Genomic DNA, 244,688 nt, shown 5'->3' with positions numbered 1-244,688 from the left:
TTTTATGAAAAGGCGTGTCCTTCAAACATTTGCAAGAAAGCTATCTTCTCGTAAAGCTTTCCGTTTATATACCAGTTCTTTGTACTGTTTTTTGTAACCAACAATATTTTAATTACTCCAAGATACAGCACAATGGCATCTACAGGGATTTCCCACCCTAGCTTTCCCTTAGTGTTAGACAGGTAATGTCCCAGTATATTTGAATTTTATTGCCTACCCAAAGACTTTGTGAGTGAATGGCATTCATGTGACCACACTGTTTCCTCCTGTTGTCACCCACAATCCTTGCTTTTAAGGTCAAAGAAACACACAAATTCAATTTTTTCCAAGTAAATTCTCTTCAATTCTTTGAGCTTCTGTGTCACCCACATAGATGATCAATCCTCCTTTGCTATTTAGTTCTTTTTCCCCATTCTGTTTTAATGTAGGTATTATTGCCTTTGTGCTTCTGGAGGCCTTGATATAATTTTCCCATTATTCTGATTATACGCTTAAATAAAAAAAAAAAAAATTATATATCTATATATATATATATATATATATATATATATATATATATATATATATATATATTTTATGTTGCTATATAGACAAATGAAGACAAAAGAAAAAAGGAGAGGAGGAGACATAGCTCCTCCTCCTGATACTTATATTAAATGGCTCCTCCAGCACCTTTTCTCCAAAATCACTTCGTACTTCACACTGACAACATGCTGGTGACTCTCTGTGCTCTCATCACTGCTCTAACATGTAAACACTTTGACTTATATTGCACACATATATACTGATGTCAGTGTGTTTCTCTTGACTCCGTGTCTTCTTGTTGTTTGCAGGTGTGAGTGGTGTGACGGTGGTGACACAGAAACCTCCTGTTTTATCAGTGAGGAAAGGAGAAACAGCCACCATGGACTGTAACCTGGGGACTGTTACTGGCAGTGCTGCTGTGTGGTATAAACAGATTCCAGGAGGAGTTCCTCAGTTTGTGCTGTTGTTTCGTTATGACTACAGTTCTCCAAGCTATGGCTCTGGGCTCTCCTCTCGAAAATTCACATCCGCTCATCAGTCAACAAAAGATTATCGTTTGATCATCAGCAATGTGGAGGAGGGAGACTCTGCAGTCTATTACTGTCAGACATGGGATGGCTCTGTTAATGAGTACGTATCACAGTGATTTACACTGTGACAAAAACTTTCTCACTATTACTTCTACTGTTTGTGCAAACTCGGTGCACCAAAGGCAAACAATTAGTTCTTAAACATTGCTCTCTTAACTTTATTCACTGTATTCTTTTCAGTTGCACTTTCAATTTAAATAAACAAAGCACCAAAATATTCACACATTATTCACACATAAAACCTCACACCATCAGCTTTCAATATTATTGTACTGTAAAACATGTTTGATTAAAAAAAATTCCAACATGTTAATTCTGAATCAGATTTCAAGCTACAGCCGCTAATTGCAGAGAATTTTTATTTTGAATCAGCTTTAGTTCATCAGAAGCATGTTCATGAGGCAGAAAGAGAATGTAAACATATACAGATCGGTGACTTTCTGTGTTTATTTATTTCTATTTTTTTTTCTTATGGGTTTTTTTGTTATTTTTTTAGATAATCAATTTATCTAATTTGTTGTTATGAAAGAGGAATATAAACCATATACTGTCATGTTACGACTGTGACAGGTAGGATTAGGACCCAAATGCAGGACTCAAACAAAAGGTTGAACTGAAAAAGGCAGCTTTATTTGCTGTGACAAAAGCCTGGAATATTACAATTGAGAAAAACAAAACTGGAAACTAGAAAAACACAGAGCTAGAAGTTATCAGGAGCCACAGAAAAAACATATAGCACTGAGAGAGTATGATGGTACAACATAACAACAGACGGAGGAAAACAGATGGCCTAAATACACAGGGAGTAACGTGGAAATCAGACACAGGAGGAGAGCACATCTGGGAGCAATCACACATAACCAGACGTAAAGGAAGGAAAACTGGAAACATTAAGAAAGGACACGAGACTATCAAAGTAAAACAGGAAGGAGGAGAAGGCACGGAGATATAGACTTGACACAAAAATCCAACTGACAGCGGAGACAGAACGAATATGGAGCACAGAGACAAGAGTAACTAACAGTGACAAGGCAATCCTACTGACTGGGGAGACAATGGAGATGAACGAACACAGAGACAAGGGTGACTCGACAGGAAACGAGTCATCCTTGCAAAAAGAAAACAGGCAGAGACTAAACACAGGTTGAGATAAACACTAAGGGAGGGAGAACTAAGATCACTGAGAATTTGAAAGGAAACCAAAATCATGAACAACAGTAATCAAAGAATGTAAATCCAAAACCTGAAACACAAATACTGAGTCGCAGACCCAGTACCCTGACATATACACTGATTAAGTCATTTATATTTGTTTTTGAAGAGCAAATACAAAGAAGATTATATGAAATCATTGAGATTGAAACAATAATGCTCATACAAAGGCAATTTTCACTGTATGAAATTATGAATTATTGATATCAGTAATTTAAGTCTTTTATAAAAGAAGCCTGTTTTGCTGAAACTCCTCTTTCAGTTCTGCTCTCCTCTGTGTTTTTATAAGCTTCATTGATTACCACTTCATAATTATCATAACAGGGAGAGACAGGAGACTCTGCAGTGTATTACTGACACACATGATGGCATGATAATAATGAGTAAGTGTCACAGTGATCCGGTTTTGAGACTGGTTCATGTTAAAATAAAAGAGCTATTAAGAAAGATCAGTGTAAACAACCACCTTAAACCTTTTCCACATTTGTCAAAACATGAATAGTCAGTCAGTCACCTCTCTGATGAATGAATACAAAGCTTTGACCAACCCTGAAGATCAAGTTATCAAAATATTCAGTTTGAAGTAATTTGATTGAAAACATTAATTCAGTCATGGGCTATTCAGGAAACTTATCACTACAGAGTTGTGACTGACAAAAGTACAAAGAGTTTTGATGAGATTTTAGCCAATGCGAGAAAAACTGAAATAAACACTGAATTACTTTTGTGTGACTCGTTTTAACATTTATCACTGAGAGTATAAATAAGCAAGGAATTTCAATAATATGCACATTCATCTACAGCAACACAAATGATCATACACACAATGCTTACAAACACAAAAATGTGTATGCTGCTGTATGTGATTTGTTTTAATAATATACATTTGATGTATACTAGCCTATAGTGGTAAAACTCTGATAACTGTTACATTCCAGCTGAAGCACATAAGGCAATAATCAAACTAGCAAAACAGTTACATGTAAATGAAGAACTGTCAGCTGTCAAGACAAACTTTTTATATTTAAGTTTTAAATGCAGCTAAATTAAAGATTAGTTGGTAATCAATCATAAACACGTGTCGGTAGAAAGAAAATGTAACGTGTGAGCATGAGGACATCAGTGATAAACATATTTTATGACAAATGAGTGTAAATGATGAATATGAATCAGAAACGTGAAATGTGAAACTGCTCATAAATCATTTGATCTATGAATGAAAGTAATTTTGTTGAATCTCCTCCTCCTTTAGTTTCCTCTGTGTCTTTATAAGCTCCAGTGTCTCTTCTCACAATCCCACTCACATCTCAGCTGAACAGTAAAGATCATTTACACCTCACACTGACAACATGCTGTGGACCCTGTGCACTCTCATCACTGCTCTAAAATGTAAGATCTTCTCCTCATTCCTTTTTTTAATTCGTATATTTAGAGCTCAACTTTTACCTTCAGTTTTTTCTGTGTTTCCTGGCAGATGCTGATGCAGTGATAGTGTTGACCCAGACACCTGCTGTCCACACAGTTTCTCCAGGTCAACAAGCTGTTCTCAACTGCAACATAGAGAGAGATGATGGGAATTATGTTAGATGGTATAAACAAGTTCCTGGAGAGGCTCCTCAGTATGTTCTAAGATTTCTTCATTCTAGCAGCTCACTTGAATTTGGAACAGGATTCTCCTCAGACAGATTCAACTCTAAATCCTCATCAAACATTGATTACCAGTTCATTATCAAGCGAGCAGAGACAGGAGACTCTGCAGTGTATTACTGTCAGACATGGGATGACTCTGCCAATGCAGCTGTATCACAGTGATTTAGACATTGACAAAAACCTCCTCATTAGTACTTCTGCTTTTTGAGAAACTTTCACTTACAGATTATAGATCCATCAAGAAAATTCTAAAGAAAACGCACCACCTTCAGATAATATTTTTTTTAAATACTGGATTTCTAATTTTTTGTTCTTTAATTAAAAATATAAAAAGGAAAACAATAAAACAAATTCACAAATTATCAGATAAACCAAATTACACATTCTCTCAATCAATTTGGTGCAATTCTCACAGCAGAAAAGCCCAATGTGCATGCTCGTCTCAGAACAGTTAGGACACTTTTTATAACACAGACTCATGTGTGGAAAAGACACTTCAACAATGAAACTGTTTCACATTTGTCAAAACATCAATAGTCAGTCAATTATTTAAAATCTGTGATGAATGAATGTAAAACTTTGACTACACTACAGAGTCATCAAAATGTTTAGTTTTTGTTTTTTTTCCTCAAAATATTACTGACCTTTCAAAGAGTTCTGCAGGGTGTAAGCCTAATGCAGAGCAAAAAAAAATAATTCAGAAACAAAAATGAAATGTGAAGAATGTCTTTGAAACTTGACATAACTGATGAAATGCAGAAGAGCAAAATAATACTCGTCAAACTCTATGCATGAGAAAACAGACAAAGAAAACACATAACAGTATAGTCCAGTAAAGTCACACTACATACATTCAGCAACCACTTTATTAATATTGCCTCTTCCACTGTTCGCCACAGTCATCCAAATATCTAACCAGCATTTCACATCAGCAGCAACTCAAAGCATTTAGGCATGCAGGCATAAGACTGCTGAAGTTCAAACCGAGCATCTTTGAAAGCACAGCACATCTGACCTTGGAGCAGATGGGCTACAGCAACAGCAAGACATTTTAACAGACATTTTATAGACACTATTCACAGATCTGTTACATTCCAACTGCAGTTTAACTGAAGTGTCGATAACATGCAGTTAAACAAAAATACAAAGCTATACTTACGTTAGTTTAGAACTTTGAGACCATCTTCATTTACATTTAGTTTGTAGTGATCACAAACATATTTATGAGGCAGAAGGAAAATGTAGAAGGGTGAGGATAAGGACACTAGTAAATGTTTGATACTTTTACAACCACTTTTCAAGAACATTATTTTTGTCAGACATGGTGATTAAACATGACTTTGGTAATCCTGATGGTGTCATTGATTGTAGTTATTGTATTATTATTGTATGTATTTTTCTATCATTTGTACAAAATCATGATTAATATTGTCGTAAATAATTAATATAGATAGCTGTGCAGTCAAAAGGGGTTTTATTTACAACACCGGGTAAGTTATTTACATATATACAGTGATAATGAGAAGAGGGTTCCAGGGATTCCAAGGGAAGGTCCAGGATCGGGTAAAACTCACTCACGCTCCTCTTCGTGCAGTCCCTGACAAGAAACACAATCAATCCAATTCCACACCATGACTCACTCTCACTCACGCTCATCCATGTCAGGTCCAAGGGAAACAGGCAAGGGTCCAGGAAGATCTATACATGGAGACCAAGAAAGGTGTTAGAAGTACCAGGGAACACAGGAAAGTACACTAGAGAGAGCCGGGCTACACTAACAGAGGTAAGTACAATGATCCAGGGAGGAACGGCACTCCAACAAGGCCTTCAGAACTGCCTGAATCGATCAGCACTGATGAGGATCAGATGAGTAGCACATGGGTGTAGAAGCCAAGAGGACACAGGAGACCCAACACCGCCCTGGCAGAAAAGGTGAAGACAGCACCCTGGAGCAGCAAAAGGAGCTCCATGACACTTGAATTAATTTTAAGTATTTCACATGGTTAAAAGATTAGTACAAGTGCCCATAAACTGCCAAGAGATGATCTGTGAATGTGCTTGAAAATAACTGTTGTGTATTGTATACAGTCATGTTAAAAAGACATTTCTTGTATTTTCCTGCTCTATTAGCTGGTCCAAAGGCTATCTGCAAATAGAAATTATGAAAACTAAAACTTATTTTATTTGCAAAAGCAAACAGAAGTAGTATTGTCATGGGACCGAGTGGTCTGTACCAAAACTGGACTCCGGCGCAGAAACCCAGAACAGAGACAGCAGGTGGTTTAACAATATTTTATTGGTTAGGCTTAGACTTTGGAAATGTGGCAAGGACAAAAGCAATAAAACTTAGAGCTTGACGTGGCGTGGCCTGGGTAACGTGGCTAAGGGAACGCAGAACTACAGAGAGAGAAAACGGGGCCTAAGATGCAGACTGGAGCTGGGCAGTAAGCAGTCACACTGAGGAGAGAGGACAACTGAGTTAGGGAAGTAGTGGAGGGAGCCCTGAAGTGGTAAGCAATTTGTATTGCTATTCTTACTTGCAGGAGGAGAAACAGAGCGATGAGAGGAGGGCGATGGGGATCTGGGGTGAGCAGATGGAGTGTGATGGCAGGAGGGCAGGCAGGTGAGGCACACAGAGTGATTTCCAGAGTGGTGGCTTGGTATCTTAAGTCTGACAGTAGAGTGTGACCCAAAGGTTTGAGCCAAGGTGAATCCAGAAACTGCAGCACAAGAAAGTTTAGTTAACAAGGTAAATCACAGAGAGGGTTTTCTCATGGGTAGATGACAAATTGGCAGTGAATGAATGTCAGCGTGAGGCTTAAATCACTCTGGCTTGATTGCCTGCAATCGGCTCCAGGTGTGCAGGAACTGGAGGAGGTGGCCCTGCCCAGGGGCGGATCCCAGGTAGGTTCAGGAGCCTCATGGAAATTCCAGCCACCCACCGCGGACCATGATAAGTACATTCCCCTAACAAAACATACTTTGTTATTGATGACTGATAAATAAAAAGAAAGAAAAGAATACAATACAGTTCTAGAATTGTGTTGAATGGGATTATTTTACAACAAACTAATGCCAAAAAATTATATTGTCATGGCGGGGTATGCCGGTGTATTTGTTGAACGGACCCAAGAGCAGACACAAAGGGACATGGAACTCAGGGGTAAACAAAAGGCGAGCATTTATTGTGGCTGATAACATGAATAACAAACTTAAACGAAGGCAGACAGGGGCGAGAGCTAAATGAAAACCTAAACTGGGAGAACTAAAATACCGAGGAACTATGAATCGACTATGATAACTATGATAACTGTGAATACCTGCAGGGAGGTAACACAGATGATCCAACGAAGACTGAAACGACACACACAGACTAAATATACAAAAGGGAGATTAGGGGAAGTGGAAACACATGAGGAAACAGATGACACAATAGACCAGGGGCGTCGAACTCCAGGCCTCGAGGGCCGGTGTCCTGCAGGTTTTAGATCTCACCCTGGGTCAACACACCTGAATCAAATGATTAGTTCATTACCAGCCCTCTGGAGAACTACAAGACATGTTGAGGAGGTCATTTAGCAATTTAAATCAGCTGTGTTGGATAAAGGACACATCTAAAACCTGCAGGACACCGGCCCTCAAGGCCTGGAGTTCGACACCTTTGCAATAGACCATAATTAGGTAAGAGTAAAATAAGCACACAGAACATAGAAACAAGACTTTCAAAATAAACAGGAAACATGATGGGATGCAGACATGATACCAACCTGACAACATGAACCAACAAGGGAGAGTAAAACACAAGGGGTGATGACACGAAAGGACCTAAAAACAAAGGACTAAAACAGCCACGTAGAGAAATTAAGTAGATAAGCTAAAAATGAAACTAGATCACGAATAAATAACAAAATACAATGAAACTTAAAACACCGAGTCACATGACCCAGGACCATGACATTAATAACAAAAGCACTAATTTGAAATTAATAAGATTTTGACATGAATAAAGATTTTTTGAGTACTTGGGTTTTCTCTTATTTCAATAGCAGTTAACAGTGTTACTAAAGTTAAAAATTAATTTTAAGTGATGAGAAACTGGCTCAACAGTTTTCTTTGAAATGAAAGAAAATGATTCACAGTAGCTGACATGTTATGCAGAAACCTGTAGAATTAAATCTTAGTCATATTTTATTTTGGAAAATTTTAAAAACAAATTCAATGTTGGATTATTATTTCAATATATTTTTGCAGACTGTTTTTCATTACAAATATTATGTTTATTCCATATTGACTCCTGTTGATTGATTTCTTTTGTTTTCATTGCTTAATTTCTAATTATTTTCTCTCTTTTGATTTTTCTTTTCTTTTTTTAAAATGTCCTTGATTTTCAGGCTCCAGCCTCCCTCCTCCTGTCCTGACAGTCTTCCCTCCGTCCAGTCCTGAGCTCCAGTCCAACACAGCTTCTCTGGTCTGTCTGTCCAGTCAGTCTGTGCCTTTTGCAGATGTGAGCTGGTTGGCTGCTGGGAGTCCAGTGAGCAGTGGGATCTCTACCAGCACTGCTGTTCAGAGACCAGACCAGACTTACCAAATCAGCAGCTCTCTGACCATCCAGCCATCAGACTGGAACATGGATAAGGTTTATACATGTAAAGTGTCTTTGGGCTCACAGACTTTACACAAAACTATCAAGATGTCAGAATGTCCCACTGAATAGTCGAGAATCAGAATGTGCATTTACAATATGCCTCTTTATGCTTCTGCTGTTTGCTAAGTCTGCATGTTCTGTCTACCTTATATACCACGTAAAGATCTAGAGAAACTTATTCATGTATTCATCACTTCAAGAATAGATTATTGTAACTCCTTACTTGGGGCTCCAATTTTCCCTCCTTCAGCGATTGCAATTGCTAAAAAATGCCACAGCACGTCTCTTAACCGGCACTAGAAGGTATGATTCCATCACCCCTGTTCTAGCCAACTTACACTGGCTTCCTATTAAATATCGATTTGATTTTAAGATCTTATTGTTTACTTATAAAATTCTAAGTAATAGGGCGCCTAATTACTTAGCTGATCTCCTCTGTCAGTATAGTAGGCAAGAATACAGTTTCAAAGTAGCCACTAACATAAATTCAGAATGATTAAACTGAAATTGTTGCATTTTAGTAAGGTGAAGATATGAGAACATAATCAACGTGTTACCACATTTAACTGTTTTACTCTAAAGAAATGCTCTGAAAATAAATGTTTTTCCATATTTGTAGACTGGAGATTATCATTACACAGTTCTGCTTGAAAACTCAAAGGGAAAGGTGACACTGGTTTAAAACGTCGGTTATAAATTTGTAAATAAATCTTCACAGTCAGTTAATGAAGCATCACATCTCCTCCTCCCTCTCTTCCTGTCCAGGATACATCTGCAGGTCTCAGTATCTTTATAACTTCATGCAAATGAAGTTATGTCAGCTCTCTGTAACATTAGATGAGACTTTCCTGGACTATAAAATGTGATTTATATTATTATATTTTCAGGCTGCATTTCACTATAATTTGGTAAATTTCAGGCAGTTTACCTCTTTGGTTTGGTCTTTGAACTTCTCATAATAAAATAAACTAAATGGAGTCCAGCTCCATAACTAATCTACTGCAGCTCTACTCTCAAATCTACTCTTATACAGTTCACTTGGTCTTCAGGAAGTTCCTGTATGCTCTCTTCTCATGAGTATTGTCGTGCACCAGTAGGAACCCGGAATCCACTGGACCAGAGACACACACTCCTCCGCCGTACTGGAGGAGTTGGAGTCCAGGTTTTTCTTCATGCTACCAGCTAAGACACTGACCATAGCCAAATACAAAACTAGTGAAGAAACACTCAGAAAAAGTAATAGGGGAAGATGTCAGTGACTTCCATGTGTAAAATCATTTGTTTTGATTGTTCTTTCATCATTGCCTGTGTTGTGCACCTGTTGTTGATTGCATTAAGACAAAAGCAGCTGAAATTGATTAACAATCTAACAAACCTCTGCTACTTGACTGATCAGACCAGAAGTTTAACTTGATGCGATACACTTAAAAAGTGTTTCTTTAATTTTTTTGGAACAGCATATATTTTCTGTACTTCCCTTTCACTGGATGTTCTTAATGGTTTTTCATAGTTTGGAACATTTAAGCTGAAAACTTAATGTTGCTGCAAATAATGCTAATACCATTAGTGTCATTTTCTATACTTTCAGACTTTTATGGAATTTGCAGTTGCTGAACACTGTGTATTTTCAGGCTGCAGCCTCTGTGCTCCTGTGCTGATTAACAACCCCCTCTGCTACTTAACTGCAGCTGGGGCTGATCAGCTAATCAGGCTCTCCCTCTATCAGGAGGTGACCTGGACTGGAGCAGAGAGCTGTGCTGGGAGAAAAGCTTCAAAAGCAGTCTGATCAAGTTAGTGTGAAAGTAGTCACTAACGTAACGTTTAGTGAGGTAGATATACAAGAACCTCAGTATCATTAAAAATATCTAACAGTGTTCTCTCGACAGTGATGAATTTAAATTTAGCAAAATTCACATCAGGGCGTATTTTTGAAATAAAGCACAAGTTTAAGTAAAATATAACCAACTATAATCCTGCCTCATTTTAGATGTGGAGATAGTAACCATTGTAAAAATCAAAACAACAATCAAATAAACAAACAAAAAAGAAATGAATAAAGGGAAAAAGAAGAAGAAAACAACAAGACATTACCAACATCAGTGTTTATGAAAATAATGTTACTAATGCAGGTTAGAGAAAGGGGGGAAAAATCCAGTGCTCCTCCTCCTGTCAGTCTCTCTGAGTTTCAGTGACATATTTAATGGTTCGCACCTCCTCTACTACTACAGAAGGAGTCAAATCTATTTCCAAGTTACAAGTGTATTCTCAACACACACTGACAACATGCTGGTGACTCTCTGTGCTCTCATCACTGCTCTAACATGTAAAGAGTCTGAAATATACTGAAGAAAAGATCTCGTGTTAGATTTAAATGTGTTTCTCTTGACTCCATGTCTTCTTCTTGTTTGCAGGTGTGAGTGGTGTGACGGTGCTGACACAGAAACCTGTTCTATCAGTGAGGAAAGGAGAGACGGCCACCATGGACTGTAACCTGGGGACTGTTACTAACTATGCTGCTGCCTGGCATAAACAGATTCCAGGAGGAAGTCCTCAGTTTGTGCTGTATTTTTATCATAGCGATAGTTCTCCAGGCTATGGCTCTGGGTTCTCCTCTCCGAAATTCACATCCACTCATCAGTCAACAACAGATTATCGTTTGATCATCAAGAATGTGGAGGAGGGAGACTCTGCAGTCTATTACTGTCAGACATGGGACGGCTCTGCTAACAGTGGGGTATCACGGTGATTTACACTGTGACAAAAACCTCCTCACAGATACTTCTGCTTTTTTATGCTCTTTGGCATCCTGATAAAAGACTCCTCCAAGAAACACACTGAAACCCCACCACGTTCAAATACTGTGTTATTTGTCTTGTTTTTCATTTTAATATTAATCATGAAAATCATGAAAAAAGCCAAGAGGGGACTATTCAGTCAAAACTACTTAAATAATGATATACAAAACAGGAGACCAATACTGTATGCTGTTATCTATAAGTAATATAACTTTAAAAGACATCAGACTCAAGTCTTTGTTTTTTCTTTTTTGTATATCCTGTCTGACACTGTAGCAATCAGAATTATTGCCCAAGGAAAATGTCCAACAGATTTATTTTTTGCAAGCTGATCGTTACGGCTTTTGCTATAATGGTCCACTTGATTTTCACAGTTTGTTGGATATTTATTATTTATGTATTGATTTCTCTTTTTTACTTTTAAGTTATTACAATCGAAATGGCCAGAACCAGGGGATAGGAAAGACAAAGAAAAGAGAAGTTGGGAAGAGGCTCAAGAGAAGGAGAGGGAAAGAAAAACAGAGAGAGAGAAAGAAAAGACACTAAAAATCTGTTTGATCACCTGCTGGGAAAAAACAAACAAGCAAAAAGAGAACAACACAGTATGGAAACCACAGCAACAACCAACATAAGCATAAATAAGAGTAAATAATAAATATTGAATGTTACTGAGCAGCACACAAGACCGACAAATCACGATATGTTTAGAGGCAGCAGCCAACCAGTGGTGAGTACCCGTTTGTACACACCTGTGTGCAAACAGATATTCACCACCAGCATTATGCACCAGGATTTGTACAGGTGCATCTTGAGTGTTAGTAACATGTGGTGCTCAGTTCCATCAGTTTGCAATCATATGTGTCACAGTAATAATCCGATTGTTTAACTCTCAAGATGTAGATGAGAGAAACTGGTATTTGTTTTTGTGAATCGTTTGTATCACAGTGATCTGTATTTGAACAATTTGTTCAGTTGTTCAATATTCATTAATAGCGTAACATTTTACGCTTCTCCTAACCCTAACCACTCCAGTTTCATGTGACATTACACAAAAGGTTATGCATTTTTTTTGTTGACTAATTATAACAATATGAAAACTGGTAATGGTTAAAGCACCAATAATAAATCTGAAGGGCATAGAAATATAACACCACAATTTTAAGGGAGAGGACGGAGACATCACTATCTCCAATAATTATTAATATAAAAACAGAATTACCCTCTGCTAAAGATAAGTTACCCAAAACATCACAAACTATGCAGGTTTAGCTCCTCCTCCTGTCAGTCTCTCTGAATTTCTGTCACATATTTAATGGCTCACACCTCCTCTCCTCCTACAGAAGCAATGCTATCTCTTTCCAAGTTCCAAGTCTCAACACACAGTGAAATCATGCTGGTGACTCTCTGTGCTCTCATCACTGCTCTAACATGTATGGAACCTCATTTATACTTCAGATTAGTAGTTATTTGTTGGATTCATATGTGCTTGTGCTTCTCTTGACCAAGGTTATTATCGTTAACGAAAACTAACGAAATAACGAATAAAAAACAGTTTCGTTAACGGAAATAAAAATAAAAACGAGACTTTGCAATAAAAGGAAAACTAACTAAAACTGAAATGACCGTTCACAAAACTAACTAAAATTAACTGAATTTATAGAGAAAATGTGTTTAGTTTTCGTTGATGTGTATGTGTCATACGTTAGTCAAGGGTGAGAATGAAGTGTATTTTCCAGGTTATGTTCTTGCTGTGCCTTATTATGCCTGCAGGTGGCAAGTACCTCAGTCGGGTCGTCTGTGTTGCTGCTCCGTCCACGCGTAGCATCATGTCAACAAAAGTCGGGAGAAAGCGTCAGAGTCCAATTTGGGATTACTTTGAATATGACTGTGTTTTGGACAGGGGCGATTTTAGCCCATTTTGGGGGGTGCTGAAGCACCCCCCAAAATGAATCAAAGTACCCCCAAAGATTTCTTACTTTTTTGACAATATTTGCTGTTTTTGTGACGCACTACTAAAAATATAAAAAGCATACAGTACTTGGTTGAGACGTAACATTTCAACAACAAAATAATAGATTCCCCCCCCTCCCAAAATGGTTTGTTCCAGCTCGCCTCTCCCCTACTCTGAGATGCAGCGGAGCGGAGGTGTAAGTGCCTGGCTGAAAACAGGACATATTAGCTACATTTAACCTGCAGTTACTCTTTATATAGTTAGGTAGGAGTCAGACCATGTTTCTTTTTAGCCGAAAAACATTACACCCAGGTAACCTGCAGTGTTGAAAACTTTGTTTTCCAGCGATGTTTGCTACCCTACAATCCGTCCTGCTCTGTAGTAAAATCAGCGACATTTGACCGCCCTGTTGCTCCCTTTGAAATGTATACAGCCTATTTAAAATCTAAAACTTAAAATTGTCCGTAGCCTAAAGTTGTTACCACTGTCCTGTTTGAAATGGATACTAACTAGCTAACTGACTGAATGCCCATTAACCTTATAACTCCTGTTGTGTGTGTGTGTGTGTGTGTGTGTGTGTGTGTTTGTGTACAGAGAGACAGCCAGGTTCATAATGGATATAAGGAAGTTTTTTTCAAAAAAAAGGTGCAACATTCAGGTAAAAGTGTAAGATCAAATGATCCGTCAATAAAGGATAATGTTGGATCAGTGTTTCAATATTTATATCTTTTATTAGATGTTCATGTGGTTTGGTTATTTGCCTTTTGGTTGAAAGTACACTGAGAGAGGACTTTTCATTAGTGATCTTAATAGTATTTTTTTCATATTAATGTAATTTTTTCATCTAATTGAATACAATCTATTTGTGTATGATTGTCATTCCAAAGAGGGAAAGAGGGGAACGTGAGGAGAAAGTACAAGGTCAGGAAGAACCAGGTAAGAAAATAGACTGGGAATAGTGACAGGCACAACAGAAACTGTTAAACTGACAAAGAGAAAAAACCTGATTTTACTCATACAATCAGGAAGTTGCGTTCCAACATAACATTATCATTGATTGGGGAGATTAAAATTAATGATATATTTTTATGTGGTTCAGCCACAACTCTACTAAAACCTCAGCCAGCAATAGGTAGGCCAACTTTTGGACCGTCCAGTTGTCTGTATGACTGCCGCAGTACGTACATCACATTTGCACACTATCAGAAAGTGCCAAACAGCCCTGGTGGAGTGAGGAGCTGTAACGAGAAGCAGAGTGCTCTGTTTATATTCTAAAAATGGTTTAAGCTAGCTTGTTTCAAAGCTTCTGTACTGCAGCTTTAAATGTCTTCCAAAAGCACACATAAATTACCTTATCAGTGTTTCTCAAACTTTTTACAGTGTGTACCATTGGGAAAATGTCAAGCTCTCCCAAGTACCACTATGAAAGCATGAAACTCATAAATCTTACAACACAAAATTAGTATTATTAAATTAGTCAAATTAGTATCTGCAGTAAAGATTTTTACATACATTGTATACATTCTACCACAGGCAAAGTTGCCTCCATTTTTATATTTTTTTATTAATATTTTGTAATAATTTATTCGTAATAACTTATTCTGTTTTGGGAGTGTTTTTTATGTATCTGTATTATATTATACATACTCATTAAAAGTGAATCTCTGTCCAAAAAATGCACTCAGTTTACTTTTTACTCACCATGAGCATCATTCATTATTCTCCCCCAGTAATTAAGGTTAGGATATGTTTTTTTTAATTCCAATTCATTCTTCTTTTGCAGCATTTAAATAAACTTTATCAGAGTTTATGATTTTGTTACAGACTTTTCAAAAAAGTGTTTTGTTTTTCTTTCACAAATGTGGGGATTAAATTGTGTTAAAATGTACAAAACAGTAATGTCATGTTTTGTGACGAGGACCCAGGCACAGAGAGACTTAATGAATTTAAAAATCATATGATTTAATAAAGAAATTTGCAGACTTGCACAGAGATGGTAAAATTATGATGACTGATAACAGAGACGAAGACAACAGACGATGAGAACAGGGAGGAACAGGGGTTTAAATGCACCAAGGAGACAGTCATAGAAAACTCGGGACAACTGGAGACATTTAAGGATGCAGGGACTAACAGAGACAGGGAAGAAGTCTCATCGTGACGTGTAAAAGTTTATTTTGCCTGGCTGGGCAGCTCTCTGGGTGCTCAGCACCCCCAAAGCTCTGATCCTAGAATCGCCCCTGGTTTTGGATAAAGCAAGTGTCTTGTAGTGGAAAGAGACAAATTATGAGGGACATTTCTAAAGGGAAAGAAATCCCACAAACCTTAAAGTGCACTTGAAAAGCTCACACAAGAAGGCTAACCTAGCTTACCTGGAGAAGGTAAGGGAGCACGCCCAACCCTCATCCCCAGAAACAGAAGCTAACACCAGGCAAGGCAGCGTGATGCATCCCGAGACAACAGGACTGGGATATCTACATAACTGTGTGAGTCAATTGCCTTCAAAAAGTTTATCAATTCACTTGGACCAAAATTACAAACACCCGGTGCTGCAAGAGTTAATAGTCTCATTGGGGCCAAGATATACATTTTATAGTTGCCTGGTATCAATGGTTGTTCATCTGCCTTCATTTATTTATTTAAAGAACCCATAGGTGGGAATGTGAGTTGTCTGTCTCTGCGTGTTAGCCCTGCGACAGACAGGCGACCTGTGCAGGGTGCAGGGTATGGTAGCTGGAATAGCAACATACCCAAGGATAAGCAGAAGAGAATGACTGATATGATGAAACTGGGATTTTGTTACACTTTATTGCAAACACAACTAAAACTATAACTGAAACTAATCAAAACTAAACTGAAACTAAGGATTTTCAAAAAAATAAAAACTAAACTAAACTAGCAAACAATTGGTAAAAACTAATTAAAACTAATATAAAATTGAAAATCTGAAGTCAAAACGAAATAAAAATAAAAAATAATGAAAATTGCGAAACTATTAAAACCCTGCTCTTGACTCCATGTCTTCATGTTGTTTGCAGGTGTGAGTGGTGTGACGGTGCTGACACAGAAACCTCCTGTTTTATCAGTGAGGAAAGGAGAGACAGCCACCATGGACTGTAACCTGGGGACTGTTAGTTAGTATACCTTTTGGTATAAACAGATTCCAGGAGGAGTTCCTCAGTTTGTGCTGTTTTTTCGTTATGACTCTAGTTCTCCAACCTATGGCTCTGGGTTCTCCTCTTCAAAATTCACATCCACTCATCAGTCAACATCAGATTATCGTTTGATCATTAGAAATGTGGAGGAGGGAGACTCTGCAGTTTATTACTGTCAGACATGGGACGACTCTAACTCTGCTCTATCACAGTGATTTACACTGTGACAAAAACCTCCCCACTGATACTTCTGCTTTTTGATGCTCTTTTTTTCACATGCTGACAAAAGACCCATTCAACAAACTCAGTGGAAACTCACCACCTTCAAATAGTGTGTTTATTGTTTCGAGAGTGTTTTATTTATTTTAATGTTCATCAGTGAAAACCCACCAACTTTCGAGAGTGTTTTTATAAACACTGAATTACTCTTTTTGATATATTTTAACAATCATCACTGAAAGTATATAATATCGAGGAATATGACGACCACCAACAACACAAGTTGTCACATATATGTACACAATGATATACATGTTTTTAAATAACAGCAATGTGATAAATGATTGTCTAAAATTCTGATAACTGTCACATTCTAGCTGCAGTAAATCACATTAATCAACCTAAATAGATACTGTTAAAGTTCAAAAATGTTTCATATGAAGTGAAAATGCAGCTAAATTAAATTTTATCTGTTGCTTCTCTTCTCACTACAATTCTTTTCTCATCTCAGCTGAATAGTAAAGGATGTTTACACCTCACACTGACAACATGCTGGGGACTGTCTGCTCTCTCATCACTTCTCTAAAGTGTAAGATGTTGTTCTCATCTGTTTCATAGCCCATCTTTTTGGAGAAAGACATTTCACACATGTTCTTTCTGTGTGTTGGCAGATGCTAATGCAGTGTTAGTGTTAATTCAGATACCTGCTGTCCACTCTAGCTAAAGAAGGTGTTCTCAACTGCAACACAGAGAAATGGTTGAATTATGTTAGATGGTCTAAACATTAGTTTCTATTTTTTATTCACATAGCAAATTTAACTACAACAGCAACTGACCAAAGTGCTGTATAAAAATACAAAATAACTAGTACCAAATAACTTATAATATTAGTATCAAACACCAAATACCAAATAAATATCAAAGAACTCTCTTACTGTATTAAAAGCCAATGAATGCAAAAGTGTTTTAAGATGAGATTTAAAAAGATTGACAGCAGGAGCCTGTCTGATGTGTAAGGGTAGATCAGTGGTAGGCAACTCCAGGCCTCGAGTGTCAGTGTCCTGCAGGTTTTAGATGTGTCTATGATCCAATACAGCTGATTCAAATTGCTAAATGACCTCCTCAACATGTGTTGAAGTTCTCCAGAGGCCTGGTAATGAACTAATCATTTGATTCAGGTTTGTTGACCCAGGGTGATATCTAAAATCTGCAGGACACTGGCCCTCGAGGCCTGCAGTTGCCTACCACTGATGTAGATTATATCACAGTTTAGGCGTTACAACCCCAAACGCTTGATCGCCTCTGTGAACCAGCCTCGACCTTGTTATGGCTAAAAGCAAAAGATCATTTGATCGACGAGATCTAGAGGGCACACAAGGCTGTAAGAGGTCAGACAAATATCCAATTCAGGGCTTTGTAAGTCAACAATAAAATTTTAAAATCAATTCTGAAGTGAACAGCAAGCCAGTGAAGATAGGCAAGCACCGGGGAAATATGTTCATGTCTATTGGTTCGTGTCAGAAGAAGAGCTGCAGCATTTGTCAAAGTCATTATGGCAGCTTACTTGGCTTTGGAACCTCTATCCCCAGAGGTGGGAAGAACCAAGTATAAATACTTTGTTACTGTACTTTTTAACACAAATATATCTACTTTCTACTCCTTACATTTTCAAAACAGAATCATTGCTTTTTGTTCATTTATAGCATTTATGCTCGAGAGTCAAAGTAGGCTGGAAGGAGTGCAGATGTCTTCAGGTACTTCAGAATCTAGCTAGCTCTACAGAAGAGGATGAGGAATTAAGAAAGTGACTGGCAGATGTTGATGCAGTGATAGCGTTGACTCAGACGGCTGCTGTCCACACAGTTTCTTCAGGTCAAGAAGCTGTTGTCAACTGCAACACTGAGAGAGATGATAGGAATTCTGTTAGCTGGTATAAACAAGTTCCTGGAGGGGTTCCTCGGTATGCTCTAAGATTTCACTATGTTGGCAGCTCACACAGCTTTGAAACAAGATTCAGACAGATTCAACTCTACATCCTCATCAAATATTGATTATCACTTAAATATCAAGCGGACAGAAACAGGAGCAGTGCATTACTGTCAGACATGGGATGACTCTGCTGATGATTCCATATCACAGTTATTTACATTGTGGGAAAAAACCTCTTCAGCATTATTTCTGCTTTCTATGAATCTTTCCCATATGGAAAAGATATATCTAAATCTTATAAAGTTTGTATCTGTCTTGTGTGAACCTTGTATGAAAAGCATACAAGAGTGAGAACAGATATAAGATCCCTTGAAAAATATATATAAATGAAACTTGTATGTTTTGGATACTTCCTAAAACAATATATGAAAGTAATGAGAAAGTGGCCACTTTCATGAGTAAATCATATAAGCCTTATATGATTGTATGAAGCAAGCTAAAGCTGATGTAAGTCTTTTATAAGTTTTTCCTATTTCTTTTTCATATGGTTTCACTTGAAGATAGTCCCATCAAGAAAACTCAAGGTAATATATAACCTTCAAATAACCCGTTATTAAACAACGGCTATCTAATTTTTTAAAAATTATTTTTAACCTTCATTATTAAAACTAGCTAGAGTAAATGTAATAGTATTTAGATTACACAAATTTGATCACTGTTACACTTTGTTTAACACTTAATACTTATTAAGAACGTTAATAAGATGCAGCTATTAAAATTAAAGCTACACTAAAGTCTCATTAGATCTTCTAGATTGAGAAAATTTAAAGAAACTTAATTTAGATTAATCAAAACCACATTTATAAAAATGGAAATGAAGAAATGTTAGGACAAGGCCAACATTTGATTTCTTTGTAAGACATAGTAATCAAACACTATGTGACAATTTACACTGTTTTATCTGCTCTAACATGTAAGAGATCCTTCTGCTTCATTTTATAATCTGTTTTTATTTTCTGAGAGGTGGGGATTCAGCAAAAGTGTTGACCCAAGTAACCAACCTCCTAACAATTTCTTCCAGACAAGAGGTTCTGCTCAAATGCTGAAAACTGAAAGCTTTTATGTCAGCTGGTACAAACAGGTTCCTGGTTCTTCTCCTCAGTTGTGAGATTTTGTCGTTCTTCCAGCTCACCTGCCTTTTCAGCAGGATTCTCCTCAGACAAATGCAATTCTAAATCCTGACCAAACACTGATTTGCAGTCTATTATCAATCATGCAGAGACAGGAGACTCTGCAGTGAGTTTCTGTCAGACATGGGAAGACTCTCCCAAGAAAGCTGCATCATAGTGAAGCAGACTGTGACTAAAATCTTATTGAGAGACATTACAGCCTTGATTAATTCCGACCAATAATGAGGACTTTATTAAATATTGCACAAAACAAGTGACATGAAGGAATAAGCATGACTACACACAGAGAAACATAGTTAAAAAATACAAACAGATTGATTAAGTGAATGAGATGTTGACAGTGAAAGTTGGTCTCTACAGGATGTTTCAGTTCCTCTCCCCTCATCAGTGACAGTCAGGAGGTTTTTGTACAGCCATGTATACAAACTGAATCACTGTGGTATTCGGACAAGGCACCAAGCTGATTGTGACAAGTAAGTACTTTTTAACTGATCATAAAACAAGACAGATTTTGCACAAATCTACTGATGACTACTTAATTCAATATATTTCTTGTTCTGCATCATTTTTATGATTTTGTACAACATGAAATTTGGTTGACTTATGTGCAGGAGACATGAATTCATTATATTTAAACAATGTGAAATGTGTCAAACCAAATTTATATATTTTTATATAAATGTTGTTCACTGGATAATATGTGAAATATGTTGTTGTTCACTCTTATTGTTTCCATAATGTTTTAATTTATATTTAGGTTGGCAATTAAATAAAAATACATAGGCCTGTTTTCTCTTTCTTGAATAGTAGTTAACAGTGTTATTGAAGTTAAAAAATTAATTTTAAGTGATTAGAACCTGGCCCAACAGGTTTTTTTTAAAAATGAAAGAAAATTACTCACCAAAGCTGACATGTTATGCCAAAAATAACTTCCAGAAATAAATTCAAGATGTCTTACATGAAAAGTTAAACAGTAACTAGTCATATTTTATTTCGGAAACATTTTGAAGAAATTCAAATGATATGTTGGATTATTATTTCTATATATTTTTGCAGATGTTAAATTGTTTTTCACATTAGTGTTGCTTCTTTTCAAATTGTATAGCAATTATTACGCGTATTGATATCTTGATTTCTTCTGTTTTTATTAGTTCTTTTATCATTGTCTCCTGTCCTTTGATTGTTCTTTGTTTTGTTACATGAACATTCTTCATGTATTTTCAGGCTCCAGCCTCCCTCCTCCTGTCCTGACAGTCTTCCCTCCATCCAGTGCTGAGCTCCAGTCCAACACAGCTTCTCTGGTCTGTCTGTCCAGTCAGTCTGTGCCTTTTGCAGATGTGAGCTGGTTGGCTGGTGGGAGTCCAGTGAGCAGTGGGATCTCTACCAGCACTGCTGTTCAGAGACCAGACCAGACTTACCAAATCAGCAGCTCTCTGACCATCCAGACATCAGACTGGAACATGGATAAGGTTTATACATGTAAAGTGTCTTTGGGCTCACAGACTTCAGAGAAAACCATCAAGAAGTCAGAATGTCCCACTGAATAGTGGAGGACCAGAATGTGCATTTAAAATCTGCTTCTTTACTGCTTGTGCTGTTTGCTCATTACAGTCTTTACATGTTAGAAATCAGATTAAAGCAAAAGGTTTAAGTCATGTATTCATTTGCTGGTTTTAACAAGTATTTTCAGGAATTCATATTTTGCATTAAATTAATAAAAGCATTGTGTTAAAAAAAAACGTGTTTTCTTGTGAGTAAATCGGAAATTGTGTCACTGTTTCACACTAACATAAATTTAAAGTGATTGAAATGAACTGTTACATTTTAGAGAGGGGCACACAGTGCAAAAAAACACACTCATAAGCACACAATTTTTAATTGTGTTGCTCCCATAGTTAAAACACAAGTATATTCTGACATACAGACTAAGTAATATTTGAACACTAGAGAGCATCATTTAATAATTCTTCCTGAGTAAGAGAGAAGGCAACTGTCACTGGTTTAAAATGTTGGTTGTAAACTTGCAAATGAATCTTCAGTCTCAGTTAGTGAAGCATCACCTCTCTGTGCTTCCGTTTCTTTATGTCCAGGATGCACCTGCAGGTCTTAGTAACTCAAGTAAATGGCAAATAAGCTCGCTATAAAATAAAATGGACCTGCTGTTTACTGGAAATATTTCAATTCATATTGTTTGAACATTCAGAGACAGTTAGCACAATACTGTTTGATGTTTGTCTAAACATAACTTATTTACTCTTAAAGAACACTAAATGGAGTCCAGTTATGAAACAAAACCTTTCTGCATCGTTCTGCTGTCATTTGCTGTTTTGCATTGAACATTAAGACCATTATATATAACCAACAGTGTTAGGTGTAACACGTTACTGCGTTACTGTAATTGAATTACTTTTCCACTGAAAAAGTAGAGTAACTGATTACTGTTCATTTTTAGGTATTTGAATTACAGTTACTTACAATGTACTTACGTTAAATTGTAAAATAATTAAACTCGCCGAATATCATTATTTAATTTCATTAATTTAAAGGTAAAATTAAACTCTGAGAGGGAAGGTAGTCAGAACTGAGGGGATCGAACTACCAGAAGGAAACATTGCAGACATAGAGCACAGTTACAAGTATCTGGGGATCCCACAGGCAAATGGGAATCATGAAGAGGTTAGACGATAGAAAAGCTGCAACAACCAAGTACCTGCAGAGGGTCAGGCAAGTCCTGAGGAGTCAGCTGAACGGTAAGAACAAGATCCGGGCTACCAACACCTACGCCCTGCCCATGATCAGGTACCCAGCTGGGATAATAAGCTGGCCAAAGGAGGAGATAGAAGCCACTGACATCAAGACAAGAAAGCTCCTGACCATGCACAGAGGGTTTCACCCCAAGTCCAGCAACCTGACGCTGTACGCTAAGTGGAAGGAAGGAGGCCGGGGACTGGTGAGTGTCAGCACCACAGTCCAGGATGAGACAACGAACATCCACGAATACATCACGAAGATGGCCCCAACCGACCGTGTGCTCAGGGAATACCTCAGGCAGCAGAAACCCAAGAAAGAGGAGGAAGGCGAGGAACCATCATAGAAGGACAAGCCCCTGCACAGTATGTACCACCGGCAGATAGCGGAGGTGGCTGATATCCAGAAATCCTACCAGTGGCTGGACAAAGCTGGACTGAAAGACAGCACAGAGGCACTAATCATGGCAGCACAAGAACAAGCTCTGAGTACAAGATCCATAGAGCCTGGGGTCTATCACACCAGGCAAGACCCCAGGTGCAGGCTGTGTAAAGATGCCCCTGAGGCAATCCAGCACATAACAGCAGGGTGCAAAATGCTAGCAGGTAAGGCATACATGGAACGCCATAACCAAGTGGCCAGCATAGCATACAGAAACATCTGTGCCGAGTATGGCCTGAAAGTTCCGAGGTCAAAATGGGAGACGCCCTGAAGGGTGGTGGAGAATGACCAAGCTAAGATCCTGTGGGACTTCCAGATACAGACGGACAAAATGGTGGTGGCTAACCAACCGGATATAGTGGTGGTAGACAAACAGAAGAAGACGGCCGTAGTCATCGATGTAGCGGTTCCCAATGACAGCAACATCAGAAAGAAGGAACACAAGAAGCTAAAGAAATACCAAGGGCTCAGAGAAGAGGTCGAGAAAATGTGGGGGGTGAAGGTAACAATGGTCCCAGTGGTAATCAGAGCACTAGGTGCGGTGACTCCCAAACTAGGCGAGTGGCTCCAGCAGATCCCAGGAACAACATCAGAGATCTCTGTCCAGAAGAGCGCAGTCCTAGGAACAGCTAAGATACTGCGCAGGACCCTCAAGCTCCCAGGCCTCTGGTAGAGGATCCGAGCTTGAACGATTGACTGCTCGCAGGGGATTTTTTTTTTTATACATATATAATACAAATTGCTAAATTTTGGCCTTACCCTAAAATACATTTTTGTTTTATTTATCATGCTCTTATGTGACATGTCTGATGTATTTCTGTCTCATAGGCGATCAAGGTGCGCTTTTCCTCAATGATGGACAATAAAGAAGCTCTCCTGGGTGCAGTCACTTTGCCTAAATTTAAGTTACGCTGGATCAGAGAAGAAGAGAAAAAAGACATGGTTAGGGCAATGCTTACTACAGAGTGCCGTGCGTGGTCTCTTGAAGACCAACAACATGCTCAAGATCACAAGAACCCTGCTGACTCCACTGATGACTTTTTTTCATTTGAGGAGGACGGCTGTACCTACTCTGCTGAAACAGAGGTGATGGAATATTTAAAATCTGCGGGGTCTGAGCTCGGTGTTCTTAGCCAGTTTCCCAGGATTTAGGGGCCATTTCACTGAGGTACAACACAGCCACACCATCAAGCGCACCAGTCGAAAGGCTTTTTAGGCTGGGCAATCTTGTTCTTACGCCCAGAAGGAACAGACTGTCAAGTGAACGCTTTGAGCGACTTACATTAATGAGATACAACAACTTTTTCAAAAACAAGGCAGCTAAGTAGTACAAAAAGGTTTTTGGAAAACATATGAGTGCATACAGTATGCATGAAAAATTGTGCTCATTGGTTTGAGGAGGTTTCAGAGGAATTCTGTTTGTTAACTAAAGGTCACAGTTAACTTCACTTTGTTGAAACACATGACATGATTACATAAATTATGTATGAATATGGTGCTCATCGCTTTGAAAGTAAGTTTCATGTTTACAGCTTGATACATGTCATGTTTAACATTTCTTAAGTTAAGCTTTTTGTTATTCAGATATGTTGCAGAATAATATTTTTGTTATTCAGGAATTGTGTTCCTCTCCGTGAATCGCTACCTTATCGTGGTGGAGGGGTTTGTGTGTCCCAGGGATCCCAGGGGGTATGTTGTCTGGGGGCTTTTGCCCCCTGGTAGGGTCTCCCATGGCAAATTGGTCTTGGGTGAGGGACCAGACAAAGAGCGATTCAGAAGACCCTTATGAAGAGAATATCGAGGGAACAGTTTACCCTGCCCGGGATAGGGTTACCGGGGCCCCGCCCTGGAGCCAGGCCCGGGGAGGGTGCCCGAGGGCGAGCGTCTGGTGGCCGGGCCTTAGTCCATGGGGCCCGGCCGGGCACAGCCCGAAGAGGAGACATTGGCCCATCCTCCCGCAGGCCCACCACCCGCAGGAGGCGCCATAGGGGTCGGGTGCATTGTGTGCTGGGCGGCGGCCAGGAGCGGAGGCCCTGGCGGAGGCCCTGGCGGACTGATCCCCGGCTGCCAAGACTGGCAATAGGGACATGGAATGTCACCTCTCTGGTGGGGAAGGAGCCTGAGTTAGTGCGTCAGATTGAGAGGTACCGGCTAGATATAGTCGGGCTCACCTCTACGCATGGCTTGGGCTCTGGAACCAGTCTCCTGGAGAGGGGCTGGACTCTGTCTCAGTCTGGAGTTGCCCCTGGTGAGAGGCGGCGGGCTGGGGTGGGTATTCTAATATCCCTCGGCTTGCTGCCGGTACGTTGGGGTTTTTCCCGGTGGATGAGAGGGTTTGTTCCCTGCACCTTAGGGTCGGGGAACGGGTCCTGACTGTCATCTGCGCTTATGCGCCGAGTGGCAGTTCAGAGTACCCAGCCTTCTTAGAGTCTGTTGGGATTTAGAGATTCTTTTATTGCAGCCATATAATCTGCCTTATGATAAATGCATTAATAACATGTTCTACAGTATTATTTTATCAGTAATATTGTTTACAGGGTTCATATTGCATTGAATATGTTTGTCATCACATTCATTTTATTCACAGGTTGAGTTTATTTTATACACAATGCATAACTGTGCTTGTTTAGAGTTGATGTTCTATCCAAGAGGGTTTTAAGCTTCACTGGTGAGAGTGTCCAGGTGATACATGTTGAGGGAAGATGAGAACATAGCAGGTTAATTGCATGCATGCTTACAATACACATAAATCTAGTAGCAGGCCTGAGCGAAGGCCCAAGTGTCTTCTGCTTCTTATTTGAGACCTGCGCCAATTCAGTCTACTTAGTGATTGAGGACGAGGGTCCATTATTAGCCCTTAGAGGCCCTGAAGCTTGAAGTTATTACCTTAAAAGGAAGGTGTTATCAAAAAGAGAAGTTATATGTCTGTTTATAGTTATTAAGATGTACAAGATGTACCCTTGTCTGTAAACAATGACTGGACATAATGTATTTTTGACCTGTATTGACGTGTATGTGGGGGTGTGATCCTCTATGCTATAAAACCAGAACTAAGTGTATTTCTGTCAGAGCAAATAAGCCATATGCTGACGGTTGTTCTCCGTTGTCAATAAACTCATCGTTTGATTGCACTTTTCTGGGCCTCCGTCGTTTGTTGTCTGGTCTACAGTTGATCGATCTCGCTTCAAGTCCCTGGGGGGGGGGGGTTGCTGGAAGGTGCCCCATCTGGAGACTCTGTTGTCCTGCTGGGAGACTTCAATGCTCACGTGGGTAACAACAGCGAGACCTGGAGGGGCGTGATTGGGAGGAACGGCCTCCCTGATCTGAATCCGAGCGGTGTTTTGTTATTGGACTTCTGTGCAAATCACAGTTTGGCCATAACGAACACCTTGTTCGAACATAAGAGTGTCCATAAGTGCACGTGGCACCAGGACGCTCTAGGCCGCAGGTCGATGATCGATTTTGTAATCGTATCACCAGACCTGCGACCATATGTTCTGGACACTCGGGTAAAGAGAGGGGCTGAGCTGTCAACTGATCACCACCTGGTGGTGAGTTGGATCAGGTGGCGGGGGAGGACGCTGGACAGACCCGGTGCACCTAAACGCGTAGTGAGGGTGTGCTGGGAACGTCTAGCAGAGGCCCCAGTCCGCGAGATCTTCAACGCACACCTCCGGCAGAGCTTCAACAGCATTCCGAGGGAGACTGGGGACATTGAGTCCGAGTGGACCATGTTCAGCGTCTCCATCGCCGAAGCTGCTGCATTGAGCTGCGGCCGCAAGGTGGTTGGTGCCTGCCGTGGTGGTAATCCCCGAACCAAATGGTGGACACCAGAGGTGAAGGGAGCCACCAGGCTGAAGAAGGAGTCCTATCGGGCTTGGTTAGCCTGTGGGACTCCGGGGGCAGCTGACAGGTATCGACAGGCCAAGCGGAATGCGGCTCGGGCAGTGGCTGAAGCAAAAACTCGGGTGTGGGAGGAGTTCGGAGAGGCCATGGAAAAAGACTTTCGGACTGCCTCGAAGAGATTCTGGCAAACCGTCAGACGTCTCAGGAGGGGAAAGCGGTGCTCTACCTGCACTGTGTATAGTGCTGGCGGAGCGCTGCTGACGTCGACTGAGAAAATTGTCAGGCGGTGGAAGGAATACTTCGAGGACCTCCTTAATCCCACTGACACGTCTTCCGAGGAGGAAGCAGAGTCTGGGGATGAGGGGAATGACCCGCCAATTTCCGGGGGCGAGGTCACTGAGGTAGTTAAACAACTCCTTGGTGGCAGAGCCCCTGGTGTTGATGAGGTCTGCCCCGAGTTCCTGAAGGCTCTGGACATTGTAGGGCTGTCCTGGTTGACACGCCTCTACAATGTTGCGTGGAGATCAGGGGCAGTACCCCTGGATTGGCAGACCGGGGTGGTGGTCCCCATCTTTAAGAAGGGAGACCGGAGGGTGTGTTCCAACTACAGGGGGATCACACTCCTCAGCCTCCCTGGGAAAGTCTATGCCAGGGTGCTGGAAAGGAGAGTTCGTCCGCTAGTCGAACCTCAGATACAGGAGGAACAATGCGGTTTTCGTCCTGGTCGCGGAACACTGGACCAGCTCTTTATCCTCTCAAGGATACTTGAGGGTGCATGGGAGTTTGCCCAACCAGTCTACATGTGTTTTGTGGACTTGGAGAAGGCATTCGACCGTGTCCCTCGGGGTGTCCTGTGGGAGGTGTTGCGGGAGTATGGGGTGTCTGGCCCATTGCTACGGGCCATTCGATCCCTATACAACCGTTGCAAGAGTTTGGTTCGCATTGCCGGCAATAAGTCGGACTCGTTCCCGGTGGGTGATGGGCTCCGCCAGGGCTGCCCTTTGTCACCGGTTCTGTTCATAATTTTTATGGACAGGATTTCTAGGCGCAGCCAAGTGGCGGAGGGCTTTCGCTTCGGTGTCCTCAGAATCTCATCTCTGCTTTTTGCGGATGATGTGGTTCTGTTGGCTTCATCAGGTGAAGGCCTCCAGCTCGCACTGGAACGGTTCGCAGCCGAGTGTGAAGCAGCGGGAATGAGGATCAGCACCTCCAAATCTGAGGCCATGGTTCTCAGCCGGAAAAGGGTGGAGTGCCCACTCCGGGTCGGGGATGAGTTCCTGCCCCAAGTGGAGGAGTTCAAGTATCTCGGGGTCTTGTTCGCGAGTGATGGGAGAAGGGAGCCGGAGATCGACAGACGGATTGGTGCTGCGGCTGCAGTGATGCGGACGCTGCACCGGTCCGTCGTGGTGAAGAGGGAGCTGAGTGTAAAAGCGAAGCTCTCAATTTACCGGTCGATCTACGTCCCTACCCTCACCTATGGCCACGAGCTGTGGGTAGTGACCGAAAGAACGAGATCGAGGATACAAGCGGCAGAAATGAGCTTCCTCCGAAGGGTGGCTGGCCTCTCCCTTAGAGATAGGGTGAGAAGTTCGGCCATCCGGGAGGGGCTCAGAGTAGAGCCGCTGCTCCTCCACATCGAAAGGAGCCAGTTGAGGTGGTTCAGGCATCTGACAAGGATGCCTCCTGGGTGAGGTGTTCCGGGCATGTCCCACCGGGAGGAGGCCCCGGGGCAGACCCAGGACACGCTGGAGAGATTATATCTCTCGGCTGGCCTGGGAACGCCTTGGTGTTCCCCCGGATAAGCTGGAGGAGGTGGCTGGGGAGAGGGAGGTCTGGGCTTCTCTGCTTAGGTTGCTGCCCCCGCGACCCGGCCTCGGATAAAGCGGATGAAGATGGATGGATGGATGGATGGAATTGTGTTTCTTACCTAAAGAAAGTTACATTTCTTACTAAAAAATGTAATTATTATAGAATGTTTTTTATAGAATGTAATAACGATGATTCAAAAAGCTAAAAGGCTAAAGTTAAGTATTTAGTTAAATTACTTATTGAGTAATTAAGTTACTTTTCAGACACAGTAATTAGGTAAGTATTTTAAATACAACATTGATTAAGTAATTATTAATTATTAATTGATTACTTTTTAAGTATTTTACTCAACACTGATAACCAGTAGGTAAGTCTGTCTCATTCAGCATGTAACTTTTTTTTACAAACAGTATTTTTATTTTTTAGTTATCTATAAACTATGTTCTTCATTTTCTGGTATTTATTTAGTTGACTGGATGACTCCACTGTCACGGCATCATTAACTTGAATAAAGAAACATTAATATAAGATGTGATCTATAGATATCTAACAAGAACGGAACTTAAATGAAAAACACAAAACACTGGGCAGAACACCCTGATGCACAAAGGCAATCCATTTCTTCCACTTCTGCGAAAAGGCGTCTCCTTTAGACCTTTGGACTAAAGTCATCTTCTCATAAAGATTTCTCTTTATATAAAAGTTCTTTAATTACTCTGAGATACAGCACAGATTATCATTTGATCATTAAAAATGTGGAGGAGGGAGACTCTGCAGTCTATTACTGTAAGACATGGGACAGTTTCACAGCCCAACTTCTTTCTTAGAGTTAGACATGTATTGTCCCAGTATAATTGAATTTCATGGCATATCCAAAGATTTTGTGAATGGCATTTATATGACCACGCTGTTTCCTGCTGTTGTCATCCACACTGCTTGCTTTTATGGTCTATGAAACACACACAATCATTTTGTTCAAATAAATTCTCTCAAGTTTTTTGAGCTTGTGGGTCACCCACATAGAAGATCAATCGTCCGTTGCTATTTTTTATTTCTAGTTCTTTTTCGAATGTTGTTTTAACAAAGGTATTATTCCCTTTGTGCTTCTGTAGGCCTTGGTATAATTTTCCCATTTTTCTAAATATACGCTTCAATCAAAAATATATACATTATGATGCTAATAAAGAAACAAATGAAGAAAAAAGAAAAAAAAATACTATGATGATGTAATAGGGTGAAAGGAGGAGGCACAGCTCCTCCTCTTGTTAGTTGTATTAAATGGCTCCTCCAGCGACTTTTCTCGAAATCAGTTCTTAGTTCACATCGACATCATGCTGGTGACTCTCTGTGCTCTCATCACTGCTCTAACATGTAAACACTTTGACTTATATTTAACACATTTATTATAACTAACTAATCTCAGTATGTTTCTCTTGACTCCATGTCTTCTTGTTGTTTGCAGGTGTGAGTGGTGTGACCGTGGTGACACAGAAACCTGTTTTATCAGTGAGGAAAGGAGAGACAGCCACCATGGACTGTAACCTGGGGACTGTTACTGATGCTGCCTATTGGTATAAACAGATTCCAGGTGGAGTTCCTCAGTTTGTGCTGAAGATGTATCATAGCTATAGTTCTCCAAGCTATGGCTCTGGGTTCTCCTCTCCAAAATTCACATCTACTCATCAGTCAACAACAGATTATCGTTTGATCATTAAAAATGTGGAGGAGGGAGACTCTGCAGTCTATTACTGTCAGACATGGGACAGCAATGCTGCTGTATCACAGTGATTCACACTGTGACAAAAACCTCCTCACTGTTACTTCTGCTTTTTGTGCACAAACTCAGTGCACCATACAAACAATTAGTTCTTAAACATTGCTCTGTTAAATGTATTCATTGTATTTTTTTCACTTGCACTTTCATTTTAAATAAACAAAGCACCAAAATATACACACATTATTCACACATAAAACCTCACATCTTCAGTTTTTAACATTATTGTACTGAAAAACATTCTCAACATGTTAACTGGTTAATCTGATTTCAAGCCACAGTAAGAATAAAAACTGAGACCACACAAATCACCTTTATATTACAGTTCATTAATTTTACTAATTCATGCTTCACTAAAATTCAGTCAAAATAAAATAAGAATAAGATGTTAATGAGGTAGAAAGAGAATGTAAATATGCAGATCAGTGAATTTCTCTGTGTTTATTTATTTCTATTGTGTGTTTATTTATTTCTCTGCCTCTCTGCAGAGGCAGAGACTAAACACAGGCTGAGATAAACACTAAGGGAGGGAGAACTAAGATCACTAAAAACTTAAAAGAAAACCAAAATCAGCAACAGTAATCAAAGAATATAAATCCAAAACCTGAAAGACAAATACTGAGTCGCATGACATATACACTGATTAAGTCATTTATATTAGTTTTTCTAGAGCAAATACAAAGAAGATTATATGATATCATTGAGTTTGAAACAATAATGCTCATATAATGGCAATGTTCACTATATGAAATTATGAATTATTAATATCATGTCACGGCTAGACGGTCCTCACCGGTCGCCTTGCCAATTTTTGTTGTGTTTGTGTGTACTTTGTGGTGTTCTCCTCTCCATCCTGTGCTGTGTGTCTGTATGCTGGAACACGGACTTCCGGAAGCCGTGGCACGGAACGGCAGCTGACCCGGGGGGAGAATCCTGAGCTGGAATCACCGCACCTGTGCTTTATCATTTCGCCGGCTGCTACTAATCTGAAGCAAACCTATTTAATGGTGCGGTCGGGTCACAACCAACGCTGGAACGTTGAGCTAAACCGGGTAGCGTAGTCGCGATTAGCATACCTAGTTTGTGAAGGAGTGAGAACGTTTTCGTGACCGTGTGTGTGTTTTTCTCATCTGCCTCCAGGATCCAGGGATCGGAGGAGGAGCGGGCACAAAAGGAGTTGTTTTGGATTATCACTGCACTGTCACCACGGGGAGAGGTCACCGTATCACTGCACCGCTCTTTTGGATTACAGACTCGAACTGTTGCCTTATTTTTCACTGTGAATAAAATTCACTGCCACGCTGCAAGGAGTCTCGCACCTGAGTCCTTTAACTCAATTCTCCATGACATATCAGTAATTTAGTTTCAGTCTTTTATAAACAAAAGCTGTTTTGCTGAATCTCCTCCTCTTTCAGTTCTGCTCCTCTGTGTCTTTAAAAGCTTCACTATCTCTTCTCTTCTCACTACAGCCCCTCTCATCTTTCAGGTGGACAGCTTTACCACCTACTATCATCATGCTGGGGACCCTCTGTGCTCTCATCACTGCTCTAACGTGTAAGATGTTTTTCTTATTGATTTTAAAATCTGTATATTTTGAGGTAAATCTTTCACTCATTTTTTTTCTCTGTTTCTTGGCAGATGTTGACACAGTGATAGAGTTGACCCAAGCACCTGCTGTCCACACAGTTTCTCCAGGTCAACAAGCTGTTCTCAACTGCAACATAGAGAGATATGATGGAATTATGTTAACTGGTATAAACAGGATTCCTCAGAAAGTTTTCACTATTCTGGCAGCTCACTTGAATTTGGAAAAGGATTCTCCTCTGACGGATTCAACTCTAAATCCTCATCAAACATTGACTACCAGTTCATAATTAAACAGGCAGAGACAGGAGACTCTGCAGTGTATTACTGTCAGACACGGGACAGCGCTAACAGTGGGGTATCACCAGTGTTGGGCAAGTTACTTTGAAAAAGTAATTCAATTATAGTTACTAGTTACTTCTTCAAAAAAGTAACTGAGTTAGTAACTGAGTTACAATATTCTAAAAGTAATTAATTACTTGAAAAGTAACTATGGCGTTACTTTAAAGAAAACGTTTAACCCTCTGGGGTCCAGGGTATAATTGGCCAGTTTTTACTACTTTTGATTTTCCCTCCCTTTAAAAACTATTTACTTTGCCTTGTTTGGTATCATCCTTTTTAGCACAACCTCACGTGCCTGAATTTACAGTTGTTTTCATTTTGACATACTGTATTAACACAATTGATCTAAAATCAGACAAAAAACATAAAATCACAGTAGAAAAAGTTATATTTTTACTGTAACAACCATAAACATGTTTAATGAATCATATTTCACAACTTTAAATGCAAATATTAATTGTCAATTTTAAAATCCTATACACAAGTTTTGCAAACAACAAAGTTATTTGCATCCATTTACCTTTTACCCTTTTTTAAAATAACAATTTCAAACTATTTACAGAACAATCAGCTGTTCTGCATTCAATAAGATGCCACACAAATTATTTGTGCCACTCCAAAAAAATCATTTCTGTCCACTATAAAGGAGAACATCACAGCCTGATACCTGCAGGTCTGACAGCAGCTGGTGTATCACTCCTGTTTCTACCTGGAGACAGCAGTCGCCTCATTGTTCTGACACACAACACAAAACTATCCACAACACTACACACTAACTACACAAGACAACACATTAACTACACACTCCAAACACGCTAAACATCACAAATCTCACATCTCAAAACTCTCTTTCTTTCTCTCTCTCGCCGTCAGTCTTAAAACTTCCCCTGTTTTGTTTTGTTTTGTTTTTTTGCTCATAAGCAGAGAGTGCTTGCGAGCGCTAACGTGGCGAAACTATTGAGGAAAAAATGCCGCGTATATATTGTTTATCATGACTCTGGTTTTACGTGGCCTATCAACACAATTTAAAAACTGGTATATATCACCTTGTTGCTTTGTCTTTAAGTGGTGATGTGATTGACTTACCACGACTACTTTATTCTTCCTCAGTCAAACAGCAGCACTCATGCCATTGTTTTGCCCCCTGAGCTCCAGGTGTTGTGCTAGACAGTGATCGTGATTACTGTCTGCGGGAACGCGCAGCTGCTTAAAGCCGTAGCGTCCAGATTACAGCTGCTTCGGTGCAGCTGATATAAGATGCGGTAAGCTGAACACAGCTTCAACCGTCTGTTTGTTGAAAAATAGTAACAGACCGCGTTTCCTTGTTAGTAACTGTAACGCCGTTGTAACGATAGGAATAGTAATTAGTTAGATTACTTGTTACTGAAAAAAGTAACGCCGTTTGTAACGCCGTTATTCCCATCACTGGGTATCACAGGGATTCACACTCTGACAAAAAAACCTCCACATAGATCCTTCTTCTTTTTGATGCAACCTGATAAAAGGCACCTCTAGCAAACACACCTTCAAATAGTGTGTTATTTGTTTGTTTGTTTTTTCTTTTAATATTCATAATTGAAATCATGAACAAAGCAAACAGGGGAAAATCCACATGTTATTCAGCCACAACTACTCATATACACAACCATATACAAAAAAGCAGACCTACATTGTATGCATGTACGTATAAGTAATATAAATTTAGACACCAGACTCAACTCTTAAATAGTTATAAACATACATCCAGCATCATTAAATGTAAGAAAAGAAGAAAATGTGTGATGTGTGACGATAAGGACATTTGCATTTAAACTAAAACTGTTCAAGGAACTGCCTGTAATGATTCAAGTCTCTGATGGAGCTACTCAGCATGTAGAGAGTTTTCAATGAGGATAATTCACTTTACTTTGTAACAGGATCCTCATCAGACTGACTAAATTTGACATCATAATTAGACGTAGATTAAGAGTTAAAAGGAGGAGACTAAGCATTGTACTGCACTGAAACATAGACTCTATTAAGTAAAACATAACACAATCATGAATACTGAGACAAAAAACAAACAAAACAAAACCGAGTGACACTACAGCTTTTATGAATCCTGAATAGTTAACACTTCCAACCATTAACTGTAGAACAAAACACATAAATACAAAAATGAATATGAGTGTCTAAAACTAAAATGTTTTAGTAAATGCAAATTAGTCAGTCCTCTAATTGTTGTGTTTAACTCTCAAGATGTAGATAAAATACGCCTGTATTTGTTTTTGTGAATCAGGGGAACTATATCAAAACGCCTGAATCACAGTGATTTCATTTGTGAGAAATATCACAAAACTCATGTGGCTCAAGTTTGCAAACAAAAATGGAGCCCACACAGTCCTAGTACTAAAATTATCCTCTTTATTCGAACTCTTTGTTCAGTTGTTCAATATTCATAAATGGCGCAACATTTTATGAAATGTTCTCCTAATCCTAAACACTCTGGTTTCATGTGACTTTACAGAGAAGTTCATACATTTCAAGGTTGTTGGTTATGTAATTATAACAGTTAACTGTAAGGGTTAGCGGGATTCTGCTTTTTTTTTTTTGTCCAAACATAAAAAATGGTAATGATAAAAGCATCAGTAATAAACCTGAAGGACATAGCAACCATCCTTCCATACATCTTCTTCCACTTATCCGGGGCTGGGTCGCGGGGGCAGCAGCCTAAGCAGAAGACCCCACACCTCCCTCTCCCCAGCCACCTCCTCCAGCTTCTCTGGGGGAGCATCAAGGTTTTCTGAGGCAAGCCGAGAGATATGCATGTCCTGGGTCTGCCCCTGGGAATCCTCCCAGTCAGACATGCCTGGAACACCCCACCCAGGAGACATAGCAAACAATTTTTCATAATAAAATGCAGTAGCAGAATTTTAAGGGAGAGGAGGGAGACATCACAATTACCAATATGAATTAATACAAACAGAATTACCCTCCACTCAACAGAAATTACCCAAACATCACAAACTATGCAGGTTTAGCTCCTCCTCCTGTCAGTCTCTCTGAGTTTCTGTCACATATTTAATGGTTCACACCTCCTCTCCTCCTACAGAAGCAGTGCTATCTCTTTCTAAGTCACAGGTCTCAACACACACTGACAACATGCTGCTGACTCTCTGTGCTCTTATCACTGCTCTAACATGTATGGTACCTCATTTATACTTCAGATTAGTAGTTATTTGTTGGATTCATATGTGCTTGTATTTCTCTTGACTCCATGTCTTCTTGTTTGCAGGTGTGAGTGGTGTGACGGTGGTGACACAGAAACCTCCTGTTGTATCAGTGAGGAAAGGAGAGACAGCCACCATGGACTGTAACCTGGGGACTGTTGATACCTTTGTCTTTTGGTATAAACAGATTCCAGGAGGAGTTCCTCAGTATGTGATGTGTTTTCATTATGGCAGTACTCGTCCATGCTATGGCTCTGGGTTCTCCTCTCCCAAATTCACTTCTACTCATCAGTCAACAACAGATTATCGTTTGATCATCAAAAATGTGGAGGAGGGAGACTCTGCAGTCTATTACTGTCAGATATTGGACACCTCTGCTAACAGTGTGGTATCACAGTGATTTACACTGTGACAAAAACCTCCTCACTGGTACTTCTGCTTTTTGATGCTATCTTTTTCACATCCTCACAAAAGACCCATTCGACAAACTCAGTGTGAACCCATCACCTTCAAATAGTGTGTTTATTGTTATTTTTTTTAAATTTAATGTTCATCAATGAAAACTCAACATTTTCAGACACTCTGCTAATAAATACTGAATTACTTTTTTTGATATATTTTTACATTCATCACTGAAAGTATAAAATATCGAGGAATATGATGACACCAACAACACAAATTGCCATATATATGTACACAATTATGCGCATTTTAAATTATGTGCATCTAACTTAATAAAACCAATTATGTGTGTGTTTTTAAATGAGCAATTTAACAAACAGTTTCCTAAAACTCTGATAACTGTCACATTCTAGCTGCAGTAAATGACATTAATCAACCTAAATGGATACTGATAAAGTTGCATAATGAAGTTAAAAATGTTTCACATGAAATAAAAATGCAGCTAAATTGCATTTTATCTGTTGCTTCTCTTCTCACTACAATCGTTTTCACATCTCAGCTGAATATTAAAGGATGTTTACACCTCACACTGACAACATGCTGGGGACTGTCTGCTCTCTCATCACTTCTCTAAAGTGTAAAACGTTCTTCTCATCTGTTTCATAGCCCATCTTTTTGGAGAAAGACATTTCACTCATGTTCTTTCTGTGTTTGTTGGCACATGTTAATGCAGCGGAAGTGTTTATCCAGATACCTGCTGTCCACAAGGTTTCTCCAGGTCAAGAAGGTGTTCTCAGCTTCATCATGGTTCAGTTATGTTAGATGGTCTAAACATGTTCCTGGATGGGGTTCCTCAGTTTTGTCATTCTGGCAGCTCACTTGGCTTCCCAGAGGTGGGATTTAACCAAGTACAAATACTTACTGTACTTAAGTACAAAGTTTTCAACTAGCTGTTCTCAACTGCAACATTGAGAGAGATGATAGGAATTCTGTTGGCTGTATAAACAAGTTCCTGGAGAAAATCATCTGTATGTTCTAAGATTTCTCCATTCTGACAGCTCACCCAGCTTTAAAATAATATTATCCTCAGAAAGATTCAACTATACGTCCTCATCAAACATTAATTACCATTAAACTATCAAGCTTGCAGAAATAGAAGACACTGTACATATCACAGTTGTTCACAATGTGTCAGAAACCTCTTGAGCAGGACATATGCTTTCTTAGATTCATTCACTTGAGTATAGTCCAATCAAGAAAATGCAGAGTAACGTACAACTTTCAGATAATGTCTTATTTAACACTGGATTGCTCATTTTTTAAATTCTTTTTAAACCTTTAACCTGCTCAAATACAACATTAAAAAAGCTGAAAGCTTTTATGTCAGCTGGTACAAACAGGTTCCTGGTTCTTCTCCTCAGTTCTGAGATTTGATCATTCTCACAGGTCAACTGTCTTTTCAGCGGGATTCTCCTCAGACAGATTAATATCTAAATCCTGACCAAACACTGATTTCAAGTCTATTATCAATCATGCAGAGACAGGAGACTCTGGAGTGAGTTCCTGTCAGACATGGGAAGACTCTCCCAACAAAGCTGCATCATAGTGAAGCAGACTGTGGCCAAAATCTTACTGAGAGACATTACAGCTCTGATTAATACTGGCCAATAATGAGGACTTTATTAAATCTTGCATAAAACAAGTGACATGAAGGAATAAACATGACTACACACAGAGAGAGACAGTAATTAAAACACTTTCACATTGTTGTAAAATACAAACAGATTAATGAAGGCAATGAGATGTTGACAGTGAAAGTTGGTCTCTACAGGATGTTTCAGTTCCTCTCCCCTCATCAGTGACAGTCAGGAGGTTTTTGTACAGTCATGTATACAAAATGAATCACTGTGGTATTCGGACAAGGCACCAAGCTGATTGTGACAAGTAAGTACTTTTAAACTGATCATAAAACAAGAGAGATTTTGCAAAAATCTGCTGATGACTACTTAATTCAGTACGTTTCTTGTTCTGCATCATTTTTTATGAATTTGTACAATCTGAAATAGTTTCAGGTTGTCGTATGTACAGGAGACATGAATTACTTATATTTCAAAATTCTGAAAATGTGTCAAACCAAATTTTGAATATTTTATATAAATGTTGTTCACTGAAAATTATGTGAAATATGTTGTTGTTCACTCTTATTATTATCATAATATTTTAATTGACTTTTAGGTTACCATTTTAGGTCTTTTTTCTTTTTCTTCAATAGTAGTTAACAGTGTTAAAGTTAAAAAATAACTTTAAGTCATTAGGAACTGGCCTAACAGTTTTCTTTGACATGACATTCTATATATTTATGCAAATCACATTGTTATCTTCTAATTTCATAATAAATGTTATGTTTATTCCATATTGACTGTTCGTGATTTCTTCTTCTTTCACTTCATCAGACTTCATCTCTAATTTCCTTCTATCCTGTCATTTATCTTTTGTTGTTTTCTGATCATCCTTCATGTATTTTCAGGCTCCAGCCTCCCTCCTCCTGTCCTGACAGTCTTCCCTCCGTCCAGTGCTGAGCTCCAGGCCAACACAGCTTCTCTGGTCTGTCTGTCCAGTCAGTCTGTGCCTTTTGCAGATGTGAGCTGGTTGGCTGGTGGGAGTCCAGTGAGCAGTGGGATCTCTACCAGCACTGCTGTTCAGAGACCAGACCAGACTTACCAAATCAGCAGCTCTCTGACCATCCAGACATCAGACTGGAACATGGATAAGGTTTATACATGTAAAGTGTCTTTGGGCTCACAGACTTCAGAGAAAACCATCAAGAAGTCAGAATGTCCCACTGAATAGTGGAGGACCAGAATGTGCATTTAAAATCTGCTTCTTTACTGCTTGTGCTGTTTGCTCATTACAAAAGAATCCGCTCATAAGCACATTACTTTTAAAATGTAGTTTTTCCATAGTAAAACATAAGTAAGTAAGTAAATTCTGAAATACACGCTATGAACATTAGAGAGCATCATTAAGTAAGAGAAGTCAAGTGTCACTGGTTTAAAATGTTGTTTGTAAGCTTCAGTAATATCCTCACACTTATTGAAGCATCACCTTTAAACTCCTCCCTCTCTTCCTGCCCAGCATGCACCTGCAGGTCTTAGTTCTCAAGTCTCATTCATAACCTCATGTTATAAATAAACTGCCCCCCCCCCCAAAAAAAAAAAAAAAAAAATCTTCTGGCTGTTGTGGCATGTCACCAAATGTTTTCACAGAAAAAAGTCAGAAAAAAAAAATCTGTCCAAAAATGGTGAAATACAGAGAGCTGAAGCTGAAATTTTGCACTTAATATCACTTGTTGAGGAACTTTGTGTTAGGGTACCTGGGTCATCGACCCAGAGTTTTGAGTTTTGCATTACTATTGAGCTTTGATTTTGATATTGTTTATCATTTCTAGTCTTTTGGTTTCTTTGTTGGAGTTCTCTGCCTTATGGTTTATGTCTCTGTGTTCCATAGTTGCTCTGTCTCCCCTGTCAGCTGTATCCCCTTGTCAAGTCCGCGTGTCTGTGTTATGTTTCCTGTTTTACTTTGAAAGTCCATGTCTCATGTTAATGTATCTGGTTTTGCTTCCCTTGTCTTGTTAGCCCTGATTTGTCCCAGCTGTGTTTCCCTCCTGTCTCCCATTCCCTGACGGCTCCATCTATGTATTAAGTCCTGTGTTTTCTTTGGTCTGTGTCGCAATCTCCATTCTCCCATGCTGTCCGTCCGCCTGCCCGCCGGCCGTATTTCCAGTTTAGCCAGCCTTCAGTTTTTGTCACTCAGTAATAAATCTTTGCTTTAAGTCTGCACTTTTGGGTCCATCATTCCTCCTATCCTGCCTGCACACAGCCTAAACATGACACTTTGGAATATAATTTAAAATAGCCAAATTTAAATATAACCAATCAGATTTTTCTTGTATTTTTTACTTTTTATTTAGCAACTTTTAATTTTGATTAAACTGTTTGTTCGTAACAATGAAGGAGACAGCATCTCCGTCAGCTGTCATGATGCAACTGCTGTGACAAATTTTGACATAATTATATCATTTTTATTTTCCTGCTGAATCTTAATGGTTTATCACAGGCTGGGAATTTCAAGCTGCAAACTGTTTCTGTTTTTAAAAAACTGTTTTTATACATCACATTTGTAAACAGGCCCATTTTGTTTACAGATATTTAGTTATTTAATTAGATGATCCCACTGTTGTGCAAAGTCACCACAAAGTTTGACGTGTGAGAGAATAACTTGCTGTGAAAATGATTTTTTTACAGAGCTAAAGCTGAAATTGTAAACTTTATGTTGCGTCAGAATATGCTAATCTAATTATAGTTTTTAAATACAATACAAGTTAAAAGTATAAAATATAACCAACCATGGAGAAAGAATGGCTATTAACCATTCCAAAATAATAAGAAAAACGATATATACAAGACATATTATTATTGTTATTAATATTAATAACACAGGCAAGCGAAATAAAAAAAAAACTCCAATGCTCCTCCTCCTGTTAGTTGTATTAAATAGCTCCTCCACCATCATCTCTCCACTCAGTTCTTAGACCACTCAGACAACATGCTGGTGACTCTCTGTGCTCTCATCACTGCTCTAACATGTAAAGAGTCTAAAATATACTGTAGAAAAGACTGTTAGATTTAAATGTCAGCGTGTTTCTCTTGACTCCATGTCTTCTTGTTGTTTGCAGGTGTGAGTGGGGTGACGGTGGTGACACAGAAACCTCCTGTTTTAACAGTGAGGAAAGGAGAGACAGCCACCATGGACTGTAACCTGGGGACTGTTACTAACTATGTTGCTGCCTGGCATAAACAGATTCCAGGAGGAGTTCCTCAGCATGTGCTGTATTTTTATCATAGCTATAGTTCTCCATACTATGGCTCTGGGTTCTCCTCTTCAAAATTCACATCCACTCATCAGTCAACATCAGATTATCGTTTGATCATCAACAATGTGGAGGATGGAGACTCTGCAGTCTATTACTGTCAAACATGGGACGGCTCTGCTAGCAGTGGGGTATCACAGTGATTCACACTGTGACAAAAACCTCCTCACTGATACTTCTGCTTTTTGATGCTCTTTCACATGCTGAAAACAAGACACATCCGAGAAACACACTGAAATCCCACCACCTCCAAATACTGTGTTATTCTTTTTTTTAATTAATTTTAATATTCATCATTGAAAATATGAATAAAGCAAGCAGAGGAATATAGAGATATTATTCAGCCAAAACAAGTCAGAAGTGAACTAATACTGCATATAACTAAAAGTTATCTATAAGTAATAGAAATTTAGTAAACACCAGTCTCAGCTCTTAAATAGTGATGACTATACATCCAGCAGAAATAAATATAAGAAAGGAAGAAAACGTGTGATGTGTGCGGATAAGGACATTTGCATTTAAACTACAACTGTTCTGAATTTGTTGAGACTTGTTCTACCTCATGTTCTTATAAACTTTACTGTTTATTCTTTTCACATAAGTCCTGCTCACATTTCAGCTAGAAAGAGATTGGTGTTAACACTTAAAACTGTCAATAATCAGTTATATAATATTTATTCCCTTTACAACAGTATTTTCATGAGCAATATGTCATGACAGCCATAAGTGTGTCGGTTGAACATGAGCCAGAAACATTTAATTGATGTTATTTGCATTAGAAATTATTTTTTAATCTATGAATGAAAATCATTTTGTTGAATCTCCTCCTCCTTTGGTTTGCCTCTCTTCTGTGTCTTTATAAGTGTCAGTATCGCTTCACTTCTCACTATAATCCTACTCACATCTCAGCTGAACAGTAAAGATCATTTACACATTACACTGACAACATGCTGGGGACCCTGTGCACTCTCATCACCAGTGTTGGGCAAGTTAATTTGAAATAGTAATTCAATTATAGTTACTAGTTACTTCTGCAAAAAAGTAACTGAGTTAGTAACTGAGTTACAATATTCTAAAAGTAATTAATTACTTGGAAAAGTAACTATTGCGTTACTTAAAAAAAAACAAAGAACGTTTAACCCTCTGGGGTCCAGGGTATAATTGGACATTTTTTTTACTACTCTTGATTTTCTCTCCACATTTTACCTTTAAAAACTATTTACTTTGCCTTGTTTGGTATCATTCTTTTTAGCGCAACCTCACATGTCTGAATTTAAAGTTATGTTCTCATTTTGTCATACTGTATAACCAGAATTGATCTAAAATCAGACAAAAAACATAAAATCACAGTAGAAAAAGTTATATTTTTACTGTAACAACCATAAACATGTTTAATGAATCATATTTCATAACTTCAAATGCAAATATTAATTGTCAATTTTAAAATCCTATGCACAAGTTTTGCAAACAACAAAGTTATTTGCATCCATTTACTTTTTACCCCTTTTTAAAATAACCATTTCAAACTATTTACAGAACAATCAGCTGTTCTTCAATAAGATGCCACACAAATTATTTGTGCCACTCCAAAAAAATCATTTCTGTCCACTATAAAGGAGAACATGACAGCCTGATACCTGCAGGTCTGACAGCAGCAGGTGTATCACTCCTGTTTCTACCTGGAGACAGCAGTCGCCTCATTGTTCTGACACACAACACAAAACTATCCACAACACTACACACTAACTACACAAGACAACAGATTAACTACACACCCCAAACACGCTAAACATCACAAATCTCACATCTCAAAACTCGCTCTCTCTCTTTTCCTGCTCTCTCTCTTTTTCTCTCTCCCTCTCTCTCTCTCTCTCTCCCTCTCTCTTTCTCTCGCCATCACTCCTAAAACTTTTTTTTGTTTTGTTTTTTTGCTCATAAGCAGAGAGTGCTTGCGAGCGCTAACGTGGCGAAACTATTGAGGAAAAAACGTCGCGTATATATTGTTGATCATGACTCTGGTTTTACATGGCCTATCAACACAATTTAAAAACTGGCACCTTGTTGCTTTGTCTTTAAGTGGTCATGTGATTGACTTACCACGACTACTTTATTCTTCCTCAGTCAAACAGCAGCACTCATGCGATTGTTTTGCCTCCTTAGCTCCAGGTGTTGTACTAGAATTACTGAGCCTTTTTTCCCTGGTGCAAGTCCCTACTACTAGATTTACTAGCCTGCGCAAATTTGCGTAAATTCCCCCCGACCTTAACACCTCTTGGCACCCCACTGAGATTTTCACAGGTCTTCAGCTCCATTGTTGTCCTGCTTTTGTTGTGCAAACACACCCTCCCCCAACCCCTAACCATGAGAGATTCAGGTCTTTCCTTCCCTGCAAGGCTACTTTCCTTCCTTACCTGCAGCGTACTATACACCATGGTAGTTCTTGTCAATCCTTGTCACTACATTGGATGCCTGGCCATAAACATATATACACAGAGTTGTACATATATTTATATATTTATATAGCCACACCTTATATAATATGCATAAAGTCTAGTTATACGCACAGACACATCTATATCATTCATAGATAGACAGATAGATAGATGTGTGTGTGTGTATATACATACACCAATATTTTTGAATACTCGTGTCCATATATATGTTTCCAGATTGTTTGTATAGTGCACTTTCTATACCGTGCTCTGTCCACTTTTTTGCAATGACAATGCAGATTTTCCACTTGTGGGACAAATAAATGCAGATTTGCTGTGTGTGTGTGTGTGTGTGTTTGTGTGTGTGTGTGTTTGTGCAACATTGGCATTTGTTTACTCAGATCCAAGGCAAGACAAACCTCTGTGTTACAACCTACATACAAAAGACAGACATTCACAATATATGGGTACACAAGTCTGTTTTATTTCAAAGTGTTTCAAACTTTACAGCGTTTGCAGACCCAGTGTCCATCATCCCTGCATTTGGCACAGGTGAATTTCTGACATGTTGCACAGGTAAACCTGCTGCGATTCCTGTTGCAGCTCTCTTGCACCTGGCACTGCGTTGTCTTTACAGTCCCTGGCACAGCAGCTGCAGTAGCCTGCCTCTGTGCTAATATTTCCTTGTGCTGCATGAATCGGCAACGAAGTTGCTGAGCTAGAAGACTCAGAAACAATCTTCTTTTGCCTGTCCACCCTGTACATGCCTTGTACAAAATGTAGGCATTCACTGCCGCCAGGTCCAGCATATTGTAGAAAACCGCTACTGGCCACCTGCGTGTTGCTGATCTTACGGAATACATCCGTGCCATTTGGTCCAACACGTCTACACCACACTGTAAAAGCAGAGAGAGAGAGTCATGAGTATATGTTTTTTTCTATAGGCCTGTATAGCACACATCAGAAAACATTGTAGCACTGGTGTAAAATTGTACACACATTCACATACCTTCATGTGGTTATAGTCTGTTATCGTGTTGGGTTTCCTCTTTCTGTCGTCACCGATCGTCACGTCTTGGTGCATGGAACTTAGAACACACACAGTCTTGTTGTTTTTAGGTGCATAAATTGTCAAGGAGACACTGCCACTTCTAAGCACTGAAGTGGAGAATACCTCTCGCTTTGCAGTATCTTTTGCAAGTTGAGGAAGTTCACGCTGGACTTTATTCACCGTGCCCAGTAACGTTGTTTTGCGCTGCAGCAGTCTGTGCAACAGTGACAGTGAAGTAAAGAAATTGTCCGTTGTGACATTGTGTATGAATGTGAGAGTGAATGAATAATGGCATTGTAAAGCGCTTTGGGTGCCTTGAAAAGCACTATATAAATCCATTCCATTATTATTATTATTTCTCCCGTCATCCAAAAACAGCTCCATCAGTTTCATGACCACGTTCTCTGCCAGCCTCTCTCCCTTCTGACGACTGGGGTCTTTTCCCAAGTAAGGAGATGCACTGCAGACATATTTGGTGTCCAAATCCGTGGCCATCCAGAACTTGATCCCAAATTTGTCTGGCTTGGTTGCGATATACTGTGTGAATGGACAACGAACCTTGGTAGGGAACAGCTGTTCCCTACCAAGCGTTTCTTGCAGCTGGCAACAACGGTCGTGCATTCAGTATAGCTGTGACTTCCGCAAGAAATGTGGTCAAAATCTCATGAGTAAGTTGAAGCATTTCTACCAGGCATTTCTGAAAGTTGTAACACAGAGGTTTGGCCTGCCTTGGATCTGAGCAACTCTGAGTGAGCAAATGCAAATGTGCCAGGCCTCAAGGATAATGGGTGGTTTGCACAACAAAAGCTGGAGGAGAAACAAGCTGACGACCTGTGAAAATCTCAGCAGGGGTGCTTAACACCTCGGGACTTGCACCAGAAAATAAAAAAGCCAGTAATTCTAGGGGGTGTTGGGTTTAGGGAAGTTACGCAAATTTGCGCAGGATAGTAAACCTAGTGCTAGACAGTGATCGTGATTACCGTCCGCGGGAGCGCGCAGCTGCTTAAAGCTGTAGCGTCCAGATTACTTACAGCTACTTCCGTGCAGCTGATATAAGATGCGGTAAGCTGAACACAGCTTCAACCGTCTGTTTGTTGAAAAATAGTAACGGACCGCGTTTCCTTGTTAGTAACTGTAACGCCGTTGTAACGATAGGAATAGTAATTAGTTAGATTACTCGTTACTGAAAAAAGTAACGCCGTTAGTAACGCCGTTACTTGTAATGCCGTTATTCCCATCACTGCTCATCACTGCTCTAACATGTAAGATCTTCTGTTTTAGGGTGTATATTTTTGGAGGTAAGCTTTTCATTCATGGGTTTTTTGTGTGTGTGTGTTTCCTGGCAGATGTTGATGCGGTGATCGTGTTGACCCAAACACCTGCTGTCCACACAGTTTCTCCAGGTCAACAAGCTGTTCTCAACTGCAACATAGAGAGATATGATAGGAATTCTGTTAGGTGGTATAAACAAGTTCCTGGTGAGGCTCCTCAATATGTTCTAAGATTTCATCATTCTGACAGCTCACTCAGCTTTGGAACAGGATTCTCCTCAGACAGGTTCAACTCTAAATCCTCATCAAATATTGATTACCAGTTCATTATCAAGCAAGCAGAAACAGGAGACTCTGCAGTGTATTACTGTCAGACATATGATGACTCTGCTTCTGCGCACGTATCACAGTGATTCAGGCTGACAAAAACCTCCTCAGTATTACTTCTGCTTTTAGAAACGCTTTCATATGCAGATAATATATATATCCAATGAACTAAGTGTAACCCACTATCTTTAGACTGTGTTTTTAAACACTGGAATGTTGTTGGTGTTTTTTTTTTTTTATTCACTTTAACCTTGATTATTAAAAGTATAAAAAGAAAAGTACTGAAAAATACATCTCATTCACTAACATTGGCCCAAATTATAATATGTAAAAAGACATAAACCAAACTATCCAACATACGGTATTTTATGTTTTTGCAAGTTATTTTTAAATAATAAAAATTTTATAGACTACTCTCAGCTCTTTCATGGTTATAATTGTTTAATTGTTACATTCCAGCTGCAGTAAATTTGACAGTAACCAGATTGCACAAATCTGTCAGACAGAAAGAATCAATAGAAATATACACTGGATTCATCAAAGACACATTTTTAAATAGAGAAGCAAATTCTCATTTCATTTGCTATATAGAGATGTGTTTATGATGTTTGTCTTAATTGTACACACATTTATATTTATACATTACATGTGTACATTTACATGTGTACATGTTCTGATTTTGACATGGTTACATATATAAATGTCGATGTTTTTGCTTTTGAAACTGTAATAACATATATTTTTTTTAACCTTTCTAGTTGGTTTTCCCTCATTTACTGAAGGCTAGGACTTCCTAGCTTCTGATTAGTGAGTGAAATCATGTGGGGAGTCCAAACAAGAAACTTAAGTTGTTGAAGTGTGCCAAGAACAAAGGTGCTGCTAAGAAAGATATCCATCTCCATCTGGGTGTTTATAATAGTTCAGACAGATTTAGTACCATATAATGAACCTTCATGTTAGATGTTTATAAGCCAGAAAGAAAATCTAGAAATCTGAAGACAAGAACACTAGAGATTTCATTCTTTTACAACCTTTTTTCAATAACATTATTTATGCAAGTCAGGTCTTTAAAATATGACCGTGAACTAGTAACACTGAAGGTGTGATTTACTACACTAAGTGTAAATATAGTTGAGATTGAAATGACTCTGTTATAGATACAGAGAGACTTCACTAAAACACAATTAGGTCACACATTATTATAATTACACATTATTAAGCATTAGTAAGCTACTAGTAAATACTTATTAGTCATTTATATATATACACAACCAGTCAAAAAGTTTTAGAACACCCCAATTTTTCCAGTTATTAATTGCAATTTAGGTCATTCAAGCCTAACCTCTAGCAGTTCACCACTTACCTTTCTACCATTTCAAGGTAAGTGGTGAACTGCTAGAGGTTAAATAAAAGGTAAGGTTACCCAAAACTGAAAAATAATGTACATTTCAGAACTATACAAAAAGGCACAGGCACTGGAAACACAGCAATGGATCAATGGAGGTTGATCAAGCCTTGAAAGCTTGTGCTACTAATTCCTACAGGTGTTCCAACCTTTCTGGATTACTTACAACCAGTGTTGGGAAGGTTACTTTTAAAATGTATTCCACTACAGATTACAGAATACATGGCCCAAAATGTATTTTGTAACATATTCTGTTAAGTTACTCAATGAGATTAACGTATTCTGAATACTTTGGATTACATTATATTATCATGCTGTTTACAACTACATGAATGTACTATTGCTGTGTGATTTATTACTATTACTGAAGGTTACTCGCCATTTTTGCAGCGATCTCGTATAGAAAACTATTCTGCGCTTATATAAAACAGGTCCGCAGGACCTCTGGCTAATACGTCAGGTTCCGTGTCGGGCTCGTAGCTGAAAACTAGCTTTACTTTGTTGTCTCGGGTCAACTTTGCTAGCAAGAGACAGAGAGAGGCGTTGAAAGGCTGCTCCAATGGAACTTACTGTTTCTTAGAAAAACACGAACATGGTGTACAGTCTTAATAGCTTACTTACAACTGGGCTCGTCAGGCACTCTTTTTGGCTGCAGTGGTTATTATTGTATTTTCATGCTTCCATCTCCCATCTATGGAAGGCTGTTTCCATCACCAAAAAGAAAAGTATCCATAAGTCAAAATTTTGGGTTATCGTTCTCGAAATTTCCACTTATGAACTCGAAATTTTGATTTATTAGCTCAAAATTCAGAATCAGAATTAGAAAGACTTTATTTATCCCCAAAGGGCAATTAACATAAAACAGAGCAGCATAATGTTGAAGATAAGGACAATAAGAACAGGCAATAAGAGTGAGATAATAAATACACAGAATATACAGAATATACAGTTTTAAAATTACACAGTTTTAAAATTAAAGTGACTGAAAGGTGAATAAATAACTGTAAGTGACTAAAAGTGAATAAAGTGTCGGTAGTATAAAAAGAGTGTAGAGTAGTATATGTTTCTTGTGTGGGAAATGGTCTTATCTGCTGGAGTTAAAAAGCAGAGTGGCTTTCGGGACAAAGGTGGCTCTCCTCCTCTCAGTCCTGCAGGAAATGCAGTGGCGGCAGCGCCCAGAGGGGAGCCATTGAAAATACTTTGAGAAAAGTAGCTTGAAATTTCAAGTTAGCTCTGCCAATCAGTAATCTACGTGTCATGGTTCTGGGTCATATTACCCAGCTTTTTTTAGTTATATATTTAGTCTTATATTTTGGTATTTTTCTGTATTATGATTTATGTTCTGATTCTTTAAGTTGTTCTGTTTCGATTATTATTCTAGGTTTAGTTCAGTGTCAAGTTTGCGTCTTTGTGATTTGTTTCTTGTTTCCTGTTTTATTTTGATAGTCCCAGTCCTATGTCAGTGTATTCAGTTTTACTTCCCCCTGTCCCTTTAGCCCTAATTTCTCCCAGCTGTGTCTCCCTCCTGTTTCCTATTCCCTGATTACTCCACTGTGTATATAAGCCCTGTGTTTTCCGTTGCTCTCTGTTGTGTCATTAATGTCTGTTACCCTGTATGTGCTGTGTGTTTGTCGTGTTCCAGCTCCTCTGTTCTGAGTTTTGTTTTACTTTTGTGAGTTTTATTTTATGACAAGGTTTTTCCAGCAATAAAAGCTACGTTATTGTCATTGAGAGTCGTGCATTTTGGGTCCTTTTTCCCTGCCTGCACACAACCTATCATGACACTACGTGACTGACGTAATTTTCTTATTACCCGGAAGGATATGGCGCAGAGGAACACGCACTCAAAACCGGATCGCAACAAATTGGCGCTTTCGAGAGTACGTTTGCTGATAGTAAGGCCATGTGATTCAGCTAATAACACACAAACTTCTGCAACAGTTTTGGGAAGAACTTTCTGAAGAATATTTGATTTGTATTGCAGAAATAATGTCACGAGTGTGTTCAGCTATTATATCTGCCAAAGGTGGCTGCTTTGATGAGTCAAAAGTTTAGAATACATTTTAGTCTATAAATTGATTCCATGAGTTCTTTTTTTTTTTTTTTTAACTCCAAATGCTTATTTGTACTAAGCTTTTATTTTAGAGTGCAATGAGACATTAAACTGCATAATTGTCAATATAAAACTGGAAAATGGAGAAGTTCTAAAACTTTTGACTGGTAGTTTTTGTATATGCATTTGTTATCCTTTGAAATTCCTTATTAATAAACCTTTTAAAATAGTGAGTTGTCAGCCTCCTGCATTGGAGTCCTTAAATTATTGTTGCTGCAATTGACTGTTACAGTTTCTATAGTCTTGCATGAAGTATCAAGACATAATTTGGGAACCATTAATGGCTGAAGGTATCATTAAGGAATTTTTAATTATTAAAAAGTATATTGGAAAACATATCATTGTTATGAAATATAAGCAGACTGATGAGGTGCATGATATGTTGACAGTGAAAGTTGGCCTCAACAGGATGTTTCAGTTCCTCTCCCCTCATCAGTGACAGTCAGGAGGTTTTTGTACAGCCATGTATACAAACTGAATCACTGTGGTATTCGGACAAGGCACCAAGCTGATTGTGACAAGTAAGTGCTGTTTAAATTCATCCTGAAACATTAGAAAAATTCCGATAGTTTACTGAAAAGTTCTTAATTTAATATTTTTATTGTTCATAATCTTTTTTTTATATATTTATAGTATCTGATGCAGAGCCAACTTGTATTTTATACGTTAGACATGATTATGAGTTATATTAAAATCGAGAAATGTTTTCAATCAATTTAAAAAAATGTTGTTTACTGAAAAAGTGAAAAATTTTGTCATTCAATCTTGTTATTTTCAAAGCATTTTAATTTTTAAAAAATACATAAGTCTATTTTGTCTTTTCTCATTAAGAGTTTTACCTAATTTAAAATATTAATTTAAAGTACAAAATTTACTTTAAACCTGTCAACTTTGAAATTGAAGGGAATGACTTACATTGTATAACATATTGCTTGACATATACTCGAGAATTAAAAACAATAAATTCTCTTGAATATAAAATTAGGGCTTAATTTAGTTTTGTTTTATTTTTTAACATTTTTTAAAATCAGTTGAAAATGTGTGATTACCTGTTTATTTATTTGTTTTTACAGATAAACTGTTTATTTTGTTTGATTTTTATGGAACTTATTATGTTTATTCTGTATTAAATCTTGTTGATTTTTTTCATCACTTCTATTTTTATTACTTTAGTTCTATTTTTCCTGAACATTCTTCATGTATTTTCAGGCTCCAGCCTCCCTCCTCCTGTCCTGACAGTCTTCCCTCCGTCCAGTGCTGAGCTCCAGTCCAACACAGCTTCTCTGGTCTGTCTGTCCAGTCAGTCTGTGCCTTTTGCAGATGTGAGCTGGTTGGCTGGTGGGAGTCCAGTGAGCAGTGGGATCTCTACCAGCACTGCTGTTCAGAGACCAGACCAGACTTACCAAATCAGCAGCTCTCTGACCATCCAGACATCAGACTGGAACATGGATAAGGTTTATACATGTAAAGTGTCTTTGGGCTCACAGACTTCAGAGAAAACCATCAAGAAGTCAGAATGTCCCACTGAATAGTCGAGGACCAGAGCGTGCATTTAAAATCTGCTTCTTTACTGCTTGTGCTGTTTGCTCATTACAGTCTTTACATGTTAGAAATCAGAATAAAGCAAAACGTTTAAGTCATGTATTCATTTGCTGGTTTTTAACAAGTATTTTCAGGAATTCATGTTTTGCAATAAATTAATAAAAGCATTGGTTTAAAAAATGTGTTTTCTTTTTATTAAATAAGAAATTGTGTCACTGTTTTGTTAGTAACATAAATTTAAGATGACTGGAATGAACTGTTACATTTCACATAGAGGGAAAAAAACACTCATAAGCACACCATTTTTTAAATGTCTTCTTCCCATAGTTAAAACATAAATATATTCTGAAATACACGCTATGTAATATTTGAACACTAGAGAGCATCATTTAATAATTCTTCCTGAGTAACAGAGAGGGCAAGTGTCAAAGGTTTAAAATGTTGTTTACAGATTTGCAAATGAATCTTCACACTCAGTTAGTGAAGCATAACCTGTCTGCTCTTCTGTTTCTTCCAGGATGCACCTGCAGGTCTTAGTAACTCATTTATAACCTCAAGTAAATGAAGTATCAGCTCTCTGTAAAATAAAATGGAACTGCTGTTTACTGGCAAAGTTTCAATTCATATCATTATTTTATTCAGAGACAGTTAGCTGAATACTGTTTGATTTTTGCCTAAACATAACTTACTTATTGTAAAGCAGCACTAAGTAGAGTTCAGTTATGAAACTAAACCTTTCTGCATCTTTCTACTGTCATTTGCTGTTTTGCTTTAAACATTTAAACCATTATATATAACCAGTAGGTAAGTCTGTCTCATTCCCGATATAGCTTTTTTACAAACAGTATTTTTATTTTTTATTTATCTTTAAACTGTATTATTCATTTTCTGGTATTTATTTAGTTAGTTGTTTAGATGTTCCCACTGTCATGGCATCATTAACTTTAATAGCTGCACCGTGGCTCAGAGGAAAGCAATCCAAGGGATCTTTAACACCGCTCAAAAGATCATTGGCTGCCCTCTCCCCACACTGGAAGATCTACACAACACCCGCTGTCTTAAAAAAGCCCAAAACATCATAAAAGATACCTCACATCCTGGCTACTCCCTGTTTGAACTGCTGCCCTCAGGCAGACGGTACAGAGCAATCAGTGTGAGGACTAATAGACTCAAACACAGCTTTAATCCAACTGCAATAACACATCTGAATACTGCTACAAAAAAAATGTCCATCACGCCACTCTTGTATTAATCTATGCACTGACTGAAGCATGTATGTGGGAATGTATGTGAATGTTTGCTGATACTTCTTATTAGCACTTTAAGTATTCTATTTATTTTATTTATTGAATTTTATTGTTTTATTTATAATTAATTTGATATTGTTAGGGATGATGCACTGATCGGGGACCATTTTTAATTTTGTTGTACCTGTGACAGTGACAATAAAGATTCTGATCTGATCTGAATAATGACACATTAATATAAGATATTATCTATAGATATCTAACAAGAACATAATTGAATGAAAACAAAACACTGGGCACAAGACCCAGGACCATGACACATGAAGGCAATCCATTTCTTTTACTTTTGTGAAAAGACATCTACTTTAGACCTTTGCAAGAAAGTCATCCTCTCAGAAAGATTTCCCTTTATATTTCAGTTCTTTGTTTTATTTTTTATTTTATTTTTGTAACCAAACAATGAGCAATATTTAGCATGAATACAGTATTGATCTTTTTTTAATCACAACATCCTCTTTAATTACTCCAAAATACAGCACCATGGCATCTACAGGGATTACACCGCCTAGCTTCTTTCTTTGAGTTAGAATTGTATTGTTCCAAAATATTGTGATTTTATTACATTTCCAGAGGTTTTGTGAGTGGGTGGCATTTATGTGACCAGACTGTCTCTTGATTTTGTAACTTATACATTCCTTTTAAGGTGTAACAAAAACACAAATTTGATTTTTTCCAAGTAAATTCTCTTCAGTTCTTTGACCTTGTGTGTCACCCACATAACAGATTAATCCTCCTTTGCTATTTGTATATCTAGTTCTTTTTCCCATTTTGTTTTAATGTCAGTATTATTCCCTTTGTGCTTCTGGAGGCCTTGGTATACTTTTCCCATTTTTCTTTTTTAATGCTTCAACTGAAATATATACATCATGTTGTTAATAAAAAATAAATGTAGAAAAAAGAAAATAAATATCATGATGATGTAATAGGGTGAAAGGAGGAGACACAGCTCCTCCTCCTGTTAGTTGTATTAAATGGCTCCTCCAGCACCTTTTCTTCAGTTCTTAGTTCACATCGACATCATGCTGGTGACTCTCTGTGCTCTCATCACTGCTCTAACATGTAAACACTTTGACTTAAATTGCACACATATATACTAATGTCGGTGTGTTTCTTTTGACTCTGTGTCTTCATGTTGTTTGCAGGTGTGAGTGGTGTGACGGTGGTGACACAGAAACCTGTTCTATCAGTGAGGAAAGGAGAGACAGCCACCATGGACTGTAACCTGGGGACTGTTACTGGCAGTGCTGCTCGTTGGTATAAACAGATTCCAGGAGGAGTTCCTCAGTATGTGCTGAGTTTTCGTCATGACTGGAGTTCTCCAGACTATGGCTCTGGATTCTGAATCAGAATCAGAATCAGAATACTTTATTGATCCCCAGTGGAAATTATGTTGGTTACAGTGCTCTAGTACAAACAGTAGCAAAAACAAACAATACAAGAAGTAAGAAATAGCACAATATATAAAATATATACATATATATGTCACTTACTAATAAATATCTGAATAAGAAAGAAGAGCATGTCCAAAAAGGGTGTAGCTACTGCAGTATACAGTGTGTTAGGTGGATGAGTTGTACAGGGAGATGGCCACAGGCAGGAATGATTTCCTGTGTTGTTCAGTGGTGCTTTTTGGTAATCTCAGTCTCTCACTGAACGTGCTCCTGTGGCTAGCCAGCATGTCATGGAGTGGGTGGGAGGAATTATTCAACATTGTCTCTATCTTGGACAACATTTGTCTCTCCATCACCACCCTAAGAGAGTCCAGCTCCATCCCCACAACACTGCTGGCCTTGCAGATCAGTTTATTGAGTCTGTTATCATCAGCAACCCTCAACCTGCTGCCCCAGCATGCAACAGTGTAGAGGATCGCACTGGCCACAACAGACTCGTAGAAAATCCTGAGCATTGTCCGACAGATGTTGAAGGACCTCAGGCGCCTCAGAAAAGTCCACTCTGGCCCTTCCTGTAAAGTGCTGTGGTGTTTTTAGCCCAGTCCAGTTTATTGTCAATGTATACTCCGAGGTATTTATAGTCATCCACAATGTCAACACTGACCCCCTGGATTGAAACAGGGGTCAAGTGTTTCCTGGTCTTCCTCAAGTCCACAACCAATTCCTTGGTCTTTGCCACGTTGAGCTGCAGATGATTCTGCTCACACCATGTAACAAAGGAGTCAACCACAGCCCAGTACTCTGACCCATCATCCCTGCTGATACATCCAACCACCGCGGAGTCATCAGAAAACTTCTGAAGATGGCAGGTCTCTGTGCAGTGGCTGAAGTCTGTGGTGTAGAGGGTGAAGAGGAAGGGGGAGAGGACAGTCCCTTGTGGTGCCCCTGTGTTGCTGATTACCTTGTCAGACACACACTGTGGGAGACACACATATTGTGGTCTTTCTGTCAGGTAATCAATAATCCAGGACACCAGAGAAGCATCCACCTGCATCGCTGTCAGCTTATATCCCAGGAGGGTTGGCCTGATGGTGTTGAAAGCACTGGAAAAGTCAAAAAACATGACCCTCATAGTACTCGCCGGCTGGTGCAGGTGGGTGTAGACACGATTGAGCAGACAGATGATGGCGTCCTCAGTTCCGAGACGGGGCTGGTAAGTAAATTGAAGGGGGTCCTCTTCTCCTCTCCAAAATTCACATCCACTCATGTCAACATCGGATTATCATGTGATCATCAGCAATGTAGAGGAGGGAGACTCTGCAGTCTATTGCTGTCACACATGGGACGGCTCTGCTAAAGAGGAGGTATCACAGTGATTTACACTGTGACAAAAACTTCCTCACTATTACTTCTGCTTTTTGTGCACAAACTTAGTGAACCAAAGGCACATAATTCATTTTCAAACATGCTTTGTCATTTTTAATCTTTTTTTTTTAATTTCCACTTTTACTTTAAACAAAGCACAAGAATATACACATATATACATATGCATATACACATGCATGTGTTTGATCAAAAACATTCTCAACATACTAATTCTGAATCAGATTTCAAGAAAGAGTAAGACAAAAATGAGACTACAAAAATCCTCTTGATATTGCAGTTCGGTCATTTGGCTAATTTGTTTAACAAAGGTTTTTTAGACTCTTTCACATTCAGATTACAGATTAATCAGGACAACTCAGTGTAACCCACCACCTACAGATAGTGTATTATTAAATACTGGATTGCTCCTTTTTTATTGTTTAACTCAAACTATATACAATCTGAGAATATAGCACCACCTACTTTATAGTCGAGTAAAGTGCATACATTCAGCAACCACTTTATTAGCTACGCCTGTTCTACTGCTTGTCACTCTAATCCAAATAACCAGCATTTCACATCGGTAGCATCTCAAAGCATTTAGCCACGCAGGCATTATCAAGACAGCCTGCTGGAGTTCAAACCGAGGATCAGAATAAGGAAGAATGATGATTGAACGTGGCATGATTATTGTGTGTGTGGGTGTGTGTGTGTGTGTGTGTGTGTGTGTGTGTGTGGTGGGGGGGGTGACAGGCACAACACATAAAAAAAACTCCAATGCTCCTCCTCCTGTTAGTTGTATTAAATAGCTCTTCCACCATTGTCTCGCCACTCAGTTCTTAGCCCACACTGACAACATGCTGGTGACTTTCTGTGCTCTCATCACTGCTCTAACATGTAAAGACTCTAAAATATACTGAAGAATAGACCTCATGTTACATTTAAATGTCAGTGTGTTTCTCTTGACTCCATGTCTTCTTGTTGTTTGCAGGTGTGAGTGGTGTGACGGTGCTGACACAGAAACCTCCTGTTTTATCAGTGAGGAAAGGAGAGACGGCCACCATGGACTGTAACCTGGGGACTGTTACTAACTATGTTGCTGCCTGGCATAAACAGATTCCAGGAGGAAGTCCTCAGTTTGTGCTGAGAATGCATCATAGCTGGAGTTCTCCAACCTATGGCTCTGGGTTCTCTGCTCCAAAATTCACATCCACTCATCAGTCAACAACAGATTATCGTTTGATTATCAAGAATGTGGAGGAGGGAGACTCTGCAGTCTATTACTGTCAGACATGGGACGGCTCTGCTAACAGTGGGGTATCACAGTGATTTACACTGTGACAAAAACCTCCTCACAGATACTTCTGCTTTTTGATGCTCTTTGGCATCCTGATAAAAGACTCCTCCAACAAAGACACACTGAAACCCCACCACTTTCAAATACTGTGTTATTTGTTCTTTTAACTGAAAAAAAAAAACGTCTTAAAAATATGAATCATCTTATTCTTACTGTATATAACTAAAAATTGTCTCTAAGTAACAGAAATTTGACAGACACCAGTCTCAGCTCTGAGATAATGATAAACATACATCCAGCAGCAATAAATATAAGAAATGTGTGATGTTTGAGGACAAGGACATTTGCATTTATTTATTTATTTATTTATTTTTGCCTGTCCCGTTTGGATCTTTAGCCATCAGAATTGTGGTCTGAAGGCCAAGAAAGATGCCAAGCGGATTTACTTTACCAAGTGGATCATCATGGCCTTGCCATATTGGTCCATTTGATTGACCTTTATTATAATTATGTATTTATTTGATTTGATTTTCGGTTGTTACAGACGGGACAGACAGGACAGGGAAAAAGAATGAAAGAAAGAGAGGGAGAGAAATAAAAATAGAGGGGTGAAGAGATGGTGAGGAAGGGAGGAGGGAAAAAAAGAAAAACAAACAAAACACCTGGATCACCTGTATGGAGATAAAAAAAAAAAACAGAAGAGAAAACAAACAAAAAAGAGCAACACCATCACAATAAACTACACGTTCTCACTCCCAAAACGTAACATTTTACGCTAGGTGACAAATCCTCAACATATTACGTTTTCGGGCACCCAACACTTTCCTAAATGACAACATCGGAAAAATGAGGAAATATGAGAACAGTTTGGACCCAATCTACACACGTTTGCCTCTTTTCCTTCAAATCGCTTGGGAAAACACTACTAAATGCCATTAAAGTGCTGGTTAAGGCTAGGAATAAGGTTATGGTTAGGCTTAGGGATAAGGTTAGGTTTAGGGCTGGACTATAGGGCTGGAATGTCTTTTACCACGGGAGCGTCATTCCACTGGATTTCATCCATAACCCGGCGCGTACCACAAGAAAGCGGAAGGTTCGCCTTTGGCGTTCCTCAGGAATGCTGCGGGACGTGACAAAACGTCGGGATGTTACGCCTCGGGAATGACAACGGTCTGCAATAAACTAGCTAACATTAGATAACTGTAGATACTAAATATTGAATGTTATTGTGCAGCACGCAAGATCAACAGCATACAATGTGCTTTGAGGTAGCAGCCAAGAAAGATGTAGTTTGTGTCTGTGAACACCCGTGTGTACACCTGTGTGGATCAGCACGCTTGTATTCAAAAGGTTTCTCCATGTAACGATCTGCTAAGGAGTGTGGGGAGCCATAGACCCGTCCCCCAGGGCATTAAGCAGGTATGGAGGAGATCCAGGCCCCAGACATCCAGAGGCCCCAGAGTATGAGGACCCAAGGAGGACCACCAAAGCGGCAACCTTGCCACCCTCCTGGGAAGAGCTGAGGAGAGCCCGAAATGAGAGGTCATCCAGCAGCCATGGAGCAGAGGCCAGAGGGGTTGCAGTGACGTGCCCGCAGGCTCTGCCAGCAGCCAGCTGTGCCAGAGAGGACCGAGCCTCAAGCTCAGAGGCCTGAGGGCACCCCACCTCCTGGAAGGGGCCCAGCCACCAATCGGCCACCAGGAGAGAGTCGGTACATACATGAGCACCCTGCCCCAGACACCAAGAACCACCAACACACCAACGTCTGAGGACATCAGCCACCTGCAGGGAGTGTGGTGAGGGGAGAAAGCTCTCCATTCCTCGGAGAGCCTGAGATGTTCCCAGAGAGGTGGATTTTAAGACCCAACCTGACATATAGACACAGACGAACAGGCGCACGCAGACACAAACGTGCATTCCCACCCTCATATACACAAACAAATACTCGGCACTCACCCGGCGTGGAGACAGACACAAATAGACACTGCACACACATTCACACTCCCCAAACATACTCTATATCCCAGGTCCAGGTACCCCTGCCCCCAGAGGGGCAAACCGTACCTAGACCCAGGAGATGTAACCCTTCTCTATGGGGTGGAGGCAAGCAGACTGCCTCCTTGTCTGCAGTAGCAGGGAGGCCCCGCATCCCAGACCCCAATCTGACGGCCAGCACCTCCTCCCAGCCCCCCAGCCCCGACATTAACAGAATGGGGGTGAGTGAAGACCCCAAACACATTTGCATTTAAACGTAAACTGTTCTAATGAATTTGCTGAGACTTGTTCTACCTCATGTTGTCATAAATTTCAGTATCTCTTCGCTTCTCAATCAAGTCCTGTTCACATTTCAGCTAGAAAGAGATGGGTGTTAACATCTCAAATTGACAATATTTTTGTTCCCCAGATCGAAAAGCGTTTTGTACCGAGTTTTTGTCATGACTGGAGTTCTCCAGACTATGGCTCTGGATTCTCCTCAGTCAGTATGTAGAGAATCTTTCCATGAGAACAATTCACTTTACTTTGGAACAGGATTCTCCTCAGACCAATTCAACATTACATCATCAGACACTGATTAACAGTTACAAGCAGGAGACTCAGCAGTGTACTCTGAAACACTGAGTGACATATTTATTAACAGATTTACTCACCGGCAACAATTGTTGTGTTGGGATTAAATGGGAGGACTGTAACAAAACAAACAAACAAACAAAAAACTTGAATGAGTGAGACTACAGCTTTTGTGAAATCTTAAGATTTTATATTTTCAGTCATTCAGTGTGACACAAAACGTTGAAATACAAAAATGAGTACAGTTGTCTACACCTAAAATGTTTTAGCTAACATAACTCAGTCAGTCCTAGAATTATAGCTGAAAACTATTCACCTATTCACCTATAAATATCTTTTTTCACCCAGCTAAACTCAAGGGGACCATGGGGAGAGCTGTCCTTTTTGTGGTGCTTGTAAAACAGTGATACATGTTTTCTTGCAATGTTCCAGACTGAGGAGTGTATCAGAACTTCTGTGTTCTAAGTTTCTATGTGATGAGCTTGGGGAGGTTTTTTCCATTGAGACCTTTATCCTGAGGCCAGTGTACATAAGACAAAGGAAGACACTTTTCTTTTTGGTCAGGCCAAGTTGGCCATCTAGCTAGCCAGGAAAAATAACCTGAAGGGTGGTGTCCAGGTGGATTTTGTTTCTATGTTTAAAGGGGTGGTGTGTGCTCGTCTGAGGGTGAAGTATACACATCATGATTTTAGGAATAATGTGGAGGCCTTTTGAAATAAATGGGGTTTAAGATGATTGTTTCTCTCTGGACAAAAACTGCTCTGTTTTTGTCCAAACATACTAACATACCACATCTATAAATAATCTTTATAGCACCAATACTGCATCTGAAGGACTGGACAAGGAAGAAATTTATTACAATAAATGTCAGGACCATAATTTTAAGGGAGAGGAGGGAGACATAACTATCACTAATAATTATAAAAACAAAAACTACCCTCTACTGAAGATAATTTACCTAAAAGTATCACAAACTATGCAGGAGGAGGAGCACAAACTAAAGCTCCTCCTCCTATCAGCCTCTTCGAGATTCAGTGTTATATTAAATGGTTTACACCTCCTCTCCTCATCCTAAAGAAGCGTTGAATCTCTTTCCAAGTTCCAAGTCCATTCTCAGCGCACACTGACAACATGCTGGTGACTCTCTGTGCTCTCATCACTGTTCTAGCAAGTATGGAATCTTATTTATGCTTCAGATTAGTGGTTATTTGTTGGATTCATATGTCAGTGTGTTTGTCTTGACTCCATGTCTTCTTGTTGTTTGCAGGTGTGAGTGGTGTGACGGTGCTGACACAGAAACCTGTTTTATCAGTGAGGAAAGGAGAGACAGCCACCATGGACTGTAACCTGGGGACTGTTACTAACAGTGGTGTTCGTTGGTATAAACAGATTTCAGGATTTCCCCAGTTTGTGCTGTATTTCATTCATAGCAGTAGTGTTCCAACCTATGGCTCTGGGTTCTCCTCGCCAAAATTCACATCCACTCATCAGTCAAGATCAGATTATCGTTTGATCATCAACAATGTGGAGGAGGGAGACTCTGCAGTCTATTACTGTCAGACGTGGGACAGCTCTGTTAATGAGCACGTATCACAGTGATTTACACTGTGACAAAAACTCCGTCACTGTTACTTCTGCTTTTTGAGTCTCTTCACATACTGATAACAGAGCTGTCAAACAAACTCATTGTAAACCCACCAATAACATATAATGTGTGAATAAACACCAAATTCCTCTTTTTAAAGCATTTTACCATTTACCATTGAAACCATAAATAAATTTAAAAAATAAAAAAGAATTTGTGGAATATGCACATTTATCTATAATAACACAAATGATCATACACACTAAGTTAACAAACATAAAAATTCCTATTTTACTGCACGTTATTTTGAAATAATCAAAATTTGATAGACCCTAGTTTATAATCCTAAAATTCTGATAACTGTTATTTTCCAGCTGCAGTATATAAGTCAATAATTAGACTACACAGATATTGTTTACTGTTACACAATGGGATTAAATAAAAGTTATTCATTTGAAGTGATACGGCTGTTAAATTAAAGTTTGAAGTGTGTAAGCAATGATAAACATTTATTTCCTTTAATATTTTCATGAACATGTGTAGGTTGACATGAACCAGAAACATTTAATGTGTTTTACACTATGAATGAAAATCATTTTGTTTGGCTCTCCTCTGTGTCTTTATAAGGATCAGTATCTCTTCACTTCTCACTACAATCCCACTCACATCTCACCTCATCAGTAAAGATCATTTACACCTCACACTGACATCATGCTGTGGACCCTGTGCACTCTCATCACTGCTCTAATATGTAAGATCTTCTGCTTTAGGGTGTATATTTTTGGAGGTAAACTTTTCACTCATGTTCTTTGTGTTTCCTGGCAGATGTTGATGCGGTGATCGTGTTGACCCAAACACCTGCTGTCCACACAGTTTCTCCAGGTCAACAAGCTGTTCTCAGCTGCAACATAGAGAGATATGATGGAAATTATGTTAGCTGATACAAGCAAGTTCCTAGTGAGGCTCCTCAGTATGTTTTAAGATTTCATCATTCTGGTAGCTCGCTTAGCTTTGGAACAGGATTCTCCTCGGACAGATTAAACTCTAAATCATCATGAAATATTAATTACCAGTTCATAATTAAACAGGCAGAAACAGGAGACTTTGCTCAGTATTTCTGCCAGACATATGATGACTCTACTTCTGCGTACATGTCACAGTGATTTACACTGTGACAAAAACCTCCTCACTATTACTTCTGCTTTTCAATACTCTTTAAAAAAGTGATTTTTAAAGTGATTTTTAAAAACCTCATTTAAAAGCGATTTTTGAATTCCAATTTAATAAACTGATTTTCAAAATGTTTTTTAAAAAGGCGATTCCACTTCTCATTTCAAATTCAATTTCCCTTTCCTGTTCGCTCACAGATTAGCTCAGGAATTAATATGGCTGCCTGGATTTTTCTATGCTGCTGTTTGTGCTCATAGCTTTGCCCTGCTAAGAAGCGTGTGTGCTTGTACAAAGACCGTTCAGCCTTGGGATTTACACTCTGCCAGACACGGATATGTGAAGAATGATGGGACCCTGCAGTGAATCGATTAAAATGAGGGGTGGAATCGCCATTTTTTAAAAACATTTTGAAAATCACTTTTTTAAATTGGAATTTAAAAATTTATAAATGCAGGATTAATGTGTGAATCGCCACCTTATAGCAGAAGAGGGGTTTGTGTTCTTCGGTTTCAAAAAGAAAAAAAATCAGCATATAAAACATCACAAAGAAAACCAAAGAACAAAACAATATAAGCGTCCTCATTTCCACCAAACAATAAAACAGTAAAATGTGTATTATTAAATATTAGGTCTCTCTCTTCTAATTCCCTATTAGTATATTATTTAATTATTGATCGATATTTTTGATTTGCTATGACTGGTTACAACAGGATGATTCTGTTTGTTTAAATGAACCAACACCCATGAGTCACACTAACCATCAGAATCCTCAAAACACAAGCTGATGAAGACTGGCAGCAATCTTCTTCCCCATCTTATTGATCAACCAAAGACCCAGACAGTTTTAATTCATTTTGAAACCTGAAGCTTATTGGAAAACTTAAAAAAAGAAACGTTTTATTTGCTATCATTTATTGTCCCCCTGGCCCTTACTCAGTTTCATTCTGAATACTCAGACTTTTTACTGATTTATTGCTTAGCTCAGATAAAATGATTATTCTGGGTGATTTTAACATCCATGTAGATACTAAAAATGACAGCCTCCACTATGTATTTAATCTATAATTAGACTAAACCGGATTGTATCAAAATGTTATAAGAGCTGATCCAGCACTGGAATCACACTGTGGATCTTGTTGCGACATATGACATAGAAACTAAACATTTAAACAGATTTTTCTCTGATCATGTCTCAGACGTTTAACTTTACAATAATGGATTACACAACAGTGGTGAACGTATTTCATTACAGTAGGTGTCTTTCTGAAAGTGCTGTGACTAAATTTAAGGATACAATTCCACTGTTATTATCTTCACTGTGTTTCTTCTTCCAATACAGTGCAAACAAGCTAAAACCTAAAAATGCCATTTGTACTCAATGAACAGTGACATACTGACTGTACCTTGTTGCTCGGGTGATTCTAGCAGTGCAGCCAGGACCTAAAGTTGGGCGACAGAGGAGGAAGTCCTGCAGCCAGTCTGCCAAGACAAAGCTCAGCGGTCAGACTGGAGCATCAGGAGTTATTTAGCAAAAAAAATTTAAAAGCACATTTAGTGTAAACGTAATAAAGATTTTAAAGTAGCACAAAATGCCCCTCTTCTGGGGACAAAATTCAAGCGTGAAAATGATGAACCGTTTATTGTAAAAGCTTAACATTAGTCACATTTAATTTAATTAGTCACTGTTAATTTATGCTGTAACTTACGTTAGGTCAGTCTGTCTTGTCTCTGCTAACCGGCTAACTAGGCCTCTTAGTTGGCTAGTTTAAGTTTAAATTTATGTTGCATGTAGCACCTTGATCCTGGAGGAACGTTGTTTCGTTTCACTGTAAACTAATTGTATATGGTTGAAGTGACAATAAAGCCAACTTGAACTTGAACTTGAACATACAGTGATTTGGAAATGCTGTCAGACTCCAATCAATGAATACATGGTAACACAAAAGCGGTTAATGACGTACTAATGAAGTAGTAATGTATTTAACGTATGCTCTAACATTTGTTGATATAGTCAGAATAAATTAGCAAAACTATGGTTAACTTTTTCCAGAAGGTTTGAGTTAGTGTTGTCTTTTTACTATGAGGGGCCGTACAAGCCAAAATTCATTCTTTCACTCTCACACACATACATTCTTCTTTCACACACATATATTTTCACTCTCACACACATATATTTTCACTCTCACATACATATATTTTCATTCTTTCACTCTCACACACATACATTCTTCTTTCACACACATATATTTTCACTCTCACATACATATATTTTCACTCTCACATACATACATTTTCACTCTCACATACATATATTTTCATTCTTTCACTCTCACACACATACATTCTTCTTTCACACACATATATATTTTCACTCTCACATACATATATTTTCACTCTCACATACATATATTTTCACTCTCACATACATACATTTTCATTTATGCATTCCTACATTTTGCTCTCATTTACATGCATTCAATATGCATTTAATCTCACAAATAATATATGTATGTAAGAAGAGAATGCATACATGTCAGAAGAAAATAGATGTATGTGAATGAAAGAGTATAGTGGAAACGGAAGGAGTTTAATGGAAACGGAAGGCTGGGTGTCTGTACCGCTGTGATTGGCTGAGAAGCACGCGCGGGTCACTTTCAAGTGTCTGACAGCATGGAGGGGGGAGAAGAAACTCGAGTTCTTCAGCAAGCTATCGGGGTGTTAAGAAATATTTTATCATCTCCTGAAACGGTCACATCGTTGTCCTCGTCACTTGATCGAGATGGGATGGGCTCAACTTTTTTTTTTTACGTGCGCTCAGAATAGTGGCACAAAAATAACGCCACAGTAACCCAGAAAGAGTAATATTTCAAACTCCGCCACTCTGTGCTTCTCTGCCACTGCCTCGTTTGAGTTTTGGACGAAATGGATTCTGAGATATTGCATTTCGTCATTTCGAGCTGATTGGAGACCAAAACAGCCAATCAGATATTTTTGCATCCAAGTCTGTGATTGGCTGGTTTTGTGGCACAAAAATAACGCCATAGGTCACAAAATAAACTTTTAAGATATTTTCATGCGAGAATGGTGCTGTGTAAACTTCAAATATCTGCTTGATTCATCAAGACATCACATATTTCCATAAGTGCTCTAACATTTTCGGAGATGCCTGTTACCTATGGCCTTATTTTTGTCCCACTATTCTGAGCGCACGTAAAAAAAAATTGAGCGCACGTAAAAAAAAAAGTTGAGCCCGTCCCATCTCGATCAAGTGACGAGGACAACGATGTGACCGTTTCAGGAGATGATAAAATATTTCTTAACACCCCGATAGCTTGCTGAAGAACTCGAGTTTCTTCTCCCCCCTCCATGCTGTCAGACACTTGAAAGTGACCCGCGCGTGCTTCTCAGCCAATCACAGCGGTACAGACACCCAGCCTTCCGTTTCCATTAAACTCCTTCCGTTTCCACTATACTCTTTCATTCACATACATATATTTTCTTCTGACATGTATGCATTCTCTTCTTACATACATATATTATTTGTGAGATTAAATGCATATTGAATGCATGTAAATGAGAGCAAAATGTAGGAATGCATAAATGAAAATGTATGTATGTGAGAGTGAAAATATATGTATGTGAGAGTGAAAATATATGTATGTGAGAGTGAAAATATATATGTGTGTGAAAGAAGAATGTATGTGTGTGAGAGTGAAAATATATGTATGTGAGAGTGAAAATATATGTATGTGAGAGTGAAAATATATATGTGTGTGAAAGAAGAATGTATGTGTGTGAGAGTGAAAATATATGTGTGTGAGAGTGAAAATATATGTATGTGAGAGTGAAAATATATGTATGTGAGAGTGAAAATATATGTGTGTGAAAGAAGAATGTATGTGTGTGAGAGTGAAAGAATGAATTTTGGCTTGTACGGCCCCTCATATTTTACCCTTCTGTATTCTACAGACTTGTAATCACAGCATCATGTTTCAGTTGGTGGAAAAAATAATAGCTGAAACCATTTAATATGAGTCTGATAAAAAGCTCATTTTATACCTCGAAAGAGTCCACAGTACAAAGTATGGCAGTTAACTGACCACAGGTTTAAATCAATATTACCTTTCAACACTTTGTTTAGCTTAATGATTCACCCACAATTGTTTACCACCATAAGAGAAGCAACCAGCTTGAATGGATATGTAAGGACACTTAGGCCAGTCTAATGAAGCACAAAATGCACACTGCATAATTACTGAATTATGACATGTACGAGAAACCTTTCATATAATGGTCTGAAGAGAACCCTTACGCCCATCACAGATTTAGTGTATCTCCTTAGTGCAGAGGCCTGTAAAGAAAGGGGTGAAATGTTATTTAATGGATTTAACATGTCTTCAAAAACTAAAACAAATGCACTTGAAAGTTCAATAGTTACAATCATTTGTAAAATAAACAACAAATTACTATGCATATGCAAATGTATTTGAAACACCTACATGAAATGATGAGTTTTCTTTCACTCATTGTTTTTGGTGTGTGAATTGCCACCTTATAGCAGAAGACGGGTTTGTGTTCTCCTGTAATCCCAAAATCTATGTTGACAAGGGCAATTTTCTAATGGTAGGGTCTCCGAAATCAAATTGGTCCTGGGTGAGGAGCCTATGCAGTATAATAAATCAATGGTGTAATGTACCTTGCTTGGGGACAGGGTTACCGGGGATCCTACCCTGCCACCAGGCCCAGGACAGAGGCTTAAGGGTGAACGTCTGCTGGTCAAGCCTTAGCTCATGGGGCCTGGCTAGGATCAGCCTGAAAAATCTAAGTGGGTTTATTCTCCCGTGGGACCACCACTCACAGGAGGGTAGGGGCTGTAGAGGAATGGAATTTTGATAATGGCACACGAACATGTGCATGGTACCCAGGCACTGTAGATCACTGGTTGATGACTTTGTTTTATAATTGTGTTGTAAAAGGAACTTCTTCTTCCTTTTACAACACATAGTGGTGTTTTATGTAGCTTATCTGTGTAGCCTGCTTAATTAAAAACCTTTAGATAATGACGTATCTTCATAGTGTAATCTTCAAATGCTTCACCCAACGTGCAAACTCTGCTGAATCACTGACATGTTTAGCTGCATGTTGTGCTTAAATTAATGACTGTGAGTGGTGTCCAAAAAATTATGTGGGCTTTATATATAATTGAGAAACATTCCGGGGAAAACCTGATCTGCCCCTAAATTGCATCACCACAGAGCCTGTATCTACCAGACCAACCCCCAAAAAAATGAATGCAAAAAAAAAAGATAGCATATAAAACATCTCAAAGAAAAACAAACCCCCCCCCAAAAAAAATATAAGTGTCCTTAGTTCCACCTAGGGCTGGGCCATATCATACCATTCACGGTAATACCGGTATAATGTTGGGCAACGATAAGAAAATGCTGTAAGACATGGGACAGCAATGATGCTGTATCACAGTGATTTACACTGTGACAAAAACCTCCCCACTGATACTTCTGCTTTTTGATGCTCTTTTTTTCACATGCTGACAAAAGACCCATTCGACAAACTCGGTGTAAACCCACCACCTTCAAATAGTGTGTTTATTGTTATTTTTTATTTATTTAAATGTTCATCAATGCAAACCCACCAACTTTCGAGAGTGTTTTTTATAAACATGGAATTACTCTTTTTGATACATTTTAGCAATCATCACTTAAAGTATATAAAATATCAAGGAATATGATGACCACCAACAACACAAGTTGTCACATATATGTACACAATAATGTAAATGTTTTTAAATAAGAGCAATTTGATAAATGATTGTCTAAAATTCTGATAACTGTAACATTCTAGCTGCAGTAAATCACATTAATCAACCTAAATAGATACTGTTAAAGTTCAAAAATGTTTCCTATGAAGTGAAAATGCAGCAAAATTAAATTTTATCTGTTACTTGCTTCTCACTACAATTCTTTTCAAATCTCAGCTGAATATTAAAGGATGTTTACACCTCACACTGACAACATGCTGGGGACTGTCTGCTCTCTCATCACTTCTCTAAAATGTAAGATGTTCTTCTCATCTGTTTCATAGCCCATCTTTTTGGAGAAAGACATTTCACACATGTTCTTTCTCTGTTTGTTGGCAGATGCTAATGCAGTGTTAGTGTTAATTCAGATACCTGCTGTCCACTGTAGGTAAAGAAGGTGTTCTCAGCTGCAACACAGAGAAATGGTTGAATTATGTTAGATGGTCTAAACATTAGTTGCTTTTTTTATTCATATAACACATTTAATTACAACAGCAACTGACCAAAGTGCTGTATAAAAATACAAAATAACTAGTACCCAATAATTTATAATATTAGTACCAAACACCAAATAAATATCAAAGAACTCTCTTACAAAAGCCAATGAATACAAAAGTGTTTTAAGATGAGATTTAAAAAGACTGACAGTAGGAGCCTGTCTGATGTGTAAGGGTAGATCAGGGGTAGGCAACTCCAGGCCTCGAGTGTCAGTGTCCTGCAGGTTTTAGATGTGTCCATGATCCAATACGGCTGATTCAAGTTGCTAAATGACCTCCTCAACATGTCTTGAAGTTCTCCAGAGGCCTGGTAATGAAATAATCATTTGATTCAAGTGTGTTGACCCAGGGTGATATCTAAAACCTGCAGGACACTGGCCCTTGAGACCTGCAGTTGCCTACCCCTGGTGTAGATTATATCACAGTTTAGGCGTTACAACCCCAAACTCTAGATCACCTCTGTGAACCAGCCTCGACCTTGGTATGGCTAAAAGCAAAAGATCATTTGATCGACAAGATCTAGAGGGGACACAAGGCTGTAAGACGTCAGACAAATATCCAATTCAGGGCTTTGTAAGTCAACAATAAAATTTTAAAATCAATTCTGAAGTGAACAGCAAGCCAGTGAAGACAGGCAAGCACCTGGGAAATATGTTCACGCCTATTGGTTCGTGTCAGAAGATGAGCTGCAGTATTTGTCAAAGTCATTATGGCAGCTTACTTGGCTTTGGAACCTCTTTCCCCAGAGGTGGGAAGAACCAAGTATAAATACTTTGTTACTGTACTTTTTAACACAAATATATCTACTTCTTACATTTTCAAAACAGAATCATTGCTTTTGGTTCATTTATAGCGTTTATGCTCGAGAGTCAAAGTAGGCTGGAAGGAGTGCAGGTGTCTTCAGTTACTTCAGATTCTAGCTAGCTCTACAGAAGAGGATGAGGAATTAAGAAAGTGACTGGCAGATGTTGATGCAGTGATAGCGTTGACCCAGACGGCTGCTGTCCACACAGTTTCTCCAGCTCAAGAAGCTGTTGTCAACTGCAACATTGAGAGAGATGATAGGAATTCTGTTAGCTGGTATAAACAAGTTCCTGGAGGGGTTCCTCAGTATGCTCTAAGATTTCACTATGTTGGCAGCTCACACAGCTTTGAAACAAGATTCAGACAGATTCAACTCTGCATCCTCATCAATTATTGATTATCACTTAAATATCAAGCGGACAGAAACAGGAGCAGTGCATTACTGTCAGACATGGGATGACTCTGCTGATGATTCCATATCAGAGTTATTTACATTGTGGGAAAAAATTTCCTCAGCATTATTTCTGCTTTCTTTGAATCTTTCACTTGAAGATAGTCCCATCAAGAAAACTCTAGGTAACATATAACCTTCAAATAACCCGTTATTAAACAACGGCTATCTAATTTTAAAAAAATTATTTTTAACCTTCATTATTAAAAATAGCTGGAGTAAACGTAATAGTATTTAGATTACACAAATTTGATCACTTTTACACTGTGTTTAACACTTAATACTTAATAAGAACGTTAATAAGATGCAGCTATTAAAATTAAAGGTACACTAACTCTGATTAGATCTTCTAGATTGAGAAAATTTAAAGAAACTTAATTTAGATTAATCAAAACCACATTTATAAAAATGGAAATGAAGAAATGTTAGGACAACCTTTGATTTCTTTGTAAGACATGGTTGTCAAACACTATGCGACCATTTGCACTCTTTTATCTGCTCTAACATGTTGGAGATCCTACATGTTAGAGCATGTCTACTTCATTTTATAGCCTCTACAAGACAAAAAACATTAAATTTATTTAATCTGTTTTTATTTTCTGAGAGGTGGGGATTCAGCAAAAGTGTTGACCCAAGTAACCACCCTGCTAACAATTTCTTCCAGACAAGAGTTTCTGCTCAAATGCTGAAAGCTGAAAGCTTTTATGTCAGCTGGTACAAACAGGTTCCTGGTTCTTCTCCTCAGTTCTGAGATTTCATCATTCTTACAGCTCAACTGCAATTTCAGCAGGATTCTCCTCAGACAGACTAATATCTAAATCCTGACCAAACACTGATTTCAAGTCTATTATCAATCATGCAGAGACAGGAGACTCTGCAGTGAGTTCCTGTCAGACATGGGAAGACTCTCCCAATAAAGCTGGTTCATAGTGAAGCAGACTGTGGCCAAAATCTTACTGAGAGACATTACAGCTCTGATCAATTCTGACCAATAATGAGGACTTTATTAAATCTTGCACAAAACAAGTGACATAAAGGAACAAACATGACTACACAGAGAGAGAGACACAGTTATAAAATACAAACAGATGAAGTGAATTAGATGTTGACAGTGAAAGTTAGTCTCAACAGGATGTTTCAGTTCCTCTCCCCTCATCAGTGACAGTCAGGAGGTTTTTGTACAGCCATGTATACAAACTGAATCACTGTGGTATTCGGACAAGGCACCAAGCTGATTGTGACAGGTAAGTACTCTTTCTTGTTCAGCATCATTTTTTATGATTTTGTACAATCTGAAATAGTTTCATGTTGTCTCATATACAGGAGACATGAATTACTTATGTTTAAAAAATGTGAAATGGTGTCAAACTACTTCTCTGAAAATGGTGTGAAATATGTTGTTTTTTCATTCTTATTGCTTTTAATTTATGTTTAGGTTGGAATTTCAAAAACATACATAGGCATGTTTTCTCTTTCTTCAATAGTAGTTAACAGTTTTACTAAAGTTCAAAATTACTTTGAAGTGATTAGAACCCGGCCGTACACTTTACTTTGACGTGAAAGAAAATTACCCACATTAGCTGACATGTTATGCAGAAACCTGCAGAATTAAATCAAAGACATCTTACATGGAAAGTTAAACAGTAACTAATCATATTTTATTTGGTAAAAATATAAAAAGAAATTCAAACAATATGTTGGATCCATATATTTTAGCATTGTACATTAGTTTTGTTTTCTTCTAACTTCATAACAAATGTTATGTTTATTCCATATTGACTCTTCTTGATTCCTTCTGGTTTTATGACTTCATTTCCAATTTCCTTCTTTCCTTTCATTTATCTTTTTTTGTTTTCTGAATGTTCTTCATGTATTTTCAGGCTCCAGCCTCCCTCCTCCTGTCCTGACAGTCTTCCCTCTGTCCAGTGCTGAGCTCCAGTCCAACACAGCTTCTCTGGTCTGTCTGTCCAGTCAGTCTGTGAAATTTGTAGATGTGAGCTGGTTGGCTGGTGGGAGTCCAGTGAGCAGTGGGATCTCTACCAGCACTGCTGTTCAGAGACCAGACCAGACTTACCAAATTAGCAGCTCTCTGACCATCCAGACATCAGACTGGAACATGGATAAGGTTTATACATGTAAAGTGTCTTTGGGCTCACAGACTTTATACAAAACTATCAAGATGTCAGAATGTCACACTGAATAGTCGAGGATCAGAATGTGCATTTACAATATGCCTCTTTATGCTTGTGCTGTTTGCTAAGTCTGCATGTTCTGTCTACCTTATTTACCACGTAAAGATCTAGAGAAACTTATTCATGTATTCATCACTTCAAGACTAGATTATTGTAACTTTCTTTACTTGGGACTCCAATTTTCCCTCCTTCAGCGATTGCAATTGCTACAAAATGCCGCAGCACGTCTCTTAACCGGCACTAGAAGGTATGATTCCATCACCCCTGTTCTAGCCAACTTACACTGGCTTCCTATTAAATATCGATTTCATTTTAAGATCTTATTGTTTACTTATAAAATTCAAAATAATAGGGCGCCTAATTGCTTAGCTGATCTCTTCTGTCAGTATAGCCCTAAGAGAGCACTAAGATCACCGGGTCAACTGTTCTTAGTGCAACCTAGGTCTCGGCTGAAGACTAGAGGAGACCGTGCCTTTGCTGTGGCCGCACCCAAATTATGGAATAATCTTCCTCTTGACATTCGCGCATGTGATTCCATTCAATCTTTTAAATCACATCTAAAACCTTACTTGTTTAACCTAGCATCTGAGGCTAATTAGAGTGATTTTCATCCGGCTCTGCATTTGCATTATGTAATTATTTTATATCTGTAATTTATATTTTTTATATTGTGATTTTATCTGTTATTTGGTATTAGTGGAAAGCACTTTGGTGTACTTTGGTCTTTAAATGTCCTATACACATAAATTTTATATAATTTGATATGATACATGTTAGAAATCAGAGTAAAACAAAATGTTTAAGTCATGTGTTTATTTGCAGATATTCAGAGAAACTGCTATTTTTCATATATCAGCATTGGCAATAAAAGCATTGGCTATACAACATTTGTTTTACTTTTTTAGTGAGCAAGAATATACTTTCAAAGTAGCCACTAACATAAATTCAGAATGACTAACCTGAAATTGTTTTATTTTAGTAAGGTGAAGATATGAGAACATAATTAACATGTAACCACATTTAACTGTTTTACTCTTTTTTTCTTTTTTTTTTTTAACCTGTCCCGTTTGGCTCTTTTGCCATCAGAATTATTGTCTAAAGGTGAAGAAAGATGCCCAACGGATTTACTTTACCAAATGGACCATCCCAGCCTTGCTGTAATGGTCTATTTGATTCACCTTTTATTGTTTATTATTTAATTTTTTATTTTCACTTGCTAGATACGGGACAGACTTGAATGAGGAAAAGAAAAGGGAGAAAGAAAGAGGGAAAGAAAAAACCAAAAAACCAAAAAAAAAAAACAGCGGAGAAGAGGGACGGGGATAAAGGGCAAAAAACAAAAACCAACAAAATAAGCAGACAAAAAATACATATATCAATCACCTGGATCACCTGTTGAGAAAGAAAAAAGAAAACAAGCAGAAGAAGATGAGAGCAATAGAATAAACAACATCATGATGATCAATGGGAATATAACAGTAAATACTAAATGTTAAACATTATTGTGCAGCACGTAAGATCGACAGCGCACAGTGTGCTTTAAGGTAGGAGCCAAAAAGGGTGTAGTTTGTGTGTGTGAGCACCCGTGTGTACACCTGTGAGCATGGACGCGCTTGTTTTTAAAAGGTTCCTACATGTAATGATCTGTTAGAGGGTGTGGGGGGCCACAGCCCCGTCCACCAGGGCATGAAGCAGGTATGGAGGAGATCAAAACTCCAGACATCCAGAGGCCCTCAGAACACAAGAGACCAAGGAAGACCAACAGAGGGGCAGCCGCGCCACTATCCCAGAAAGAGCTGAGGAGAGTCCCAGATGAGGGGTCACCCAGCAGCCGCGGAGCATAAGCCAGGGGGGGTTGCAGTGACGTGCCCGGGAGCTCTGCCGGCAGCCAGCTGCGCCAGAGTGACTGAGCTCCAGGCCGAGAAGCCGAGGGGACCCCACCCCCGAAGTGGCCCGAGCAAGCCCCAGGTTCCAGGCCCCGATAAGCAGCCACCAAGGAGTGAGCCGGTGTGTACATGGACGCCCACCCCCGGACACAAAGAACCACCAACGCACCGATGTCTGAGGGCGTCTGCCAATGGCAGGGGAAGTGGTGGGGGGAGATAGGCCTCCATACATTGGAGGGCCTGAGATGTCCCCAGAGAGGTGGTGTCTGATACCCAACCTGACATATGGACACAGACATACAGGCACACACAGATACAAACATCCATTCCCACCCTCATGCTCGACATGCAATTACTCAACCCTCACCCAACGTGGAGACAGACATAAAGAGACACTGTACACACAATCACACTCCCCAAGCGTACTCTAAGCCCCGGGTCTAGGTACCCTTGCCCCTTGAGGGGGAAACTGCACCCAGACCCAGGTAACTGTTTTACTCTAAAGAAATGCTCTGAAAATACCTGTTTTTCCATATTTGTAAACTGGAGACTATCATTACACAATTCTGCTCGAAAACTCAAAGGGAAAGGTGCCACTGGTTTAAAATGTCGGTTGTAAATTTGTAAATAAATCTTCACACTCAGCTAATGAAGCATCACATCTCCTCCTCCGTTTCTTCCTGTCCAGGATCCATCTGCAGGTCTCGGTATCTTTTATAACTTCATGCAAATGAAGTCGTGTCAGTTCTCTGTAACATTAGATGAGACTTTCCTGGAGTATAAAATGTGATTTATATTATTATATTTTCAGGCTGCATTTCACTATAATTTGGTAAATTAAAGGCAGTTTACCTCTTTGGTTTGGTCTATGAACTTCTCATAATAAACTAAACTAAATGGAGTCCAGCTCTGCAACTAATCTTTACTACAGCTCTACTCTTATACAGTTCACCTGGTCTTCAGGAAGTCCCTGTATGCTCTCTCCTCATGAGTATTGTTGTGCACCAGTAGGAACCCAGAATCCACTGGACCAGAGACACACACTCCTTTGCCGTACTGGAGGAGTTGGAGTCCAGGTTTTTCTTCATTCTACCAGCTAAGACACTGACCATAGCCAAATACAAAACTAGTGAAGAAACACTTCACTAGTTTTAAAAAGTAAAAGGGGAAAATGTCAGTGACTTCCACATGTAAAATCATTTGTTTTGATTGTTCTTTCATCATTGCCTGTGTTGTGCACCTGTTGTTGATTACATTAAGACTAAAGCAGCTGAAATTGATTAACAATCTAACAAACCTCTGCTACTTGACTGATCAGACCAGAAGTTTAACTTACTTGATGCAATACTCTTAAAAAGTGTTTCTTTAATTTTTTTGGAACAGCATATACTTCCCTTTCACTGGATGTTTTTAATGGTTTTTCATAGTTTGGAACTTTTAAGCTGAAAACTTAATGTTGCTGCAAATAATGCTAATATCATTACTGTCATTTTCTAGACTTTCAGACTTTTATGGAATTTGTAGTTGCTGAACACTGTGTATTTTCAGGCTGCAGCCTCTGTGCTCCTGTGCTGGTTAACAACCCCCTCTGCTACTTAACTGCAGCTGGTGCTGATCAGCTAATCAGGCTCTCCCTCTATCAGGAGGTGACTTGGACTGGAGGAGAGAGCTGTGCTGGGAGAAAAGCTGCAAAAGCAGTCTGATCAAGTTAGTGTGAAAGTAGTCACTAACGTAACGTTTAGTGAGGTAAATATACAAGAACCTCAGCATCATTAACAGTATCTAACAGTGTTCTCTAGATGGTGATAAATTCAAATTTAGCAAAAGTTACATCAAGGCTTATTTTTTGAATAAAGCACAAGTTTAAGTAAAATATAACCAACTATAATCCTGTCTCATTTTAGATGTGGAGATAGTAACCATTGTAAAATTCAAAGCAACAATCAAATAAACAAAAAAGAAATGGATAAAGGGAAAAGAAGAAGAAAACAACAAGACATTACCAACATCAGTGTTTATGAAAATAATGTTAATAATACAGGTTAGAGAAAGGGGGGAAATCCATTGCTCCTCCTCCTGTCAGTCTGTCTGTCTGAGTTTCAGTGACATATTTAATGGTTCACACCTCCTCTCCTCCTACAGAAGGAGTCAAATCTCTTTCCAAATTACAAATCCATTCTCAACACACACTGACAACATGCTGGTGACTCTCTGTGCTCTTGTCACTGCTCTAACATGTAAAGAGTCTGAAATATACTGAAGAATAGATCTCATGTTACATTTAAATGTCAGTGTGTTTCTCTTGACTCCATGTCTTCTTGTTGTTTGCAGGTGTGAGTGGTGTGACGGTGCTGACACAGAAACCTCCTGTTTTATCCGTGAGGAAAGGAGAGACAGCCACCATGGACTGTAACCTGGGGACTGGTACTAACTATGTCTATTGGTATAAACAGATTCCAGGAGGAGTTCCTCAGTTTGTGCTGTATTTTTATCATAGCTCTAGTTCTCCAGGCTATGGCTCTGGGTTCTCCTCTCCAAAATTCACATCCACTCATCAGTCAACATCAGATTATCGTTTGATCATCAACAATGTGGAGGAGGGAGACTCTGCAGTCTATTACTGTCACACATGGGACAGCAATGCTGTTGTATCACAGTGATTTACACTGTGACAAAAACCTCCCCACTGATACTTCTGCTTTTTGGTGCTCTTTTTTTCACATGAGTAGAACATAAGACAATCATGAATACTGAGACAAAAAACAAACAAAACACAACTGAATGACACTACAGCTTTTATCAATTCTGAATAGTTAACATTTCCAACCATTAATTGTAGAACAAAACACGTAAATACAAAAATGAATATGAGTGTCTAAGACCAAAATGTTTTAGTAAATGCAAATTAGTCAGTCCTCTAATTGTTGTGTTCAACTCTCAAGATGTAGATGAGCGACACTGGTATTTATTTTTGTGAATCGGGGGAACTATATCAAAACACCTGTATCACAGTGATTTCTAGTACTAAAAATATTCTCTTTATTTGAACTCTTTGTTCAGTTGTTCAGTATTTATACAGGGAGTGCAGAATTATTAGGCAAATGAGTATTTTGTCCACATCATCCTCTTCATGCATGTTGTCTCACTCCAAGCTGTATAGGCTCGAAAGCCTACTACCAATTAAGCATATTAGGTGATGTGCATCTCTGTAATGAGAAGGGGTGTGGTCTAATGACATCAACACCCTATATCAGGTGTGCATAATTATTAGGCAACTTCCTTTCCTTTGGCAAAATGGGTCAAAAGAAGGACTTGACAGGCTCAGAAAAGTCAAAAATAGTGAGATATCTTGCAGAGGGATGCAGCAGTCTTAAAATTGCAAAGCTTCTGAAGCGTGATCATCGAACAATCAAGCGTTTCATTCAAAATAGTCAACAGGGTCGCAAGAAGCGTGTGGAAAAACAAGGCGCAAAATAACTGCCCATGAACTGAGAAAAGTCAAGCGTGCAGCTGCCAAGATGCCACTTGCCACCAGTTTGGCCATATTTCAGAGCTGCAACATCACTGGAGTGCCCAAAAGCACAAGGTGTGCAATACTCAGAGACATGGCCAAGGTAAGAAAGGCTGAAAGACGACCACCACTGAACAAGACACACAAGCTGAAACGTCAAGACTGGGCCAAGAAATATCTCAAGACTGATTTTTTCTAAGGTTTTATGGACTGCTGAAATGAGAGTGAGTCTTGATGGGCCAGATGGATGGGCCCGTGGCTGGATTGGTAAAGGGCAGAGAGCTCCGGTCCGACTCAGACGCCAGCAAGGTGGAGGTGGAGTACTGGTTTGGGCTGGTATCATCAAAGATGAGCTTGTGGGGCCTTTTCGGGTTGAGGATGGAGTCAAGCTCAACTCCCAGTCCTACTGCCAGTTTCTGGAAGACACCTTCTTCAAGCAGTGGTACAGGAAGAAGTCTGCATCCTTCAAGAAAAACATGATTTTCATGCAGGACAAAGCTCCATCACACGCATCCAAGTACTCCACAGCGTGGCTGGCAAGAAAGGGTATAAAAGAAGAAAAACTAATGACATGGCCTCCTTGTTCACCTGATCTGAACCCCATTGAGAACCTGTGGTCCATCATCAAATGTGAGATTTACAAGGAGGGAAAACAGTACACCTCTCTGAACAGTGTCTGGGAGGCTGTGGTTGCTGCTCCACGCAATGTTGATGGTGAACAGATCAAAACACTGACAGAATCCATGGATGGCAGGCTTTTGAGTGTCCTTGCAAAGAAAGGTGGCTATATTGGTCGCTGATTTGTTTTTGTTTTGTTTTTGAATGTCAGAAATGTATATTTGTGAATGTGGAGATGTTATATTGGTTTCACTGGTAAAAATAAAGAATTGAAATGGGTATATATTTGTTTTTTGTTAAGTTGCCTAATAATTATGCACAGTAATAGTCACCTGCACACACAGATATCCCCCTAAAATGGCTAAAACTAAAAACTACTTCCAAAAACATTCAGCTTTGATATTAATGAGTTTTTTGGGTTCATTGAGAACATGGTTGTTGTTCAATAATAAAATTATTCCTCAAAAATACAACTTGCCTAATAATTCTGCACTCCCTGTAAATGGCGTAACATTTTATGAAATGTTGAAATATCCTAACCCTAAACACTCCGGTCTCATGTGAGTTTACAGAGAAGATTTCCGGGGTGTTGATTATGTAATTATAACAGGTAACTGTAAGGGTTAGCGAGATTCTGCTCTCTTTTTTTGTCCAAACATAAAACCTGATAATGGTAAAAGCATCAGTAATAAACCTGAAGAACACAGCACCCATCCATACATACATACATCTTCTTCCACTCATCCGGGGCCGAGTCACCTCCTCCAGCTTCTCTGGGGGAACACCAAGGTGTTCTGAGGCCAGCCGAGAGATACACATGTCCTGGGTCTGCCTCGGGGAATCCTCCCGGTGAGACAAGAAGGAACACCTCCCCAGGAGACATAGCTAACAATTTATCATAATAAAATGCAGCAGCACATTTTTAAGGGAGAAGAGTGAGACATCACAATTACCAATACTTATTAATACAAAAACAGAATTGCCCTCCACTGAACATAAATTACCCAAAACATCACAAACTATGCAGGTTTAGCTCCTCCTCCTGTCAGTCTCTCTGACTTTCTGTCACATATTTAATGGTTCACACCTCCTCTCCTCCTACAGAAGCAGTGCAATCTCATTCTAAGTCACAGCTCTCAACACACAGTGACAACATGCTGGTGACTCTCTGTGCTCTCGTCACTGCTCTAACATGTATGGAACCTCATTTATACTTCAGATTAGTACTTATGTGTTGGATTCATATGTAGTGTGTTTCTCTTGACTCCATGTCTTCTTGTTGTTTGCAGGTGTGAGTGGTGTGACGGTGCTGACACAGAAACCTCCTGTTTTATCAGTGAGGAAAGGAGAGACAGCCACCATGGACTGTAACCTGGGGACTGTTACTGGCAGTGCTGCTCGTTGGTATAAACAGATTCCAGGAGGAGTTCCTCAGTTTGTGCTGTATTTTTATCATAGCTCTAGTTCTCCAGGCTATGGCTCTGGGTTCTCCTCTCCAAAATTCACATCCACTCATCAGTCAACATCAGATTATCGTTTGATCATCAACAATGTGGAGGAGGGAGACTCTGCAGTCTATTACTGTCAGACATGGGACAGCAATGCTGTTGTATCACAGTGATTTACACTGTGACAAAAACCTCCCCACTGTTACTTCTGCTTTTTGATGCTCTTTTTTTTTCACATGCTGACAAAAGACCCATTCAACAAACTCAGTGTAAACCCACCACCTTCAAATAGTGTGTTTATTGTTATTTTTAATTTATTTTAATGTTCATCATTGAAAACTCAACAACTTCAGACAGTCTATTAATAAACACTGAATTACTCTTTTTGATACATTTTAACTATCATCACTTAAAGTATATAATATCGAGGAATTTGATGACCACCAAAAACACAAATTGCCATATATATATGAACACAATTATGTGCGTGTTTTTAAATAACAGCAATTTCACAAACGGTTGTCTAAAACTCTGATAACTGTCACATTCTAGCTGCAGTAAATGACAATAATCAGCCTAAACAGATACTGTTAATGTTACACAGTGAGGTTTAAAAATGTTTCATATGAAGTAAAAATGTACCTAAATTGAATTTTATCTGTTGCTTCTCTTCTCTCTACAATCGTTTTCACATCTCAGCTGAATAGTAAAGGATGTTTACACCTCACACTAACAACATGCTGGGGACTGTCTGCTCTCTCATCACTTCTCTAAAGTGTAAGACGTTCTTCTCATCTGTTTCATAGCCCATCTTTTTGGAGAAAGACATTTCACTCATGTTTTTCTGTGTTTGTTGGCAGATGTTAATGCAGCGGTAGTGTTTATCCAGACACCTGCTGTCCACAAGGTTTCTCCAGGCCAAGAAGTTGTTTTCAGGTGGTTGAATTATGTTAGATGGTCTAAACATGTTCCTGGAGGGGTTCCTCAGTTTTGTCATTCTGGCAGCTCACTTGGCTTTGGAACAGGTTCTCTGTCCCCAGAGGTGGGAAGTAACCAAGTACAAATAAGTTTTCAACTAGCTGTTCTCAACTGCAACATTGAGAGAGATGATAGGAATTCTGTTAGCTGGTATAAACAAGTTCCTGGAGAAGATCATCTGTATGTTCTAAGATTTCTCCATTCTGACAGCTCACCCAGCTTTGAAACAAGATTCTCCTCAGAAAGATTTAACTCTACATCCTCATCATCATCTTATTAAACATTGTATTGCTCATTTTTTAAATTCTCTCTTTTTTTTTCTTTTTTTTACCTTTAACCTGCTCAAAAAGCTGAAAGCTTTTATGTCAGCTGGTACAAACAGCTTCCTGGTTCTTCTCCTCAGTTCTGAGATTTCATCATTCTCACAGCTCACCTGCCTTTTCAGCAGGATTCTCCTCAGACAGATTAATATCTAAATCCTGACCAAACACCGATTTCAAGTCTATTATCAATCATGCAGAGACAGGAGACTCTGCAGTGAGTTCCTGTTAGACATTGGAAGACTCTCCCAATAAAGCTGGTTCATAGTGAAGCAGACTGTGGCCAAAATCTTATTGAGAGACATTACAGCTCTGATTAATGCTGGCCAATAATGAGGACTTTATTAAATCTTGCACAAAACAAGTGACATAAAGGAACAAACGTGACTACACAGAGAGAGACACAGTTATAAAATACAAACAGATGAAGTGAATGAGATGTTGACAGTGAAAGTTGGTCTCTACAGGATGTTTCAGTTCCTCTCCCCTCATCAGTGACAGTCAGGAGGTTTTTGTACAGCCATGTATACAAACTGAATCACTGTGGTATTCGGACAAGGCACCAAGCTGATTGTGACAGGTAAGTACTGTTTAACTGATCATAAAACAACAGAGATTTTGCAAAAATCTGCTGATGACTACTTAATTCAATATGTTTCTTGTTCAGCATAATTGTTTATGATTCTGTACAATCTGAAATAGTTTCATGTTGTCTCATATACAGGAGACATGAATTACTTATGTTTAAAAAATGTGAAATGGTGTCAAACTACTTCTCTGAAAATGGTGTGAAATATGCTGTTTTTTCATTCTTATTGCTTTTAATTTATGTTTAGGTTGGCATTTCAAAAACATACATAGGCATGTTTTCTCTTTCTTCAATAGTAGTTAACAGTTTTACTAAAGTTCAAAATTACTTTGAAGTGATTAGAACCTGGCCGTACACTTTTCTTGAAAGAAAATTACCCACATTAGCTGACATGTTATGCAGAAACCTGCAGAATTAAATCAAAGACATCTTACATGTAAAGTTAAACAGTAACTAATCATATTTTATTTGGTAAAAATATAAAAAGAAATTCAAACAATATGTTGGATCCATATATTTTAGTATTGTACATTAGTTTTGTTTTCTTCTAACTTCATAACAAATGTTATGTTTATTCCATATTGACTCTTCTTGATTCCTTCTGGTTTTATGACTTCATTTCCAATTTCCTTCTTTCCTTTCATTTATTTATTTATTTTTTTGTTGTTTTCTGAACATCCTTCATGTATTTTCAGGCTCCAGCCTCCCTCCTCCTGTCCTGACAGTCTTCCCTCCGTCCAGTGCTGAGCTCCAGTCCAACACAGCTTCTCTGGTCTGTCTGTCCAGTCAGTCTGTGCCTTTTGCAGATGTGAGCTGGTTGGCTGGTGGGAGTCCAGTGAGCAGTGGGATCTCTACCAGCACTGCTGTTCAGAGACCAGACCAGACTTACCAAATCAGCAGCTCTCTGACCATCCAGCCATCAGACTGGAACATGGATAAGGTTTATACATGTAAAGTGTCTTTGGGCTCACAGACTTCAGAGAAAACCATCAAGAAGTCAGAATGTCCCACTGAATAGTCGAGGACCAGAATGTGCATTTAAAATCTGCTTCTTTACTGTTTGTGCTGTTTGCTCATTACAGTCTTTACATGTTAGAAATCAGAGTAAAGCAAAAGGTTTAAGTCATGTATTCATTTGCTGGTTTTAACAAGTATTTTCAGGAATTCATATTTTGCATTAAATTAATAAAAGCATTGGTTTAAAAATGTGTTTTCTTGTGAGTAAATGGGAAATTGCGCAACTGTTTTGCACTAACATAAATTGAAGGTGATTGAAACGAACTGTTACATTTTAGAGAGGGGCACACAGAGGGAAAAAAACACTCATAAGCACAAAATTTTCAATTGTGTTGCTCCCATAGTTTAAACATACGTATATTCTGACATACAGACTAAGTAATATTTGAACACTAGAGAGCATCATTTAATATTTCTTCATGAGTAACAGAGAGGGCAGTTGTCACTGGTTTAAATTATTAGCTGTAGATTTGCAAATGAATCTTCACTCTCGGTTAGTGGAGCATCACCTCTCTGTGTTTCTGTTTCTTCTTGCCCAGGATGCACCTGCAGGTCTTAGTAACTCAAGTAAATGGCAAATAAGCTCCCTGTAAAATAAAATGGATCTGCTGTTTTTAATGGAAATGTTTCAGTTCATATCATTTGATCATTCAGAGACAGTTAGCTGAATACAGTTCGATGTTTGCCTAAACCTAACTTATTTACTGTTAAGGAACATTAAATGAAGTCCAGTTATGAAACTAAACCTTTCTGCATATTTCTGGTGTCATTTGTTGTTTTGCATTGAACATTAAAACCATTACATATAACCAGTGGGTAATATCTAACAAGAACAGAAGTTGAATGAAAAACACAAAACACTGGGCAGAAGACTCAGGACCATGACACATGAAGGCAATCAACTTCTTCCACTTCTGTGAAAAGGCGTCTCCTTTAGACCTTTGCCAAAAACTAATCGTCTAATAAAGATTTCATTTATATACCCATTCTTTGAGCTATTTTTTTTTTTGTAACCAACAATGAGCCTTTTTTTTTTAACCAAAACATCCTCTTTAATTACTCCAAGATACAGCACCATGAGATCTACAGGGATTTTGCCACCTATCCCAAAATATTTCAACTGTATTTCATGTCCAAAGATTTTGTGAGTGGGTGTCATTCATGTGACCACATTGCTTCCTGCTGCTCTGACTCACGTTGCTTTTAAGGTGTAACAAAGACACAAATTCTATTTTTTCTAACCAAATTCTCTCCAGTCTTTTGAGCTTGTGTCACACACATAGAAGATAAATTCTCCTTTGTTATTTGTATGTCTAGTTGTTTTTTGTTTTAATGTAGGTATTATTCCTTTGTGCTTCTGGAGGCCTTGGTATATTTTTCCAATTATTCTGTTTATATGTTTCAGTCTTAATATATACACTATGATGCTAATAAAGAAATAAATGAAGAAAAAAGAAAAACAATATTACGATGATGTAATAGGGAGAACGGAGGAGACACAGCTCCTCCTCCTGATACTTGTATTAAATGGCTCCTCCAGCGACTTTTCTCGAAATCAGTTCTTAGTTCACGTCGACATCATGCTGGTGACTCTCTGTGCTCTCATCACTGCTCTAACATGTAAACACTTTGACTTATATTGCACACATATATACTAATCTTAGTGTGTTTGTCTTGACTCCATGTCTTCTTGATGTTTGCAGGTGTGAGTGGTGTGACGGTGGTAACACAGAAACCTCCTGTTGTGTCAGTGAGGAAAGGAGAGACAGCCACCATGGACTGTAACCTGGGGACTGTTACTAATGATGCTGCCTTTTGGTATAAACAGATTCCAGGAGGAGTTCCTCAGCATGTAGTGAGGTTTCATCATAGCTGGGGTTCTCCAAGATATGGTTCTGGATTCTCTTCCTCAAAATTCACATGTACTCATCAGTCAACATCAGATTATCGTTTGATCATTAAAAATGTGGAGGAGGGAGACTCTGCAGTCTATTACTGTAAGACATGGGACAACTCTGTTAGTGAATACGTATCACAGTGATTTACACTGTGACAAAAACTTCCTCACTATTACTTCTGCTTTTTTTGCACAAACTCAATGCACCAAAGGCACACAATTAGTTCTTAAACATTGCTCTGTTAAATTTATTCATTGTATTTTTTTCATTTGCACTTTAATTTTAAATAAACAAAGCACCAAAATATACACACATTATTCACTCATAAAACCTCACATCATCAGCTTTTAATATTATTGTGGTGTAAAATATGTTTGATCAAAAACAATCTCAACATGTTAATTCTAATCAGATTCCAAGTTGTAGCCTCTAGTTTCAGAGAGAAGCATGTTAATGAGGTAGAAAGAGAATGTAAACATATACAGATAAGTGAATTTCTCTGTGTTTGTGTATTTCTATTTTTTTTTTTTTTTTAGAAAATTAACGTATCCATGTATCAATGTATCTAATTTGTTGTTATAAAAGAGGAATATATTGCTTCACCGAGTGAATTAAATGCAGAGAGGAATTTCCCCACGGGTATGAATAAAGTATACATAATAATAATAATAATAATAATAATAATAATAATAATAATAATTATTATTATTATTATTATTATTATTATTATTATTATTATAATAAACCATATACTGTCATGTTACGGCTGTGACTGGCAGGATTGAGACCCAAATGCAGGACTCAAACAAAAGGTTCAACTGAAAAAGGCTGTGACAAAAACCTGGAATATTACAACGGAGAAAAACAAAAATGGAAATTAGAAAAACACAGAGCTAGAAGTTATCAGGGGCCTGTTCTTCGTACCTCGCTTACTACATCCAAGATCAAATGACACATCCAAGATCAAATCATCGCGCTAACTTTGAGCTCGCTAATCCGGTTCTCCGAACACACCTGTTGTTGACGATTAGTATAGCTGGATGAAGTAATCTGAGATCACTGGGTGGCTTAAAAGGGGCTACGCATCGATAGTAGAAACATTGATAGGCAACCCTGTGATTGGTCGGCGAAGATGTCGAAGGAGCGCGCACAGTATTTCACGGCAGCAGACCAAGAACTCTTGATTGAGGGATATCAGGAGTTTCAGAGTTTAATTAAAACGCAGGGGAACACTGCAAAGGCTGCAAAAGCAAGGAGAGAGGGTTGGCAGAAAGTTGCTGACAAATTAAACTCGTAAGTGATCCATGATATTACATTATATCATGTGATATTATTTTATTCCACATTATATTATATTACATCATATCCTCTTTCACATTAGAGCCACAACAGGACCCACTAGAACATGGGAAAAAGTAAAAGTGAAATATAAAAATATTCCACAGAATGGTAATATTTATCACTTATATTGCTTTTAGTCTATGACAAGAGACCCTGAAATAATCTGTTTGTTTGTTTATAACAGCAACCAAGAAAAGGGCAGAGCAAATAAAGACAGGTGGTGGTCCTGCACCCCCTCATCACACCCCTTTTTGTACTGTGACATTTATTGACATTGTGGGGTTTTTTGTGTGTAGTTTGACATAACACTCCATCACTTTTACCTGTTCCCATGCAAGGGGTGACTGAAGCATGCACAGTAAGTCGGGAGTAAGTATATACAGTACAGTAAGTATATATATATATATATATATATATATATATATATATATATATATATATATATATATATAGAGAGAGAGAGAGAGAGAGAGAGAGAGAGAGAGAGAGAGAGAGAGAGAGTAAATAATACCCTCACGGGAGAATCGATATCTCTCTATGAGCACACCGTCGCGCCGAGCTAAAGGATCCCGTCTATCCCGCAATATACGCTAAATTCTGTAAACTCTCCTTATCAATCTTGCACCTTCCTTGCTCGCGTACAAACGGACAGGACATGGCTGCGACAGACTTCCCAAATCCACCTTCGCTTTTTTAGCCGTGGTCTGTCATCTTGATTGCACGTAGTAATTTACTATTACTACTCTAAAATATGAATTACATCTGACATGATCTACTACATGTAATAGAATGATTAATAGTACATTTCCCTTTTTTTCGGAAATGACCTGTATGTATCTGTATGAAATCAATAAAAGAATCAAATACATTATCTTTAGTTACATTGCTAATATTTATTTATGGTAAAACAGTGGCGAAATATCGCTCTTGCTTTCATATAACTGCAGGACATTGAACCATAACCTATTTACATAAAGTAAACCTGCTCCCGAGCAGGTTTACGCTTACGGATCTGTTGCTATGACAGCAAGTCCCAGATGAGCTTCGGAGAACCGAACGATCCAAGATCACGCGAAATCGTCAACATTCAAATCCGGCTTACTTACTTAGCGAGGTACGAAGAACAGGCCCCAGGAGCCAGAGAGAAAACACATAGCAATGAGGGAGTATGATGGTACAACATAACAAAAGACAGAGGAAAACACAGGGCTTAAATACACAGGGAGTAACGAGGGAATCAGACACAGGAGGAGAGCACATCTGGGGGCAATCACACATGACCAGACGTGAAGGAAGGAAAACTGGAAACATTGAGAAAGGACACGAGACTATCAAAGTAAAACAGGAAGCAGGAGAAGGCACGGAGATGCAGACTTGACACAAAAATCTGAGTGACAGCGGAGACAGAACGAACATGGGTCACATTGATAAGAAACAAGGAATGGCAGAAAAAAAACACACGGAGAAAGACACTAAACACAGGCTGAGATAAATACTAAGGGAGGGAGAACTAAGATCACTGACAACTTGAAAGGAACCCAAAATCATGAACAACAGTAATCAAAGAATATAAATCCAAAACCTGAAACACAAATACTGAGTCACAGACCCAGTACCCTGACATATACAGTGATTAAGTCATTTATATTTGTTTTTGAAGAGCAAATACAAAAGAGATTATATGAAATAATTGAGATTGCCTATATATGAGCATTATTGTTTCAATGTCGGTAATTTTTGTCTTTTATAAAAGAATGCTGTTTTGCTGAAACTCCTCCTCTTTCAGTTCTGCTCTACTCTGTGTCTGTTTAATCATCATTGATTACCAATTCATAATTAAACAGGCAGAGACAGAAGACTCTGCAGTGTATTACTGATACACATGATGACATGACAATAATGAATAAGTATCACAGTGATCTGGCTGGGACAAAATGTCCTCAGTATTACTTGTGCTTTTTGAGACTGGTCCATGTTAAAATAAAAGAGCTATTAAGAAAGATCAGTGTAAAAAACACAGAAAAGGTGTAAACCTTGAAACCTTTTCCACATTTGTCAAAAGATGAATGGTCAGTCACCTCAACTCTGTGATGAATGAATCCAACTTTTCACCATCCCTGAAGTCATCAAAATATTCAGTTTGAAGTAATTTGATTGAAAACATTAATTCAGTGATGGACTATTCTGGAAAGTGATCAATCTAAAGTTGTGACTGACAAAAGTACAAAGAGATTTGATGAATTTTGAGCCAATGCAAGAAAAAAACTGAAATACACACTGAATTAATTTTTTGTGACTCATTTTAACATTTATCACTGAACGTATAAATAAGCAAGGAATTTCAGTAATACGCACATTCATCTACAACAGCACAAATGATCATACACACAATGCTAACAAACTCAAAAAATGTTTATGCTGCTGTATGTGATTTGTTTTAATAATATAAATTTGATGTATACTAGTCTATAGTGGTAAAACTCTGATAACTGTTACATTCCAGCTGCAGCACATGTGGCAATAATCAGATTAAAGGATAATGTTTGTTACACAATGAAGTTGTGTAAAATAGATACATTTAAATGAAGAACTGTCAACTGTCAAGACAACGTTCCATATTTAGAGCTAAACTTTTACCTTCAGTTTTTTCTGTGTTTCCTGGCAGATGTTGATGCGGTGATCGTGTTGACCCAGACACCTGCTGTCCACACAGTTTCTCCAGGTCAACAAGCTGTTCTCAACTGCAACATAGAGAGAGATGATGTGAATTATGTTAGATGGTATAAACAAGTTCATGAAGAGGCTCCTCAGTATGTTCTAAGATTTTCATTCTAGCAGCTCACTTGAATTTGGAACAGGATTCTCCTCAGACAGATTCAACTCTAAATCCTCATCAAATATTAATTACCAGTTCATTATCAAGCGAGCAGAGACAGGAGACTGCAGTGTATTACTGTCAGACATATGATGACTCTGCTTCTGCGCCCGTATCACAGTGATTCAGGCTGTGACAAAAACCTCCTCATTAGTACTTCTGCTTTTTGACACTCTTTCACTTACAGATTATAGATACATCAAGAAAATTCTAAAGAAAACACACCACCTTCAGATAATGTGTATTTAAATACTGGATTTCTAGTTTGTTGTTCTTTAATTAAAAATATAAAAAAGGAAAACAATGAAACAAATTCACAAATTATCAGATAAACCAAATTACAAATTCTATCAATCAATTTGGTGCAACTATCACAGCAGAAAAACCCACTGTGCATGCTTGTCTCAGAACAGTTAGGACACTTTTAATAACACACACTCATCTGTGCAAAAGACACTTCAACAATGAAACTGTTTCACATTTGTCAAAACATCAATAGTCAGTCAATTATTTAAACTCTGTGATGAATGAATGTAAAACTTTGACTACACTACAGAGTCATCAGAATGCTTAGTTTTTGTTTTTTTTCCTCAAAATATTACTGACCTTTCAAAGAGTTCTGCAGGGTGTAAGCCTAATGTAGAGCAAAGAAAATAAAAAAAACATAAAAAATAAAAAAAATAAATGTGAAGAATGTCTTTGAAACTTTACATAACCGATGAAATGGAGAAGAGCAAAATAATACTCATCAAACTCTATGCATGAGAAAACAGACAAAGCAAACACATAACAGTATAGTCCAGTAAAGTCACACTACATACATTCAGCAACCACTTTATTAATTATGCCTCTTCCACTGTTCGCCACTGTCATCCAAATATCTAACCAGCATTTCACATCAGCAGCAACTCAAAGCATTTAGGCATGCAGGCATAAGACTGCTGAAGTTCAAACTGAGCATCTTTGAAAGCACAGCACATCTGACCTTGAAGCAGATGGGCTACAGCAACAGCAAGACATTTTAACAGACATTTTATAGACACTACTCACAGGTCTAACTGTTACATTCAAACTGCAGTTTAACTGAAGTGTCGTTAACATGCAGTTAAACAAAAATACAAAGCTATACTTACGTTAGTTTAGAACTTTGAGACCATCTTCATTTACATTTAGTTTGTATTGATCACAAACATATTTATGAGGCAGAAGGAAAATGTAGAAGGGTGAGGATAAGGACACTAGTAAATGTTTGATACTTTTACAACCACTTTTCAAGAACATTATTTTTGTCAGACATGGTGATTAAACATGACTTTGATAATCCTGATGGTGTCATTGATTGTAGTTATTGTATTATTATTATTGTATATATTTTTCTATCATTTGTACAAAATCATGATTAATATTGTAGTAAATAATTAATATAGATAGCTGTGCAGTCCAAAGGGGTTTTATTTACAACACCGGGTGAGTTATTTCCATATATACAGTGATAATGAGAAGAGGGTTCCAGGGATTCCAAGGGAAGGTCCGGGATCGGGAAAAACTCACTCACACTCCTCTTCGTTTCAGTCCCTGACAAGAAACACAATCAATCCAATTCCACACTGTGACTCACTCTCACTCACGCTCATCCATGTCGCATCCAAGGGAAACAGGCAAGGGTCCAGGAAGATCTAAACATGGAGAGCGAGAAAGGTGTTAGAAAAAGTACCAGGGAACACAGGAAAGTACACTAGAGAGAGCCGGGCTACACTAACAGAGGTAAGTACAATGATCCAGGGAGGAACAGCACTCCAACAAGGCCTTCAGAACTGCCTGGATCGATCAGCAGTGATAGGGATCAGATGAGTAGCACGTGGGTGTAGAAGCCAAGGGGACACAGGAGACCCGACACAGTCCTGGCAGAAAAGGTGAAGACAGCACCTTGGAGCAGCAAAAGGAGCTCCATGACACTTGAATTAATTTTAAGTATTTCACATGGTTAAAAGATTAGTACAAGTGCCCATAAACCGCCAAGAGATGATCTGTGAATGTGCTTGAAACTAACTGCTGTGTATTGAATACAGTCATGTTAAAAAGACAGTTCTTGTATTTTCCTGCTCTATTAGCTGGTCCAAAGGCTATCTGCAAATAGAAATTACGAAAACTAAAACTTATTTTATTTGCAAAAGCAAACAGAAATAGTACTGTCATGGGACCGAGTGGTCGGTACCAAAACTGGACTCTGGCACAGAAACCCAGAACAGAGACAGCAGGTGGTTTAACAATATTTTATTAGTTAGGCTTAGACTTTGGAAATGTGGCAAGGACAAAAGCAATGAAACTTAAAGCTTGACGTGGCGTGGCCTGGGTAATGTGGCTAAGGGAACGCAGAACTAGAGAGAGAGAACGGGGCCTAAGATGCAGACTGGAGCTGGGCAGTAAGCAGTCACACTGAGGAGAGAGAACAACAAAGTCAGGGAAGTAGTGGAGGGAGCCCTGAAATGGTAAGCAATTTGTATTGCTATTCTTACTTGCAGGAGGAGAAACAGAGCAATGAGAGGAGGGCGATGGGGATCTGGGGTGAGCAGATGGAGTGTGATGGCAGGAGGGCAGGCAGGTGAGACACAGAGTGATTTCCAGAGTGGTGGCTTGGTATCTTAAGTCTGAGAGTAGAGTGTGACCCAAAGGTTTGAGCCAAGGTGAATCCAGGAACTGCAGCACAAGAAAGTTTAGTTAACAAGGTAAATCACAGAGAGGGTTTTGTCATGGGTTGATGACAAATTGGCAGTGAATGACTGTCAGCATGAGGCTTAAATCACTCTGGCTTGATTGCCTGCAATCGGCACCAGGTGTGCAGGAACTGGAGGAGGTGGCCCTGCCAAGGGCGGATCCCAGGTAGGTTCAGGAGCCTCATGGAAATTCCAGCCACCCACCGCGGACCATGACAGGTACATTCCCCTAACAAAACATATTTTGTTATTGATGACTGATGAATAAAAAGAAAAAAAAAGAATACAATATAGCTCTATAATTGTGTTGAATGGGATTATTTTACAACAAACTAATGCCAATAAATTTAATTGTCATGGTGGGGTACGCCGGTGTGTTTGTTGAACGGACCCAAGAGCAGACACAAAGGGACATGGAACTCAGGGGTAAACAAAAGGCGATCATTTATTGTGGCTGATAACATGAATAACAAACTCAAACGAAGGCAAACAGGGATGAGAGCTAAATGGAAACCTAAACTGGAAGAACTGAAATAACTGAGAAAGAGATGAGACCGAGGAACTATGAATCAACTAAGACTATGATAACTGTGAATACCTGCAGGGAGGTAACACAGATGATCCGACAAAGACTGAAAGGACACACACAGACTAAATATACAGAAGGGAGATTAGGGGAAGTGGAAACACATGAGGAAACAGCTGACACAATAGACCAGGGGACGCCGGCCCTCAAGACCTGGAGTTCGACACCTGTGCAATAGACCATAATGACGCCACAGGGTAAGAGTAAAATAAGCACACAGAACATAGAAACAGGACTTTCAAAATAAACAGGAAACATGATGGGATGCAGACATGATACCAACCTGACAACATGAACACACAAGGGAGAGTAAAACATAAGGGGTGATCAAAGAAAAGGACCTAAAAAACAAAGGACTAAAACAGCCACGTAGGCCTGAGAGAAATTAAGTAGATAAGTGAAAAATGAAACTAGATCACGAATAAATAACAAAATACAATGAAACTCAAAACACTGGGTCACATGACCCAGGCCCATGACATTAATAACAAAAGCACTAATTTGAAATTAATAAGATTTTGACATGAATAAAGATTGAGTACTTGGGTTTTCTCTTATTTCAATAGCAGTTAACAGTCTTACTAAAGTTAAAAATTAATTTTAAGAAACTGGCCCAACAGTTTTCTTTGAAATGAGAGAAAATGATTCACAGTAGCTGACATGTTATGCAGAAACCTGTAGAATTAACTCCTAGTCATATTTTAGTTTGGAAAATTTTAAAAGAAAATTCAGTGTTGGATTATTATTTCTATATATTTTTGCAGACTGTTTTTCATTACAAATATTATGTTTATTCCATATTGACTCCTGTTGACTGATTTCTTTTGTTTTCATTGCTTAATTTCTAATTTCTCATTATCTCCTTTCCTTTGATTTTTCTTTTCTTTTTTTTTTAAAATGTCCTTCATGTATTTTCAGGCTCCAGCCTCCCTCCTCCTGTCCTGACAGTCTTCCCTCCGTCCAGTGCTGAGCTCCAGTCCAACACAGCTTCTCTGGTCTGTCTGTCCAGTCAGTCTGTGAAATTTGCAGATGTGAGCTGGTTGGCTGGTGGGAGTCCAGTGAGCAGTGAGATCTCTACCAGCACTGCTGTTCAGAGACCAGACCAGACTTACCAAATCAGCAGCTCTCTGACCATCCAGACATCAGACTGGAACATGGATAAGGTTTATACATGTAAAGTGTCTTTGGGCTTACACACTTTACACAAAACTATCAAGATGTCAGAATGTCCCACTGAATAGTCGAGGACCAGAATGTGCATTTACAATATGCCTCTTTATGCTTGTGCTGTTTGCTAAGTCTGCATGTTCTGTCTACCTTATTTACCACGTAAAGATGTACAGAAACTTATTCATGTATTCATCAGTTCGAGACTAGATTATTGTAACTCTCTTTACTTGGGGCTCCAATTTTCCCTCCTTCAGCGATTGCAATTGCGACAAAATGCCGCAGCACGTCTCTTAACCGGCACTAGAAAGTATGATTCCATCACCCCTGTTCTAGCCAACTTACACTGGCTTCCTATTAAATATCGATTTGATTTTAAAATCTTCTTTACTTATAAAATTCTAAATAATAGGGCGCTCTATTGCTTAGCTGATCTCCTCTGTCAGTATAACCCTAAGAGAGCACTAAGATCACCGGGTCAGCTGCTCTTAGTGCAACCTAGGTCTTGGCTGAAGACTAGAGGAGACCGCGCCTTTGCTGTTGCCGCACCCAAATTATGGAATAATCTTCCTCTTGACATCTTCTTCTTCTTCTTCTTCTCCTACATTTTAATGGCGGTTGGCAAACAACTTTTAGGTGCATTTACCGCCACCTTCTGGAAAGGAGTGTGGGCCAGAACGGTTTCGTAAGCTACAGTCTCGGATACACACCCGTCAATCTTAAAAAGCCAAACACTGCCCTATAAACAACATCCCCTGCATCCCTTTGAAATATGTCTCGTACCCTTAGGTGAACACTATTTTCTTGCAATTCAAACTACAATCTTTCCCTTTCTCGCTTGTACTTATCGCACTCCAACACTACATGCTCAAACGTCTCCTCCTGTCCACAGAAGTCACAAGTCCTCGTGTCATGTTTGCCCATCTTTTTAAGCGTGCTATTCAAGCCTGTGTGACCAAATCTTACCCTTGAGATTATATCCTCGTCTCTTCTACTTCTAAAGCTCCTTCTACATTGCCCGACTGTTGTCTGCATGCTATAATAATACCTGCCTTTCCCATCTCCATCCCATTGTGCTTGCCACTTCTCCTTCAACTTTACCTTGATTAAACTTTTCACCTCACTTTTACTGTATTTGATAGTCAAACCCACATAACTTCTTCTTGCTGCACTTTTTGCAAACTTATCGGCCTGTTCATTACCATCAACACCGATATGCGCAGGAACCCATAAGAAAACCACTTCTATCCCTCTATGTTTAATCCTATACAATAAATGAAATATCTCAAAACAATATCTTGTCTAGAGTCCGAAGACATATTACCTATACTCACCAGTGCGCTGCTAGAGTCTGAGCAAACCAAATACCTCCCCAGTGGTGCGTCCTCCACCCAGGTCAAAGCCATTAAAATTGCTACAAGCTCCCCAGTATAAACTGCCAAACCATCTGTAATTCGTGCACTCGCCACATAACTTATGTCTGGGAGAACAAATGCAACACCCACTCTGTTATCCAACAGTTTTGACGCATCAGTAAAAATTTTCACATAACCTGAGTACCTTCCCACTATATGATCTTGCACTTGGCTTTTAGTCACCCCCCCTCCCTTACGTAGCAAATAGAAGTCAGGAATTATTTGGTCATATAACCAAGGTGGCAATACTGACAAGGCTACTGCTGGGCTAAGGTCTGTGCAACTAAATCCCATCTCATTGACTTCTTTTCCTATAGTCCACTCGAAACTTCTCCATTGACCAGTCCCTTTTTCTTGTTCTTGGCAAGGCTTAAGTACACTCTGCGCTATATGACTATCACTATGTCCCTTCAAATTTGCCCAGTAAGTCAAAGCAATTTGACGCCTCCTGAGTTCTAATGGTTGCTCCCCCATTTCCACCTGCAAAGCAGCCACTGGAGTAGTCTTAACAGCCCCACAACACAACCTCAGAGCTTGATATTGAACTCTGTCCAGGTCATTCAGCAAAGTTTTAGCTGCTGAACCATAAACCAGACACCCATAATCCAGCACTGACCTAATGAGACCTACATATAGAGCTCTCAATGCTGTCCTGTCTGCTCCCCAGTCATTACCTTTTAAACACCGTAAAATATTCAGAACCTTTTTACATTTCTCAGTCAATTTCCCAATGTGTGTTTTCCATGTAAGCCGTTCGTCAAACCAAATACCTAAATATTTAAAGCAATCAACCTTATCTATGTCACTCCCATATAACTTGAGACTCAACTGGCAATGTAGTCTCTTACACGTAAAAATAATCCACTTTGTTTTTGAAACAGAAAACCTAAACCCCCATGCCAGAGCCCAACTCTCCACCTTTTGTAATTCTCGCTGCATTTTAGCCATGGTGAACTGTAAGTTTCGTCCTCTCTTCCAAATAACTCCATCATCAGCAAACAATGAAACCCCCATTGAGTGATCTATATCACCAAACACCTCATTAATCATTATGGAAAACAATACCGGACTAACTATACTGCCTTGCGGAGTGCCATTCTGGACATCATATCCTGTACTGAACTCCTTTCCTATTCGCACAAAAATCTTCCGTCCAGTTAAAAAACTTTCAATCCAGCTATACATCCTCCCTGTAATACCAATCTGACGCAACCTGATCAGGAGTCCTTCTTTCCACATCATATCGTACGCCTTCTCGACATCTAAGAATACGGCTACGACACTCTCCCTATTCACTTGGGCACGCCTTATTTCATGCTCCAGACGCACAGCTGGATCCATCGTGCTTCTCCCTTTTCTAAACCCACTCTGGTACCACTTGATCTTATCATTAGTTTCCAAAAAGTAAAGTAATCTTTCATTTACCATCTTTTCCATTATTTTCCCCAAATGTGACGTCAAAGCAATTGGTCTATAACTGTCTGCCAAGGCTGGATCCTTTCCTGGCTTACATATGGGAACAATAATAGCCTCTTTCCACTGGTCAGGTAGCCTACCCTCTTCCCATACTTTGTTAAACAATTTAACCAGTATACTCTTACTAGTGTCACTCAAGTTTCTAATCATACAATAACTAATCCGATCCCGTATTGCTTACTTTCAGTAATGCAGTATTCAACTCTGCTACAGAAAACACGACATTTATCAGACCTTCATGTTCCTCCGCATCTTGTAAGTCCTCCAGATGTTTCCTTCGCGTTTCCTCCCTTCCCCTGATTTCTGCCGTATTTAGAGTTCCTGTGCTGTGAACCTTTGAAAACATTCTGGCCAATAACTCCGCTTTACTCCCATTATCCACTAATATTCTGTCACCATCTTTCATCATTGGATAACCATACTCCTTCCTCTTCCCAGACATTTTTCTAATAGTTGTCCACACTCTCTCCAACAGAGTCGATCTCCCCAAAGTATCACAATACTTCCTCCAATAGTCCCTCTTTGCTGACTTAACTACCCTTTGAACTTCCGCCTGTTTCCTTTTGTAGCATATCAGATTCTGAACACACAGTGCTCCTTTCAGCGTTTTAAACGCTTTGTTCCTGGCTTTAATCACGGTTGTACACTCTCGGGTCCACCACGGCACTACCTTTGTCCTTCTACTGCCGCCTTTCTTTGGGATGGATGCCGTTGCCGCCTCAATCACAATCTAACTAATAGTAGAAGTCAACTGATCAATAGGCAGTCCAAAATCAACATCTGTCAATCTCCTTTCACTTAATGTTTTAAACAAACACCAGTTTGCTTCCTCAAACCTCCATGTCCTCTGTCTATCTTCTCGTGTCGCATCAGTATCTGCACAAAGATCAAAAAGTATTGGATAATGATCACTACCAATTGTACTCTCTTTAACCACTTTCCATGTGCTCCTACCTGCCAAACATTGCGAAACCATTGTAATGTCAGGACATGACTCAGTACCTCGTACCAAATCCACCCTTGTGCCAGAGCCATCATTTAAAACCACCAAATCCTTCTCCACAACCACATCCTCAACCACTTTCCCATTAGTGTCACTACGGCGCCCCCACAAAGTGCTATGTGCATTAAAATCTCCACACCAAACTATTTTCCCTCTCCAATCCCTTAAAAGTAGTTCCAGATCTCTCCTCTCCAACTTTTGGCATGGATTATAAAAATTAATTACTTTGATACTTCCTGCCCTAGACCATACTTCTACAACTACCACCTCTAATTCTACTGCAGTGTCTAGCTGACTATACGAAATCCCACTCCTAACAAACACTGCACACCCTCCTCCATTTTTACCCACCCTGTCCTTGCGAACGCTAGTATATCCTTGAATAACAAAATCCAGCCTTGGTTTAAGCCATGTTTCTTGTACACAGATAATATCAGGCTTTGAATTTAATGCACAAATAAAGCCCTTCAGTTCCTGCCCATTCGCAATGAGGCTCCTAGCATTCCATTGAAGAATAAGCATTAAGTTACAACTTGTGGGTCTGATGCACCTTCTCCATGACTAAGGTCTGAATGTATTTTTTCCCAAGACAAATCCCGCATATCGAAAAACTTCGCTGCTGCTTTTACTATTATCTTGATCTTTTCTGTCTTTGTTTTGGCTTGTTCTGAACAATTAATGACATACGCCAAGAACAAGACAAGTTTATCCATTTGGACATCAGGGAGATTCCTGCCTGTCCCCCCCATCCCTCTCCCACCACCCATTCCTTGCCCCTCATCAGGTCTTCCGCCTTTGTCTGCAACTCTCTTCAAAGCTTCTGCATAAGATATCCTCTCCTCTGTACGAATTTGTTGAACTTCTGCTGCCTGCTTCCTTACTGTGCACCCACCATACGCTGCTGTATGTGGTCCCCCACAGTTGCAGCACTTCACCTGACTACTGGCACATTCGCCATACACATGTTCTCCTCCACATCGTCCACACCTCATTCGTCCTTTACACACACTAGCTATGTGACCAAACCTCTGACATTTGTAGCACCTGAGTGGAGGAGGCACATAGACACGGACACTAAAACTCATGTACCCCAACATAACTCTCTCAGGCAAGTGATTTCCGTGGAACTCAAGCAGTACTGATGGACTATCCACTTTTTCCCCATTTCTAACAGCTTGCAATCTTTTTATTCCAGTGACTTCCCCTCCTTTGATCAACTTCCTCAACTCCTCCAGATTTTCCCCAGCGGGAATACCTGAAATCACTCCTCTACATCCTCTCCTCTCACCAACCACCTTCCTGTCCACAACCTCCTTTTTACAAAGTGTTTGCAACTTAAGCGCTTTATTCCGTTGCTCTGCATTTTTACATTTAACAAACAAACACCCGTCTCTGAGCACCTTAGCTAGCTCAACATCACCGATCGCTTTCTTCAAGCCATTCGTCAGAGCAATTGGACTCACTCCCGCTATTTCATTCCCAGGTTTGAATTTCAATAACACTTTAAATTCTTCCATCAACACTGTCTTTCTTTGCACAAGCCTAGCATCTTCCTCTTCAAGTGCCCGCTTAGTCGGCGTGGATTTCAACTTGTCCTTTCCAACCCCTACCTTACTACCATGTCCAACTTTACGCCAATCAACATCCATGTCCTCATCATCAGAAAACCCTCCACTACTACTTGCCATTCTGACCCAGTCACAATCCAGATTATGCCAATCCACCGCACCAGCTGCCGAGACGCTCGCACCTTCCTCCTCCTGCTGCTCTCAACCAGATAGTCTTCCTCTTGACATTCGCGCATCTGAGTCTATTCAATCTTTTAAATCACATCTAAAACCTTACTTGTTTAACCTAGCATCCGAGGTTAATTAGAGTGATTTTCATCCGGCTCTGCATTTACATTATGTAATTATTATATATATATATATATATATATATATATATATTTTATATTGTAATTTTATCTGTATTATGGTATTACTGGAAAGCACTTTCGTTTTTAAATGTGCTATACAAATAAATTTGATATAATTTGATATGATACATGTTAGAAATCAGAGTAAAGCAAAATGTTTAAATCACGTGTTTATTTGCAGATATTCAGAGAAACTGCTATTTTTCATATATCAATAAAAGCATTGGATATACAACATTTGTTTTACTTTTTTAGTGAGCAAGAATATACTTTCAAAGTAGCCACTAAAAACATTCAGAATGACTAACCTGAAATTGTTTTATTTTAGTAAGGTGAAGATATGAGAACACAATTAACGTGTAACCACATTTAACTGTTTTACTCTAAAGAAATGCTCTGAAAATGCCTGTTTTTCCATATTTGTAGACTGGAGATTATCATTACACAATTCTGCTTGAAAACTCAAAGGGAAAGGTGACACTGGTTTAAAACAGTAAATAAATCTTCACACTCAGCTAATGAAGCATCACATCTCCTCCTCCCTCTCTTCCTGTCCAGGATACATCTGCAGGTCTCGGTATCTTTTATAACTTAATGCAAATGAAGTTATGTCAGCTCTCTGTAACATTAGATGGGACTTTCCTCGACTATAAAATGTGATTTGTATTATTATATTTTCAGGCTGCATTTCACTATAATTTGGTAAATTAAAGGCAGTTTACCTCTTTGGTTTGGTCTATGAACTTCTCATAATAAAATAAACCAAATGGAGTCCAGCTCTGTAACTAATCTTCACTGCAGCTCTACTCTCAACTCTACTCTTATACAGTTCACTTGGTCTTCAGGAAGTCCCTGTATACTCTCTTCTCATGAGTATTGTTGTGCACCAGTAGGAACCCGGAATCCACTGGACCAGAAACACACACTCCGCCATTCTGGAGGAGTTGGAGTCCAGGTTTTTCTTCATTCTACCAGCTAAGACACTGACCATAGCCAAATACAAAACTAGTGAAGAAACACTCAGAAAAAGTAAAAGGGGAAGATGCCAGTGACTTCCACGTGTAAAATCATTTGTTTTGATTGTTCTTTCATCATTGCCTGTGCTGAAATTGATTAACAATCTAACAAACCTCTGCTGCTTGACTGATCAGACCAGAAGTTTAACTTACTTGATGCGATACTCTTAATTTTTTTGGAACAGCATATATTTTCTGTACTTCCCTTTCACTGGATGTTCTTAATGGTTTTTCATAGTTCAAGGTTCAAGGTTCTTTATTTGTCACATGCATAGTTATACAAGTATAACACACAGTGAAATGTAACCTGACACGCTCCTCGACTTGTGCAAAGTCGAGTAGTTTGGAACTTTTAAGCTGAAAACTTAATGTTGCTGCAAATAATGCTAATATCATTACTGTCATTTTCTAGACTTTCAGACTTTTATGACATTTGTAGTTGCTGAATGCTCTGTGTATTTTCAGGCTGCAGCCTCTGTGCTCCTGTGCTGATTAACAACCCCCTCTGCTACTTAACTGCAGCTGGGGCTGATCAGCTAATCAGGCTCTCCCTCTATCAGGAGGTGACCTGGACTGGAGCAGAGAGCTGTGCTGGGAGAAAAGCTGCAAAAGCAGTCTGATCAAGTTAGTGTGAAAGTAGTCACTAACGTAACGTTTAGTGAGATAGATATACAAGAACCTCAGCATCATTAAAAATATCTAACAGTGTTCTCTAGACGGTGATGAATTCAAATTCACCAAAAGTTACATCAAGGCGTATTTTTTGAATAAAGCACAAGTTTAAGTAAAATATAACCAACTATAATCCTGCCTCACTTTAGATGTGGAGACAGTAACCATTGTAAAATTCAAAACAACAATCAAACAAACAAAAAAGAAATGAATGAAGGGAAAAAGAAGAAGAAAAACAACAAGACATTACCAGCATCAGTGTTTATGAAAATAATGTTAATAAAAAAAAGGGGGGAAAAATCCAGTGCTCCTCCTCCTGTCACTCTCTCTGAGTTTCAGTGACATATTTAATGGTTCACACCTCCTCTCCTCCTACAGAAGGAGTCAAATCTCTTTCCAAATTACAAATCCATTCTCAACACATACTGACAACATGCTCTTGACTCTCTGTGCTCTCATCACTGCTCTAACATGTAAAGAGTCTAAAATATACTGAATTTACCTCATGCTGCATTTAAATGTCAGTGTGTTTCTCTTGACTCTGTGTCTTCTTGTTTGCAGGTGTGAGTGGTGTGACGGTGGTGACACAGAAACCTCCTGTTTTATCAGTGAGGAAAGGAGAGACAGCCACCATGGACTGTAACCTGGGGACTGTTGATAACTATGTCTATTGGTATAAACAGATTCCAGGAGGAGTTCCTCAGTTTGTGCTGTATTTTTATCATAGCTGGAGTTCTCCAAGCTATGGCTCTGGGTTCTCCTCTTCAAAATTCACATCCACTCATCAGTCAACATCAGATTATCGTTTGATCATCAAAAATGTGGAGGAGGGAGACTCTGCAATTTATTACTGTTAGACATGGGACAGGTCTGTTAGTGAATACGCATCACAGTGATTTACACTGTGACAAAAACCTCCCCACTGATACTTCTGCTTTTTGATGCTCATTTTTTCACATGCTAACAAAAGACCCATTCAACAAACTCAGTGTAAACCCACCACCTTCAAATAGTGTGTTTATTGTTATTTTTGATTTATTTTAATTTTTATCAATGAAAACCCACCAACTTTCGAGAGTGTTTTTATAAACACTGAATTACTCTTTTTGATAAATTTAAACAATCATCACTGAAAGTATATAATATATCAAGGAATATGATGACCACCAACAACACAAGTTGTCACATATATGTACACAACGATGTACATGTTTTTAAATAACAGCAATTTGAAAAAATTCTGATAACTGTAACATTTTAGCTGCAGTAAATGACATTAATCAACCTAAATGGATACTGATAAAGTTGCATAATGAGGTTTAAAAATGTTTCATATGAAATTAAAAAAGCAGCTAAATTGCATTTTATCTGTTGCTTCTCTTCTCACTACAATCGTTTTCATGTCTCAGCTGAATATTAAAGGATGTTTACATCTCACACTGACAACATGCTGGGGACTGTCTGCTCTCTCATCACTTCTCTAAAGTGTAAAACATTCTTGTCATCTGTTTCATAGCCCATCTTTTTGGAGAAAGACATTTCACTCATGTTCTTTCTGTGTTTGTTGGTACATGCTAAAGCAGTGGTAGCCTTTATCCAGATACCTGCTGTCCACAAGGTTTTTCGAGGTCAAGAAGTTGTTCTCAGGTGCAACAAACTTTGATTTCAAGTCTATTATCAATTATGCAGAGATAGGAGACTCTGGAGTGAGTTCCTGTTAGACATGGGAAGACTCTCCCAACAAACCACCATCATAGGGAACCAGACTGTGACTAAAATCTTATTGAGAGACATTACAGCTCTGATTAATACTGGCCAATAATGAGGACTTTATTAAGTCTTGCACAAAACAGTGACATGAAGGAACAAACATGACTACACACAGAGAGAGACACAGTTATAAAATACAAACAGATGAAGGGAATGAGATGTTGACAGTAAAAGTTAGTCTAAACAGGATGTTTCAGTTCCTCTCCCCTCATCAGTGACAGTCAGGAGGTTTTTGTACAGCCATGTATACAAACTGAATCACTGTGGTATTCGGACAAGGCACCAAGCTGATTGTGACAAGTAAGTACTTTTTAACTGATCATAAAACAAGAGAGATTTTGCAAAAATCTGCTGATGACTACTTAATTCAAAATGTTTCTTGTTTAGCATTATTTTTACGATTTTGTACAATCTGAAATAGTTTCAGGTTGTCTCATATACAGGAGACATGAATTACTTATGTTTAAAAAATGAAATGGTGTCAAACAGTGTTACTAAAGTTCAAAATTACTTTGAAGTGATTAGAACCTGGCTGTACACTTTTCTTTGACGTGAAAGAAAATTACTCACATTAGCTGACATGTAGAATTAAATCAAAGACATCTTACATGGAAAGTTAAACAGTAGCTAATCATATTGTATATTGTAAAAATATAAAAAGAAATTCAAATGATATGTTAGATCCATATATTTTAGCATTGTACATTAGTTTTGTTTTCTTCTAACTTCATAACAAATGTTATGTTTATTTCATATTGACTCTTCTTGATTTCTTCTGGTTTTATGACTTCATTTCCAATTTCCTTCTTTCCTTTCATTTATCTTTTTTTGTTTCCTGATCATCCTTCATGTATTTTCAGGCTCCAGCCTCCCTCCTCCTGTCCTGACAGTCTTCCCTCCGTCCAGTGCTGAGCTCCAGTCCAACACAGCTTCTCTGGTCTGTCTGTCCAGTCAGTCTGTGTCTTTTGCAGATGTGAGCTGGTTGGCTGGTGGGAGTCCAGTGAGCAGTGGGATCTCTACCAGCACTGCTGTTCAGAGACCAGACCAGACTTACCAAATCAGCAGCTCTCTGACCATCCAGACATCAGACTGGAACATGGATAAGGTTTATACATGTAAAGTGTCTTTGGGCTCACAGACTTCAGAGAAAACCATCAAGAAGTCAGAATGTCCCACTGAATAGTCGAGGACCAGAATGTGCATTTAAAATCTGCTTCTTTACTGCTTGTGCTGTTTGCTCATTACAGTCTTTACATGTTAGAAATCAGAATAATGCAAAAGGTTTAAGTCATGTATTCATTTGCTGGTTTTTAACAAGTAATTAGAGGAATTTGTGTTTTGCATTAAATTAATAAAAGCATTGGTTTAAAACAAATGTGTTTTCTTGTGAATAAATGGGGAGTTGCGTCACTGTTTTGCACTAACATAAATTCAAGGTGACAGAAATGAACTGTTACATTTTAGAGAGGGGGACGCAGAGGAAAAAAACACTCATAAGCACACAATTTTCAGTTGTGTTGCTCCCATAGTTAAAACACAAGTATATTCTGACATACAGACTATGTAATATTTGAACACTAGAGAGCATCATTTAATAATTCTTCCCGAGTAAGAGAGAAGGCAAGTGTCACTGGTTTAAAATGTTGGTTGTAGATTTGCAAATGAATCTTCACTCTCGGTTAGTGGAGCATCACCTCTCTGTGCTTCTGTTTCTTTGTGTCCAGGATGCACCTGCAGGTCTTAGTAACTCAAGTAAATGGCAAATAAGCTCCCTTTAAAATAAAATGGACCTACTGTTTTTAATGGAAATGTTTCAGTTCATATCATTTGATCATTCAGAGACAGCTGAGTACGGTACGATGTTTGCCTAAACGTGACTTACTTATTGTTAAAGAACACTAAATGAAGTCCAGTCATGAAACTAAACCTTTCTGCATCTTTCTGCTGTCGTTTGTTGTTTTGCATTGAACATTAAAACCATTACACATAACCAGTAGGTAACAGGTCTAACAAGAACAGAAGTTGAATGAAAAACACAAAACACTGGGCAGAAGACCCAGGACCATGACACATGAAGGCAATCCATTTCTTCCACTTCTGTGAAAAGGCGTCTCCTTTAGACCTTTTCCAAAATCTCATCCTCTCATAAAGATTTCCTTTATATACCTGTTCTTGGAGCTATTTTTTTTATAACCAACAATGAGCCTTTTTTTTACCACAACATCCTCTTTAATTACTCCAAGATACAGCACCATGGGATCTACAGGGACTTTGCCACCTATTTCCTTCCTTAGAATTAGACATGTATCGTCCCAAAATATTTGAACTTTATTTCATGTCCAAAGATTTTGTGAGTGGGTGTCATTCATGTGACCACATTGCCTCCTGCTGCTGTGACTCACATTGCTTTTATGGTGTAACAAAGACACAAATTAAATTTTTTCCAACCAAATTCTCTTCAGTCTTTTGAGCTTGTGTGTCACCCACATAGAAGATAAATTCTCCTTTGTTATTTGTATGTCTAGTTCTTTTTTGTTTTAATGTAGGTATTACTCCTTTGTGCTTCTGGAGGCCTTGGTATATTTTTCCTATTACTCTGTTTATATGTTTCAATCTTTATATACACACTGTGATGCTAATAAAGAAATAAATGAACAAAAAAGAAAAACAATATTATGATGATGTCATAGGGAGAAAGGAGGAGGCACAGCTCCTCCTCCTGATACTTGTATTAAATGGCTCCTCCAGTGACTTTTCTCGAAATCAGTTCTTAGTTCACATCGACATCATGCTGGTGACTCTCTGTGCTCTCATCACTTCTCTAACATGTAAAGAGTCTGAAATATACTGAAGAATAGATCTCATGTTAGATTTAAATGTCGGTGTGTTTCTCTTCACTTCATGTCTTCTTGTTGTTTGCAGGTGTGAGTGGTGTGACGGTCCTGACACAGAAACCTCCTGTTTCATCAGTGAGGAAAGGAGAGACAGCTACCATGGACTGTAACCTGGGGACTGTTATTAACACTGTCTATTGGTATAAACAGATTCCCGGAGGAGTTCCTCAGTTTGTGCTGTATTTTTATCATAGCTATAGTTCTCCAACCTATGGCTCTGGGTTCTCCTCTCCAAAATTCACATCCACTCATCAGTCAACAAAAGATTATCGTTTGATCATCAAAAATGTGGAGGAGGGAGACTCTGCAGTCTATTACTGTCAGACATGGGACAGCTCTGTTAGTGAATACGCATCACAGTGATTTACACTGTGACAAAAACCTCCCCACTGATACTTCTGCTTTTCATGCTCATTTTTTCACATGCTGACAATAGACCCATTCAACAAACTCAGTGTAAACTCACCACCTTCAAATAGTGTGTTTATTGTTATTTTTGATTTATTTTAATGTTCATCAATGAAAACCCACCAACTTTCGAGAGTGTTTTTATAAACATGGAATTACTCTTTTTGATACATTTTAGCAATCATCACTGAAAGCATATAAAATATCAAGGAATATGACGACCACCAACAACACAAGTTGTCACATATATATGTACACAATGATGTACGTGTTTTTAAATAACAGCAATTTGATAAATGATTGTCTAAAATTCTGATAACTGTCACATTCTAGCTGCAGTAAATCACATTAATCAACCTAAATAGATACTGTTAAAGTTACACAATATTTCATATGAAGCGAAAATGCAGCAAAATTAAATTATATCTGTTACTTGCTTCTCACTACAATTCTTTTCACTTCTCAGCTGAATAGTAAAGGATGTTTACACCTCACACTGACAACATGCTGGGGACTGTCTGCTCTCTCATCACTTCTCTAAAATGTAAGATGTTCTTCTCATCTGTTTCATAGCCCATCTTTTTGTAGAAAGACATTTCACACATGTTCTTTCTGTGTTTGTTGGCAGATGCTAATGCAGTGTTAGTGTTTATTCAGATACCTGCTGTCCACTCTAGGTAAAGAAGGTGTTCTCAGCTGCAACACAGAGAAATGGTTGAATTATGTTAGATGGTCTAAACATTAGTTTCTTTTTTTTTTATTGATATTTCACATTTAATTACAACAGCAATGTTGACCAAATGCTGCATAAAAATACAAAATAACTAGTACCAAATAACTTATAATATTAGTACCAAACACCAAATACCAAATAAATATCAAAGAACTCTCTTACTGTATTAAAAGCCAATGAATACAAAAGTGTTTTAAGATGAGATTTAAAAAGATTGACAGCAGGAGCCTGTCTGATGTGTAAGGGTAGATCAGGGGTGGGCAACTCCAGGCCTCGAGTGTCAGTGTCCTGCAGGTTTTACATGTGTCCATGATCCAATATGGCTGATTCAAAATGCCAAATGACCTCCTCAACATGTCTTGAAGTTCTCCAGAGGCCTGGTAATGAACTAATCAGTTGATTCAAGTGTGTTGACCCAGGGTGATATCTAAAACCTGCAGGACACTGGCCCTCGAGAACTGCAGTTGCCTACCCCTGGTGTAGATTATATCACAGTTTAGGCGTTACAACCCCAAACGCTCAATCGCCTCTGTGAACCAGCCTCGACCTTGTTATGGCTAAAAGCAAAAGATCATTTGATCGACAAGCTCTAGAGGGCACACAAGGCTGTAAGAGGTCAGACAAATATCCAATTCAGGGCTTTGTAAGTCAACAATAAAATTTTAAAATCAATTCTCAAGTGAACAGTGAGCCAGTGAAGATAGCAAGCAACAGAGAAATATGTTCACATCTATTGGTTCGTGTCAGAAGACGAGCTGCAGCATTTCTCAAAGTCAATGAGAAATGTCAATGTTGTTTTCCAATGAAGTTTTAATAAAGGTATTATTCCCTTTGTGCTTCTGGAGGCCTTGGTATAATTTTCTCATTTTTCTGATTTTATGCTTCAATTAGAATATATAGATTATGACGCTAATTAAGAAACAAATGAAGAAAAAAGAAAAAATATGATGATGTAATAGGGAGAAAGGAGGAGGCACAGCTCCTCCTCCTCTTAGTTGTATTAAATGGCTCCTCCAGCACCTTTTCTTCAAATCAGTTCTTCGTTCACGTCGACATCATGCTGGTGACTCTCTGTGCTCTCATCACTGCTCTAACATGTAACCACTTTGATTTATATTGCACACATATATACTAATGTCCGTGTTTTTCTCTTGAGTGCATGTCTTCTCTTTGTTTGCAGGTGTGAGTGGTGTGACGGTGGTGACACAGAAACCTCCTGTTGTGTCAGTGAGGAAAGGAGAGACAGCCACCATGGACTGTAACCTGGGGATTGTTACTAATGAACCTGCTTGGTGGTATAAACAGATTCCAGGAGGAGTTCCTCAGTATGTAGTGAGGTTTCGTCATGACTGGAGTACTCAATACTATGGCTCTGGATTCTCTTCCCCAAAATTCACATGTACTCATCAGTCAACAACAGATTATCGTTTGATGATCAAAAATGTGGAGGAGGAAGACTCTGCAGTCTATTACTGTAAGACATGGGACACCTCTGTTAAGCAGTACGCATCACAGTGATTTACACTGTGACAAAAACTTCCTCACTATTACTTCTGCTTTTTGGGCACAAACTCAGTGCACCATATAAACAATTAGTTCTTAAACATTGCTCTTTTAAATGTATTCATTGTATTTCTTTCTTTATTTCCACTTTCACTTTAAATAAACAAAGGACCGAAATATACACACATTGTTCACACATAAAACCTCACATCATCAGCTTTTAATATTATTGTACTGTAAAACATGTTTGATGAAAAACATTCTCAACATATTAACTGGTTAATCTGATTTCAAGCCACAGTAAGAAGAAAAATGAGACCACACAAATCACCTTTATATTACAGTTCATTAATTCACTAATTCATGCTTCACTAAAATTCAGTCAAAAAATAAACAAGACTCAGATCAGCTAGTTGCAGAGAATTTTCATTTTGAATCAGCTTTAGTTCATCAGAAGCATGTTAATGAGGTAGAAAGAGAATGTAAACATATACAGATAAGGCAATTTCCCTGTGTTTATTTATTTCTATTGCTTTTTTTGTTTGTTGACAGAAGAAAACTGTAATGGAATTTCTTTCACTTATGTACTAATGACATTATTTTATTGTGTAATGCCTTGGTGCCACTGATTTTAACATGTCTGACACCCATACAGTAAGACAAATGGTGGGGGCCTATTTAGGAAGTTGGGGGAAGCAGACAACTCCACAGGAGGGAGAGTCTTTTGTCTCTTCAAGGACTCTGGGAGGTAGAAAGGGGTGTAAACCTTAAGGTGTGAAACAGCTGTGTACTGCCTTTTGTTCCTGGAGAAGGTATTTAACTGAGAGCCACACTACTCTCAGTGAGACTCTGCTGACCTGCCCCGCGGTCATGCAGGCTCTCCACCAAGCTTGGTTTTCTGTTCTTTGTGTGTTTGGATTAAAGAATGTTGGCTATCGCTCACCGCTCATCTGCAGGCTTTATTTAAGTGGAAAAACTTCCACAACAGAATGGCGCTGCGAGCAGGGTGGTCCGTGTGGTCGCTGAACAACGCTTCCGTGGATGGGCTGATCACCCCAGAGGAAAAAGGTACCTTTGTCCTACCGGCTGTTGAAGCAAAGGAAATGGAGGAGTCACGGAGCCGCGTGTTTCAGTCACCACCGAGACCATCGATTTTGAGGGGACTCCTGCAGATGGGTGAGTGATAGCTAACTTGTAACAAGTCACGAGAGATTTGTGTCTGGCCGAGGAGGTGAGCGTGTTGCAGCCTTCGGGGAGCCCAGGAAGGTGTGTTACGACCTTCCAGGGCAAGAGCTCCGAGGGAGTCTTCGTGTAGAATCACGGAGAGTCTTCGTGTAGAATCACGGAGTGACATCTCTAGCATCTTCTAAAAGATCCTAACTTCTTCAAAGGAGACTGGGGGTGGCGGTGTTCGTTCCTTGGTCCGTAGAAGGCAAGGAACCTCACGGGGGACGCCTCGTGTAGTAATAGAGAATCTAGATTCCAGGGGCAGTCAGCGGAGCCGGATTAGTGGCTCGAGAGGCGACTGCGGCAGACGTTCCACCAGGCGGCCAGGGACAAAACTCAATGTTTGACTGTATGGTAAGAACTGAGTAAATGTGTGGTGTGTAAGATTGCAGAGAATGGTTGTGTGGGAAAAGTTGATGTGTGTGGAAAAAAAAAAAATCAACAACCAAAAAACAGTGAAAAATGGGGTTCAAAATGTTGAAAATAGGGAACAAAAACAAGAAAAAGAAAAAAAAAAGAGAGAGAGAGAGGAGTGTAGAAATGTGCGTAAAAGCTGTTTCCAACTAGCGCGAGACGGTGGTACTGCAGGCCACCAGCTCCCCTAGGGTGGACACACAAAATTAGCAGAATTGTTGATGAAAATAAGTAAAAAAAATAGGAAGAGGGTTTGGTGATTTTCAATGTAGAACAACTACAATCTCTCTGGGTTTTTAAGAAAGGGGACTTCAGAACCAGAGAGGGGAGACGTGTTTTTTTTTAAGCAGTGATAAGAATGATCAAAATGTCTCAGTGTGTCACTTGCAGGTGAAGAGCAGACCCTGATCAATTTTTCACGTGCAGCAGTCGCAAGAAATTATAGGTTAACATCATTAGAAACACTCAAGCCAAGTTTTGGCTGAATTGTTTTACAGCTTAACTTCCATGTGTTTGTCACCCTGAGAACACAAGCTCCAAGAATCTCTCCCTGAAGACAAGAAATGCAGTTCCAGAACAACGAGATGGATCTCAAGAGCTCACAGCAGTGTCCTGAGCAGTGAAGAAAAGGTCCAGCAGCAGCAGCAGCTGTGCAAGACAGCGACAGCAAGGAGAAAAATGGCATCATCATGAATGGATGGATGTGCATTTCCAACGAGCTGCAACTTCACTGTGTATAAATGGACCTTTATAAAAGACTGCCTGAGTTGGACATTTGCCACATTTGGAGCAAAATGGCAAGATGAGACAGTGGAAAACACAGGGCAAAGCTGAAAGACAACTGACTCTCACTGGACTGCTGCAAGGGAGGGGAGATGAGATGAGACCACAGTGGAAGGAGCAGGGGAGAACATGGCTGTTTTAGTGTGGGAACTGAAATTTGGGTTTAGGAAACTGGGAAGAAAACGACTGCCTTGCGTGGAGAATTGAAAAGTGTCTGGAGCATCGCAAAGAGGAGAGGTACACAAAATTACACAAACAGAAAAATGCATTAATCCTACTAACACAAACACACATGCAATGAAGCTCATGAAGATCAAACAGTATTTTAAGCATGCATTGCTGTTACCATCATCTTGTCCGGTTCACTTAGTGGGTTAAGAAGTGATACATAGACTAGTGAACTAGTATTATTTTGGGGAAGGATGATTGAATCATTGCAGGGGTGAACAGAATGATGCAGGGGGGTCAGATGAGTGGGGACTAATAGATTATTGAGTTTCTTGTTTCTGATGTGTGGGGGAGGTCTTATCATGACACACATCTGGGTACATGGGGGAAAACAAAACTCATTATCTAATAGAATATTGTTGTGTGAGGTGTGTGACTGGTGGATGAAAGTTTTGGGGATTATGCATTTTCTTTTGGTACCACTTTTAACCTACCAGTTAGTTGTGTTTTGATCTATCATTCTGAGAGAGCATGCTTAGACAACTTCTAAAAAGAGGACTTCATATTGTTTTGATTTTTAACAGTGCACTGAGATATTTTTTTTGTTTGGCAATTTCCTCTTTTTGAAGCAGGCCTGCAAGATCGGGATCGAAAGCGCTACACAACATGTTGAACAATCGCAAGTGAGTTTCTCCAAAAAATTAAAATGGGCTTGGGAGAAAGCCACTTATTTGGGACAATCAGAAAACAAGTCCCTGCCAAAAAGGATTCAGCGAGGTAATCCAGTCTAAATTATTTTTCTTTTTTGAAATGACGTCATTGCTGGCAGTAGAAACTTATTGCGTCACGAGGTTCTACTGTCAGCAAATAAAAAATGGGGACTGACGGGACTGACAAAAGCTTGACTGACTTGACACCAGTATGCAAGATTGCACCTCCACCTTGACCTGACAAAAGGGTGGATGTATGTATGTATGTTTCTTTTTACAGCAGCAGAAAGGTGACAGCAACAGGTTGCATGGGCATTGGGGCCGTGCAGACTTAACCTTTTAATCGCCACTTTCTGTGTCTTTGAATTTACCAGCGGTGTGTTATTCATGACCTTGTATTGTTTACAGTGCAGAGGTCACTGTGAGAAAGTGTGCATACAGATGCGCTGCGCTAACATCTATTTTTTCCACAAAAGAGGGTTAATCTTGGGATCTAATCACATGATTTACAGCAGGACACACCACTGGCTAATGTTTTCTCTTATGACAGGGCCTGGAGTGAAACTACTCCAAGGGAGAATCCCTGTGAATTTTTAAGAGACAATGTACAACTTCATTGTGCATGTCTAATTGTGCTAAGCTGACATAGGGCAAAAGAGGGTTTTCCGGGGAAGCTTTCATTTTAAATTGCAGAGACCGTGACATGAGAGATATGGAAGAAGAGACTGAAGTGCAGATGCAGACCATGACTGGGAGAGAACACTTCAAGAGGACCAGTGAGAAGCAGGAACCATCTCCAGGACAACTGACAAACGACAGTGGGCTGCACCACTGGGCTTCCAAAGGATTGTCACGAGAAGATTTTGAACAGCAAAATCTTAAAATGAAAGAGTTTCGCCGTTGACGTTGAGGAAGACAACTAAGGTGTACGACGTGCTCTGCCTTAAATCTACAGCTGCGTTGGAACAGAGATCGAGGGATGAAGAGAGCGTGCCAAGCTCCAAAAGTAACAGCACAGAGGGAGATCAGCGTTGGAATTATGACTCTGTAAACGGCACAGACACCAGGAGCCATGACCGGGGACTGAGAATGACCATCTAATGCTGTTTCACTTTGCCATGCAAAGTACTTTGACACTCTGGAGAAGACCTTTCCTCTGTATCATTGTTGTTGCCATTTGCATGTGAGAGCTTAGATTGTGGGGAGGATTAAAGATGAACAAAGGGTGGTGAGAGAACAGTGAAGTGAGGATACACAGTGTGAAACTCCTTTAAGTGTAAAATAATGTTGATGTGATATACAGAATGTCAGGAAAGAAATTCTGGTATTAATGTGATTCTTGATTTAAGAATCAAAGGGTGGGATTGTAATGGAATTTCTTTCACTTATGTACTAATGACATTATTTTATTGTGTAATGCCTTGGTGCCACTGATTTTAACATGTCTGACACCCATACAGTAAGACAAATGGTGGGGGCCTATTTAGGAAGTTGGGGGAAGCAGACAACTCCACAGGAGGGAGAGTCTTTTGTCTCTTCAAGGACTCTGGGAGGTAGAAAGGGGTGTAAACCTTAAGGTGTGAAACAGCTGTGTACTGCCTTTTGTTCCTGGAGAAGGTATTTAACTGAGAGCCACACTACTCTCAGTGAGACTCTGCTGACCTGCCCCGTGGTCATGCAGGCTCTCCACCAAGCTTGGTTTTCTGTTCTTTGTGTGTTTGGATTAAAGAATGTTGGCTATCGCTCACCGCTCATCTGCAGGCTTTATTTAAGTGGAAAAACTTCCACAACAGAACACAGGGCTTAAATACACAGGGAGTAATGAGGGGATCAGACACAAGAGGAGAGCAAGCTGGGAGCAATCACACAGGGACATGGAGGAATCATACTGGAAATATTAACAAAGGATCCAAGAATACCAAAGTAAAAGACACAGATTTGACACGGAAATCCAACTGACAGCGAAGACAGAGCGAACATGGGTCACAGAGACAAGGGTAACTAACACTCACAGGGAGACATGACTGACTGGGGAGACACAGGAGATGAACGAACACACAGACAAGGGTGACTCGACATGAAGCGGTGAACACAGGAACAGAACAGCACAGAGAAAACACAGCAGCAGAGATTAAACACACTAAGGGAGGGAGAACTAAGGTCACTGAAAACTTAAAAGGAAACCAAAATCATGAACAACAGTAATCAAAGGTTATAAATCCAAAACCTGAAAGACAAATGCTGAGTCGCAGACCCAGTACTGTGACATATACACTGATTAAATCATTTATATCATTTTTTGAAGACCAAATACAAAGGAGATTATATGAAATCATTGAGATTGAAACAATAATGCTTATAAAAAGTACACATCTTTCAGGATCAGTTTCACCACCTACTATCATCATGCTGGGGACCCTCTGTGCTCTCATCTCTACTCTAACGTGTAACATGTTCTTATTGATTTTAAAATTTGTATTTTGAGGTAAATCTTTCACTCATCTTTTTCTTGGCAGATGTTGATGCAGTGATTGTGGTGACCCAAATACCTGCTGTCCACACAGTTTCTTCAGGTCAACAAACTGTTCTCAAATGCAACATAGAGAGATATGATGGGAATTATGTTAACTGGCATAAACAAGTTCCTGGAGGGGTTCCTCAGAAAGTTTTCACTATTCTGGCAGCTCACTTGAATTTGGAACAGGATTCTACTCTGACAGATTTAATTCTAAATCCTCATCAAATAATGATTCCTAGTTCATAATTAAATGGACAGAGACAGGAGACTCTGCAGTGTATTACTGTCAGACATGGGACAGCTCTGCTAGCAGTGGGGTATCACAGGGATTCACACTGTGACAAAAACCTCCACACGGATACTTCTGCTTTTTAAGACTCTTTCACAACCTGATAAAAGACACCTCTAACAAACACACCTTCAAATAATGTGTTATTTGTTTGTTCATTTTTTCTTTTAATATTTATCATTGAAATCATGAACAAAGCAAACAGGGGAAAATCCACATTATTCAGCCACAACTACTCATATGCAAAATCATATACAAAAAAACAGACCTACATTGTGTGTGATGTGTGACGATAAGGACATTTGCATTTAAACTAAAACTGTTCAAGGAACTGCCTGTAATGATTCAAGTCTGTGATGGAGCTCCTCAGCATGTAGAGTTTTTCAATGAGGACAATTCACTTGACTTTGTAACAGGATCCTCCTCAAACCGACTAAATTCTACATCATCATTAGACATTGATTAAGAGTTAAAAGGAGGAGGGTAAGCACTGTAGAGTCTATTGAGTAGAACATAACACAATCATAGTCAAAGGAGCTTGCAAAGAAAAGCGTCTGGACTTCTTTAAGTTGCTTGAAGACGTTTCACCTCTCATCCGAGAAGCTTCTTCAGTTCAAAGGTCAAATGGTGGAGAGTCCCAGATTTAAACCTAGTGGGAGTATCCCCCCAAAGAGGGACAAAAGGACCCCCTGATGATCCTCTAATCGCCTAAGCCAAGGTGTGAAAATGGGTGTGGGTTCCAATCAGCCAGGGTTTCGGGTGAGCTCATTGTGAAACCTGGCCCCACCTTATCATGCGAATTCCTGAGGTCAGATGGCCCAGGATGTGAGTGGGCGTTAAGGCGTCTGGGGATGGCAGACAGTTGGTGTCGTAAACCACCGCCTCTGTTCAAAGATGGTCGCTCACAGTGGACATAGATGGCTTCTTTCACTCCTCTTTCAAACCATCTGTCCTCTCTGTCCAAAATGTGAACATTGGCATCCTCGAAAGAGTGACCTTTATCCTTAAGATGCAGATGGACTGCTGAGTCTTGTCCTGTGGAGGTGGCTCTTCTATGTTGTGCCATACACTTGTGAAGTGGCTGTTGGTCTCTCCAATGTAGAGGTCTGGGTATTCCTCGCTACACTGTACAGCATACACCACATTGTTAAGTTTGTGTTTTGGAGTTTTGTCTTTTGGGTGAACCAGTTTTTGTCTGAGTGTGTTGCTGGGTCTGAAGTACACTGGGATGTCATGCTTGGAGAAAACTCTCCTGAGTTTTTCTGATACACCGGCTACATAGGGGATGACAGTTTTGTTGCGTCTGTCTTTCTTATCCTCCCTCGCTGGTGTCTGATCTTCTTTTCTGTGCCTCTTTGCTGACTTTATGAACGCCCAATTAGGATAACCGCATGTTTTGAGTGCTTCCTTTACATGTGTGTGTTCATTCTTTTTTTCTTCGGGCTTAGAGGGAACATGTTCTGCCCGGTTCCCTAAACACTCCGGTCTCATGTGACTTTACAGAGAAGATTTCTGGATTGTTGATTATGTAATTATAACAGTTACCTGTAAGGGTTAGCAGGATTCTGCTCTCTTTTTTTGTCCAAACATAAAAAAATGATCATTGTAAAAGCATCAGTAAAAACCTGAGGGACATAGCACCCATCCATACATACATACATCTTCTTCCACTTATCCGGGGCTGGGTCACGGGGGCAAGCAGAGGACCCCAGACCTCCCTCTCCCCAGCCACCTCCTCCAGCTTCTCTGGGGGAACACCAAGGTGTTCTGAGGCCAGCCGAGAGATACACATGTCCCCGGTCTGCCTCGGGGAATCCTCCCGGTGAGACAAGAAGGAACACCTCCCCAGGAGACATAGCTAACAATTTATCATAATAAAATGCAGCAGCACATTTTTAAGGGAGAGGAGTGAGACATCACAATTACCAATAATTATTAATACAAAAACAAAATTACCCTGCGCTGAACATAAATTACCCAAAACACCACAAACTACTCAGATTTAGCTCCTCATCCTGTCAGTCTCTCTGACTTTCTGTCACATATTTAATGGTTCACACCTCCTCTCCTCCTACAGAAGCAGTGCAATCTCTTTCAAAGTTACAGGTCTCAACACACGGTGACAACATGCTGGTGACTCTCTGTGCTCTCATCACTGTTCTAACATGTATGGAACCTCATTTATACTTCAGATTAGTAGTTATTTGTTGGATTCATATGTGCTTGTGTTTCTCTTGATTCCATGTCTTCTTGTTGTTTGCAGGTGTGAGTGGTGTGACGGTGCTGACACAGAAACCTCCTGTTTTATCAGTGAGGAAAGGACAGACAGCCACCATGGACTGTAACCTGGGGACTGTTGATAACACTGTCTATTGGTATAAACAGATTCCAGGAGGAGTTCCTCAGTTTGTGCTGTATTTTTATCATAGCTCTAGTTCTCCAAGCTATGGGTCTGGGTTCTCTGCTCTCTCATCACTTCTCTAAAGTGTAAGACGTTCTTGTCATCTGTTTCATAGCCCATCTTTTTGGGGAAAGACATTTCACTCATGTTCTTTCTGTGTTTGTTGGCACATGTTAATGCAGCGGAAGTGTTTATCCAGATACCTGCTGTCCACAAGGTTTCTCCAGGTCAAGAAGTTGTTCGCAGCTGCAACATGGTTCAATTATGTTAGATGGTCTAAACAAGTTCCTGGAGGGTTTCCTCAGTTTGTCATTCTGGCAGCTCACTTGGCTTTGGAACAGGTTTTCTGTCCCCAGAGGTGGGAAGTAACCAAGTACAAATACTTACTTACTGTACTTAAGTACAAAGTTTTCAACAAGCTGATCTCAACTGCAACATTGAGAGACATGATAGGAATTCTATTAGCTGTATTAACAAGTTTCTGAAGAAGATCATCTGTATGTTCCAAGATTTTTCCATTATGACAGCTCACCCAGCTTTGAAACAAGATTCTCCTCAGAAAGTTTCAACTATACGTCCTCATCATCTTATTAAACATTGGATTGCTCATCCCATCCATCCATCCATTCGCTTCCACTTATCCTTTTCAGGGTCGCGGGGGCGCTGGAGCCTATCCCAGCTGTCATAGGGCGAGAGCCGGGGTACACCCTGGACAGGTCGCCAGTCTGTCACAGGGCCAACACACAGGGACAGACAACCATTCGCACTCACATTCACTCGCACATTCAAACCTAGTGGCAATTTGGATTATCCAATTAACCTATCCCCACAAGCAACATGTCTTTGGATGGTGGGAGGAAGCCGGAGAACCCGGAGGGAACCCACGCAAACACGGGGAGAACATGCAAACTCCACACAGAAAGACCCCGGCCTGATGTTTGAATTGAACTCAGGACCTTCTTGCTGTGCGGCAAGAGTGCTAACCACCGTGCCACCGTGCTGCATTGGATTGCTCATTTTTTCTATTTCTTTTTTTTTTTTTTACCTTTAACCTGCTCAAATACAACATTAAAAAAGCTGAAAGCTTTTATGTCAGCTGGTACAAACAGGTTCCTGGTTTTTCTCCTCAGTTCTGAGATTTCATCATTCTCACAGCTCACCTGCCTTTTCAGCAGGATTCTCCTCAGACAGATTAATATCTAAATCCTGACCAAACACTGATTTCAAGTCTATTATCAATCATGCAGAGACAGGAGACTCTGCAGTGAGTTCCTGTTAGACATTGGAAGACTCTTCCAATAAAGCTGCATCATAGTGAAGCAGACTGTGGCCAAAATCTTATTGAGAGACATTACAGCTCTGATTAATACTGGCCAATAATGAGGACTTTATTAAATCTTACACAAAGCAAGTGACATAAAGGAGCAAACATGACTACACAGAGAGAGACACAGTTATAAAATACAAACATTGATGAAGTGAATGAGATGTTGACAGTGAAAGTTGGTCTCTACAGGATGTTTCAGTTCCTCTCCCCTCATCAGTGACAGTCAGGAGGTTTTTGTACAGCCATGTATACAAACTGAATCACTGTGGTATTCGGACAAGGCACCAAGCTGACTGTGACAAGTAAGTACTTTTTAACTGATCATAAAACAAGAGAGATTTTGCAAAAACCTGCTGATGACTACTTAATTCAAAAATGTTTCTTGTTCAGCAACATTTTTATGATTTTGTACAATCTGAAATAGTTTCAGGTTGTCTCATATACAGGAGACATGAATTACTTATGTTTAAAAAATGTGAAATGGTGTCAAACTACTTCTCTGAAAATGGTGTGAAATATGTCGTTTTTCCGTTCTTATTGCTTTTAATTTATGTTTAATTTCACCATACATAGGCCCGTTTTCTCTTTCTTCAATAGTAGTTAACAGTGTTACTGAAGTTAAAAATTACTTTGAAGTGATTAGAACCTGGCTGTACACTTTTCCTTGACGTGAAAGAAAATTACTCACATTAGCTGACATGTAGAATTAAATCAAAGACATTTACATGGAAAGTTAAACAGTAACTAATCATATTTTATTTGGTAAAAATATAAAAAGAAATTCAAACAATGTGCTGGATCTATATATTTTAGCATTGTACATTAGTTTTGTTTTCTTCTAACTTCATAACAAATGTTATGTTTATTTCATATTGACTCTTCTTGATTTCTTCTGGTTTTATGACTTAATTTCCAATTTCCTTCTTTCCTTTCATTGATCTTTTTTTTGTTTTCTGAACATCCTTTTCTTTTCTTTTTTTTAAAAATGTCCTTCATGTATTTTCAGCCTCCAGCCTCTCTCCTCCTGTCCTGACAGTCTTCCCTCCGTCCAGTGCTGAGCTCCAGTCCAACACAGCTTCTCTGGTCTGTCTGTCCAGTCAGTCTGTGCCTTTTGTAGATGTGAGCTGGTTGGCTGGTGGGAGTCCAGTGAGCAGTGGGATCTCTACCAGCACTGCTGTTCAGAGACCAGACCAGACTTACCAAATCAGCAGCTTTCTGACCATCCAGACATCAGACTGGAACATGGATAAGGTTTATACATGTAAAGTGTCTTTGGGCTCACAGACTTCAGAGAAAACCATCAAGATGTCAGAATGTTCCACTGAATAGTCGAGGACCAGAATGTGCATTTAAAGTCTGCTTCTTTACTGCTTGTGCTGTTTGCTCATTACAGTCTTTACATGTTAGAAATCAGAATAAAGCAAAAGGTTTAAGTCATGTATTCATGTGCTGGTTTTTAACAAGTACCTTCAGGAATTCATGTTTTGCATTAAATTAATAAAAGCATTGATTTAAAAAATGTGTTTTCTTGTCAGTAAATAAGAAACTGTCACTGTTTTGTTAGTAACATAAATTTAAGATGATTAAAATGAACTCTTAAATTTTAGAGAGGGGCACATAGATGGAAAAACACTCATAAGAACACCATTTTTAAATGTGTTGTTCCCATAGTTAAAACACAAGTATATTCTGAAAGACACGCTGTGTATCTTTGTACGCTAGAGAGCATCATTCAATAATTCTTCATGAGTAAGAGAGAGGGCAAGTGTCACTGGTTTAAAATGTTGGTTGTAGATTTGAACTAAAATCTTCACACTCAGTGAAGCATCACCTCTCAAAACCTCCCTCTCTTTTTGCACAGGATGCACCTGCAGGTCTTAGTATCTCATTTATAACTAAATGTAAATGAAGAAGTATCAACTCTGTGTAAAATAAAATGGAACTGCTGCTTACTAGAAATGTTTCAGTTACTATCATTTGATTATTCACAGACAGCTGAAACCTGCTTCATTTTTGTCCAAACATAACTTTCTTTACTGTTAAGGAACACTAGAGGGAGTGCAGTCATACAACTAAACTAAACCTTTGCTGTCATATGCGCGTTTGCTTTGAACATTTAAATCATTAAATACAACTAGTAGGTAAGTCTGTCTCATTCAGGATGTGGAGAGATGGACCAGCCCATAAAGGAATAAACAAAGAAGAAAACAAAACAGTGATGATGATGATGATGTAACAGAATGAAAAGCAGAAGACATCATGAAAAGCTTATATACACAATGGACAGGGGGGAAAGGCTTCATTCAAAGCTCCTCTTCCTTGTTAGATGTGTTAAATAGCTTCTCCAGCAGCTTCTCTCCAGTCAGTTCTTAGCCCACACCAACATCATGCTGGTGACTCTCTGTGCTCTCATCACTGCTCTAACATGTAAACACTCTGATTTATATTGCACACATATATAAAGATATCTGTGTGTTTTTCTTGACTCCGTGTCCTCTTGTTCGCAGGTGTGAGTGGTGTGACGGTGCTGACACAGAAACCTGTTCTATCAGTGAGGAAAGGACAGACAGCCACCATGGACTGTAACCTGGGGACTGTTACAGATGCTGCTCGTTGGTATAAACAGATTCCAGGAGGAGTTCCTCAGTATGTGCTGAATATGTATCATAGCTGGGGTTCTCCAAACTATGGCTCTGGGTTCTCCTCTCCAAAATTCATGTCCACTCATCAGTCAACATCAGATTATCGTTTGATCATCAAAAATGTGGAGGAGGCAGACTCTGCAGTCTATTACTATCATTGTACTACTGTACTATGTATGACTGTGCAATGACAATAAAGAATTATCTTATCTTATCTTATAAAGACCTGAGATGGGGAACACGGAACATGAAGACAAGCAACAAGGAACATGGACACCCTTAATTTTTTTTAAAGTGGAGAGCCCCCACCTATAGATTGTTTTTTTCAATTCATTTAAAAAATTCATTAATAAAACAAAACAAAACAAAAAAGCAAGGTCCCAGAATATGCAATTCTTATTCAGCCAATAGACTTCAAGTTATCATACACACCAAGCTATCTAACATACAACATATAATGTTATATTTTAAAGGTTGATAGACACTACATTAATACTACTATTCTCCAGCAGCAGTAAATGTGACCATAATGATATTAAACAACTCTTGTTCAGTGTTTCATTATAAAGTTGTTAGTTACCCATATGAAGCTGAAACAACTAAAAGTTTGGATGAATAAATGAGGATAAGGACTTATTTTGGGGGGAAAATTTATAATTGAATAATTAATTGGGAAACAGCTCTTATTTGGTGTATGAATGAAAGCCTGTGTCTTGTCTCCTCTTAATGAGCTTTAGTCTATCCAGTGTCTTTGTATAGTCTTGTAACCTTCCTCTTTTTATTAGTATTTTGAAACATGTAAGATATTCTCATCCCTTCAGTAATCCATATATTTGGATATCACACTGATTATTTAGAAGTCACAACAAACACAAACTGATTTATCAAATATGATGCAGGGCGGAGAGGACTCCCCCATTTAGATAGAGGGGACAGAGGTGGAGAGAGTCAGATGGTTCAGGTTCTATCACGGGCCAGAAGGCTAGTATGAGGTATTGAACCCAGAAGCCAGGGGTGAAGCCGAAGGTCCTCCAACGTTGTGCGCTTCTCCGGGACTTTAGTTAAGCATGCGTTCAAGAGGGTCTTCACACACCCCCGTTCTCTACTAGCCATCGGGGCGGGGGCTGGGAGGAGGTGTTGGCTGTCCGATTGGCCTCCCTGCTGCTGCGGAGCCTGGGGCGGTCTGCTTGCCTGCACCCCGGGGGAAAGGGTCACATCTCTTGGGTCTGGGTGCCGTTTCCCCCTCTGGGGGCGAGGGTACCTGGACCCGGGGCATAGAGTATGTTTGGGGAGTATGATTGTGTGTACATGTCTATGTATGTCTGTCCCTACGTTGGGTGAGTGCTGAGTGTTTGTATATGTGTGCATGAGGGTGGGAAAGCATGTTTATGTCTGTGTGTGCCTGTTTGTCTGTGTCTATATGTCAGGTCGGGTCTTAGACTCCACCTCCCTGGGTACTCCCAGGCCCTCCAAGTGTGGAGGCCTATCTCCCCTCACCACACTCCCTGTTGGTAACTGATGCCCTCAGGGGTTGGTGCATTGGTGGTTCTTGGTGTCCGGGGCTGGGCGCTCAGGTATGCACCAGCTCACTCCCGGTGGCTACTTGGCGGGGCCTGGTGCCTGTCGCTCGGTCAGGCGTCAAAGGGGCCCTCGGGCCTCCGGCCTCGGGGCCTGCAACTCGGTTCACTCTGGCACAGCTGGCTGCCGGCAGAGCCGGCGGGCACGCCAGTGCAGCCCCCTCTGGCTTCTGCTCCGTGGCTACTGGGTGACCCCCTCGTCTGGGGATCTCCTCAGCCCTTCCCAGGAGGGTGGCATGGATGCCCCTCCGGTGGTACTCCTTGGGCTCTCGCACTCTGGGGCCTCTGGATGTCTGGAGCCTGGATCTCCTCCATGCCTGCTTCATGCCCTGGGGGACAGGGCTATGGGCCTCCACACCCTCTAGCAGACCGTTACATGGGGAAACCTTTTGTATACAAGCGCGTTGATCCACACAGGTGTGCACACGGGTGTTTACTGTTCGTAGACATAAACTACACCTTTCTTATCTGCTACTTCAAAGCACATTGTGCGCTGTCTGTCCTGCGTGCTGCACAACAACTTTCAATATTTAGTATTTACTGCTGTTCACACTTAGCTAGATTAACGTGATGGTGTTGTGTTTAGTATGTTGCTTTGTTTTTGTTTGTTTTTTTTTGCTTGTCTTCTCTTCTTTTTCTCTCAACAGGTGATCCAGGAGATTTTTTTTTCTCTTTGTCTTTGTAAGTGCCCTTTCTCACTGTCCCTTTTCCCTTCTGTTTTTCTTTTCCTTCCTCTCTTTTTTTTCTCCCTTTCCTATCCCCCAGTCATGTCTGTCCCATCTGTAACAACTGAAAATAAAATAAATAATAACAACAAAGTTTGATCAAATGGACCAATACGGCAATGCCATGATGATCCATTTGGCAAAATAAATCCATTTGGTATCCTTGTTGGTCTTCAGACAACAATTCTGATGGCTAAAGAACCAAATGGGACAGACAAAAAAAAAAAAAAGCATGCGTTCAAGAAATTCCGGCAGTCTGGACAGAAAGAAAAGAGAAAAAACATGAAGAGGATAGTTTCAGTGATCCAAGGCATCGGTGAATCATGAAGTGTAAAGTTTTCTTACCTGTGGAGAGATGCTTTTTGATTTTTTTTTTTTTTTTTTTCTTTTTGATTTTCAGTTCCTTTCTGAGGAACTTCATTGTATTAAAGTCCCGTGCATGAAGCGTCTGGACTTGTAGTAATTGCGCCTGTACCACTCGGGAGGGGTGTGAACAGCTGTACCTAATAAGCAGACATGATTCCAACTTCTTCTAAAGCAAAAGACACAAATTGTTATGTCTGTGAAGAGCAGGAGCAGAATATGTTACCATAGAAGACGGTTGTATTTTTTAACTACGATCGCTCCTTAACAAAACAGCTCAGTCCAAAGTCGATGGTGCGAACAAGAGGCACATCTCAGCTTGTCTCAATCAGAATGTTCTCGCCCTTGATGTCTCGGTGAAAGATGTGTTTGTCCTCAAGCTACTTTGCAGCATCAACTGCAAACTCCATTTGTGGTTTTGTCCTGGTCCACGTTCCTTTTCTTTTTCTTAGGTGGCTCTTTGCTGTCTCCCGCGGCCTTCCTTTCGCCATTTCTCGTGCACACCTTTATGTTTTTACTGCAGCCCTCTGAAATGTTCAAGCTGCAGTCTGCAGATGTAGAAAACACCAAGAGCACATCAGCTTAATAGATGATAGAAACAAATATGTCCCAAACACTAATATCTGAAAGCTAGCAACCATCTGGACACTTAATCTAGCGCTCACTCAGTTAATTAGCTTACCTTTACCAGTGTCCAAGGAGGAAGACGCTGGCTCCTTGTCACTGCTCATATGGTGAAGAAGTTTAGAGCTCTTTCCTTGCTTGCTTGTGTCCTGTCCATCTTGCTGGGCTTTACGCTTCACACCTTTGACCACATGTGCATCTGGGCTGGTGGAAGTACCAGCCTGCTCAGCGACCCTCCTCCTTTTTATTGGGGTCTTGTATTCAGGACTGGCCTTTCTATTAGCCATCCTGCTCTTACAATCTATAAACGACAACAACACAGTGGTGAAAAAGAGTGCTCAACATCAGGACTGGAAGCATTTTGATAGCAAAGACTTTTAAATTGCAATTGGTGAAATTATGACAAGTTTGATCTTGGGATAAAAAACAGACCATCCACTGGACCACATCTGGGACACCCTTTCGGGTGAGATCAGTCAAGGGGCTGGTCAGGTCTGCAAACCCGGGCACGAACTGGCGACAGTACCCAGCCAGCCCCAGGAACCACCTGACCTCCTTTTTCGTCTTGGGATGTGGCAGGATGCAATGACTGCCACCTTCTCCGCCTGTGGACGCACCTGCCTGCCTCCCAAGTCGTACCCCAAATACTGTACCTCCCTCCGTCCAGCTGTACACTTCTTCGGGTTACCCTGTGCCGCACCTGCCTCAGCGACTAAAGGACCACGGCCACCCACTGCACATGCTCCACCCAGGTGTCACTGTGCATGATCACATCATCCAGGTAGTTAGCAGTGTGAGGACGCAGCACCTCGTGCATGAGGTGATCTGTTGGCTGTTTGACAACTACTCTTCCTTTTGATATGAAAGGAAGGTTGGAGATTGGCCTATAATTATCTAAGACCGCTTGGTCTTGAGATGGCTTTTTAAGCAAAGGTTTAACTACTGCCGACTTGAAGGGCTGTGGTACATAGGTGATTATTAGATTGATCATATTTAAGATTGACACATTAATTAATGGCAGGACTTCTTTAAGCAGTTTTGTAGGAATGGGGCCTAAAAGTCACATTGATGGTTTGGAGGAAGTAATTACTGAAGTTAATGCAGAAAAGTCCATAGGAGAAAAATACTCTAAATGAATATCAATGGTACTGAAAGTAGCTGTAGATAATGTTACATGTGTGAGATGATTATGAGTATTTTTTTTCTCTAATGATAAAAATTTTATTTGTGAAGAAGTTCATGAAGTCATTACTAGTTAGTGTTAAAGGGATTGTTGGCTCAACGGTGCTCTGACTTTTTGTCAGCCTGGCTACAGCGCTGAAGAGAAACCTGGGGTTGTTCTTATTTTCTTCAATCAGTGACGAATAGTAAGATGTTCTGGCTTTGCGGAGGGCTTTCTTATAAAGCAGCAAACTATTTCTCCAGGCTAAATGATGATCTTCTAAATTTGTGACACGCCATTTCCTCTCCAGTTTACGAGTTATCTGCTTTAGGCTACATGTTTAAGAATTATACCATGTTAATGTATCTGGTTTTGCTTCCCTTGTCTCGTTAGCCCTGATTTGTCCCAGCTGTGTTTCCCTCCTGTCTCCCATTCCCTAATGGCTTCCTCTGTGTATTTAAGCCCTGTGTTTTCTTTGGTCTGTGTCACAATCTCTATTATCCTAAGCCACCCGCCCACCAAGCCGGCGGTGTTCCCAGTTTAGCCAGTATTCTGTTTTTGTCATTCAGTAATAAATCTTTGGTTTAACTCTGCACTTTTTGGTCCATCATTCCTCCTATCCTGCCTGCACAAAGCCTAAACATGACACTTTGGAATATAATTTAAAATAGCCAAATTTAAATATAACCAATCAGATTTTTTTTTTAATTTATTTATTACTTTTTATTTAGCAAGCTTTAATTTTGATTAAACTGATCGTTTGTAACAATGAAGGTGATAGCATCTCCGTCAGCTCTCATGATGCAACTGCTGTGACAAATTTTGACATAATTATATCAGATTTATTTTACAGTCTATTTTAACTGCTGAATCTTAATGGTTTATCACAGGGTGGGAATTTCAAGCTGCAAACTTTTTCTGTTTTTACAAAACTGTTTTTATACATCACATTTCTAAACAGGTCCATCTTATATACAGATATTTAGTTATTTAATTAGATGATCCCATTGTTGTGCAAAGTCACCACAAAGTTTGACGTGTGCGAGAATAACTTGCTGTGAAAATGATTTTCTACAGAGCTAAGGCTGAAATTGAAAACTTTGTTGCTTCAGAATATACTAATCTAATTATAGTTTTTAAATACAATACAAGTTAAAAGTATAAAATATAATCAACCACGAAGAAAGAATGGTTATTAACCATTCCAAAATAAGAAAAAAACTATGTATACAAGACATATTATTATTGTTTTTAATATTAATAACACAGGCAAGCGAGAGAGAAAAAAAACTCCAATGCTCCTCCTCCTGTTAGTTGTATTAAATAGATCTTCCACCATCATCTCTCCACTCAGTTCTTAGACCACTCAGACAACATGCTGGTGACTCTCTGTGCTCTCATCACTGCTCTAACATGTAAAGAGTCTAAAATATACTGTAGAAAACACTGCTAGATTTAAATGTCAGTGTGTTTCTCTTGACTCCATGTCTTCTTGTTGTTTGCAGGTGTGAGTGGTGTGACGGTGCTGACACAGAAACCTCCTGTTTTATCAGTGAGGAAAGGAGACACAGCCACCATGGACTGTAACCTGGGGACTGTTACTAATGCTGTTGCTGTCTGGCATAAACAGATTCCAGGAGGAAGTCCTCAGCATGTGCTGCGTTTTCATTATAGCTTTAGTTCTCCAGGCTATGGCTCTGGGTTCTCTGCTCCAAAATTCACATCCACTCATCAGTCAACAACCGATTATCGTTTGATCATCAACAATGTGGAGGAGGGAGACTCTGCAGTCTATTACTGTCAGACATGGGACGGCTCTGTTTACAGTGGGGTATCACAGTGATTCACACTGTGACAAAAACCTCCTCACAGATACTTCTGCTTTTTGATGCTCTTTCACATGCTTTAAAAAAGACACATCCAAGAAACACACTGAAATCCCACCACCTCCAAATACTGTGTTATTTGTTTTGTTTAGTTTTAAAATTAATTTTAATATTCATCATTGAAAATATGAATAAAGCAAGCAGAGGAATATAGAGATATTATTCAGCCAAAACAAGTCAGAAGTGAACTAATACTGTGTATAACTAAAAGTTATCTATAAGTAATAGAAATTTAGTAAACATCAGTCTCAGCTCTTAAATAGTGATGACTATACATCAGGCAGAAATAAATATAAGACGGGAAGAAAACGTGTGATGTGTGAGGATAAGGACATTTGCATTTAAACTACAACTGTTCTGAATTTGTTGAGACTTGTTCTACCTCATGTTCTTATAAACCTTACTGTTTATTCTTTTCACATAAGTCCTGCTCACATTTCAGCTAGAAAGAGATTGGTGTTAACACCTAAAACTGTCAATAATCAGTTACATAATATTTATTCCCTTTACAACAATATTTTCGTGAGCAATATGTCATGACAGCCATAAGTGTGTCGGTTGAACATGAGCCAGAAACATTTAATTGATGTTATTTGCATTAGAAATGATTTTTTAATCTATGAATGAAAATCATTTTGTTGAATCTCCTCCTCCTTTGGTTTGCCTCTCCTCTGTGTCTTTAAGTGTCAGTATCGCTTCACTTCTCACTACAATCCTACTCACATCTCAGCTGAACAGTAAAGATCATTTACACCTGACAACATGCTGTGGACCCTGTGCACTCTCATCACTGCTCTAACATGTAAGATCTTCTGTTTTAGGGTGTATATTTTTGGAGGTAAACTTTTCATTCATGTTTTTGTGTGTGTTTCCTGGCAGATGTTGATGCAGTCATCGTGTTGACCCAAACACCTGCTGTCCACACAGTTTCTTCAGGTCAAGAAGTTGTTCTCAACTGCAACATAGAGAGATATGATAGGAATTCTGTTAGATGGTATAAACAAGTTCCTGGTGAGGCTCCTCAATATGTTCTAAGATTTCATCATTCTGACAGCTCACTAAGCTTTGGAACAGGATTCTCCTCAGACAGGTTCAACTCTAAATCCTCATCAAATATTGATTACCAGTTCATTATCAAGCAAGCAGAAACAGGAGACTCTGCAGTGTATTACTGTCATACATATGATAACTCTGCTTCTGCACACGTATCACAGTGATTCAGGCTGTGACAAAAACCTCCTAAGTATTACTTCTGCTTTTAGAAACGCTTTCATATGCAGATAGTATATATATCCAATGAACTAAGTGTAACCCACTATCTTTAGGCTGTGTTTTTAAACACTGGAATGTTGTTGGTGTTTTTTTTTAATTCATTTTAACCTTGATTATTAAAAGTATAAAAGGAAAAATACATCTCATTCACTAACATTGGCCCAAATTATAATATGTAAAAACACATTAACCAAACTATCCAACATACGGTATTTTATGTCTTGGCAGCCGGGGATCAGTCCGCCAGGGCCTCCGCTCCTGGCCGCCGCCCAGCACACAATGCACCCGACCCCTATGGCGCCTCCTGCGGGTGGTGGGCCTGCGGGAGGATGGGCCCATGTTGGGTGGGGAGAGGGAGGTCTGGGCTTCTCTGCTTAGGCTGCTGCCCCCGCGACCCGGCCTCGGATAAAGCGGATGAAGATGGATGGATGGATGGATGGATGGATGGTATTTTATGTTTTTGCAAGTTATTTTTAAATAATAAAAATTGTAAAGACTACTCTCAGCTCTTTCATGGTTATAATTGTTTAATTGCATTCCAGCTGCAGTAAATGTGACAGTAACCAGATTCTATCTGTCAGACACAGTGTTGGGTAAGTTACTTTAAATTAGTAACTTAGTTACATTACTAGTTACTTCTATCAAAAGTAACTCAGTTACTTCAAGTTACTCGTTACTTTCAGAGTAACGAGTTACTAGGGAAAGTAACTTTGGTTTTACTCAGAATTCTCTTGTTAATGTGTTGCTTCCGTAACTGGATACCCAGCAAGATTGCCAGTCTTCTAGCTTGCTTACTTGCCACAATTGCATTGTGCCACCTACCAATAGAAAGGAAAAAAATAATGTGCACATTTCCAAAAGAGAAATCCCATGCCAGGACCGTCGTTGACCGCCGCATGATTCTAGCCTACGTCACAGCGTCAGTAGCGCTTTTTACATCAAACACAAAAACTGCAGTCGTGGTGCTTTTGACTGTACTCAGAACTCAGAAATTCTGCCTTCTGAATAGGAAGATGTAGGCAACACCAGACTGCAGATGAGCTGCATACAGAGCTGAACTGGGACAAAAAAATCGTCCCGGGCATTTTGACTAGAGACCGGCCCACCATTATAGGAAAAATCATAAAGACTTTGAATGAAAACAAACACTGTTGTGACAGTGATGTACACTGTTTTGATGGTATATATTTATCAATCTATCAATCGTTTGTTGTAAGACTCAGATAATTCTTTTTTAAAAGCTAGACATTTTAAATGAGAATAAGAAAGAAAAGTATTTCCTTGTGCCCCCCTTTCCCTGTTAATGCCCCACTGCTGGCAACACTTTGCTAGACCCGCCCCTGCACAGTTACCAGCTGTCAGCTACATAGAAAAGGATCCTGGTGTTATTTGTCTCTCAGAAACAGTTCATAACTTCCCTTCAACTCATTCATGTCACCTAAAAGGTAAACCTGTTTCTCCATCACCTGTTCAGCTCTGATGATTCAGTAAGGACATCTCCTGGTTTCATCTTCATGTTTCCCTCTCACCACATAACCAAATCGATATCATGACCAGCAGCTTTCACAGCTGTGGCTCCAGCAAACATCAGCTGATACTAGAAATTAATATGAAATAAATTCTAACAACAGCTGATCAAGCTTAAGCGTGCTGCTGTTGTTTAGCGCTGGATTCCTGTTTCTGGCGCAGCGGGTGATAAACAAACAAGAGAGAAAAGACGATCAGCTGATCATTAATCAGTTTCATGATTGAAGTAGAAACAGGAGAGAGAGAGGGAGCGAATGAGAGAAGAAGAGGCAGCTGTGCAGCATAAACACAGAATAACTCCGGCTTTGTGTCTTTTTCATTGTAGCTGAAGTACCGAACAAACTGTTCATTTTCACCTCAATACGAAATATAATATTTTCTCTGAATATGAGACGAATACGATTCTGTTTTTTATCAGATGGTTGGCAACTCTAATAATTAACCGTATGAACAAAATAAAGTTCAACATCAGTAACATAGCACCCACACAGCTGTATAGAAACTCCGTCATGCTAGCTAGCACGCAGTATGAAAAAGTCAGCATAACGAAAATAAACTGCACCTAAACTTGGTTTATATCTGACTGATAGACTGCAGGTCATAACTTCCTACCTGAAGTTCAGTTCACCTGAGACTCGGACCGGCGGCCGCTTCAGGTCTCTCCTCTTGCCTCCCTTTTCCTTCATCCACCTGCTTGCCTCCACCATTTGCTAATGTTATTGACTCTGTGGAAGCTCCCCGATAGCCACCACACAAAGTAACGAATAACGAGCCTATCTATATCCCAGTAACGAGTAACGCGTTTCTGGTTTTGGCATAATAACTAGTTACCGTGCTCGTTACCACAATAATAACGTAGTTACTGTAACGCGTTACTTAATAACGCGTTAGTCCCAACACTGGTCAGACAGAACGAATCAATAGAAATATACACTGGATTAATCAAAAACACATTTTTAAATGGAGAAGCAAATTCTCATTTCATATAGAGATGTGTTTATGATGTTTGTCTTAATTGTACACACATTTATATTTAATGTGTACATGTTCTGATTTTGACATGGTTACATATATAAATGTTGATGTTTTTGCTTTTGAAACTGTAATAACAATTTTTTTTAGCCTTTCTAGTTGGTTTTCCCTCATTTCCCTCATTAACAAGAAACTTGTGTTGCTGAAGTGTGCCAAGAACAAAGGTGCTGCTAAGAAAGATATCCATCTCTATCTGGGTGTTTATAATAGTTCAGACAGATTTAGTACCATATAATGAACCTTCATGTTAGATGTTTATAAGCCAGAAAGAAAATCTAGAAAATTGAAGACAAGAACACTAGAGATTTCATTCTTTTACCTTTTTTCAATAACATTTATGTAAGTCAGGTCTTTAAAATATGACCATGAACTAGTAACACTGAAGGTGTGATTTACTACACTAAGTGTAAATACAGTTGAGATTGAAATAACTCCATTATAGATACAGAGAGACTTCACTAAAACATAATTAGGTCACACATTATTATAATTACACATTAGTAAGCATTAGTAAGGTACTGGCAAAAATATTAGTCATTTACCAGTCAAAAGTTTTAGAACACCCCAATTTTTCCAGGTATTTATTGCAATTTAAGTCACTCAAGTCCAATGAATTGCTTGAAATGGTAGTGGTGAACTGCCAGAGGTTAAAAAAAAGAAGGTTACCCAAAACTGAAAAATAATGTAAATTTCAGAACTATACAAAAAAGGCAAAGGCACAGGAAACACAGCAATGGGTCAGTGGAGGTTGAGCAAGCCTTGAAAGCTGGTGCTACTAATTCCTACAGGTGTTCCAACCTTTCTGAATTACTTACAACCAGTGTTGGGAAGGTTACTTTTAAAATGTGTTCCACTATAGATTACAGAATATATGGCCCAAAATGTATTTTGTAACGTATTCTGTTACGTTACTCAATGAGAGTAAAGTATTCTGAATACTTTGGATCACTTATTATATTATCATATTATCATGATGTTTACAACTACATGAATGTACTATTGCTGTGTGATATATTACTATTACTGAAGGTGACTCACCATTTTTGCAGCACCCTCGTATAGAAAACTATTCCGCGCGTATCTAAAACAGGTCCGCGGGACCTCTGGCTAATACGTTGGGTTCCGTTTCGGGCTCGTAGCTGAAAACTAGCTTTACTTTGTTCTCTGCGTCAACTTTGCTAGCGAGAGACAGAAAGAGGTGTTGTTGCTCCAATGGAACTTATTATTTCGGAGAAAAACATGAACATGGTGTACAGTTGAGTCTTAATAGCTTAATTACAACTGGGCTCGTCAGGTTCTCTTTTTGGCTGCTGTGGTTATTATTGTATTTTCATGCTTCCATCTCCCATCTATGGAAGGCTGTTTCTGTCACCAAAAAAAAAAAAAAAGTATCCATAAGTCGAAATTTTGAGTTATAGTTCTTGAAATTTCCACTTATTAACTCAAAATTTTGAATCAGAATCGGAAAGACTTTATTTATCCCCAAGGGGCAATTAACATATCACAGAGCAGCATAACGTTGAAGATAAGGACAATAAGAACAGGCAATAAGAGTGAGATAATAAATACACAGAATATACAGTATATACAGTTTTAAAATTACACAGTTTTAAAATAAAGTGACTGAAAGGTGAATAAATAACTGTAAGTGACTAAAAGTGAATAAAGTGTCGGTAGTTTAAAAAGAGTGTAGAGTAGTTTATGTTTCTTGTGTGGGAAATGGTCTTATCTGCTGGAGTTAAAAAGCAGAGTGGCTTTGGGGACCAAGGTGGCCAGTAGCGGTTTTAGATACGGGCGACACGGGCGGTTGCCCGGGGCGGCATCGTGATGGGGGGCGGCATCACGGGCATCGCCAAAAAAGGAAAAAAAAATGCTCGTACTCATGCTGCCCCTACGGCAGCCAGCGCATATTGGGAATGGCATAGGCACCGATCGGTTTTCTATCGCCCATTTGCTGGGAGTAAGCGCGCCCTCCGTTTGCGAGGTGCGCCTGCTGCTTGCGGCGCAGAGAGGAGAGGGCGGGGCGGCGGGGGATTGTCTGGCTGACTGGAGCAGCATCTAATAACCAACTAGCAAAATAAAACAAAATAAAAACAAACCAACAAACACGAAAACACCAGACATCATGATACAGACTTATAATTTGCACCGATGTTTTTTCAAAATTCTATATGCGAAAAGTGAGCGCGAGAGCCCTTGGTGCGCCTGCTCGCTGCTGAAGTCAAAGTAAACTTTATTGTCATCTCCGCTACATACAGTCCAGTATATAGAGAGACGAGACGACGAGGCTCCAGTTACAGCAGTGCAAGTAAACAAACAATAAATATAAGAAGAGTAAGAAAATAAATATACACTTTAGGACTAGGGGTAAAGGGATCAATGACAATTCAAAATTTACAGTTTGATGATTTAAAGTCTCACACACAACCAGTCGAAAGGGGAGGGGCCGGCTGCTTCCAAATCGAGCACATTTCATTCCTAATGTTGTAAATCCAAGTCTATTATGTATTCATGATTTGAATCCTGGGTTGTGTGAAATCCCAGAAATAAACCCTAGACAAAGTGAATCTGTGAACTAAGGTATAGGTCTGTTAGGTTATGTTGTGGTGATCCTTGGGTTGAGGGATGGGTGCAAAATTAAAACCAATGGAAGATGGACAAGAAAAGTTCAAAGCCATCAGGTGCTCAGTTTAGAAAAAAATAGAAAAGAAGAGGAGCAAAAGATACAGGTAAGCAGATGTGTCATTGGATAATGGCAGGTCATCCTGAAACAGTCAGAATCAGAATACTTTATTAATACTTTACTAAGGAAATAATGTGGGTTACAGTTGCTCCAAGAAGAAATGGTAAAGATAGCAACACTAACAGATTAAACTCCAAACAATACATTATGTTACAGATTTTAATATTAATTAGTCATTGTCAGGTGTTGATTTGTCCTGTTCTCATTGTATGAAGAATTATGATGGCTGTTTGGTAGCCGTTTGCATACTATGCATACTCTCTCTCTCTTCATGTGTGTGTGGACAACAGTTTTATGTTAATGTACGATCCTTAATATCTTTTGTGTGTGTGTGTGTGTGGGGGGGGGCGCCAGAGGGAGTGTTCGCCCAGGGCGCCAAACAGGCTAGGACCGCCACTGAAGGTGGCTCTCCTCCTCTCAGTCCTGCAGGAAATGCAGCGGCGACGGCGCCCAGAGGAGAGCCATTGAAAATACTTTGAGAAAAGTAACTCGAAATTTCGAGTTAGCTCTGCCAATCAGTAATCTACATGTCATGGTTCTGGGTTTCAGTTTTTTATATTTTGGTATTTTTCTGTGTTATGATTCTTTAAGTTGTTCTGTTTTGATTATTATTCTAGGTTTAGTTTAGTGTCAAGTTTGCATCTTTGTGATTTGTTTCTTGTTTCCTGTTTTATTTTATTAGTCCCAGTCCTATGTCAGTGTATTCAATTTTATTTCCCCCTGTCCCTTTAGCCCTAATTTCTCCCAGCTGTGTCTCCCTCCTGTTTCCTATTCCCTGATTACTCCACTGTGTGTATAAGCCCTGTGTTTTCCGTTGCTCTCTGTTGTGTCATTAATGTCTGCTACCCTGTACGCACTGTGTGTTTGTCATGTTCCAGCTCCTTTGTTCTGAGTTTTGTTTTGTTTTGCTTTTGTGAGTTTTATTTTATGACAAGGTTTTAAGATAAGATAAGATAACCTTTATTAGTCCCACATGTGGGAAATTTGTTTTGTCACAGCAGGAAGTGGACAGTGCAAAAGTTATGAACCCAAAATTAGAATAAAATAAAATAAGAATAAATACAGTACACAACTGTACAGAATAGAATAAAATAAAATACTATATACAGTAGAATAAAATAGAAAAAAATATACAATAAGATAAAAATAGAATACAAATGCTATATACAACTGAGTAAAAAATACAACGATGCCAGGAAGATTATTGCACTTAGTGTTATTGCACATGTGTGTGTTTGATCAGTTAAAGTCTTTGTTGTGGAGTCTGACAGCAGTGGGGAGGAAAGACCTGCGAAATCTCTCCGTCCCACACCGTGGGTGCCGCAGTCTCCCACTGAAGGAGCTGCTCAGTGCTGTCACAGTCTCATGCATGGGGTGGGAGATGTTGTCCATCAGGGATGACAGCTTAGCCACCATTCTCCTGTCACTCACCACCTCCACTGGGTCCAGAGGGCATCCTAGAACAGAGCTGGCCCTTCGGATCAGCCGAAGGGCTGATCTTTTTCGAGCAATAAAAGCTGCGTTGTTGTCGTTGAGAGTCCTGCATTTTGGGTCATTTTTCCCTGCCTGCTGCACAGAACGTATCATGACACTATTTGACAGACGTAATTTTCTTGTTACCCAGAAGAATATGGCGCAGAGGAATGCGGACTCAAAACCGGATTGCAACAAATTGGCGCTTTCGAGAGTACGTTTGCTGATAGTAATGCCATGTGATTCAGCTAATAACACACAAACTTCTGCAACAGTTTTGGGAAGAACTTTCTGAAGAATATTGGATTTGTATTGCAGAAATAATGTCACGAGTGTGTTCAGCTATTATATCTGCCAAAGGTGGCTGCTTTGATGAGTCAAAAGTTTAGAATACATTTTGGCCTATAAATTGATTCCATGAGTTCTTTTTTAACTCCAAATGCTTATTTGTACTAAGCTTTCATTTTAGAGTGCAATGAGACATTAAACTGCATAATCTTCAATATAAAACTGGAAAATGGACAAGTTCTAAAACTTTTGACTGGTAGTTTATGTATATGCATTTGTTATCCTTTGAAATTCATTATTAATAAACATTTTAAAATAGCGAGTTGTCAGCCTCCTGCTTTGGAGTCCTTAAATTGTTGCCGCACTTGACTATTACAGTTTCTATAGTCTTGCATGAAGTACCAAGACAGAATTTGGGAACGATTAATGGCTGAAGGTATCATTAACCCTTTAAAGCTGGTCGGAGCGGGCATGCTTCGTTTTGCCTAACTATTTTTAAATCCCTGTAGATCCGGAACCACGTAAGCGAGGGCAATAAATGTTTTTTGCATATGAAACCGGAGTTGTACTTACATCTTATGCCATCAGCTTGTCCTAGGTCATGGTTTCCTTCCACATATAGCTTTGCAAAAATTGCATAAAAAGCACTTGCAGGAACAAAAACATAATATTCCAGAAACACGCTTTGCCAATCCGATCATCTGTTCATAACACTTCCTACATTGAAATACGAACTATCGTATGTCTCTTGTTTGCTTCATCAGACTTCCGGTTGAGTGAACACTGGCGCGACTTGCTGCCGCTAGTCACCGGTATCTTTTTATCTTTTTAATCTTTTATTTATATATTCTTTGATACATCTTAACAAATTTTAAACCTTGTCTTCTGCTGATACTACTGGCGATCCAGCGAATTTTGCAAGTGCCTGAGTTTTTTTGGGTCTAGTTCATCTGCCTGTTTGTTTTGGCCGTTGTCTCCCTCGGATCCGTACACCTGACTGTTTGGCCTACCTGACTGTGCATGATGTGGTCTGGCAGGTTCTGCATCTTGCTCGTGTGGGTCTGGATTTTTATGTCATTGGCTTACCGACCTAGTGCTGGATTTCACCAATACTCAGCTGACGAGCTTCTCCGTCTCCGCTTTCACCTGGCTTCTCCACCGCCAGCTGCGCTTCATCTCCACACAGACATCGCCTTCCTCCCTCGCCGAAAGTACATTCACCGAGGCTCTCGTCGGAATTTTCACCATGACGACTCGAAGCCAATACAGACCCTCTGGTCCACTTCTCGTCGTCCTCCACGGAACTCCGACAGGGCTGCTGATCACAGTGTTTTAGCCAGCCTGCCCAGGTCGGCTAACACCCCTGACCAGTCTGACAACACGGTTGTCAACTTCGGCCTCCTTAACATCCGCTCGCTTACGAGCAAGGGTCATCAAATTCGGGATCTACTCACAGATCGTAAGTTTGACTTTTTCTGTTTGACCGAGACGTGGCAACAGCCCAATGACTTTTCGCCGCTCAATGACTCCCCCCCTCCCGGGGTTTGTTTACACCTGCCAACCTCGTAAGTCCGGCCGTGGTGGAGGTCTCGCGGTAATCTATCGCGAGAAGTGGAAAGTCACGCCGTTGTCTGCACCTGTCTACAGTTCCTTTGAATCCATTGTTTGTCAACTGTCAGGACCTGTTCCAACTGTCATAACTGTTATTTACCGCCCTCCAAAGTCTAATTCTGTCTTCATAAGTGACTTTGCTGATCTGCTGACTCACATAGCTACTGTTTCCCCTAATATAATACGCCTGGGAGACTTTAATATTCATATGGATAACAGTGATCATCCTCTCACCAAAGACCTCTCATCCTGCCTCGATAGTTTTGGCTTTAAACAACACATAAACTTTCCTACTCATACTAAGGGCCATACTTTGGACCTAGTTTGTTGCTCTGGACTTACTCCTTTTAACTGCAAAGCTGATGAACTGCTCATTTCTGACCACTTGCTTCTTTCTTTCAGTGTCAAAATGACCTTTTCTATAACCAAGAACCTTCGTACCATTTCTTTTCGGAATATTAAGAAAATCAATCCTGATACTCTTTCTTTTGCTTTCTCTAGTCATTTGCATTTTCATAACCTGCTCACCCAAGAGGACTTAGTTTCCTATTATAACTCTAGTCTCAATAGTATCCTAAACTCTGTTGCCCCACTCAAAACCAAATCTGTATCATTCTCTCAGTCAGCACCCTGGTTCACAGCTGAACTCAGGCTCCTGAAAGCAAAAGGATGACGACTTGAACGCCTTTATAAGAAAACTGGTCTGAATATCCACAAGGAAATGTTTAATAATCATATTATGTATTATAAGGAGTGTATTAATCAAACAAAATCTGCTTACTACTCCACCATTATCTGTTCAAAAGATGACTCAACCAAGATATTGTTTTCACTGTTCAACTCTTCTTTCAGGTCACCAGATTTTTTACCTACTCACCTTTACTCGTCTTCTTTCTGTGATTCTTTAATGTTATTTTTCATTGAGAAAATTCACAAAATACACCAAGACCTGGTTTCCGATGTTCCATTTAGCTCCTACTGTGTAATTCCTCTCCCATCACACTGTTTTTCTGCTTTCCAGCTCCCCTCGGTTACTGATATTTCAGATTTCATCTGTAAGTCAAAACCTTCTACTTGTCAGCTAGACCCCATTCCTACAGTTTTGGTTAAGGCATGTCTACCTTCTTTGCTTCCCCTCATATCTTCTATCATCTGCTCTTCACTTACCACTGGAACTGTTCCTGCTTCCCTCAAAATTGCCACCATCACCCCAATATTAAAAAAAAAACTGGTTTAGATCCCAATAATTTTGAGAATTTTCGGCCTATTTCCAATCTACCATTCCTTTCAAAAATTCTTGAGAAAATAGTTGCCACACAACTCCACTCACATTTAACTAATAATAATCTGTATGAACAGTTCCAGTCTGCTTTTCGCCCCTCCCATAGCACTGAAACAGCACTCATAAAAATAACCAATGATCTTCTTATGGCAGCTGACTCCGGTTTACTTTCCATTCTTATCCTCCTCGATCTGAGCGCTGCCTTCGACACTATTTCTCACTCTATTCTTCTCAGTAGGCTAGCCTCCATCGGTCTCTCCCATACTCCACTAGCCTGGTTTAAATCAATGCTATCTGATTGCACTCAGTTCATTCAACTCAAATCCTTTACTTCTCAGCCCTTTCCTCTGACCACTGGTGTGCCCCAGGGATCTGTCCTGGGGCCCCTTCTTTTCATTATCTACCTTCTACCGCTTGGACATATTTTCTGTAAATACAATATTCACTTTCACTGTTATGCCGATGACATCCAGCTTTATCTGTCCACTAAACCTGATTCTGCTCTTCCCCCATCCTCCCTCACCCTCTGCTTAGCTGAACTAAATTCATGGTTCTCTTCTAATTTTCTTAAACTTAATAGTAATAAATCCGAGCTCCTCTTAGTAGGCACTAAATCAACATTATCCAGAACCAACAGTTTCTCTATTATTATCAATAACTCGCCGGTCTCTATTTCTTCCTCTGTGAAAAGTCTGGGTGTCATCCTCGACAGTACTCTATCTTTCAATTCACACATTAATAATGTCACTCGGTCTGCATATTTTCAATTGCGCAACATTAATCGTCTCCGTCCTTTTCTCACCTCACACGCCACTGCCATTCTTGTCCATAACCTTGTTACTTCCCGGATTGATTATTGTAATTCACTCCTTTTTGGTCTTACTCAAAAATCCATCCACAAGCTTCAACGCATCCAGAATTCTGCTGCCCGTATCATCACCAGGACCCCTTCTAGCCACCACATCACTCCTGTTCTGCAGCAGCTTCATTGGCTCCCGGTCAAGCATCGTATCAATTTCAAAATACTCTTGTACGCATTTAAAGCTATTCATCATCTCTCTCCTCCATATCTCTCTGATCTGGTTAACATCACCGACCCATCTCGTTGCCTCAGATCTTCTTCTTCCCTTTCACTCTCCGTCCCCTCCCCCCGTCTTGTCACCATGGGGAGCAGGGCTTTCAGCTGCTCTGCTCCTCGACTCTGGAATTCCCTACCTCCTGATTTGAGAAATATCTCTACCTTCTCTCTCTTTAAGTCCCAACTCAAAACCCACTTGTTCAAAATAGCTTATCCCACATAACCTCTCCGTTCGGCTATTTTAAATTTGTTCATGTTTTATGATTGTGTAAACTCTTTGCTTTTATGTTGCTTTTTACTCTACTGTGTACAGCGGCCTTGAGTGTTTTGAAAGGTGCTTTCAAATAAAATGTAGTATTATTATTATTATTATTATGTCCGCCATTACCTGCCTGAAACCGGAAGTGATGTTATTTTTGCTGAAAAAATAGTTTTTTACTTGTAGGCCTTATAAGCCTATGCTCGTGTTTTTAAAAGTCATGTTTGACTTTGCCTCCTTTGTCACCGATTCTGTTCATAATTTTTATGGACAGGATTTCTAGGCGCAGCCAAGTGGCAGAGGGCTTTCACTTCGGTGGCCTCAGAATCTCATCTCTGCTTTTCGCGGATGATGTGGTCCTGTTGGCTTCATCGGGTGAAGGCCTCCAGCTCGCGCTGGAACATTTCGCAGCCGAGTGTGAAGCAGCGAGAATGAGGATCAGCACCTCCAAATCTGAGGCCATGGTTCTCAGCCGGAAAAGAATGGAGTGCCCACTCCGGGTCGGGGATGAGTTCCTGCCCCAAGTGGAGGAGTTCAAGTATCTCGGGGTCTTGTTAGCGAGTGATGGGAGAAGGGAGCCGGAGATCGACAGACGGATTGGTACTGCGGCCGCAGTAATGTGGACGCTGCAACGGTCCGTCGTGGTGAAGAGGGAGCTGAGTGTAAAAGTGAAGCTCTCAATTTACCGGTCGATCTACGTCCCTACCCTCACCCTATGGCCACGAGCTGTGGGTAGTGAGCAAAAGAACGAGATCGCGGATACAAGCGGCGGAAATTAGCTTCGTCCGAAGGGTGGCTGGCCTCTCCCTTAGAGATAGGGTGAGAATTTCAGCCATCCGGGAGGGGCTCAGAGTAGAGCCACTGCTCCTCCACATCAAAAGGAGCCAGTTGAGGTGGTTCGGGCATCTGACAAGGATGCCTCATGGGTGCCTCCTGGGTGAAGTGTTCCGGGCACGTCCCACTGGGAGGAGGCCCCGGGGCAGACCCAGGACACGCTGGAGAGATTATATCTCTCGGCTGGCCTGAGAACGCCTTGGTGTTCCCCTGGATAAGCTGGAGGAGGTGGCTGGGGAGAGGGAGGTCTGGGCTTCTCCGCTTAGGCTGCTGCCCCCGCATCCTTCATCCATCACAGCTGATTTAAATGGCTAAATTACCTTCTCAACATGTCTTGAAGTTCTCCAGAGGCCTGGTAATGAGCTAATCATTTGTTTCAGGTGTGCTGATCCAGGGTGAGATCTAAAACTTGCAGGACACCGGCCCTCAAGGCCTGGAGTTTGACATCCCTGTCTTAAAGGGTTAAGGAATTTTTAATCATTAAAAAGTATATTGGAAAACATTATATCATTGTTGTGAAATATAAGCAGACTGATGAGGCGCATGATATATTGACAGTGAAAGTTGGCCTAAACAGGATGTTTCAGTACCTCGCCCCTCATCAGTGACAGTCAGGAGGTTTTTGTACAGCCATGTATACAAACTGAATCACTGTGGTATTCGGACAAGGCACCAAGCTGATTGTGACAAGTAAGTGCTGTTTTAATTGATCCTGAAACATTAGAAAATTTCCGATAGTTTACTGAAAAGTTCTTAATTTAATATTTTTATTGTTTATAATCTTTTTTATATATTTATAGTATCTGATGCAGAGCCAACTCGTATTTTATACGTTAGACATGATTATGAGTTGTATTAAAATCAAGAAATGTTTTCAATCAATTTAAAAAAATGTTTACTGAAAATGTGAAAATGTTGGCAATCAATCTTGTTATTTTCAAAGCATTTTAATTTTTAAAGTATGCATAAGTCTATGTTGTCTTTTCTCATTAAGAGTTTTACCTAATTTAAACATTAATTTAAAGTACAAAATTTAAAAATATCTGGCTTTAAACCTGTCACCTTTGAAATTGAAGGGAATGACTTGCATTGTATAGCATATGATTGCTTGACATATCCTCCAGAATTAAATTAAATTCTCTTTAATGTAAAATTAGGGCTTGATTTAGTTTTGTTTTATTTTTTTGACAGTTTTTAAAATCAGTTGAAAATGTGTGATTACCTGTTTATTTATTTGTTTTTACAGATAAACTGTTTATATTGTTTGATTTTTACGGAATTTATCTTTATTCTGTATTAAACTTGTTGATTTTTTTTCCACCACTTCTATTTTTATTACTTCAGTTCTATTTTTCCTGAACATCTTTCATCTTTCATGTATTTTCAGGCTCCAGCCTTCCTCCTCCTGTCCTGACAGTCTTCCCTCCGTCCAGTGCTGAGCTCCAGTCCAACACAGCTTCTCTGATCTGTCTGTCCAGTCAGTCTGTGTCTTTTGCAGATGTGAGCTGGTTGGCTGGTGGGGGTCCAGTGAGCAGCGGGATCTCTACCAGCACTGCTGTTCAGAGACCAGACCAGACTTACCAAATCAGCAGCTCTCTGACCATCCAGACATCAGACTGGAACATGGATAAGGTTTATACATGTAAAGTGTCTTTGGGCTCGCAGACTTCAGAGAAAACCATCAAGAAGTCAGAATGTCCCACTGAATAGTCGAGGACCAGAATTTTAAAGCATTTAAATTCAGCTTTTTTACTATTTGCGCTGTTTGCTTATTGCAAAGCTGATATTTTAGAAATCAGAATAAAGCAAAAGGTTCACATCATTTGTTCATTTCCATTTTCATGAACAGATATTTGCAGTTGTTATGGATTAAATCAATAAAAGCATCGGTTTAAAAATCACTGTTTCCTTGTTCTAAAATAAAAAGAATTCTTTCACTGTTTCACTCAGGGGCACACAGAGGAAAACGATCCATTTATAAGCACATCATTTTTAAAATGTTTTTTTCATAATTAAAACATAAAGACATTCTGAAATGCATGCTGTGAGGTATTTGTACACCAAAGAGCATCACTTCATAATTTTACCTGAGTACAGAGAGTAAAAGTGTCACTGGTTCGAAATGTTGGTTCGAGAATTGCAAGTAAATCTTCACACTCAGTTAGTGATGCGTCAATTCTCAACTCCTCCCTCTCTTCCTGCCCAGTATGCACCTGCAGGTCTCAGCATTTTATTTATACTATTTATTTAACTACACATGCAAATTAAGATTACCAGCTCTCTGTAAAATAAAATGAGAGCTGCTTACTGGAAATGTTTTATTACCAAAATCTGGTTATTCAGAAACAGTCAGCTGAATACTCTTTCATTGGTACAAACTTACCTTTATGAATTGTTTAAAAAGACTAAAGAGAGTCCATTGCTGTGCTTTTTCTTCTCACTTTTTCTTCCTGACCTTTGTGCTGCTGTAACAAGTGAATCTCCCCAGTTTAGTAATAATAAAGCCCATGTCTATTTATATCTGTCTGACTTAACTTATATAACCTGACCCACTGCCATATGCAGGTTTGCTTTTGTCATTATTATATGTATTTTTTCAGGACTTTAATGGTTTCTTTTTACTGTTGCATCTTATTGCTTTTCTCTATGTGGGCAATTCAAACACAAAGCTGTTTATTATTTCCTTTTCTTTTAAAAGTCACCATCAACTGTCTTTTAGACATCACATAAATCCCTTTGGGGGTTGTGTGAGGAAGGACATCCAGCATGAAAGTCTGCCAAGTCTAAAAAGCACAGCTCATAGTCATGGCCACACCTTGTGATTTCAGTAGCGGCCAAAAGCACTATTGATTTAAAAGCAACAAATGCATTCTTCATTTTCTGACATTTGATTTGATGATTGTTGCATGTCACCCAGTGGTTTGATAATTAAAAAAGAAAAGTAAGAAAAGTGGCTCAAAAGTTGCTCATTAACTTTAATATACAAGGATGATCTACAGAAAGCTGAAGGTGAATTTCCGCACTTGTGACATCTCTTGTTGATGAACTTAAATCTGAAATTTTCTCCTTTGCTTTCTTTTTTTTAACTTTTCATTTTCTTTAAACATCATGAGGGAGGACACAGCAAAGAAGTAAGACAAGCTGAGGAAATAAATACACAAGCTTCTTCATGTATGTGTCGCCCACTTAGAATGCCAATCATCCTCAACTGTTTTAATCTACTTTGTGTTATAACCTTTTTGTTTCTGAAGGCCTTGGTATAATTTACAGATAATTTCCCCATCAATCAGTTTGTAATCATGTCTACCTATACTTTAAACAAAAGCACCAGAACAAACACACATTATTCACACATTAAACCTCACATCATCACTGTTGGAGTCAAATTGTTAAATATCGTCATTGTGTTACTTAAATTTGTCTTAGTTCAAACTGTAGGATCAAAGACACATGCATACACGTGCACACACATACACACATAGTACCTTATCTTTTATAACCATAGGGGAGGTTTACAATGGGTGGTACTTGTGTTCTGACTGCTTCTAATTTTGGAGAAACTGTGTAATTGCAAGAAAGCAGTCCTACATATTTGTTATACATACACAACAATGCCTCCTGTAGCTAAGGAGGTAGATCAGGTCAGCTACTGATCAGAAGATTGGTGGTTTGATCCCTGTCTGCTCGAGTCGTAATGTCAAATATTCTTGAGCAAGATACTACTCCCTGCTTTATTTTAGCCTTATGTATTATCCAGGCTTAAAGTCAAAAAAAATATTTTCAGAGTATGAGGCCTGTCAAACAGCATTGTTATATGAAAATAAATGATTTACATTTGAGAATGTTTTCAGTCGTAGACAGTCCCCTCTTACTTGACACTTAGAATCTCACCACTTGATTTGCATAAAACTCTAAAAACAGACAAGAAGTCCGCAGGTGCATCCTGGAAATAGAGAGAAGGAGGTGTAAAATTGATGATGCTTCACTGACAGTCAAAGAAAATTCAGTTTCATTTAATACTCATCTTTTTTCAAACCTCTTTACTATTGCAGGTAAGTTAAACTAGAACAAGAAATATGACAAAAAGGGGAAATACAGGATGCACATCAAGCATTTTGTTACAATATTTTTTTATTATTATTTTGCTGAATAAACATATAGCAAAGGTCAGTAGAGCACATAAATCAAACAGTCACAACAGTAACTGCTCGTATTTTATGACATGAAAATGAGAACTAAACAAATGCCAAAAGCATTAAAGAGCCAGATAGATGTTAAATGCTGATTCTGACCCTTCTACTACTCAGTGGAACATTCTGACTTCTTGATGGTTTTCTCTGAAGTCTGCGAGCCCAAAGACACTTTACATGTATAAACCTTATCCATGTTCCAGTCTGATGTCTGGATGGTCAGAGAGCTGCTGATTTGGTAAGTCTGGTCTGGTCTCTGAACAGCAGTGCTGGTAGAGATCTCACTGCTCACTGGACTCCCACCAGCCAACCAGCTCACATCTGCAAAAGGCACAGACTGACTGGACAGACAGACCAGAGAAGCTGTGTTGGACTGGAGCTCAGCACTGGACGGAGGGAAGACTGTCAGGACAGGAGGAGGGAGGCTGGAGCCTGAAAATACATGAAGAACATTCAGAAACATTGAAATAAATCAATTAAATACTAGAAAAGTTTTTAAGAAAAGAACTGTGTAACAGACAGCAGTGCATGAATATAATCTATGTGCTATTATAAATGATAACTTATTGTAGCCGTGAAAAAATTTAGCTTCTGCCAAATTAGAACCAATCCTCTATAGCAGCTGAGATTTCATGTACAAACACACAAACAAGAAAACCATTTCAGGTTATGTCCTACAACATCATCATGAAGCAATTTACTATAAAATAACAAAATTGAGTAAACTGAACAAATTAATATCTTCCAAGAAAACTACAAATCAAGAGTATCTAAAGCAGTAGAAATGTTACATTTCAAACACATAAACATTTACATCAGTCAGTATTTTTTAGTCTGAAACTCTTTAATGTGAAATAAAACAAAACCAGCTATGATAAACGTTAAACAGAATACAGTTGGCTCTAAAACTGAACCAGATTAAGGTCAGAATGTCAATTTTAATTTAGTGTTTTGCCTTTTTGAGATTTGACTTTTAGATTAGTTACTACTAATGAAGACTGAATTATTTTCACATTTTGTCTTTAAACAATGTCTCATCAAAGGTTAATAGGAATGACAGAGATCAATATCTGTCTCTAATCACAAAGTTAAAGAATTACTTTAACTGAATGTAATTCAAGTTGAATTCAACTTCAACTTCAGCTTTTTCAGTTCTGAAGAAGTGAATAAAAGAAGGTTCTTGTATTTCAAGGCTTCTTTTGAATATTAATAATTGATGAATAAAAATCCGAAACATAAGATATCAAAACATAAACACTGAATAATATGAAGAAGATCTCTCCTGCTTTATAATCAGTTTAAAAGCACTTACCTGTCACAATCAGCTTGGTGCCTTGTCCGAATACCACAGTGATTCAGTTTGTATACATGGCTGTACAAAAACCTCCTGACTGTCACTGATGAGGGGAGAGGAACTGAAACATCCTGTTGAGACCAACTTTCACTGTCATCTTTATTTTCCCCTCATCAGTCTGCTTATATTTCCTAACACATTGAATGACTGAGTTTTTACTTTATTGTCACATTCAAGTTTGTTTTTCTTTTTTTTTAAGTCCAAATCAGATTGAGATGTGAGCAACACAGTTTTTCTCATGTCTTTATCCACATCTGCATCACACAGTACATTTGTAACTTGTTACTCATAAGACTAAGCTGAAGCAGTGAATATGATTTATTATCTCACACTGATGTCTTTAACTTTAACCATAATAGATTTAAAATCTGAATGAAATCAGAAAGTTAGATTTTAAAGCTGAAAGTGTCATGGTACTGGGTCTGGATTCCAGCATGTTGTGTTTTTGATTAGTTTGATTAGTTATATAATTATGTAATTGATTAATTAATTACATAATTACATAATTTCCCCAGGGATTAATAAAGTATTCTGATTAGCTATATCATTTGATTTGTTGGTTTTCATGGTTTTATTCCCATTATTGTTTTCTGCTTCTGTTACATTCTTAGTTATAGTCCTCAGCTTTCTGTTACCTTAACCTTCCCCGTGTTCCACGTTTCATGTTTAGTTACTCTTGTCTCTGTGCTCTGTGTTCGCTCTTCCCTTTCAGCCGTTTCTCCTTATAAAATCTGTGTCTCCGTGCCTGTCTTGTATTTCCTGTTTTATGTCCTGTGTTCAGTGGTTTCAGTCTTGCTTCTGCCCCGTCTTGTTATGTATGATTAGTCCCAGCTGTGTTTTCCTCCTGTTTCCCATTCCCTCGTTAACCCCTGGTGTATTTGCCTGTGTTTTTTTCTATTGCAGGTGTTGTGTCATTACCCTGTGTGCTGTGAATGTTCCTCTGAGCTCCTTGTCACCCAGGTTACTTCTGAGTCTGTTCATAGTTCCTTAGTTTTCGAGTTTTTCTGTTCCTAGTTCCTAGTTTCTAAGTTTTTTTTCTTTTCCTCTGTTTGTATTATTTAAGTTTGTTGACACAGCATTAAAGCTGCCTCCCTGAGTTCCCTCCTTGGTTTTTCGTGAGTCCTTCATGTGGGTCCTCATTCTGCCTGCCACACAGCCACACATGACAAAAACCCACATAGCAAAATTGGTATGGTCCGGATCTGGCCCACATAATGTGCTTACACGTGGCCCACATACCGCAAAGAATAACGGCCCTTTGGTGGCCCAGATCTGGTTTGCCAGAGGTGGCCCACACATGGGCCAGCACAAGGCCAGTTGCAGACACACTGGTGGTCCTGTGCTGGCCCAGAACAGTTTCAGCTCTGGCCCCAGATGTCAGCCTAATGTGTACCTTAATTAAGCCATGTAATAACAACATGTCTACAGAGATGAGGTGGAGCGGCTGTCTTCATGGTGTAAGGATAATAACCTTCTCTTAAACACGAAAAAGACTAAAGAACTCATAATCGACTACAGAAGACGTAAGACAGAAATCCAACCATTAATCATCAACGACGACTGTGTGGAGAGGGTGGCAGACTTCCGCTTCTTGGGAGTCAGCATAGAGGGAAACTTATCATGGAGTGTGAACACCTCTGAGCTACTGAAAAAGACACAACAGAGACTGTACTTTCTGAGAGTACTCAGAAAGAACAACATCACACAGAGACGTTGGTGTCTTTTTACAGAGCCTCCATCGAAAGCATACTAACATACTGCATAGGCATCTGGTACGCTAGCTGCACAGTGGCTCAGAAGAAAGCACTACAGGGAGTAATCAACGCTGCCCAAAGAACAATCGGCTTCCCTCTCCTCAAACTGGAAGATCTACACAGTTCTCGCTGCCTCAAAAGAGCTCATAACATTATAAAAGACATTTCACACCCTGGACACTCCATGTTCGAACTGTTGCCTTCAGGCAAACGATATAGAACAATATACACAAGGACTAACAGACTCAAACACAGTTTCTACCCAATTGCAATATCCTGTCTCAATGCTACCAAGAGTAGATGACGTTCACTGTCCCTGCTGTCATTTATTTATGCCCTGCTGTTGGAATGTTTTGATTGTTGAGTGATATATCAACTAGGACGTATGTCGAGTGACTGTATGTGGCATTAGGCCTGGATTGCTTGGGTGCATTTACTGTATGAGAAGATTGTATTTTATTTTATTCTCTATAGTATTTACAACATAGTTTTTAAGTATTTATTTATTTTTGTGAATGTTGCACTGATCAGAGACATCTCTCAATTTCATTGTACTTGTGACAATGACAATAAAGAATATTCTATTCTATGTGCCGGAACATAATAGTGCAAAAGTAAACTCTGTTCAGACTGATTCTTATATATTCGCCATATTCACCCAATCACACACTTTCTCTAAGCTGAGTGCTTCTTAACTACATTCATACACATTCACAATCTGGACACGCAGAGTGGTGGAGCCAGGGATCAAACCACTAACCTTGCAATTAGTAGATGACCTGCTCTACTGCCTGAGCTACAGCCACCCAGAGGTAAACATGAGTAAACCCTCACTAGGTTTTGGATAAAGTATACACTCACAAATCTGTTAAACCTGCATTTGAAACATTGGCTACCATAGCAGTATAGTATTACAACATGGCATTTGGGTCTTCTAACTAAAATAGGAAAATAGGAACATAAATAGTACCATCATTGCCAGACCTGGTCCACATCTGGTTGACATACACCCTGCCATGACACCAGTCAGTCAGAAGTGCCAGCTCGATGCCAGATCCGGGCCAGACCTGTTTTCTATGAGCCTGGGGCATATAAACCAAACCACAATCGGGCCAGATATGGCATGCCATCACATAAACAGTGCTATCTGGCCCATATCTGGATGACATACGTCTTATCATGCCAGAAGTCAGCCAGCAGTGCTGGCTTGAAACCAGATCCGAGCCAGACCTGCTTCCTATGTGGGAAGGTTCTATGTATGTGACAGTCAAGTACTTTCAGCTATTCTTTATTACATTTTGGAATTCTAAAGTGAAAAGAAGATTTGTCAAACCGTGTAGTCACATCTCACAACTGACTAAATGTCACAAAAACAAGTATGAATGGTTGTTTGCAAATATTATGACTTAGAAACTGTAGATAGTGAGTATAAAAAGCGAGAGAAATATATCCGTGTTTCCACCTTCAAATTCCACACTGTGAAAATCCAGTGAGGTGCAGTGGTGAAGGGGAAATCTAAAAGTACAGGAACTACAGAAATCTATGGCTGAACATTCAACAAGAAAAAAATGTAAAAGATACTCAGCATATCACAGCCAACACAAACAGAAAAAAAAAAACATGACACAAAGCTTTATATCAAAAACAATCGACTGTGAAAGGGATAAGGAAAATCTATTTGAGCACTGTAATGCCAGTCACTTTATATTCCTAATTTATTGAGATGACTCTTTGAAACAGTAACTATAAGTCATATCATCAGTTTTTCTGGTTCATAATCATTTTTACATGTCTGACATTAAAAGTGTTCATATAAAAGCAGTTAGAGAGGAAAAAATGTTTGTCTGTAATATCCTTATCCTCACACATCTATATATATGAATGTATGAATTACCTTTTTGTGCATATTAATCAATCATATGGTGAAACAACTTTAGTGTAGTCTGAAGATTTATTAATAAAAATTTAATAGCACTTGTGACATCTTGTGAAATTAAAAATAAAAGTTTATTTATGATATTTTATAATATAATATAACATAATTATAAATATAAAACACCAAACATTATGTACAGTGAAATTTGATTTCTTCTTGGTTGTTACTATTTTTTATTTTATTTTAAGCATCAGGAGTAAAACCTTGAGAAAAACAAGTAGAAATTTTGATAAAGTATTCATATGTGAGACAGTACGCTGCACTTCTGATTTATCAAAACTATATTCAGAGCCACATATGAATAACTTTTTTTGTGTGTATTAGTGTAGTCTGGCTGGTGTTTGTTGATAAAAATAACATTTATTTAATAATACTTTCTGTTGGTAGTGAATTTACACTGAGTTTGCTTGATGGCTCTGATATCAGGATGTGAAAGAGCATCAAAAAGCAGAAGTATCTGTGAGGAGGTTTTTGTCACAGTGTAAATCACTGTGATACGAACTCATCAACAGAGCCATCCCATGTCTTACAATAATAGACTGCAGAGTCTCCCTCCTCCACATTGCTGATGATCAAACGATAATCTGTTGTTGACTGATGAGTGGATGTGAATTTTGGAGAGGAGAACCCAGAGCCATAGGTTGGTGAACTATGGCTATGATAAAAATACAGCACAAACTGAGGAACTCCTCCTGGGATCTGTTTATACCAACGACAATAGCTGCCAGTAACAGTCCCCAGGTTACAGTCCATGGTGGCTGTCTCTCCTTTCCTCACTGATAAACCAGGAGGTTTCTGTGTCAGCACCGTCACACCACTCACACCTGCAAACAACAAGAAGACATGGAGTCAAGAGAAACACACTGAAATCTGTGTCCAAATGTGCAATATAAGTCAACGTGTTTACATGTTAGAGCAGTGATGAGAGCACAGAGAGTCACCAGCATGTTCTCACTGTTTGACGAAAGATGAACTTGTAGCTTCGAAACGGACTGTACTGCGTTTGTTGGATAAAGAGGGGAGGTGCTGGAGGAGCCATTATATAAAATGACTAACAGGAGGAGGAGCATCAAAAATGTATATGCAAAATCTTTTGTCTTTACTATATTTATCACTATTTGTGTTGTTCTCCCGCCTATCAACCCATTACACCATTATTATTTTTTCTTTCTTTCTTTTTTTTAACCTTTTTTCCTTTTTGCTGAAGCATATAGTTAGGACTGGATTCGGTGACCCTGAATCCTTCCTTTTTACAGTGCAATAGATTTAGGCAGCTGGAGGATTCCTATGATTCACTGAGTGTTTCTTCTCAGGTCACCTTTCTCCCTCACTATGTGTCTATACATACAGTGCTCAGCATAAATGAGTACACTCCATTTAAAAAGTAGAAATTTAATCAGTAGCTCAATGAACAGAAGAACAGTTTCCAAAATTTTCACAAGGCTGAGTTTTATTGAACATTTGTTTATCTCCATAACATGAAATAAGGTTAATAATATAACTTAGATCACAAAATCTTCAGTTTTACTCAAATTGGTTGAAGCAAAAATGAATATACCCCACAACAAAAACTACTACATTTAGTATTTTGTATGACCACCATGATTTTCAAGGTCTGTAGGGAGAAGAGATCCTAAAACTCATAAAGAAACAGAGGGTACAAGAACTGGAAGAGGATATTAGCTTTCATTCATAAATCAAATCAATTCTGACATCTAATTTCATAATTGTAATGATTATGTTTAGACTGTATGTGGAGATGTCCAAATGTCTGATGTCCACTAAACTAATATAATAATTTCAGTCCCATTTCGTTCTGAGCTTATTCTGATGACTCTTCAAAAGATATACAAGCTCATATCATGAGTGTTTCTGGTTCATATTCATTTTTCACAGCCATGTCTGACATAAAACTGTTCTTATAAAAGTAGTTAGAGAAGAAAACAATATTTACCTCCAGTGTGTTCATCTCTAATGTCTGTTTTCTGATTAATCAAAACTGTAATTTAATAGCCATATATGAACAATTCTTTTTAAACTTTGTTTTACTCAATATAATTGTGAAACAGCATTTGTAATCTGAAGTTTGTCACTGAAAAATTATTAATTTATTTTAATTGTTTTATATTTATTATATCTTTCTGTACACCAAGCTTCCTTGATGTCTTTGTTATCAGTATGTTTGGGCCTTTCTCTTAATTGCCCCTTGGGGATAAATAAAGTCTTCTGAATCTGAATGTGAATCTGAATGTGTACATTGAGTTGAGGAGGAGGAGCCGTGGATCTCTCTCTCTCTCTCTCTCTCTCTCTCGCTCTGGCACTAGATTGAGCCTTCACATTTATCATTACATGAAATCAAGTAGAGAATTTAAGCTTTTGCTTAGTGTGGCCCATTTTTTCATAAAGTTTATATATCTGAAATAAAAGGAAGCTGGTAATACTGCCACTACGATGACTAATCAAAACTGGTGGTAGCATTGAAATGACAGTGGGCTCAAGAGGTGTTGGTAGACCCTTTTAAAAGTTATTATAATTATAAATATAAAACATCAAGCACTACACACTACCTAAAGGTTAATGTCACAGAATGATACTCATGATACTTTAAGTAACAGGAGTAAAACCTTGAGGGAATAAATAGCATCTGCTTTTATGGCACCATAACAGCTCATTTTAAACGGTGTGCTTGTCTTTTGGATGCTCACCTTTTCTTCACCTGTCCTCCTCTTTAGGTATCTCACCAGTCTGCTGCACTCCTAATCTCCTCTGCTCCCTCCTCCTGATTTCTCTTCTGTCCTAATTGCAAAAAAGAATGTGTCAATAAACCTCCATCCAAATTTATGTATCAACTTATTTTATATATCAACTCAATCATGCATAATTTCATGCCCCAAGAGCTAAATAGTTCTCAAAGTCAATACTAAATGCCAGTTGCAGGTCAATATTTAAATCAGCTGATGACTCATATCAGCCATCATTCTGTTGCTTTTTATTATTATTATTTATTGCTTTTTATTCCTACTGGATTCTGTGCATTTGGCATCTACCATTTGCCTTCACATTCACATGACCTTCTCTTTTATTAATTTGTTTGTTCTATTTCCATCCATTCACTTCCGCTTATCCTTTTCAGCGTCGCAGGGGGCGCTGGAGCCTATCCCAGCTGTCATAGGGCGAGAAGCGGGGTACACCCTGGACAGGTCGCCAGTCTGTCACAGGGCCAACACACAGGGACAGACAACCATACGCACTCACATTCACACCTAGTGGCAATTTGGATTATCCAATTAACCTATCCCCACAAGTTGCATGTCTTTGGATGGTGGGAGGAAGCCGGAGTACCTGGAGGGAACCCACGCAAACACGGGGAGAACATGCAAACTCACACAGAAAGACCCGGCCTGATGGTGGAATTGAACTCAGGACCTTCTTGCTGTGCGGCAACAGTGCTAACCACCGTGCCACCATGCTACCCTTGTTCTCTTTCATTTGCAGTATTTTATTTTTAGAGTACTTTAATAATCACTCTCCTTTTACACATTTCATTCATTTCACAGTGTGTAGTGTGTTCAAATATCCACTAGATTTCATTAATCCTCAGTGAACATGGAACATAACATAACATGTTAACTTCTACTGTATGCAGCACTGCTGACATTTACAAATAGCTAGAACCAGAGTCTATGTTCCCAGGAGCAGTTTACACTGAAAGCCCTAAAATAATAGCCCACAGAACAGTGTAAATTTTGAACTCCCGACTGGAAAAGAGAGGTGACGCTTAACTGAGAGTGAAGATTTATTTCCAAGTGCAGTATTTCTTCATTAATTTAAACCATTGTGAGAAAATAAATTCTTAATAAATTCTCCTCCTCAATATTTTTCAACATGAGAAATTTTTTTTAATTTCACTGATACAACAGGAGCCATGTGTTTCACCACCATGTTGACACTCTGTTGAATGGACTTGGAACCACACTGTTTAAAGGCAGGAAATGACGAAGAGATGTAATGTTGTTGGATCTATTTAATATGTTATAGGAAAATTACTTTCCATGTAGGACTCAATAATCAGGATTCTTCCAAGTTCTTGAGCCCTATGTGGATCCTATGTGAGTCCCAGTTATTGATTCTTCTAGCTCTTAAAGAAATAAAGAAAAAAATGACAAAAATTTGATAGGCTCTGGCTATAGAGAGATGTAAAACACGACAATGAGTGAAATGAATGAAACAAATGAAGACTAAACCAAACAAAAAAGAAAAATAAGAAGAAGAAAAAAGTGAAAAAAGTGCAAGAATTTACATTTCATTTCAGTTTTGTCATGAACTGTTGGAAATACGAGAATGGGACCCAAGAGCAGACTCAGTACACGAGTCGAACTATTTACAAGGTTTATTTACAAAATGTGAACTTAAACAAGAACATGGCTAGAAACTGAAACTTAAACAGAGCTAGAGCCGAGGAAGATTGAGGGCGCTGAAATGCTTAAACACAGGAGGCACACGGAGAGCCAAGGAACAGGGAACTCTGCAACACAAGAGAGGGAGGTTTCTGGGCAGGAAGGCAAGTGAATGACCAGAGGCACACGGTGCGTGTGGGGTGTGTTCACTTGCAGATTGGAGATGGTGAGTCCTGGGGGAGGTGTCTGTGAGAGTGTCCACTTGGGTGAGTACGATGAAAGATGTCCAGTCCCGGAGGAGTGACAACAGGCAGGAGGCAGGCGGGTGAACGAGGTGAGTATGGTCCTTAGTTTGGGATCTGACTGTAGTAGTTGGTGCAATACGGACCAGAACTGAAGCGTGAATGTGGCAGGAGGAGAATCTGGTAGGAACTGAGGACATAGAGCAGCGTTAGATACAGGACAGAGGACTATGGATCAGTCCACTAGGAAGCCAAGTTAGCACCAGAGATAGCAGGACAAACTGGCGATGAGAAGCAGGCAGTGCCGGTTTAAAAATCCTCCTTCTGATTGTTCCTGGATGAGGAGCAAGTGAGGTGCTGAAAACCCCGCCTTGGAGGATGGCCTGGACGCCTCTCGCACACAAAAATCCCTAGACACTCCTACGCAGCAGGTTTCCATTACTGTAGATTGCAAACTTGGAGTCTCGTTACACATGCAAAGATGTGGCCAGTCTCTAGCTTGCTCAGTAAATACTATTATTACAACCAACAACTTCAAACAAATATACCCTCTTGTTAAAATATGGACTGATGACTTCTTAGCATTTACACAAGAATATGTTGAGAAATTATATCATTATTTACCAACATATCTGTGTAGGCTGTCAGTCATCCAGGTCATGGCAGTCTAAGGAACTTGGGGAAAAAAGCGACTGGATGAGAGCACAGAGAGCCACCAGCATGTTTTCAGTTTGAGCTGAGAATGGACTTGTAAGGTTGAGAGCCACTACTACCTTTGTTGGATAAAGAGAGGAGGTGCTGGAGGAGCCTTTTTATAAAACAACAAACAGGAGGAGGAGCTTTGAAAATATGTATAATTTTTGTCTTGACTACATTTACAGCTATTGGTGGTGACAATGTCTCCTGTCTGTCACTCCAGTAAAATGTGATCATCGTAATTTCTTTCTTTTTTAATTGTTTTTTTAAATTTTATAATCACTTTTATACTCATGTACTACTTAAGAAAGAATTTTTTATTTGCTATATTTAACACTTTATCTTTCTGATTTTATTCAAATTTTAAATCAAGTATTGTTAGATTTTAAAGTTTCTCAAAAGGTGCCAATCAAGTTGTTTCAGCATTAGTTCTGTGTAAACCATCCTTTGTTAAATTTTGCGATCATGCAACTAAGTTTCAGAAAATTATGAATGAAGGTTTGCAGATGTGATGACCAAAAACAGTTGATGGCTATTTTAAAAAGAAAGAGAAATATTAAAGTGTTTCCACCATCAGGAGGAAAAGGGAATCCTGAAAATACAGAGTACAAAAATCTATGTTTGAACTCTTATCGTCAGTGATTCTGGTTCATATTCATTTTCACATGTCTGACATGAAAAGTGTTTTTATGAAAGCAGTTAGAGAAGAACAAATGTTTATCTGTAATATGCTTATCCTCACACATCTACTTTCTGATTCATCAAAATTAATTTAAGAGCCATATGTCAATAACTTTTTGTGTGTATTAGTCAATCATATGGTGAAACAATATTTGAATAGTCTGATGGTTGTCACTAAAAAAATAATAACAGGTAGTGTGTTTAGACTGAGCTTCCAAGATGTCTTTGTTATCAGTATTTGTAAAAATCTCAAAAAGCAGAAGTATCCGTGAGGAGGCTTTTGTCATAGTGTAAATCACTGTGATGCGAACTCATTAACAGAGCTGTCCCATGTCTTACAGTAATAGACTGCAGAGTCTCCCTCCTCCACATTGTTGATGATTAAACGATAATCTGTTGTTGACTGATGAGTGGATGTGAATTTTGGAGCAGAGAACCGAGAGCCGTAAAATGAAGAACTGTAGGTATGATGAAACCTCAGTACAAACTGAGGAACTCCTCCTGGAATCTGTTTATACCACCGAGCGTTACTGAGAGTAACAGTCCCTAGGCTACAGTCCATGGTGGCTGTCTCTCCTTTGCTCACTGATAAAACAGGAGGTTTCTGTGTCAGCGCCATCACACCACTCACACCTGCAAACAAGAAGACATGGAGTCAAGACAAACAAACAGACTAATAAATCTTTCTTGAGGTCTGATTGGACGTATAAGTCCTCTTTACATGTTAATGCAGTGATCACAGTACAGAGAGTCAGCAGCATGTTGTCGATGTGAGCTGAGAATTGACAAGAAAATGTGAAGAAAATGTGCTGGTTGAGCCATTTAATATAACTAGGAGGAGGAGGAGCTGTGAATCTCTCTCTCTCTCTCTCTGCTTCTCTCTATCTCTTTCTTTCTGGATTGGTTCCTTTGTTAAATTCTATTAAATTATCTATCATTTCTCATTTAACTGGATATCTTTTTACCACTGCCACTAGATTGAGCCTTCACATTTATCATTAAATAAAATCAAGTAGAGATTTCAGTTTTGCTTAGTGTGGACCATTCTTTTGTAAAGTTTACATATCTGAAATAAAAGGAAGCTGGTAAAACTCATATAAAAAAAGTAATACTGCCATTACTGTGACTATGACTAATGCAAACTGGTGGTAACATTGAAACAGGGGGTTCAGGTGCATTGGGAGACTTGAAACATTGGGGTCTTAGTACAGCGCTGAAATCTTTTGGAGTTTCTGTTAATAACAGCACCTTTTTAATTAAAAGGTTATTTATCATATTTTATAGTCAAATTAATATAATTATAGATATATAAAATATCAACCAATATGTACTGCCTAGAGCTTGATGTCACAGAATGATACTGAAATAAACAAACAGTGAAATTTGATTTCTTCTTGTTTGTTACCGTTTGTTATTTTAAGCAACAGGAGTAAAACCTTGAGAAAAACAAGTGAAAATGTTGATAAAGTATTCATATATGAGACATTATGCTGACAGTACTTAGTTCAATTTTTAAACTTTCTGATTCATCAAAACTAATTTAAGAGCCATATAGGACTGACTTTTTTGTGTGTATTAGTGAATCATATCGTGAAACAACATTATTGAATTCTGATGTCTGTCAATAAAAATAACATTTATTTAATAATACTTTCTGTAGGTGGTTAGTTTACACTGAGCTTTCACTTAAGTCTTTGTTATCAGGATGTGTAAATCTCAAAAAGCAGAAGTAACAGTGAGGAGGTTTTTGTCACAGTGTAAATCACTGTGATACGTGCTCATTAACAGAGCCGTCCCATGTATGGCAGTGATAAACTGCAGAGTCTCCCTCCTCCACATTGTTGATGATCAAACGATAATCTTTTGTTGACTGATGAGTGGATGTGAATTTTGGAGCAGAGAACCCAGATCCATATTGTGGAGAACTCCAGCCATGATACATCCTCAGCACATACTGAGGAACTCCTCCTGGAATCTGTTTATACCAACGAGCATCATTAGTAACAGTCCCCAGGTTACAGTCCATGGTGGCTGTCTCTCCCTTCCTCACTGATAGAAGAGGTTTCTGTGTCAGCACCGTCACACCACTCACACCTGCAAACAACAAGAAGACATGGAGTCAAGAGAAACAAACAGACTAATAAATCTTTCTTGGGGTCTGATTGGATGTATAAGTCCTCTTTACATGTTAATGCAGTGATGAGAGTACAGAGAGTCAGCAGCATGTTGTTGATGTGAGCTGAGAATTGACAAGAAAATGTGAAGAAAAGGTTCTGGTTGAGCCATTTAATACAACTAGGAGAAGGAGGAGCTGTGAATCTCTCTCTCTCTCTCTCTCTCTCTCTCTCTCTCTCTCTCTCTCTCTCTCTCTCTCTCTCTCTCTCTCTGTCTGGCACTAGATTGAGCCTTCACATTTATCATTAAATGATATCAAGTAGAAAATTTAAGCTTTTGCTTAGTGTGGACCATTCTTTTGTAAAGTTTATATATTTGAAATAAAAAGAAGCTGGTAAAAATTCAAAAAAGTAATACTGCCACTACTGTGACTCTGACTCTGACTAATCTAAACTGGTGGTAGCACTGAAACGACAGTGGGCAGGTAGACAGGTAGACCCTTTTAAAAAGTTATTATAATTATAAATATAAAACATCAAACATTACGTACTACCTAAAGGTTGATGTCACAATGATACTGATGATACTTCAAGCAACAGGAGTAAAACCTTGAGAAAACAAAGTAAAAATGTTGATGAAGTGTTCATATGCAAGACAGTATGCTGACAGTACTTAGCTCAACTTGTAGTTTACCAACCCTGGCTAAATAGCATCTGCTTTTATAGCACCATAACAGCTCCTTTTAAATGGTGCGCTTGTCTTTTGGATGCTCACCTTTTCCTCACCTGTCCTCCTCTTTTGGTATCTCACCAATCTGCTGCACTCCTAATGTCCTCTGCTCCCTCCTCCTGGTCTCTTTCCTGTCCTGATTGCAAAAAAGAACGTGTCAATAAAAGTCCATCCAAATCTATGTATCAACTTCTTTTATATACTGACTCAACCAATTGCCTAATAATGCATAATTTCATGCCCCAAGAGCTAAATAGTTCTCAAAGTCAATACTAAATGCCAGCTGCAGGTCAATATTTAAAGCAGCTGATGATTCATATCAGCCATCATTCTGTTGCTGTTTATTCCTACTGGATTCTGTGCATTTTCCACCACATGGCATCTGTCTTCATATTCACATGACCTTTTCTTTTTTGCAGTATTTTATTTTTAGAGTACTTTAATAATCACTCTCCTTTTACACATTTCATTCATTTCACACAAACTATCCTGTGTAGTGGGTTCAAATGTCCACTAGATTTCATTAATCCTCAGTGAACATGGAACATAACATAACCCGTTAACTTTTGTAGCACTGAAGAGATTTACAAATAGCTAGCACCAGAATCTAGGTTCTTAAGACCAGTTTATACTGGAAGCCCTAAAATAATAGCCCACAGACCAGTGTAAATTTTGAACTGCCGGCTGGAGTAGAGAGGTGATGCTTTACTGAGTGTGAAGATTTATTTCCAAGTGCAGTATTTCTTCATTAATTTAAACCATTGTGAGAAAATGATTTCTTGATAAATTCTCCTCCTCAATATTCTATGCACTAAAATTTAACAGTATCTCTTCAATCACTTTGAATTTACATTATCAGCAATGCAAACAACCAACATGACACATTTTTTAATGTCACTGATACAACAGGAGCCATGTGTTGAGAATGTACTTGGAACCACACTGTTTAACGGCAGGAAATGAGGAAGAGAGGAAATGTTGTTGGATCTATTTAATACATTATAGGAAAATTACTTCCCACATAGGACCCAGTAATTGGGATTCTTCCAAGTTTTTGAGTCCTATGTGAGTCCCAGTTATTGATTCTTCCAGGTCTTAAAGAAATAAAGAAAAAACAATGACAAAAATTTGATAGGCTCTGGCTATAGACAGATGTAAAACACTACAATGGATGAAATGAATGAACACTAAACCAAACAAAAAAGAAAAATAAGAATAAAAAGAAAGTGAAATGTTTACAAGAATTTACATTTCATTTCAGTTTTATCATGAACTGTTGGAAATACGAAAATGGGGCCCAAAGAGCATACTCAGTACACGAGTTGAATGATTTACAAGGTTTATTTACAAAATGTGAACTCAGTTCACATTTCAGTTTCTAGCCAACAAGAACATGGCTAGAAACTGAAACTTAAACAGGTGAGCTAGAGCCAAGGAAGGTGCTTAAACACAGGGGGCACATGGAGAGCCAAGGAACAGGGAGCTCTGCAAAAGAAGAGAGGGAGGTTACTGGACAGGAAGGCAAGAGAATGACCAGAGGTGAGTACGTACTGCTATTGGGTGCAGATTGGAGATGAGTCCTTGGGGAGGTGTCCATGAGAGTGTGATGAGCACGGTGAAGGAGGATATCCAGTCCCAGAGGAGTGACAACAGGCAGGAGGGCAGGCGGGTATACGAAGTTCTTAGTTTGAGATCTGACTGTAGTAGTTGGAGCAATTCGGACCAGAACTGAAGCGTGAAAGTGGCAGGAGGAGAATCTGGTAGGAACTGAGGACAGAGAGCAGTGTTAGATACAGGACGGTGGACCATGGAATTGATCACTAGGAAGCCAAGTTAGCACCAGTGATAGCAGGATGAACTGGCAATGAGGTTTAAAATCCTCCTTCTGACTGATCCTGGATGAGCAGCAGGTGAGGTGCCGAAAAGTAAGCCTTGGAGGATGGTCTGGACACACCCTGGAAAATCCCCAGACATTCCTACGGAACATGACAGGTTTCAGTTAGATTAGTTTTCAGTGTGACCTGAGAATGGACTCGTAACGTTGAGAGGCCGTAATACCTTTGTTGGATAAAGAGAGGAGGTGCTGGAGGAGCCTTTTTATAAAACAACAAACAGGAGAAGCTTTGAAAATATGTATAATTTTTGTCTTGACTACATTTACAGCTATTGGTGGTAACAATGTCTCCTGCCTGTTACTCCGTTACAATGTGATCATCTTCTGATTGTTTTTTCATTTCTTTCTTTTTTAATTAATTTTTTGTTTTAATAATCACTTTTATACTCATATACTACTTAAGAAAGAATTTCTTATTTGATATATCTAACACTTTAGCTTTCTCATTTCATTCAGATTTTAAATCAATTATTGTTAGATTTTAAAGATTCTCAAAAAGTGCCAATAAAGTAATTTTAGCATTAGTTCTGTGTAAACCATCCTTTGTTAAATTTTGCAATCACACAACTTACTAAATGTCAGAAAATTATAAATGAAAGTTTGTTTGCAAATGTGATGACCAAAAACAACTGATGGCGATTTTAAAAAGAAAGAAATATTAAAGTGTTTTCACCATCAGGAGGGAAAGGGAAATCTGAAAATACAGAGTACAAAAATCTATGATTGAACTCTTATCGTCAGTGATTCTGGTTCATATTCGTTCTCACATGTCTGACATGAAAAGTGTTTTTATAAAAGCATTTAGGGAAGAACAAATGTTTATCTGTAATATGCTTATCCTCACACATCTACTTTCTGATTCATCAAAATTAATTTAAGCGCCATATATGAATAACTTTTTTGTGTGTACTAGTCAATCATATGGTGAAACAATATTTGAATAGTCTGATGGTTGTCACTAAAAAAAGTTAAGAACAGCTGGTGTGTTTACACTGAGCTTCTATGATGTCTTTGTTATCAGTATGTGTAAAAGATTTCAAAAAGCAGAAGTAACAGTGAAGAGGTTTTTGTCACAGTGTAAATCACTGTGATACAGCATCGTTGCTGTCCCATGTCTTACAGTAATAAACTGCAGAGTCTCCCTCCTCCACATTCTTGACAATCAAACGATAATCTGTTGTTGACTGATGAGTGGATGTGAATTTTGGAGAGGAGAACCCAGAGCCATAATATGAAGAACTGTAGCTGCGATGAAACCGCAGCACGTACTGAGGAACTCCTCCTGGAATCTGTTTATACCAACGAGCAGCACTATTAGTAACAGTCCCCAGGTTACAGTCCATGGTGGCTGTCTCTCCTTCCCTCACTGATAAAACAGGAGGTTTCTGTGTCACCACCGTCACCCCACTCACACCTGCAAACAACAAGAAGACATGGAGTCAAAAGAAACAGTGACTGATAATTCTTGCTGTATAATTTGGTATATAAAACTCTTTACATGTTAGAGCAGTGGTCAGAGTACAGAGAGTCACCAGCATGTTGTCGGTGTCAGCTGAGATTTGACGGTAAGATTAGAAGAGGAGGTACTGGAGTAGCCATTTAATACAACTAGGAGGAGGAGGAGCTATGGCGCTCACACTCTCTCTCTGGATTGTTTCCTTTGTTAAATTCTCTTAAATTATCTATATTTTCTGATAAATAATGTCAAGTGCTTTTACTAGATATCTTTTTACCACTGCCACTGGTTTGAGTCAAATAATATACTGCCACTACTACTGACTAATTACACTTGGTGGTAATAGTGGTAGCAACACTGGGCTCATTTAACAAACTGAGTCTAATGTGTTTAAAGTTGAAGGTAATTTTTAAAAAAGAAGAAGTTCATTCATTATCAGTATTTTTTCACTCCTTCCAGAATGACTGGAAATATTTAAGGTTTTTCAGAATTCATGAAAGCTGTAGTGTCTTATTCAAGTTTTCCTTGGAATTTGGGATTACTGTGCTTTATTTACCGAGTCACCCTATCCCAGATTCTTTCTGTGGAGATTGCTGTTCTAAAGATGAGAAATCTCCCAGAATATACAGAAGACAGAATAAACTGATGTGCAGCAAAAACCTTTATATTAATTTAAACAATTTCCTAATTATTTCTGCTGATCTACTAGTATTTTCCCCCACAGTCATCTCTAGGGTTTACATGATCTTATTGTCCCCAAACAGAGTAAATATCCAGTAAGTGTCAGTTCTCTGGGAGAAAAGAGCATCACTGAACAGACACACATCAAACCTTGAGGCAGATGAGCACAGCAGCAGGCACTGACACCTGGTGTCACTCCTGTCAGCTAACAACAGGAAACTGAGACTAGATCTGAGACTAGATTCACACAGATGATTCATCTGATTCATATTTCCCCTAATAAGCCTACACAGATCAAAATATAATGAAGCTTTAAGTTAATTTGCTGCAAAACCACAATGCAGTAGTTCACAGAAATTCCTTTATATCAACTACTTATTACCTCAATACTTTTAAATAGAATCGCACTCTTCAGTGGCTGAGACTGATTGGACAATAACTCCCCCTTGTGGGGAAAATATATTTATTTTACAATGCTATTTATTTTTTACACATTTATTTTCTTTCTTATTTCCCAAATTATTTATTTGACTTTCAGCATCAGTGAGTTTCAGCATTTTCGCCTTTCCACCTTTGGAAAAATTAAAACACACTTTAACTTTTGACTCTGATATTATCTGAATAGTTATTTACCATTTAACATCTTTGAGCCTTCACAGTGACAAATAAAAAATATATATATATTTTTTACAAGGTTCATATAACATTCAAGGGCAATAAGGTTCCAGTCATAGGTATTTTTTTTTAACCTCACTTATAAAAGTGACATCAATTACTGGTCTTTGCATATTATTTTATCATCACGAAGGATTTCTCCTTTTTTTGTACATAAGCCAAGTTTAAAAGCAACAATGATTATTTATAAAATAATAAAAAGGTTAACATTTATGTATTTTTCCAGTCAGGGACAGTCCCCTTTCACTTAGGACTTGATTTGCATAAAACTCTAAATACAGAGAAGAAGGCTCCAGGTGCATCCTGGAAGACAGAGGGGGAGGTGTAGATAGTTTCAGTTAGTACTTATTTTGGGGGGTTTCTTTTCAAACCACTTTTATTGCAGGAAACTTAAACCAGAACATAAAATATTAATTATCTTTTCAGGCACTCTAATTCTCTATATATGATCAGATAATTTTTTTACTTTTGTTTTTTGAAGTGGAAGTTTGGAAACTAACATGAAGCTTAGATAACCTCACCACAAGTAAAGAACTTATGGACATGCACACACTAGCACATAGACATACAGAAGAGTTGAGGAAATTCAAACTGGCAGAAGAAGAAAATGCTACATTGTCTCAGATGTTCACTTGCAATATTTTTTATTAACATTTTGCAGAATAAATGCATAGCAAACATTAACTGCTAGTATTTTCTTACATGTACACATGCACACAAAAAAAATACCAAAAGGATTGAAGAGCAAACTTTAAATGCTGATTCTGACCCGTCTGCTAGTCAGTGCTACAGGCTGATTTGCTGATGGCTTTCTCTGAAATCTGTGAGCCCAAAGACACTTTACATGTATAAACCTTATCCATGTTCCAGTCTGATGTCTGGATGGTCAGAGAGCTGCTGATTTGGTAAGTCTGGTCTGGTCTCTGAACAGCAGTGCTGGTAGAGATCTCACTGCTCACTGGACTCCCACCAGCCAACCAGCTCACATCTGCAAAAGGCACAGACTGACTGGACAGACAGACCAGAGAAGCTGTGTTGGACTGGAGCTCAGCACTGGACGGAGGGAAGACTGTCAGGACAGGAGGAGGGAGGCTGGAGCCTGAAAATACATGAAAACCATTAAAAAAAATAGAAATAAAAAAAATGAATAAATAAAAACTAGAAATGGATGAGAATGGATCAATATAGGCAAGGGCAAGGCAAGGCAAATTTATTTATATAGCACAATTCAACAACAAGGTGATTCAAAGTGCTTTACAGAGACATTAAAAACAAAAACAAATAAAAAGCATGATTTAAATTTGATTAAAACAAGCAAACAAACAAACAAACAAACAAAACAGTATATAAAATCAAATATCAAAACAGTAAATAAAATCAGAACAGTAGATAAAATCAGTAGTTAAAAAGTAGGTTTTGAAATTTAAACTTAAGTGTGGATTTGGTGCTTTATTCAAATGCAGCTGAGAATAGGTGAGTCTTCAACCTGGATTTAAATAAACTGAGTGTTTCAGCTGATCTGAGGCTTTCTGGGAGTTTGTTCCAGATATAAGGAGCATAAAAGCTGAATGCAGCTTCTCCGTGTCTGGTTCTGACTCTGGGGACTGATAACAGACCGGATCCAGATGACCTGAGGGATCTGGAAGGTTCATACTGGGTCAGGAGGTCACTGATGTATTTCGGTCCTAAACCATTCAGAGCTTTATAGACCAGCATCAGAACTTTAAAGTCTATCCTCTGACGGACAGGCAGCCAGTGTAAAGACCTCAGAGCTGGACTGATGTGGTCCACTTTTTTGGTCTTAGTGAGGACTCTAGCAGCAGAGTTCTGAATGAGCTGTAGTTGTCTGACTGATTTTTTAGGTAGACCTGTAAAGATGCTGTTACAGTAATCAAGCCTACTAAAGATGAATGCATGGACTAGTTTTTCCAGGTCCTGTTGAGACATCAGATCTTTTATCCTTGAAATATTCTTGAGGTGATAGTAAGCTGATTTTGTTATTGTCTTAATGTGTTTTTCTAAGTTTAGGTCTGCATCCATCACTACACCCAAATTTCTCGCCTGGTTTGTGGTTTTTAGGTGTATAGATTGAAGTTCTCTGGTGACCTGTAATCGTTTTTCTTTTGCACCAAAGACTATTACCTCAGTTTTATTTTTGTTTAGCTGGAGAAAATTGTGGCACAACCAGTCATTAATTTCCTCAATGCATTTACCAAGAGCCTGTACAGGGCCTCGGTCTCCTGGTGACATTGTGATATATATTTGTGTGTCATCTGCGTAGCTATGATAGTTTATTTTGTTGTTCTTTATAATCTGTGCCAGTGGGAGCATGTAAATGTTAAACAGAAGGGGTCCCAAGATGGAACCTTGGGGAACTCCACATGTGATACTTCTCTGCTCAGATGTGAAGTTACCTATTGATACAAAGTATTTCCTGTTTTCTAAGTATGTTTTGAACCAGTTTAGTACAGTTCCTGAAAGACCTGCCCAGTTCTCCAGTCGTTTGAGTAATATGTTGTGGTCAACTGTATCAAATGCTGCACTGAGATCCAGTAAAACTAAGACTGACATATTTCCACTGTCTGTGTTCAGACATATGTCATTAAACACTTTGGTCAGAGGGGTTTCAGTGCTGTGGTTCTGTCTAAAGCCTGACTGGAAGGCATCATAGCAGTTATTCTGTGTTAAGAAGTAATTGAGCTGTTGAGAAACTGCTTTTTCAATAATCTTACTTAAAAATGGGAGATTTGAGATCGGCCTGTAGTTATTCATTTGTGTCTTGTCAAGATTGTCCTTTTTCAGTATAGGTTTAATTACAGCAGTTTTTAGTGATTCTGGAAACACACCTGATGTTAAAGAAAAGTTGACAATCTGTAACAGGTCTGACTCCAAAGTCTTTGTGACCTTTTTGAAAAAACTTGTTGGCAGGACATCTAAACAGCAAGAGGAGGAGTTCAGTTGACCTAAGATGTCCTCCAGGTCTTTGCTGTAAATAGGGTGAAACTGTTTGATGGTGTTTAAACAGTTTTTCGGTGGACACAGTACATTTCCTGGATCTGCTGTTGATGTATTAATTGCTTGTCTAATCTTTTGGATTTTTTCTGTGAAGAATTTGGCAAAGTCATTGCAGGCCATGGTCGAATGAAGTTCAGCTGCCACTGACACAGGAGGGTTTGTTAGCCTGTCAACTGTAGAAAATAAGACCCGAGCGTTATGACTGTTTTTGGTGATGATGTCAGAGAAGTAGGACCTCCTTGCACTCCTCAGTTGTAAGTTATAATTGTGAAGTTTCTCTTTATAGATGTCATAATGAACCTGGAGGTTTATTTTTCTCCATCTGCGCTCAGCTTTCCTACACTCTCTTATATAAAGTAATGGATGAAAAAAATACTATACTTTAACTCCCAAAATAACTAAAATAACTTCTCCAAAATACAAAAAAGTTATGTCATCATCATCAGGCCAGAGATACTGGATGAAGATGATATTTATTATAAAATAAAGAACTCGCATAAAAGACAATGACATCTGCAAAAAAATAAGGAATAGTCATCTAAATCAGAACAAAAAAACTAGATTTTTTTTAATCATATAATTATTTTTTCATCCATGTGAAATAAAACAATACCAGCTATGACAAACTGCAGACAAAATGGGTTTAATTCTAAAACCAAGCAAGACTAAGGTTAAGGTCGGATTGTTGAATTATAGTCGTTTTTCCACCTTAGGTCAAATGTTTGAGAGAACATGGAATAATTTCCAGCAAATATTATTTAAAAAATGTTTTCTGAAAGGTAGATAATACTATCATTTTATAATAATAATATAAGTTCAATATCTGTGTCTGTGCACTAATGAAGAACTTAAGTCACATTACAACGTGTGATCAACTCTGTAGCTTGCAGACTGCATGAAACAGCAAAAAAAAAAAAAAAAAGTCTAAAGAAAAATCTAAGTATATGAGAAATGAGAAAATTAGAGAATCTAAGCATAAACACAAAATACCTCCTGTTTCATGATCAGTTTAAAAGTACTTACACTGTAAAATGTAATATTGTGTTTAATTAAAAATATTAAATAGGCTGAACTCAATTTTTATCAATTTGTTATTAGAACTCAATTTAAATAAGTTACCAGTACTTTTTATGCAAAAACGCTGATAAACTCCATTTATTTGAGTTGTCTTAACTTAGAAAAACTAAGTAAGCTGGAAGTTTTGCTTCTCAGTGCGGAAGGATGAAAGATGTGTTTTGAAAATGCCACGTGACTACCGTCCTCCTCCCTCTCGGATCAGTCTGCATGTTCACGGTGCATTTTTTATGGAATATGTTGAGCAAACCTGGAGAAGCGTCAGCTCAAGATATTATTGTTGTCATTGCTGTGGATCTTTTACGGAAGAGGATTAGGGCCACTGGAAAAAAAAAAAAAAAATTCTGACTTTAATCTCAGAATTCTGACTTTAATCTCAGAATTCTGACTTTATTCTCAGAATTCTGAGATTAAAGTCAGAATTCTGACTTTTTTCTCAGAATTCTGAGATTAAAGTCAGAATTCTGACTTTATTCTCAGAATTCTGAGATTAAAGTCAGAATTCTGACTTTTTTCTCAGAATTCTGACTTTAATCTCAGAATTCTGACTTTATTCTCAGAATTCTGAGATTAAAGTCAGAATTCTGACTTTAATCTCAGAATTCTGACTTTTTTCTCAGAATTCTGAGATTAAAGTCAGAATTCTGACTTTTTTCTCAGAATTCTGACTTTAATCTCAGAATTTTGAGGTGGGCACCTGCAGGCTTCCAGCTTCAGTGACAGCGATGTGTCCAGTTTGGCAGGTGGAGAACTAATTCACTAAATATGGTGGATATAAGTGATTTTTTGCGTGGCCGAGGGGTCCCCGAAGATGCTATTTTATTAATGGAAGAGCAGAAGGTGAGTAAAAAAAGAGAGATACTTTGGTGTCTCTTATTTTTACAGGAAAACAGTTACGGTACAGTTACGGTTAGCTGTTAGCATGCTTGTTAGCTTATAATGTTATATAGGAATGAACGTGTTTCACGATGTTACAGTATACTAGGTGAATTGACGTTTTAACTGTTGTTGATCGCAGGATCATCCCAGATGGGTTCGTTGCATTTTATTTTATTGTTCTACTATTTCAGAGTTTTTCAAGGCAGTTAAGCGGAGCTGTGTTACAGATGCTAGCCGCCTGCCAATATCACTGATATATTTGATATTGGCAGTAGGTTACACTTAGTACAGCGGAGGAGAGAAACTGTAATGAATGTTTATGCGGATATTTCACTCAGAAAAATGGGTGGCGTTCATACACAGCCCCGGTTCATACTGACGATCCCCTCACAACATGTTAGCTAACACAAACTAATGTAGTGCATGTAACTGTGTATACGTTAGTGGTACAGCGTCGGAAGAAATGAGCAAACTGTTAACTGTTTATAATGTCAGAATGACGTCATCGTTCTCCTGCACTGTGTAATGTATGTCAGCTCAAGAAGGAAATCATATCTTATACTCTGAGCTGCCCAGTGCACTTAACGCCTACGTGTGGAAATGGTAGGCTGCACTATAGTTCACTACCGGTAAAAAATAAACTTAATACAGTATTTGGGTTTTGTTTTTTTTTATAGAACAATAAAATAAAAAGTGCTGGCTGAGGAGCGCTGCCGCGTTGAACTTTGACCTCGGAGTGACGTGACGTTTGTTCGCACAACCAATAGAAGTGCAGAAAGTCGCAAATCAGGCATATTGTTCGCATAAACACAAAAATAAATAAATCAATAACGAAATAATCCCGATGTTGTGCCAAAGATGATTTGCAATGTTACTTTGTGTTCTATGTGTAATACCTTTGCTTAAATGACTAAATGGACTGTGTATTTATGACTCTGCGTTATAGTCCTACATACATAAGTAACATTCATATGTACAGATAAAAATGTACAGAGATATGTACACAAGCGTGTACACAAAAGTCTACTGCTGATCGAGCTGCTCAGTGTTCGTACAGTCTCATGCAGAGGGCGTGGAGGTGTTGTCCATGGTGGATGCTAGCTTAGACAACATCCTCTCCTCCCCAGTCTGCTCAGTGGACTTTAGCGGACCGCTAAAGCTGGCCCTCCCGACCAGTTTGTTAAGTTTCCCCCTGTCCCTCTCTGCCATTCCACCACTCCAGCAGACCACAACATAAAAGACAGCAGACGCCACCACAGTGCCGTAGAACATCCTTAGAAGACGTACTACCTACATTATAACCAATCAAGTCCTGCCTTTTTTTAAATACAGATTAGGATTTACTATTTACTGAAAGGCTATGCATTAGTTTGCTTCTTTCATTATTGTGTTTCGCCCTGCATAAACTAGATAGCTTTCCTGATAACTACAGTCAGTACTCTCCTACTGCCATTAGCGGTGACCTAAGAGGCTTAACCGTAATATTGCTTTGCAGTGTAAATGTTGCAGAAAATGACTGTCTTTTCTTTCTTCTTGTGTGCAGATTGACTGTGACGTCATAGCACTGATGGATGACGCAACTTTGGCAAACTACATTCCCTCGTATGGAGACCGAATTGCCCTCTTCAATTTCTGCAAAAGCAAGCAACCACTGTCAAAAAGAAAACTAGGACTTCTGCAAAAACTTCGTGAGAAAATGAAAACCAGAAAAGAAAGTCCAAAGGAGAACACTTCACATACAGATGCAGGAATAAGACAGACAAAGAAGCAAAAAGCAACACGAAATGTTGAGATAGGATGGATCCATAGTGATGGAAAAATAGCCAAACAGGTGAGAGCGAAGCAGGGAGGTGGCACTAGAAAAATTCAAATGGCCACTGATGCTGGATTAAAAGATATTCTTCAGGAAGGAAAGAAACTTTTTTTTCCTGATGGCATATCTCCTAAGGGATGTGAAACAGATTTTGAGTTTGAGGTTTGGGACTTTAAACAGAACTACCTTACTGATGATACCTGCCAGTCTATTGGCAATATGTATGAGGCAGCGAGACTGACAATGTTACGCTTCTACATTGCAACAAAACCAAAAGATCCTGAAAAAGATGCCAGCGAGACATCTGAAGTGGTGTTTGTCTCAGAAAGCAGTGGCAGTGATATTAATCCATTGCAAGTGGGGGAAGTCAGGGGTAATTTTGATGAAGTCATCGCTGGTTCAGAAATTTTAGATGATCCAGAAATTACTTTTGGTCCAATTTTTGATGCTGAAGAAGATACAGAAGACACATTAGTCTATGAGGGTTTTCTTGTACCCCTCAGTCCACCTAATTCAGAGAACGTAATAACAATCACCATACGTCATACTGACACTTTACGTGACATGATTACTGCTTTCTCTGATGAGGAGATTTTGAGCAAAACACTGAATGTGAAGCGCATACTTCCAGACAACACAGAAGAACCAGGCACTGGATCAGGAATACTAAGAGATGTACTCACATGCTTCTGGCATGAATTTTATGAGCGATGCACCCTAGGTGCAACAGTTAAAGTGCCATTCATTCGCCATGATTTTCCTGCTGAAAAATGGAAGGCAGTTGGGCGAATACTCTTGAAAGGTTACCAAGAATGTCAGTATTTTCCAAATAAACTTGCAATCCCTTTTCTGGAACAAGTGCTTTTCAGTGGTGTTTACAGTGATCTTAAAGCACACTTTCTACAGTTTGTCAGCAGCCAAGAATGTGATGTTTTGATGGAAGCAGTAAAAAATTTCTCTGCAGTTGACTTGGATGATCTTGTGGAAGTTCTGGACAGTTATGGCTGTAGAAAAAGAATCACTGCTGAGACTCTTCCCACAATCCTTGATGAAATAGCACACAAAGAGCTTGTCCAAAAACCAATGTTTGTTATTGACTGCTGGAGGGAGATCATCGACCCCCATATCTCCCTCAGTCCGGAGGCACTGACCAAGTTATTCTCTGAACTGCAACCAACTTCAAAAAAAGTGTGCCAGCTACTGAAATTTGCTGTGGATTTGACTCCACAACAAAAAGAAGTGAAAAATCATCTCAAAAGATTCATCAGAGAGCTGGATAACATTAAACTTCAGAAATTTATGCGTTTCTGCACTGGATCTGACCTTATAGTAACAAACAGTATTTATGTGGAATTTCAAGATATGACAGAGTTTACAAGAAGACCAGTCGGACACACGTGTGGGAATGTTCTGCAGCTAGCTAACAGCTATGAAAACTTCCCAGATTTTCGTTCTGAATTTAATGCAGTTCTTGAAAGTAATGTCTGGGTGATGGACATTGTTTAGACTTTCACAGCAATGCGCTACATTTGAACTGCTCATTCAGACTAGAGCATAACTGTAAAGAGATGTTAGGAATTTGTATTTTTATGTATTTTGAACTTATACAGTATACTTTTTTTAATTAGAGAGAAGTTTCTCATCTCTGTTAGAAGTCCAGTTTTGGCTAATATTTCATTTTCTTTTATCATTTTGAGTTTTACATGATACAGTCACAAAACAAAACGAACGGGTACACTGTTTACTACCATATCCAGAGCTGTCTTCACCAAATCCAAGCTTTCCAGCTGTAAGACAGAAACCTTCAGCAAAAGCATGAAGAAAGAATACTAAAGATCTATAAACTATAATTAAACTGCTCTTAAACTTTCTTTAATGCACCATGTGTGGTGTGAGAGTTCAGCACAGTCAAATACTTTTGTAAGTAATTAGTAGTAAGACTAATTCATTCAGATTGTATTTTCTTATTAGGTCAGGGCTAAAACTGAACATAGTTATAATGTAAAAGTAATGCTGTTATTCAACACTGTATTGTAAAAGGAATAAGTACAATTTTATACTTTAGCATTTGTCATGTCTGAAAATATTTTGCTTTACAGTATATGCAATTTTTAGTTAAGGTAGGTTAAGGTATCAAAGTTTGGCATTTGTTGTTGATTACAAAGGTTCCATTTAAAGTTGGTGAAAATATTTTTTTAAAATTCCAGTATTTTCTTAATGTCATATTGTTTCTAAGCATACCTGTTATTCATCCATCAAATTGATTCAAGCTGCTTAAAGGATTCAGTCTGTTTTGAAGACGGTTATTGATTACTGAGATCATAAATAAACACTGTACAGTTCAGTGCAGTGGTCAAGTGCTGTGATTATTCAGGCATCCTTTTGTAATGCCAAATTGTCATGTTCTCAGATATAGTATTAATCTTAACACCTGAAAAAATGTCTTGTTACTGGCAGAAATTATGCATTTTTATTTGTATGCATGTATGTTCTCAACCATTCACACTTGTTTTTATTTCTATACCATAGATGACACTGAAGGAATATGTGATACCACAATAGCCAGTGTTCATGATCTTTACAGTAAGTCACTGATGTATACTGATGCATAACAAGACTATATGAGATCTATAAGTTTGTTTTAAAAGTTGAGTCATTCTTGTTACAGGGCAGCTTATACGGTTATGAGTTTTAGCCATGTTATTGGCATTGGCAAGAACAGGTTTCTTGTAAACTTTTTCTAATAAAATGTTACTGTACACAGTACATTTGTATTGTTGTTTTGAATATGTTCATCAAGCTCCTTATCTATTTGAACATGCCAGAATTCAAGAGACTGCCACACATGAGCTCAGTAACATGGAAGAATACCATTTATTTTAATTTCAAACATTTCATAAAGATACACAAATGTAAATGTAAAACATGTTGCACTTAATGGGACAATAACTTGATTCCACTTGTAGGAACTGTTTTGTTGCATTGTTGCTGGGATACTACAAATAAAAGTCAAAATATTTTTGGTATGTTTCTTATAATTTTAGGATTCATATCATAAAAGAGCCTTGTATACGACAGCTCACACTGAATCAGTATAGCAATGACTCATGGTCATTTTACATGAAAACCAGCTAAAATATCTTACAACTAACACAAGTGAAATACAATAATAATTAGGTGATGGATCTTCATATGGGTAAATGATTATAATAGCTTTGCTTTAATATAATTGCACTAAAAGCTCCCCAAAAGGCATGACGACTTTAAATATTAACAATGATACGTTTATAGAAACATGCTGTTGTCAAGACCTAGAATTGTTAATGCTACTATGGTTTGCTGAAACATACCACAGATAACCCGGGCACTTAGCATATCATATGCTGGTGCCTGGGTTTCCAGCCATGAATATTAACAGTAAAGGCTGATACAGAAAACAATGAACAGGGAGCTGGTCAGTTTATATTTTATATACTATGCACATGTCTGGCAACAAAACACAGAAATTTATATTGCAATTTACTGGTAGGCAGGTTTACAACACTTATGATTCAATCAAAAATATAACAATTGTAAATGCAGTTTAATGTATGGCCTTTTAAAAGGATTAACATGTGTTTCATAACTGATTGATAATATCACAATATTCAGCTTTTTCAAGCAACATATAAACATTTCTGTTTATTGGTAGTGTGAATGTAGAAATAAATCTAACTTGGGGGGGAGGGGGGGGAGATACCAACCAAACTGTATTATTATTATGATCAACATAAAATGATACTAGTTGATGCTGACCTCCTATAAGCACTCTGAATTTACATTACAGCAGTAATAAACAGCAATATTCTGACAGAATGACCTGAAAAATGGCATGTTCGGTCACACCTAAAAGATGTCTTTCATTTAATGCAGTGCAGAAATACCTGCATAAAAGGTACCTGTAAGACATGGCACCTACTATCAAATCACGTTATCAAGATAAAGAGAAATATTTTGTATTTATTTGTACATTTACACACTGAAGTTTCTTAAATACTTTGCAGTATTTCTTCTCTTAACCTAATATACAGATCTGTAGCACCAAGTGGATCTCCTGGGGCATCCCATTCATTTTCTACCATAAGCAGACAACACAGTTCAAAGACTGTTTCATCACAGGGGTATTGACCTTTTGGGCTACACTCTTCCATACACAAAGTGATATCCTCCATAGAAATAGGTTTCAGTCTGTCCTCAGCACTGTGCAGCTCTGGAAATGAGTACATTACTACTGGTCGACCCGATGCTGCACTACCACTTGGCCGGATTTTGTGTGAGTTCCATGTGTTCACAACTTCATCAAGTTCATCCTACATGAAAAACAGCACAATATAAGTGTATGAAACAGACCATGTACCAGCAGATTTAGCCAAAGTTGAGGCTTATTAACTCATTAATCAACAGACATAGAAACTGACCTCTAATTAATGTAAAACAAAGCAGCAAAAACAAAATAGCACTGTCACTAAAAAGCACATGGACACCGAATGGTGCTACATGATTCTACTGTTGAATAGATAGCCCAACACTTTATACTCAGTGTGCAATGATTCTACAATATATTTTCAATAGAGAATTTACCAAATGATAAGATTGCTTTCTGAAACCGTGCCCAAAGGACCGCTAGGTAACAGACTCCATAGTAATTAAAACCATGTGGAAAAAAAAATAAATAAATAAATAATGCTCCATGCACCTGTGCTGAGAAAGGGGCAGTTAGTTCCACTGATAACATGAGTACAATTCCATCAAAGTATTAAAATGGAATCCCAAAAAGTTGATTCTGTTCATCTGGATGTAGCGTTTTCAGTGTGAGAAATGTTTTGTCAAAAATCATTCCTTACCTGGCTGATTGAGCATGCATCAAGACATATTAAAATGGAAATAAAATTCATATTTTATTTAAAGAAAAAAATGTTCTAACCATATTTATATTTTCTATTTTTGCAGCTAAGACATTACATAGCATGAGCACATGCTTTTACCTGAATAAGATTGAGAAAGCAGAACTGGATAAGACCTTTGTCCAAAAAATCCCCTGTGAAGTGGCCATCATCCTGAAAACTTTGAAATAAGTTCATCCAAAATTGTGCACTCTGTTTGCGTAGGGTAGTCCACCATCCTTCTATACGTTGGTTGGCTGTACTTCTTCCGTAAAGGAAACTTTTCTCACCTGCAAAACTGTCTGTGTGGTTTCTCCGTAAAAACATCTGCATTTGTTCGACACAACCATTTTCTGTACCTCGGTCAGCACGTAACCTCTCTGGACATCCATTGATGCATGAAACTGTTTTCAGAAAATAACTTGCAATCAATTTAGGGTCATTGTTTGTGGTATAAGCCTCCATCCATAAAACATAGCGGCTAAAACCATCTATGCAGCCACTGATAGCAATACCATATGGTTTCAACTTGTCATAGCCATCCATGTGCCAGAGAGCATTTGGCCCTCTGCAGCTGTACTGACGTCTTCTCAACCGTCGAGCTCGTCTCAGTTCCACACCTTGAGGGTCAACCAATTTGATTATGCATCTTACAGTATCTTGTGACACCACAAATCCATGTTGAATTGCACGAAGATGTAGCCAACGATAACCTTGCATCTGTCCATTTGTCATGATCTGTTGTTGGACAAAGGCTAGCACTTCCTCCAAGTTTGATTGATTCTTCCTTCTAAAAAGCCCAAGTCTTTTACAAATTCTCTTTAGAGTTCGAACACTCATAATTGTCTGATGACTATGTGCTAAAATTGAAAGTATTTCTTTGTTACTGAAGGAAAGTCTGAAATACAGTCTTATTAAGTCATCCAAATCTGACATGTCAGCGACTGTTTCTCTCACTTCGAGAGGTGAAATTTTTGCAGAAGTCCTAGTTTTCTTTTTGACAGTGGTTGCTTGCTTTTGCAGAAATTGAAGAGGGCAATTCGATCTCCATACGAGGGAATGTAGTTTGCCAAAGTTGCGTCATCCATCAGTGCTATGACGTCACAGTCAATCTGCACACAAGAAGAAAGAAAAGACAGTCATTTTCTGCAACATTTACACTGCAAAGCAATATTACGGTTAAGCCTCTTAGGTCACCGCTAATGGCAGTAGGAGAGTACTGACTGTAGTTATCAGGAAAGCTATCTAGTTTATGCAGGGCGAAACACAATAATGAAAGAAGCAAACTAATGCATAGCCTTTCAGTAAATAGTAAATCCTAATCTGTATTTAAAAAAAGGCAGGACTTGATTGGTTATAATGTAGGTAGTACGTCTTCTAAGGATGTTCTACGGCACTGTGGTGGCGTCTGCTGTCTTTTATGTTGTGGTCTGCTGGAGTGGTGGAATGGCAGAGAGGGACAGGGGGAAACTTAACAAACTGGTCGGGAGGGCCAGCTTTAGCGGTCCGCTAAAGTCCACTGAGCAGACTGGGGAGGAGAGGATGTTGTCTAAGCTAGCATCCACCATGGACAACACCTCCACGCCCTCTGCATGAGACTGTACGAACACTGAGCAGCTCGATCAGCAGTAGACTTTTGTGTACACGCTTGTGTACATATCTCTGTACATTTTTATCTGTACATATGAATGTTACTTATGTATGTAGGACTATAACGCAGAGTCATAAATACACAGTCCATTTAGTCATTTAAGCAAAGGTATTACACATAGAACACAAAGTAACATTGCAAATCATCTTTGGCACAACATCGGGATTATTTCGTTATTGATTTATTTATTTTTGTGTTTATGCGAACAATATGCCTGATTTGCGACTTTCTGCACTTCTATTGGTTGTGCGAACAAACGTCACGTCACTCCGAGGTCAAAGTTCAACGCGGCAGCGCTCCTCAGCCAGCACTTTTTATTTTATTGTTCTATAAAAAAAAACAAAACCCAAATACTGTATTAAGTTTATTTTTTACCGGTAGTGAACTATAGTGCAGCCTACCATTTCCACACGTAGGCGTTAAGTGCACTGGGCAGCTCAGAGTATAAGATATGATTTCCTTCTTGAGCTGACATACATTACACAGTGCAGGAGAACGATGACGTCATTCTGACATTATAAACAGTTAACAGTTTGCTCATTTCTTCCGACGCTGTACCACTAACGTATACACAGTTACATGCACTACATTAGTTTGTGTTAGCTAACATGTTGTGAGGGGATCGTCAGTATGAACCGGGGCTGTGTATGAACGCCACCCATTTTTCTGAGTGAAATATCCGCATAAACATTCATTACAGTTTCTCTCCTCCGCTGTACTAAGTGTAACCTACTGCCAATATCAAATATATCAGTGATATTGGCAGGCGGCTAGCATCTGTAACACAGCTCCGCTTAACTGCCTTGAAAAACTCTGAAATAGTAGAACAATAAAATAAAATGCAACGAACCCATCTGGGATGATCCTGCGATCAACAACAGTTAAAACGTCAATTCACCTAGTATACTGTAACATCGTGAAACACGTTCATTCCTATATAACATTATAAGCTAACAAGCATGCTAACAGCTAACCGTAACTGTACCGTAACTGTTTTCCTGTAAAAATAAGAGACACCAAAGTATCTCTCTTTTTTTACTCACCTTCTGCTCTTCCATTAATAAAATAGCATCTTCGGGGACCCCTCGGCCACGCAAAAAATCACTTATATCCACCATATTTAGTGAATTAGTTCTCCACCTGCCAAACTGGACACATCGCTGTCACTGAAGCTGGAAGCCTGCAGGTGCCCACCTCAAAATTCTGAGATTAAAGTCAGAATTCTGAGAAAAAAGTCAGAATTCTGACTTTAATCTCAGAATTCTGAGAAAAAAGTCAGAATTCTGAGATTAAAGTCAGAATTCTGACTTTAATCTCAGAATTCTGAGAATAAAGTCAGAATTCTGAGATTAAAGTCAGAATTCTGAGATTAAAGTCAGAATTCTGAGAAAAAAGTCAGAATTCTGACTTTAATCTCAGAATTCTGAGAATAAAGTCAGAATTCTGAGATTAAAGTCAGAATTCTGAGATTAAAGTCAGAATTTTTTTTTTTTTTTTCCAGTGGCCCTAATCCTCTTCCGTATTTACCTGATACACTGACTTGGTGAGTAAATGTTTACTCTTATTCAAACTGATTTGTGGCTTAGTTTAGCACCAGGTTTAAAATCTTGCTAGCTAGTTAGTGTTAGCCTAGCGTTGCTGCTGCCGCTGGGCTCATGTTACTTAAAAATTAACACCACAGCCTTAAAAACCTTACATAAAACTATGTGGTGAAATTTTCTGTTGATTGTTTGAAATAAATAAGTGAGATAAGAGCCCAGACAAAATTCTTCGGGAGGTGCAGCCGTTAGGGGTGGGGTAGGTGTGGGATGTGGGGGGTGGATAACAGAGCTCTCCGAAAACGTGGAAGCACTTTTGCAAATATGTGATATTTTGATAAATTAAGTAGATATTTGAGCATTACACGGCTACATTGTCGCCTGAAAATATCTTAAAAGGTTATTTTGTGACCCAGAAAGGGTAGTCTGGGGAAAAGGAGGATCGCATTTGTCGGCCACGGTTGTCGGAGCCTGTGTACTTGTAAGCACGGCAATGGCGGAGGAGCGCCGCTGAAAAACTTAATACTTTTTCTGGGTCACAAAATAAACTTTTAAGATATTTTCAGGCGAGAATGTAGCTGTGTAAATTTCAAATATCTGCTCGATTTATCAAGACATCACATATTTGCAAAAATCCTCCGACGTTTTCGGAGACGTCTATTTTTTTTTTTTTTTTTTTTTTCATGCTTTGTGGCAGCTTTAGAACATCTGTGGCATCTATTAATGTCAAATCTAGCCTTTATTTAACAACATATGCAAACTCTATGTTACAATGATTGCACAGCCATTAAGGATCAAATCAGTTTCTGAAAAATGTTCTGTTTTTTCTCCCTCTGCTTGCTTCTTACTGTCTTTGAGGCTCGGGACCAGCACTCCTGCTGTTGGACAGAAAGACATCAGTAAGTATTTTGGTTTTCCAATATATTAGCAACTGTCAGTGACATTTATATTAATCAGGCTGAACTTTAATCATACTTTAGATCAGCCTGTTTTACTTATTGTTTTGTTTGTGCTTTGGTTTGGGGAAGTTGTTTCTTTACTGATCTTTTCCTGTCTTCTGTTATTAGACTTGAGATATGACTGCACTATGCTGTTGCTGGTGACCACAGTTAATTCTACAAGACATGCTGTGTAGGTAAACAAACAACAACAGTTTGGTCTGCATTTCTTGAAAGATCACATCCCCCAAACTTAGTTTAGAGGGTCTACACTGTATATAGTGAAGTCTGCAAGTTTTCTAACAGCAAAAATCTGTTTTGTGCCCAAAATCATTTTGCACATCATTAGAATGAAAGTTATTGGCCATGTTTGCATAGCCCTTTTTTAAAATGATGCTTTCATGACATTATTGTGTGTTGGGTGGTGGTCAGGGCTATGCAGACTGACAATTTGGGACATTGAATGTCACCTCTCCGGTGGGGAGGGAGCCTGAGATCGTCTAAATTGGAGTCTGTTCTATACCAAATGCAGAAAAAAATGTTTTAAGAAAGCAATTAAGTTCATGTTCCAAAAAATATAATTGTTTGCTTGCAGGACACCAGGAGAGATGAGTCCTCCGTCACAGATGGTGTGGTCAGTGAAGATGGTCGCCTGCAGGTTCAAGCTCATTGCATCTCCAACCCACATCCACTGCCACTGTACTTAAGGGAAGTTAAAGACTTTCTTCTGCACCTACATTTGGATCACCTCGATCCATGACAGTCATTCAGGCAGTAATGCCTGGACTGGAAACAAGCATCCTTAAAATAATACAACATTCCAGCTCCTGTGTTGGAATGGAAAACAAATGTCTTGTTTAAATTAGAGACTGCACTTGTGACAGAACAATAAATATTTTATTTTGATTATATAAGTAATGTAAGTACAAAACAAACTTGTGGTAGACCTAAACTTATTTTCAGAATAATTACATCTGAGACTTTGTTTCATTGTAAGATTATAACAGTGATGGCAATATAATTGTTTGTTGTTCAGCAGAACAGTGTCCAGTATGTTGGCTGTTATACTTTGTTGTGTTTGAAAATAAAAGTTGGGCTCATTTTAACATCATTGCAAAAATTGTTGTTAATTATTTTTAATCATATTCAGGTTACCACAAATTGTTTTTTCATTTAGTTGAACTTAACATTTTTGTCAGTAGGTAGGTAAACAATTAGTATTGTACAGTCAGAAATATCAAGTTATTGTTAATACTGCAGACTTGCAATGTATAAGTTGTCCTAACAGTCATCTTAAGTAAGCTTTACTTAGTTTTTTTGAGGCAACGAGTTTCCATAATTTTTTTGAGTTCTGGGAACTAACAAGGCTGTACAGTGTACTCAAAATGAGTAAGTTGCCCTAACTTGGTCATCTTACGTAAACTTGATCCGATTTTTTTGAGTTCTGGGAACAAATGAGCTTGTACAGAGTACTCAAAGTAAATAAGTTGTCCTAACTTAGTCATTTTTAGCTAAGCTTTACTCAATTTTTTTGAGGCAACGAGTTTCCATAATTTTTTTGAGTTCTGGGAACTAATTAGATTTTACAGTGTACCTGTCACAATCAGCTTGGTGCCTTGTCCGAATACCACAGTGATTCAGTTTGTATACATGGCTGTACAAAAACTTCCTGACTGTCACTGATGAGGGGAGAGGAACTGAAACATCCAATTGAGACCAACTTTCACTGTCAGTGTCACTTCTCCTTATATTGTTGATCAAATGCTAATCTGATGTTGACTGATGGGTACATGTGAATTTTGGAGAGGAGAACCCAAACCCATAAAGTGGAAAAATAACGCTACAATAAAAATACAGCACAAAGTAGGGATGGGACTTGATAAGAATTTAGTGATTTAGAGATTATCAATATTATTTATCAATTCGATTCCTAATTGATTCTCTCTGATTCTCACTGGCTTTGCTCCTAGAGTCACCAACATCACTAAAAAGCATATTAAACACATTACATTCATGCAAATCATTTGCACGCTGTGTGGTCAAACATTTGAACTTGTTAGAGGTATTTCCCCTCTTTGCTGTGATCATTGTTGGGTTATTACTCAAAAAAAGTAATGTTTTATACATTACTCATTACTATTCTTAAAGATAATGCACAAATAATGCACATGACTGAATTATTCCCAGTAGAAAGTAATTCTTTACGCTACTAGTTACATTACTTTTGCATTTCTCCATGAAATGGCCTAAAATTCATTGTCTCATAATTGCCAGTGAAGAATATAAACCTGAGGCTACAGTCCCACACAACAGAAATCCATATCCTAAGGAGGACACACATGATTTTTCTCTTAGTGTTTAGGTGTGAACTCAAAGCCATCAGCACAGCAGTCATCACTGTGATTCTAGTTTAGAAACATGAACAGGTAGAAAAGGAGGCTGCAGTCTGACTGCTCATCACTGCTTTTGTTACCTGCTGAAGTTTAGAGTCTGGCTGCTGGGCTGGGGGCAGCATTTACACAGCTTTAACCTTATAGATTTGACAAGGTAAGCACTATTGTCTATTTTTAGATTTGCCTCATCAAATCTAAAAATAATACATAATACATATTACATGCCTATTTACCAACTAGTACACACCGATGCAAGGAGGGCAGGGTTATCTTTTAAGCTTGCTCTATATTTTAAATGCACAGTACAACAACAATTTAACAAAAAAAAAGTCAAAGTCAAAAAAATGTAATGATTTCAAATTGTTAGAATTTATTTATAAAATCTGTAGAGTCTCTCATTTAGTTTTTTGTCACAGTGTTGATATTCTTCTTTTAAAACAGCATATGATATAAAGAGGTGTTCCTAAAAACACACACAACGGAAATATTTGCTTCTATTTTATTTATGTCTATATATCAGAGCCATCCCATGTCTGACAGAAATACCAAGCATCAGCATTTATGGCTGATGCTTGGCTCTGGGTTCTCTCTGGGGAGAACATCAACAGAATGTATGTTGTCAAAGTCATGTGGTAATAAAAGGTTAGATAGTGAACAGAACTGAGAGTCCCTCAATGAAAAATAAGAATTGGTAAGAGAGAAAATAATACTCTCAAAATAGAGTAATTTGTTGTTTATTAACAGTTAGTAGGTTGGTTTCAAAAAGCAGAAGTAACAGTCAGGAGGTTTTTGTCATGGTGTAAATTACTGTGATACATGCTCTTTAGCAGAGTCATCCCATGTGTGACAGTAATAGACTGCTGAGTCTCCCTCCTCCACGTTGCTGATGATCAAACGATAATCTGATGTTGACTGATGAGTGGATGTGAATTTTGGAGAGGAGAACCCAGAGCCATAGCGTGGAGAACTCCAGGCATGATGAAACCTCACTACATGCTGAGGAACTCCTCCTGGAATCTGTTTATACCACCGAGCAGAGTGGGCAGTAACAGTCCCCAGGTTAGAGTCCATGGTGGCTGTGTCTCCTTTGTTCATTGATAAAACAGGAGGTTTCTGTGTCAGCACCGTCACACCACTCACACCTGCAAACAACAAGAAGACATGGAGTCAAGAGAAACACACTGACATTAGTATATATGTCTGCAATATAAGTCAAGGTGTTTACATGTTAGAGCAGTGATGAGAGCACAAAGAGTCACCAGCATGTTATCAGTGTGAGCTGAGAATGCACTTCTAATTTGTAACCTTAAAGTGGCTGTATTGCTCCTGTAGGATGAAGAGAGGAGGTGCTGAAGGAGCCTTTTAATACGACTAACAGGAGGAGGAGCTTAAAAATACATATTTATATTTCTCATCTTGACTTGACATGGTAATGTTTTTAGCATCATCATCTTCTTGTTGTTATTTCTTTCCTTCTTTTTTTAATTTTTACGATCTTTTCATGTCCTTCATGATGATTTTGCAGTGTTTTAACTTGATCCCTTTTCAGAATTTAAAGATAGATTTAAGTTTCTCAACAAGTGATATCAAGTAGATAATTTAAACGAAAATTAAACCATACCTTTAACAAAAAGTGAGGATTACTTAATGTAATGCTTATAAAAGCTGAAAATAATTTGAAAAGAAGTGTGTTTATGTTTGATGTTTTTCAGATGTCATGAAAGTTGTTGTGTATCTCAGGTTTTTGTCACAGTCTGAGTCACTGTTCAGCTTAACTTACAGAGTCATCCCATTTCTGACAGAAATACTGAGCAGAAAGCAGAAATGCCATCTGCCATCTGCCTCCAACCACTAATGTAACGCCATTACATGTGTTGTTCAAGATTTAATGACTTGAGATGAGTAATGTTGGATTTTTTTAAAAACTGTAATGTCTCTAATTTAGGTTTTTTGTCACAGCCTCAATCAATGTGATTCAGCTTCAACAGCACAGCCACCCCAAGTCTCATGGAAATAGCAAACAGAGTCTCCTGCCTCTGCCTGCTTGGTAATAAAGTTGAATAGAGGTGAATCAGTCCGAGGAGAATCTTGTTGTAAAGATTCTCGCCCTGAGCCACGGGCGACCGTGGCTCAGGGGGGTTGGGAAGGGCACCTGTTGGGAAGGGCACCTGTAACCGGAAGGTCGCCGGTTCGATCCCCAGCCTCTCTGTCCTGGTCGTTGTGTCCTTGGGCAAGACACTTTACCCTACCGCCTACTGGTATTGGCCAGAGGGGCCGATGGCACGATATGGCAGCCTCGCTTCTGTCAGTCTGCCCCAGGGCAGCTGTGGCTACAACCGTAGCTTGCCTCCACCAGTGTATGAATGTGAGAGTGAATGAATAATGTCATTGTAAAGCGCTTTGGGTGCCTTGAAAAGCGCTATAGAAATCCAATTCATTAGTATTATTATTATTATAAAGCTGGATGAGCCTTCAGAATGGTCACATCTTAAACTAAATGAGGACTCACATCTCCAACTGTGTGCAGCTGGTGAGTTTGTTTGACAGCTCTGTGATCAGTATAAAGTATGAACAAGCAGAAGTATCTGTGAAAGGTTTATGTCACAGTGTAAATTAGTGATGCAGCATCCCTTGTGAAGCTGTCCCCTGACAGTAATAGATTGTAGAGTTTCCCTCCTCCACACTGATGATGATAATCTGATGTTGACTGATGACTTGATGTGAATTTTGAGAGGAGAACCCTGAACAATATATTTTATGAGAACTCCAGTCACGACAAAACTTCAGTACATGCTGATTGTCTCCTCCTGGAATATGTTTATGCCAGTGAGCAGACTGGTCAGTTGCAGTCCTCAGGTTACAGTCCGAGTTGGCTGTGTCTCCTTTTCTCACTGATACAGCAGGAAGTTTCTGTGTCACTCACACCTGCAAACAACAAGAAGACACGGAGTCAAGAGAAAGACACAATGACATCTGCACATGTGGGTTAAACCTTTTACCTGTTTTTGTGATTTCTAAAATGTAGACAAATGAGCTAACAGCACATGCATTACACAGGTATCTATTAAGTGTGACATTCTGGTGTCTTGATGGTTTTCACAAAGACACTGCTGATTTGGAAAGTCTGTGCTGGTGTCTGAACAGCAGTGCTGGTAGAGATCCCACTGCTCACTGAAAAAAAAGCAGAAGTAACAGTGAGGAGGTTTTTGTCGTGGTGTAAATTACTGTGATACCTCCTCTTTAGCAGAGTCATCCCATGTGTGACAGTAATAGACTGCAGAGTCTCCCTCCTCCACGTTGTTTATGATCAAACGATAATCTGAACCTGACTGATGAGTAGAATTGAATTTTGGAGAGGAGAATCCAGAGCTATATTTTGGAGATGTCCATTCATGAAACATCCTCAGCATATACTGAGGAACTCCTCCTGGAATCTGTTTATACCAACGAGCACTGTTAACTACAGTCCCCAGGTTACAGTCCATGGTGGCTGTCTCTCCTTTGCTCACTGATAAAACAGGAGGTTTCTGTGTCACCACTGTCACACCACTCACACCTGCAAACAACAGAAAGACATGAAGTCAAGAGAAACAATCACTCACTGATAATTCTTTCCTTTATAATTTGGTATATAAGACTCTTTACATGTTAGACCAGCGATCAGAGTACAGAGAGTCACCAGCATGTTGTCAATGTCAGCTGAGATTTGACGGTAAGATTAGAAGAGGAGGTACTAGAGTAGCAATTTAATACAACTAGGAGGAGGAGGAGCTATGTCGCTCACACTCTCTCTTGCTTGTTTCCTTAAAAACTTTATATTTTCTGTTAAGTAATGTCCAGTGCTTTTACTAGATATTTTTTTTACCACTGCCGCTGGTTTGAGCCTTCACATTTATCATCAAATAATATACTGCAACTACTACTGACTAATTATACCTGGTGGTAATATTAGTGGTTGCAACACTGGGCTCATCTAACAAACTGAGTGTATTGTTATTAAAGTTGAAGGTAATTTTTTTAATGCATTCATTATCAGTATTTTTTCACTCCTTATGGAATGACTGGAAATATTTAATGTTTTTTCAGAATTCATGAAAGCTGTAGTGTCTCTAATTCAAGTATTCCTTGCAATATTCAGTTACTGTGCTTTATTTACCAAGTCACCCTTTCGGTGGAGATTCCTGTTCTTAAGATGAGGAATCTCCCAGAATATACAGAAAACACAATAAATTGCTGTGCAGCAAAAACTTAATTTAAATAATTTCCAAATTATTTCTGCTGATCTACTGGTATTTTCCCACACAGTCATCTCTTGGCTTTACATGGTCATATGCCCCCCCTCCAAAAAGTAAATATCCAGTACATGGCAGTTATCTGGGAGAAAATGTCTTGTTGATGCTAGAGGTCAAAGGTCCAATCGCACTCTTCAGTGGATGAGATGACAACGACTCCCCCTTGTGGGGAAAATTTATTTATTTTTCAACGCTATTTTCTTTCGCCCACTTAGAATGCCAATCATCCTCAGCTGTCTTAATCTACTTTGTGTTATTTTTTAATTTTTTTTCTACTTTGTGTTATAACCTTTTGGTTTTTCTGAAGGCCTTGGCACCAGAACAAACACACAGTATTCACACATTAAACCTCACATCATCACCTTTTAATTCAATTCAGTTTTCATAAAGACTAGAACTTTAAATATAGCACAAGTAGAAAACAATCAAGAGAACTAAAACCATGATTGACACTAAATCAAGGAATATTAACAAAACTCAAAAATACATGAGCACTGTGTTATAGACCCAGTGCAATGACACTTTTAAAACGAAGAAACCTCCAACAGAACCAGGGTCAGTGAGGGGTGGCCATCTGCTACGACCAAGTTGGGGTGAGGGGAGGCAGACAGCAAAAAAGATCAGATTAAATTCAATGTGCTGTATAAACACATAGAGAGTAAAAAAGGGGAATGAAGAAAGACATCATGGGAAGCCCTCAGCAACTTGGATCTATTGAAGCATAACTATAGGAGAATTCAGGGTCACCTGGTCCAGCCCTGATCTTATGCTTTATTGCTTTATCAAAAACAGTTAGCTTGGGTGTCTGTGAATCCAAATTGGAAGCTGGTTCAACAGAAGAGGGGCATGAAAGCTGAAGGCTCTGCCTCACATTCTACTCTTAAATACACTAGGAACCACAAGTAAGCCTGCAATCTGTGAGGTCTTTAAAAAAAACAGGACCTGATTGTTTGGACCTTGTATGCAAGTAGAAGTATTTTAAATTTGATTGTGGATTTAACAGGTAAGACAATATATGAGAAATATGCACTCTCTCGCTAGTCCTTGTCAGTACTAATAAATCCATTTTGGATCAGCTGAGGGCTTTTCAGGGAGCTTTTAGGGCTGCCTGATAATAATGAATTACAGTAGTCCTGCATAGAAGTAATAAATGCATGAACTGGTTTTTTAGCATCATTCAGACTGCTTCTAATTTTGGAGAAATTGTGTTAATGCAAGAAAGCAGTCCTACATATTTGTTATACATACACAACAATGCCTCCTGTAGGAAGTAGATCAGGTCAGCTACTAATCAGAAGATTGGTGGTTTGATCCCTGTCTGCTCCAGTCTTAATGCCAAATATCCTTGGGCAAGATACTACTGCCTGCTTTATTTTTGTGTATTAGCCAGGCTTAAAGTCAACAAAAAATATTTTCAGAGTATGAGGCCTGTCAAGCACCGTTTTTATATGAAAATAAATTTACATTTGAGAATGTTTCCAGTCGGAGACAGTCCCCTCTTACTTGACACTTAGAATCTCACCACTTGATTTGCATAAAACTCTAAATACAGACAAGAAGCCTGCAGGTGCATCCTGGAAATAGAGAGAAGGAGGTGTAAAATAGATGATGCTTCACTGACAGTCAAAGAAAATTCAGTTTCATTTAATACTCATCTCTTTTCAAACCTCTTTACTATTGCAGGTAAGTTAAACTAGAACAAGAAATATGACAAAAAGGGGAAATACAGGATGCACATCAAGCATTTTGTTACAATATTTTTTTATTATTATTTTGCTGAATAAACATATAGAAAAGGCCAGTAGAGCACATAAATCAAACAGTCACAACAGTAACTGCTAGTATTTTATGACATGGAAATGAGAACTAAACAAATGCCAGAAGCATTAAAGAGCCAGATAGATGTTAAATGCTGATTCTGACCCTTCTACTACTCAGTGGGACATTCTGACTTCTTGATGGTTTTCTCTGAAGTCTGTGAGCCCAAAGACACTTTACATGTATAAACCTTATCCATGTTCCAGTCTGATGTCTGGATGGTCAGAGAGCTGCTGATTTGGTAAGTCTGGTCTGGTCTCTGAACAGCAGTGCTGGTAGAGATCCCACTGCTCACTGGACTCCCACCAGCCAACCAGCTCACATCTGCAAAAGACACAGACTGACTGGACAGACAGACCAGAGAAGCTGTGTTGGCCTGGAGCTCAGCACTGGACGGAGGGAAGACTGTCAGGACAGGAGGAGGGAGGCTGGAGCCTGAAAATACATGAAAGACATTCAGAAACATTGAAATAAATCAATTAAATACTAGAAAAATTTTTAAGAAAAGAACTGTGTAAGAGACAGCAGTGGATGAATGTAATCTATCTGTTATTATAAATGATAACTTATTGTAGACGTGAAAAATATAGCATCTGCCAAATTAGACCCAATCCTCTATAGCAGCAGAGATTTCATGTACAAACACACAAACAAGAAAACCATTTCAGGTTATGTCCTACAACATCATCAGGAAGCAATTTACTATAAAATAACAAAATTGAGTAAACTGAACAAATTAATATCTTCCAAGAAAACTACAAATCAAGAGTATCTAAAGCAGTAGAAATGTTACATTTCAAACACATAAACATTTACATCAATCAGTATTTTTTAGTCTGAAACTCTTTAGTGTGAAATAAAACAAAACCAGCTGTGATAAACGTTAAACAGAATACAGTTGGCTCTAAAACTGAACCAGATTAAGGTCAGAATGTTAACTTTAATTTAGTGTTTTGCCTTTTTGAGATAATTTGACTTTTAGATTAGTTACTACTAAAGAAGACTGAATTATTCTCACATTTTGTCTTTAAATAATGTCTCATCAAAGTGCAATAATTCTATTGTTTCATAGGAATGACAGAGATCTATATCTGTCTCTAATCACGAAGTTAATGAATTACATTCAACAGCATTCAAGCATTTCAAGCCTCATCTAAGAGGCTTTTTCAGTTCTGAAGAAATGAATTGAAGAAGGCTCTTGTATTTTAATGCTCCTTAGAATATTAATAATTAATGAATAAAAATCTGAAACATAAGATATCAAAACATAAACACTGAATAATATGAAGAAGATCTCTCCCACTTTATGATCAGTTTAAAAGTACTTACTTGTCACAATCAGCTTGGTGCCTTGTCCGAATACCACAGTGATTCAGTTTGTATACATGGCTGTACAAAAACCTCCTGACTGTCACTGATGAGGGGAGAGGAACTGAAACATCCTGCTGAGACCAACTTTCACTGTCATCTTTATTTTCCCCTCATCAGTCTGCTTATATTTCATAGCACATTGAATGACTGAGCTTTTACTTTACTGTCACATTCAAGTTTGTTTTTCTTTTTCTTTTTTTTAAGTCCAAATCAGATTGAGATGTGAGCAACACAGTTTTTCTCATGTCTTTATCCACATCTGCATCACACAGTACATTTGTAACTTGTCATGCATAAGACTAAGCTGAAGCAGTGGATAAGATTTATTATCTCACACTTTAACTTTCTGATTTCATTCGGATATAAAATCAATCATGATTAGATTTTAAAGCTGAAAGTATCACGGTACTGGGTCTGTAACCTAGCGTGTTGTGTTTTTAATTAGTTTAATTAGTTATACAATTACATAATTTCCCTAGGGATTAATAAAGTATGCTGATTCTGATTAGTTATATGTTTTGATTTGTTGGTTTTCTTGGTTTTATTACCATTATTGTTTTCTGCTTCTGTTACATTCTTAGTTATAGTCCTCAGGTTTCTGTTACCTTCCCTTCCCCGTGTTCCACGTTTCATGTTTTTTTACTCTTCTCTCTGTGCTCCATGTTCACTTTTCCCTGTCAGCCATGTCTCCTTATCTGTCTGTAAGTCTCCGTGCCTGTCTTGTATTTCCTGTTTTACTTTGGCGGTCTTATGTCCTGTGTTCAGTGTTTTCAGTCTTGCTTCCTCCCCGTCTTGTTATGTCAGATTAGTCCCAGCTGTGTTTCCCTCCTGTTTCCCATTCCCTTGTTACCCCCTGTTGTATTAAAACCATGTGGGGGTTTTTTTTATTGCAGTTGTTGTATCATTACCCTGTGTGGTCCCTGTATACTCCTTGGTTTCTTGTGAGTCATTAATTTGGATCCTTCATTCTGCCTGCCACACAGCCACACATGACAGAAAGGTTCTATGTATGTGACAGTCGAGTAATTTCAGACGTTACTTATCTTCATTTTGGAATTCTAAGGTGAAAAGAAGATTTGTCAAACCGTGTAGTGACATCTTACAACTGACTAAATATCACAAAAACAAGAATGAATGGTTGTTTGCAAATATGATAATGTAAAAACTGTTGACAGTGAGTATAAAAAGCAAGAGAAATATATAAGGCTACGTTCACACTGCAGGTCTTAATGCTCAATTCCGATTTTTTGATCAAATCCGATTTTTTTGTCTGCTTGTTCACATTACAAATAAAATGCGACAGCAAACGCGCTCCAGTGTGAACGGTTCACGGCCCTCAAAGCGACCCGCATGCGCAAAAGACACTGCAGGCGATTTTTGACGCCTGCAGTGTCAAAAATCGGATTTGACAAAAATCGGATTTGACACTGCAAGCGCATCAAATCCGATTTTTTTGACCCTATGCGACCCGTATCCGATCATGGTATGACAGTGTGAACGGCACAAATCCGATATTTTCAAATCCGATCTGGGTCACTTTCATATGTGGTACTGAATCTGATACATATCCGATGTTTTAGAAAGCGACTGCTGTTTGAACGGTCAGGTCGCATTAAATCCGTCTTTTACATCACTGACACGAGACATACGCCAATTATCAGCGCCAGAGAAGCGCCCGATAAGACATCGCGAACGCTTCCTGGCCATCCAGTGAAACTGTTGGGAAGACAGCGTTGGAGAAACGTGAACATTTTATTTGTACTGTTATAATCTACAGATTCTGACAGAAATTTCCAACTATCCTTTGAAGCACCGCTCCTCTGTAAAACAGCAATAAGGATAATTATTAGGCCATATGTAACTATAACTTAAAGCAAAATTGGGAAACGTAAAGTCCGAAACAAGTCTTTATATTAAGGGCCATCAGTCAAACAATACTGTTTGGTCTGGGTCTAAACAGAGCGCGTTGTGTGTGACGTCTTCTTTTGCGCATGCGGGCCGCTTTGAGGGTTCACACTAGAGCACGTTTGCTGTCACATTTTATTTGTAGTGTGAACAAGCAGACAAAAAAATCGGATTTGATCAAAAAATCAGAATTGGGCATTAAGACCTGCAGTGTGGACGTAGCCTAAGTGTTTCTGTCAGGGTCCTGGGTCGGAGTGACCCAGGGTCCCCGAGCAGTTATGAATTACATTGTGATATGTATATGTATTTGTAATTCTATGCTTCTGTTCGGTGTTTCACTTATTGTATGGGTAGGCAGGGTGTGTGTGTGTGTGTGTGTGTGTGTGTGTGTGTGTGTGTGTGTGTGTGTGTGTGTGCGTATTTATGTGTGTGGATGTCAAGCACCTGCAGCCCTGATGAGTGTGGTCCTGCTAGAGGATTGGCCATGCCTGAAGCCCGACACACACCTCCTGCTGATCAGGCTCATCGGGGGAGCTATTTAAGAGACCGATTGAGCTCCCACCGACGCGGGATCATTGCGTGAGACTCCACGTTAGTCATCCAGTTTCGGTTTAGTCCTTGAGTGCATGACTGCTATAGTATTGTGTCCTGACAGCTGCCTCTATTGTTTTCCCCAGGAGAGGTGTGGAGCACCAGACAGCAGCCAGCACGGGGAGTGCTGAGACACGGGAGCGGAGAGCACTAAGACACGGACTTTTCACGGAGGACGCGACACAGGAGTCAGGGGAGGGCACGGGGATTTATTGTTGTTTTTTCCATACACTGTAAATAACCGCACTGTTTACACACAGAGCTCCGCGCCTGGGTCCTCCTTCCCTACATCCCCACGGTTTGCTCTGCCAAACCGTGACATTTTCCACCTTCAAATTCCCACACCGTGGAAAACCAGTGAGGTACAGTGGTGAGGGGGAAATCTAAGAGTACTGGGACTACAGAAATCTATGGCTGAACATTCAACAAGAAAAATAGATACTCAGCATATCACAGCCAACACATACAGAAAATGCATGACAGAAAGCTTTATGTCGAAAAGAATGGACTGTGAAAGGGACAAGGAAAAAAACTATTTGAGCATTATGTCAGTCACATTATAGTCCTCGTTTATTTAGATGAGTCTTCAAAACAATAACTATAACTCATATCTTCAGTGTTTCTGGTTCATAATCATTTTTACATGTCTGACAAAAAGTGTTCATATAAAATATATTAGTTAATCATATGGTGGAACAACATTAGTGCCGTCTGATGTTTGTCAATAAAAATAACATTTATTTAATAATACTTTCTGTAGGTGGTGAGTATACACTGATGTCTTTGTTATCAGTATGTGTAAAAATCTCAAAAAGCAGAAGTAACAGTGAGGAGGTTTTTGTCACAGTGTAAATCACTGTGATACGTACTCATCAACAGAGCTGTCATGTGTCTTACAGTAATAAACTGCAGAGTCTCCCTCCTCCACATTCTTGATGATCAAACGATAATCTGTTGTTGACTGATGAGTGGATGTGAATTTTGGAGCAGAGAACCCAGAGCCATAGGTTGGAGAGCCCCAGGTATGATAAAATCTCAGCACAAACTGAGGACTTCCTCCTGGAATCTGTTTATACCACCGAGCGTTACTGATATTAACAGTCCCCAGGTTACAGTCCATGGTGGCTGTGTCTCCTTTGCTCACTGATAAAACAGGAGGTTTCTGTGTCAGCACCGTCACACCAGTCACACCTGCAAACAACAAGAAGACATGGAGTCCAGAGAAACACACTGAAATTAGTATATATGTGTGCAATATAAATCAAAGTGTTTACATGTTAGAGCAGCGATGAGAGCACAGAGAGTCACCAGCATGTTGTCACTGTTTGACGAAAGATGAACTTGCAGTTTCGAAACGGACTGTACTGCTTTTGTTGGATGAAGAGGGGAGGTGCTGGAGGAGCAATTTTATAAAACAACTAACAAGAGGAGGAGCTTCAAAAATGTAAATGCAACATTTTTTTGTCTTTACTATATTTAGGTCTATTTATGTTGGTCTCCCGCCTATCAACCCATTACAACATTATTCTTTTTTCTTTCTTTCTTTTTTAATGACCTTTTTGTTTCCTTTTGTTCATACTCACTCTGAATATATCTATCTATATGCATCTCTCTGCTTTAGATTAGACCTAAAACTTTCCTTTTTGCTAAAGCATATAGTTAGGACTGGATCAGGTGACCCTGAATCCTCCCTTTTTTTACAGTGTAGGCAGCTGGGGGGTTCCTGTGATTCACTGAGTGTTTCTTCTTCAGTCACCTTTCTCCCTCACTATGTGTCTATACATATCTCTGTATTTAATTATAACTTATTTTTAATCTCTGTCTCTCTTCAACAGCATGTCATTTGTCCTATCTTGCTCAACTCACCACAATCCCAGATGGACGTCCCTCCCTAAGCCTGGTTCTGCTGGAGGGTTCTTCCTGTTAAAAGGGAATTTTCCCTTTCACTATCACCAAAGCGCTTGCTCATAGGGGGACATACGATTGTTGGGGTTTTCTCTGTTTTCTTTGGAATATTTTAGTGTGTTTACCTTACAATATAAAGTGCCTTGCGGCAACTGTTGTTGTGATTTGAACAGAATTGAATAAACGAAACAGAATTTCTTGTTGTTGGTATTCAGCGTTGCATCTTTGTTTAATACCTTCCTGAAAAATGTGAAGTAGGGAATTTCAGATTTGGCTGTGTGAAGTCCATCTATTGTTACATTTTTGGGGTATCTGAAGGGAAAACATAGACTTATCACACGTTATAATGACATCCCACAAATGACTAAATGTCACAAAATTAAGAATGAAGATTTGTTTGCAAATATGATAACTAAACACTGTTGCCAGTGATTATAAAAAGCGAGAAAAAATATATAAAAGTTTCTACCATCAAATTCCCACACTGTGAAAAACCAGTAAGGCTCAGCAATGAAAGAGGAATCTGAAAGTACAGAGAGTAAAAGATCTATGACTGAACCCTCAAAAATCAAAAGCAAATTCAAAGAAATTCAGCATATCACAGCCAACATAAACAGAAGGACTGTAGGGAGAAGAGATCCCAAATCTCATAAAAACACAGAGGGTACAAAAACAGGGAGAGGACATTGAGCAAAACACCTAGCTTTCATTGATAGATCAAATCATTTCTGACCTCTAATTTCATAATTATAATGATTATGATTAGACTGTATTTGGAGGTCTTCTGATGTCAACTAAACAAATATAATAATTTCAGTCCCATTTCATTCTGAGCTTATTCTGATGACTCTTCAAAAGACATACAAGCTCATATCATGAGTGTTTCTGGTTCATATTCATTTTTCACAGCCATGTCTGACATAAAACTGTTCTTATAAAAGTAGTTAGAGAAGAAAACAATATTTACCTCCAATGTGTTCATCTCTAATGTCTGTTTTCTGATTCATCAAAACTGTAATTTAATAGCCATATATGAACAATTATTTTTAAACTTTGTTTTACTCAGTCTAAAGGTGAAACAGCATTTGTAGTCTGATGTTTGTCAGTGAAAAATAACATTTAATATAATTTTTTTTATATCTTTCTGTACACTGAGCTTCCTTGACGTCTTTGATATCAGTATGTGTACACTGAGAGATCTGTGTTCAGTATAGAGTCTGAAAAAGCAGAAGTATCCATGAGGAGGTTTTTGTCACACTGTAAATCACCGTGATACGTACTCATTAACAGAGCCGTCCCATGTCTTACAGTAATAGACTGCAGAGTCTCCCTCCTCCACATTCTTGATGATCAAACGATAATCTGTTGTTGACTGATGAGTACATGTGAATTTTGGAGCAGAGAACCCAGAGCCATAGTCTGGAGAACTGTAGCTGCGATGAAACCTCACTACATACTGAGGAACTCCTCCTGGAATCTGTTTATACCAAACAGCAGCATAGTCAGTAACAGTCCCCAGGTTACAGTCCATGGTGGCTGTCTCTCCTTTCCTCACTGATAAAACAGGAGGTTTCTGTGTCAGCGCCATCACACCACTCACACCTGCAAACAACAAGAAGACATGGAGTCAAGAGAAACAAACAGACTAATAAATCTTTCTTGAGGTCTGATTGGACGTATAAGTCCTCTTTACATGTTAATGCAGTGATGAGAGTACAGAGAGTCAGCAGCATGTTGTTGATGTGAGCTGAGAATTGACAAGAAAATGTGAAGAAAAGGTTCTGGTTGAGCCATTTAATACAACTAGGAGGAGGAGGAGCTGTGAATCTCTCTCTCTCTCTCTCTCTCTCTCTGTCTGGCACTAGATTGAGCCTTCACATTTATCATTAAATGATATCAAGTAGAAAATTTAAGCTTTTGCTTAGTGTGGACCATTCTTTTGTAAAGTTTATATATTTGAAATAAAAAGAAGCTGGTAAAAATTCAAAAAAGTAATACTGCCACTACTGTGATTGTGACTGTGACTAATCTAAACTGGTGGTAGCACTGAAACGACAGTGGGCAGGTAGACAGGTAGACCCTTTTAAAAAGTTATTATAATTATAAATATAAAACATCAAACATTACGTACTACCTAAAGGTTGATGTCACAATGATACTGATGATACTTCAAGCAACAGGAGTAAAACCTTGAGAAAACAAAGTAAAAATGTTGATGAAGTGTTCATATGCAAGACAGTATGCTGACAGTACTTAGCTCAACTTTTAGTTTACCAACCCTGGCTAAATAGCATCTGCTTTTATGGCACCATAACAGCTCCTTTTAAACGGTGTGCTTGTCTTTTGGACGCTCACCTTTTCCTCACCTGTCCTCCTCTTTTGGTATCTCACCAATCTGCTGCACTCCTAATCTCCTCTGCTCCCTCCTCCTGGTCTCTCTCCTGTCCTGATTGCAAAAAGAACGTGTCAATAAAACTCCATCCAAATATATGTATCAACTTCTTTTATATGCTGACTCAACCAATTGCCTAATAATGCATAATTTCATGCCCCAAGAGCTAAATAGATCTCAAAGTCAATACTAAATGCCAGCTGCAGGTCAATATTTAAAGCAGCTGATGATTCATATCAGCCATCATTCTGTTGCTGTTTATTCCTACTGGATTCTGCGCATTTTCCACCACATGGCATCTGTCTTCATATTCACATGACCTTTTCTTTTTTGCAGTATTTTATTTAGTACTTTAATAATCACTCTCCTTTTTACACATTTCATTCATTTCACACAAACTATCCTGTGTAGTGGGTTCAAATGTCCACTAGATTTCATTAATCCTCAGTGAACATGGAACATAACATAACACGTTAACTTTTGTAGCACTGAAGAGATTTACAAATAGCTAGCACCAGAATCGAGGTTCTTAAGACCAGTTTATACTGGAAGCCCTAAAATAATAGCCCACAGACCAGTGTAAATTTTGAACTGCCGACTGGAGTAGAGAGGTGATGTTTTACTGAGTGTGAAGATTTATTTCCAAGTGCAGTATTTCTTCATTAATTTAAACCACTGTGAGAAAATGATTTCTTAATAAATTCTCCTCCTCAATATTCTATGCACTAAAATTTAACAGGATCTCTTCAATCACTTTGAATTTACATTATCAGCAATGCAAACAACCAACATGACACATTTTTTAACGTCACTGATACAACAGGAGCCATGTGTTGAGAATGGACTTGGAACCACACTGTTTAACGGCAGGAAATGAGGAAGAGATGAAATGTTGTTGGATCTATTTAATATGTTATAGGAAAATTGCTTCCCACATAGGACCCAGTAATTGGGATTCTTCCAAGTTTTTGAGTCCTATGTGAGTCCCAGTTATTGATTCTTCCGGGTCTTAAAGAAATAAAGAAAAAAAATTGACAAATATTTGATAGGCTCTGGCTATAGACAGATGTAAAACACTACAATGGATGAAATGAATGAACACTAAAACAAACAAAAAAGAAAAATAAGAAGAAAAAGAAAGTGAAATGTTTACAAGAATTTACATTTCATTTCAGTTTTATCATGAACTGGTGGAAATATGAAAATGGGGCCCAAAGAGCATACTCAGTACACGAGTTGAATGATTTACAAGGTTTATTTACAAAATGTGAACTCAGTTCACATTTCAGTTTCTAGCCAACAAGAACAGGGCTAGCAACTGAAACTTAAACAGGTGAGCTAGAGCCAAGGAAGGTGCTTAAACACAGGGGGCACACCGAGAGCCAATGAACAGGGAGCTCTGCAAAAGAAGAGAGGGAGGTTACTGGACAGGAAGGCAAGACAATGACCAGAGGTGAGTACGTACTGCCATTGGGTGCAGATTGGAGATGAGTCCTAGGGGAGGTGTCCATGAGAGTGTGATGAGCACGGTGAAGGAGGATATCCAGTCCCAGAGGAGTGACAACAGGCAGGAGGCAGGCGGGTATAGGAGGTATGGAAGTCCTTAGTTTGAGAAGTGACTGTAGTAGTTGGAGCAATTCGGACCAGAACTGAAGCGTGAATGTGGCAGGAGGAGAATCTGGTAGGAACTGAGGACAGAGAGCAGCGTTAGATACAGGATGGAGGACCATGGAACTGATCACTAGGAAGCCAAGTTAGCACCAGCGGTAGCAGGATGAACTGGCAATGAGAAGGTTTAAAATCCTCCTTCTGACTGATCCTGGATGAGCAGCAGGTGAGGTGCTGAAAAGTAAGCCTTGGAGGATGGTCTGGACACACCCTGGAAAATCCCCAGACACTCCTACGGAACATGACAGGTTTCAGTTAGATTAGTTTTCATTGTGAGCTGAGAATGGACTCGTAACGTTGAGAGGCCGTAATACCTTTGTTGGATAAAGAGAGGAGGTGCTTGAGGAGCCTTTTTATAAAACAACAAACAGGAGAAGCTTTGAAAATATGTATAATTTTTGTCTTGACTACAGTTACAGCTATTGGTGGTGACAATGTCTCCTGCCTGTTACTCCATTACAATGTGATCATCTTCTGATTGTTTTTTCATTTCTTTCCCTTTTAACTGCTTTTTTGTTTTAATAATCACTTTTATACTCATGTACTACATAAGAAAGAATTTCTTATTTGATATATCTAACACTTTATCTTTCTGATTTCATTCAAATTTTAAATCAATTAGTGTTAGATTTCAAAGATTCTCAAAAAATGCCAATCAAGTAATTTTAGCATTAGTTTTGTGTAAACCATCCTTTGTTAAATTTTGCAATCACACAACTGACTAAATGTCAGGAAATTATGAATGAAAGTTTGTTTGCAAATGTGATGACCAAAAACAACTGATGGTGATTTTAAAAAGAAAGAGAAATATTAAAGTGTTTCCACCATCAGGAGGGAAAGGGAAATCTGAAAGTACAGTGAATACAAAAATCTATGATTGAACTCTTATCATCGGTGATTCTGGTTCATATTCATTTTTCACATGTCTGACATATAAAGTATTTCTATAAAAGCAGTTAGAGAAGAACAAATGTTTATCTATAATATGCTTATCCTCACACATCTACTTTCTGATTCATCAAAACTAATTTAAGAGCCATATATGAATAACTTTTTTGTGTGTACTAGTCAATCATATGGTGAAACAATATTTGAATAGTCTGATGGTTGTCACTAAAAAAAGTTAAGAACAGCTGGTGTGTTTACACTGAGCTTCTATGATGTCTTGGTTATCAGTATGTGGAAAAAATCTCAAAAAGCAGAAGTAATAATGAAGAGGTTTTTGTCACAGTGTAAATCACTGTGATACATTCTCATTAACAGAGCCGTCCCATGTCTGACAGTAATAGACTGCAGAGTCTCCCTCCTCCACATTCTTGATGATTAAACGATAATCTGTTGTTGACTGATGAGTGGATGTGAATTTTGGAGCAGAGAACCCAGAACCATAGCCTGGAGAACTCCAGCCATGATACATCTTCAGCACGTACTGAGGACTTCCTCCTGGAATCTGTTTATACCACACAGCAACATCAGTACCAGTCCCCAGGTTACAGTCCATGGTGGCTGTCTCTCCTTTCCTCACTGATAAAACAGGAGGTTTCTGTGTCAGCACCGTCACACCACTCACACCTGCAAACAAGAAGAAGACATTAAGTCAAAAGAAACACTGACTGATAATTCTTACTGTATAATTTGGTGTATAAGACTCTTTACATGTTAGAGCAGTGATCAGAGTACAGAGAGTCACCAGCATGTTGTCAATGTCAGCTGAGATTTGACGGTAAGATTAGAAGAGGAGGTACTGGAGTAGCAATTTAATACAACTAGGAGGAGGAGGAGCTATGGCGCTCACACTCTCTCTCTGGATTGTTTCCTTTGTTAAATTCTCTTAAACTTTCTATATTTTCTGATAAATAATGCCAAGTGTTTTACTAGGTATCTTTTTACCACTGCCACTGATTTGAGTCAAATAATATAATAATAATAATAATAATAATAATGCATTGGATTTATATAGCGCTTTTCAAGGCACCCAAAGCGCTTTACAATGACATTATTCTGCCATTGTATATACTGCCACTACTACTGACTAATTACACTTGGTGGTAATAGTGGTAGCAACACTGGGCTCATCTAACGAGTCTAATGTTTTTAAAGTTGAAGGTAATTTTTAAAAAAGAAGAAGTTCATTCATTATCAGTATTTTTTCACTCCTTCCAGAATGACTGGAAATATTTAATGTTTTTCAGAATTCATGAAAGCTGTAGTGTCTAATTCAAGTTTTCCTTGCAATATTGAGTTACTGTGCTTTATTTACCGAGTCACCCTTTCCCAAAGTCTTTCTGTGGAGATTGCTGTTCTAAAGATGAGAAATCTCCCAGAATATACAGAAGACACAATGAACTGATGTGCAGCAAAAACCTTTATGTTAATTTAAATAATTTCCAAATTATTTCTGCTGATCTACTAGTATTTTCCCGCACAGTCATCTCTAGGGTTTACATGATCTTATGGTCCCCAAACAGAGTAAATATCCAGTAAGTGTCAGTTCTCTGGGAGAAAAGAGCATCACTGAACAGACACACATCAAACCTTGAGGCAGATGAGCACAGCAGCAGGCACTGACACCTGGTGTCACTCCTGTCAGCTAACAACAGGAAACTGAGACTAGATCTGAGACTAGATTCACACAGATGATTCATCTGACTCATATTTCCCCTAATAAGCCTACACAGATCAAAATATAATGAAGCTTTAAGTTAATTTGCAGCAAAACTACAATGCAGTAGTTCACAGGAATTCCTTCATATCAACTACTTATTACCTCAATACTTTTAAATAAAATCACACTCTTCAGTGGCTGAGACTGATTGGACAATAACTCCCCCTCGTGGGGAAAATATATTTATTTTACAATGCTATTTATTTTTTACACATTTATTTTCTTTCTTATTTACCAACTTATTTATTTGACTTTCAGCATCAGTGATTTTCAGCATTTTCGCCTTTCCACCTTTGGAAAAATTAAAACACACTTTAACTTTTGACTCTGATATTATCTGAATAGTTATTTACCATTTAACATCTTTGAGCCTTCACAGTGACAAATAAAATATATATATATATATATATATATATACATATATATTTTTATAAGGTTCATATAACATTCAAGGGCAATAAGGTTCCAGTCATAGGTATTTTTTTAACCTCACTTATAAAAGTGACATCAATTACTGGTCTTTGCATATTATTTCATCATCACGAAGGATTTCTCCTTTTTTTGTACATAAGCCAGGTTTAAAAGCAACAATGATTATTTATAAAATAATAAAAAGGTTAACATTTTTGGATTTTTCCAGTCAGGGACAGTCCCCTTTCACTTAGGACTTGATTTGCATAAAACTCTAAATACAGAGAAGAAGCCTCCAGGTGCATCCTGGAAGACAGAGGAGGAGGTGTAGATAGTTTCAGTTAGTACTCATTTTGGGGGGTTTTCTTTTCAAACCACGTTTATTGCAGGAAACTTAAACCAGAACATAAAATATTAATTATCTTTTCAGGCACTCTAATTCTCTGTATATGATCAGATAATTTTTTTACTTGTTTTTTGAAGTGGAAGTTTGGAAACTAACATGAAGCTATGATAACCTCACCACAAGTAAAGAACTTATGGACATGCACACACTAGCACATAGACATACAGAAGAGTTGAGGAAATTCAAACTGGCAGAAGAAGAAAATGCTACATTGTCTCAGATGTTCACTTGCAATATTTTTTATTAACATTTTGCAGAATAAATGCATAGCAAACATTAACTGCTAGTATTTTCTTACATGTACACATGCACACAAAAAAATACCAAAAGATTGAAGAGCAGACTTTAAATGCTGATTCTGACCCGTCTGCTAGTCAGTGCTACAGGCTGATTTCTTGATGGTTTTCTCTGAAGTCTGCGAGCCCAAAGACACTTTACATGTATAAACCTTATCCATGTTCCAGTCTGATGTCTGGATGGTCAGAGAGCTGCTGATTTGGTAAGTCTGGTCTGGTCTCTGAACAGCAGTGCTGGTAGAGATCTCACTGCTCACTGGACTCCCACCAGCCAACCAGCTCACATCTGCAAAAGGCACAGACTGACTGGACAGACAGACCAGAGAAGCTGTGTTGGACTGGAGCTCAGCACTGGACGGAGGGAAGACTGTCAGGACAGGAGGAGGGAGGCTGGAGCCTGAAAATACATGAAAACCATTAAAAAAAAAAAAAAAAAATTAAAAATGAATAAATAAAAACTAGAAATGGATGAGAATGGATCAATATAAAGTAATGGATGAAAAAAATACTATACTTTAACTCCCAAAATAGCTCAAATAACTTCTCCAAAATACATAAAAGTTATGTCTTACAACATCATCATCAGGCCAGAGATATTGGATGAAGATGATATTTATTATAAAATAAAGAACTCGCATAAAAGACAATGACATCTGCAACAAAATAAGGAATAGTCATCTAAATCAGAACAAAAAAACTAGATTTTTTTTTAATCATATAATTATTTTTTCATCCGTGTGAAATAAAACAATACCAGCTATGACAAACTGCAGACAAAATGGGTTTAATTCTAAAACCAAGCAACACTAAGGTTAAGGTCAGATTGTTAAATTATAGTCAGTTTTCCACCTTTGGTCAAATGTTTGTTACTACTGAGAGAACGTGGAATAATTTCCAGCAAATATTATTTAAAAAATGTTTTCTGAAAGGTAGATAATACTATCATTTTATAAGAATAATCAAGTTCAATATCTGTGTCTGTGCACTAATGAAGAACTTAAGTCACATTACAACGTGTGATCAACTCTGTAGCTTGTAGACTGCATGAAACAGCAAAAAAAAAAAAAGTCTAAAGAAAAATCTAAGTATATGTGAAATGAGAAAATTAGAGAATCTAAGCATAAACACAAAATACCTCCTGTTTCATGATCAGTTTAAAAGTACTTACTTGTCACAATCAGCTTGGTGCCTTGTCCGAATACCACAGTGATTCAGTTTGTATACATGGCTGTACAAAAACCTCCTGACTGTCACTGATGAGGGGAGAGGAACTGAAACATCCAATTGAGACCAACTTTCACTGTCAGTGTCACTTCTCCTTATATTGTTGATCAAATGCTAATCTGATGTTGACTGATGGATACATGTGAATTTTGGAGAGGAGAGCCCAAACCCATAAAGTGGAAAAATATAGCTACAATAAAAATGCAGCACAAAGTAGGGATGGGACTTGAGAAGAATTTAGTGATTTAGTGATTATCAATATTATTTATCAATTCGATTCCTAATTGATTCTCTCTGATTCTCACTGGCTTTGCTTCTAGAGTCACCAACATCACTAAAAAGCATATTAAACACATTACATTCATGCAAATCATTTGCACGCTGTGTGGTCAAACATTTGAACTTGTTAGAGGTATTTCCCCTCTTTGCTGTGATCATTGTTGGGTTATTACTCAAAAAAAGTAATGTTTTATACATTACTCATTACTGTTCTTAAAGATAATGCACAAATAATGCACATGACTGAATTATTCCCAGTAGAAAGTAATTCTTTACGCTACTAGTTACATTACTTTTGCGTTTCTCCATGAAATGGCCTGAAATTCATTGTCTCATAATTGCCAGTGAAGAATATAAACCTGAGGCTACAGTCCCACACAACAGAAATCCATATCCTAAGGAGGACACACATGATTTTTCTCTTAGTGTTTAGGTGTGAACTCAAAGCCATCAGCACAGCAGTCGTCACTGTGATTCTAGTTTAGAAACATGAACAGGTAGAAAAGGCGGCTGCAGTCTGACTGCTCATCACTGCTTTTGTTACCTGCTGAAGTTTAGAGTCTGGCTGCTGGGCTGGGGGCAGCATTTACACAGCTTTAACCTTATAGATTTGACAAGGTAAGCACTATTGTCTATTTTTAGATTTGCCTCATCAAATCTAAAAATAATACATAATACATATTACATGCCTATTTACCAAGTAGTACACACCGATGCAAGGAGGGCAGGGTTATCTTTTTAGCTTGCTCTATATTTTAAATGCACAGGACAACAACAAATTATCAAAAAAAAAGTCAAAAAATGTAATGATTTCAAATTGTTAGAATTTATTTATAAAATCTGTAGAGTCTGTCATTTAGTTTTTTGTCACAATGAATGAGGGTTAATATTCTTCCTTTAAAACAACATATGATATAAAGAGGTGTTCCTAAAAACACACACAACGGAAATATTTGCTTCTATTTTATTTATGTCTATATATCAGAGCCATCCCATGTCTGACAGAAATACCAAGCATCAGCATTTATGGCTGATGCTTGGCTCTGGGTTCTCTCTGGGGAGAACATCAACAGAATGTATGTTGTCAAAGTCATGTAGGAATAGAAAGTTAGATAGTGAACAGAACTGAGAGTCCCTCAATGAAAATTAAGAATTGGTAAGAGAGAAAATAATACCCTCAAAATAGAGTAATTCATTGTTTATTAACAGTTAGTGGGTTGGTTTCAAAAAGCAGAAGTAACAGTCAGGAGGTTTTTGTCATGGTGTAAAATACTGTGAAACATGCTCTTTAGCAGAGTCATCCCATGTGTGACAGTAATAGACTGCAGAGTCTCCCTCCTCCACGTTGCTGATGATCAAACGATAATCTGATGTTGACTGATGAGTGGATGTGAATTTTGGAGCAGAGAACCCAGAGCCATAGCTTGGAGAACTCCAGCCATGATAAAACCTCACTACATGCTGAGGAACTCCTCCTGGAATCTGTTTATACCACCGAGCAGACTGGTCAGTAACAGTCCCCAGGTTACAGTCCATGGTGGCTGTCTCTCCTTTGCTCACTGATAGAACAGGTTTCTGTGTCACCACTGTCACACCACTCACACCTGCAAACAACAAGAAGACATGGAGTCAATAGAAACACACTGACATTAGTATATATGTGTGCAATATAAGTCAAGGTGTTTACATGTCAGAGCAGTGATGAGAGCACAAAGAGTCACCAGCATGTTATCGGTGTGAGCTGAGAATGCACTTCTAATTTGTAACCTTAAAGTGGCTGTACTGCTTCTGTAGGATGAAGAGAGGAGGTGCTGAAGGAGCCTTTTAATACGACTAACAGGAGGAGGAGCTTAAAAACACATATGTATATTTCTAATCTTGACTTGACTTGGTAATGTTTTTAGCATCATCATCTTCTTGTTGTTATTTCTTTCCTTCTTTTTTCTTTTTTTAATTTGTACAATCTTTTCATGTCCTTCATGATGATTTTTCAGTGTTTTAACTTGATCCCTTTTCAGAATTTACAGATAGATTTAAGTTTCTCAACAAGTGATATCAAGTAGATAATTTAAACAAAAAGTGAGGATTACTTAGTGTAATGCTTATAAAAGCTGAAAATAATTTGAAAAGAAGTGTGTTTATGTTTGATGTTTTTCAGATGTCATGAAAGTTGTTGTGTATCTCAGGTTTTTGTCAGAGTCTGAGTCACTGTTCAGCTTAACTTACAGATTTATCCCATTTCTGACAGAAATACTGAGCAGAAAGCAGAAATGCCATCTGCCATCTGCCTCCAACCACTAATGTAACACCATTACATGTTTTGCTCGAGATTTAATGATTTGAGATGAGTAATGTTGGATTTTTTTTTAAAACTGTAATGTCTCTAATTTAGGTTTTTGTCACAGCCTCAATCAATGTGATTCAGCTTCATCAGCACAGCCACCAAACAGCAAACAGAGTCTCTTGCCTCTGCCTGCTTGGTAATAAAGTTGAATGGAGGTGAATCAGTCCAAGGAGAATCTTGTTGTAAAGCTGGATGAGCCGTCAGATTGGTCACATCTTAAAATAAATGAGGACTCACATCTCCAACTGTGTGCAGCTGGTGAGTTTGTGTGACAACTCTGCACTGTAAAAAAAATCCTAATATAAAAGTATTTTACTGTGTATTTTACAGTTTTGTTCTGTTCTTCTAGAATATCATTAAATTTACATAAATAGACTGTGACTTCACATTTCAAATGTAAATTAACGTAAAATCACTGTAATGTAATAAAACATAATTTTCTTGTTTTTTAAATGTATTTGTCTGTACATGTGCATATTTAGATTGTTAAAATACATTCACAAATGTATCATGATTTCACAAATATGTGTCCGTTATTTGAAAGATTGAACTGTTAAATTCAAATGTAATGCTATGGAAAAATATATAAAATGATTCTCATAAACTTTTTTTACATCAAATAATTATTATTATTATTGCTATCGTGACTCAAGAGTTGGCAGTTCGCCTTGTAATCAGAAGGTTACAGGTTCAAGCCCTGGCTCGGACACTCGGTCGTTGTGTCCTTGGTCAAGACACTTCACCTACCACCTACTGGTGAAAGCCAGAGGGGCCATATGGCAGCCTCGCCTCTGTCAGTCTGTCCCAGGGCATGCAATCCATTATTACAGTGGCTTGCAAAAGTATTCGGCCCTTTTCCACATTTTGTCACATTACAGCCACAAAGATGAATTAATTTTATTGGAATTCCAGGTGAAAGACCAATACAAAGTGGTGCACACGTGAGAAGTGGAACGAAAATCATACATGATTCCAAACATTTTTTACAAATAAATAACTGAAAAGTGGGGTGTGCGTAATTATTCAGCCCCCTGAGTCAATACTTTGTAGAACCACCTTTTGCTGCAATTACAGCTGCCAGTCTTTTAGGGTATGTCTCTACCAGCTTTGCACATCTACAGACTGAAATTCTTGCCCATTCTTCTTTGCAAAACAGCTCCAGCTCGGTCAGATTAGATGGACAGCATTTGTGAACAGCAGTTTTCAGATCTTGCCACAGATTCTCGATTGGATTTAGACACCAGACAGGTTAAGGATAAAGTTACTGAGAAATTTAAAGCAGGCTTAGGCTACAAAAAGATTTCCCAAGCCTTGAACATCCCACGGAGCACTGTTCAAGCGATCATTCAGAAATGGAAGGAGTATGGCACAACTGTAAACCTACCAAGACAAGGCCGTCCACCTAAACTCACAGGCCGAACAAGGAGAGCGCTGATCAGAAATGCAGCCAAGAGGCCCATGGTGACTCTGGACGAGCTGCAGAGATCTACAGCTCAGGTGGGGGAATCTGTCCATAGGACAACTATTAGTCGTGCACTGCACAAAGTTGGCCTTTATGGAAGAGTGGCAAGAAGAAAGCCATTGTTAACAGAAAACCATAAGAAATCCTGTTTGCAGTTTGCCACAAGCCATGTGGGGGACACAGCAAACATGTGGAAGAAGGTGCTCTGGTCAGATGAGACCAAAATGCAAAACGCTATGTGTGGCGGAAAACTAACACTGCACATCACTCTGAACACACCATCCCCACTGTCAAATATGGTGGTGGCAGCATCATGCTCTGGGAGTGCTTCTCTTCAGCAGGGACAGGGAAGCTGGTCAGAGTTGATGGGAAGATGGATGGAGCCAAATACAGGGCAATCTTGGAAGAAAACCTCTTGGAGTCTGCAAAAGACTTGAGACTGGGGCGGAGGTTCACCTTCCAGCAGGACAACGACCCTAAACATAAAGCCAGGGCAACAATGGAATGGTTTCAAACAAAACATATCCATGTGTTAGAATGGCCCAGTCAAAGTCCAGATCTAAATCCAATCGAGAATCTGTGGCAAGATCTGAAAACTGCTGTTCACAAACGCTGTCCATCTAATCTGACTGAGCTGGAGCTGTTTTGCAAAGAAGAATGGGCAAGAATTTCAGTCTGTAGATGTGCAAAGCTGGTAGAGACATACCCTAAAAGACTGGCAGCTGTAATTGCAGCAAAAGGTGGTTCTACAAAGTATTGACTCAGGGGGCTGAATAATTACGCACACCCCACTTTTCAGTTATTTATTTGTAAAAAATGTTTGGAATCATGTATGATTTTCGTTCCACTTCTCACATGTACACCACTTTGTATTGGTCTTTCACCTGGAATTCCAATAAAATTGATTCATGTTTGTGGCTGTAATGTGACAAAATGTGGAAAAGTTCAAGGGGGCCGAATACTTTTGCAAGCCACTGTATTTAAACCAACTGTTAACTGTATATTTCTGTACATTTAAGTATTATTATTCATATTGCCACATTCATTGACCTTGTTTATAGGTAATTTCATTGTTTAATCACTTTAACATGTTCCTAATTTAATGTTTAAAAGCACTTGAAAAAGGCAAAATCCCATGTAAAATTAGGGCAACAAACTGTATTGTCATTACTGAAAATAACCGTATTTTTATGAGAAAGTTATTTTCTGTTATTTTATGGTATTATTTTGACGCCCCAGCTGCCGGAATATTACTGTTTTTCTAGGATTTTTTTTTAACAGTGTTTGATCAGTATAAAGTGAACAAGCAGAAGTATCTGTGAAAAGGTTTATGTCACAGTGTAAATTAGTGATGCAGCATCCCTTGTGAAGCTGTCCCCTGACAGTAATAGATTATAGCGTTTTCCTCCTCCACACTGATGATGTTAATCTGATGTTGACTGATGACTTGATGTGAATTTTCAGAGGAGAAACCTGAACCATATTTTTTGAGAACTCCAGTCATGACGAAACTGCAGTACATGCTGATTGTCTCCTCCTGGAATATGTTTATGTCAACGAGCAGACTGGTCAGTTGCAGTCCTCAGGTTACAGTCCGAGCTGGCTGTCTCTCCTTTTCTCACTGATACAACAGGAAGTTTCTGTGTCACTCACACCTGCAAACAACAAGAAGACGTGGAGTCAAGAGAAACAGACAGTTACATCTGTGCATAAGTCTGCTGTGGACATCAGATTCTTTACATGCTAGAACTTTGATGAGAGTGCAGAGAATCACCAGCCAGTTGTCAGTGTGAGATTTGTAACTTCAAACAATATTGGACTGTTTTTATAGGCTGAAGAGAGAATGAGCTTGAGGTGTCATTTAAGATTACCAAAAGGTGGAGGAGTTGTGGATAAAGATGATTTTGCTCTCTTTTCATCTTGTCTAGCTTTATAAGTAATTGTATCAGCTATATTACCTACTTGCACGGGCATCTACTATTCATTGGGACATTATGACTTCTTGATGGTTTTCACAAAGACACTTCACCCAGTCTGATGTTTGGATGGTCAGACAGACCAGACAGGCTTTGTTGGACTGGAGCTCAGCACTGCATGGAGGGAAGACTGTCAGGACAGGAGGAGGGAGGCTGAAGTCTGAAAATACACGAAGGACATAATCCAAAACCACACAGAATTGATTCAGTAAAAAACAAAAATATACAGCATAAGACACTGAGTGAGTACAGAAATTTATTTCTGAAAAAAAAACCCAAAGGCTATTCCTGAATATAATTAAAATGTGTACAGATACAATAATCTCAACAACTTGTAGAGGATGGATGTGTCTGATGATTTGTGTTTTTATTGGCAGCTGCAGACAAACAGTCTAAATGACACGTCAAAGACTCTGAAAGCAGAAGTACTTTGTACAGAGGTTTTTGTCACAGTGTAAATCACTGTGATATGCTTTCCTTAGCAGAGTCATCCCATGTGCTACAATAATACACAGCAGAGTCTCCTGCTTCTGCCCGCTTAATGATAAACTGATAATCAATGTTTGATGAGGCTTTAGAGTTAAATCGGTCTGAGGAGAATCCTGTTCCAAAGTAGTCGGGTGAACTGTGGCTATGATAAAATCTCAGAATAAACTGAGGAGTAGAACCAGGGGCCTGTTTGTACCAGCTGACATAATAGCTTTCAGGTCTCTGAATGTTGCATTTGAGCAGAGCCTCCTCTCCTGGAGAAACTGTGTGGACAGATGGTGTCTGGGTCAGCACTTTTGCAGCATCCACACCTGTCAGAGAAAAAAATCGCAGTAAGTCTGTTTTTATGTCTCAAAGTGCAGTCTATAAAATGAACCAGAAGATTATCTTACATGCTAGAGCAACAATAATAGTAGAGATGGTCCCCAGCATGTTGAAAGTATGGTGTATTCTCTTTGCTGTCCAGCTGAGAGATGAACTGAGCAATGAAGAGAGACTGAGACTTTTAATAACTAAGGAGTGGAGGAGGAGGAGTTTCAATACTAAAAACTGTACGATCACAACTCAACTAGAAATTAGGGTATTTACACCAAACTCTAAATTATTTTAAATATCATAAATGTTTATTTTTAGAACAAGTCTACTAAATATGTTTTCAGTTTAAAGCAGTGTTATTTTTATTTATGAATATATTTAAATTCAGGACATATTTTGTTGGGATTAATGTCCTGTTAAGTTAAATAACAAAGTGTGTGTAGTCAGGTGAATCTATACAATTTATTTGGTTGTTTTATTTGCAAATAAGAAAGTTTTTGTAAGTTTGTGCCACTTCTATTTTCACATAACCTTTGGATCTGTTAATAAAGCCGGAATATAAAACTAATTTATTGTTGAACATAAACGTTACGTAAAAATAGCTACAACAGCTGTATCCAAGGATTTATATTAGGAGATTTTTTATAGTATCTAAATTCAGATCAACCACAAAAAAACTCTGCTGCAAACTGGATTCTTTAACATTAAAATGCACCTTAAACAGTCATTTCATAGCAGGTTCACGCATCACAGCTCAGACTTTTATGTGTACTAGTCATTTAAAAGTTAGGATTAAGTTGTAATGGCAACTAAATGTTTAAAAAGCAACATTTTTTATATCAAATGTTTGTATGACAACAACAGAGCTGCAAAAGTTGTACAGCTGGACATTGTTTAGTGTTTCTTATATAATAAATAAAGTTATTCTTGGACAAAACCAAAGCAGTATTCAGTTAATTCCCTGAATTACCAAAGTATAGTGAAATACAACATTTCCAGTCAGGGGCAGTTACATCTCATTTTAGAAAGACCTATAACTCTCTTTTACAACTTTCCTGACGTTATAAATTAGATGCTCAGACCTGCAGGTGCATTCTGGGGAAAAGGGAAGGAGGAGTAGAGAAGTGATGCTTTACTAACAGAGTGTGAAAGTTGCAGGTTTAAAATAAGCATTTTAAACCAGTGACACTCATGCCTTTAACTGTCCCAGGTCTACAAATGTGACACAGCACAACATTTTATTTATTCTAACTATGGTAAATTTAAATGTCCAGTAAAAGTCACTTAACCCTTTTGTTTTATTTTAACATGTTTGGTAATCAGTAAACAGCAAAATCAACGTGCAAGAAGATTTTAAATGCTCATTTTGGTCCTCTGTTATTGAGTAGGATATTCTGATATTCTTGATATTTTTCTCTGAAGTCTGCGAGCCCAAAGACACTTCATGTGTGTTAACCTTATCCATGATCCAGTTGGATGTATAGCAGACACACAGTCATTGTTAACAAACTGTCAAAGCCTCTGAAAGCAGAAGTACTTTGTACAGAGGTTTTTGTCACAGTGTAAATCACTGTGATACGTACTCGTTAGCAGAGTTATCCCATGTCTGACAATAATACACAGCAGAGTCTCCTGCTTCTGCTCGCTTAATGATAAACTGATAATCAATGTTTGATGAGGCTTTAGAGTTAAATCGGTCTGAGGAGAATCCTGTTCCAAAGCTGGGTGAACTGTGCTCATGATAAAATCTCAGAATATACTGAGGAGTAGAACCAGGGACCTGTTTGTACCAGCTGACATAATAGCTTTCAGGTCTCTGAATGTTGCATTTGAGCAGAGCCTCCTCTCCTGGAGAAACTGTGTGGACAGATGGTGTCTGGGTCAGCACTTTTGCAGCATCCACACCTGTCAGAGAAAAAAATCGCAGTAAGTCTGTTTTTATGTCTCAAAGTGCAGTCTATAAAATGAACCAGAAGATTATCTTACATGCTAGAGCAACAATAATAGTAGAGATGGTCCCCAGCATGTTGAAAATATGGTGTATTCTCTTTGCTGTCCAGCTGAGAGATGAACTGAGCAATGAAGAGAGACTGAGACTTTTAATAACTAAGGAGTGGAGGAGGAGGAGTTTCAATACTAAAAACTGTACGATCACAACTCAACTAGAAATTAGGGTATTTACACCAAACTCTAAATTATTTTAAATATCATAAATGTTTATTTTTAGAACAAGTCTACTAAATATGTTTTCAGTTTAAAGCAGTGTTATTTTTATTTATGAATATATTTAAATTCAGGACATATTTTGTTGGGATTAATGTCCTGTTAAGTTAAATAACAAAGTGTGTGTAGTCAGGTGAATCTATACAATTTATTTGGTTGTTTTATTTGCAAATAAGAAAGTTTTTGTAAGTTTGTGCCACTTCTATTTTCACATAACCTTTGGATCTGTTAATAAAGCCGGAATATAAAACTAATTTATTGTTGAACATAAACGTTACGTAAAAATAGCTATGACAGCTGTATCCAAGGATTTATATTAGGAGATTTTTTATAGTATCTAAATTCAGATCAACCACAAAAAACTCTGCTGCAAACTGGATTCTTTAACATTAAAATGCACCTTAAACAGTCATTTCATAGCAGGTTCACGCATCACAGCTCAGACTTTTATGTGTACTAGTCATTTAAAAATTAGGATTAAGTTGTAATGGCAACTAAATGTTTAAAAAGCAACATTTTTTATATCAAATGTTTGTATGACAACAACAGAGCTGCAAAAGTTGTACAGCTGGACATTGTTTAGTGTTTCTTATATAATAAATAAAGTTATTCTTGGACAAAACCAAAGCAGTATTCAGTTAATTCCCTGAATTACCAAAGTATAGTGAAATACAACATTTCCAGACAGGGGCAGTTACATCTCATTTTAGAAAGACCTATAACTCTCTTTTACAACTTTCCTGACGTTATAAATTAGATGCTCAGACCTGCAGGTGCATTCTGGGAAAAAGGGAAGGAGGAGTAGAGAAGTGATGCTTTACTAACAGAGTGTGAAAGTTGCAGGTTTAAAATAAGCATTTTAAACCAGTGACACTCATGCCTTTAACTGTCCCAGGTCTACAAATGTGACACAGCACAACATTTTATTTATTCTAACTATGGTAAATTTAAATGTCCAGTAAAAGTCACTTAACCCTTTTGTTTTATTTTAACATGTTTGGTAATCAGTAAACAGCAAAATCAACGTGCAAGAAGATTTTAAATGCTCATTTTGGTCCTCTGTTATTGAGTAGGATATTCTGATATTCTTGATATTTTTCTCTGAAGTCTGGGAGCCCAAAGACACTTCATGTGTGTTAACCTTATCCATGATCCAGTTGGATGTCTAGCAGACACACAGTCATTGTTAACAAACTGTCAAAGCCTCTGAAAGCAGAAGTACTTTGTACAGAGGTTTTTGTCACAGTGTAAATCACTGTGATACGCTCTCCTTAGCAGAGTTATCCCATGTCTCACAATAATACACAGCAGAGTCTCCTGCTTCTGCTCGCTTAATGATAAACTGATAATCAATGTTTGATGAGGCTTTAGAGTTAAATCGGTCTGAGGAGAATCCTGTTCCAAAGTAGTCGGGTGAACTGTGGCTATGATAAAATCTCAGAATAAACTGAGGAGTAGAACCAGGGACCTGTTTGTACCAGTTGACATAATAGTTTTCATCTCTCTGAATGTTGCATTTGAGCAGAACCTCCTCTCCTGGAGAAACTGTGTGGACAGATGGTGTCTGGGTCAACACTTTTGCAGCATCCACACCTGTCAGAGAAAAAAAGAATGTTTAAATTAATTAATATTTAAATAAAGTTTTATGTTTCTAAATACAGACTGTAAAATGAACCAGTAGCCGCTCTTACATGCTAGAGCAATAAGAGTACAGAAGGTTCTCAGCATGTTGAAAGTATAGCGTATTCTCTGTACTGTCCAGCTGAGAAATGAACTGAGTAATATAAGAGACTGAGGCCTATATAGAGTAAGCAGAGGAGGAGGGGCTTCAATACTAAAAACTTTTTGATCACAACTCAACTCTAAGAATTTGCATATTTAGATCAAAATCCAACTTATTTCAAATATTGTAAATGTTTGAGATTTTTTTTACAATAAATCTAAATGTGTTTTCATTTTAGAGCCGTTTTATTATATATATATATTTGAATTCAGGATATACTGTTGATCCAATTTGTTGGAATTAAGATTCTGTTAACAGCACAATTCTGTCATTGCTATTATTTGTTCTGCTAATCAAGGTGAATACCAAAGTTTGGGTGAATGAAAAACAGTCAAGGTGTTTCAGCAGGCAACAAGCAGACATATGTACATCATTATATAATATCATTAATCATATGGGCAGTGTTGAGCTAGCATCCTGCTCATATTGGAGGGCATATTCACTGGGCAGCACGGTGGCACAGTGGTTAGCACTGTTGCCGTACAGCACGAAGGTCCTGAGTTCAATTCCACCATCAGGCCGGGGTCTTTCTGTGTGGAGTTTGCATGTTCTCCCCATGTTTGCGTGGGTGCTCCTGCTTCCTCCCACCGTCCAAAGACATGCACTTAGTGTGAATATGCAAGTGGTTGTCTGTGTCTCTATGTGTTAGCCCTGTGACAGCCTGTCACTATATGTTAGTTCATCTTGCCCTATGACAGCTGGGATAGGCTCCAGCGACCCTAGAAAGGAGAAATAGATGGATATTCACTGGGGGTTTTTTCCGTTTTGAACCCCTTTGATAAAACATGCTCCTTTGAATATCTGCCCAGTAGTTTATTGGTCAGTCAAATACCACCACAGACTTGTGTAAGAGGACGTATGACCACTGATGCGTCTGGCTGTTAGAAATTTGGGGGTATGAATGACCTGTGAATAAGCAAGAACTTTTGACAGGAAACTAAGCTGAGCAGTGTTTGTTGTAGGCCTGTAACTTTTTTGTGTATTTTGCCATCAGAGTTTGAACATTGCGAACTTCATATTTATTTTATTGTTTAACAAGTAGTTCTTTGAAATAATCCTGTAGCTCTGCAGTTCTATTCTTTCCTGGTTGAAGTGATTATTGGTTCATAAGTTCTTCTCCGAAGGTTGTTACTCCACCTGAAAGTTTCCGTGTTTCAAGAGATGCAGTATTTTGCATAGCAGCACTGCTACTGTTGCTGTGATTATGAATCAATAACACATTGTAAAATACTTCATCCTATTTGTAAAAAAAAATGCTCCAAGTACACTCAAGGAGTTGCACTGAATCTATAATTTAATAAGTATTTGGATAAACAAATCAAATACAAACCAAAGACATACAATGCTAATTAAAGTAATAAAAAAAATCCTAATGAGGTAATATATAACACTCCTTAACTACATGTTTAGCCATTTATTTGGCTTTAAGTCCAGCCCGTTGATGCATCCAAAAACAGCATATAGTGAAGATAATTTGATAAATGCTGCCACCTTGTGGTTCATTGTGATTTTGTACCAGCAGGTGGCTATAGTTTGCTTTAATAAAGTCTCATTAAAGCCATTTTATTTAGCTTTTTTCTCACACCATACTCATCAAAGAAATAGTATAAAACAATCCTCTTCTTCTGAAAAATATATAAACATTTATTTTCAACAAATCTGCATTTATACCAAACAAAAAAGCCAACAGGTTTAAGATCTCTGCGGTCCTCTCCTCCTTGCCCTTCTCAGTGTTGGGCTAGTGATTATCCTCCTTTCAGGACCCCTCATCTGTGCACGCAGAGGAGACCTAAGACCAAAGCTGGGTTGGAGCCTATGTACGGGCCGCTGAGGCAGGGCGTATCTGCCGTCCTTGAGCTCATCCACGAAAGCCTCCATTCTGTCGAGCTTTGTAGTAAACTTTCCCAGCTCATCCTTTAGAGTGTTAAACTGCCGGTAGAGGTCTCCCAGAGCATCTGAAAGAGGTTGGATCCTGGACACATAAGAGGACATGTGGAAAAATAAATGGTTTCAGTATCAGAATGACCATTCAAAGAACTTTGGCACTGTAAGGTTTCATGAAACAGGAACATGGTTTATTGGCAAAACATAACTAAGAAGAGAACCAATTCAAATTGGCAGCATAAACATGAAAGTCACGACATGCTGTTAAGTGGAAACAGCCTCACTGTCAACGGAAAACATCAGGATAGCAGACGTAAAGGTCGGAAGTCCCCTGAAAAAAATGAAAGTGCAAAACATAGCACAGCTTTGGCCCAGTAGAGACGGGCACTTGGGCTGACCTTAAATGTTTACTGGGAAAAGTTCTGGTGAACTGTGATCCTAAGTGTTGCAATCACAACTCAGAATCTAATCACCAGATGAAATGTTCACTGACTTGGAGTAATGTCTGCCAGAGCATGATGAAACACTCACTATTGTATTTTGGCACAGTAAGTACACTGAGGTCATTTACAAAGCAGAGCTGGCCTCATGTGAACAACAATCATTGATCGCTTTACTGGCACTGACAATTCATGTGCAGCACAGAGCAGATTACATAAGTCTTTATTTCAACAAACCCTGAGGACAAGTCAAATGTTCACTGACATCACCGAGCGTTGTTTTTCCTGGAAGTTTGACCTTACTCTTACTTAACATTTAGACTGTCTGCTATCATTGCTGTGTACATCCAGTTTAATCAGAAGATGATATAACTCACCTGTTATATTCAGGAAGGACTGAAGCGTGGTCATTGATCAGCAAGTCTTTCACTTGGGTCACAATAGCAAATTTCCAGTTGTCCAGCACCTGAGTCAGGTTTGAGCAAGTCTTGGCACTAGTCTGTACTGCTGAACACAGAGATTAACCGTATAAACAAACAGGTCATTATTCACTCCAAGTTTTAAAAACACAACCTCAGTGGTCAAAGGTCAGATTACTAAAAATCATTTTCAGACCTTTAGGTTCCCAGCGTGATGTCTCCTGTTTGGATTTCTGAGCTCCACACGCTGAGATCATGCACAGCATAATGAGAGCCAACTTCATCCTCGTCGTTCTCATCTAACAAACACAATAATATATGCTGTGGGTGCTGCTGAGGAGCAAGCTCACCGAAAAGTGCTGCCAGGCCACATTACAAAAATACGAAACAGGCTTTCGGTTGAAGAAAAGCTGATGAGAAATTAGTTCAGTCATAAGTTCGTCTTTTGTTCACCTTTTTAAGCTATAAAAAATTGTTTAGTTTTGTTCCAAAAAGAGCAAGAAAGTACATTTAAATTTGGGTTTTTACGCTACCTTTTTTGCAAAGAAGTGCCAGGGGTCTTCTCAGATCAGAGCACCAGCACACACTCTCTGCACTGTATGATCCTACAGCAGTGACACACTGAGAAAACATGAGTTGTGCAGAACTCTCTTATAACTCCTTCCCCAAACTCCCGGAGCAATTTCCCCACCTGATCCCATCCACGTCACTGATTCAGGGCGGTGACATCCTCAGTACTTTTAGCATGTGTGCACACTGCAGCATTCACGTGCACAAAAACAAAATCTCCCTAAACCCACTCGCACACGTATGCGTCCCACTCTTGCCTCATCTCTCGTATCTTATAGACTGTGCATCTTCTAAAATAGCCATAATAGGAAGTCCTGATCATTTCTGATGCCCCATCTCTGCTCCACATGTCTTTTAGGTTGTATGGGTGGCATGTGACAACTGTGCTCCCCGTAGGCTCCAATCCAGAAAAGGTGTTTGATGTAGAAGTATGGCTCCAGGATAACATTCTTACTGCCTACTGTAATACAATCTGCTCAACATCTGGGCTACGACAAACCCAGCCAGCAACACTTTAACCGTCAAGGGTGATCAAAACCTGGTGAGCCGCACTCACTTCATGCAAATGGGACAATAAAAAACACACATTCGACCGTATTAATAGAAAAAAAGAGAATATCCAAAAGCATCACAGAATTAGAAAATGGGTTAGAGTCCCAGATTAACTTTAAAATAGCAATTAAAGAGAAAATTATACAGCCTCAAAGATATTCCTTAACACCTCAGCTGCCTTCATTTCTCACTTTACTAAGCTGCTGTGTGATTTACTGCATTAGTTCACTCAGTCTGATGTGAGCCAACCTTAATAAATCTACATAACTGTGGAAGTGGGTTTAGATTTGATGTGCAGTGATGCAACACATGACATATAGTTTCATGGCTAAGACGGATTTCATACTCTGGATAGTTTTCCACAGGCGAGTGCACCCAGTCTATAACCTATATAGTCTTTAACCAGCTATTTATCTTTCTACTTCTTCTTCTACTCAAAAACCAGCAGCTTCAGGTCATATGAAAATACTGGACAACATTAGTGCTTTCTTCCTGTCTCGGATTTTTTTTAAATAAAATTCCAGCTCTGATTTATTTCAGATCAGAGTTCCTCATTCTGTTTGAAAGATGTGCCGCTGGGTATGCTGATGTCTGCAGATGTCTGCAGATAGTTGTGCTGATATATGAGCTGAGGTGCACCCATCACTGCTGAAAAGGAATGTAACTGGGCAGCGCTCCATGCCATCTGCAACACCTTTACGCACACAGACAGTATACCAAACTGTATATGCAGTAGGTGGGATGAACATCACGTCATACGGACCATACATCTTCAGCGCTGACAGGCAGGAACTAAATACTTTTTAAATCCCCATCCTCCCAAAAGATTTAAAAGGAAACAGGAAGATTTGTTTAATAACGACTAGATGACATCCAACTTTTTTTTTCTGCCAACAAGCAGTCACGATAAATATATTTTCTTATTTGAACGTAGGCTCATAATTTATAATTAAATGAAAAACCATTTTTTGATAGTGGTTATTTGTCTGCTGACCCTAACAAGCTGGAGTTCATTTCCCCCAGTGAGATTTTCCATGACCTGAGAAACCACGGGGCCAACACTGAAAGTTGCCTCATGTGCCACGAAGGAAAAAGTATTCGGATCTTTTATTTCTTTATTTATTTTTAAAGTAGGTTATATGGGATTTAAATTATAGAAATAAAAGTATATTAGCCAATATTCTGCTTTTTTTTCATCTTTTTGTGCAGCGTCATCAACTATTCAGCAGTGGTACACCTGCTAAATATACATAGCAGCATTAAAATTGTTACCTGTGAAAAAAATCACAGAGGAGTAAAAGGTATCATAAAATGAAAGTAATCAGTTTTAAATGTATTTTCCACCAGTCATCCATCCTCACTGACAGTAAACAGCTAAAACCTTATCTGATAAATTCCCACAACTTACCCACAAATAATTTTCTAAGTAGTATAAATGATCATGTCTATTTTTTTTTTTTTTTTTTTTTGGATTAATCATATGGATATGGAATCAAAGTTATGGAAGGACTAAAGCCAAGCCTGGAGTCCATCATCAGTCAGTGCCTGCAGCAGTGAGCAGATCTTCCTTCCATTTCCCTGCAGCTCAGTTCGGCACAGCCAGAGGAAAGAATGAGCGCAGTGGACCAGCAGAGCCAGAGAGTGAGATAACCAGGCCTCGCTTTCTCCCTCTGTTTTTTCACTCAGTGTCACATCTGCTCTCTCATGTGCTGCTTGTTATGGACTCTCAGTAGCACATCACTTCATAACGACTTCATCAGAACAACAGAGGATTTTTACAGTGAAATATAACAGGTGTTAAATACAAACAGAAGCTCCACAACGAGAACTGTTGCATTTCTTCTTATTTGTTACAGAAGGTAACCTATGACCATTACACCTGTGTTTGGCTTGCGTTTCATTTCATTTGACTGATAACAAAAACCCTGATAAGTCTGAGAGGCAGGGAGGTAATTCGAGGGGTTATTTTCAAGGAATAATTTGTAAGCTTTTTACGTTAACACATTTTAAATTTAACTAAAACTGAATTGACACTTCTACATTTCTCTCACCCTGTAATTTCCTCCATTGATTTCATCATATTTTGAAGGCTGACTGAAATTACACATTTCAAAAACTTTACTCATTTGATGTGTTTTGTGGACTTAAAGAGGCACGTGCATCATTATTAGAGGCTGACTTGTTTTTTTGTGCAGTGTGTGCAACATGATATCATATAGAAGTTAGTCTGAACACAACTAAGTTCACAAAGGAATGCCAGATGCTGTTTCTGATTAAAAACTCCAGGACCAAACATTTTACTCAGTCTTCTGAGAAGTTCTGAATTCCTCTTGGTTAGTAAAGTGTGTTTTATATTGAATAAATATGACAATTCATTTGCTTTTCTGTTCTTTATCTGGGATTATTCATGCCATACGTTGGAAGAGTCTCGGTTTTCTGAACTTTTTGTAAACGTTAGAACAAAATTTCATTATAAGTTCTTGTGCATGATACCTGACTGCATGGCCAAACAGCTCTAACTAGTGAATGTTTACCTTGACAGATATAATATGATTAGTGTCTGTTAATCCAGTGATAAATGTTAAGTTGCATAACCAAAAAAACCAAATGCACCTGGAAAATCTTCATTATAAAAGCACAAAAACTGGTAATCTATGTAGATTTTGAAACTTGAAACTGGTTTTAGTGGTTGCCCAGCTGCTACAATGTTGTTTCTTGTTTGAGGCCTAAAACACATTTTCCAGGTTTTTGGAAAATTAAAGCAAGGATTTTAAAATATGTCTTTTACTTTTTTCCTTTCGTGGTAATCACCACCAGGAGACATTTTTGTGAGTCTTTGACCCATGGGTCTGTAGGGCAATATATTATCCTTTCCGGGTCCTGCTTTACCGCACGTGAATAAATGAATAAAAAGTACCTAGTTCTATTCAAATGCCCACTTTTGTGTGAGTGTGTGTCTCCGACACGCTGCGATACCCTTTTAATCCCCTCACTGTGACTCTCACATGATGAAGAAATCCCACCCCTGAGGCTAAGCACAGCAATGGTTACTCCAGCTCAGCTCACATGCTTTTCTGTATTGTAGCAAATGATTGCCCTGTGTTACATTTTAGCCTGTGTCATTCTGACCAGCTGATGTTTCCCAGTGGTTGACAAGATGAGAAGATTTTTGCCAACAAAAAGATTCCCTTGGCCATGGCTGAGACGAGATGCTACTCCAAATGAGACCAGTCCACTCTTACCAAAGGTAGGTGTGTTACTGAGTTAGTTTGAGAATACTTTGTTCCTCTGTTGACCTGTAGTTACATTTCTGGGGTGGCTTTAATTTTTTGTGGCATTCTTGTGTGTCTAAAGGCAGGATCTACAAAAAACAATGCCGAGGAGCTTGCCTTGGTCACTACTGATTTTCAAGCAGGGACAAACAGTGGACAGGAACACAACAGTCCCACAGATGCAAGGATCCATCCCTGTTACGGTTATTCTTTCATGGACTATTTCCTAAAATACTTTCTGATCATGTGCAATCTGTTGTTCACAGTTCTGGGCCTGCTGATTCTTGCTTTGGGGGTTTGGGGTCTCATTAGCAAGGAATCCTTTGCTCAGGAGAAGATCAGCAGTATTGGCACCGACCCAATGCTGGTAGTTCTGAGCGTGGGCTTTCTGCTCACTGCGCTGTGCCTGTCAGGCTGCGTGGGTGCCCTAAGAGAGAATCGCTGCTTGCTGAAGCTGTTCTCAGCCACGGTGCTGGTGCTCATCGCAGTTCAAGTCATCGTCGCCATTGTGGCCCATACTCTACAAGATCAGATTGAAGGTAACTTGCGATCCGGGATGTTAGTTGCCATGGCACGGTACCAAGATGATCTGGATCTGAGGTTCATCACAGACGAGATTCAGTCAAATCTGCAGTGCTGTGGGGTGGACAACTACAGAGACTGGGAGATTAACATGTGAGCAACTTGGAAATCTTTTTTTTTTACTTTTTTGAAAGTAAATGAAAGCCAGTTGGTCACAATGTAGGAATGTGTTGAAGAAGTTAATGAGCTGTGAAGTTTTTTTATTGGGTTATTTTTCCCTTTCTTCAGATATTACAACTGCTCAGCTCCAGGAGTGCTGGCCTGCGGCGTCCCTGCAACATGCTGCGTGGATCCATTGGAGAACGGCACAGTGTGGAACTCTCAGTGTGGTGTCGGAGCCCAATTACTGGATGAGTTTACTGCTCAGAGTGTGATCTTCCTGGGAGGTTGTCTGGGGGAAATCTTTCGATGGATCGAGCACCATGAGGGCCTGATAGGAATAATTGTGACTGTCGTGTTTGGGGTCCAGATTCTGATATTATTTATTACCATACGACTGCTGGAACGCATCAATCGTCATAAAGTATAGCTATAACACAGAGCGATGAATACAGCAATATGCTGGTCGGGGTTTAATGAGTTCTGGCTGTGCTTAAATTCTGGCATCATTTGTCAATCATTTAAAACAACCTGACCTTAAACACAAAGACTGAACTTTTGCAAATGGAAATGAGACATAATTTAAATGAGGAAAGCAAATTCCAACACAAATTATCCCCAGAAAATGTTTTACATTTTGAAAATGCCTGAGAGTTTAAGAAAAAAAGAGTATTTCAGTTAAAAGTTAACTGCAGCTTGGCGATAGCTATCACCTCTTTTGTGTTAAAAAAAAAAAAAAAAAAGCAAAAAACTTTTCAAGAACATTTACTCACTGGCCACTTCATTAGGTACACTTCTTGAACTGCTCATTAACTGAAATATCTAATCAGCCTGAATAGGGAAGAGGTGTGATTTGAAAGATGAACCATATCAGATAGATTTTAACTTCACCAGCGTGGGTCAGACCAAGGAAAGTGTGTATCTGTGTGTGTGTTTTATGGGACAGTAGTGACACTATCACCAAAACGGGGGTTTTTTCACCACATGTGCCCAAATCCTTCAAACACACACACCTCCTGATATTTGAAGGATTCTTAGTGAATCTCAAAATGGTGAAACAGTTCAACAGCATAGGAGTGATTTTAAATGGGCCACCTGAGAATAGAGGTCCTGCAGATTAGATCTGCATCTTCATCACAAGCACCTACAAAATAACAAAATATTCTAAAAACAAAAAGGAACAGCTCAAAAGAAGGATTAGAGAAAAGCACCTGAACTGCCTTTTGATTCATTGACTGAGAGTGGACAGCCTGCTGCAAATATGTGAAACACATGTGCAAGTCCCACACATGCAAGGTTTCCTATCGCTGTTTTGAATGAACTGACTAATTTGCTCAAAGCAAGTTTTGTGTTCTGAGTGTTAACGAATGTTGAATGAATAATGATGATTATAGATGGTATTTCTGATGGGAATTATGTAATGTCTCATGCACAGTGTGGGTCAGTAAATAACCGTTAAATAAAAGGACAAAATCAAATCACTGAAATTGTGTTAAAAATGTCAACATTTATTCAAGAGTTTGATTAAATATGATAAAGACAGTGCTGACGATTGTGCAGGAACCAAGCTAACAGAGTTCTAGCTAAAACCACAGACTCAAGCAATGACGCGAGAACACATTCGAGATACACGTTTTGTGAACATGGCAGCTTGAGATCATTATGAAATTAGGTTTACAATAAAAAATATGTAAGACAAAAAACAGCATTCACAGTATGCAGACATATAAAGACACCTTTCCAGCCAGTACTGACGATCCAGATTATTGAAACTAAATACTGAAATTTAAAATTTGCCACATTTATTTAAAAACAACTTAACAGCAGAGATAATCAGATGATGCCATACTGGGCAAGCTCATGTAGCTCTAGATGGCTGTAAGCCTCCCATGGGCAGATTACAGTGATGTCTACAAAAAGAATAAAAAACAAAGAGAAGAAAACAAAGTTGTTTTTTTGTTTTGTTGTTTTTTAAAAAAGGGAAAAAGGTTGCATCGTGTGCATGTGTATGTAAGTAGGTTTTGGTTATGTAACCATCTGACTTTTATATTTTTACTTACCAGTTCCAAGACCTTCCATTCCTGGGATCTCCTCTCCAAAGCTGGTGAGGAAAGAAAAAAACAAGCTTTACTGGAGGACATCTGACAAACTTAGATGACTCGTGGGAGGTTATCAGAAAGAAACATACCCAATCACTCCTCTTTTGGGAGGCTTGCTCTTGAACTGCCGCGTGTTCCTCTGTTTGAACTTGGGTGCAGACTTGCGTGGGGAGCCGGGGGCCGTGGCTCTGAGGGGAGCTTTGTTCCCAGTCTTTCCTTCGGGTTTGGCCACCTCCAAATTCATGCTTCTGTTGTTTCAACTACAAAAGTCACTGTGTCATTAAAATGCCCGAAACAATGACTGAAACAGTTATAAAATCTTGTGATGTAATTATCCTCATATCAAGACAAGAAAGGCTCCGAGCCATGTGCTCATGTTACTAATCAAACATTAGTCATAATCAGATTACTGTGAGGATGTGCTGAAGTGGCTTCCAGATTTACACAGACAATAGCTTGAAATAGTTATTTATTTATTTATTTTCACAATTAAAAAAAAGGAAAAACAGTAATGCAATTTGTATGTAAATGTGCATAGATGTAACCACTTATTTAAAAAAAAAAGATGCAAAGCTGAAAGAGTCCAATAAATATAACCTGTGTACAAAACATAACTACATAAACGATAAGTTCTGCTTTTGCCCTAAAAGGGAGTCATGCTTACACAAATACACACAATGATCACTCTATTCAACAATTTCATAAGTTTGGCTTTTTTAATCATTGTTAGAAATTCAGGTCATGGTTAAAGGCGGTCATATATTGCTCAGCGACTCTCACTTGTTGCCATTTCCATTATGCAAAACAAAGGTGTGACAGAAAATTAGAAACAATTAGAAAGCACCTCAATGCTTCTTATAATAGAATAGAATTCTATTATAATGTCCCTGATATAATCTAGTCTTCCATATGACTGAATTAACACCTCATTAACTGCATTAAAATTTATATTAGGCAATAGGAGAGATTGAATTTCTTTTCCAATTAATTTTGCATTGCATATTATTTATTAAATACCTAGTTTTTAATTAATAATCTAATACTACATGCCTGGATGATACAGAAACATACTACCAAGTAAAGTCCAAATAAAGATGGAAAATTTTATATAAGAATAATAAATTGCATGTGATAAAATGAGCCACTAAGTCCAAAAAGAGAAAGAGCATTCAAAAAAAGATCTAACCTGTTGTTTCAACTCACCACTTGTGTTGCTTCTCTTGGTAGCTGATTATGATGGTAGTGTCCAAGAGGTCTGAGTTGCTGTTAAATACTGTTGCATTAAGTTGCATTAGTGCAGTCCTTTTATACAGCACAGACTTAGAGACGATTATGACGCCACCTGCCAACAAACTGATGATTCCATCATCACTTGTACCCAAGCAGATCATTGATGAGGGATTGGCCGACTGGCATTCAGCAGGAGGGGGGCAGCAGTTTCCTGTTCCTGAGACTGTCCTGAACAGACTTTTTGTCCTGAAGAAACAAATGATGAGGATTCTGAACAGGCATTATTTGAGTATTTTATCAGTAACCTCTTCAAATATATTCAAATGTAAGCACTGAGTTATGGAGTTTTCTCAGGATATAGCTAATTATTATCACCGTTTTTCTGTTATGCCCAAATGTTATGTAACACCTGAAGCCGAGAACTTACTAGCGTGAACCGTGACATTCTCCTTTCATCAGCAGTCTCTCAGATTGAGTTGCATTATAGCTGCTAATCCAGCCCAGCCTCCTTCCATCACATAGGTAAACACACCTGCTCCATTCATGTGAAGGTTTACTACAGCGTCGCTCTGTAATCTGTACTGCTGATGCATGTTGTTCAGGCACATGTATGGACACTAACTCCTCACGTCACCTGTACAAAAAAGAAGTCTGAGATTAGTGGATATATTCAATAGAGCAAATCTGTCTAGCTACAGTACACTAAGGAGCCAGCTGTGGTATTTTAATTGAAGGTTGTTTCATTGAAGCTTGTTTATTATGTTCATTATAAGAAACACATGCCTTTTTTTCTTTGTATTTTTGTATTTTGTCTAGCTGATCAATCAAATGATATTTATTTCTGATGAAGAAATGTAGAGTTTACTCTTCACATTGTTTACTGGACAGAGCCACTTATTGATCTCCATGACTGTTATATATTATGTGACTGCTGTCCAAATCATATGCATAACTTTGTAGATTCCAAACCATATATGATTAAGAGCTTGGTCTAGATCAGGGGTGGGCAGTTAATAAAGGCCCACATTCATCACCTAAATGTAACATCTACTCTTACCAGAGGCAGTTTAATTACAGGAGAGTCTGGGTAATGAGCTACCGGAACTTTTTTTTTTTTTTTGGTAATTTTACACATTTATCTGTTTATTTATATTAATTTAAGCCCAAAAAGTCATGTTGGCAGATTTTTCTTTTATCAAAAGTACGTCTTCATGATGTAGAAAAACTAAGACTAATTGTAGAAATGTCACTTATTTTTCTTATACTGAGATATTGCAGGGATTAAATTTCCATTAAAAACTTCTTTACACTGAGAGAGAGGGGATATTAACCATTCCAGCCCATTTAAAGATAAAGTGGGTTGTCTGAACGACGTTAAACGAGTTTGACCCAATGTTTTCCACACTCACTGGCTAAAACAGGTGTAACGATGCCCTCTAGCGGTGGCTGGAAGCAGAGCCGTTTAATGGAGTGTAGAAAACAGTCATTGGGCGTGACTGGCTCTGACAGGAAGCGTCTCTTGAGCCAATCAGGTTCGATCAAAGATCCTCTTATGTTTCATGTGTGTCACTCTGCAATAAAATTACTGTACGTCTCATTAATTAAAGTGATTCAAAAAAAATGACAATACATATTTATTTCATTAAATCAGTTTTTTTCACAGAGCAAGAGTTTTATCACGAAGCTCCCAATCTGTTTTCAATATGCCAAACTTGTAAATCGTGTTTTGGTACCTGAAAAAAAGTGGAGTGAGATGTCTGTCCTCTACTCCGTGCCACCGGTAGAGTTTCGGTTGACGTCTGAGCACAGTGCTCCACGTGTTTTGTTTTGTTATTCATTCGTGTAAATTATTGTAGCATGGGGAAGAATAAGAAAAATAAAGTGCCCGATTCGGGGAAACAAGTGGTAAAACCTGGACAACGTCAAAGGTAACATAAAGAAGCTAATGCGTAATGGAAAATGTGCTAGTTAAGCTAGTTAGCAACAGAAGCTAGCTGATACTGACTCCCCAACCCAAGTTGTGAGCGATCAGATTAAACCGGACTTGTTAAAATTTTAAGTGGGGACTTGTGTCTGCAACTAAACATGTTTGCTTTTTGTTTTTTTCTGTTTCCTGTCTGTATTGTGTCCAAATTTCAGTAACACCAAGCTCCAGAGAGATGGTAAACCCAAGAAAGCCAAAGAGGTGGACCACATTGAACACATCCCCTTCAAACTACGAGAAATAATGAAGGCCAAGGACAGAATGAAAACTGGGTCCCTAAAAGTCAAAAAGCCGAAAAAGGGTATAAAAAAAAAAAAAGTTTCTAAATATTCATTTTAGTGGCGTGACTTTGTGTATAACTAATAAAGACTGTGTTGTGTCTTTACCCATCTCACTTGAAGATAAATCCGAGTGTTTTCTAGATGGAGACATACCTGTCCCACATTTCAAGAGGGGTAAACGGGAAAGCGTGAAAGCTTACGTGCAGCGGATGGAGCGTGAGACAAAACATGTCATGTTCCTCTCCAAGAACCAAGTAGACAGAAAGCCTGAAATGGATGCAAGCGAACAAGAGAGGCCTGCACACTGCAAATCTGACAAAAAGAAGGAGTGAGTACACTTTAACTTTAAACTAAACCCCATCCTTATGTAGTAGGTTTCATGGCATAGCTTGTGTTCACTTATTCTGATTTGTGACTGGGTTTCGTTGTCAGTGTTTTGGCACTGATATTTTTATATGCATGACATGGATTAAATAACAGTAAAGTATTAAAGAAATGTGTAAATTTTTATCAATGTTCCTGATCCACAAACTCATGACATGAAGAAAAGCAAACGTTGTAGCTGCTCCATCCGTCACCATTTGTTTGGCACAGCAAAAAATCTGCAGTAATCCTGTTTTATTAAAACATGCAGATGAGCTGTTAACTTAGCCTGATACCATGCTATAAAAAGGGTTATATAAAATGGGCAGCCATCCTATTTTACATAGAAGAAATACCTGCACCAAACAGGGGTGAGTCTAAGGCAGGGGTGGGCAACTCCAGGCCTCGAGGGCCGGTGTCCTGCAGTTTTTAGATATCACTTTGAATCAGCTGTGTCAAGGACACATCTAAAACCTGCAGGACACCGGCGCTCGAGGCCTGGAGTTGCCCACCTAAGGGGATCTGTAACACTCATCCAGTGAGTCTATAACAGCATTATAACATCTGTTTTCAGCAGCACAGAATCTTTGCCCTATGTTTGCCCTGCGAAAGCACAGGGCAAACTTGAAAATGCTGATTTACCTGCTTCTCTTCATTGCAGCAACCACTTTCTCTTTTAAAGCCTTACAGACAAAAACTCGGTCTTCGCTTGACTTCTTCATACTTAAACAGGCAGACACACATGCACAAAAACTCAAAAACATGAACACAAAACAAATCTATCTGATCCCAGAAATAAAGCTTTGCCAGAGAGTACTTTAGAGTCTTTACATATTTTTGCATTTAAGAAAATGTTATTCTTGGGGTTTTTTGTTGTTTTTGTTTTTTTTCAAAGAATTACATTTGATCTGACATGTAAATACAGTCAAAGGGTTTAGGTTTTGTTGTTTTTCTGACAGGTGTTGTGTGCAGCTAAACTTTAAAACACTGCAAGTTCTAAAATGGAAACCAATGAACAGTTCATTTTGAAAGACCTGTGTTTTTACTCTTTTGAATATTTATTATTGCTCATTAATAAGACAAAAGTATTTCTTATCCGATTAATCGATGGAACAATCAATAGATTACTCGATTACTAAAATAATCGATAGCTGCAGCCCGACTGTCAAGTGTTAATACCTGCTGATTTTTTTATTTGCAGGTATGGTAAAATGAAGCTACAGAAGCTACAGCAGAAAAAGGTGAACAAACAAGAGGACAGGATGGAAGAACAGATGTTTGTAGGTAAGAATGAAGGTTTTACAAGGAAATATGCTTATACATGCAAACAGTGTTCCACAATTTGGAGCATTGTTCTTTAGGAGATGGGCTCTGTCTTTGACTATCACTCTGTTTGGTACTAAAAGCAAGAGGTAGCATTTACCAGATATTATTTTTATTGTCAACATTTCTTTTAAAGTCTGGGTCTTTTTGACATATTTGAAACACTAAAGGTCTTCAACACAGCACTTGCATCAGTAGCATTTCTTTTTTCGTAATATACCATCTACTGGGTACACAAGGGTGCAGATGGAGGGCATACTGTGAGATACTCTTTCAGTAAAGCATTTTTTTGCAGTGCTGTCCTGATCACTTCCCTCTGAGGAAAGTTCAAACTTCTATCTGAAGTAATTCCGGGTTCAGCTGTTAGAACAAAACAAACATTAAAAATGTGTTAGTCTGAGGCAGAGTAAAACCAAATGACGCAAAACCAAATCGCCTGAATTGTAGTTCCCCGTGAAATGAGATGATGTGTTCCTGGTGTAAGCCACAATGGATGCAGTGTTTAATGCCTTCAGTTGACACAAAAAACAACCACAAACTTACCGTTTCTGCTCATCTTTTCTGTTGGCGCCCTCATAAATCTACACTGTTTCCTACACAGAGGGTGGGAAGAGCATTTGCATCTCTGAGGTTTACAGGAAATGGTCCAAAAAAATATGTGTATATATATCTTTGTGTGTGTGTATAGATAGATGGATAGATATAGGGTATAGGGCCTTTTTTGGGGCCCTTTTAGACCCAAATGAGCAATGTTTAAAAACAGCAGCCTACCTGAGTATAACCACATTCTACACATCTTATGATGGCTCACAAATCTCTCAAAGTGGTTTCTTGAATATGACAACGAGTTCACTGTATTCAAATGGCCTCCACAGTCCTCAGAACTCATAATAGACCAGGTGATGGAACGGGAAATTTTATGGATGTGCAGTCCACAAATCTTCACCAATTGTGTGGCGCTGTGATGTTAGTATGTACCAAATTCTCTGTGCCATAAATTAAGGCAGTGCTGAAGGCAAAACGGGTTTAAGCCATTATTAGGACAGTGTAGCTAATAAAGTGACCAGCAAGTGTAAATCAGGTGTTATGGTTAAAAGTTGTTGGGCTATACAAACATGGAAAGTGACAAGAAGTATTTAATTAAGGCAGCTTAACATGGCAATGGTGAGTAGTCATAAAGAATTCCCTGTAGTTAAATGATGGCTTTTGTTTTGTAGATGATGTTCCTTTTGGTGAAGTTACAATGGCCCCTCCATCTTTGAGTGCCAAACCAAGGAAAGCTGAAGTCAAATCTCAGGTAATCACACCGTGCATTGATCACGTGATCTCTTATCAAACCATGCAGATGGTTCAGAAAATCCTATCTCCTTTTTTTCCATTTCATTGTACAGAAAGCATCAAAGGAGCTGCTCCTAAACTCACTTCTTGGCCATACTGCAGTCTCCACTACAAAGCCCTCCATGGCCAAACAGAGAATCATGGAGGAGGAGCGGGAACGAGCAGTGGAAGCATACCGTCAGCTTAAGAAACAGAAACAGCAGCAGTACGAAGCCAGGACTGCAAGCATGAGAAAACTCAAAAGCCTTCATTGATGTCGCTTTTCACTCAGCTCATCTGCAGCTGCATGAGCAGCGGCGCTGAGCAGTGATCTGTAGAAACTGTCTAAATAAGATGGAGAGCTAACTGCAATTGAGATGAATATCAGGGGAAACTTCATGCATCCACAGACCACTGTTGGGGGCTCCTGTAGCTCAACAGGTACAGCAGGCTGTTTGCTTTTCATGAAACTGACAACATACCACTCCCCCGCCCGCACTGTCTAAAAGAGGGGAAAAATATGTAGTATTCAAATGTCCGTGTGTGCATGGGTGGATGTGGCGGTTAGTTGGGAAAACTAAAAGGGCACTGTATAATTCCATTTTATCTTTAGGTACACTAAACAACACCTGCCGCTTTCATAACGTTTTTAATTTAAAAGAGTGAACGGCTTTCCAAGTGCCTTGTAACACTGCAGAGTGATTGCCCATGTCCGATGGAAAATACATGGAGATATTTTGCCTATGCTGATTTGTCACCCTTGGAACTCCCACGTATTTCATCATTTGTATTTACAGTCTTTTCATATTTGCATGTTCAGGTAACCAAATTCTGAGATCGTCCGTCATGTGATGGACAGTAAAATCATTAAGGTTCTTTCAAAGTAAAGATGATCCTCTGATTGTTTTTAGTGGTCCCACTAGATGGCGCTCCTCTTGTACACAGCCGACAGAACGTGCTCATTAAAAATGTATTATTGTTGGTGCCATATTATATATCGAAGTATTTTATGTTTTTGTTAAATGGTTGAGTGGTAATGACTGCATTTTATATAGAAAATGTAAATAACATGTTGAGAGAAACCATGAGGTTATTTATTATTAGATGTTTTTGAATATTTCCATGCTCCTCAACAGATGTTTGCTGTTTGTTGTCATATTCCCTGTTTTTTTTTTCCAGAGCATTTGGATAAATCTGGAATTGTCATCCACATTGCTGTTCAGAAACACCAGCTGAAAAAACAAATATCCTCATGAGGCCTTTTTAGCTGTTCTTGGGTTTTAAACTCCTTTGCAGCTGCTGTTTTCAGGGTCCAGTATTAACCTTGAATTTAAGCAATAAAGGCAGTAAGAATAAAATGCTGTTTGTTTCTGTTTGTACCTCTGTGATTGCGTCGGTCTTGGGATAAATGACATCACATTAACCTTTTTAAATGTGCAACATTTATTAGAGCCTGGCACAGCTATTTATTTGTAATCCTTCAAAGGCTTTACAGTCATGAACGAAGCCATTGTTTAAATATTTGCACATGAGACTGCGCATATTCAAATCTTTGTTCAAAAACTTTCAAAGCGTACTATCTAAGGAATAAAACCCCACATTGATAATATATTGCAATAGTGATCGACTGAATAATATGACCAGATGGTGTCAATACTGAATTCCTCTTATCTGGTTCGTGGGTCCAATCACTGCTGGTAAAACCCTCAGTCCATGTTTGTCCTCTGATGGTTGTCACAGTGACACGGAAATGTATTAAGTGTGGACAGCTGCTGGTGATTGGGTGCACCGACTCCCATGAGCTGAGTGCATTCACCATTGGTCATATTCCACCTGTGTGCAAGACAGCTGGGCTTTACAGCTGTTTTGCATTTAGGATGTTAAGATGCTGCTTTTTTTTTTTACCTTCTTCTTCTAGTTGAATTTACTGACCCGGAATTACGTGATATACAAAGTTTTGTTTAAAAAAAAAAAGCTTCAATCAAGTTAGTGTATTTATATAGTCAAATATTTCTTGTGCAAAGTGACACATTGTAAGTTCTCTGTATTAAATGTTTTACCAACAATCCAAAGGTCCACTGGGAAGCATGATGTGTTGTCCATTAATCTAAGCTAACCAGACTTGAGCAGTTTCATTGGAAATATTCTGCTCTGTTTATGTCCACATGCAGTGTTTCATTTTGGATATCGTGCAACGCTTGTTTTTCCCCCCCCTTTTCTCAGCCAGATCAAGAGGGTGATACTGAAGGTTATTACAGAGGAAAACCTCATTTGCTTATGTGTTCTGTTGTTCAGTGCTGCCTGATTTCCTGTTAGTGAGCAATTTATCTTCCGATCAAGTACTCATGGCTGCTGACAGTACAGGATGGGAAAGAGTAATTGGGAGAGAGAAATTTAAGCCTGCTGCTAGGCAGCCACTGCTGACTGAAGCTTTTAAAGATGTGTGAGCGTGCGTGAGCGAAATAAATTATATGTAAATAATTGTGGTTTTCCATGTAGAGAAGACAGACTATCTCTTGTGAGTCAGAGCAGTTGTAGATGATAATACTCACAGCAATACTTACGAAATATTAATCTGTTACCACAGTGATTGATGGTTGGATTCAGCAGCATTACAACAACATCAGCTTGACTATCACAGCTGTCTCCCTTGCGGGAACTAAAAACTCAGACATCACAGAGCCAAACCCTGGTTGCCATGCTAGGTGCCAGGTCAGGCTTATTAAGCAAACATATGTAAATATTTGAAGCAGTAAACTTAGCAATCCTGCTGACATGATGACACTTCCTCTTTTACCATCCTGTACCTCTTGTTGTTAGTTGATTCTTTCTGTAATCCAAAACGCCAGAGAATATAACTGAAATTTGTAGGGCTGACAAGTTAGAATTTGCACCTTTACATTTATTTCATTCATGGCTAAAAGCCAAATTTTTGCATATGATTACACCATTATAGTTACACAAATTTACAACTAAGTATGTTATACTGTGGTGATCATGAACAAATTGTAACACATCTGTGTTAGAATTTGTTTATGTATATATATATATATATATGTATATATATATATAGAGAGAGAGAGATAGATAGATAGATAGATAGATAGATAGATAGATAGATAGATAGATAGATAGATAGATAGATAGATAGATACATATATATATATATATACATATATATGTATATATACATATATATGTATATGTATAGATAGATAGATATATACATATATATATATCTTTCCTCTAAGCCCAGTGTGGTTTGCATCATTATTATAATGTGTGGTTTTGATGTACACAGAGCAAGCATTGCATAAGCATTAATGGAAACTAAGCAGTCATATACAGAATATTACTAGACATTCACTCTGTTATTGCTTAAGAGAAAAGGAGATATAAAACATCTGATCCTTGGAGCTCTGAGATGGAAAAGCTCAGTGTAGATTAACTTCATAGCTGTTATCACCACATGTTTGGGTAGCAGTACAGGCTGCTAACTTATGATAGTCCTGAAGATGTTAAGGAATCCACTGAACAAGATCCGGAGCTGCAGCTCCCCATATTCAAAGGGGCAGGTATGGTTCGAAGTATCACTGAGTCTTGGTCTTTCTGTGAAAATACATATATGGATTATTTTCACATGCGATGTCATGAAGAGGGGATATTTTGTGGTTAAAAATAGCACAAACACACTCACCCTTGTCAGACCTTTGGCAATCAAGGCTATTTCAGTGGGCTGGTATAAACAACTTCGTGCCTGACCATTGTAAGCCCCATATGGAGACGCTGGATTTGTGGATTCTGGCATAAAAAAGGTCATTTTACAGTCCATTACTTGACATATTTTGTTGTCTGTGTACAATCTATTGTACTATTATAATCTATTGTACTTTTTCACTCATTTTCAGTCCAGTCCTTGTACCTGACCATTTTCACAAGATTTCTTTTAAATCATAAAAGAGGCACCTGAAGGATTAAACAGTGTTGTTTTTACACTTAGCACCTTGCTTTCATTTTTTTAAGGTTTTAAAAAACATATTTTGTTCAAATTTCTTTAATTTAGCCTACAAAAATAAACAAATTGATACCCAAAGTGCTTTTAGCCAGACGTTTTACATAACTCGACAAGATATAAGCATATATGTGTAAAGAAATTTGCTATATGAAAACTGACATTGACGTGGATAGAAAAACACTGAATGGGACATTATATATTTCAGTAATATTGAGGTCTGGGCCTCAACATTAATAATGGATTGGATTTCATATAGCGCTTTTCAAGGCACCCAAAGCGCTTTACAATGCCACTATTCATTCACTCTCACATTCTGGTGGAGGCAAGCTACTGTTGTAGCCACAGCTGCCCTGGGGCAGACTGACAGAGGCGAGGCTGCCATATCGCGCCATCGGCCCCTCTGGCCAACACCAGTAGGCGGTAGGGTAAAGTGTCTTGCCCAAGGACACAACGACCAGGACAGAGAGCCCGGGGATCGAACTGGCGACCTTCCGGTTGCAGATACGCTTCCCAACCCCCCTGAGCCACGGTCACCCCCCCAGTCGCAGTTTGGGTTTGGGTCTGAGTTTCTTAAAAGAGAATAAAACAACAGCCAGCCAACTGTTGACAGAAAACACTGTCCCAGACTGAGGCAAAAGTAAATCCAGTCAGACTTCAAGAAGTATGGAGAAGTATTCCTGAAGACTGCTTAAAGAAATGACAACAAAGTTTGCCTGAGAGAGGCTTTGCTGAAGAATAAAGATGGTGATGCAAAACATTCTCCTTCAAACTCATTAGAACTGTGCTACTTTGGCTAACATACTGTCTTGGCATCTATGTTTGTACAATCATATGGGGTGGCTCAAGACTTAAGCAGGGTTAAACATGAAAAAGTATTATTAAACCATTATTAACAACTGAAATGGCACACTTTAATACATCTGCTATTTGAAATTGTACAGTGAGAAGAATCCATATATTCAGTATTACTTGGGAAAATTAGGCACCACACACACCCTAGATATTTCCTAACATTGAAGCAGCCTGTAGTATGCGCCACTTACTTTAAATGATAACAGTATAATGTATCCTGTATTGGTATCGGTTGATACCAGTTGGAGTCCAACAGTTAAACCTGATCATTTATTTCAATATTTACTGTTTTGACAACGTAAGGCTTGCGAGCAACAGACTTCATATTGCAATGCAGTCATTGTTATGTCCAAGTAAGTTACTGATCTAGTTCATATAATAATATCAGCAAAGGGCGCAACCTTCGCAACAGCAATATGTTTTCTGCTGATAAGGTGGGTTGTGGATAAATAGGAAAGTGGTATAAAAAATCAGTCATTTTCAAAATTACAAAACAGTAAACTGGAGAAGGTGTAGTGCAGCCAGTGTGGGTCTTCATTTGCTACATTGATGTATTATGTAATTTACCACACATGTGCTTGTTATCAGTTTGGAATAATCCAAATATGTGTCTCAATAAAATTTAGAAATTAATTCCTGTTTATTACTTAATTAATACTTAATTAAGTATATTAATTATAATGATTCGGTACCCACCTAAAGGGTGTTACACTGCTGAACTGTGAAGTTAATGGCTGAACATAATGTGTTATGCTGTACCTGGCTCATCCATAGAAAAGGCTTTATTTTCTATGTAGACATGCTGCTGGGTAGGCTGTGGCTCCTTCAGGATGTTGTCGTAAACCAGGCTTCTAGCAGGATAGACTTCTTCTCCATCGGGTTGTTCCTTGTTTGGGTCCTCCTGGGTCAATAAACAGATTTCTGGAATTGCATAGAAGAAGAGGAACACCCAGGCATTTGACACCACGGCTATAGCCAGAGTCGGATCATCCCAGCTGGGATTACCAACTGCTTGGTTCCCATGGATGTACATGACAATCCAAGCTATCCAAAGAGCCAAAGTAAGGACTCCTGTGACCAGGATAAAGGTTCCATCTCGGCGCCAGTGCTTTTGCTTGTGTGTTAGCGAGGGCACAGACGTTAGCACCACAGCTGCTATCAGAACCATTACATATATAAGGGCCATCACAAAGTCCCGGCTGACAATGCTGCAGGCCAGGTCAGGAACACTGAGATCTCTGAGTGGGCTCCTGGCCACAGTAATGACAAGCCACTCGGTGTTGATGATCACTTCGACAAGCCAGAGAGCCAGGGCTCCCAGCCATAACATCCAGCTCCTGGGCCCCCGGCCTCCCCTTTGCAGCAAGGCAAGCCACAGCCCATGCATCACCAGGCAGGCCAGACAGCCTGTGAAGAGTACTCCAAACAGGTACCTCCGCGCAGCACAGGTAGTAGAATACTGCTCCACAATAAAGGCAAAACTAAGTCCAAACAGACCCAGTGTGAAAACTAAAATGCTGGCCTGCAGGCCCACCATACCCTTTCTCTTCTTGTCTGTCACAAACGGTAAGCTAGCCATGAGAATGACAAACAAGATAAAGGCAGTCAACACACCAACAGCAGCAACAGCTTCCACTACGATGCCCCATACTGCTGTCAGGTCACACAGATTATAATATATGGAGCTCACATCACCACCACATCCTTTTGGAGCACTAGTTGGGCCCATCACTTCACTGCAGATTTTCGTTTAAATGCTGCAATCAAAAAAAAGAAACAAAAATAATCTGATTGCTTCAACATACATGTTAATATTGTAGTTACAGATTTCATTAATAAAATCCCTGATTATTAAAAAACAAACTATTGGTTTAAATCACAAGTAATATTACTGTAATAGTTCAGTGTTGCTCACACAGTAATATTACTGTGTGAGCAAGTTAAATGGTGCCATGCACATACAGCTGTGCCATTCCACTGGAGTTTCAATATGAAAATGATCTCATTTCTCTTTTATGGAGTTTTAATGTGCCATACTAATTACTGTAAATTAAAATATTCATTCAGGTCTCTAAAGAATCCTGGAATTATGTACTGCATCCCCTGGCTGTAATTACAAAACTGAGTCATTCTACACAGAGCTTTAGTCACCGCTCAATCTATAACCTCCTAAGACCAGCTAATTAGGAAAAGCATAATTTCAGCATTTTACCATGAGACCTAATGAGTATTTCCACACAGTATCCCTGCTCCAGTAGGCACACAGTGGTCATATGTAAGGTAATAATAGGTAATCATATGTATTTTAATAGCAGAATGTATACTTGTAGGTGTACATTTTTAAACCAGTTAGTATTGAACGGCAACTTAATTATTGTTTATTCTTTTCTTCTGACTGTAACTGTAATTTAATAATTAAAGGGCACGACATTCAAAAATGAATATGTTTTTTATGCGAACTTTCTGACTGTGAAGATTTCAGATAAAGGTGCCTGTGTGGGATGAGAACATCGTCCTGCTGCTTCTTCAATAATTATATTAGACTCAGTGAGTTAGATTAGTGGTCAACTAACCCCCCAAAAAACAGGACATGCTGTTTAAAAGACAACAAGTTGTTTATGATCATTTATATAACAGAATCAGAGAGAGTTAAGGGGGGATAGAGTTATGATGTTATAAAAAACAAATAAAGGACAGAGTAAACGAAGGTTTAATCAGGAATCTTTGCGTAATAACAAGAATCCCTTACCAGGATGGCAATGAGAGTTGCTCCACTAGCCTCTCCAACAGGTAACAGGTAGATTTAGTCCGATAAAGATTACTGACCTCCGAAAAGAAACTTGCCTTGCACGAACGAGTTAATTTTTATTGGTGGTAGTAGTTCTTTTCTATTTTTACAACACCTCTTGATGATTCGACCAATAATTTCTGTGCGTCAGGTGTTGACTTTTGTTTTTTTGTTTTTCGGGCGGGATCAGAAACAGACCTCCATCGGCCACTCCTCTTTTATTCAGGCATAATGACCTCACAGGTAGTCCCAACGAAGTAGTTGCTTCTTTTAGTTATTATTAATATTCTGTAAATGTTCTCTAACGACTCACCTCAAACCACTCTGCTCCTTCTGCAGCCTCTGTGGTATCTACAGCTTTGCATATTCTTTGAGATTAGCACCCGGCCTACTTATTTATTTCAGGCAGCTTACATCCAAACAAAGGGAGCACTCATGTATGCAACGTGGTATGACCCATGCAAACACGCCGATCATCGATGACTTTAACAGGTTTTGTAATTAGGTCCATTTTGAGATTAGCCTTGAAATACTCAGCTCCTGCGCATACAGCAGCATTTACAGTTGCCCGTTTTGCGCTCCTATTGTGGAATATAATGACTCACATTCGTATTTCGGTTCCAACGATTAAGTCCAATACTGCATATCAAATTTCTGAAATATAGCATTATTGTTGCCCAAATATCTAGGCTACTTTAGAGCAGTTACAGTTACAGGAGGGACTGTATGGTAAGCAGAGCCACCTGGTGGCATCAAGGCTGGCCTGAGTCCTGCGTTTTTCAAACAAATTGGATTACACAACAAAACAGATCTTTCTATTGATCCGTTGTACAGTAGGACATGCCAGTTAAAAACCATAAGATAAATAAGCACATTAGTGAAGGAATTGATTTTAAGCTTTTAGACTGTCAGTTTTTCAAAAAACTCTGCTTTCCTTTATCTTCCATCAGTAACTTTTCCCCCTATTCCTGAAAGCTATACAGTGGTGTTTTATGCCATAGTCTGTGTTTTCAACTATTAAGTAGTTGCAGATCAGACAATTTATAAGACATAAAAATGATTTCGGGTGGAGGGGGTTCAACGTGTTTATAATGTTGTGTTTCTGTTTGCACTCTTTTTTAAAAGCAGTCTCTTTCTCCTTTAATTTTAATAAACTAAAAAAAGTTTTAAAAGTAATAAAGTTTGTTTTTTTTTAATTCAATGCAACATAAGTGTCTCCTCACTGGCTTCACTGGCAAGTAACTGAAGATAAACTAAGTAGGACTTAATCAGCTGCAATAGTCAAAGCAGGAGAAACTTGAAGAGTGCAATCAATGCTCACAGTTATTGGGTGACAGCAGAGGTGTGAGGTTACAGTTGCTCCAAGACAATAAGTACAGTAACAGACTGAACTAAATTAAATAATAAAATATATTTCAAAGTTAAATATAAGAAATGGCTCTAATATATACAAATAGCTCAATTAGAAATATCCAGAATATTATCAAGATTAAATATATATGATTGACATTTTACTCTAAACTGAAAACTATAAAACTTTGCAACTATTGTACTGTGTTCTGTGCATTAGATGGAGGAGTTGTACAGGGATGAGTGATGTCCTGTGTTGTTTAGTCTTGCATTTGAGTAATCTCAGCCTCTCACTGAACCTGCTCTTTTGACTGGCAAGCATGTCATGGAGTGGATGGGAGGTATTATCATGCATCGTCCTTATCTTGGACAACATCCGCCTTTCCGACATCACCTTAAGGGAGTCCAGCTCTATCCCCACAACATTACTGGCCATGCAGATCCGATTTATTGAGTCAACCTGTCACCTCAATCATGACAGATGTAAAAAGACCTGAAAATAGAGATGAGTCTGGCCGTTCCTGTAGAGTGCACTGGCGCTTTAACCCGGTCTAGTTTATTATCTATGTGTACTCTGAGGTATTTATAGCCCTCCACACTGTCCACATCGACCCCCTGGATTGAAACAGGGGTCACAGGTTTCCCGGTCCTCCTAAAGTCCGAAATCAATTTTTTGGTATTGTCACGTTGAAGCGCAGATGATTTTGCTCGCACCACATAACAAAAAGGAGTCCACCACAGCCCGGTACTCCATCACATCACCCTCACTAATGCATCCAACCACCACAGAGTCATCAGAAAACTTCTAAAGATGGCAGGTCTCTATGGTAGCTAAAGTCTCAACAATCCAGGACACAAGAGAGGCATTTACTTGCATCGCTGTCAGCTGATCACCCAGGAGGGTTGGCCTGATAATACTGAATGTACTGGAAAAATCGAAAGACATGATCCTCACAGTACTCACCGGCTCATCCAGATGGGCATAGACACGATTGAGCAGGTAGATGATGGTGTCCTCAGTTCCGAGGTGGGGCTGGTAAGTGAACTGAAGCAGATCCTGATGAGGCCCGACAATAGGTGGGAGCTGTTTAAGGATGAGTCTTTCCAGGGTCTTCAGGACATGGGAAGATAGTGCCACAGGTCTGCAATCCTGGGTTCCACTGAGACGTGGCATCTTTGGTACAGGAACGGGAGATGATGTCTTCCACAGCAATCTGACCCTCTGCAGACTCAGACTCATCACGAACAGTTTATAAAAGACTGCACAGGCCTTGAGGACAGGGGCACTCATCCCATCTGGTCCAGCAGACTTGCCTGAGTGGGGTCATCTCATTTGTCTCTGAATTTGTTTCTCTCTGCTTAGACGTAATTCATATTCTTGCTCAGAAATAGTTGACTTTTGTGCATTAAAGCATATAAAAGTTTTCTGCATTTACATTCATTTAACATTTTTTCTGAGAAAAGCCATGACTGTCTTGTTTGAAACCCTGGCTAACTGATGTTTTCCCTCCCTGTTTAGAACAAGGGTAAGGTCATCCGGGGCACCTTCATAAAGCCGGCTCTGGCATCCAGCCTGTACTTAACTTATTGTTTATACTGCGTGATGGAGCCCCCCATGGTGCATCGATCTCTCAATGGATCTTGTCCCCAGGGGTGCTCTCACAAATCCAGCAGTTTGTCAATCCATCCTTTTGCATTTTGGGCCGCTCAGATTCTTAATAGGAGGTTAAATCGAAGGAGAAAGCAATGTGACCTCAATGAAGGACATGCACTTTTCAGAGCTTTAGCCCTACTTTACTGTAGCTGAATTCTGCTTGCATATAACAAGTTCCTGAACTGGTAAACCAAGCGAAACCCAATTAATACATAAACATATTCATAATATTTACATATATATTATGTCTGAGAAACGACTAAAGGATACTAAAGGGACCAGAGAAAAGAAGAAGAAGCTATAAATATCAATTCAGTGCAACAAAACAGGCTGAGTAGTTGACACAAGTCTCATTATTTGGATCCACAGAGTCCTGAGTGTGATGTCTATATCTTCTGTCTAAAGCTAAAACAGACTGAGATGATGAGATGCTACCATATATAATCCTGTACCCTGTCTGTATTGTCTTGTCCAGTTTGTTGCAGCAGACCTCATTAGGACACCTCAGCTGCACCGCTCTCCTTTGAGAACATGTCAGGTTATTCATAGAAGTGGCTCAGGTTTGGGTCTCACAGGACATCTCTTCTCCTACATTTTTATTGCAGCCTGGCAGCCCTCAGCACTTCACCACAACCCAGTTCCCTCTGAAATGGCCGCTCTCCTCGTCTTTCCCAAAGTAGGTAGATGGGCATAATTTTTAAAAACACTCATCACATTGTTGTATTTTACTGAAATATCGCAACTAATGATCTTGCAATGATCAAATAAATACCCAATCTATATATTTTTCAAGAATAGTTTAGCAGAGATCTCAGTATTGAAAGACCCATCACTGACAAGCAGTTCAGTACTAGCTGAGTGTTAAATAAAGGTTAATTTAGATGGGAATGCAAACGTCTCTTTGAACCCTGAGGACATGATCTAAGGAATTATGTATTGTTGTCATGGTTGTTATCTTACATCAAAACCTACTGAATATAGGTGTACCCCACCTACTCCATGTTTTTCTAGGTTGTGTAATTCTCTACTGTCACGTGGTTAGCTCACTTTTGAATCATTATAGCATTTAATATTGATTTTTATAGATGGGAGGTTAGTATGTTCCCTGCAAGCAGCGGACCATTACCTCCATATCTAGCTGGAATTTATACAAGATACTCTCAATAAGTGCACCAGACTTTGTGGTGCATTGAGTGCACCTGAAAAGGAAGAAAAGGGAAAAGTTTTACAAGTACTTAATGATGCACTGGGAAATCTCATAAAAGCTTATTTTACATCCCCGTTGACGAAGAGCAGAAATTCTAAGGCACATGCAAAAAAAGTCCTGATTGGCACTTGAGTTTGATAGACAAAGCTTGCCTCAAATTGATGCGCAGATCCAGGACCAATGAAATTATCCCCATATTAGTATGATTAACATGCCATCAGAGAAATAATTGCACTCAGCTGAAAAATGGTCTAATAAATGGATTACGAAATTTGATTAACTGCAGTTGGTCACACACATTAGAAACTCAATTACTTTTGACAGATAGTCTCAATGCAACCTGCGGTAATTAAGTGATAAATTACATGGCTCTGATTATACTGAACTTAGGTACCATAAAACAAAATTTTCAGCCCAGAGATCTGCTGCAGTTTAAGTGCCATTAAAATGTGAAACTGTGTTGTTATTGATTCTTAATAGTGGCTAACCCCCACTGACTTTTAAACTAAAAAACATTAAGCTGAGTCCTTGGCTGGCCCGGTGTTGCAGATCAATGCCATGTAACATCCAAAAGGGAGAAATTCAAAATCAAAGCTGTCGCTATAGCAACGCCCCTGCCAGATTCCACCAATCAATGGAGTCCGTGGGGTTGTGAGATGCGCGGGGAAAGGCCAGCGTCCTACATAAAGAGTCCAGGACAGGGAGCCGGGCATCACACAGGGCAACACACCTTTCTGCACACACATACGACAAAGGCAAAGCAGTGAGAAGAAGAAGGGTCAGAAGGAACGGAAGAGTGGAGAAAAGGACAAAGGAAGAGAAGGAGGGAATAACTAAGAAGATATGGTACGCTCATGTGAACAAGAGATTCCTGCCTGGGTCTGTGTGGGCACCCTGCTACTCTTGATCCACTCTGTCACAGTTAGCGGAGGTAAGATAACAAATTAAAATCAGTAGTTAGAATTTTGCTACTAAAGAGTCTTCTTGCCTTTACATCTTTTTTCACATCCTACACTGAAAGGGAAGCTGTATTGTTCTATTTCAGTCCAGCTCCCCCCATACAGTCATGGGTAGTAGGGCACAGCATGAATATGTGGCTCGTGCCCAGCCTCAGGGCAACGGAGGGGTATTTATCTGTTCCACTCATCCTGTCCTCATCTGTTTGTCTCCCGCATGCAGCGAAGGACAGGCAAGTCCATTTGCCACTAGGCTTTGCGCCAGCACACTAATACAGCAGAGTACAAGTGCTGAGAGGGAAAGCTCCCCTACTCCTTAAAAGAAGAGCCGATTGTGACAAAAGTTATTGAAGGCCACATTATGCTGCTGTTAGATTTGTGTACACAGAATGATTTAATCCTTATTTATTAATGTGTATAAACCAATTAATGTTGATAGCTTTTTTTCAAGCTTTAGTAGAAGATGCACTACTTTTTAAGTTGCCTACTTTTAACTGAATTTCACATTTCTTATTCTTTTTCTAAAGAAATTCTGGGGGGAAAGAAATGTAACACTCATTGTGGGTCTTGGGATTTATATTTTTCAATTGATCACACCATGCCAGGATCATTTGTCAATACACACTCCCATATACTCCACTCTGCTCAGCTGGATCACAGTGCTGGCTGGCTAATTGGAAAAAGGTTACTTTGAAGTGGGAGCTCTTGATTGCAGTGGAGAAATAAAGACTGCGATGCATCCCGGGAAGCCAAGTGTGCTCCCCCTTGTGTCTCATTAAACCCCCAGTTAACAGGCCAAGAAAGCTGATGGCTGTGGCAGAGCAGAATGGAAACAGCGACTTCTCATGCTGAGTCTTTCATGTATGATTCTCCAGTATGTGCCACTTGTATTTATGCTCAAGAGGACCCATAGAAGAAGCCATCTGCAATGGGGCTGCAAACTCAGGATTCTTTTTGGTGCACCTGGTATCTGATGTTGTCTGAGTCAGCCACCTGGCTTGTTGCTCTCGCTCCCTATTAATTGAGAAGAGAGGAAAAGAAGGATGTGCAAGTCTGCTTTTTCCCCTGGCACATTTTGCCAGTTGTGGTTTAGTCGAAAGAGGAGTGCTATTCCAGTTCTAGATGTGTCGAATATGATTTAACTTGTAAGAAAAAAGATAGAGAAAGAATAAGTCTGTAATCAGAGGTGAATAATGCATTTTCTTTAAGAAAAAAAAAAAGCTCAAGTGATTGTTGAGTTTCTGACAAGTGGAAACCATCTTGCACTATTTTTTCCCCACAGCTGCCCTGAAGCATGATGTGGCATTGGATAGTGGAGCCACAGTGCTAAATCATACCATGAATTTAGTGCATCGTATGGAGACCCTGCTGGCCCTGGGAAACGGCAGTGATGTCACTCTCCGCGTGGAGACCATCAACACGGACGAAGTGAAGGTGATTCAGGCTCACAGCCTGGTTCTTACGCTGCAGAGTGATGTGTTTGAGGAGCTGCTTCTCAGCCGCAACAGCAGCTCTGTGGTTCTGAGGGAGACGCCTGACTGTGCAGCCGTCTTTGAGAAGTTTGTCAGGTGAGTAGGACTGTCAGATGCCACGATTTATTGAGACTGATTTGTTACTGGGTCACATCGGAGATGACTAAAAAGATACACAAGTTTCCCATTTTCCCTTTCTTTTCAGATAAGTAAAATGCTCCATCTCCATCTCTATTCTAAAATTACACTTGCTCTTTGAGGCTTGCAGTCTAAAATCAGAGAGTGTGGGCTTTTTTCAGTGACTCAGATGCGTGCAGAAAAAAGATTCAAAATATAGTATGCCCCACAGAAATGTTCCTTTCTTTTAACAATGCTTTCAAAAAATCTCTTTGCAGGTATCTGTACTGTGGTGATATTTCTCTGCGGCTAGATCAGGCTATTTCTCTGCATAAGTTGGCCAGCAAGTACCATGTGTGGGGCTTGCAGCAGGGTTTGACCCAATATATGACTCAACATCTCTCCAGTGATTCACCCACTGGCCACGTGGTTGGTTGGTACAGCTATGCACTACAAATTGGGGACATAACCCTGCGGGACAGCTGTCTGCAGTACCTGTCCTGGAACCTGTCTTCTGTGCTGCAGAGCAGAGAATGGGGCTCCATCAGTGAAGACCTTCTCCTCTCCTTGCTCCAGCGTTCTGACCTCATTCTGCAGAGTGAGCTGGAACTCTACGAGGCACTGGAGGGATGGATTAACCAGAACCAGCCTGTTCGTATGACAGTGGAGAGTGCCCTGAGGGCCGTTCGATATGGCATGATCCCCCCCTCAGCATCTCTTCCGTCTTCAGAAACATTCCCCCCCTCATGGTGAAGTATTATGAGTCAATCCGTGATCTCCTCTATCTAGCTTTCCAATTTCACTCAGCCTCGCCTATCCAGCTTGCCAAGTACTTTGATGTCAACTGCAGTATTTTCACTCCCCGTAACTACCTGTCCTCTGCCTGGGGATCACCTTGGATCATAAACAACCCCACCCGTGACGACCGGAGTTTCAGCTTCCAGACCCAGCTTGGACCCAGTGGCCATGACTCCAGTAAGAGAGTGACATGGAACGCCCTATTCTCACCTCGTTGGCTCCCGCTCAGTGCCAGGTCAACCTATACTGAACTGGGCGCTATGCAGCCTACCCGCACTGAGGGAGGTCGACCTCGCATCATTGTAACACCAGCCACTTCAAGCCCTGACTTTGCCGGCGTGAGTTTCCAGAAGACGGTGATTGTGACGACAAAGCAGCAGGGAAAAGTGGTGGTCAAGCATGTCTATAACTTCCACCAAAGCACAGAGGAAGCTGGGGATTTTCTGCTGGATGCTGATCTGCAGCGGCGTGCATCCGAATACCTGATTGACAGCTCCCTCTATCTGCACATTGTAATAAAGCCTCTCTACCATACCCTTCTAGTTGCCAGGAAGTAAAAACAGGAATTCACTGAGGCCTCATCATCGGTGATCCACCCACACGATCACATGCACATATTCCAAAGTACACTCATATCACAGTACATGTGTATGTGTCAGATCTGCGACAACTCCACTGTTGATTAGTTTGTGCATTTTCCTGTCTTCCAACTATTAAGAAAAG

The 244,688-nt window shown here is 38.9% G+C and overlaps 18 protein-coding genes, 3 long non-coding RNA genes and 1 gene segment (V, D, J or C); 14 read left to right on the top strand and 8 right to left on the bottom strand.

The window, feature by feature from the left end:
- The first annotated feature begins 702 nt into the window (after window positions 1-702).
- Window positions 703-8,706, top strand: LOC106098575 (uncharacterized). Its single transcript, XM_013274294.3, has 6 exons — window positions 703-750; window positions 834-1,167; window positions 5,643-5,760; window positions 6,521-6,600; window positions 6,835-6,881; window positions 8,363-8,706. The coding sequence occupies exons 1-6, from the start codon at window positions 711-713 to the stop codon at window positions 8,689-8,691; spliced, it is 948 nt and encodes a 315-aa protein (XP_013129748.1). The 5' UTR covers window positions 703-710; the 3' UTR covers window positions 8,692-8,706.
- Window positions 8,707-10,841: 2,135 nt separating this feature from the next.
- LOC100691467 (immunoglobulin lambda-1 light chain-like) lies at window positions 10,842-21,500 on the top strand. The gene is made up of 4 exons (XM_025906304.1): window positions 10,842-10,945; window positions 11,034-11,356; window positions 20,301-20,334; window positions 21,086-21,500. Exons 1-4 carry the CDS (start codon window positions 10,906-10,908, stop codon window positions 21,406-21,408), a joined length of 720 nt encoding a protein of 239 aa, XP_025762089.1. The 5' UTR covers window positions 10,842-10,905; the 3' UTR covers window positions 21,409-21,500.
- LOC112846605 (uncharacterized) lies at window positions 12,546-16,659 on the top strand. The gene is made up of 2 exons (XR_003219636.1): window positions 12,546-12,847; window positions 16,407-16,659. It is a non-coding gene; the product is annotated as an uncharacterized LOC112846605 (long non-coding RNA).
- An 8,504-nt stretch (window positions 21,501-30,004) lies between the features above and the next one.
- LOC100692240 (immunoglobulin lambda-1 light chain-like) lies at window positions 30,005-51,271 on the top strand. The gene is made up of 5 exons (XM_025906305.1): window positions 30,005-30,076; window positions 30,168-30,481; window positions 37,927-37,960; window positions 38,544-38,893; window positions 51,105-51,271. The coding sequence occupies exons 1-4, from the start codon at window positions 30,037-30,039 to the stop codon at window positions 38,864-38,866; spliced, it is 711 nt and encodes a 236-aa protein (XP_025762090.1). The 5' UTR covers window positions 30,005-30,036; the 3' UTR covers window positions 38,867-38,893; window positions 51,105-51,271.
- On the top strand, window positions 31,256-31,786 carry LOC106098582 (uncharacterized). Its single transcript, XR_001224863.2, has 2 exons — window positions 31,256-31,531; window positions 31,620-31,786. It is a non-coding gene; the product is annotated as an uncharacterized LOC106098582 (long non-coding RNA).
- Window positions 40,612-51,254, top strand: LOC109201772 (immunoglobulin lambda-1 light chain-like). 2 transcript variants are annotated; one of them, XM_025906290.1, is made up of 4 exons: window positions 40,612-40,661; window positions 40,752-41,077; window positions 50,033-50,066; window positions 50,755-51,254. In XM_025906290.1, exons 1-4 carry the CDS (start codon window positions 40,622-40,624, stop codon window positions 51,075-51,077), a joined length of 723 nt encoding a protein of 240 aa, XP_025762075.1. In that variant the 5' UTR covers window positions 40,612-40,621; the 3' UTR covers window positions 51,078-51,254. The 2 variants fall into 2 exon arrangements, with proteins under 2 accessions (XP_025762075.1, XP_025762076.1); XM_025906291.1 differs by lacking the exon at window positions 40,752-41,077 and adding an exon at window positions 45,776-46,101 and having other exon boundaries at window positions 40,614-40,661.
- An 8,762-nt stretch (window positions 51,272-60,033) lies between the features above and the next one.
- Window positions 60,034-71,558, top strand: LOC102078929 (immunoglobulin lambda-1 light chain-like). The segment is given in 4 exon segments: window positions 60,034-60,186; window positions 60,283-60,602; window positions 70,551-70,584; window positions 71,221-71,558. Coding segments are annotated over 4 exon segments (717 nt in total).
- A 7,077-nt stretch (window positions 71,559-78,635) lies between these two features.
- Window positions 78,636-81,973, top strand: LOC109194566 (immunoglobulin lambda-1 light chain-like). The gene is made up of 4 exons (XM_025906272.1): window positions 78,636-78,741; window positions 78,837-79,156; window positions 80,840-80,873; window positions 81,578-81,973. The coding sequence occupies exons 1-4, from the start codon at window positions 78,702-78,704 to the stop codon at window positions 81,898-81,900; spliced, it is 717 nt and encodes a 238-aa protein (XP_025762057.1). The 5' UTR covers window positions 78,636-78,701; the 3' UTR covers window positions 81,901-81,973.
- Window positions 81,974-83,465: 1,492 nt separating this feature from the next.
- LOC109201918 (immunoglobulin lambda-1 light chain) lies at window positions 83,466-103,045 on the top strand. Its single transcript, XM_019357874.2, has 4 exons — window positions 83,466-83,519; window positions 83,603-83,928; window positions 102,017-102,050; window positions 102,611-103,045. The coding sequence occupies exons 1-4, from the start codon at window positions 83,480-83,482 to the stop codon at window positions 102,931-102,933; spliced, it is 723 nt and encodes a 240-aa protein (XP_019213419.1). The 5' UTR covers window positions 83,466-83,479; the 3' UTR covers window positions 102,934-103,045.
- A 1,461-nt stretch (window positions 103,046-104,506) lies between these two features.
- LOC109194552 (immunoglobulin lambda-1 light chain) lies at window positions 104,507-141,404 on the top strand. 7 transcript variants are annotated; one of them, XM_019357880.2, is made up of 5 exons: window positions 104,507-104,578; window positions 104,673-104,970; window positions 113,401-113,425; window positions 117,394-117,427; window positions 118,132-118,644. In XM_019357880.2, exons 1-5 carry the CDS (start codon window positions 104,539-104,541, stop codon window positions 118,452-118,454), a joined length of 720 nt encoding a protein of 239 aa, XP_019213425.1. In that variant the 5' UTR covers window positions 104,507-104,538; the 3' UTR covers window positions 118,455-118,644. The 7 variants fall into 7 exon arrangements, with proteins under 7 accessions (XP_019213425.1, XP_019213424.1, XP_019213423.1 ...); XM_025906301.1 differs by lacking the exons at window positions 104,507-104,578; window positions 104,673-104,970; window positions 113,401-113,425; window positions 117,394-117,427; window positions 118,132-118,644 and adding exons at window positions 106,829-106,882; window positions 115,661-115,840; window positions 125,907-126,049; window positions 140,160-140,193; window positions 140,891-141,404; XM_025906302.1 differs by lacking the exons at window positions 104,507-104,578; window positions 104,673-104,970; window positions 113,401-113,425; window positions 117,394-117,427; window positions 118,132-118,644 and adding exons at window positions 115,484-115,564; window positions 115,661-115,840; window positions 125,907-126,049; window positions 140,160-140,193; window positions 140,891-141,404.
- Window positions 141,405-143,614: 2,210 nt separating this feature from the next.
- On the bottom strand, window positions 143,615-161,049 carry LOC100698499 (immunoglobulin lambda-1 light chain). 4 transcript variants are annotated; one of them, XM_025906254.1, is made up of 5 exons: window positions 160,990-161,049; window positions 160,791-160,905; window positions 149,236-149,446; window positions 145,006-145,039; window positions 143,615-144,125 (listed from the first exon to the last, which is right to left on the bottom strand). In XM_025906254.1, exons 1-5 carry the CDS (start codon window positions 161,027-161,029, stop codon window positions 143,803-143,805), a joined length of 723 nt encoding a protein of 240 aa, XP_025762039.1. In that variant the 5' UTR covers window positions 161,030-161,049; the 3' UTR covers window positions 143,615-143,802. The 4 variants fall into 4 exon arrangements, with proteins under 4 accessions (XP_025762039.1, XP_025762041.1, XP_025762040.1 ...); XM_025906256.1 differs by lacking the exon at window positions 149,236-149,446 and having other exon boundaries at window positions 160,586-160,905; XM_025906255.1 differs by lacking the exons at window positions 149,236-149,446; window positions 160,791-160,905; window positions 160,990-161,049 and adding exons at window positions 156,528-156,847; window positions 156,939-156,993.
- Window positions 153,113-155,259, bottom strand: LOC112846603 (uncharacterized). Its single transcript, XR_003219634.1, has 3 exons — window positions 154,001-155,259; window positions 153,345-153,566; window positions 153,113-153,262 (listed from the first exon to the last, which is right to left on the bottom strand). It is a non-coding gene; the product is annotated as an uncharacterized LOC112846603 (long non-coding RNA).
- A 1,881-nt stretch (window positions 161,050-162,930) lies between the features above and the next one.
- On the bottom strand, window positions 162,931-184,231 carry LOC100702598 (immunoglobulin lambda-1 light chain-like). Of its 3 annotated transcripts, XM_025906293.1 has the most exons (5): window positions 184,172-184,229; window positions 184,004-184,082; window positions 181,343-181,589; window positions 179,728-179,761; window positions 162,931-163,402 (listed from the first exon to the last, which is right to left on the bottom strand). In XM_025906293.1, exons 1-5 carry the CDS (start codon window positions 184,209-184,211, stop codon window positions 163,080-163,082), a joined length of 723 nt encoding a protein of 240 aa, XP_025762078.1. In that variant the 5' UTR covers window positions 184,212-184,229; the 3' UTR covers window positions 162,931-163,079. The 3 variants fall into 3 exon arrangements, with proteins under 3 accessions (XP_025762078.1, XP_025762079.1, XP_025762077.1); XM_025906294.1 differs by lacking the exon at window positions 181,343-181,589 and having other exon boundaries at window positions 183,760-184,082; window positions 184,172-184,231; XM_025906292.1 differs by lacking the exons at window positions 184,004-184,082; window positions 184,172-184,229 and adding an exon at window positions 181,752-181,827 and having other exon boundaries at window positions 181,343-181,668.
- Window positions 166,991-171,850, top strand: LOC109201922 (uncharacterized). Its single transcript, XM_019357885.2, has 2 exons — window positions 166,991-167,232; window positions 168,815-171,850. Exons 1-2 carry the CDS (start codon window positions 167,158-167,160, stop codon window positions 170,588-170,590), a joined length of 1,851 nt encoding a protein of 616 aa, XP_019213430.1. The 5' UTR covers window positions 166,991-167,157; the 3' UTR covers window positions 170,591-171,850.
- On the bottom strand, window positions 173,064-175,039 carry LOC109201923 (uncharacterized). Its single transcript, XM_019357886.2, has 2 exons — window positions 174,109-175,039; window positions 173,064-173,433 (listed from the first exon to the last, which is right to left on the bottom strand). The coding sequence occupies exons 1-2, from the start codon at window positions 174,940-174,942 to the stop codon at window positions 173,113-173,115; spliced, it is 1,155 nt and encodes a 384-aa protein (XP_019213431.1). The 5' UTR covers window positions 174,943-175,039; the 3' UTR covers window positions 173,064-173,112.
- A 930-nt stretch (window positions 184,232-185,161) lies between the features above and the next one.
- On the bottom strand, window positions 185,162-198,222 carry LOC100702330 (immunoglobulin lambda-1 light chain-like). Of its 3 annotated transcripts, none has more exons than XM_025906298.1 (4): window positions 198,125-198,222; window positions 197,718-198,040; window positions 187,966-187,999; window positions 185,162-187,071 (listed from the first exon to the last, which is right to left on the bottom strand). In XM_025906298.1, the coding sequence occupies exons 1-4, from the start codon at window positions 198,162-198,164 to the stop codon at window positions 186,749-186,751; spliced, it is 720 nt and encodes a 239-aa protein (XP_025762083.1). In that variant the 5' UTR covers window positions 198,165-198,222; the 3' UTR covers window positions 185,162-186,748. The 3 variants fall into 3 exon arrangements, with proteins under 3 accessions (XP_025762083.1, XP_025762081.1, XP_025762082.1); XM_025906296.1 differs by lacking the exons at window positions 197,718-198,040; window positions 198,125-198,222 and adding exons at window positions 193,685-194,010; window positions 194,102-194,156; XM_025906297.1 differs by lacking the exons at window positions 197,718-198,040; window positions 198,125-198,222 and adding exons at window positions 191,369-191,694; window positions 191,778-191,869.
- Window positions 198,223-200,173: 1,951 nt separating this feature from the next.
- Window positions 200,174-212,319, bottom strand: LOC102077370 (immunoglobulin lambda-1 light chain). 5 transcript variants are annotated; one of them, XM_025906274.1, is made up of 4 exons: window positions 212,250-212,319; window positions 211,823-212,151; window positions 201,415-201,448; window positions 200,174-200,643 (listed from the first exon to the last, which is right to left on the bottom strand). In XM_025906274.1, exons 1-4 carry the CDS (start codon window positions 212,284-212,286, stop codon window positions 200,321-200,323), a joined length of 723 nt encoding a protein of 240 aa, XP_025762059.1. In that variant the 5' UTR covers window positions 212,287-212,319; the 3' UTR covers window positions 200,174-200,320. The 5 variants fall into 5 exon arrangements, with proteins under 5 accessions (XP_025762059.1, XP_025762062.1, XP_025762060.1 ...); XM_025906277.1 differs by lacking the exon at window positions 211,823-212,151 and adding an exon at window positions 209,915-210,240 and having other exon boundaries at window positions 212,250-212,317; XM_025906275.1 differs by lacking the exons at window positions 211,823-212,151; window positions 212,250-212,319 and adding exons at window positions 209,915-210,240; window positions 210,322-210,362.
- A 6,986-nt stretch (window positions 212,320-219,305) lies between these two features.
- Window positions 219,306-221,539, top strand: tspan10 (tetraspanin 10). The gene is made up of 3 exons (XM_005454948.3): window positions 219,306-219,453; window positions 219,561-220,153; window positions 220,289-221,539. The coding sequence occupies exons 1-3, from the start codon at window positions 219,364-219,366 to the stop codon at window positions 220,587-220,589; spliced, it is 984 nt and encodes a 327-aa protein (XP_005455005.1). The 5' UTR covers window positions 219,306-219,363; the 3' UTR covers window positions 220,590-221,539.
- A 107-nt stretch (window positions 221,540-221,646) lies between these two features.
- On the bottom strand, window positions 221,647-225,117 carry LOC100697435 (retinal cone rhodopsin-sensitive cGMP 3',5'-cyclic phosphodiesterase subunit gamma). Of its 2 annotated transcripts, none has more exons than XM_005454947.4 (5): window positions 223,916-225,117; window positions 223,445-223,734; window positions 222,348-222,518; window positions 222,220-222,260; window positions 221,647-222,069 (listed from the first exon to the last, which is right to left on the bottom strand). In XM_005454947.4, the coding sequence occupies exons 3-5, from the start codon at window positions 222,500-222,502 to the stop codon at window positions 221,993-221,995; spliced, it is 273 nt and encodes a 90-aa protein (XP_005455004.1). In that variant the 5' UTR covers window positions 222,503-222,518; window positions 223,445-223,734; window positions 223,916-225,117; the 3' UTR covers window positions 221,647-221,992. The 2 variants fall into 2 exon arrangements, with proteins under 2 accessions (XP_005455004.1, XP_025762033.1); XM_025906248.1 differs by having other exon boundaries at window positions 223,462-223,734; window positions 223,916-225,095.
- A 123-nt stretch (window positions 225,118-225,240) lies between these two features.
- ccdc137 (coiled-coil domain containing 137) lies at window positions 225,241-230,131 on the top strand. 2 transcript variants are annotated; one of them, XR_003219633.1, is made up of 7 exons: window positions 225,241-225,416; window positions 225,628-225,773; window positions 225,874-226,081; window positions 227,318-227,400; window positions 228,657-228,736; window positions 228,831-229,197; window positions 229,936-230,131. XR_003219633.1 is itself a non-coding variant. In XM_003450090.5 (6 exons), exons 1-6 carry the CDS (start codon window positions 225,346-225,348, stop codon window positions 229,029-229,031), a joined length of 789 nt encoding a protein of 262 aa, XP_003450138.1. In that variant the 5' UTR covers window positions 225,241-225,345; the 3' UTR covers window positions 229,032-230,117. The 2 variants fall into 2 exon arrangements, 1 of the variants encoding a protein (XP_003450138.1); XM_003450090.5 differs by having other exon boundaries at window positions 228,831-230,117.
- Window positions 230,132-231,992: 1,861 nt separating this feature from the next.
- On the bottom strand, window positions 231,993-239,362 carry LOC100712211 (G-protein coupled receptor family C group 5 member C). Of its 3 annotated transcripts, none has more exons than XM_013274290.3 (4): window positions 238,726-239,362; window positions 234,383-234,524; window positions 232,454-232,557; window positions 231,993-232,365 (listed from the first exon to the last, which is right to left on the bottom strand). In XM_013274290.3, the coding sequence occupies exons 1-4, from the start codon at window positions 239,050-239,052 to the stop codon at window positions 232,255-232,257; spliced, it is 684 nt and encodes a 227-aa protein (XP_013129744.1). In that variant the 5' UTR covers window positions 239,053-239,362; the 3' UTR covers window positions 231,993-232,254. The 3 variants fall into 3 exon arrangements, with proteins under 3 accessions (XP_013129744.1, XP_019213433.1, XP_005455003.1); XM_019357888.2 differs by lacking the exon at window positions 238,726-239,362 and adding an exon at window positions 236,725-237,397 and having other exon boundaries at window positions 234,383-235,380; XM_005454946.4 differs by lacking the exon at window positions 238,726-239,362 and adding an exon at window positions 236,373-236,714 and having other exon boundaries at window positions 234,383-235,380.
- A 1,880-nt stretch (window positions 239,363-241,242) lies between these two features.
- btbd17b (BTB (POZ) domain containing 17b) overlaps window positions 241,243-244,688 on the top strand; it is a 4,759-nt gene continuing 1,313 nt past the window's right edge. Inside the window, 5 exon segments of the mRNA XM_003450088.5 lie at window positions 241,243-241,553; window positions 242,861-243,146; window positions 243,446-243,878; window positions 243,880-243,906; window positions 243,908-244,688. The exon segment at window positions 243,908-244,688 is cut by the window's right edge and continues 1,313 nt beyond it. Of these exon segments, the coding sequence (XP_003450136.2) occupies window positions 241,466-241,553; window positions 242,861-243,146; window positions 243,446-243,878; window positions 243,880-243,906; window positions 243,908-244,522 (1,449 nt within the window). The 5' untranslated portion in view covers window positions 241,243-241,465 and the 3' untranslated portion in view covers window positions 244,523-244,688.

This window comes from Oreochromis niloticus, linkage group LG4 (assembly GCF_001858045.2).
Source record: "Oreochromis niloticus isolate F11D_XX linkage group LG4, O_niloticus_UMD_NMBU, whole genome shotgun sequence".
Lineage (NCBI taxonomy): Eukaryota > Metazoa > Chordata > Actinopteri > Cichliformes > Cichlidae > Oreochromis > Oreochromis niloticus.
Note: the sequence above shows the minus strand (reverse complement) of the source record. Positions and strands in the feature narration are given on the sequence as shown.

Excerpts from the sequence above, each read along its gene's own strand:
- LOC106098575 (XM_013274294.3), top strand. The coding sequence starts at position 711 with ATGCTGGTGACTCTCTGTGCTCTCATCACTGCTCTAACAT. Across the intron at positions 1,168-5,642 it reads GTTAATGAGTACGTATCACA|GTCCAAGGGAAACAGGCAAG; the intron begins GTGATTTACACT and ends CATCCATGTCAG. Across the intron at positions 5,761-6,520 it reads GCCGGGCTACACTAACAGAG|GAGGAGAAACAGAGCGATGA; the intron begins GTAAGTACAATG and ends TCTTACTTGCAG.
- LOC100691467 (XM_025906304.1), top strand. The coding sequence starts at position 10,906 with ATGCTGGTGACTCTCTGTGCTCTCATCACTGCTCTAACAT. Across the intron at positions 11,357-20,300 it reads ACGGCTCTGCTAACAGTGGG|GTATTCGGACAAGGCACCAA; the intron begins GTATCACGGTGA and ends TGAATCACTGTG. Across the intron at positions 20,335-21,085 it reads CACCAAGCTGATTGTGACAA|GCTCCAGCCTCCCTCCTCCT; the intron begins GTAAGTACTTTT and ends ATGTATTTTCAG.
- LOC100692240 (XM_025906305.1), top strand. The coding sequence starts at position 30,037 with ATGCTGGTGACTCTCTGTGCTCTCATCACTGCTCTAACAT. Across the intron at positions 30,482-37,926 it reads CATGGGACAGCAATGCTGCT|GTATTCGGACAAGGCACCAA; the intron begins GTATCACAGTGA and ends TGAATCACTGTG. Across the intron at positions 37,961-38,543 it reads CACCAAGCTGATTGTGACAA|GCTCCAGCCTCCCTCCTCCT; the intron begins GTAAGTACTTTT and ends ATGTATTTTCAG.
- LOC109201772 (XM_025906290.1), top strand. The coding sequence starts at position 40,622 with ATGCTGGTGACTCTCTGTGCTCTCATCACTGCTCTAACAT. Across the intron at positions 40,662-40,751 it reads TCTCATCACTGCTCTAACAT|GTGTGAGTGGGGTGACGGTG; the intron begins GTAAAGAGTCTA and ends TGTTGTTTGCAG. Across the intron at positions 41,078-50,032 it reads ACGGCTCTGCTAGCAGTGGG|GTATTCGGACAAGGCACCAA; the intron begins GTATCACAGTGA and ends TGAATCACTGTG.
- LOC109194566 (XM_025906272.1), top strand. The coding sequence starts at position 78,702 with ATGCTGGTGACTCTCTGTGCTCTCGTCACTGCTCTAACAT. Across the intron at positions 79,157-80,839 it reads CATGGGACAGCAATGCTGTT|GTATTCGGACAAGGCACCAA; the intron begins GTATCACAGTGA and ends TGAATCACTGTG. Across the intron at positions 80,874-81,577 it reads CACCAAGCTGATTGTGACAG|GCTCCAGCCTCCCTCCTCCT; the intron begins GTAAGTACTGTT and ends ATGTATTTTCAG.
- LOC109201918 (XM_019357874.2), top strand. The coding sequence starts at position 83,480 with ATGCTGGTGACTCTCTGTGCTCTCATCACTGCTCTAACAT. Across the intron at positions 83,520-83,602 it reads TCTCATCACTGCTCTAACAT|GTGTGAGTGGTGTGACGGTG; the intron begins GTAAACACTTTG and ends TGATGTTTGCAG. Across the intron at positions 83,929-102,016 it reads ACAACTCTGTTAGTGAATAC|GTATTCGGACAAGGCACCAA; the intron begins GTATCACAGTGA and ends TGAATCACTGTG.
- LOC109194552 (XM_025906299.1), top strand. The coding sequence starts at position 125,594 with ATGCTGGTGACTCTCTGTGCTCTCATCACTGCTCTAACAT. Across the intron at positions 125,634-125,723 it reads TCTCATCACTGCTCTAACAT|GTGTGAGTGGTGTGACGGTG; the intron begins GTAAAGAGTCTA and ends TGTTGTTTGCAG. Across the intron at positions 126,050-140,159 it reads ACGGCTCTGTTTACAGTGGG|GTATTCGGACAAGGCACCAA; the intron begins GTATCACAGTGA and ends TGAATCACTGTG.
- LOC100698499 (XM_025906254.1), bottom strand. The coding sequence starts at position 161,029 with ATGCTGGTGACTCTCTGTACTCTGACCACTGCTCTAACAT. Across the intron at positions 160,906-160,989 it reads TCTGACCACTGCTCTAACAT|GTGTGAGTGGGGTGACGGTG; the intron begins GTAAAGAGTTTT and ends TGTTGTTTGCAG. Across the intron at positions 144,126-145,005 it reads CACCAAGCTGATTGTGACAG|GCTCCAGCCTCCCTCCTCCT; the intron begins GTAAGTGCTTTT and ends ATGTATTTTCAG.
- LOC109201922 (XM_019357885.2), top strand. The coding sequence starts at position 167,158 with ATGGTGGATATAAGTGATTTTTTGCGTGGCCGAGGGGTCCCCGAAGAT. Across the intron at positions 167,233-168,814 it reads TATTAATGGAAGAGCAGAAG|ATTGACTGTGACGTCATAGC; the intron begins GTGAGTAAAAAA and ends TCTTGTGTGCAG.
- LOC109201923 (XM_019357886.2), bottom strand. The coding sequence starts at position 174,942 with ATGTCAGATTTGGATGACTTAATAAGACTGTATTTCAGACTTTCCTTC. Across the intron at positions 173,434-174,108 it reads GCTTTCTCAATCTTATTCAG|GATGAACTTGATGAAGTTGT; the intron begins GTAAAAGCATGT and ends TTTTTCATGTAG.
- LOC100702598 (XM_025906293.1), bottom strand. The coding sequence starts at position 184,211 with ATGCTGGTGACTCTCTGTACTCTGATCGCTGGTCTAACAT. Across the intron at positions 184,083-184,171 it reads TCTGATCGCTGGTCTAACAT|GTGTGAGTGGTGTGACAGTG; the intron begins GTAAAGAGTCTT and ends TGTTGTTTGCAG. Across the intron at positions 179,762-181,342 it reads ATGACTCTGCTAAAGAGCAT|GTATTCGGACAAGGCACCAA; the intron begins GTATCACAGTAA and ends TGAATCACTGTG.
- LOC100702330 (XM_025906296.1), bottom strand. The coding sequence starts at position 194,141 with ATGCTGCTGACTCTCTGTACTCTCATCACTGCATTAACAT. Across the intron at positions 194,011-194,101 it reads TCTCATCACTGCATTAACAT|GTGTGAGTGGTGTGATGGCG; the intron begins GTAAAGAGGACT and ends TGTTGTTTGCAG. Across the intron at positions 188,000-193,684 it reads ACGGCTCTGTTAATGAGTAC|GTATTCGGACAAGGCACCAA; the intron begins GTATCACGGTGA and ends TGAATCACTGTG.
- LOC102077370 (XM_025906273.1), bottom strand. The coding sequence starts at position 208,452 with ATGCTGGGGACCATCTCTACTATTATTGTTGCTCTAGCAT. Across the intron at positions 208,332-208,412 it reads TATTATTGTTGCTCTAGCAT|GTGTGGATGCTGCAAAAGTG; the intron begins GTAAGATAATCT and ends TTTCTCTGACAG. Across the intron at positions 201,449-208,002 it reads ATGACTCTGCTAAGGAAAGC|GTATTCGGACAAGGCACCAA; the intron begins ATATCACAGTGA and ends TGAATCACTGTG.
- tspan10 (XM_005454948.3), top strand. The coding sequence starts at position 219,364 with ATGAGAAGATTTTTGCCAACAAAAAGATTCCCTTGGCCATGGCTGAGA. Across the intron at positions 219,454-219,560 it reads CCAGTCCACTCTTACCAAAG|GCAGGATCTACAAAAAACAA; the intron begins GTAGGTGTGTTA and ends GTGTGTCTAAAG. Across the intron at positions 220,154-220,288 it reads AGAGACTGGGAGATTAACAT|ATATTACAACTGCTCAGCTC; the intron begins GTGAGCAACTTG and ends CCCTTTCTTCAG.
- LOC100697435 (XM_005454947.4), bottom strand. The coding sequence starts at position 222,502 with ATGAATTTGGAGGTGGCCAAACCCGAAGGAAAGACTGGGAACAAAGCT. Across the intron at positions 222,261-222,347 it reads CCCAAAAGAGGAGTGATTGG|CTTTGGAGAGGAGATCCCAG; the intron begins GTATGTTTCTTT and ends TTTCCTCACCAG. Across the intron at positions 222,070-222,219 it reads AATGGAAGGTCTTGGAACTG|ACATCACTGTAATCTGCCCA; the intron begins GTAAGTAAAAAT and ends TTCTTTTTGTAG.
- ccdc137 (XM_003450090.5), top strand. The coding sequence starts at position 225,346 with ATGGGGAAGAATAAGAAAAATAAAGTGCCCGATTCGGGGAAACAAGTG. Across the intron at positions 225,417-225,627 it reads AAACCTGGACAACGTCAAAG|TAACACCAAGCTCCAGAGAG; the intron begins GTAACATAAAGA and ends TCCAAATTTCAG. Across the intron at positions 228,737-228,830 it reads AAGCTGAAGTCAAATCTCAG|AAAGCATCAAAGGAGCTGCT; the intron begins GTAATCACACCG and ends TTCATTGTACAG.
- LOC100712211 (XM_019357888.2), bottom strand. The coding sequence starts at position 235,352 with ATGGGCCCAACTAGTGCTCCAAAAGGATGTGGTGGTGATGTGAGCTCC. Across the intron at positions 232,558-234,382 it reads CTTTTCTATGGATGAGCCAG|AATCCACAAATCCAGCGTCT; the intron begins GTACAGCATAAC and ends TTTTTATGCCAG. Across the intron at positions 232,366-232,453 it reads TTGCCAAAGGTCTGACAAGG|AAAGACCAAGACTCAGTGAT; the intron begins GTGAGTGTGTTT and ends GTATTTTCACAG.